Genomic DNA, 222,493 nt, shown 5'->3' on the forward strand with positions numbered 1-222,493 from the left:
TTTAATCTTCCTGAACGTACTTTATTTTGCATAAATTGTCCGTGGTTGAATTTTTTTTTTTTTTTTTTTTTTTAATTTGTACAGCTAAAGAGTTAAACATTGTTTGAAAAATCTCATTTTCTCAAACTATCATCTCTCAATACGTGATTCAAATCATCTATAGAGTACAAATTAAATTGAAAAATCAGCGCTCAGCGCTTACCTTGAGCCCGACATGTAACCTAGCGTAATCGTTGTTCTTTAACAACTGCATTATCGAGCCAAAAAATTGAAAACTACATTTTGTGCCCAATGCAACGCTCATCAAAGCTTCAACAAAGTATTTACATGTGGTTGAGCATTAAAAAGTAAACATACCCGCACAAAAGCGAGATACATATACATATGCTGATTAAAAATGTACTTACAACGAATACGAATGATATTCGGAGAATCAAAGTACATGAACTCGAGTATTACCAATAATTGGAGGATGAGTTAAAAATATTCTGGATTTGTGATCGATGATGCCTTTTTTTAAGTAGTACCTTTTTATATGTTCCAACTTGAGCAAATTTTTTTTTTCATTTGTTGAAGTAAAAAAAAAAAATAATAATAATTTCGTATATTGACATGACACTATAAATTCAAATCAATACAAACTTTTTAAAAAAAATCTTTATTGTACATCAGTTTTTTTTTACAATACTTCGTAGTAACTAGTCATTTATGGACTAAGTCTAATGAAACAAGATAAAATACACAAGGGTCAAAATATTTGTAATATAGTAATGATATAATACCTCAATGTTTACAACATTACAAAAATGAGCAATGAGCACGTTGTACATATCATTTACATCAAATTTTACTGTATGGACGGAGACAAAAGTATGTAGTCTATCGTACAGTTACGGAATAATCGATTTCCATAGAATATAATTTTTACACCAATAACGATAATAACTATGACGTTGACAACTTTTTACCATTTGCTTTGAAATAATTTGGGTCAAAGTGTGAATAGGCATTTTTAAGAGTAATAATAGTAATATTAATGGAAACGACTCTTAAAATTTTATAAAACAATATAGTGATTCAAAACAATTTTGTACCTCCTAATACTTAAATTTAAAAACTTGCATATTCAACGGTACTTATTAATAATTGTAACTGTTTAATTAACTGCTTACGATATAGTGTATGTATATATTATAACGCTAAAATACAATAATGATAATAATAATAATGATAATCGTTGATCATCAAATAGGTTAAAAACAAGTAATAAAAACTAAGACTTGAATGTCGGAACTTCTCACGTACAATGTGACTACAGCTGTAGATCGTGTACATGACAATCGATCGAAATACTTTTCTCAAACGTTTGCGAAGGTGAAATCTTTATCATTGCCTGTGGGATATTGAACATTTCAATTGTATAAATCATTGTAGGAAGAAATAACAATTAATTCATCTGTACCGTAATTATAACAACAAACTTAACTTGTTCTGTCATGTTTCATTTTTATATATATATATATATACATACGTGAGGACGTGTGTATACGTATATACATATAAGTATGGGTATAAGTTTGTATTGCTGACAGGCTACGAATGAGTGTAAGCTTTAGAGCACTTGTGGGGTTCGAAATTATTCGGTGCTCTATATCATATTAAGTGCAATAAGCATTTTAGGATACACCCTTAAACAAGGATACTACAGTGCTTTTAAACCTTTTGTTTATTTTTTTCTTGTCAACGAAATAGCTAGTAGGTTTTTAAACATGTATATAAACTTAAATAATAATCTTAGGTGTCCATTAATAAAACTTAATAAATAATAGGTCAATAGGTGATGCTATTACAGGTGCTTTAGATGTATATATATTTTTGCGTTTGAAGGCAAAATTTTTTCAGTCGATCAATAACGCTAAACATGTTACTATTATACTGATTCATACAATAAGTAAATACCATTTGAAAATATCACTGTAAAAATTCGTTAGTTAGGTTGTTGCGTTAGTACAGTTTCAAAAACGGAATAAACTAATTTTTTGATGATTTTTCAGTAAATGAGCGGTAATATTAAGTACACTTATTCGTTTAATAACTTAAAATCACGTCAGCAAATTCACTTCCTTGCTGTTGAATTTTTTAATACTTCCAAGCGATTTTTCATAGCACCCCTTAATTACTTCAAAAAAAATACCAAAGATCATCCGAAAAAGATCAATCGCTCTAAAACGTGTTTTTTTTGTTTTTGTTTTTTTTTTCGCTCATCTGCTCTTACACAAAAAAGCATCTGTAATCACACCACATGCTTTTAATTATACTACGAAAAAATAGGAGTACGAAATACCGCTGCTTTCAAAGTCTTGTCGGAAAGAAAAGTTATCTGCCCTTTTTTTTCTTCTCCATTTTCCTTCATCCCTCATCTTCTCTCTTGGCGTAAAGAATAGTTTGTATCGACACCGATTCCTAAAAACCGGTAATCGATTGGAGGGAGAAAAAAGCAAAGAGCAGTGCCGAGAGTTTGCTGCTGGCCCGATTTATCCGAGCCCATGATCCTCGAAGAAGCCCTGCGGTGTTTCCTCCTGCAACAAGACATTGATCGCTCCCGTTACTAAATTTTATTAATAAGTGCACTTATCAGTAATGTCATGATTTTAAAAAATGTTCTTGTCACATGATGGGCAAAAAATTCAGTAGCCAAACTTTAATAATTTAGGTTTTGGTGAATATTATTATTATTATGTATTTTATATGATGACAAGAACATTTTTTACGAGTGTGCTCAAAACATGAATAGGGGTCAATTACTTTGATGCTGCACTTGCGCGTTGGAATTTAACAATATCATCGTCAAATATGTACAGCAATGATAAACAGCACGATATTATTGAATGTAGAGTATAACAAACACGTACCTACGTTTCAGAAAAAGCTTATTATTCTCTTCTTGTAGCAGCTTCAAATGATGAACTGAACCCTTTTCATATCACACAAAAGCCTTTGCTCGTCATGTATATCATTTTTTTTTTTCTCATGGTTTAACACACAAATATGCACATAAAAAGTAAAAATGGTAAAATAAAAAGATGTAAATAGTGTTAGCAATAATTGAAAAGTGTTGATAATTTGACACTCGAAAAAAGCGTTTTCAACATTCGTTACTGCACTTTTGTAAAATCACTATATTGTTACGGTATAAAATACCCATTAGTATAAATGTGAAGAATTTGTTTCACAAATACATTTACAAAACAAATTAATCTTATACCAATTTTAGGCAGGTAAGTGTATGAAGCACATTATTAACTTATATTAACCAACAGTTTGAATAATATTAGATAATAAATAAAAAAAGTAAGATGTTAATTACTACTTAAAAAGATTGCTTTATTGTTGAGTAATTCGAGAAAAACGAAGTTTAGTGCAATGACAATTGGAATCGACATAAATTTGCAAGGAGATCGCATGGTTTAAAATGTATTCTTAAGATTAAACAAATAATTTTGTTTTGAATTTGTATGTTTGGTAATATACTGCTGACTAAACTGTAGACAGGTATTGAAATAACATCTAGAAGTTGCTGCTGTCGTTAAAAAATATATGTAATTATTACTAGTGTATTCGATATTTTTAAGTGATAAATGCAATCTTATTCACTAAACATCATTGAATATACCGAAGCTTATACTATTAGGTTAACAAAAAATATATATATATATTATTTGGACGCTTTCTCTCTATATTATCGTTCGATTCATTTGTTTGTCATTAATATAATAATCATCATTACAAAGTTTAAGTTGGACACATACGTATTATCGATGTGTGGATGGGTATATAATATGTTTGTACAAAAATATGGCTTACTTATTTAATGATTGTTGAGACATTGTCATCTTGGTATAAAACGACATGAATCGTACACATAAATATTAATTTCACGCGATAAAATGCATCAAAATACCTATAATAATTCAAGTAATAATAAGCGACAAATCTATAAATCAAATCCTGGAAAAATCGGATTATCCGTCAATATATTGTACATGAATGGTTTATACCAACACATTGCTATAGTTACTATTTACTTCTATGGATTTCAATCCCTTGGTGCTGAATTTTTCATTTAATTTTACTCTATAATTTTTTTATCAAATAATAAATTCTGTGTTCAAATAAATATCACTTTTTTTTTTTTTTTTAATTGGGTACAACGGAAGAACACATCAGCCTTACGAAAAACGTGGATTGAGTTTTGGCACTTTTGGGATACATGATATACAAATGTCGTTCGTATTTTATAAACTTGGTAATTTTTTTTCATCAGTCGTTCACTAAAATATCAATTATTTCGAGACAAAATCGAAACTGTGAAAATCTCGACTCGCACTATATCGCACATAAACCAACGCATAAAAAAAAGCGCAAACATAACTCGATGGAATGCATTTAAAATAGCAGATTGTGCATCAAGGATTAAGTAACTGTATCCACGAATGGCACATTTGTATTTAGTTATATTTTGACACTGTGCGGTAACCCTTGAGATTTCGTCAAGTTATGGTTTCGCGTTTCGTGCTGCATAAGATCGAGCACTTGGCACATTACGTTGAGACTCGTCATGAGCTACATTCGATTTACTAAACGGATAACTTTTTCCAGGCCGACGGTATTAATATTCTCACATGAATGTATCGAGCATCCAAAGTTTTGTTGTTTACTCTCGGAGCGAAAAATTGCTTCTTATCGTTAAATCTATACGTGTCACGAGCATGAAATGAATAATTTCCGATGGAGGGAGAAAAAGTGTGTGTAGGAAGGGCAGATTGAGACGCGCGCAGCCGACGATGTTGAGCGAAACCAAGACACATTTTCCACTCGGCACCATTTTATAGGTTTGTTTGTGTTCTCGGGCTCGGCGAAGAGGATCCATCCTTTATAATATTTGATTTGGAAACGTCAGTTATTACTTTTGTTACATCGCGTCTACAAAAGCCCTACATCTCGTAGTGCACCTTCAACAGCTTCGTCCTTTTCCAGAAACAAATACTCCTTCTTTAGTAACTACGGTTTTTTTTTTTTTTTGTTTTTTTGTTTTTTTACTTTGCTTAACCGGATATGACAAATTATTATTCAACGACGACTCAAATTTTATTTCCATTTTACGTGTTTGTGTTATCAAGACTTGAAAACTGTTAATAACGATGAAATAAAAATTTACACAAAAGAACGACTTCAACTGAAGCATCTATTACATTAGTTCAATAGTAATTGCAGCTAGTAGTTGGATTTTTCAAACATTTTCAATTTAATTTTGTTATTGAGGTAGTCGACTTGATTTCAAATAGATTTTATCTCACATATCCGGGTATGCAAATTTTCACTAGTAATAAAAAAAAAAAAAAAAATGTTTGTTGAGGGTACCGTGAAATTGAATAGATAACTCTTATCGTGAGATGTATAGTGGATTCAAGCATTTGTATTAATATGTTTTAAATAATATTTCCAATTATTTTTCTATTCAATTTGGTTGGTTACCAATTATTTAAGATGGTTTATTTCAACATAGGATTTTTCAAAATTGTTGATACGCACTAAACAAAGACCAAGACAAATACAAGACGACACGGTGGATTGTAATACGCACACTCTACCAAGCAGGATCACTAGCAAACACACCTTATACGTTAAAATACTTATTAAAAAAAAATAAAAAATTATAAAAAAAAAAATAAAAATAAAATAAAATAAGCTGTAAAAGCTCTGTTTAAGTTTGATAAAAAGCACTTTATTAAGTTTTTTAATTAAAAAAAAATTACATTGAACAACGATCTTGAATAAATTACTTTGCGTCATTATAAATATTGAATGCATCAAAATATCATTCGAATTAGATACGAAATGAGTCAATAATATTAATAGTGTTGTAAGATTTTTAAGGTGTTATGGTTTGATGAATATAAAAGGATTTATCTTTCATTGTACTTATTCTACGAAGAATTAAAATATAAAATTAAATGCATGTTATTTTGAGTGGAGCTAAAAAATACCCCTTTGTTTATTGAATACGCCAACGCAAATGCTAATGCGTTATAATGCATCAACTAAAATAAGCACATTACATCGTATAAAATTAAGATTAAGAGTATTATTTGCCATTGATAGGGGAATCAGTTGTATTGACGTTTGTAAGTATATTAGTGAGAAAATTATTTATCAATAAAAAGTAAATATTACGTGATTTCAATAGTTATTTTTAAAAAATATCCGCGTTTATATATATACATGTATTCAATAGTGAATTTTAGTAATGCAATTGTTATATCTTTTAAGAGTATATAAAACATTTGAGGCAAGATGTTTGATAAACTTATGAGATCTATCATCGTTTTTGTTGTTAAATATCCAAGCATTCAAACATACTAGGCATTATTACCGTAATTATCGGTCACAAATGCTTATTCAAAGTATGAATTTGCATGATTTTTGAAAATTAAGGACATAACATGCGCTATAATATTAACATACTATATATAAATAAATTAAATTTTGTGCAAATCTCAAATAATTTTTAAAACTTAGCTTTACTTCATTTTCCAGTTAAAGATTTTCGTTCTGTATGGATTTATTTAATTTTTTTTTTTAATTATAATTTAAATATCCATTATTGGTTACATTAACGTAAATATTATTGGTCAACAAAAATAATAAGATGTATCGTTTGTTTATTTTGGATACCGGCTTGAGATTGAATGCTGGGTGACAGAACATTTTTCGTGCTTGATAAATCCTGATTTTTCCGAAACTATCAAACGTTTGTTATCTTATGCGCTGTATTATGCTCTACTACTAAAAGTTACTTGATAAATTTTATTAAGCTGTTGTATGTACATATTTTTAATTTTTATAAGTACATAACGCACTTGGAAAACAAGAGTAAAGAAAATTTTAGATTAAGTACTTGTTGCCTGATGAGCACACTATCTAAGATTTTCTCTATTTCTTGCTGTGGTGTGCGTATTTTTTTTTACCAACTCGGCTAGAAATACCTCAATACTTTTGATTGAAGTAACATTTTTAGTCGATGTAAGTAAAAAAATGTGTAAATTTGTACATTACTTGCATGCTGTGAAAACACATAACAACACAAACACACACAAACATGAATACCCTAGATGGAAACATTTCAACATTTTTTTTGAATTGTCACATTTTTTAGTTGCACTATTCGGTTATGTGAGAAAGAGGCATAATCTTTTCCATGCAATTTTTTTTTAATAATGCAAAAACGATGCATATACTTTACACGATATTTTCATGTTAGATGTTATTAAGGAAACAATCAAGCCTATGGATCACTTTGGCACAGTAATGCTTTGAATGTTAACACATATAGAGTTCAAAGCATTTTTTGTTGAGAACAATTGAATGATTAACTATTTGTATTACTTAAAATATTGTACTGTATGTGTTTTTAATTATAAAATCGTTTTCCTTTTCGATTAGATCGATTTATATGTAGCACTGTACAAATAATATGAAGTGTAACTATGAGTGTAAATAACCATTGTAAATATATCTAAAAAAAATTCTATAACATATGGTGTTTCTCCCACATAAAACCTTGACCCACCTTAAAACTTGAATAAAAATATAAATATAAATAAATAAACCATAATGATCCAAAGGTCGAGGGAGGGAATAAACATTTAAACAACAATCACAATTCAATGGGAACATCTCCGTAACTAACCTCCTGCAATAGATCCTGTGCAGCAATCGCTTTGAGAACATTTTTTTTGCTGGTCTCTTGTATCTCGCCTCCAACAAGCAATTCATCGAGTATGAAATATGCTTTCTCAAAGTTGAAAATAATGTCTAATTCACAAACCTATAACAATCAATGGAAACATTGTCCATTTAATCATTGTAATAACAATTAGAAATAATCATCAAATTGTACATAACATATTACTTTGAAAATTTTTAAAAGGCGTAAATAAATAAGTAATAGTAGAAAAAAATTGGAATAAACTGCAAATAAACAATATTGAGGGAACCACACCACATACTAATGAAGTTAATTGTTTTCCATAGTACATAGATAATAACACCCATTACTAATTTAGCTGACAAAAAATAAGTTCATGAAAAAAGGCTTGTTAACTTACACTGCCGAAATATTTGTCAAGCAACTCGACGTAACGATGAATGATCTCAAGTGTCAACAACTCATTGTCATTTTGCTCAATAGCACAACAAAAGTATAAACTCGCATACCTGCAAAATATGTTTGATGTATAACTTTTGATACTATAAATTACTTATGCTCATACAAATATTTAAAGAAAACATTAGGTAGGTACCTCTTGTACACAACCTTGACGTCCTTCCACTCGAGGAAGCTCGACATCTTTGGCTTTCTGGCAAGGATTGTCGTTATCAGCTCACGGGTTATCTTTTTCTTGAGCTTGTCCGGATGTGCAACATACCACTTCTGCAACCTCAGTTTGCCCTGACGGCTGAACAACAGCATAAATTGCATCTGTCAAAAGAAATAAGTATTTAAATTGAGCCTCTACAGCCAATAGATTGCCAACTCGTTGCAGATGACTCCGAAATATGTGGATGTTTTATCCAGCGAAGTTTACCATTTTTATGCAGAGTTATTGGTCCTGGTGACGAGAGCCTCACACATCAACATTAAATATTATTATTGGCAATTTAGCAAGGAATGCCTTGGATTTTAATTTATGTGCCACGACACGAAACACCACAAACACACACAGCTCTCTGCATAAAACTCATTTATGCGCCGCACACATCGTCGTTATACTGTCATGTCGACAGAGAGAGAGCAGCCATTGCGTTACGTCATTTGCCGGAGAGATTTTGTGATGATTATGTGGGTGGGGTGAGAAAAGGAGAAACTGATCGACAAATTGGAGTACAAATGACTTTTGAATTTCGGATGAAGTTATTACTTTGATTTTACATTTAAGTGCTAAAGCACATTTGTTTGTTGAAAATTCATTCATAGTTTTCAATGAAAAATTTACTGAATCCAATTTTTGTCAAAATGTTATATATACATGTATAATTAGGTCAGTGGTTCTACCATTCAATTAAAAACTTATAGTTATTTCTTGTAATATTTTTAAAAAACGGTATTAAAATTACTCCAAGTAGTGAGAAATTTTTAAAAAATTTTATTATTTTTAACGTGAAACATAATTTTTTCGACATTTGTAGTAAACTTTCGTTTACTATCTACAATTTTGAATACGTTTCACCAATTGTGTACAATTAACACGATGCATTTGATAATTCGTCGTAATATGCATTTAAAATATAATGTATATATAATACACAATACCACTTGACATCAAGTTTTTCCTTTTTTTCAAATTTACAACAAAAAAAAAAAAAAAAAAAAAAAAACCATTTTTGTACAATAAAATTTATTTACTAGAAACTTTCACAAGCTTCTTTATGTTATCGTTAATATACTGCACTCTTTGAATAAGTTTGTCTTTGAAATTCACATCCGTGTAAGGTATTATCATTGTTTTATATCCTTGGATCTGTAACAATTTGCAATAGAATTTCATAGGTCCCACGACCTCGGTAACTCCTCGACAAAAATCATGATAACAACAAGTAAGAATCGCTATCCTCAATACTCCTTTCTGTTTAACTGACTTTGCACTGATAGGAACAGGGGAGCATTTACTATCTACGCAAATTTCGGCATCTGGAAAAATAATTATCGAATCAATTTCGTGATTGGAAAATTAATCTAATATTGAGATAGGTAAACATATTGGAATTACTTACCTATCGAGAATCCCATTTTAGTATTAATATTTAAATTAATAGAGTTAGCAGGGGATAATATTTTTAATGCACTATTTACAGAATTTGAAAGATCTCGTTTCTCCTTAGAACACAATAATGTAATATCGAAAAGGGGAGAATCTTTAGGAAGTAGTGAACCTAAAAAAATATTTTAATTACGGTTTTTATCTTTCATCTACATTCTTTAAAATATTTATTATGAAAAAAATGTATGCATTGAGATGGTATATTTACCCTTGTAATCTGGTAAAAGCTGCGCTGCCGCGTTTATATTTAATATTTTTAATGACTTTGGTATTGAGTATTCGGATGTATCTGAAAAAAAAAAATAATAAATAATAATTAAAAAAAAAATCAAGCATTATCTAATTTATTACAAGTTTTCGTAAGAAAAACGCTACTTACCAAATAACCGATTTAAGAACCCACTATTTAAAACTGACTCAAACTGTACATTAGTAGCCTGATTTAAGATGGTCAAAGCCCAAATAACGTCTAACCATTCACTGCTATCACACATATCACTCTCTTTCAATGGTAAAACGATTTCCTGTAATATAATAAAAATTTATAAGTGAAAACGCGGAATGGTTTTTTTTTCCTAAATTGTTGGTTAAATATTAATTTTTTACCTGCAGTAGCTCGTTAAAATTTTTTGGTACATATCCTAGGTGCGCTAATGTCATAAAAAAATTGTGGATTTCTTGAGGCCTGATAATTTCTTTGTGATTAACAATCCACGTAGATAATGAATCGAGTAACGACTCATCTCTGTAACGTAACACACCTATGGATCTTAAAATCGACCCTATAACTGCACTGTTCTCGTTTGAAGGTATAACGTCCAGTAAATCTTTACTTATTTTTTCCATTAATACCTTAAAAAAAAAAAAACAATATTTGATAATATTTATAAAGTCATAGACTTATAAGGGATATATTATCCAAATTTACTCCTACATTATTGTAAAAAGTAAGCACGGCTACACTGTACAAAACATCCGCTAGCAATTTTACGTTAAGATAATCGTTTGAATCGGCTATTTTAGCAGTTACTGCTTGAAGTAATGGAGTTATTCTTTGCTGTTTACTTGCTAGTTTTGATAAGACCTATGCAAAAAATTGAAATTCAAATAAAAATTTTATTTACTTACAAAGTCAATTAAGTTATACTCACTGTAATCAGCTGATACGTATTTAAATTATTTATTTTTTCAATCTGCAGGTTTGAATGCAGACTCAACGGATCATCATAGTCTCTATACAAAGGTGGTCTCTTGTTAGTGCTTAGTTTATTAAAAGCTTTCCAAAACTTGTTGTTTGTCTGCAAATCACTTAATTTAACTTTATCATCACTTATCCAGTTATACAGAATAGGTATGATGGTAGCTGCATTCTGTTTATTAAATTCGGGATCGTCTGTCACTGCTAAAATTTCATCAACCGTTTGAGCAGCTCTTACCCTTTCATTGAGCTCCTTGATTTTATCTGATTCAGCATTTTCTGCAGTTATGCTCAAGCTTTTAAACGTTGCTGTGAGAAGTGCTTTACTTGTAAACATTCTTCTTTTATTGGGATAAGGATTCTTTTGGCTTTGAATGCCATGCTCGACAACTTTTTCTTCCTACAAACAATATCATTCATCAATACCTTGATACAGCGACATATCTCGCTTATGAAATTGGATAAAGATAGTTCCTGCTAACGTTAAATATCACCAAAGAAAAAGAAATCAGGGAACATGTCAAAGTATACTTAGTCAGAGTCAACACGTACTAGAGGCACTTTGTCAGGCTCGGCTTCGTGGGACGTGTTAGCCGTGGCCGCAGCAGTGGCCGCGGTTTGTGCCGTTCTCACCGAGTAGAGAAAGTTTTGCGCGGTGATCCACCAGGAGAGCCTCGGCGTCCTCCTCGAGTTCGAGCAGACCAGCGCGCCCCCAAACTGCAGCATTGTCATCCGCTTCCTAGGCCGAAAGAAGAGACAAACTGACACACGAGCACACGTTATTTATATAATCATTGTGAGACGAGTCAAGAGTATATATAAGTACGCACAAGGGTACATTTGTTACTTTTATCGACACATCACTTTCGGTTTAAAATTTTTCACGACGATCACAGCTTACTTTTCGCTCGTTAGTGGCATAGGATTTAATATAATTAAGATTCGCGATGTGTCGATGGTTCCTTATTCAGGTTTTTTAATTTTATCCAATTTAGTGCTTTAAATATGACACACACACCACATATTTAGGTTGGGGCAGATGCAGTCAGAAGGATCTGTGGTCACTGGTCAGCAACCTCAACAGTCTCAGCACTACTCGTCATCCATCGATGAGTACTTACATGTTATAAGTATTGCAGAACAAGGAAAATATGCAAACAATTTGAATGAGGAAAGCTTTTATTTTGTTATACTTATGAAAAAAGTACTTGAGGCAATGTGCACACCGCAGCCCCAGCATGCACGGTCATTTGAGAGACGGCGCGGCCGCGGCGTTTGTTATGTGGAGCAGACAGTCTGCTATCTGAGGGATTAACCTCCAAAATCGCTTTCAATTTTTGAAGTCTAGATATTTTTTTTCATATGTAGTTAAAGCCCTATAGGTAACATTCAATTTTTAGGCAATATTGTAAAACATAATATTTATGTAATTAATCATAAATGATTTAAACTACAAGTGAAATTTTAACCATTATGTTTTTACTGAGTCTTACGATTACATAAGTTATAAATATACTCATCTCATTACATAAAATCAAAGAATTTGCTACAAACAAGTCAACATTTAAAAAAAGATAGGTATTAAAAATTTCACCAAAATAAAAATACGTTACAATACACTTAATACGTCAAATTTATTTGTCATCAGATTTTCATATGAAACATGGTTACAAGAGATTACATTTAAGCTTTGATTAAAAACTTTAAAAGCTTTTAAAAAACATTATAATTAAGTAATCTCTATTCATATTTGCTAAAATTATAATGGAATTGGTTCGGTTACAGAATTTTTTTTTTTTTTTTATATTTTTTTACAAAAAGTTCATAGAAAAAAAAGAAAGATACTATCTTCCTTAAAAAAATCCTCGGCCTCGGAACCCACCTCCTCGTCCACCCCTAAATCCAAAGTTATTTCCACGAAAGCTACCGCGACCACCAAAGTTATTTCCTGGGAAACCGCGACCGCCTCTAGAGAATCCAGTATCTAAGTTCATTAGTTTAGGAGGTGGACTATTGTCGTTATGGCCGCCACCACGACCAAAACCTCCAAAACCTCCACGATCACCAGGTCCAAAGTCCCTTCCAGTCATGTGTCCTCGCGGTGGTCGTCTAGACGTAAACCCACCGCCGGTAATGGGCTCCATGTTATGTCGACAGGCGTTCATTCCACACAGACTTTTGACAACTGAAAGCACCTGAGAAAAAAAAGAAAAATGATCAAGTTAAAAAAGATTTTGTATTAAACTTAACACATGTAAGTACGTAAAATATAAAAACATGCCTTTTCATCCAAAGGAGAGAGTTCTAGAATGGTCTCTGGATCTTTAGAAGCTTTTATTACTAGACTCTCTAAAGCGGGTCTAAGTGCAACTATCACCGCAGCATGGTGAGGATTCATTTCGAGGTTTATCCAATTGTCAAGTTTGATGATGCCATCAACATATTCTACTTTACGCGAGCCGAAAAGCAGTAAATGAAGGGGTGACACCATTGTCATTTGCTTACAGGAAACGGCTCGAGTACGAATCTATCAAACACAATGAAGTTTTTAATATAATACAACTATTACTAAGGTTGATGATTCGTTTTTATTGATAATTATTACTTTTTCTCCAAATACGAAGAACGGGAATGGGAAGTTCTGCTCGTAATTGCTACAATTTACGGAAGTTTTGTGTATCAGAGCAGCTTTTGATTCTGTGGTCAAAACTTTTCTCTTTTCTTTGTGGAAGCAAACGTTTGGATATAGACCCATGCAAAGCAGAGCTGTGATAGTGTCCAGACGAACGTCCGCACCAGCTTGGTAGTTCAAAGGTGTTGGACAGAGAGTTTCCTCTGGGAATCCAGCACTCGTCAAAAGTGCTTGTAATTGATTCTGAAATAAATGCAAAACAAAATATATTAAATGCACGTAAATCCACGAATATCGACTGATTGAGAAAACAAACTTACTTTAGCTTCCCAGGTAACACGCAAAGTTGGCAAGCTCACGTTTTTGGATTCGCAAAAAGTGGTTTCAGCGTATTCGCCCCCAGCTCTGGCTTCTTCCCAGCACTGGAAGACGTGCAACATGGCTACATGATCACTGTAGCGGGCGCCAGCAAACGCCTTCTGTTGATGGGATAGCCGTCGCATATCTGGACCCATGTTGTACACCTCTGGAAAAGTTGAGCTATTGGCTGCCATGGTAGACAAGGCATCACCTATTCGGAACATGCAGCCAAGGATCATCATTTTGCCAAGGCGCGGTTCGATCGGTAAACGAGCGAGGATTTTGCCTAGTGGCGTGAGCTCATCATTCTTATCCAAACACTTCATTTCTGAAATAATGTTATTTATTACTTTTTCGAATTTACCATTTTATTACAAAATTTTGGTAGTGTATAAAAAGAAAACTCACCTCTCAGCATCACTTCAGCCTCAATGACAGCGTCAATTGGAGGTGGTTCAATAGCTTTAGATAAAAATTGTCCAATGCTTCCCAATCTCAGTAATTTGATACTGAGCGCAAGCTCGTGCAACGGTGTTCGGAACATTTCAGGTGTCATATGTTCGTCCATTTTTTCAAAACGAGCTCTGGAGCAGAGATGAAAACAAAAACCAGGACGTACACGACCAGCACGGCCTTTTCTTTGCTCAAGATTCGTCTTACTAGCCCAGACAGTGGCATAGTTAGTCATATTGTTGTGCGAGGTAAAAAGCTTCATCTTAGCTTTGCACGAATCAATGACGTAGACGACATCATCGATAGTAATTGAAGTCTCGGCGATATTGGTTGACAAAATAATCTTGGTCCTGTTCTCTCCTACCGGATCAAATACTTTGCGTTGGTCCTCACGCGGTAGCTGTGAGTGCAGCGGGATGATGACGTACTCACTACCACCAAACAGTGGATGCTGCTGCAGATGTTTCATCAGCGCAAAGATAAGATTCCATCCCGGTAAGAAGATCAAGACGGCACCAGGGATGTTTTGTTCCTTGACGTAACGCAAAAGGCTTTCTATGAGTTCAAAGCTAATATCTTTCTCCGTGAGCTGTGACATTGAATTTTTCGTGTGAGTACTGTAGTTTACAGGAACGATCTTATTCAAGTTTTCTTCTGGTTCTGCATCATTTGGCAAGTCATCCTCATCTCGCTTCTTGCGCTTCCTCGAATCTAATGGTGGCACAAATTTCGTCAATTCTATGCAGTCTTCGAGGAAGTACTGCTGTACAGGGTACGATCGCCCGGGAATTTCAATGACTGGACAGTTGTTGAAGTATTGACTGAAGAGAGTGGTGTCAATAGTGGCAGACATAAGAATGATTCTTAAATCTGGGTACACGTGAATCATATCACGGAGCACGACCATGATGAAGTCAGAGTTGACATCGCGCTCGTGGATCTCGTCAACAATAACGTGAGATACTCCCCTCAAACCGCCTTCCAACTTTCTGAGCAACACCCCAACAGTGCAAAACATAATGCTACCATAGGGTCTTGGAAGGCAAGACTCGAAACGGACGGAGTAACCAACACTCTGACCAAGAGGCTCGCACCTTTCAACAGCAATACGATCGGATACTGAAACCGCCGAGATACGTCTCGGCTGGGTTACGGCAATGGAACAGTAAGCACCTTGGCCACTAGCGATGTAATCGTCTAGGATAAATTGACAGACTTGAGTTGTTTTACCGCATCCAGTGTTACCACGGATAATGACGACCGGGTGTTCGTTGATAGCCGCCATGATTTCATTTTTTTTAGCAAACACCGGAAGCTTAGAGCGGGATTTCAAGCTCTGTTGTAGATCTTGCGTCTGTTGCATGCGATCACGAGCATCATTCATAATATCTTCGGACAGTTTATCAAGTGGCATAGTAGCGAGAGGCCCCTCGTCGATATTGCAGCCAGTCCAAGGATTCCAGTTTTGTTGTGGAGGAGACCAGCTAACGACACCAGCAGGCTGGGGCTTTGATGAAATAAAATCATCGAGAACATGATCCGTGACTAGAGAGATGGCGGGACTTGTTCTATTGTTTTCATCTTCTGTTTTAGCAGGTACTGATGTTGGCTGTAGTCAATGAGAAAAATTATTTTGTGCCATTGTCAATGTCATTGAGATTTTTCTTTCAATAATATGCACCATATGAAAACGTACGTTAAGATAAAATGAGTAACATTTTACCTGATTAATCGAAATGGGCTTGATTTCTAAACTCTCTAGAAGTGATTGAACTTCATCTATCAACTCTGGGAGAATGTTTACCGGGTAAGGCTTCATCTGATCACCTTCTTTTTTTGTTTTCAATGTTCCAGAAAATGCTTCTATGACTCCTAAATGATATAATTGTCTCACAAGCGAAAGAGCACAGCTCTTAGATGCTGTCTGCTTGTTTGACCCTGTTTCGCGACCTGTGACATCTGTTGAAAAATGTTTATGTTAAAATTTAGTAGTTATTATTATTATTTATTATTTTAGCGAGTAAAAAAAAGTCTTACTTCGTCCAAGTTGTTTAACATAAAATGACATCTCAGCCATAAAGCTCCTGTAAAATGGTTTTTATGATTTTAATAAAGCAAACAGGCCACTGTATTATCAAACGAATAATCATATTATTATCAAGTGAGTATATCAAAATATAAAAAAGAATATCAAAGGAATGGTACTCACCATTTTAAAAGTTACCCGAGACCATGTTGGAGCACGTTTGATCATATATCTGCAAGGAACAGCACCAAAACTATTATTGAACCAGTGCAATAAAAGTTTTGGTTTTACTGTCTTATAATTTTTAAAAGCATCAAAAGTACCAATTTGGTGATTGAAAGCCACCACAAGGTGAGATTCTTTGGTAGACTTCGATCAGTTAAATTGGTTACCCTGATATCAAATTTGCAGTGTTTTCTATTGTCACTGCATTTTTGCTTCAATATTGTACTCCAAAGTGGTCTCGTTTATAACTTACATAAAAAATTGGTACATAAATGGATCCAAAAACTATCATGCAAAGAATTTTTTATTTTGTTTCTTTTCAAAGTTATTGGTGTTCGAAAAGTTTACCTTAAATATTATCATACATTTAAAATGAATATTTCGAACACAAAAATAATCATTTTTGAAGACTTTCGCAGTTCAAACTGCGTTATTATGTGTATGCACCCACTACAAGGTATTAGAATAGAAAAATAGAAAAAAAAAAGATATTTAATTGAGTCATGTAACTGTATACCTGGTGTGATCAGGCCCAACCGGGGTATACTTATAATCGGTGTTAATTTTATGAATCTGCATGAACTGATGCAGTTTAGACTTGGCATTGTCGATCGTCCAGTTGCCGTGAATGCCAGAATTAACGTCCACATCCTCGGCTTCTTCAACCCTCTTTTGATCGGCCAATCTGTCTATGTACGTGTAATTGTTCTGTCCTCTCTCATTGTAAGGCCTGTAGGCTTGGCCAATGTCGTTGGGTGTCATGCCATCTCTGAAAACGGGTCTATTGGGCGTACTGGTGAAACCCGGCTCCTGGCTAATGTCAGCCGGCCCAGTTGTACCCAAATCAGCGGGAACGTCATTGGCATTGAGTTTGCCGATGCGCACCAGGTAGTTGAGAAAATCACGCGAGGCATTGCCCTGAGAGTCCTTTTTGTTAGTTGAGTTGCCAATGGCTACGTAATCGTAGCCGGTGACGCGTAGCTCGCAGAGAAACCGTTGTCTATGCTTGGGACCTTAAGATTAAAGAGATTCACATGAGACAAAAAAATTTGTAAGCTCACGTTAATCGGAGTACACAAGTAGGCATATTTTCATTTTTTTTTTTCATTTACAAGTAGGCATATATTCGTATGTTTTAATTATTGATTTGATGCGGCAAACGCTAAAATGGCCGACATGTTTGACATGCAGGCACTTACCCGTAGGCCTCACTTCGAACTGAGGCTCCGCTTGGTTTTTCGTGCACCACTGGTGCATAAACGCCTTGATGTCACCCATGACTTGCGAACGATCGGATCACTATTCAATGGGACGACTCACTCAAATAAAAAGTAAGTTAATTACTTATTGGTAAAAAAAAATTAGTATCAACACAAGGTTAAATTACTATATAATGGAACACGCGCTTTCAAGATAAGTACACCGTACACTACACTGCAGTGCTGCTGCTGCATTGACGAGAGAGCACTAGAGCAGGTCACCACTCACCAGTGTCACCACAACCTTTGATGAACCAAAGAGGTTACACTAACCTTTACTAAAAAGTTCTCTTTCCCTTTCCCTTTAGATTTGGACTTGCGCGCGCAATTACGCACCCCCCGAGAGTCACGAAGTTATAACCCGCGTAATTTCAATTTAAAATTAGAAAAGTACAGCTAAAAATTTCAGTAGGTATAGGATTCTAAGTAGGTAAACATTATAAGTGCTTGATTATTATTTTAATTTAAATAATATGAATTAAAAATACCAATTGAAGTAATAAATCCTTATCTGCTACGATAAATTTTCTTTATGAAGTAATTTGTCTATTTTAAATAATTTATATATTTTTTAGACTTGATAGAATGATGTGATATATAACAAGGGTTCAAGAATAAAGTTGGATACGCAATAGAATCAATCGATTGATAATAACTAGATCATGTTCTAAATACGAAACAAAATTTTTTGAACAGACTTTTATTAAAATAATACAAATTACATGTATAAAATAAAAAATAACGTCAATTGAAAAAAATTTCAGTAAACGTAAAGTCAAGTTTTTCAAGTACTTGCTCAAATTTTCATATTTCATACAAATAATGTACATAATATGTCACAATAAAATGCTAATATTCACAAAATAAAAATTTGCACGAAAATATCAATGCTAGTCTCATTAGGTAAATGACGTATGTAAATGTTTTCGAGTACACAGAATAAATTTGCATTTATAAAATTAAATAACTTTTTGATAAGGATGTCCGCGTTACCTGACAACATAACAAATGAGTTTTTTTTTTTATTTAACTCGAACAAAATTTTATCCACATAACTCAAGTTAAAAAGGCATCATTTTTCAGATAAACAACAAAACCACTTTAATAAATTGCTTTTTACATATAATATAGACATCTCTTTACATATACAATATGTAGTAACAACCCTGCACCAAGCATTAAATAAATTAAACTGTACTTAATATCTCCTTTCTGGCATCTGCCATTACTTCCAGGGCATTCTTTTTCACTAGGATTTTTGCAACATCTTTTCCCAATTTTTCTGCTCCATACAGACTTAAATTGCTAAATCTCCCAGGTATTACACTACAGAAAGTTCTTGGTTCTGTATAAGGACACTTTTTTGGTGGTTCTCCATTAGTTTCTTCACTTGGAAAATATAATTTACATTTTAATGAATCTCGTATTAACACTTTTCCATTTAATGACCAAACTGCCCCTGTTACAGATAATTCCTTGTTTTCCAGAGTACTGAAAACTCCAACTGGTGCAGAACAACCACCACCTAAATATTTTAAAAACGACCTTTCAGCAACACATCTTAATGTTGTTTGTAAATCATTTAAGGGCTCCAACAATGATAAAATTCTGGAATCTCCTTCTCTGCACTCAACAGCCAAAGCACCTTGACCCACTGCATACAAAGTATCTTCGGACTCTAAGTACTGGCTTATTCTGTCCTCCCATCCCATTCTTTTAAGGCCTGCTACTGCCAATATGAGAGCAGCGTAATTTCCTTTTTCATCATCCAACTTTTTTAATCTTGTGTTTAAATTTCCTCTGACAGTGTCAACTTTTAAATGTTTCATACTTCTGGACAAGTATGCTGATCTGCGCAATGAACTTGTGCCAATAACACTACCAGGTGGCAAAGTTTCAAGGGTAAAGGTACTAAAAGTTTTAGACATGACAACTGCATCTCTAGGATCTTCTCTTTCAAGAATAGCTCCAATTGCTAAGCCATCTCGCAGTGTGGTAGGTAAATCTTTAAGCGAATGAACCAGAAAATCAACTCTGCCATTTTCCAGAGCATTTTCTAGTTCTTCGGTAAACAGCGACTTTTCACCAATTTTTGGCAGTGGTATATCAAGTATTCGATCTCCTTTTGTGTTCATAGTAATAATCTTAAATTCCTTGTCAGGATTACGATCCTTGATACATTTTATAACATGATTGGTTTGAATAAGTGCAAGTTCACTCTTCCTGGAACCAACTCTGATAATATTTTTTTGCTCCATTGCCATGATGAGTTATGGACAGCTCTATAGATTTAACATAATAAAAATAGTCAAGTTTAAATAAAATATTTCTATCAATTAAATCGAATCTAGCTTATTTCTACTCTTAAGAATGATGTAAAAGTTTATTTACCATTGCATAAAATTTAAGAGTATACAAGTTTTGATAATTTTTCTATTATGATGCAATAAAACAGAGGTATCACAAGTTCATATAAGCTATGATCTCTTTAAATACATGCATCAGAAAATTAAAAACCGTCATAAAAGTATTTAAGAGTAAACATAATTTTTTGTTTCAGACAATCGTGATTTCAATGACAAAATAATCCATGTCAAACTAATTTAGAAAGTTTCAAGATGTTCAGTGTACTGAATCATAAGCTCCAACATAGATAAAACATAATAGGATTCTATAAGTGGAAGGAAAACCTCAGCAAGTGCAAAGCACTATCATTCGTATTTTGTTACAAGACTAATTCTAGAGTTAAGTACAGTTGTTGTTTGGATTGTGAAGAAATGAACATATATAGTAGCACGTCATCATAGGAATGCATACTGCTGAATATACCTAATTAGTCTCACTGAAGTACCTACATCATAGATATTATTCTTAAACAGAAAAAAAAGTGACTTCATCATAGGAAGTATTCCAATAACAAGCTTTTAACCGATTAAATATTCAACTGATCAGAAGAGGAAAAAAGGAAACGCATGAACGTGAGAATCTAAGTATTATTACGAAACGAAAGAGAAAAAAAAAATTAAGAGCGAAAGTGCGTTCTCCCATCTGACGCATTGGCCTCCGAAGGGAGAGAAAGTCAGGTGTCCCTCGTCCTTGTCTGACGTCTAATACGTATCATTTTATATACTATCCACTTACCGTCAAAATTATCCTTATCGTCACTAGATATCAATCAACATGTTTTTTCATCCGTCATCATGGCTGCTTGCGTTTGGAAGACAAGAGTCTTGCGTTTCACGTACTTATTAGGTTGAAAAAAAAAAAAAAGAAAATCTTGCGACCAGTCGACTACTGCCTCTCGCAGCCAGCCGCCAGCCAAACCTAGAGCTAACTAACTCTCCGTAGAGTCTCCTCGGTACTCTCGCTCATCGAGGTCGTGTGGGAGACGTCGTGGCCGCCAACGTGGGGAGAGAGTTGCAGAGAGCGAGACAAATAACGATGTATATACATACACATACATGTACATGGATTATTTCACGAAAAGTGCCATTACAAACTTTGACTCTGCGGTTTCCAAAAGTTACAGTTTTTGCGATGTAAGGCTCAAATAAGCTAAAAATTTTTTTGTCCGTTTAAAAACACTCATACCCTAAAATTTAACGAGGAGGGAAGGTTTTTTTAATTTCAAACGAATTAAATTTTACATTGGCCAACGAAGTTATTATTAATTCCAAAACTATGATAAACATTTTTATTGATTGATAATTACTGGGAAGTTATTATCATTTTTTCCGAAATGTTAATTAAGTACCTTTAACTACGTTCAGTCGAATTGACTTATTTCTTTAAATATGTATTTGCGGAATGGCATCTTTTCCCTCCTATTTTTTCTACCAATTAAGGCCCATGAGGTACATTTTTTAAATTTTATTTTGGAACCTTTAGCAAGAAAAGAATAATGTACAATGCATTGTTTAAACTTTCTATTGGACATAACACATGAAAATGCATTTTTGTGAAATGGTCCATGTATACATCTTATGTTTAAAAATAAGGTCACTCGAATTTCAACCTTAAGGATAATTTTTCACTTGTATACCTCGTCATAATTCATGCGGTTCGACCGCGAAGTGATAAATGATATAAAAAATTGTATGCGCATTCTACCTACGACATGGCCAATCGACCTAGAGATCCGCCAATCACTGCCAGAAGGAGGTTTTTCATGTAGGGGGGAGTCTCGATCCTGGAGCAACTATCTTTTATCACAGCGCGAACAGGTCCGTGGTAAGGAACACGGAAATTGGCAATCATGAACGTAAGACCATTAGGAGGATACAGACCTCAAGAAAGAGGAGTCTTAAACTGCCTTTACTCCTGATGCGACTGTCACAATGACGGTTGAGATTCATGCCATGCTGTGCCGCACAACAGCCTGTGCGTGATAGCCACAACACCACTATATGGGCAATTGGAAGGGGATGAACCCATAGACATCACCATCACAGCTGTAGCAAGAGGATATTTTACTAGGTATATTGCTTGGCTATGCAACAGAGCAACTGTTGATCAATGCAGGGGTTGAAACTGCAGTTAGGGAGTCTGCGATGTCAGTCAATATAAGAAGACATAGAAGTATAGAAGACATTAGAGAGATGTTCAATGACTCGTGGCCATCATTTAGAGAAGGGGCAGGATTGAACGACGACTGGAATGATCAAGTTCATAGTCAATTCAGGTGATGAGGAATATAGTATAATGCTCTTCTTAACTAAGAGGCTAAATGAAAATTCAGTGGCACCATGATTCCACATTCTGACGTGCTCCCTGCCATAGACACAGAAGAGGTGTGAGCTTAGTGTAACTCGATCGCGCTTATATAGTAATCGTGCGGGAATTTCGCCGCTTGACGGGAGTTGATTATTAGGGGCTTGGCCACCTGGCGAGTAGAGCCTGAAGTGCGAGAGATGTGAGACGCCACATGCTTATGAGGATAATCATATATTCTTGCTACCAAATCCTTGATTTTCCAAAAAAAAAAAAAGCATAATAAACGATGTAATATAATGTTAACATCTGTAACAGAGTCCTTTTAAACTTCGTATGTCTTATTCATATTTATGCATATGCACGGGGCGAGTTTTATCTCGATAATTTAATTTTTTCCATCCCAAAATCACTGTTACAATGCAAAATGATCACAATCACTATTCTAATATTCTAAAACAATAAACAAATAGTCAAATTTTTTATATCTGATTAACCCAGTAACCCCGGAACGTTGGAATGGTACAACACAACTACAGTAGCGCCCCCAACCACGCAACGTTGTCACGTCTTATATACAAATACTGGCTGGCGGCGATTGCGGAATACCCCCACACTCTACAGTTATATATATATATATATGTTTATATGATCTAACGCTCGCCAGCTGACAGACCTGGCAGAGTGACACGAGAAGTTTTTCAAGTTCATAATCCACGAGTAGTGGGGTACACTGGGTACATAACATACATATAAGGTTCTGCTTCGACATTACGGGTAAGCTTTTCATTTTTGACTTTTTTTGTTGTTGTTCTTAGTCTTATTGCTTTTATTATTTTTCGATACTCTTTCACATATCACATAACTACTATTATTGTTAAAGTAATTTCCTTATTAATTCTCTTTATTTCGGAGTTTATCATCTGGAAATCATTGAGATTATTGTGAGATGTGTGGATACCTATTAGATTTGTTAGTAAGTAGTATTAACAGATAATATATACAGGTGACCTTGGTATAGTGGTCTTCGTGGTTGACATTGATTTGAAAGATCGTTATAAAACTTGATGATTACATTTTTTCCCGTCATGAACTTTTACTTCAGAGTATAAGAATTATCGTAATAATAAAAGTTTGGCCTTGGTGCGAATTTTTTTCACGAGGTTAAATTGCAACACAGATCGAAATTCATTCAATGTGCCATGATGTGTGATGAAATATCGAGTGATTTTTCACTGTATTTGGATACACCATATTGCTTATTAAATGTAACACTAATGCTAGAAATGACAAAAATCCATAAAAATCAACAAACAAGATCATTATTTTATTTTTAGATTAGCAGAGCACTTTCAAAATGTCACCTCATCCTCCTGAATATGAAACTTTTGCCAGCGCATATGAAGAAGAAACTTTTACTGATACTTTAATCAGAAATTTCCAAACAAAACCTGCAGTGATATCAAGTAAATTACATTTTACTATTTTATTTACTAATGATCAATTTTCACTTACTAAATAGTGTTAAAATTTATGTTGAAAGGTCTTGGTGCAATGTCTGGAGCTTTAGGATATGGATATTACAGGTGGAGGACCAAAGGCTTTTTGGTATCTCCTTCGTTGTTTTTAATTCAACTTCGAGTTGGTGCACAATCAGCAGCTATTGGATGTATAATCGTTGCAATGACGTACAACCTGGTAGATAAATACATCTTTAAAAAACCATCAAAAGAATGACACAGGGAATCTCGTGAAACAAAGTCGTTCATGATGTAATCTGTTAATCTTATTGCAATTTTACAAACTTATAAATTTTATTATATTCTGATTCTGAATGTTTGATGTGCTACATGTATTTATTTTTGTATTGTGACGTCGATGCATTCTCACAGGCTCTATAAACATCTGAAAGGCAGTATGGAAAAAATAGTCAGCAGCTTCTCATGTAAACTATTTCAAAGCAGACAAAAAGAATTTTAAACTAGAAAATATTTGTACATAGTTATTATTTATAAGTATTGTAATAGCTAGTGAAAAAATTGACAATATGCTGGAAATATTGTTCAAAATAAAAAATGCAATAGATATGATTTGCATAACTTGAATTCATGTCGTTGTTTTTTTCTACACACAATACCTTTTGTTAGGTTATTAAATTAAAATAAATATTATCCAATGGCTTTTGATTCCAACTTGTCGAACAAGAAGTTTTTTACAAATGAAAAACCAAAACGTGTTAATGAATACATTTTTTCATCAATTAAAATTAACGCTACATGGGTCCAATAGGTCCTGTATATTCTGGGCCCTTAATGTTTTGTTCGGTCATGCAACAAGTCGACCTGGAATGGGGCGCTCAGAGCGGTCTGGATTTTTTTATAACCGAGGTATACCAAACAGCTATTCTTGCTCTCCGAGCTAATCCTACCTACTTACCCGGCGACGCGGGTCGCATATAACCGAACAAAACATAATGGAACTTCTGTTTACGTTTAGTAAGTAGTGTATACACTAACACGTATCTACTTTGAAATGCCGACACATTTTATGTTTAAATGAATATACTGTCATACTGTGTGTCTTGTTTTACTGTCTAATGAATCACAGTTAACTGTATTAATTAACGTTATTTATATATTATAGTCACCTATTGACTGACTGCCATATGGTAAAGTCTTTATCGTTAAGCGATAAATAATATTTATAATTTTGTAGTATCTATTACTCGTGACGTACACAATTTTAGGTTAACTGGCAGCTTTGAGAACTACGTCAATAAAACTCGTAAAAATGTTGGAAAATCCTAAAAATCCGGAAAGATTACCAAAGATATCGAAGGAAGATAATGACACTCATACCGGAAGAAGAATACAAAGTAAAATAACCCAATACATACGGACTCCAAAAATTGAAGTTGTCTCGCAAAGTACAACTCCAGCAAAGCAGTCCTTCAATGTCAAAACAAAGTCTGATAGCTTGTCAAAAGAAGAAAATGAATGCGACGATGAAATTGTTAAAAGCTCTCAGGTTACGATTCAATCTGACTTGAGGAAGATGGTAAATAAGTCCATGCTAAGGAGAGCCAGAAACGAAACACCCAAATCATCACCACCAAAAGTGCAGCTACATTCACCTGTTTCTGTAATCGATAAACTGAGTATCAGTGAACAAGAAATCAGCGACATATATCATGATATTGTGGACAATGTGGACGAGGATCCCATTGAAATGACTCATGATGTGGATGCTTTGATAACCAATGATACATTATCATCTAATGTTTTAGAACATTCACCAATAGTTAGTCAAACTTGTAAAATAGAAGCACTACGGATAAAAGATTGGTTGGTAAAAAAACAAAAAAAAAGTCTATCAGAATCAGATAAAAAAATGAAAAATAGTTCTAAATCACCTCAAAAAAACGAAACGAAAAGAAAATCGCCTTCTAAAACTTCTACAACAGTAACAAACTCGGAGAAAAGTAAAACAAACCATACAATTCCCGATCTTCCACAACCACAGTTAACAGTAAGTTTAATTTATAAATTATTAAAATTCATGCTAAAGTACGTGCATACATTTATTTATGTATTTAGATGCAAGTTATTGTCTTAATATACAAACTATTTTTTTTAGAATAATGTAGTTGTAAGTAGAAATAATTCTTTGTATTTTTATTAGAGACTGTCTGATCTGAAAGTAAAGTTGGAACACAAAGTTCCACCACAACATTTCATTTTATCACAATCATTAAGTCGGCCTCTGGATGAAAAAAAAACTATTTTATTCAAAAAATATGGGCTCTTGAAAAAGGGACCATTTTCCGTAAAAGAAGATGAAATGATAAAAAAAAATTGGAAAAGATTTTGCAATGTAAGTATTCTATAAAAAAAAAAACGTTTCTATCCCATTTGCCAGTAGTAGAGATTTTAACCTTTTTATTTTTTTTCCAGATTCATGAATGGAACGAAAAAAATGTCAAACCTTTTTTAAATATGAAACCTGATAGAATGTTCATAATTCCTTTGAGAGAGCAAAGATTACAATTTGTACAATTTATAGCAAATGGATTACCTTGGAGAAGTTTGTGCAGTGTTTACTTAAGGTTTAGAAATTTATATAATACTGATTTAAAAAGAGGGTAAGTTTTTTAAAATGATATTTTTACTTCCTGAATATAATTAAGCATTGAGGGTTTGACTTACTTATTTACAATAGAAAGTTCAATAAGAATGATGATAAAATCATTATGAATTATATCTCACGTACACCAAAAAATGAAAGGAAAAATCATATTTCTTATTTGGCAAAAGAATTAAAAAGAAAAAAAAAGTCTGTATTCAATCGTTACCACAGCTTGTTGAAAAAATCAAACTTAAAACGTGATAAAAAATCGACTTATAGCAGTACCAGAAGAAAAAAGTCACAGAAAAAATCAGAATTGGTTCACAACAAAGGTCTGTAAATAATTTAACTTACTACTAATACCACGTCTATTATAATTTTATGACAATGCTATAATACAGTTTCTACTAACGTTGAGTGGACATATCCAGTTGTAAGAAAATTTCTTGATGAAATGCTTGCATTAACATCTTGCTCCCATATTAGCGAATTAAAAAATCAAGTATATGACAAAAACATATGGAATCAATTAGGGAGTAAATTAGATATTGACCGTGTTGTTCTGAAAAAATTTTGGTACCTCCAGCTCCACATGCAGCTCTTTTGCCCTAAGCCAATTTATTTAAACGATTTTAAGATTGAATTGATTGAGTAGTAAGTTCTTTAATTAGTAAACAAAAGTTGTATTGAATAAGAAATCAATATATAGCAAAATATTTAGTTTGTTTAAGAAGCAGACAGAGGAACTAGAAAACTTAGAGTGGGAAGCTATTTGTTTGGATTTTGATGGAACAACTCCTTTATTTTTGTCACAAATGTTTGACCAATTAACACAACGTGTCAAAAAAATGTTTAATGACTACAGTTTAACTGGTAATGGATTTTTTTATTAATAGTTTACATGTTTAAATTTTCAAAAATATATTCACTTATTTTTTTCAGAAATTGTTAATTACTTATTCAGGGATTATATACCCAAATTGATGGAAAGAGAGACAGACGTAGTTTTGCCAAAATTGAATTCTAAACTTCAACGTGTGTTCACTATTTCCGAAAAAAAAGTACCAAGTAGTCTGCTGAAAGATCCATTAGATCATGATTCCTTTTGCGAATCACAAAGTTAATATTTAATTTACAGTTTCTTGGATTTTTTTTATCATTTGTAAAAAGACATTATTATTGATCATAACTTTATTTTTGTATATATATTTGTACATGTCAAATCCTTATATTTTAATTGTAGTTGCTCACTTTGTAATGAAAAGATTTCTTCGATAATGTACTCAATAAGAAATATATTTTTTTATCAACTAATAATAATGTATACGTTTTAATTAATGATCTTTGCATAAATTTGAAATTGTTTCTTGATTTATGATTGAATATATTTGTACTGCCACGTTCACTAAATAACAATGAAATTTTTAAAAGTTTTCATAAAATGTTTATATTTTGACGGTTCACACAGATATTTGACAATTTGATTGCAAATTTGTGTTCCGATCAGTCCGATCACCCGATCACATTCACAAACAGGGATAAAATAGTCGGTCATTGTGTCGCATTCGCATTGCTCTATACTCGAATAAGTCTATATACCTAGTCATTAAATTAAGCCGACAGACGACCAAACGCTTACACATGGCAAATTTAAATTTCGCCCAATTGCAATAATTTGTATAGACACTTACACGTGAACACAAAAATTGAATAGTAGGATTTAGGAATTTAGGATACGCATGTTAATTACGCACACATGGATGTTTACATTTATCTACGTATGGATGTACACGTATATGGAAAACGGAAATAGTAAATATTTGTTCGGTTTAACCTTATCGTAATTTCCAACTCTTAAGTAGAGTGTTTTTATAAACGAATTTTTCCATTCATAATTTTATGGGTACCAAAAAAAAAAAAAGTAATACAACACCACGTAAGTGTAACAAAAGTCTTAGTAAAAAAATACTTTATGCATTGTTTTTTCAACCGTTTTCAACGTATACATTTTTTTGTTTGACAATGAAGAATGGACTTTAGAAAGAGTCAAATGTTTCATCGATACACTAATGAATCTTACAAAATGTAAAGATCTTAAAGAATTAAAAAATCATATGCTTTTGGGATGCATTTGGAGAGAAATGGAAAAAGAGCTAGAAATTGATCATACATTGCTAAAAAGTTTTTGGATAAGAAAATTGCACTTGCAGTTATTCTGTCCGGAACCAATTTACATGATTGATGTTAAAATAAAGCTAATTGAAGTGTAAGTACTAAAACAAAGTCGAAAATTTATATTAATATCCAAGTAAATTATTTTTTCCAAATTCCTAATTTTTTTTCAGTTTATACAAACATAAATTAACGACTAGAATAAACTGGTTCAAAATAGTTACATATTTCGATGGCTACACCAAAGAATTTTTGCAGGTTGCTTATAATAAAATACTGAAGGATGCAAGGCAAGCTAGAAAGTCTAATAATCCATCAGGTAATTTTTTATTTATGCATAAATTTGTATTTTCAAATAATATACAAATACTTAGTAATTTTTTAATATTTTTCAGTGCTTCTAAATTATTTGTACAATAAATACATTCCATTTTTGATAAATGAGAAGCACGATAGAATCTTACCACGTTTGAAGTATACAAACAATAAACTTGAGTTCATTGACATGGATTAATGAAATTAAAAAAATTTATAAATACTTACAATCTGTATAGTTTATTAAGATCACCAAAATATTAATGTTAACGAGACTGTAGTATGAACAAAAATGGCTTTTTTCACTAACTTAAAAAAAAAAAGTATCTGTACAAATTTGTGATAGGGTGTAAATGCCTGTAAAATATAATGACAATTCATACTGCTTTTGCATTTATTACAAAGGTAAATAAATTTAAGTTTCAAGAAATTACGTTCATGTTTTATTCTTCTTTGATTCTTTTTCTATAGCCCGCTCTTTTGCTTTCTGATAAAGAGGAACCAACTTTCCTTCTTTTGCTAAAACTTTTAACAGTTCCACAATTAAAGGAAGATAATTATGCTTCCTCCGAATATTTTCTATTTTGTACTTCTTAGATTTCCACATTTCTTCATCAATCAAAGATTGCAACCTGGATATTTCAGCTTGATCAGTTGTCAAACTCTTTTGTTTCTCGTAAAGCATCATTCTGTCGCTCACAATTGCCATCAAGTTAAAATGAATTTCTCCTTCATTATACCTAAGGTAAAAGATAAAACAAATGTTATATTATTGCAAATTTTTATTAATTATTATTTTAACTATTGGATGAGTTACTTTTTTATTCTTTTTTCAATAATAGGTTTGGCAGCCTGTACCCAATCATCTCCTGGTTGACAGGCTCCTAGATCAATAGGTCCCTCCTTTAATCCATCCAACTCATACAATCTTCCATCAATGGGCACATAACTAACAAAGTGATACACATCTTCATCTTTGTTCGATTGTTTACAGTCAAATTCAAACAGCGATTGCCTATAAAATTATCACGTAAATTTAACTTTGATATTTCAGCCTTAAATCACATTATATGGTACCTGGCAAAAGAATTGTGGACAGTCCTAATGACATCTGAATTGCTTAGAGCAAGACCTCTCATATTAGCATCAAAGCTTTGACAGAATGTTTTCAATTCTTCTAAATTTGGTCCAAGAGATATATCAGAGTGCTTACAATTCAACAGTACACTCAGTATAGCTTGTGTCGCACAAGCATTATTAATTACCTAAAACATTGTAATCAGTAGATTTATTTCAAGAACTTCTTATTGATAAAGGTAAAATTTTTAAAAATTTAAACCTGTTTGGCAAAAAATATTTTTTCCAGGCGGTCATCTTGTACAATTGGTCCAGAGGGTTCATCATCTTTCACCCATTTGAATAAGAATATCAATCCGTGAATTGGTCTATCAATTACAAGTTTATATACTTGATAGTGAATTTACAATTATTACTAGACATTAAATGATTGTACAAACGACTTACTTTAAATTTTGAAACTGATCATCATCGAGACTGTACAATTCTTCGACTTGAACCCCTTTCACACCTGAAATGACAAAATGCAGAAAATGATAGGCAAGACAAGCTAAAGGTCCTTGTGTTTTTGTCATGTCATCATAACTAACAAAGATGTGGATTCACTAAAGGCGATGGTAATTGAACAAACGTTTTTCAAAGTCAAAGTAAGTAGGTAATTGATGAAATGGATGAATATTAAAATTTTCATAAAGCACTGGTGATATCATTTTTTTTTTTTTAATAATCAAAAGTTTTATGGGTTACGTTGCTCATGACTGTGTTAAGAATTTACAGTTGATAAAAGGAATGTATTCACTTTCCCTTGAAACTAAAATCATCTTAAATAGCAAAGAACAAAGAGTATTAATTGTCATTTACCAAATTCCTTGATTAATTCGGTAAAAACTCCAGGATCGCTCTCAATTAAACACCAATTTCCAGCCGTATCCGCCATGTTTCTCGAGATATATGTTATGTTTTTATATTTTGTAATGCAGGTTAGTTAACGTCGAAACGGATCGTTCTGGAGTTTTGGAGAGAAATCTGCAAGAGAGAGATGAATGGATGGATAAAAAATTTGGTCTCTCCTCTTCAGAGTCTGCAAAAGTGTGTTGAACAAGTGTGTGTGAACCTGTGAACTGCGAAGTGCGAAGATTGCGAAGTGCGAAGCCGGCAAAGAATACGAGATATAAGGTTAATACATACTAAGTATAATATATAAAAAAAAAAGTATACGAGAAAAACAATTAATAATTTTGATAATCCATCATCAATCCGAGTCTTTTGTGTTTAAAAACCGTATCATCATTGCAACCGTCACAGGTGCTTACTTATTATACTTTTTTCTTAATGCCCACAAGGCTATAAAGTCTCAGCCCTCAACTTCTATGAGATGATTTTCTCTTATCATGAATAAGTAGTTACTTAGTGCTTATGAAAATCGTCGAAAGATTATTTATTAAACACTTGGATAAAATTTGGTAAAAAATTGGAACTTGTTTGGCATAGGTAATTAAGGTCACACGAATACCAGGGAGATTTTCTAAAATGCCGCAAGGAAGAAGAAAAACTCCGTTCAGCGGAAAAGCTAAGAAGCAGCAGATGCAGATTAAAAATCAACGAAAAACTAACATATTGTTAAGTAAGTTTAACCACGTCTTACCGCCTTTTGCTTAAAAAAAAACTATGAAAACTAACGCGTTCAAACTCAATTCTTATTGCGTTTTCTTCCTCTATTGATGATTATACAAACGCATGTAGAATTTATTTACAACAAAAACTAAATTTAATTACGGTTACGAATAACAGCTGGGCACCCAAGCAGAAGTGATGAAACAAACCAAAATAATTTTGGGTGCAATCTTCAGAAAATCAACAAGTTACCTAAAGATAACACTGACAAAAACAGGTATGTGTTGCAATTCTATCAAGAATCTAGAGAAGAATTGCAGAAGAGGAAAGAGGAAGCCATTCGTACAATTGAATTATATCCTCTAGAAAAACAAGAAGTTTCTGATGATTATTTTCCACTTGAGATTGATATGCCAAAGAGACCGCCTTGGGATTTCAGCATGACCAAAGAACAGTTAGAAGTCAGAGAGCAACGATATTTTCACGTAAGTATATGTACATTTTAATTTTAAATTCAAACGGAAAGTAGTAATGGAAATAAATTTTTGTAGTACTGCCATTAGACGAGTTATTCATTTCTTATCTATACTTGTTAAAAAAAAATTTATTTCTTGCAGGAGTATTTAAAAGAAATGGAAAAAGTAGAAAACATTAGTTATTTCGAACTAAATCTTGAAACTTGGCGACAATTGTGGAGAGTACTTGAAATGAGTGATATATTATTGATCATTGTTGATATCAGATATCCTGTAATGATGTTCCCTCCATATCTCTACAACCACGTCACTAACAAACTGGGCAAAGACATGATTTTAATTTTGAACAAAATTGATCTAGCTCCAGCAGCATTGGTTGTTGCTTGGCAAGAATACTTTAAGACAAAGTATCCCAAACTCCACATTTTACAATTTACGTCGTTTCCAACATATAATTTAAGAGAAAATATCGAAAATGAGGGAACAGCTTTGAAGTCAAGGAGAAAAAAAGGAAAATTGAAGATGGCTGCAGAGGGGGCCAAAAAAATTATGGAGACTTGCAAAGAGATTGTTGGAGATCAGGTTGATTTGACTTTGTGGCAGGAAAAAATTCAAGAAGAAATGCATTCAGAGTATGATCTTGATGATTTAGAAAGAAAGGAGGAAATTTTAGTTGAGAAAAAAGACACTAGCTACTATGAACATGAAAAGTACAAAAGTGGAATTTTAACCATTGGTTGTATTGGTACTCCAAATGTTGGAAAATCCTCGCTGATCAATGCTTTAATGGGTAAATTTATTATTTGATACTTGAAACGGGCTAAATCCGTTTAATGTGAAAGTCTTGATTTTAATTTGGAAAATATTTTTACAGGGAAAAAAGTTGTCAGTGTTTCTAGAACCCCCGGCCATACCAAACATTTTCAGACGATCTTTCTTACGAAAAATGTTTGCCTGTGCGACTGTCCCGGTTTAGTTTTCCCGTCAACGGTACCTAAACAGTTTCAGATTCTAATGGGATCCTATCCTATCGCACAAGTCCGAGAACCTTATACAGTTATCAAGTTTCTGGCAGAGAGGGTAGATTTGCCAAAATTGTTGAAACTGCAGCATCAGGAAAATGATAACACCTGGTCTGCCATGGATATTTGTGATAGCTGGGCCGCGAAAAGAAACTTTCATACAGCAAAATCATGTAGACTGGACACATACAAAGCGGCAAACTTCTTGCTTCGTTTGGCTTTAGAAGGAAAAATTTGTATTTACGCCTATCCTCCTAAGTGGTCTACTGAGAAAGGTTACTATTATTAAATATATGATGTTTACTGTTATTTTCATCTTGTCGTAGCCATAACAATTTTGTATGTTTTTTGTAGAACGTTGGGAAAGTCATCCCGATGTCGAGATTGTTAAGTGGATTCAGGCGAGGTCCCGTATCGAAGGCGATAAGCCGTCTAGTGTGATTGATTCTATGTCGGAATCGGAAGAGGAAAACGCAGAAGTTTGTGATGAAAACGCAGATGTAGAAAACGATAGCGTCGAAAAAACAGACGATGAAGAAGAATCGGATGATGAAGTGGAGGTGATCAAAATGTCGACCTTAGAAAACAAATTTAAGCTTTTAGCAGATGATTAAAGCTGCGCAATTAGTTGGAGGCAGTATTTTTTTTTAATAAAAAATAATATTTTTTGAAATACTCGAGTAAATTTTTTTGAAAAACTTTCTTCTTCAATCGAGATTCGAAGATTTTAAGACATCTTTAAAAAAAAAAAAAAAATACATTTTTTTCTGTAAATTTGAGAAGCTAAATTGCCTCTGAAAATAAAGAGAATAAAGATACAATTCAATGGATATCGCAAAATATTAAATTTTAAGAAGTAGATATTTAACTGTCATAAAAATAGGGGATGCGTCCCTTCCGATAATATTTACTAAGAATCAACCATCACTATCAGCTTAGAAAAATGCCAATGCCTTAGAATCAGTGTTTGCGAAGAAGTCGTTTTATTTTTTTTCCAAACAAAATCAGGCTTGTCTGTTGCATGTAAAACTGTTAGATAAGTACAAAGTAGACACTATTAGTAACAGAGCATCTCTCATTTCGATAGGTAAGTATCGTTTTACTTGCAGAGCCATTTTTCTTAGATGAAATATTAATGTAGTTATAGGATGTAACATCCAGATTCTTGATATTCGTCCCATACCTCCCTTTTGTTTACGAATCCATGCTTATATTGTAATATACTTAAAACCAGGGAATAGGAGTAGGAGATAAAAAGAGCGAGGCTCAAGTTACGAAAAATTAGCAGTGGCGCAACCGCGAGAAAAGACGAATAGAGTCTCAGCTTTCGCAACCACATGGATTGAGTAGCACATATATACTGTATAATAGTACCCGGTGTGTTACATGTATGTGGCTACGTAGAGGGTGGCAGCAACCACAGAAACCAAAAGATCTTTTTTTTCCTTATTTATTTATTTTTTTTTTAATTTGGCAAAACATGCGGAGGTATATCAACACACCCAAGTAAAATATACTATAGTATTTCGTTTATGAGAGATAAATCAGTGCACACTCGAAACCACATACATATGTATTCGATGGTTTGGTAAAAAATGCATCAATTCCGTGTATGGTAAAACACTCATTTATCGGAAAATGATGAATTTCTTTCATCTAATAGAGGCATCTGCAAGTTGGCAAAACAAATTTTTTGAAATAGTACATTATAAATACCTTGACTCCAAAAAATTTGAGGTAGAGCTCTCGTCCCCTTACAAATTAGCACTTTAATGTTTCCCCAAGCTATAAAGTTATAACGTTTATAAATAATGAACACGCTCTTATTGTCCGCAGAATTTTTTTGAAAAAGTTTTATAAAATGCTCCAAAAGATGTGTACCTATCTGAGTTAGGTGAATGTTTACGCGTATCAGAAATATTAAAAAAAAATACACGTTTCACTTTACATGCATGTTTATAATAATTGTTGCACCAATAAATTATTTAAAAAAATCACATTTGGTGAATTTTTCGTTTGCAACTCGAGTGGGTGTATTTTTGTTCTTCCGTCATGTTGTCATTTGCCCTTTTTAGTTGGAATGCAAACCGAAGGAAATAAGAAGAGAAGGGGAGCTCCGTGTTGCAGGAAGATGATAAAAATATGCAAAAATAATCGCGTATGTGCATATACAACTTTGGACCATTTTCGCCGGGGGCAAAGTTTTCTTATCACACGAGAGCGCGGGGGAATTGCATTTTCTTTTAAAATAAGTATACCTACGCGGTGGCAGGGAAAACTTTTATCGAAGCAAAAGTCTTTGCAAGTGTGGACTGGGGGGGAGGGTACCTTATACACATATGTATATTGTATCACAGAGAGACAAATGGAGATCGAACGGCGACACCAGTAAAATATCGCGAGTCTCGGTCCTACATGATTGAATTGGTATGCGCCTATTGTAAAATGTACAGTACAGATACTACCTTAGTTTTATCTTGAAAAAATATTGAAGTTTTGTTGTTGTTGTTGTTGTTATTGTTTGTTTTCAATAAGACCAGAATTTTGAAATATTTTGTTAAAGATAATGAATAAAAGCCATGCACATGAAAATCAGCGGATGTATCGAAAAACAGATGTGTGTTTTTAACACATAAGTACACGCGACACTGCATGTTTTGCGTTTGGGAAAAAGAGAAGTTTTGTCGTGAATCGGGCCATCAGGATTTGAAGTGAATTTTTCAGATGTATCCATGAAATCGTCAGGTAATTAATTATACATATTGAAGGTATTAACGCTCGCGTGTGTACAAGTAATAGAGCTACTGCAGAGGTTGGCGAGAGAGGCGCCTCTTATAATCGAATCGGCTGCAATTGACGTGCTGCATGCAAAGGGATTAACATGTACGCGCGGGCACACGTATAATACAGGGTCGACATATACGAGTACTTGGGTATATAAGGCAAGGGATGGGTATATATGTAGATACTTCGTTAATGAACTTACGCGAGAGAGCTCGGATGAGAGTGACGTGACGAGGGGAGCAAATAAGGAGCCGGAGGAGGCCTGCAGATGAGGAACCGGGGGAGAATGAGGATGATGCGAGGCGCTGATTAACCGTTGCGCCCTTTTACTGTATAAGGCATACCCGGATCTCTCGGTCCTATTTAAGTACCCCTTTTATACCTATATATACGCTGACTAGATATAAAAAAAATACAATTACAATGTGAGTCTCGTATTTCAATTGTCCGCAGCTGTAAGTTCATCCCTCGGCACGATTCAGTGCGCGTATTCCAATATTATAGAATAAATAATGTACTTACCTATCAATATGTAAGCGCATCTACTATCATAATGTCAAAGACGATTGCTGCGCGCTGATGGCCGGGGCTCGGTACACTTACTTATGTGGGAGGAAATTCCTCTGCGTAACCAATATATTATTATATATACGTACTTTTATATACATTTTCGATTTCTGATGAAAAATCAAGGAAATGAATACATGTGTAGATGTATACATAGATTATGACGTATGGGTAAGAGCTAGCACATGCACCTGCCTTTTGAAATTAAAAAATCTATGGCGCGCAGTAGACGATTGGATGTTTGAATGACGATCGACTCTCCGTCTTGTCTACTTATTTCTTTCAGCTTATTTTCAAATCGCCATGCACGTATACCTCGCATACTACGTGCTACATCTCTAAACGTCTCTTATTTTTTCAATCCATACACCAACGAGTGATTTTTACAATTTTACTTGTCTCGCAGTAAACGTATGGGTTTACGTAAAAGCTATTAAAAGTAATCATCATCGGTGATGTACATGTACTCGTATAATCAAAGTACATACAGACAGGCGCTACCCTCCCCGACCTTTCTTTCACCCTTAGCCCACACGCGTCCCAAAAATCGTCCCTCAGGCAAAATCAAATCTTACCCTCGTTTTCTTCTCCATCTCTTCCTTGGTATCATCATCTAAGAGTACCTGTATACTTACATATATATGGCAACGATGGCCCAGAGAGCGACTTATACATACAAGAGGAGGAGGGTGAACGGTGCACGCACACGCACCTTATTCGTGAACCCTAAACCAAAGCTCCGACGCGATGCGAAGGGAAAAAGCAATAGGAGGCTCCCTTGCGCGGCGTCCAACTCAATTTCGCCCCAGGAGCAAATGTACACGCGCGCATTACCGCTGCTGTATAAGTAATTGAAAGAAGAAGAGTTTCCCGTACCTATAAGGTATATAATATACCACCGCTGCCGGCATCTTTCTCCTTTTTCTCTTTTGCCATTTTCCTCTCCCTCCGCCTCTCACATGTCCGCGTCAGTCCATTTGGCTTGCTTCGTCTTCCGTAGCGCTACTTCTCCTTGTCCGTCAAAGTTTCATACCTAACCGGGTTTCTCGAATAGAACGAAAACTATTTTCATTTAATACATTTTTCCCCCTTTTTTTCCAAGTTGTGCGCGAGTCCAAAATATCTGGGCCTTTTCGACCCAATTGCATCCTCGCAATTTTTTTTTTTTTTTTTCAACCACATCTTTAAACACGCACGTTGATAAAATAATAGTTTACATTATTTAAAAAAGGGCATGAAGTACCAAACTTTTTTATTACATGTATATTCCACGGCATGTCTCTTTTCCGCTCAGCATTTAACACCCCCGTGATGTGCATATAGTTAGTTATTATTATTATGAAAAATAATTAGAGAGAAGCTGCTTCTTTTTAAAATGCTGGCGCTCTCGTTTTGGCATTGGAGATCGCGTTAATGAGATTATTACACGGTATGGTACTGCTGGTAAATCCTTTTCTCCTTCTTTTTTTTTTTTTTATCTTCATTTATACTTTACTTATCTTCCGTGATTATTATTTTACGCGGAGGTTTCTTCAAATTACTATCTTGGTCTTGCGCCCTGGATAATTTGCATGAATGCATACAGAGCGGATTAAAAGAGAAAAAAAGAAAAAAAGAAATGTAATTTCAAGGGAGCGCGAAAACTATGCAAGAGGAGGAATTTTTCAAATATAATGTCAAAAAGAAGCTCGGTACCAAACCGTAAGTTCAATTAATGTCACTTTCATTCGTTAGGTGCCCTATACTGATTATTGGAAAAAAAAAACAAACTAGAAACGTGGAAGTAAAATATTTTTTTTCCCTGTAATGTATATATTTTTACTGAAGCACTGTGATCGAGGCAGCCAAATTAAGGAGTATTGATGCGAGAATCGAATTTTTATTAGTGTCAGACTTATGCATTGTCTGAAAAAATGTATTTGTTTATCAATAGAGAGAGAGAGAGAGAGAGTGAGAAAGCGAGACAACAAGAATGGTAAACTATTAATTTATATCCGTGCCCCCTGCGTTCTCCTCTTCGTTGATGGTCCGTCGGTCGTCAGGGGGTGTACGTACACTCACTCCCTCGTTCAATCGTTTGAGTGTATCTGTACAACGTATGTATACATACAAGCACATATATAATGTACGATGCGGAAGCATACAATGTCACGCACCCACGCGGTAAAAGGTGGATGTGATGTAGTGTAGCACATGCTTATATATGTATAACGGAAGGCTGCAGGGCATGGCGGTAGATAGTAAGCTCTGCTCGACCCTTTCTCTTGAGCTGTAATAATATTCGCCGAGCAGGCCGAGCTGGCCGTACAAACACATATATAAGTACTGTAGAGGCACGTCAGGGCCTTCTTCCGTATACACATAATACCTCTGCCAAGCTCCGGCGAAGCTCCTCATTCGCATGTAAGGCGAGACACGCCGTATATATATATACTTACTGTGCTGTGCGTTATCGTGTGTATATATGTATGTCCGCAGAGGAGACAAGCGCCTGCAATACTATACTCTTGCTTTGGGTAAGAATATAAAAAATGAGAAACCGAGCTTTCTTTCCGCCCTCGCTACTTTGACTTGTGCCTCTCTCTGCGGTATAACACGCGTGGCAAGTGTATATCGTCGTATCCATTCTCATTTACATTTCGATTTTTTTTGTAATTTCGCGTGCACTTTTCTCATCGAGAGGTCTTAATGTAAATCATATCATTATTTTTAGTAAATAATCAGGTTACTGGTTTTATTTAAAACGTGTATATTTTCCTTTTAGAAGAAATAATTTTTACAAAAACATGTTCATTCTTAAACATTATACGTACCTTACTTTATAGACTATCAACTAACATAATTTGATTTTCAAAACACGGAGCTAAAATTAGCCAAGCATACAAATGCAAAAAAACAATAATAATAATGAAAACCATAAGCTTCAATTTGAACACTTAAAAATGATTAAATCTATTGGATTCGTAAGTCTTCACTTTATTGTAATACACGTTGACGCTTATTCTAATCGATACGTTTACATTAGCTATTTTATCCAATACGAGGCTTGTATAAACTTTTTTTTCATTTACGAAAATTGTTTCCATCGTATGCAATACGAATCACATTCGTTCATCCATTTTGCCAATACACCACATGCTTGGTAAGCTTTTTCTTACGTTAATGGGCCTAGCAACACCTCGTTGTTAATATCAGGTGTATAAGTTATTTTTTTATACAATGCAAAATTTGTAATAACAAACGCGCGTTCGCGAGAGTGCGAAAAAAATAAGGGTCAATAGGTACATTTTTTTCGCACAACAGTACGATAATAATTTAAATTTTTCAATCACCAAGGCAAAAATCCTATATTTCATGCTTCTCCCGTTAACAACATTGAAACGGCAATCGGGGGAAATTGATGCACTTAACGAAGCAGCTTACTATGACACTTAAGACGATCGATATGCTGCAATTTATAGTTATTTATATGTTTGTTAGGTATAAAAGCTCATTTCTTTCATTATTATCCTTATACTTACTGTTACTGGTTTTATAATTAGGTGTACATTATACGTGTATTGTACAGTCTTGTGTCCGTCACAACATTTTTCTCAAAATTTGAAAAAAAAAAAAAAAAAATTGAAAGCTCGTACATCGAGAAATCACGCACCTCATACGTCAATTTTATATAATCTATACACACAAATCATATTCCTTTCATCCATCAACTTTTTACTTGTGTACCTTTGTTACGTCCATGAAATAAATATTACATGTATACATATATAAATACGTTCGAAGCAAACAACGATTGACATGTAGAAAAAACTTTCATGTAATAACATTCCTTGTAATTTATTGATCCTATTGTGCAGAGAAAAAGACTTGACGTTGTAAAGCACGTGTCGTTAAATACATTTTTTATCCAAAGAATAAAATCCCTGCAAGTGTCCGAATTCAGCTGGCAAAATCGTTTCCTCTGCACCAAAATTTGCAAGTTATCATCCCTGCAAACGCTACTTAAGTATATACGTTATGATCTGTGTTATGGCAGTCGACAAGGTATTTTCCTTCATACTTATTACACTTACGAGCGAGATAAAGTCACATGGCGTGTCAAAAAATACGATTGTGGGAAAAAAAAAGAAAGAAAAAAAAGATTATTTTTTCGTCGAGCAATCAATATTAGTAGTAGTAGTGATAATAGCGGCATTGTTCCGAAGCGCGGGTGTACGTACACCTAGGCACAGACGTCGGCCACGCTCTCCTCGACGATTCTCTCGAGTGTCTGCACCTGGGCCAGCTCGTTGAATCGTTCGTGGCTCTACAGCGGAGAAAATGATTCAAAATGAGAATTGACAAAGTGCACCAAGTATTTATGTACATCATGTGCAAACAAGACGAACCTGCTGTTGTTGGGCAAAATTAAAGTGCGGCGTCAGCAGCTCCTGCTGTTGCAACAGTAGGCCCCTCCTAAGGACGAGCAGGTACCCCTAGCTCTGGAGGAGGGCGTCGTTGCCGCAAACGTAGGGCTGCTCGTCGAGCTGTGGATCGAGACCCTGTACGAGCAGGTGGCGGGGGACATCGAGGGCCGTGTGTAACGTCACGCTAACCCCCCGGTTGAGACTGATGGCCGGGTAAAAGACCCCGTAGAGGTCGCGAAAAGCTATGCCCCCCTGGGGCTGGTCGTTGACGAAGAAGCGCAAGGTGTGGCTGTGCTCGAGGTCAAGGAGCACCCCCACGGTCGAGCCCGCCTGGACGCCACCCTCGGTGCGCTGGGCGTGCATGCCGCCGTGCATGAACCACGAGCGCTGCCGGTCTATGTACATGCTCCAACCACGCTCGTCCTTACCTGTAATCGTGGCCAGGTTGCATATCATCCCCAAAATAATAAGCATTGAGATCTTGTAGGTAATACGAAGGACCGGTATTTTTTTTTAATGGTATGGACTTTACCGAGCATCTGGTCGCGCGAGACGTCGGCACGTGCGATTCCAAAGGCCGGATCGGTGTCGCTGTGGTAACGCCCGATCTCCAGCTCCCAGTAGTGGATGCCCCTCGAGAAACCGACCGTAGACAGAATGACCCGGTGCTCGTAGCCCTCGCACGAGACGCTCATCATGTCGGCCGACATGGAGATCTCTTGGGGCAAGCCCGGGGCGGTCAACGACCACGAAAACCACGCCACTGTCAAGTATGAATTTTTAATTTTATTTGCAGTTTGAAAAAAAAACATAAAACATGCTGTAGGGACAGGCTTTCTCTCGGAATCCTGCCGAAACGCACCTTCGGCGGTCTGCAAGCCTATCAGCTCCGAGTATTCACCTTCGCCGGCGCTGTTGAATGCCCTCACCCGTGCGTTGTACAGCGAGTTGAAGTGCAGCCCGTCTACCGTGCAGATAGTCTCGCGGCCGCAGTAAACCTCCTACACAAAATGATCATCATCCTTGGTAAGTCATCGGTATTTGTAAGGCAGATCATAAATTATAACAAATGGAGATATTATTAAAAAAAAAAAAAAAAACTATGCATCCATGGATAATACTAAAGCGTTAATAAAAACATTAATATTACATAAGATAAAAACACATGTAAAGTTCTAATGGAAAATAGTAACAAATAAAATTGCAGAAAACAGATTTCCTAAATGAATAACCCTAAAACATCGTCCTTTACGAGATCTACGAGTTATTTACAAAAATTTAGTAATTCTAAATTTTTAATTATTCAATTACATAATCGATCAAGCGGTCAAAGTCTCACTTTTTTAAGAGTAGATTTTTTTTGATTCCAAAAAATCAAAAATATTTTATTGTTCAACATGCATGCATTTATTTACGAGGATGTACATTTTAAGGATTTAGGAAAATTTTCTTTTCAATAATTCTGAAAAAAACGGTACTTTTAAAACTCTAAGTGGTATAAAAAGCTAATATGAGTGATTTAACAGAGTTGTAAATAACTGAAAACCACTATTTTTTTTTGGTCCTGAAAGCTACAAGAAGCTCGTACGAGTAATATTACAGTGTCTAGATCAATTATATAATTGTATGAATAGCCAAAGTCCCGCTTTTTTAAAACTAAATTTTTTTAATTTCAAGTGATCCCAAAATACCGTCGTTTTGGCCGTATCTGCGTTATTTACGGAGATATGGCGATTTTAAAATTTCGATGTTTTCTGACTTGAATATTTTGCAAATAGAAGCAAGCCACTATTTTTTTTAGGTCCTAAAAACTTAAGCAAGCTCGTACGAGTAATATTACAGTGTCTAGATCAATCATATAATTGTATGAACAGCCAAAGTCCCGCTTTTTCAAAAATAAATTTTTTCATATTTGAGTGATCCCAAAATACCGTCCTCTTGGCCGTATCTGCGTTATTAACGGAGATATGGCAATTTTAAAATTTCAATGATTTCTGACTCAAATATTTCGCAAATAAAAGCAAGCTATCATTTTTTTCAGGTCCTAGAAGGTACAACAAGCTCGTACGTTTTATATTACAGTGTTTGGATTACTTATATAATTGTATGAACAGCCCAAGTCCCACTTTTTCAAAATAAAATTTTTTAATTTTAAGTGATCCCAAAATACCGTCCTTTTTGCCGTATCTGCGTTATTTACGGAGATATGGCGATTTTAAAATTTCGATGATTTCTGACTCAAATATTTCGCAAATAAAAGCAAGCTATCATTTTTTTCAGGTCCCAGAAGGTACAACAAGCTCGTACGTTTGATATTACAGTGTTTAGATTACTTATAAAATTGTATGAACAGCCCAAGTCCCACTTTTCCGAAATAAAATTTTTTAATTTTGAGTGATCCCAAAATACCGTCCTTTTTGCCGTATCTGCATTATTTACAGAGATATGGCGATTTTAAAATTTCGATGTTTTCTGACTTAAATATTTTGCCAATAAAAGCCAGCCACTATTTTTTTCAGGTCCTAGAAGGTACAACAAGCTTGTACGTTTAATATTACAGTGTTTAGATTACTTATATAATTGTATGAACAGCCAAAGTCCCGCTTTTTCAAAAATAAATTTTTTCAATTTTGAGTGATCCCAAAATACCGTCCTTTTTGCCGTATCTGCATTATTTACAGAGATATGGCGATTTTAAAATTTCGATGATTTCTGACTCAAATATTTCGCAAATAAAAGCAAGCTATCATTTTTTTCAGGTCCCAGAAGGTACAACAAGCTCGTACGTTTGATATTACAGTGTTTAGATTACTTATAAAATTGTATGAACAGCCCAAGTCCCACTTTTTCAAAATAAAATTTTTTAGTTTTGAGTGATCCCAAAATACCGTCCTTTTTGCCGTATCTGCGTTATTTACGGAGATATGGCGATTTTAAAATTTCGATGATTTCTGACTCAAATATTTCGCAAATAAAAGCAAGCTATCATTTTTTTCAGGTCCTAGAAGGTACAACAAGCTTGTACGTTTGATATTACAGTGTTTAGATTACTTATATAATTGTATGAACAGCCAAAGTCCCGCTTTTTCAAAAATAAATTTTTTCAATTTTGAGTGATCCCAAAATACCGTCCTTTTTGCCGTATCTGCATTATTTACAGAGATATGGCGATTTTAAAATTTCGATGATTTCTGACTCAAATATTTCGCAAATAAAAGCAAGCTATCATTTTTTTCAGGTCCCAGAAGGTACAACAAGCTCGTACGTTTGATATTACAGTGTTTAGATTACTTATAAAATTGTATGAACAGCCCAAGTCCCACTTTTTCAAAATAAAATTTTTTAATTTTGAGTGATCCCAAAATACCGTCGTTTTGGCCTTATCTGCGTTATTTACGGAGATATGGCGATTTTAAAATTTCGATGTTTTCTGACTTAAATATTTTGCCAATAAAAGCCAGCTACTATTTTTTTCAGGTCCTAGAAGGTACAACAAGCTCGTACGTTTTATATTACAGTGTTTGGATTACTTATATAATTGTATGAACAGCCCAAGTCCCACTTTTTCAAAATAAAATTTTTTAATTTTGAGTGATCCCAAAATACCGTCCTTTTTGCCGTATCTGCGTTATTTACGGAGATATGGCGATTTTACAATTTCGATGTTTTCTGACTTAAATATTTTGCAAATAAAAGCAAGCCACTATTTTTTTCAGGTCCTGAAAGCTTCAGCAAGCTCGTACGAGTGATATTACAGTGTCTAGATTAAACATATAATTGTATGATCAGCCAAAGTCCCACTTTTCCAAAATAAAATTTTTTTAATTTTGAGTGATCCCAAAATACCGTCCTTTTTAACGTATCTGCATTATTTACAGAGATATGGCGATTTTAAAATTTCGATGATTTCTGACTCAAATATTTCGCAAATAAAAGCAAGCTATCATTTTTTTCAGGTCCTAGAAGGTACAACAAGCTCGTACGTTTGATATTACAGTGTCTAGATTACTTATATAATTGTATGAACAGCCCAAGTCTCACTTTTTAAAAATGAATTTTTTTAAATTTGAGTGATCCCAAAATACCGTCCTTTTCGCCGTATCTGCATTATTTACGGAGATATGGCGATTTTAAAATTTCGATGATTTCTGACTCAAATATTTCGCAAATAAAAGCATGCTATCATTTTTTTCAGGTCCTAGAAGGTACAACAAGCTCGTACGTTTGATATTACAGTGTTTAGATTACTTATAAAATCAAATGAACAGCCCAAGTCCCACTTTTCCAAAATAAATTTTTTTAATTTTGAGTGATCCCAAAATACCGTCCTTTTTGCCGTATCTGCATTATTTACGGAGATATGGCGATTTTAAAATTTCGATGTTTTCTGACTTAAATATTTTGCCAATAAAAGCCAGTTACTATTTTTTTCAGGTCCTAGAAGGTACAACAAGCTCGTACGTTTTATATTACAGTGTTTGGATTACTTATATAATTGTATGAACAGCCCAAGTCCCACTTTTTCAAAATAAAATTTTTTAATTTTGAGTGATCCCAAAATACCGTCCTTTTTGCCGTATCTGCGTTATTTACGGAGATATGGCGATTTTAAAATTTCGATGTTTTCTGACTTAAATATTTTGCAAATAAAAGCAAGCCACTATTTTTTCAGGTCCTGAAAGCTTCAGCAAGCTCGTACGAGTGATATTACAGTGTCTAGATTAATCATATAATTGTATGAACAGCCAAAGTCCCACTTTTCCAAAATAAAATTTTTTTAATTTTGAGTGATCCCAAAATACCGTCCTTTTCGCCGTATCTGCATTATTTACGGAGATATGGCGATTTTAAAATTTCGATGATTTCTGACTCAAATATTTCGCAAATAAAAGCCAGCCACTATTTTTTTCAGGTCCTGGAAGGTACAACAAGCTCGTACGTTTTATATTACAGTGTTTGGATTACTTATATAATTGTATAAACAGCCCAAGTCCCACTTTTCCAAAATAAATTTTTTTAATTTTGAGTGATCCCAAAATACCGTCCTTTTTGCCGTATCTGCATTATTTACGGAGATATGGCGATTTTAAAATTTCGATGTTTTCTGACTTAAATATTTTGCCAATAAAAGCCAGCCACTATTTTTTTCAGGTCCTAGAAGGTACAACAAGCTCGTACGTTTTATATTACAGTGTTTGGATTACTTATATAATTGTATGAACAGCCCAAGTCCCACTTTTTCAAAATAAAATTTTTTAATTTTGAGTGATCCCAAAATACCGTCCTTTTTGCCGTATCTGCGTTATTTACGGAGATATGGCGATTTTAAAATTTCGATGTTTTCTGACTTAAATATTTTGCCAATAAAAGCCAGCCACTATTTTTTTCAGGTCCTAGAAGGTACAACAAGCTCGTACGTTTTATATTACAGTGTTTGGATTACTTATATAATTGTATAAACAGCCCAAGTCCCACTTTTCCAAAATAAAATTTTTTAATTTCGAGTGATCCCAAAATACCGTCCTTTTCGCCGTATCTGCATTATTTACGAAGATATGGCGATTTTAAAATTTCGATGATTTCTGACTCAAATATTTCGCAAATAAAAGCAAGCTATCATTTTTTTCAGGTCCTAGAAGGTACAACAAGCTCGTACGTTTGATATTACAGTGTTTGGATTACTTATAAAATTGTATGAACAGCCAAAGTCCCGCTTTTTCAAAAATAAAATTTTTCAATTTTGAGTGATCCCAAAATACCGTCGTTTTTGCCGTATCTGCATTATTTACGAAGATATGGCGATTTTAAAATTTCGATGATTTCTGACTCAAATATTTCGCAAATGAAAGCAAGCTATCATTTTTTTCAGGTCCTAGAAGGTACAACAAGCTCGTACGTTTGATATTACAGTGTTTAGATTACTTATAAAATTGTATGAACAGCCAAAGTCCCACTTTTCCAAAATAAAATTTTTTAATTTTGAGTGATCCCAAAATACCGTCCTTTTTGCCGTATCTGCATTATTTACGGAGATATGGCGATTTTAAAATTTCGATGTTTTCTGACTTAAATATTTTGCAAATAAAAGCAAGCCACTATTTTTTTCAGGTCCTAAAAGCTTCAGCAAGCTCGTACGAGTAATATTACAGTGTCTACATCAATCATATAATTGTATGAACAGCCAAAGTCCCGCTTTTTCAAAAATAAATTTTTTCATATTTGAGTGATCCCAAAATACCGTCCTTTTTGCCGTATCTGCGTTATTTACGGAGATATGGCGATTTTAAAATTTCGATGATTTCTGACTCAAATATTTCGCAAATAAAAGCAAGCTATCATTTTTTTCAGGTCCCAGAAGGTACAACAAGCTCGTACGTTTGATATTACAGTGTTTAGATTACTTATAAAATTGTATGAACAGCCCAAGTCCCACTTTTCCAAAATAAAATTTTTTAATTTTGAGTGATCCCAAAATACCGTCCTTTTTGCCGTATCTGCATTATTTACAGAGATATGGCGATTTTAAAATTTCGATGTTTTCTGACTTAAATATTTTGCCAATAAAAGCCAGCCACTATTTTTTTCAGGTCCTAGAAGGTACAACAAGCTCGTACGTTATATATTACAGTGTTTGGATTACTTATATAATTGTATGAACAGCCCAAGTCCCACTTTTTCAAAATAAAATTTTTTAGTTTTAAGTGATCCCAAAATACCGTCCTTTTTGCCGTATCTGCATTATTTACGAAGATATGGCGATTTTAAAATTTCGATGTTTTCTGACTCAAATATTTTGCAAATAAAAGCAAGCCACTATTTTTTTCAGGTCCTAAAAGCTTCAGCAAGCTCGTACGAGTAATATTACAGTGTCTAGATCAATCATATAATTGTATGAACAGCCAAAGTCCCGCTTTTTCAAAAATAAATTTTTTCAATTTCAAGTGATCCCAAAATACCGTCCTTTTTGCTGTATCTGCGTTATTTACGGAGATATGGCGATTTTAAAATTTCGATGATTTCTGACTCAAATATTTCGCAAATAAAAGCAAGCTATCATTTTTTTCAGGTCCTAGAAGGTACAACAAGCTCGTACGTTTGATATTACAGTGTCTAGATTACTTATATAATTGTATGAACAGCCCAAGTCTCACTTTTTAAAAATGAATTTTTTTAAATTTGAGTGATCCCAAAATACCGTCGTTTTGGCCTTATCTGCGTTATTTACGGAGATATGGCGATTTTAAAATTTCGATGATTTCTGACTCAAATATTTCGCAAATAAAAGGAAGCTATCATTTTTTTTAGGTCCTAGAAGGTACAACAAGCTCGTACGTTTGATATTACAGTGTTTGGATTACTTATAAAATTGTATGAACAGCCAAAGTCCCGCTTTTTCAAAAATAAAATTTTTCAATTTTGAGTGATCCCAAAATACCGTCCTTTTTGCCGTATCTGCATTATTTACGAAGATATGGCGATTTTAAAATTTCGATGATTTCTGACTCAAATATTTCGCAAATAAAAGCAAGCTATCATTTTTTTCAGGTCCTAGAAGGTACAACAAGCTCGTACGTTTTATATTACAGTGTTTGGATTACTTATATAATTGTATGAACAGCCCAAGTCCCACTTTTTCAAAATAAAATTTTTTAATTTTGAGTGATCCCAAAATACCGTCCTTTTTGCCGTATCTGCGTCATTTACGGAGATATGGCGATTTTAAAATTTCGATGTTTTTTGACTTAAATATTTTGCAAATAAAAGCAAGCCACTATTTTTTTCAGGTCCTGAAAGCTTCAGCAAGCTCGTACGAGTGATATTACAGTGTCTAGATTAAACATATAATTGTATGAACAGCCAAAGTCCCACTTTTCCAAAATAAAATTTTTTTAATTTTGAGTGATCCCAAAATACCGTCCTTTTTAACGTATCTGCATTATTTACAGAGATATGGCGATTTTAAAATTTCGATGATTTCTGACTCAAATATTTCGCAAATAAAAGCAAGCTATCATTTTTTTCAGGTCCTAGAAGGTACAACAAGCTCGTACGTTTGATATTACAGTGTCTAGATTACTTATATAATTGTATGAACAGCCCAAGTCTCACTTTTTAAAAATGAATTTCTTTAAATTTAAGTGATCCCAAAATACCGTCCTTTTCGCCGTATCTGCATTATTTACGGAGATATGGCGATTTTAAAATTTCGATGATTTCTGACTCAAATATTTCGCAAATAAAAGCAAGCTATCATTTTTTTCAGGTCCTAGAAGGTACAACAAGCTTGTACGTTTGATATTACAGTGTTTAGATTACTTATATAATTGTATGAACAGCCAAAGTCCCGCTTTTTGAAAAATAAATTTTTTCAATTTTGATTGATCCCAAAATACCGTCCTTTTTGCCGTATCTGCATTATTTACGAAGATATGGCGATTTTAAAATTTCGATGTTTTCTGACTCAAATATTTTGCAAATAAAAGCAAGCCACTATTTTTTTCAGGTCCTAAAAGCTTCAGCAAGCTCGTACGAGTAATATTACAGTGTCTAGATCAATCATATAATTGTATGAACAGCCAAAGTCCCGCTTTTTCAAAAATAAATTTTTTCAATTTCAAGTGATCCCAAAATACCGTCCTTTTTGCTGTATCTGCGTTATTTACGGAGATATGGCGATTTTAAAATTTCGATGATTTCTGACTCAAATATTTCGCAAATAAAAGCAAGCTATCATTTTTTTCAGGTCCTAGAAGGTACAACAAGCTCGTACGTTTGATAATACAGTGTTTGGATTACTTATAAAATTGTATGAACAGCCAAAGTCCCACTTTTTCAAAATAAAATTTTTTAATTTTGAGTGATCCCAAAATACCGTCTTTTTTGCTGTATCTGCGTTATTTACGGAGATATGGCGATTTTAAAATTTCGATGATTTCTGACTCAAATATTTCGCAAATAAAAGGACGCTATCATTTTTTTTAGGTCCTAGAAGGTACAACAAGCTCGTACGTTTGATATTACAGTGTTTGGATTACTTATAAAATTGTATGAACAGCCAAAGTCCCGCTTTTTCAAAAATAAAATTTTTCAATTTTGAGTGATCCCAAAATACCGTCCTTTTTGCCGTATCTGCATTATTTACGAAGATATGGCGATTTTAAAATTTCGATGATTTCTGACTCAAATATTTCGCAAATAAAAGCAAGCTATCATTTTTTTCAGGTCCTAGAAGGTACAACAAGCTCGTACGTTTGATATTACAGTGTTTAGATTACTTATAAAATTGTATGAACAGCCAAAGTCCCACTTTTCCAAAATAAAATTTTTTAATTTTGAGTGATCCCAAAATACCGTCCTTTTTGCCGTATCTGCATTATTTACGGAGATATGGCGATTTTAAAATTTCGATGTTTTCTGACTTAAATATTTTGCAAATAAAAGCAAGCCACTATTTTTTTCAGGTCCTAAAAGCTTCAGCAAGCTCGTACGAGTAATATTACAGTGTCTACATCAATCATATAATTGTATGAACAGCCAAAGTCCCGCTTTTTCAAAAATAAATTTTTTCATATTTGAGTGATCCCAAAATACCGTCCTTTTTGCCGTATCTGCGTTATTTACGGAGATATGGCGATTTTAAAATTTCGATGATTTCTGACTCAAATATTTCGCAAATAAAAGCAAGCTATCATTTTTTTCAGGTCCCAGAAGGTACAACAAGCTCGTACGTTTGATATTACAGTGTTTAGATTACTTATAAAATTGTATGAACAGCCCAAGTCCCACTTTTCCAAAATAAAATTTTTTAATTTTGAGTGATCCCAAAATACCGTCCTTTTTGCCGTATCTGCATTATTTACAGAGATATGGCGATTTTAAAATTTAAATATTTTGCCAATAAAAGCCAGCCACTATTTTTTTCAGGTCCTAGAAGGTACAACAAGCTCGTACGTTATATATTACAGTGTTTGGATTACTTATATAATTGTATGAACAGCCCAAGTCCCACTTTTTCAAAATAAAATTTTTTAGTTTTAAGTGATCCCAAAATACCGTCCTTTTTGCCGTATCTGCGTTATTTACGGAGATATGGCGATTTTAAAATTTCGATGATTTCTGACTCAAATATTTCGCAAATAAAAGCAAGCTATCATTTTTTTCAGGTCCTAGAAGGTACAACAAGCTTGTACGTTTGATATTACAGTGTTTAGATTACTTATATAATTGTATGAACAGCCAAAGTCCCGCTTTTTCAAAAATAAATTTTTTCAATTTTGAGTGATCCCAAAATACCGTCCTTTTTGCCGTATCTGCATTATTTACAGAGATATGGCGATTTTAAAATTTCGATGATTTCTGACTCAAATATTTCGCAAATAAAAGCAAGCTATCATTTTTTTCAGGTCCTAGAAGGTACAACAAGCTTGTACGTTTGATATTACAGTGTTTAGATTACTTATATAATTGTATAAACAGCCAAAGTCCCGCTTTTTCAAAAATAAATTTTTTCAATTTTGAGTGATCCTAAAATACCGTCCTTTTTTCCGTATCTGCATTATTTACAGAGATATGGCGACTTTAAAATTTCGATGATTTCTGACTCAAATATTTTGCAAATAAAAGCAAGCCACTATTTTTTTCAGGTCCTAAAAGCTTCAGCAAGCTCGTACGAGTAATATTACAGTGTCTAGATCAATCATATAATTGTATGAACAGCCAAAGTCCCGCTTTTTCAAAAATAAATTTTTTCAATTTCAAGTGATCCCAAAATACCGTCGTTTTGGCCTTATCTGCGTTATTTACGGAGATATGGCGATTTTAAAATTTCGATGTTTTCTGACTTAAATATTTTGCCAATAAAAGCCAGCTACTATTTTTTTCAGGTCCTAGAAGGTACAACAAGCTCGTACGTTTTATATTACAGTGTTTGGATTACTTATATAATTGTATGAACAGCCCAAGTCCCACTTTTTCAAAATAAAATTTTTTAATTTTGAGTGATCCCAAAATACCGTCCTTTTTGCCGTATCTGCGTCATTTACGGAGATATGGCGATTTTAAAATTTCGATGTTTTTTGACTTAAATATTTTGCAAATAAAAGCAAGCCACTATTTTTTTCAGGTCCTGAAAGCTTCAGCAAGCTCGTACGAGTGATATTACAGTGTCTAGATTAAACATATAATTGTATGAACAGCCAAAGTCCCACTTTTCCAAAATAAAATTTTTTTAATTTTGAGTGATCCCAAAATACCGTCCTTTTTAACGTATCTGCATTATTTACAGAGATATGGCGATTTTAAAATTTCGATGATTTCTGACTCAAATATTTCGCAAATAAAAGCAAGCTATCATTTTTTTCAGGTCCTAGAAGGTACAACAAGCTCGTACGTTTGATATTACAGTGTCTAGATTACTTATATAATTGTATGAACAGCCCAAGTCTCACTTTTTAAAAATGAATTTTTTTAAATTTAAGTGATCCCAAAATACCGTCCTTTTCGCCGTATCTGCATTATTTACGGAGATATGGCGATTTTAAAATTTCGATGATTTCTGACTCAAATATTTCGCAAATAAAAGCAAGCTATCATTTTTTTCAGGTCCTAGAAGGTACAACAAGCTTGTACGTTTGATATTACAGTGTTTAGATTACTTATATAATTGTATGAACAGCCAAAGTCCCGCTTTTTCAAAAATAAATTTTTTCAATTTTGATTGATCCCAAAATACCGTCCTTTTTGCCGTATCTGCATTATTTACGAAGATATGGCGATTTTAAAATTTCGATGTTTTCTGACTCAAATATTTTGCAAATAAAAGCAAGCCACTATTTTTTTCAGGTCCTAAAAGCTTCAGCAAGCTCGTACGAGTAATATTACAGTGTCTAGATCAATCATATAATTGTATGAACAGCCAAAGTCCCGCTTTTTCAAAAATAAATTTTTTCAATTTCAAGTGATCCCAAAATACCGTCCTTTTTGCTGTATCTGCGTTATTTACGGAGATATGGCGATTTTAAAATTTCGATGATTTCTGACTCAAATATTTCGCAAATAAAAGCAAGCTATCATTTTTTTCAGGTCCTAGAAGGTACAACATGCTCGTACGTTTGATATTACAGTGTTTAGATTACTCATATAATTGTATGAACAGCCAAAGTCCCGCTTTTTCAAAAATAAATTTTTTCAATTTTGAGTGATCCCAAAATACCGTCCTTTTTGCCGTATCTGCATTATTTACGGAGATATGGCGATTTTAAAATTTCGATGATTTCTGACTCAAATATTTCGCAAATAAAAGCAAGCTATCATTTTTTTCAGGTCCTAGAAGGTACAACAAGCTCGTACGTTTGATATTACAGTGTTTGGATTACTTATAAAATTGTATGAACAGCCAAAGTCCCGCTTTTTCAAAAATAAAATTTTTCAATTTTGAGTGATCCCAAAATACCGTCCTTTTTGCCGTATCTGCATTATTTACGAAGATATGGCGATTTTAAAATTTCGATGATTTCTGACTCAAATATTTCGCAAATAAAAGCAAGCTATCATTTTTTTCAGGTCCTAGAAGGTACAACAAGCTCGTACGTTTGATATTACAGTGTTTAGATTACTTATAAAATTGTATGAACAGCCAAAGTCCCACTTTTCCAAAATAAAATTTTTTAATTTTGAGTGATCCCAAAATACCGTCCTTTTTGCCGTATCTGCATTATTTACGGAGATATGGCGATTTTAAAATTTCGATGTTTTCTGACTTAAATATTTTGCAAATAAAAGCAAGCCACTATTTTTTTCAGGTCCTAAAAGCTTCAGCAAGCTCGTACGAGTAATATTACAGTGTCTTTATCAATCATATAATTGTATGAACAGCCAAAGTCCCGCTTTTTCAAAAATAAATTTTTTCATATTTGAGTGATCCCAAAATACCGTCCTTTTTGCCGTATCTGCGTTATTTACGGAGATATGGCGATTTTAAAATTTCGATGATTTCTGACTCAAATATTTCGCAAATAAAAGCAAGCTATCATTTTTTTCAGGTCCCAGAAGGTACAACAAGCTCGTACGTTTGATATTACAGTGTTTAGATTACTTATAAAATTGTATGAACAGCCCAAGTCCCACTTTTCCAAAATAAAATTTTTTAATTTTGAGTGATCCCAAAATACCGTCCTTTTTGCCGTATCTGCATTATTTACAGAGATATGGCGATTTTAAAATTTCGATGTTTTCTGACTTAAATATTTTGCCAATAAAAGCCAGCCACTATTTTTTTCAGGTCCTAGAAGGTACAACAAGCTCGTACGTTATATATTACAGTGTTTGGATTACTTATATAATTGTATGAACAGCCCAAGTCCCACTTTTTCAAAATAAAATTTTTTAGTTTTAAGTGATCCCAAAATACCGTCCTTTTTGCCGTATCTGCGTTATTTACGGAGATATGGCGATTTTAAAATTTCGATGATTTCTGACTCAAATATTTCGCAAATAAAAGCAAGCTATCATTTTTTTCAGGTCCTAGAAGGTACAACAAGCTTGTACGTTTGATATCACAGTGTTTAGATTACTTATATAATTGTATGAACAGCCAAAGTCCCGCTTTTTCAAAAATAAATTTTTTCAATTTTGATTGATCCCAAAATACCGTCCTTTTTGCCGTATCTGCATTATTTACGAAGATATGGCGATTTTAAAATTTCGATGTTTTCTGACTCAAATATTTTGCAAATAAAAGCAAGCCACTATTTTTTTCAGGTCCTAAAAGCTTCAGCAAGCTCGTACGAGTAATATTACAGTGTCTAGATCAATCATATAATTGTATGAACAGCCAAAGTCCCGCTTTTTCGAAAATAAATTTTTTCAATTTCAAGTGATCCCAAAATACCGTCCTTTTTGCTGTATCTGCGTTATTTACGGAGATATGGCGATTTTAAAATTTCGATGATTTCTGACTCAAATATTTCGCAAATAAAAGCAAGCTATCATTTTTTTCAGGTCCTAGAAGGTACAACATGCTCGTACGTTTGATATTACAGTGTTTAGATTACTCATATAATTGTATGAACAGCCAAAGTCCCGCTTTTTCAAAAATAAATTTTTTCAATTTTGAGTGATCCCAAAATACCGCCTTTTTTGCCGTATCTGCATTATTTACGGAGATATGGCAATTTTAAAATTTCGATGATTTCTGACTCAAATATTTCGCAAATAAAAGCAAGCTATCATTTTTTTCAGGTCCTAGAAGGTACAACATGCTCGTACGTTTGATATTACAGTGTTTAGATTACTCATATAATTGTATGAACAGCCAAAGTCCCGCTTTTTCAAAAATAAATTTTTTCAATTTCAAGTGATCCCAAAATACCGTCCTTTTTGCTGTATCTGCGTTATTTACGGAGATATGGCGATTTTAAAATTTCGATGATTTCTGACTCAAATATTTCGCAAATAAAAGCAAGCTATCATTTTTTTCAGGTCCTAGAAGGTACAACATGCTCGTACGTTTGATATTACAGTGTTTAGATTACTCATATAATTGTATGAACAGCCTAAGTCCCGCTTTTTCAAAAATAAATTTTTTCAATTTTGAGTGATCCCAAAATACCGTCCTTTTTGCCGTATCTGCGTTATTTACGGAGATATGGCGATTTTAAAATTTCGATGATTTCTGACTCAAATATTTCGCAAATAAAAGCAAGCTATCATTTTTTTCAGGTCCTAGAAGGTACAACAAGCTCGTACGTTTGATATTACAGTGTTAAGATTACTTATAAAATTGTATAAACAGCCAAAGTCCCGCTTTTTCAAAAATAAATTTCTTCAATTTCAAGTGATCCCAAAATACCGTCCTTTTTGCTGTATCTGCGTTATTTACGGAGATATGGCGATTTTAAAATTTCGATGATTTCTGACTCAAATATTTCGCAAATAAAAGCAAGCTATCATTTTTTTCAGGTCCTAGAAGGTACAACATGCTCGTACGTTTGATATTACAGTGTTTAGATTACTCATATAATTGTATGAACAGCCTAAGTCCCGCTTTTTCAAAAATAAATTTTTTCAATTTTGAGTGATCCTAAAATACCGTCCTTTTTGCCGTATCTGCATTATTTACGGAGATATGGCGATTTTAAAATTTCGATGATTTCTGACTCAAATATTTTGCAAATAAAAGCAAGCCACCATTTTTTTCAGGTCCTAAAAGCTTCAGCAAGCTTGTACGAGTAATATTACAGTGTCTAGATCAATCATATAATTGTATAAACAGCCAAAGTCCCGCTTTTTCGAAAATAAATTTTTTCAATTTCAAGTGATCCCAAAATACCGTCGTTTTGGCCGTATCTGCGTTATTTACGGAGATATGGCGATTTTAAAATTTCGATGATTTCTGACTCAAATATTTCGAATATAAAAGCAAGCTATCATTTTTTTCAGGTCCTAGAAGGTACAACAAGCTCGTACGTTTGATATTACAGTGTTTAGATTACTTATAAAATTGTATAAACAGCCAAAGTCCCGCTTTTTCAAAAATAAAATTTCTCAATTTTGAGTGATCCCAAAATACCGTCCTTTTTGCCGTATCTGCATTATTTACGGAGATATGGCGATTTTAAAATTTCGATGATTTCTGACTCAAATATTTTGCAAATAAAAGCAAGCCACCATTTTTTTCAGGTCCTAAAAGCTTCAGCAAGCTTGTACGAGTAATATTACAGTGTCTAGATCAATCATATAATTGTATGAACAGCCAAAGTCCCGCTTTTTCGAAAATAAATTTTTTCAATTTCAAGTGATCCCAAAATACCGTCGTTTTGGCCGTATCTGCGTTATTTACGGAGATATGGCGATTTTAAAATTTTGATGTTTTCTGACTTAAATATTTTGCCAATAAAAGCCAGCCACTATTTTTTTCAGGTCCTAGAAGGTACAACAAGCTCGTACGTTTGATATTACAGTGTTTAGATTACTTATAAAATTGTATGAACAGCCCAAGTCCCACTTTTCCAAAATAAAATTTTTTAATTTTGAGTGATCCCAAAAAACCGTCCTTTTTGCCGTATCTGCATTATTTACAGAGATATGGCGATTTTAAAATTTCGATGTTTTCTGACTTAAATATTTTGCCAATAAAAGCCAGCCACTATTTTTTTCAGGTCCTAGAAGGTACAACAAGCTCGTACGTTATATATTACAGTGTTTGGATTACTTATATAATTGTATGAACAGCCCAAGTCCCACTTTTTCAAAATAAAATTTTTTAATTTTGAGTGATCCCAAAATACCGTCCTTTTTGCTGTATCTGCGTTATTTACGGAGATATGGCGATTTTAAAATTTCGATGATTTCTGACTCAAATATTTCGCAAATAAAAGCAAGCTATCATTTTTTTCAGGTCCTAAAAGGTACAACAAGCTCGTACGTTTGATATTACAGTGTTTAGATTACTCATATAATTGTATGAACAGCCAAAGTCCCGCTTTTTCAAAAATAAATTTTTTCAATTTTGAGTGATCCCAAAATACCGTCCTTTTTGCCGTATCTGCATTATTTACGGAAATATGGCGATTTTAAAATTTCGATGATTTCTGACTTAAATATTTTGCAAATAAAAGCAAGCCACCATTTTTTTCAGGTCCTAAAAGCTTCAGCAAGCTTGTACGAGTAATATTGCAGTGTCTAGATCAATCATATAATTGTATGAACAGCCAAAGTCCCGCTTTTTCGAAAATAAATTTTTTCAATTTCAAGTGATCCCAAAATACCGTCGTTTTGGCCGTATCTGCGTTATTTACGGAGATATGGCGATTTTAAAATTTCGATGATTTCTGACTCAAATATTTCGCAAATAAAAGCAAGCCATAATTTTTTTCAGGTCCTAGAAGGTACAACAAGCTCGTACGTTTGATATTACAGTGTTTAGATTACTTATATAATTGTATAAACAGCCCAAGTCCCACTTTTTCAAAATAAAATTTTTTAATTTTGAGTGATGCCAAAATACCGTCCTTTTTGCCGTATCTGCGATATTTACGGAGATATGGCGATTTTAAAATTTCGATGATTTCTGACTTAAATATTTCGCAAATAAAAGCAAGCCATAATTTTTTTCAGGTCCTAGAAGGTACAACAAGCTCGTACGTTTGATATTACAGTGTTTAGATTACTTATATAATTGTATAAACAGCCCAAGTCTCATTTTTTTAAATAAATTTTTTTAATTTTGAGTGATCCCAAAATACCGTCCTTTTTGCCGTATCTGCGTTATTTACGGAGATATGGCGACTTTTAAATTTCGATGTTTTCTGACTTAAATATTTTGCCAATAAAAGCCAGCCACTATTTTTTTCAGGTCCTGGAAGGTACAACAAGCTCGTACGTTTCATATTACAGTGTTTAGATTACTTATATAATTGTATGAACAGCCAAAGTCCCGCTTTTTTAAAAATAAATTTTTTCAATTTTGAGTGATCCCAAAATACCGTCCTTTTTGCCGTATCTGCATTATTTACGGAGATACGGCGATTTTAAAATTTCGATGATTTCTGACTCAAATATTTCGATAAGATAAACACAAGCTATCATTTTTTTCAGGTCCTAGAAGGTACAACAAGCTCGTACGTTTGATATTACAGTGTTTAGATTACTGATATAATTGTATGAACAGCCAAAGTCCAGCTTTTTCAAAAATAAATTTTTTCGATTTTGAGTGATCCCAAAATACCGTTCTTTTTGCCGTATCTGCATTATTTACGGAGATATGGCGATTTTAAAATTTCGATGTTTTCTGACTCAAATATTCTGCAAATAAAAGCAAGCCACTATTTTTTTCGGGTCCCAGAAGGTACAACGAGCTCGTACGTTCTATATTACAGTTTTTGGATTACTTATATAATTGTATGAACAGCCCAAGTCCCACTTTTTCAAAATAAAATTTTTTAATTTTGAAAGATCCCAAAATACCGTCCTTTTTGCCGTATCTGCATTATTTACAGAGATATGGCTATTTTAAAATTTCGATGTTTTCTGACTTAAATATTTTGCAAATAAAAGCAAGCCACTATTTTTTTCAGGTCCTAAAAGCTTCAGCAAGCTCGTACGAGTAATATTACAGTGTCTAGATCAATCATATAATTGTATGAACAGCCAAAGTCCCGCTTTTTCAAAAATAAATTTTTTCAATTTCAAGTGATCCCAAAATACCGTCGTTTTGGCCTTATCTGCGTTATTTACGGAGATATGGCGATTTTAAAATTTCGATGTTTTCTGACTTAAATATTTTGCCAATAAAAGCCAGCTACTATTTTTTTCAGGTCCTAAAAGGTACAACAAGCTCGTACGTTTTATATTACAGTGTTTGGATTACTTATATAATTGTATGAACAGCCCAAGTCCCACTTTTTCAAAATAAAATTTTTTAATTTTGAGTGATCCCAAAATACCGTCCTTTTTGCCGTATCTGCGTTATTTACGGAGATATGGCGATTTTAAAATTTCGATGTTTTCTGACTTAAATATTTTGCAAATAAAAGCAAGCTATCATTTTTTTCAGGTCCTAGAAGGTACAACAAGCTTGTACGTTTGATATTACAGTGTTTAGATTACTTATATAATTGTATGAACAGCCAAAGTCCCGCTTTTTCAAAAATAAATTTTTTCAATTTTGAGTGATCCCAAAATACCGTCCTTTTTGCCGTATCTGCATTATTTACAGAGATATGGCGATTTTAAAATTTCGATGATTTCTGACTCAAATATTTCGCAAATAAAAGCAAGCCATCATTTTTTTCAGGTCCTAGAAGGTACAACAAGCTCGTACGTTTGATATTACAGTGTCTAGATTACTTATATAATTGTATGAACAGCCCAAGTCTCACTTTTTAAAAATGAATTTTTTTAAATTTGAGTGATCCCAAAATACCGTCCTTTTCGCCGTATCTGCATTATTTACGGAGATATGGCGATTTTAAAATTTCGATGATTTCTGACTCAAATATTTCGCAAATAAAAGCAAGCTATCATTTTTTTCAGGTCCTAGAAGGTACAACAAGCTCGTACGTTTGATATTACAGTGTTTAAATTACTTATAAAATCAAATGAACAGCCCAAGTCCCACTTTTCCAAAATAAATTTTTTTAATTTTGAGTGATCCCAAAATACCGTCCTTTTTGCCGTATCTGCATTATTTACGGAGATATGGCGATTTTAAAATTTCGATGTTTTCTGACTCAAATATTTTGCAAATAAAAGCAAGCCACTATTTTTTTCAGGTCCTAAAAGCTTCAGCAAGCTCGTACGAGTAATATTACAGTGTCTAGATCAATCATATAATTGTATGAACAGCCAAAGTCCCGCTTTTTCAAAAATAAATTTTTCAATTTCAAGTGATCCCAAAATACCGTCCTTTTTGCCGTATCTGCATTATTTACGGAGATATGGCGATTTTAAAATTTCGATGTTTTCTGACTTAAATATTTTGCCAATAAAAGCCAGCTACTATTTTTTTCAGGTCCTAGAAGGTACAACAAGCTCGTACGTTTTATATTACAGTGTCTAGATCAATCATATAATTGTATGAACAGCCAAAGTCCCGCTTTTTCAAAAATAAATTTTTTCAATTTCAAGTGATCCCAAAATACCGTCCTTTTTGCCGTATTTGCATTATTTACGGAGATATGGCGATTTTAAAATTTCGATGTTTTCTGACTTAAATATTTTGCAAATAAAAGCAAGCCACTATTTTTTTCAGGTCCTGAAAGCTTCAGCAAGCTCGTACGAGTGATATTACAGTGTTTAGATTACTCATATAATTGTATGAACAGCCTAAGTCCCGCTTTTTCAAAAATAAATTTTTTCAATTTTGAGTGATCCCAAAATACCGTCCTTTTTGCCGTATCTGCGTTATTTACGGAGATATGGCGATTTTAAAATTTCGATGATTTCTGACTCAAATATTTCGCAAATAAAAGCAAGCTATCAATTTTTTCAGGTCCTAGAAGGTACAACAAGCTCGTACGTTTGATATTACAGTGTTTAGATTACTTATAAAATTGTATAAACAGCCAAAGTCCCGCTTTTTCAAAAATAAATTTTTTCAATTTCAAGTGATCCCAAAATACCGTCCTTTTTGCTGTATCTGCGTTATTTACGGAGATATGGCGATTTTAAAATTTCGATGATTTCTGACTCAAATATTTCGCAAATAAAAGCAAGCTATCATTTTTTTCAGGTCCTAGAAGGTACAACATGCTCGTACGTTTGATATTACAGTGTTTAGATTACTCATATAATTGTATGAACAGCCTAAGTCCCGCTTTTTCAAAAATAAATTTTTTCAATTTTGAGTGATCCTAAAATACCGTCCTTTTTGCCGTATCTGCATTATTTACGGAGATATGGCGATTTTAAAATTTCGATGATTTCTGACTCAAATATTTTGCAAATAAAAGCAAGCCACCATTTTTTTCAGGTCCTAAAAGCTTCAGCAAGCTTGTACGAGTAATATTACAGTGTCTAGATCAATCATATAATTGTATGAACAGCCAAAGTCCCGCTTTTTCGAAAATAAATTTTTTCAATTTCAAGTGATCCCAAAATACCGTCGTTTTGGCCGTATCTGCGTTATTTACGGAGATATGGCGATTTTAAAATTTCGATGATTTCTGACTCAAATATTTCGAATATAAAAGCAAGCTATCATTTTTTTCAGGTCCTAGAAGGTACAACAAGCTCGTACGTTTGATATTACAGTGTTTAGATTACTTATAAAATTGTATAAACAGCCAAAGTCCCGCTTTTTCAAAAATAAAATTTCTCAATTTTGAGTGATCCCAAAATACCGTCCTTTTTGCCGTATCTGCATTATTTACGGAGATATGGCGATTTTAAAATTTCGATGATTTCTGACTCAAATATTTTGCAAATAAAAGCAAGCCACCATTTTTTTCAGGTCCTAAAAGCTTCAGCAAGCTTGTACGAGTAATATTACAGTGTCTAGATCAATCATATAATTGTATGAACAGCCAAAGTCCCGCTTTTTCGAAAATAAATTTTTTCAATTTCAAGTGATCCCAAAATACCGTCGTTTTGGCCGTATCTGCGTTATTTACGGAGATATGGCGATTTTAAAATTTTGATGTTTTCTGACTTAAATATTTTGCCAATAAAAGCCAGCCACTATTTTTTTCAGGTCCTAGAAGGTACAACAAGCTCGTACGTTTGATATTACAGTGTTTAGATTACTTATAAAATTGTATGAACAGCCCAAGTCCCACTTTTCCAAAATAAAATTTTTTAATTTTGAGTGATCCCAAAATACCGTCCTTTTTGCCGTATCTGCATTATTTACAGAGATATGGCGATTTTAAAATTTCGATGTTTTCTGACTTAAATATTTTGCCAATAAAAGCCAGCCACTATTTTTTTCAGGTCCTAGAAGGTACAACAAGCTCGTACGTTATATATTACAGTGTTTGGATTACTTATATAATTGTATGAACAGCCCAAGTCCCACTTTTTCAAAATAAAATTTTTTAATTTTGAGTGATCCCAAAATACCGTCCTTTTTGCTGTATCTGCGTTATTTACGGAGATATGGCGATTTTAAAATTTCGATGATTTCTGACTCAAATATTTCGCAAATAAAAGCAAGCTATCATTTTTTTCAGGTCCTAAAAGGTACAACAAGCTCGTACGTTTGATATTACAGTGTTTAGATTACTCATATAATTGTATGAACAGCCAAAGTCCCGCTTTTTCAAAAATAAATTTTTTCAATTTTGAGTGATCCCAAAATACCGTCCTTTTTGCCGTATCTGCATTATTTACGGAGATATGGCGATTTTAAAATTTCGATGATTTCTGACTTAAATATTTTGCAAATAAAAGCAAGCCACCATTTTTTTCAGGTCCTAAAAGCTTCAGCAAGCTTGTACGAGTAATATTGCAGTGTCTAGATCAATCATATAATTGTATGAACAGCCAAAGTCCCGCTTTTTCGAAAATAAATTTTTTCAATTTCAAGTGATCCCAAAATACCGTCGTTTTGGCCGTATCTGCGTTATTTACGGAGATATGGCGATTTTAAAATTTCGATGATTTCTGACTCAAATATTTCGCAAATAAAAGCAAGCCATAATTTTTTTCAGGTCCTAGAAGGTACAACAAGCTCGTACGTTTGATATTACAGTGTTTAGATTACTTATATAATTGTATAAACAGCCCAAGTCCCACTTTTTCAAAATAAAATTTTTTAATTTTGAGTGATGCCAAAATACCGTCCTTTTTGCCGTATCTGCGATATTTACGGAGATATGGCGATTTTAAAATTTCGATGATTTCTGACTTAAATATTTCGCAAATAAAAGCAAGCCATAATTTTTTTCAGGTCCTAGAAGGTACAACAAGCTCGTACGTTTGATATTACAGTGTTTAGATTACTTATATAATTGTATAAACAGCCCAAGTCTCATTTTTTTAAATAAATTTTTTTAATTTTGAGTGATCCCAAAATACCGTCCTTTTTGCCGTATCTGCGTTATTTACGGAGATATGGCGACTTTTAAATTTCGATGTTTTCTGACTTAAATATTTTGCCAATAAAAGCCAGCCACTATTTTTTTCAGGTCCTGGAAGGTACAACAAGCTCGTACGTTTCATATTACAGTGTTTAGATTACTTATATAATTGTATGAACAGCCAAAGTCCCGCTTTTTTAAAAATAAATTTTTTCAATTTTGAGTGATCCCAAAATACCGTCCTTTTTGCCATATCTGCATTATTTACGGAGATACGGCGATTTTAAAATTTCGATGATTTCTGACTCAAATATTCCGATAAGATAAACACAAGCTATCATTTTTTTCAGGTCCTAGAAGGTACAACAAGCTCGTACGTTTGATATTACAGTGTTTAGATTACTGATATAATTGTATGAACAGCCAAAGTCCAGCTTTTTCAAAAATAAATTTTTTCGATTTTGAGTGATCCCAAAATACCGTTCTTTTTGCCGTATCTGCATTATTTACGGAGATATGGCGATTTTAAAATTTCGATGTTTTCTGACTCAAATATTCTGCAAATAAAAGCAAGCCACTATTTTTTTCGGGTCCCAGAAGGTACAACGAGCTCGTACGTTCTATATTACAGTTTTTGGATTACTTATATAATTGTATGAACAGCCCAAGTCCCACTTTTTCAAAATAAAATTTTTTAATTTTGAAAGATCCCAAAATACCGTCCTTTTTGCCGTATCTGCATTATTTACAGAGATATGGCTATTTTAAAATTTCGATGTTTTCTGACTTAAATATTTTGCAAATAAAAGCAAGCCACTATTTTTTTCAGGTCCTAAAAGCTTCAGCAAGCTCGTACGAGTAATATTACAGTGTCTAGATCAATCATATAATTGTATGAACAGCCAAAGTCCCGCTTTTTCAAAAATAAATTTTTTCAATTTCAAGTGATCCCAAAATACCGTCGTTTTGGCCTTATCTGCGTTATTTACGGAGATATGGCGATTTTAAAATTTCGATGTTTTCTGACTTAAATATTTTGCCAATAAAAGCCAGCTACTATTTTTTTCAGGTCCTAAAAGGTACAACAAGCTCGTACGTTTTATATTACAGTGTTTGGATTACTTATATAATTGTATGAACAGCCCAAGTCCCACTTTTTCAAAATAAAATTTTTTAATTTTGAGTGATCCCAAAATACCGTCCTTTTTGCCGTATCTGCGTTATTTACGGAGATATGGCGATTTTAAAATTTCGATGTTTTCTGACTTAAATATTTTGCAAATAAAAGCAAGCTATCATTTTTTTCAGGTCCTAGAAGGTACAACAAGCTTGTACGTTTGATATTACAGTGTTTAGATTACTTATATAATTGTATGAACAGCCAAAGTCCCGCTTTTTCAAAAATAAATTTTTTCAATTTTGAGTGATCCCAAAATACCGTCCTTTTTGCCGTATCTGCATTATTTACAGAGATATGGCGATTTTAAAATTTCGATGATTTCTGACTCAAATATTTCGCAAATAAAAGCAAGCCATCATTTTTTTCAGGTCCTAGAAGGTACAACAAGCTCGTACGTTTGATATTACAGTGTCTAGATTACTTATATAATTGTATGAACAGCCCAAGTCTCACTTTTTGAAAATGAATTTTTTTAAATTTGAGTGATCCCAAAATACCGTCCTTTTCGCCGTATCTGCATTATTTACGGAGATATGGCGATTTTAAAATTTCGATGATTTCTGACTCAAATATTTCGCAAATAAAAGCAAGCTATCATTTTTTTCAGGTCCTAGAAGGTACAACAAGCTCGTACGTTTGATATTACAGTGTTTAGATTACTTATAAAATCAAATGAACAGCCCAAGTCCCACTTTTCCAAAATAAATTTTTTTAATTTTGAGTGATCCCAAAATACCGTCCTTTTTGCCGTATCTGCATTATTTACGGAGATATGGCGATTTTAAAATTTCGATGTTTTCTGACTCAAATATTTTGCAAATAAAAGCAAGCCACTATTTTTTTCAGGTCCTAAAAGCTTCAGCAAGCTCGTACGAGTAATATTACAGTGTCTAGATCAATCATATAATTGTATGAACAGCCAAAGTCCCGCTTTTTCAAAAATAAATTTTTCAATTTCAAGTGATCCCAAAATACCGTCCTTTTTGCCGTATCTGCATTATTTACGGAGATATGGCGATTTTAAAATTTCGATGTTTTCTGACTTAAATATTTTGCCAATAAAAGCCAGCTACTATTTTTTTCAGGTCCTAGAAGGTACAACAAGCTCGTACGTTTTATATTACAGTGTCTAGATCAATCATATAATTGTATGAACAGCCAAAGTCCCGCTTTTTCAAAAATAAATTTTTTCAATTTCAAGTGATCCCAAAATACCGTCCTTTTTGCCGTATTTGCATTATTTACGGAGATATGGCGATTTTAAAATTTCGATGTTTTCTGACTTAAATATTTTGCAAATAAAAGCAAGCCACTATTTTTTTCAGGTCCTGAAAGCTTCAGCAAGCTCGTACGAGTGATATTACAGTGTCTAGATTAAACATATAATTGTATGAACAGCCAAAGTCCCACTTTTCCAAAATAAAATTTTTTTAATTTTGAGTGATCCCAAAATACCGTCCTTTTTAACGTATCTGCATTATTTACAGAGATATGGCGATTTTAAAATTTCGATGATTTCTGACTCAAATATTTCGCAAATAAAAGCAAGCTATCATTTTTTTCAGGTCCTAGAAGGTACAACAAGCTCGTACGTTTGATATTACAGTGTCTAGATTACTTATATAATTGTATGAACAGCCCAAGTCTCACTTTTTAAAAATGAATTTTTTTAAATTTGAGTGATCCCAAAATACCGTCCTTTTCGCCGTATCTGCATTATTTACGGAGATATGGCGATTTTAAAATTTCGATGATTTCTGACTCAAATATTTCGCAAATAAAAGCAAGCTATCATTTTTTTCAGGTCCTAGAAGGTACAACAAGCTCGTACGTTTGACATTACAGTGTTTAGATTACTTATAAAATCAAATGAACAGCCCAAGTCCCACTTTTCCAAAATAAATTTTTTTAATTTTGAGTGATCCCAAAATACCGTCCTTCTTGCCGTAACTGCATTATTTACGGAGATATGGCGATTTTAAAATTTCGATGTTTTCTGACTCAAATATTTTGCAAATAAAAGCAAGCCACTATTTTTTTCAGGTCCTAAAAGCTTCAGCAAGCTCGTACGAGTAATATTACAGTGTCTAGATCAATCATATAATTGTATGAACAGCCAAAGTCCCGCTTTTTCAAAAATAAATTTTTTCAATTTCAAGTGATCCCAAAATACCGTCGTTTTGGCCTTATCTGCGTTATTTACGGAGATATGGCGATTTTAAAATTTCGATGTATTCTGACTTAAATATTTTGCCAATAAAAGCCAGCCACTATTTTTTTCAGGTCCTAGAAGGTACAACAAGCTCGTACGTTTTATATTACAGTGTTTGGATTACTTATATAATTGTATGAACAGCCCAAGTCCCACTTTTTCAAAATAAAATTTTTTAATTTTGAGTGATGCCAAAATACCGTCCTTTTTGCTGTATCTGCGTTATTTACGGAGATATGGCGATTTTAAAATTTCGATGATTTCTGACTCAAATATTTCGCAAATAAAAGCAAGCTATCATTTTTTTCAGGTCCTAGAAGGTACAACAAGCTCGTACGTTTGATATTACAGTGTTTAGATTACTTATATAATTGTATAAACAGCCCAAGTCCCACTTTTTCAAAATAAAATTTTTTAATTTTGAGTGATGCCAAAATACCGTCCTTTTTGCCGTATCTGCGTTATTTACGGAGATATGGCGATTTTGAAATTTCGATGATTTCTGACTCATATATTTCGCAAATAAAAGCAAGCCATAATTTTTTTCAGGTCCTAGAAGGTACAACAAGCTCGTACGTTTGATATTACAGTGTTTAGATTACTTATATAATTGTATAAACAGCCCAAGTCTCATTTTTTTAAATAAATTTTTTTAATTTTGAGTGATCCCAAAATACCGTCCTTTTTGCCGTATCTGCGTTATTTACGGAGATATGGCGACTTTTAAATTTCGATGTTTTCTGACTTAAATATTTTGCCAATAAAAGCCAGCCACTATTTTTTTCAGGTCCTAGAAGGTACAACAAGCTCATACGTTTGATATTACAGTGTTTAGATTACTTATATAATTGTATGAACAGCCCAAGTCTTATTTTTTTAAATAAATTTTTTTTAATTTAGAGTGATCCCAAAATACCGTCCTTTTTGCCGTATCTGCGTTATTTACGGAGATATGGCGACTTTTAAATTTCGATGTTTTCTGACTTAAATATTTTGCCAATAAAAGCCAGCCACTATTTTTTTCAGGTCCTAGAAGGTACAACAAGCTCGTACGTTTCATATTACAGTGTTTAGATTACTTATATAATTGTATGAACAGCCCAAGTCCCACTTTTTCAAAATAAAATTTTTTAATTTTGAAAGATCCCAAAATACCGTCCTTTTTGCCGTATCTGCGTTATTAACGGAGATATGGCGATTTTAAAATTTCGATGATTTCTGACTCAAATATTTCGCAAATAAAAGCAAGCTATCATTTTTTTCAGGTCCTAGAAGGTACAACAAGCTCGTACGTTTTATATTACAGTGTTTGGATTACTTATATAATTGTATGAACAGCCCAAGTCCCACTTTTTCAAAATAAAATTTTTTAATTTTGAGTGATCCCAAAATACCGTCGTTTTGGCCTTATCTGCGTTATTTACGGAGATATGGCGATTTTAAAATTTCGATGTTTTCTGACTTAAATATTTTGCCAATAAAAGCCAGCTACTATTTTTTTCAGGTCCTAGAAGGTACAACAAGCTCGTACGTTTTATATTACAGTGTTTGGATTACTTATATAATTGTATGAACAGCCCAAGTCCCACTTTTTCAAAATAAAATTTTTTAATTTTGAGTGATCCCAAAATACCGTCCTTTTTGCCGTATCTGCGTTATTTACGGAGATATGGCGATTTTACAATTTCGATGTTTTCTGACTTAAATATTTTGCAAATAAAAGCAAGCCACTATTTTTTTCAGGTCCTGAAAGCTTCAGCAAGCTCGTACGAGTGATATTACAGTGTCTAGATTAAACATATAATTGTATGATCAGCCAAAGTCCCACTATTCCAAAATAAAATTTTTTTAATTTTGAGTGATCCCAAAATACCGTCCTTTTTAACGTATCTGCATTATTTACAGAGATATGGCGATTTTAAAATTTCGATGATTTCTGACTCAAATATTTCGCAAATAAAAGCAAGCTATCATTTTTTTCAGGTCCTAGAAGGTACAACAAGCTCGTACGTTTGATATTACAGTGTCTAGATTACTTATATAATTGTATGAACAGCCCAAGTCTCACTTTTTAAAAATGAATTTTTTTAAATTTGAGTGATCCCAAAATACCGTCCTTTTCGCCGTATCTGCATTATTTACGGAGATATGGCGATTTTAAAATTTCGATGATTTCTGACTCAAATATTTCGCAAATAAAAGCAAGCTATCATTTTTTTCAGGTCCTAGAAGGTACAACAAGCTCGTACGTTTGATATTACAGTGTTTAGATTACTTATATAATTGTATAAACAGCCCAAGTCCCACTTTTTCAAAATAAAATTTTTTAATTTTGAGTGATGCCAAAATACCGTCCTTTTTGCCGTATCTGCGTTATTTACGGAGATATGGCGATTTTGAAATTTCGATGATTTCTGACTCATATATTTCGCAAATAAAAGCAAGCCATAATTTTTTTCAGGTCCTAGAAGGTACAACAAGCTCGTACGTTTGATATTACAGTGTTTAGATTACTTATATAATTGTATAAACAGCCCAAGTCTCATTTTTTTAAATAAATTTTTTTAATTTTGAGTGATCCCAAAATACCGTCCTTTTTGCCGTATCTGCGTTATTTACGGAGATATGGCGACTTTTAAATTTCGATGTTTTCTGACTTAAATATTTTGCCAATAAAAGCCAGCCACTATTTTTTTCAGGTCCTAGAAGGTACAACAAGCTCATACGTTTGATATTACAGTGTTTAGATTACTTATATAATTGTATGAACAGCCCAAGTCTTATTTTTTTAAATAAATTTTTTTTAATTTAGAGTGATCCCAAAATACCGTCCTTTTTGCCGTATCTGCGTTATTTACGGAGATATGGCGACTTTTAAATTTCGATGTTTTCTGACTTAAATATTTTGCCAATAAAAGCCAGCCACTATTTTTTTCAGGTCCTAGAAGGTACAACAAGCTCGTACGTTTCATATTACAGTGTTTAGATTACTTATATAATTGTATGAACAGCCCAAGTCCCACTTTTTCAAAATAAAATTTTTTAATTTTGAAAGATCCCAAAATACCGTCCTTTTTGCCGTATCTGCGTTATTAACGGAGATATGGCGATTTTAAAATTTCGATGATTTCTGACTCAAATATTTCGCAAATAAAAGCAAGCTATCATTTTTTTCAGGTCCTAGAAGGTACAACAAGCTCGTACGTTTTATATTACAGTGTTTGGATTACTTATATAATTGTATGAACAGCCCAAGTCCCACTTTTTCAAAATAAAATTTTTTAATTTTGAGTGATCCCAAAATACCGTCGTTTTGGCCTTATCTGCGTTATTTACGGAGATATGGCGATTTTAAAATTTCGATGTTTTCTGACTTAAATATTTTGCCAATAAAAGCCAGCTACTATTTTTTTCAGGTCCTAGAAGGTACAACAAGCTCGTACGTTTTATATTACAGTGTTTGGATTACTTATATAATTGTATGAACAGCCCAAGTCCCACTTTTTCAAAATAAAATTTTTTAATTTTGAGTGATCCCAAAATACCGTCCTTTTTGCCGTATCTGCGTTATTTACGGAGATATGGCGATTTTACAATTTCGATGTTTTCTGACTTAAATATTTTGCAAATAAAAGCAAGCCACTATTTTTTTCAGGTCCTGAAAGCTTCAGCAAGCTCGTACGAGTGATATTACAGTGTCTAGATTAAACATATAATTGTATGATCAGCCAAAGTCCCACTATTCCAAAATAAAATTTTTTTAATTTTGAGTGATCCCAAAATACCGTCCTTTTTAACGTATCTGCATTATTTACAGAGATATGGCGATTTTAAAATTTCGATGATTTCTGACTCAAATATTTCGCAAATAAAAGCAAGCTATCATTTTTTTCAGGTCCTAGAAGGTACAACAAGCTCGTACGTTTGATATTACAGTGTCTAGATTACTTATATAATTGTATGAACAGCCCAAGTCTCACTTTTTAAAAATGAATTTTTTTAAATTTGAGTGATCCCAAAATACCGTCCTTTTCGCCGTATCTGCATTATTTACGGAGATATGGCGATTTTAAAATTTCGATGATTTCTGACTCAAATATTTCGCAAATAAAAGCATGCTATCAATTTTTTCAGGTCCTAGAAGGTACAACAAGCTCGTACGTTTGATATTACAGTGTTCAGATTACTTATAAAATCAAATGAACAGCCCAAGTCCCACTTTTCCAAAATAAATTTTTTCAATTTCAAGTGATCCCAAAATACCGTCGTTTTGGCCTTATCTGCGTTATTTACGGAGATATGGCGATTTTAAAATTTCGATGTTTTCTGACTTAAATATTTTGCCAATAAAAGCCAGCCACTATTTTTTTCAGGTCCTAGAAGGTACAACAAGCTCGTACGTTTTATATTACAGTGTTTGGATTACTTATATAATTGTATGAACAGCCCAAGTCCCACTTTTTCAAAATAAAATTTTTTAATTTTGAGTGATGCCAAAATACCGTCCTTTTTGCTGTATCTGCGTTATTTACGGAGATATGGCGATTTTAAAATTTCGATAATTTCTGACTCAAATATTTCGCAAATAAAAGCAAGCTATCATTTTTTTCAGGTCCTAGAAGGTACAACAAGCTCGTACGTTTGATATTACAGTGTTTAGATTACTTATATAATTGTATAAACGGCCCAAGTCCCACTTTTTCAAAATAAAATTTTTTAATTTTGAGTGATGCCAAAATACCGTCCTTTTTGCCGTATCTGCGTTATTTACGGAGATATGGCGATTTTGAAATTTCGATGATTTCTGACTCATATATTTCGCAAATAAAAGCAAGCCATAATTTTTTTCAGGTCCTAGAAGGTACAACAAGCTCGTACGTTTGATATTACAGTGTTTAGATTACTTATATAATTGTATAAACAGCCCAAGTCTCATTTTTTTAAATAAATTTTTTTAATTTTGAGTGATCCCAAAATACCGTCCTTTTTGCCGTATCTGCGTTATTTACGGAGATATGGCGACTTTTAAATTTCGATGTTTTCTGACTTAAATATTTTGCCAATAAAAGCCAGCCACTATTTTTTTCAGGTCCTAGAAGGTACAACAAGCTCATACGTTTGATATTACAGTGTTTAGATTACTTATATAATTGTATGAACAGCCCAAGTCTTATTTTTTTAAATAAATTTTTTTTAATATAGAGTGATCCCAAAATACCGTCCTTTTTGCCGTATCTGCGTTATTTACGGAGATATGGCGACTTTTAAATTTCGATGTTTTCTGACTTAAATATTTTGCCAATAAAAGCCAGCCACTATTTTTTTCAGGTCCTAGAAGGTACAACAAGCTCGTACGTTTCATATTACAGTGTTTAGATTACTTATATAATTGTATGAACAGCCCAAGTCCCACTTTTTCAAAATAAAATTTTTTAATTTTGAAAGATCCCAAAATACCGTCCTTTTTGCCGTATCTGCGTTATTAACGGAGATATGGCGATTTTAAAATTTCGATGATTTCTGACTCAAATATTTCGCAAATAAAAGCAAGCTATCATTTTTTTCAGGTCCTAGAAGGTACAACAAGCTCGTACGTTTTATATTACAGTGTTTGGATTACTTATATAATTGTATGAACAGCCCAAGTCCCACTTTTTTAAAATAAAATTTTTTAATTTTGAGTGATCCCAAAATACCGTCGTTTTGGCCTTATCTGCGTTATTTACGGAGATATGGCGATTTTAAAATTTCGATGTTTTCTGACTTAAATATTTTGCCAATAAAAGCCAGCTACTATTTTTTTCAGGTCCTAGAAGGTACAACAAGCTCGTACGTTTTATATTACAGTGTTTGGATTACTTATATAATTGTATGAACAGCCCAAGTCCCACTTTTTTAAAATAAAATTTTTTAATTTTGAGTGATCCCAAAATACCGTCCTTTTTGCCGTATCTGCGTTATTTACGGAGATATGGCGATTTTACAATTTCGATGTTTTCTGACTTAAATATTTTGCAAATAAAAGCAAGCCACTATTTTTTTCAGGTCCTGAAAGCTTCAGCAAGCTCGTACGAGTGATATTACAGTGTCTAGATTAAACATATAATTGTATGATCAGCCAAAGTCCCACTTTTCCAAAATAAAATTTTTTTAATTTTGAGTGATCCCAAAATACCGTCCTTTTTAACGTATCTGCATTATTTACAGAGATATGGCGATTTTAAAATTTCGATGATTTCTGACTCAAATATTTCGCAAATAAAAGCAAGCTATCATTTTTTTCAGGTCCTAGAAGGTACAACAAGCTCGTACGTTTGATATTACAGTGTCTAGATTACTTATATAATTGTATGAACAGCCCAAGTCTCACTTTTTAAAAATGAATTTTTTTAAATTTGAGTGATCCCAAAATACCGTCCTTTTCGCCGTATCTGCATTATTTACGGAGATATGGCGATTTTAAAATTTCGATGATTTCTGACTCAAATATTTCGCAAATAAAAGCATGCTATCATTTTTTTCAGGTCCTAGAAGGTACAACAAGCTCGTACGTTTGATATTACAGTGTTTAGATTACTTATAAAATCAAATGAACAGCCCAAGTCCCACTTTTCCAAAATAAATTTTTTTAATTTTGAGTGATCCCAAAATACCGTCCTTTTTGCCGTATCTGCATTATTTACGGAGATATGGCGATTTTAAAATTTCGATGTTTTCTGACTTAAATATTTTGCAAATAAAAGCAAGCTACTATTTTTTTCAGGTCCTAAAAGCTTCAGCAAGCTCGTACGAGTAATATTACAGTGTCTAGATCAATCATATAATTGTATGAACAGCCAAAGTCCCGCTTTTTCAAAAATAAATTTTTTCAATTTCAAGTGATCCCAAAATACCGTCGTTTTGGCCTTATCTGCGTTATTTACGGAGATATGGCGATTTTAAAATTTCGATGTTTTCTGACTTAAATATTTTGCCAATAAAAGCCAGTTACTATTTTTTTCAGGTCCTAGAAGGTACAACAAGCTCGTACGTTTTATATTACAGTGTTTGGATTACTTATATAATTGTATGAACAGCCCAAGTCCCACTTATTCAAAATAAAATTTTTTAATTTTGAGTGATCCCAAAATACCGTCCTTTTTGCCGTATCTGCGTTATTTACGGAGATATGGCGATTTTAAAATTTCGATGTTTTCTGACTTAAATATTTTGCAAATAAAAGCAAGCCACTATTTTTTCAGGTCCTGAAAGCTTCAGCAAGCTCGTACGAGTGATATTACAGTGTCTAGATTAATCATATAATTGTATGAACAGCCAAAGTCCCACTTTTCCAAAATAAAATTTTTTTAATTTTGAGTGATCCCAAAATACCGTCCTTTTCGCCGTATCTGCATTATTTACGGAGATATGGCGATTTTAAAATTTCGATGATTTCTGACTCAAATATTTCGCAAATAAAAGCAAGCTATCATTTTTTTCAGGTCCTAGAAGGTACAACAAGCTCGTACGTTTGATATTACAGTGTTTAGATTACTTATAAAATCAAATAAACAGCCCAAGTCCCACTTTTCCAAAATAAATTTTTTTAATTTTGAGTGATCCCAAAATACCGTCCTTTTTGCCGTATCTGCATTATTTACGGAGATATGGCGATTTTAAAATTTCGATGTTTTCTGACTTAAATATTTTGCCAATAAAAGCCAGCCACTATTTTTTTCAAGTCCTAGAAGGTACAACAAGCTCGTACGTTTTATATTACAGTGTTTGGATTACTTATATAATTGTATGAACAGCCCAAGTCCCACTTTTTCAAAATAAAATTTTTTAATTTTGAGTGATCCCAAAATACCGTCCTTTTTGCCGTATCTGCGTTTTTGACGGAGATATGGCGATTTTAAAATTTCGATGTTTTCTGACTTAAATATTTTGCCAATAAAAGCCAGCCACTATTTTTTTCAGGTCCTAGAAGGTACAACAAGCTCGTACGTTTTATATTACAGTGTTTGGATTACTTATATAATTGTATAAACAGCCCAAGTCCCACTTTTCCAAAATAAAATTTTTTAATTTCGAGTGATCTCAAAATACCGTCCTTTTCGCCGTATCTGCATTATTTACGAAGATATGGCGATTTTAAAATTTCGATGATTTCTGACTCAAATATTTCGCAAATAAAAGCAAGCTATCATTTTTTTCAGGTCCTAGAAGGTACAACAAGCTCGTACGTTTGATATTACAGTGTTTAGATTACTTATAAAATCAAATGAACAGCACAAGTCCCACTTTTCCAAAATAAATTTTTTTAATTTTGAGTGATCCCAAAATACCGTCCTTTTTGCCGTATCTGCATTATTTACGGAGATATGGCGATTTTAAAATTTCGATGTTTTCTGACTCAAATATTTCGCAAATAAAAGCAAGCCACTATTTTTTTCAGGTCCTAAAAGCTTCAGCAAGCTCGTACAAGTAATATTACAGTGTCTAGATCAATCATATAATTGTATGAACAGCCAAAGTCCTGCTTGTTCAAAAATAAATTTTTTCAATTTCAAGTGATCCCAAAATACCGTCGTTTTGGCTGTATCTGCGTTATTTACGGAGATATGGCGATTTTAAAATTTCGATGTTTTCTGACTTAAATATTTTGCCAATAAAAGCCAGCCACTATTTTTTTCAGGTCCTAGAAGGTACAACAAGCTCGTACGTTTTATATTACAGTGTTTGGATTACTTATATAATTGTATGAACAGCCCAAGTCCCACTTTTTCAAAATAAAATTTTTTAATTCTGAGTGATCCCAAAATACCGTCTTTTTTGCTGTATCTGCGTTATTTACGGAGATATGGCGATTTTAAAATTTCGATGATTTCTGACTCAAATATTTCGCAAATAAAAGGAAGCTATCATTTTTTTTAGGTCCTAGAAGGTACAACAAGCTCGTACGTTTGATATTACAGTGTTGAGATTACTTATAAAATTGTAAGAACAGCTAAAGTCCCGCTTTTTCAAAAATAAATTTTTTCAATTTTGAGTGATCCCAAAATACCGTCCTTTTTGCCGTATCTGCATTATTTACGAAGATATGGCGATTTTAAAATTTCGATGATTTCTGACTCAAATATTTCGCAAATAAAAGCAAGCTATCATTTTTTTCAGGTGCTAGAAGGTACAACAAGCTCGTACGTTTGATATTACAGTGTTTGGATTACTTATAAAATTGTATGAACAGCCAAAGTCCCGCTTTTTCAAAAATAAAATTTTTCAATTTTGAGTGATCCCAAAATACCGTCCTTTTTGCCGTATCTGCATTATTTACGAAGATATGGCGATTTTAAAATTTTGATGATTTCTGACTCAAATATTTCGCAAATAAAAGCAAGCTATCATTTTTTTCAGGTCCTAGAAGGTACAACAAGCTCGTACGTTTGATATTACAGTGTTTAGGTTACTTATAAAATTGTATGAACAGCCAAAGTCCCACTTTTCCAAAATAAAATTTTTTAATTTTGAGTGATCCCAAAATACCGTCCTTTTTGCCGTATCTGCATTATTTACGGAGATATGGCGATTTTAAAATTTCGATGTTTTCTGACTTAAATATTTTGCAAATAAAAGCAAGCCACTATTTTTTTCAGGTCCTAAAAGCTTCAGCAAGCTCGTACGAGTAATATTACAGTGTCTACATCAATCATATAATTGTATGAACAGCCAAAGTCCCGCTTTTTCAAAAATAAATTTTTTCGTATTTGAGTGATCCCAAAATACCGTCCTTTTTGCCGTATCTGCGTTATTTACGGAGATATGGCGATTTTAAAATTTCGATGATTTCTGACTCAAATATTTCGCAAATAAAAGCAAGCTATCATTTTTTTCAGGTCCTAGAAGGTACAACAAGCTCGTACGTTTGATATTACAGTGTTGAGATTACTTATAAAATTGTAAGAACAGCTAAAGTCCCGCTTTTTCAAAAATAAATTTTTTCAATTTTGAGTGATCCCAAAATACCGTCCTTTTTGCCGTATCTGCATTATTTACGAAGATATGGCGATTTTAAAATTTCGATGATTTCTGACTCGAATATTTCGCAAATAAAAGCAAGCTATCATTTTTTTCAGGTCCTAGAAGGTACAACAAGCTCGTACGTTTGATATTACAGTGTTTGGATTACTTATAAAATTGTATGAACAGCCAAAGTCCCGCTTTTTCAAAAATAAAATTTTTCAATTTTGAGTGATCCCAAAATACCGTCCTTTTTGCCGTATCTGCATTATTTACGAAGATATGGCGATTTTAAAATTTCGATGATTTCTGACTTAAATATTTCGCAAATAAAAGCAAGCTATCATTTTTTTCAGGTCCTAGAAGGTACAACAAGCTCGTACGTTTGATATTACGGTGTTTAGATTACTTATAAAATTGTATGAACAGCCAAAGTCCCACTTTTCCAAAATAAAATTTTTTAATTTTGAGTGATCCCAAAATACCGTCCTTTTTGCCGTATCTGCGTTATTTACGGAGATATGGCGACTTTTAAATTTCGATGTTTTCTGACTTAAATATTTTGCCAATAAAAGCCAGCCACTATTTTTTTCAGGTCCTAGAAGGTACAACAAGCTCATACGTTTGATATTACAGTGTTTAGATTACTTATATAATTGTATGAACAGCCCAAGTCTTATTTTTTTAAATAAATTTTCTTTAATATAGAGTGATCCCAAAAAACCGTCCTTTTTGCCGTATCTGCGTTATTTACGGAGATATGGCGACTTTTAAATTTCGATGTTTTCTGACTTAAATATTTTGCCAATAAAAGCCAGCCACTATTTTTTTCAGGTCCTAGAAGGTACAACAAGCTCGTACGTTTCATATTACAGTGTTTAGATTACTTATATAATTGTATGAACAGCCCAAGTCCCACTTTTTCAAAATAAAATTTTTTAATTTTGAGTGATCCCAAAATACCGTCGTTTTGGCCTTATCTGCGTTATTTACGGAGATATGGCGATTTTAAAATTTCGATGTTTTCTGACTTAAATATTTTGCCAATAAAAGCCAGCTACTATTTTTTTCAGGTCCTAGAAGGTACAACAAGCTCGTACGTTTTATATTACAGTGTTTGGATTACTTATATAATTGTATGAACAGCCCAAGTCCCACTTTTTCAAAATAAAATTTTTTAATTTTGAGTGATCCCAAAATACCGTCCTTTTTGCCGTATCTGCGTTATTTACGGAGATATGGCGATTTTACAATTTCGATGTTTTCTGACTTAAATATTTTGCAAATAAAAGCAAGCTACTATTTTTTTCAGGTCCTGAAAGCTTCAGCAAGCTCGTACGAGTGATATTACAGTGTCTAGATTAAACATATAATTGTATGATCAGCCAAAGTCCCACTTTTCCAAAATAAAATTTTTTTAATTTTGAGTGATCCCAAAATACCGTCCTTTTTAACGTATCTGCATTATTTACAGAGATATGGCGATTTTAAAATTTCGATGATTTCTGACTCAAATATTTCGCAAATAAAAGCAAGCTATCATTTTTTTCAGGTCCTAGAAGGTACAACAAGCTCGTACGTTTGATATTACAGTGTCTAGATTACTTATATAATTGTATGAACAGCCCAAGTCTCACTTTTTAAAAATGAATTTTTTTAAATTTGAGTGATCCCAAAATACCGTCCTTTTTGCCGTATCTGCATTATTTACGGAGATATGGCGATTTTAAAACTTCGATGTTTTCTGACTTAAATATTTTGCAAATAAAAGCAAGCTACTATTTTTTTCAGGTCCTAAAAGCTTCAGCAAGCTCGTACGAGTAATATTACAGTGTCTAGATCAATCATATAATTGTATGAACAGCCAAAGTCCCGCTTTTTCAAAAATAAATTTTTTCAATTTCAAGTGATCCCAAAATACCGTCGTTTTGGCCTTATCTGCGTTATTTACGGAGATATGGCGATTTTAAAATTTCGATGTTTTCTGACTTAAATATTTTGCCAATAAAAGCCAGTTACTATTTTTTTCAGGTCCTAGAAGGTACAACAAGCTCGTACGTTTTATATTACAGTGTTTGGATTACTTATATAATTGTATGAACAGCCCAAGTCCCACTTATTCAAAATAAAATTTTTTAATTTTGAGTGATCCCAAAATACCGTCCTTTTTGCCGTATCTGCGTTATTTACGGAGATATGGCGATTTTAAAATTTCGATGTTTTCTGACTTAAATATTTTGCAAATAAAAGCAAGCCACTATTTTTTCAGGTCCTGAAAGCTTCAGCAAGCTCGTACGAGTGATATTACAGTGTCTAGATTAATCATATAATTGTATGAACAGCCAAAGTCCCACTTTTCCAAAATAAAATTTTTTTAATTTTGAGTGATCCCAAAATACCGTCCTTTTCGCCGTATCTGCATTATTTACGGAGATATGGCGATTTTAAAATTTCGATGATTTCTGACTCAAATATTTCGCAAATAAAAGCAAGCTATCATTTTTTTCAGGTCCTAGAAGGTACAACAAGCTCGTACGTTTGATATTACAGTGTTTAGATTACTTATAAAATCAAATAAACAGCCCAAGTCCCACTTTTCCAGAATAAATTTTTTTAATTTTGAGTGATCCCAAAATACCGTCCTTTTTGCCGTATCTGCATTATTTACGGAGATATGGCGATTTTAAAATTTCGATGTTTTCTGACTTAAATATTTTGCCAATAAAAGCCAGCCACTATTTTTTTCAGGTCCTAGAAGGTACAACAAGCTCGTACGTTTTATATTACAGTGTTTGGATTACTTATATAATTGTATGAACAGCCCAAGTCCCACTTTTTCAAAATAAAATTTTTTAATTTTGAGTGATCCCAAAATACCGTCCTTTTTGCCGTATCTGCGTTATTGACGGAGATATGGCGATTTTAAAATTTCGATGTTTTCTGACTTAAATATTTTGCCAATAAAAGCCAGCCACTATTTTTTTCAGGTCCTAGAAGGTACAACAAGCTCGTACGTTTTATATTACAGTGTTTGGATTACTTATATAATTGTATAAACAGCCCAAGTCCCACTTTTCCAAAATAAAATTTTTTAATTTCGAGTGATCCCAAAATACCGTCCTTTTCGCCGTATCTGCATTATTTACGAAGATATGGCGATTTTAAAATTTCGATGATTTCTGACTCAAATATTTCGCAAATAAAAGCAAGCTATCATTTTTTTCAGGTCCTAGAAGGTACAACAAGCTCGTACGTTTGATATTACAGTGTTTAGATTACTTATAAAATCAAATGAACAGCACAAGTCCCACTTTTCCAAAATAAATTTTTTTAATTTTGAGTGATCCCAAAATACCGTCCTTTTTGCCGTATCTGCATTATTTACGGAGATATGGCGATTTTAAAATTTCGATGTTTTCTGACTTAAATATTTTGCAAATAAAAGCAAGCCACTATTTTTTTCAGGTCCTAAAAGCTTCAGCAAGCTCGTACGAGTAATATTACAGTGTCTACATCAATCATATAATTGTATGAACAGCCAAAGTCCCGCTTTTTCAAAAATAAATTTTTTCGTATTTGAGTGATCCCAAAATACCGTCCTTTTTGCCGTATCTGCGTTATTTACGGAGATATGGCGATTTTAAAATTTCGATGATTTCTGACTCAAATATTTCGCAAATAAAAGCAAGCTATCATTTTTTTCAGGTCCTAGAAGGTACAACAAGCTCGTACGTTTGATATTACAGTGTTTAGATTACTTATAAAATCAAATGAACAGCCCAAGTCCCACTTTTCCAAAATAAATTTTTTTAATTTTGAGTGATCCCAAAATACCGTCCTTTTTGCCGTATCTGCATTATTTACGGAGATATGGCGATTTTAAAATTTCGATGTTTTCTGACTCAAATATTTCGCAAATAAAAGCAAGCCACTATTTTTTTCAGGTCCTAAAAGCTTCAGCAAGCTCGTACGAGTAATATTACAGTGTCTAGATCAATTATATAATTGTATGAACAGCCAAAGTCCTGCTTGTTCAAAAATAAATTTTTTCAATTTCAAGTGATCCCAAAATACCGTCGTTTTGGCTGTATCTGCGTTATTTACGGAGATATGGCGATTTTAAAATTTCGATGTTTTCTGACTTAAATATTTTGCCAATAAAAGCCAGCCACTATTTTTTTCAGGTCCTAGAAGGTACAACAAGCTCGTACGTTTTATATTACAGTGTTTAGATTACTTATATAATTGTATGAACAGCTCAAGTCCCACTTTTTCAAAATAAAATTTTTTAATTTTGAGTGATCCTAAAATACCGTCTTTTTTGCTGTATCTGCGTTATTTACGGAGATATGGCGATTTTAAAATTTCGATGATTTCTGACTCAAATATTTCGCAAATAAAAGGAAGCTATCATTTTTTTTAGGTCCTAGAAGGTACAACAAGCTCGTACGTTTGATATTACAGTGTTGAGATTACTTATAAAATTGTAAGAACAGCTAAAGTCCCGCTTTTTCAAAAATAAATTTTTTCAATTTTGAGTGATCCCAAAATACCGTCCTTTTTGCCGTATCTGCATTATTTACGAAGATATGGCGATTTTAAAATTTCGATGATTTCTGACTCAAATATTTCGCAAATAAAAGCAAGCTATCATTTTTTTCAGGTCCTAGAAGGTACAACAAGCTCGTACGTTTGATATTACAGTGTTTGGATTACTTATAAAATTGTATGAACAGCCAAAGTCCCGCTTTTTCAAAAATAAAATTTTTCAATTTTGAGTGATCCCAAAATACCGTCCTTTTTGCCGTATCTGCATTATTTACGAAGATATGGCGATTTTAAAATTTCGATGATTTCTGACTTAAATATTTCGCAAATAAAAGCAAGCTATCATTTTTTTCAGGTCCTAGAAGGTACAACAAGCTCGTACGTTTGATATTACAGTGTTTAGATTACTTATAAAATTGTATGAACAGCCAAAGTCCCACTTTTCCAAAATAAAATTTTTTAATTTTGAGTGATCCCAAAATACCGTCCTTTTTGCCGTATCTGCATTATTTACGGAGATATGGCGATTTTAAAATTTCGATGTTTTCTGACTTGAATATTTTGCAAATAAAAGCAAGCCACTATTTTTTTCAGGTCCTAAAAGCTTCAGCAAGCTCGTACGAGTAATATTACAGTGTCTACATCAATCATATAATTGTATGAACAGCCAAAGTCCCGCTTTTTCAAAAATAAATTTTTTCATATTTGAGTGATCCCAAAATACCGTCCTTTTTGCCGTATCTGCGTTATTTACGGAGATATGGCGATTTTAAAATTTCGATGATTTCTGACTCAAATATTTCGCAAATAAAAGCAAGCTATCATTTTTTTCAGGTCCCAGAAGGTACAACAAGCTCGTACGTTTGATATTACAGTGTTTAGATTACTTATAAAATTGTATGAACAGCCCAAGTCCCACTTTTCCAAAATAAAATTTTTTAATTTTGAGTGATCCCAAAATACCGTCCTTTTTGCCGTATCTGCATTATTTACAGAGATATGGCGATTTTAAAATTTCGATGTTTTCTGACTTAAATATTTTGCCAATAAAAGCCAGCCACTATTTTTTTCAGGTCCTAGAAGGTACAACAAGCTCGTACGTTATATATTACAGTGTTTGGATTACTTATATAATTGTATGAACAGCCCAAGTCCCACTTTTTCAAAATAAAATTTTTTAGTTTTAAGTGATCCCAAAATACCGTCCTTTTTGCCGTATCTGCGTTATTTACGGAGATATGGCGATTTTAAAATTTCGATGATTTCTGACTCAAATATTTCGCAAATAAAAGCAAGCTATCATTTTTTTCAGGTCCTAGAAGGTACAACAAGCTTGTACGTTTGATATTACAGTGTTTAGATTACTTATATAATTGTATGAACAGCCAAAGTCCCACTTTTTCAAAAATAAATTTTTTCAATTTTGAGTGATCCCAAAATACCGTCCTTTTTGCCGTATCTGCATTATTTACAGAGATATGGCGATTTTAAAATTTCGATGATTTCTGACTTAAATATTTCGCAAATAAAAGCAAGCTATCATTTTTTTCAGGTCCTAGAAGGTACAACAAGCTCGTACGTTTGATATTACAGTGTCTAGATTACTTATATAATTGTATGAACAGCCCAAGTCTCACTTTTTAAAAATGAATTTTTTTAAATTTGAGTGATCCCAAAATACCGTCCTTTTCGCCGTATCTGCATTATTTACGGAGATATGGCGATTTTAAAATTTCGATGATTTCTGACTCAAATATTTCGCAAATAAAAGCAAGCTATCATTTTTTTCAGGTCCTAGAAGGTACAACAAGCTCGTACGTTTGATATTACAGTGTTTAGATTACTTATAAAATCAAATGAACAGCCCAAGTCCCACTTTTCCAAAATAAATTTTTTTAATTTTGAGTGATCCCAAAACACCGTCCTTTTTGCCGTATCTGCATTATTTACGGAGATATGGCGATTTTAAAATTTCGATGTTTTCTGACTCAAATATTTTGCAAATAAAAGCAAGCCACTATTTTTTTCAGGTCCTAAAAGCTTCAGCAAGCTCGTACGAGTAATATTACAGTGTCTAGATCAATCATATAATTGTATGAACAGCCAAAGTCCCGCTTTTTCAAAAATAAATTTTTTCAATTTCAAGTGATCCCAAAATACCGTCGTTTTGGCCTTATCTGCGTTATTTACGGAGATATGGCGATTTTAAAATTTCGATGTTTTCTGACTTAAATATTTTGCCAATAAAAGCCAGCTACTATTTTTTTCAGGTCCTAGAAGGTACAACAAGCTCGTACGTTTTATATTACAGTGTTTGGATTACTTATATAATTGTATGAACAGCCCAAGTCCCACTTTTTCAAAATAAAATTTTTTAATTTTGAGTGATCCCAAAATACCGTCCTTTTTGCCGTATCTGCGTTATTTACGGAGATATGGCGATTTTAAAATTTCGATGTTTTTTGACTTAAATATTTTGCAAATAAAAGCAAGCCACTATTTTTTTCAGGTCCTGAAAGCTTTAGCAAGCTCGTACGAGTAATATTACAGTGTCTAGATTAAACATATAATTGTATGAACAGCCAAAGTCCCACTTTTCCAAAATAAAATTTTTTTAAATTTGAGTGATCCCAAAATACCGTCCTTTTCGCCGTATCTGCATTATTTACGGAGATATGGCGATTTTAAAATTTCGATGATTTCTGACTCAAATATTTCGCAAATAAAAGCAAGCTATCATTTTTTTCAGGTCCTAGAAGGTACAACAAGCTCGTACGTTTGATATTACAGTGTTTAGATTACTTATAAAATCAAATGAACAGCCCAAGTCCCACTTTTCCAAAATAAATTTTTTTAATTTTGAGTGATCCCAAAACACCGTCCTTTTTGCCGTATCTGCATTATTTACGGAGATATGGCGATTTTAAAATTTCGATGTTTTCTGACTGAAATATTTTGCAAATAAAAGCAAGCCACTATTTTTTTCAGGTCCTAAAAGCTTCAGCAAGCTCGTACGAGTAATATTACAGTGTCTAGATCAATCATATAATTGTATGAACAGCCAAAGTCCCGCTTTTTCAAAAATAAATTTTTTCAATTTCAAGTGATCCCAAAATACCGTCGTTTTGGCCTTATCTGCGTTATTTACGGAGATATGGCGATTTTAAAATTTCGATGTTTTCTGACTTAAATATTTTGCCAATAAAAGCCAGCTACTATTTTTTTCAGGTCCTAGAAGGTACAACAAGCTCGTACGTTTTATATTACAGTGTTTGGATTACTTATATAATTGTATGAACAGCCCAAGTCCCACTTTTTCAAAATAAAATTTTTTAATTTTGAGTGATCCCAAAATACCGTCCTTTTTGCCGTATCTGCGTTATTTACGGAGATATGGCGATTTTAAAATTTCGATGTTTTTTGACTTAAATATTTTGCAAATAAAAGCAAGCCACTATTTTTTTTAGGTCCTGAAAGCTTTAGCAAGCTCGTACGAGTAATATTACAGTGTCTAGATTAAACATATAATTGTATGAACAGCCAAAGTCCCACTTTTCCAAAATAAAATTTTTTTAATTTTGAGTGATCCCAAAATACCGTCCTTTTTAACGTATCTGCATTATTTACAGAGATATGGCGATTTTAAAATTTCGATGATTTCTGACTCAAATATTTCGCAAATAAAAGCAAGCTATCATTTTTTTCAGGTCCTAGAAGGTACAACAAGCTCGTACGTTTGATATTACAGTGTCTAGATTACTTATATAATTGTATGAACAGCCCGAGTCTCACTTTTTAAAAATGAATTTTTTTAAATTTGAGTGATCCCAAAATACCGTCCTTTTCGCCGTATCTGCATTATTTACGGAGATATGGCGATTTTAAAATTTCGATGATTTCTGACTCAAATATTTCGCAAATAAAAGCAAGCTATCATTTTTTTTAGGTCCTAGAAGGTACAACAAGCTTGTACGTTTGATATTACAGTGTTTAGATTACTTATATAATTGTATGAACAGCCAAAGTCCCGCTTTTTCAAAAATAAATTTTTTCAATTTTGATTGATCCCAAAATACCGTCCTTTTTGCCGTATCTGCATTATTTACGAAGATATGGCGATTTTAAAATTTCGATGTTTTCTGACTCAAATATTTTGCAAATAAAAGCAAGCCACTATTTTTTTCAGGTCCTAAAAGCTTCGGCAAGCTCGTACGAGTAATATTACAGTGTCTAGATCAATCATATAATTGTATGAACAGCCAAAGTCCCGCTTTTTCAAAAATAAATTTTTTCAATTTCAAGTGATCCCAAAATACCGTCCTTTTTGCTGTATCTGCGTTATTTACGGAGATATGGCGATTTTAAAATTTCGATGATTTCTGACTCAAATATTTCGCAAATAAAAGCAAGCTATTATTTTTTTCAGGTCCTAGAAGGTACAACATGCTCGTACGTTTGATATTACAGTGTTTAGATTACTCATATAATTGTATGAACAGCCAAAGTCCCGCTTTTTCAAAAATAAATTTTTTTAATTTTGAGTGATCCCAAAATACCGTCCTTTTTGCCGTATCTGCATTATTTACGGAGATATGGCGATTTTAAAATTTCGATGATTTCTGACTCAAATATTTCGCAAATAAAAGCAAGCTATCATTTTTTTCAGGTCCTAGAAGGTACAACATGCTCGTACGTTTGATATTACAGTGTTTAGATTACTCATATAATTGTATGAACAGCCAAAGTCCCGCTTTTTCAAAAATAAATTTTTTCAATTTCAAGTGATCCCAAAATACCGTCCTTTTTGCTGTATCTGCGTTATTTACGGAGATATGGCGATTTTAAAATTTCGATGATTTCTGACTCAAATATTTCGCAAATAAAAGCAAGCTATCATTTTTTTCAGGTCCTAGAAGGTACAACATGCTCGTACGTTTGATATTACAGTGTTTAGATTACTCATATAATTGTATGAACAGCCTAAGTCCCGCTTTTTCAAAAATAAATTTTTTCAATTTTGAGTGATCCCAAAATACCGTCCTTTTTGCCGTATCTGCGTTATTAACGGAGATATGGCGATTTTAAAATTTCGATGATTTCTGACTCAAATATTTCGCAAATAAAAGCAAGCTATCATTTTTTTCAGGTCCTAGAAGGTACAACAAGCTCGTACGTTTGATATTACAGTGTTTAGATTACTTATAAAATTGTATAAACAGCCAAAGTCCCGCTTTTTCAAAAATAAATTTTTTCAATTTCAAGTGATCCCAAAATACCGTCCTTTTTGCTGTATCTGCGTTATTTACGGAGATATGGCGATTTTAAAATTTCGATGATTTCTGACTCAAATATTTCGCAAATAAAAGCAAGCTATCATTTTTTTCAGGTCCTAGAAGGTACAACATGCTCGTACGTTTGATATTACAGTGTTTAGATTACTCATATAATTGTATGAACAGCCTAAGTCCCGCTTTTTCAAAAATAAATTTTTTCAATTTTGAGTGATCCCAAAATACCGTCCTTTTTGCCGTATCTGCATTATTTACGGAGATATGGCGATTTTAAAATTTCGATGATTTCTGACTCAAATATTTTGCAAATAAAAGCAAGCCACCATTTTTTTCAGGTCCTAAAAGCTTCAGCAAGCTTGTACGAGTAATATTACAGTGTCTAGATCAATCATATAATTGTATGAACAGCCAAAGTCCCGCTTTTTCGAAAATAAATTTTTTCAATTTCAAGTGATCCCAAAATACCGTCGTTTTGGCCGTATCTGCGTTATTTACGGAGATATGGCGATTTTAAAATTTCGATGATTTCTGACTCAAATATTTCGCAAATAAAAGCAAGCTATCATTTTTTTCAGGTCCTAGAGGGTACAACAAGCTCGTACGTTTGATATTACAGTGTTTAGATTACTTATAAAATTGTATAAACAGCCAAAGTCCCGCTTTTTCAAAAATAAAATTTTTCAATTTTGAGTGATCCCAAAATACCGTCCTTTTTGCCGTATCTGCATTATTTACGGAGATATGGCGATTTTAAAATTTCGATGATTTCTGACTCAAATATTTTGCAAATAAAAGCAAGCCAATATTTTTTTCAGGTCCTAAAAGCTCCAGCAAGCTTGTACGAGTAATATTACAGTGTCTAGATCAATCATATAATTGTATAAACAGCCAAAGTCCCGCTTTTTCGAAAATAAATTTTTTCAATTTCAAGTGATCCCAAAATACCGTCGTTTTGGCCGTATCTGTGTTATTTACGGAGATATGGCGATTTTAAAATTTTGATGTTTTCTGACTTAAATATTTTGCCAATAAAAGCCAGCCACTATTTTTTTCAGGTCCTAGAAGGTACAACAAGCTCGTACGTTTTATATTACAGTGTTTGGATTACTTATATAATTGTATGAACAGCCAAAGTCCTTTTTTTTCAAAATAAAATTTTTTAATTCTGAGTGATCCCAAAATACTGTCCTTTTTGCAGTATCTGCGTTATTTACGGAGATATGGCGATTTTAAAATTTCGATGATTTCTGACTCAAATATTTCGCAAATAAAATCAAGCTATCATTTTTATTAGGTCCTAGAAGGTACAACAAGCTTGTACGTTTGATATTACAGTGTTTAGATTACTTATAAAATTATATGAACAGCCTAAGTCCCGCTTTTTCAAAAATAAATTTTTTTAATTTCGAGTGATCCCAAAATACTGTCCTTCTGGCCGTATTTACGTTATTTACGGAGATATGGCGATTTTAAAATTTCGATGTTTTCTGACTCAAATATTTTGCAAATAAAAGCAAGCCACTATTTTTTTCGGGTCCCAGAAGGTACAACAAGCTCGTACGTTCTATATTACAGTTTTTGGATTACTTATATAATTGTATGAACAGCCCAAGTCCCACTTTTTCAAAATAAAATTTTTTAATTTTGAGTGATCCCAAAATACCGTCCTTTTTGCTGTATCTGCGTTATTTACGGAGATATGGCGATTTTAAAATTTCGATGATTTCTGACTCAAATATTTCGCAAATAAAAGCAAGCTATCATTTTTTTCAGGTCCTAAAAGGTACAACAAGCTCGTACGTTTGATATTACAGTGTTTAGATTACTCATATAATTGTATGAACAGCCAAAGTCCCGCTTTTTCAAAAATAAATTTTTTCAATTTTGAGTGATCCCAAAATACCGTCCTTTTTGCCGTATCTGCATTATTTACGGAGATATGGCGATTTTAAAATTTCGATGATTTCTGACTCAAATATTTTGCAAATAAAAGCAAGCCACCATTTTTTTCAGGTCCTAAAAGCTTCAGCAAGCTTGTACGAGTAATATTACAGTGTCTAGATCAATCATATAATTGTATGAACAGCCAAAGTCCCGCTTTTTCGAAAATAAATTTTTTCAATTTCAAGTGATCCCAAAATACCGTCGTTTTGGCCGTATCTGCGTTATTTACGGAGATATGGCGATTTTAAAATTTCGATGATTTCTGACTCAAATATTTCGCAAATAAAAGCAAGCCATAATTTTTTTCAGGTCCTAGAAGGTACAACAAGCTCGTACGTTTGATATTACAGTGTTTAGATTACTTATATAATTGTATAAACAGCCCAAGTCCCACTTTTTCAAAATAAAATTTTTTAATTTTGAGTGATGCCAAAATACCGTCCTTTTTGCCGTATCTGCGATATTTACGGAGATATGGCGATTTTAAAATTTCGATGATTTCTGACTTAAATATTTCGCAAATAAAAGCAAGCCATAATTTTTTTCAGGTCCTAGAAGGTACAACAAGCTCGTACGTTTGATATTACAGTGTTTAGATTACTTATATAATTGTATAAACAGCCCAAGTCTCATTTTTTTAAATAAATTTTTTTAATTTTGAGTGATCCCAAAATACCGTCCTTTTTGCCGTATCTGCGTTATTTACGGAGATATGGCGACTTTTAAATTTCGATGTTTTCTGACTTAAATATTTTGCCAATAAAAGCCAGCCACTATTTTTTTCAGGTCCTAGAAGGTACAACAAGCTCGTACGTTTCATATTACAGTGTTTAGATTACTTATATAATTGTATGAACAGCCAAAGTCCCGCTTTTTTAAAAATAAATTTTTTCAATTTTGAGTGATCCCAAAATACCGTCCTTTTTGCCGTATCTGCATTATTTACGGAGATACGGCGATTTTAAAATTTCGATGATTTCTGACTCAAATATTTCGATAAGATAAACACAAGCTATCATTTTTTTCAGGTCCTAGAAGGTACAACAAGCTCGTACGTTTGATATTACAGTGTTTAGATTACTGATATAATTGTATGAACAGCCAAAGTCCAGCTTTTTCAAAAATAAATTTTTTCGATTTTGAGTGATCCCAAAATACCGTTCTTTTTGCCGTATCTGCATTATTTACGGAGATATGGCGATTTTAAAATTTCGATGTTTTCTGACTCAAATATTCTGCAAATAAAAGCAAGCCACTATTTTTTTCGGGTCCCAGAAGGTACAACGAGCTCGTACGTTCTATATTACAGTTTTTGGATTACTTATATAATTGTATGAACAGCCCAAGTCCCACTTTTTCAAAATAAAATTTTTTAATTTTGAAAGATCCCAAAATACCGTCCTTTTTGCCGTATCTGCATTATTTACAGAGATATGGCTATTTTAAAATTTCGATGTTTTCTGACTTAAATATTTTGCAAATAAAAGCAAGCCACTATTTTTTTCAGGTCCTAAAAGCTTCAGCAAGCTCGTACGAGTAATATTACAGTGTCTAGATCAATCATATAATTGTATGAACAGCCAAAGTCCCGCTTTTTCAAAAATAAATTTTTTCAATTTCAAGTGATCCCAAAATACCGTCGTTTTGGCCTTATCTGCGTTATTTACGGAGATATGGCGATTTTAAAATTTCGATGTTTTCTGACTTAAATATTTTGCCAATAAAAGCCAGCTACTATTTTTTTCAGGTCCTAGAAGGTACAACAAGCTCGTACGTTTTATATTACAGTGTTTGGATTACTTATATAATTGTATGAACAGCCCAAGTCCCACTTTTTCAAAATAAAATTTTTTAATTTTGAGTGATCCCAAAATACCGTCCTTTTTGCCGTATCTGCGTTATTTACGGAGATATGGCGATTTTAAAATTTCGATGTTTTCTGACTTAAATATTTTGCAAATAAAAGCAAGCTATCATTTTTTTCAGGTCCTAGAAGGTACAACAAGCTTGTACGTTTGATATTACAGTGTTTAGATTACTTATATAATTGTATGAACAGCCAAAGTCCCGCTTTTTCAAAAATAAATTTTTTCAATTTTGAGTGATCCCAAAATACCGTCCTTTTTGCCGTATCTGCGTTATTTACGGAGATATGGCGATTTTAAAATTTCGATGTTTTCTGACTTAAATATTTTGCAAATAAAAGCAAGCCACTATTTTTTTCAGGTCCTGAAAGCTTCAGCAAGCTCGTACGAGTGATATTACAGTGTCTAGATTAAACATATAATTGTATGAACAGCCAAAGTCCCACTTTTCCAAAATAAAATTTTTTTAATTTTGAGTGATCCCAAAATACCGTCCTTTTTAACGTATCTGCATTATTTACAGAGATATGGCGATTTTAAAATTTCGATGATTTCTGACTCAAATATTTCGCAAATAAAAGCAAGCTATCATTTTTTTCAGGTCCTAGAAGGTACAACAAGCTCGTACGTTTGATATTACAGTGTCTAGATTACTTATATAATTGTATGAACAGCCCAAGTCTCACTTTTTAAAAATGAATTTTTTTAAATTTGAGTGATCCCAAAATACCGTCCTTTTCGCCGTATCTGCATTATTTACGGAGATATGGCGATTTTAAAATTTCGATGATTTCTGACTCAAATATTTCGCAAATAAAAGCAAGCTATCATTTTTTTCAGGTCCTAGAAGGTACAACAAGCTCGTACGTTTGACATTACAGTGTTTAGATTACTTATAAAATCAAATGAACAGCCCAAGTCCCACTTTTCCAAAATAAATTTTTTTAATTTTGAGTGATCCCAAAATACCGTCCTTTTTGCCGTATCTGCGTTATTTACGGAGATATGGCGATTTTAAAATTTCGATGTTTTTTGACTTAAATATTTTGCAAATAAAAGCAAGCCACTATTTTTTTCAGGTCCTGAAAGCTTTAGCAAGCTCGTACGAGTAATATTACAGTGTCTAGATTAAACATATAATTGTATGAACAGCCAAAGTCCCACTTTTCCAAAATAAAATTTTTTTAATTTTGAGTGATCCCAAAATACCGTCCTTTTTAACGTATCTGCATTATTTACAGAGATATGGCGATTTTAAAATTTCGATGATTTCTGACTCAAATATTTCGCAAATAAAAGCAAGCTATCATTTTTTTCAGGTCCTAGAAGGTACAACAAGCTCGTACGTTTGATATTACAGTGTCTAGATTACTTATATAATTGTATGAACAGCCCGAGTCTCACTTTTTAAAAATGAATTTTTTTAAATTTGAGTGATCCCAAAATACCGTCCTTTTCGCCGTATCTGCATTATTTACGGAGATATGGCGATTTTAAAATTTCGATGATTTCTGACTCAAATATTTCGCAAATAAAAGCAAGCTATCATTTTTTTTAGGTCCTAGAAGGTACAACAAGCTTGTACGTTTGATATTACAGTGTTTAGATTACTTATATAATTGTATGAACAGCCAAAGTCCCGCTTTTTCAAAAATAAATTTTTTCAATTTTGAGTGATCCCAAAATACCGTCCTTTTTGCCGTATCTGCGTTATTTACGGAGATATGGCGATTTTAAAATTTCGATGTTTTCTGACTTAAATATTTTGCAAATAAAAGCAAGCCACTATTTTTTTCAGGTCCTGAAAGCTTCAGCAAGCTCGTACGAGTGATATTACAGTGTCTAGATTAAACATATAATTGTATGAACAGCCAAAGTCCCACTTTTCCAAAATAAAATTTTTTTAATTTTGAGTGATCCCAAAATACCGTCCTTTTTAACGTATCTGCATTATTTACAGAGATATGGCGATTTTAAAATTTCGATGATTTCTGACTCAAATATTTCGCAAATAAAAGCAAGCTATCATTTTTTTCAGGTCCTAGAAGGTACAACAAGCTCGTACGTTTGATATTACAGTGTCTAGATTACTTATATAATTGTATGAACAGCCCAAGTCTCACTTTTTAAAAATGAATTTTTTTAAATTTGAGTGATCCCAAAATACCGTTCTTTTCGCCGTATCTGCATTATTTACGGAGATATGGCGATTTTAAAATTTCGATGATTTCTGACTCAAATATTTCGCAAATAAAAGCAAGCTATCATTTTTTTCAGGTCCTAGAAGGTACAACAAGCTCGTACGTTTGACATTACAGTGTTTAGATTACTTATAAAATCAAATGAACAGCCCAAGTCCCACTTTTCCAAAATAAATTTTTTTAATTTTGAGTGATCCCAAAATACCGTCCTTTTTGCCGTATCTGCATTATTTACGGAGATATGGCGATTTTAAAATTTCGATGTTTTCTGACTCAAATATTTTGCAAATAAAAGCAAGCCACTATTTTTTTCAGGTCCTAAAAGCTTCAGCAAGCTCGTACAAGTAATATTACAGTGTCTAGATCAATCATATAATTGTATGAACAGCCAAAGTCCCGCTTTTTCAAAAATAAATTTTTTCAATTTCAAGTGATCCCAAAATACCGTCGTTTTGGCCTTATCTGCGTTATTTACGGAGATATGGCGATTTTAAAATTTCGATGTTTTCTGACTTAAATATTTTGCCAATAAAAGCCAGCCACTATTTTTTTCAGGTCCTAGAAGGTACAACAAGCTCGTACGTTTTATATTACAGTGTTTGGATTACTTATATAATTGTATGAACAGCCCAAGTCCCACTTTTTCAAAATAAAATTTTTTAATTTTGAGTGATGCCAAAATACCGTCCTTTTTGCTGTATCTGCGTTATTTACGGAGATATGGCGATTTTAAAATTTCGATGATTTCTGACTCAAATATTTCGCAAATAAAAGCAAGCTATCATTTTTTTCAGGTCCTAGAAGGTACAACAAGCTTGTACGTTTGATGTTACAGTGTTTAGATTACTTATAAAATTGTATGAACAGCCCAAGTCCCACTTTTCCAAAATAAAATTTTTTAATTTCGAGTGATCCCAAAATACCGTCCTTTTTGCCGTATCTGCGTTATTTACGGAGATATGGCGATTTTAAAATTTCGATGATTTCTGACTCAAATATTTCGCAAATAAAAGCAAGCTATCATTTTTTTCAGGTCCTAGAATGTACAACAAGCTCGTACGTTTGATATTACAGTGTTTAGATTACTTATATAATTGTATGAACAGCCCAAGTCCCACTTTTCTAAAATAAAATTTTTTAATTTTGAGTGATCCCAAAATACCGTCCTTTTTGCCGTATCTGCATTATTTACGGAGATATGGCGATTTTAAAATTTCGATGATTCCTGACTCAAATATTTTGCAAATAAAAGCAAGCCACCATTTTTTTCAGGTCCTAAAAGCTTCAGCAAGCTCGTACGAGTAATATTACAGTGTCTAGATCAATCATATAATTATATGAACAGCCAAAGTCCCGCTTTTTTAAAAATAAATTTTTTCAATTTTGAGTGATCCCAAAATACCGTTCTTTTTGCCGTATCTGCATTATTTACGGAGATATGGCGATTTTAAAATTTCGATGATTTCTGACTCAAATATTTCGCAAACAAAAGCAAGCTATCATTTTTTTTAGGTCCTTGAAGGTACAACAAGCTTGTACGTTTGATGTTACAGTGTTTAGATTACTTATAAAATTGTATGAACAGCCCAAGTCCCACTTTTCCAAAATAAAATTTTTTAATTTTGAGTGATCCCAAAATACCGTCCTTTTTGCCGTATCTGCGTTATTTACGGAGATATGGCGATTTTAAAATTTCGATGATTTCTGACTCAAATATTTCGCAAATAAAATCAAGCTATCATTTTTATTAGGTCCTAGAAGGTACAACAAGCTTGTACGTTTGATATTACAGTGTTTAGATTACTTATAAAATTGTCTGAACAGCCTAAGTCCCGCTTTTTCAAAAATAAATTTTTTTAATTTCGAGTAATCCCAAAATACTGTCCTTCTGGCCGTATTTACGTTATTTACGGAGATATGGCGATTTTAAAATTTCGATGTTTTCTGACTCAAATATTTTGCAAATAAAAGCAAGCCACTATTTTTTTCGGGTCCCAGAAGGTACAACAAGCTCGTACGTTCTATATTACTGTTTTTGGATTACTTATATAATTGTATGAACAGCCCAAGTCCCACTTTTCCAAAATAAAATTTTTTAGTTTTGAGTGATCCCAAAATACCGTCCTTTTTGCCGTATCTGCATTATTTACGGAGATACGGCGATTTTAAAATTTCGATGATTTCTGACTCAAATATTTCGCAAATAAAAGCAAGCTATCATTTTTTTCAGGTCCTAGAAGGTACAACAAGCTCGTACGTTTGATATTACAGTGTTTAGATTACTGATATAATTGTATGAACAGCCAAAGTCCAGCTTTTTCAAAAATAAATTTTTTCGATTTTGAGTGATCCCAAAATACCGTCCTTTTTGCCGTATCTGCATTATTTACGGAGATATGGCGATTTTAAAATTTCGATGATTTCTGACTCAAATATTTCGCAAATAAAAGCAAGCTATCATTTTTTTCAGGTCCTAGAAGGTACAACAAGCTCGTACGTTTGATATTACAGTGTTTAGATTACTTATATAATTGTATGAACAGCCAAAGTCCCGCTTTTTCAAAAATAAATTTTTTCAATTTTGAGTGATCCCAAAATACCGTCCTTTTTGCCGTATCTGCATTATTTACGGAGATACGGCGATTTTAAAATTTCGATGATTTCTGACTCAAATATTTCGCAAATAAAATCAAGCTATCATTTTTATTAGGTCCTAGAAGGTACAACAAGCTTGTACGTTTGATATTACAGTGTTTAGATTACATATAAAATTGTCTGAACAGCCGAAGTCCCGCTTTTTCAAAAATAAATTTTTTCGATTTTGAGTGATCCCAAAATACCGTTCTTTTTGCCGTATCTGCATTATTTACGGAGATATGGCGATTTTAAAATTTCGATGTTTTCTGACTTAAATATTTTGCCAATAAAAGCCAGCCACTTTTTTTTTCAGGTCCTAGAAGGTACAACAAGCTCGTACGTTTTATATTACAGTGTTTGGATTACTTATATAATTGTATGAACAGCCCAAGTCCCACTTTTCCAAAATAAATTTTTTTAATTTTGAGTGATCCCAAAATACCGTCTTTTTTGCCGTATCTGCATTATTTACGGAGATATGGCGATTTCAAAATTTCGATGTTTTCTGACTCAAATATTTTGCAAATAAAAGCAAGCTATCATTTTTTTCAGGTCCTAGAAGGTACAACAAGCTCGTACGTTTGATATTACAGTGTTTAGATTACTTATATAATTGTATGAACAGCCAAAATCCCGCTTTTTCAAAAATAAATTTTTTCAATTTTGAGTGATCCCAAAATACCGTCCTTTTTAACGTATCTGCATTATTTACAGAGATATGGCGATTTTAAAATTTCGATGTTTTCTGACTTAAATATTTTGCAAATAAAAGCAAGCCACTATTTTTTTCAGGTCCTGAAAGCTTCAGCAAGCTCGTACGAGTGATATTACAGTGTCTAGATTAAACATATAATTGTATGAACAGCCAAAGTCCCACTTTTCCAAAATAAAATTTTTTTAATTTTGAGTGATCCCAAAATACCGTCCTTTTTAACGTATCTGCATTATTTACAGAGATATGGCGATTTTAAAATTTCGATGATTTCTGACTCAAATATTTCGCAAATAAAAGCAAGCTATCATTTTTTTCAGGTCCTAGAAGGTACAACAAGCTCGTACGTTTGATATTACAGTGTCTAGATTACTTATATAATTGTATGAACAGCCCAAGTCTCACTTTTTAAAAATGAATTTTTTTAAATTTGAGTGATCCCAAAATACCGTCCTTTTCGCCGTATCTGCATTATTTACGGAGATATGGCGATTTTAAAATTTCGATGATTTCTGACTCAAATATTTCGCAAATAAAAGCAAGCTATCATTTTTTTCAGGTCCTAGAAGGTACAACAAGCTCGTACGTTTGACATTACAGTGTTTAGATTACTTATAAAATCAAATGAACAGCCCAAGTCCCACTTTTCCAAAATAAATTTTTTTAATTTTGAGTGATCCCAAAATACCGTCCTTTTTGCCGTATCTGCATTATTTACGGAGATATGGCGATTTTAAAATTTCGATGTTTTCTGACTCAAATATTTTGCAAATAAAAGCAAGCCACTATTTTTTTCAGGTCCTAAAAGCTTCAGCAAGCTCGTACAAGTAATATTACAGTGTCTAGATCAATCATATAATTGTATGAACAGCCAAAGTCCCGCTTTTTCAAAAATAAATTTTTTCAATTTTGAGTGATCCCAAAATACCGTCCTTTTTGCCGTATCTGCATTATTTACGGAGATACGGCGATTTTAAAATTTCGATGATTTCTGACTCAAATATTTCGCAAATAAAATCAAGCTATCATTTTTATTAGGTCCTAGAAGGTACAACAAGCTTGTACGTTTGATATTACAGTGTTTAGATTACATATAAAATTGTCTGAACAGCCGGAGTCCCGCTTTTTCAAAAATAAATTTTTTCGATTTTGAGTGATCCCAAAATACCGTTCTTTTTGCCGTATCTGCATTATTTACGGAGATATGGCGATTTTAAAATTTCGATGTTTTCTGACTTAAATATTTTGCCAATAAAAGCCAGCCACTTTTTTTTTCAGGTCCTAGAAGGTACAACAAGCTCGTACGTTTTATATTACAGTGTTTGGATTACTTATATAATTGTATGAACAGCCCAAGTCCCACTTTTCCAAAATAAATTTTTTTAATTTTGAGTGATCCCAAAATACCGTCTTTTTTGCCGTATCTGCATTATTTACGGAGATATGGCGATTTCAAAATTTCGATGTTTTCTGACTCAAATATTTTGCAAATAAAAGCAAGCTATCATTTTTTTCAGGTCCTAGAAGGTACAACAAGCTCGTACGTTTGATATTACAGTGTTTAGATTACTTATATAATTGTATGAACAGCCAAAATCCCGCTTTTTCAAAAATAAATTTTTTCAATTTTGAGTGATCCCAAAATACCGTCCTTTTTAACGTATCTGCATTATTTACAGAGATATGGCGATTTTAAAATTTCGATGTTTTCTGACTTAAATATTTTGCAAATAAAAGCAAGCCACTATTTTTTTCAGGTCCTGAAAGCTTCAGCAAGCTCGTACGAGTGATATTACAGTGTCTAGATTAAACATATAATTGTATGAACAGCCAAAGTCCCACTTTTTCAAAATAAAATTTTTTAATTTTGAGTGATGCCAAAATACCGTCCTTTTTGCTGTATCTGCGTTATTTACGGAGATATGGCGATTTTAAAATTTCGATGATTTCTGACTCAAATATTTCGCAAATAAAAGCAAGCTATCATTTTTTTCAGGTCCTAGAAGGTACAACAAGCTTGTACGTTTGATGTTACAGTGTTTAGATTACTTATAAAATTGTATGAACAGCCCAAGTCCCACTTTTCCAAAATAAAATTTTTTAATTTCGAGTGATCCCAAAATACCGTCCTTTTTGCCGTATCTGCGTTATTTACGGAGATATGGCGATTTTAAAATTTCGATGATTTCTGACTCAAATATTTCGCAAATAAAAGCAAGCTATCATTTTTTTCAGGTCCTAGAATGTACAACAAGCTCGTACGTTTGATATTACAGTGTCTTTATCAATCATATAATTGTATGAACAGCCAAAGTCCCGCTTTTTCAAAAATAAATTTTTTCATATTTGAGTGATCCCAAAATACCGTCCTTTTTGCCGTATCTGCGTTATTTACGGAGATATGGCGATTTTAAAATTTCGATGTTTTCTGACTCAAATATTTTGCAAATAAAAGCAAGCCACTATTTTTTTCGGGTCCCAGAAGGTACAACAAGCTCGTACGTTCTATATTACTGTTTTTGGATTACTTATATAATTGTATGAACAGCCCAAGTCCCACTTTTCCAAAATAAAATTTTTTAGTTTTGAGTGATCCCAAAATACCGTCCTTTTTGCCGTATCTGCATTATTTACGGAGATACGGCGATTTTAAAATTTCGATGATTTCTGACTCAAATATTTCGCAAATAAAAGCAAGCTATCATTTTTTTCAGGTCCTAGAAGGTACAACAAGCTCGTACGTTTGATATTACAGTGTTTAGATTACTGATATAATTGTATGAACAGCCAAAGTCCAGCTTTTTCAAAAATAAATTTTTTCGATTTTGAGTGATCCCAAAATACCGTCCTTTTTGCCGTATCTGCATTATTTACGGAGATATGGCGATTTTAAAATTTCGATGATTTCTGACTCAAATATTTCGCAAATAAAAGCAAGCTATCATTTTTTTCAGGTCCTAGAAGGTACAACAAGCTCGTACGTTTGATATTACAGTGTTTAGATTACTTATATAATTGTATGAACAGCCAAAGTCCCGCTTTTTCAAAAATAAATTTTTTCAATTTTGAGTGATCCCAAAATACCGTCCTTTTTGCCGTATCTGCATTATTTACGGAGATACGGCGATTTTAAAATTTCGATGATTTCTGACTCAAATATTTCGCAAATAAAATCAAGCTATCATTTTTATTAGGTCCTAGAAGGTACAACAAGCTTGTACGTTTGATATTACAGTGTTTAGATTACATATAAAATTGTCTGAACAGCCGAAGTCCCGCTTTTTCAAAAATAAATTTTTTCGATTTTGAGTGATCCCAAAATACCGTTCTTTTTGCCGTATCTGCATTATTTACGGAGATATGGCGATTTTAAAATTTCGATGTTTTCTGACTTAAATATTTTGCCAATAAAAGCCAGCCACTTTTTTTTTCAGGTCCTAGAAGGTACAACAAGCTCGTACGTTTTATATTACAGTGTTTGGATTACTTATATAATTGTATGAACAGCCCAAGTCCCACTTTTCCAAAATAAATTTTTTTAATTTTGAGTGATCCCAAAATACCGTCTTTTTTGCCGTATCTGCATTATTTACGGAGATATGGCGATTTCAAAATTTCGATGTTTTCTGACTCAAATATTTTGCAAATAAAAGCAAGCTATCATTTTTTTCAGGTCCTAGAAGGTACAACAAGCTCGTACGTTTGATATTACAGTGTTTAGATTACTTATATAATTGTATGAACAGCCAAAATCCCGCTTTTTCAAAAATAAATTTTTTCAATTTTGAGTGATCCCAAAATACCGTCCTTTTTGCCGTATCTGCATTATTTACGGAGATATGGCGATTTTAAAATGTCGATGATTTTTGACTCAAATATTCCGCAAATAAAAGCAAGCCACTATTTTTTTCAGGTCCTAGAAGGTACAACAAGCTCGTACGTTTTATATTACAGTGTCTAGATCAATCATGTAATTGTATGAACAGCCCAAGTCCCACTTTTTCAAAAACAAATTTTTTTAATTCTAAGTGATCCCAAAATACCGTCCTTTTGGCCGTATCTGCGTTATTCACGGAGATATGGGGATTTTAAAGTTTCGATGATTACTGACATGAATATTTCGCAAATAAAAGCAAGCTACTATTTTTTAGGTCCTAAATTTTATCTTTTTTAGGTCTTAAATTTTTAATTAGTTAGTCGATGCGTTATGTAATTTCTGATGCAATTCGTACAAATTTTTTTCTTATTAACTGATCACTCAGTATTGTTTTTTTGCGACATTTTCGCGGAAGTATAATTACATTAAATTCTGGGAAATATAATATTTTAAGTATCAAACGTACTATGAAATCGATCGTGAGTTTATCAGTGAGTGACATTGAGCGCTTTAGAATTTGCCATTTGGATACAGTTAGTTCACGTGGAGTTAACTATTATTGAAGATTGGTTTATTTAAATAACGTATACCACACATTGGTAAGCTTACCCGAAATTCACCGCCACAGCCGTCGTCGAGCTCGAGAAGGTAGCCCTCGATGGCAGGTCCCCGTTGACCACTGCAGGCTTGGGGAGCTTGCCACGCAACGGTCACGCTATTGTTCTCGGCGCTACACTCCTCCGGTATTAGGATTGGCGGGCTCGGTGCTGGTTATTTGAGAAAGAGAAATTTATTTTTGTTCTTTCATCATAATTTTCGATTAAAAATAATCATAATAATAGTCTACATTCCATTCTTCAGATCAGTTCAACTGAAATATTTTATACTATAGTAATGTATATCTCATGCAAAGTTTTTGTTGTATTTTGTTGTTTTTTTTTGCTGAAACGTCCTAGGATCGAATCAATGATTGGAAATTCTGGGGGTCTCTGGATGTTATTTACCTTGCGCTGAGAGCAATTGTTGTGATATTAGTGAAAGATTATAGTTATACGCGTCAAGATGCTCGCTACATTGTTCGATTCGTATGACCTACTTTATCGATTATACGAAATGACTGCCTATGTTTACTGTATCTTTACGTGCAAGTCATCATTTTGCTGGAAAACTCTAATTACCATCGCTCGTTGTAATTACATTAATTGGTATATTCTTGTTGCACACTGAGAGAAGGATTTGTTAGTAATCAACTTTATATGTTAACTGCCAACTTACGTATAATACGTGTCTCGAAACCATATGTTTTGTAATAGTTAAAACATGAATATTTCATTTCAATGTTTTTCCATAACAAAATCTATATTTTATGATAAATTGTGAACTTCGTTTTTTATTACATAAAATAGAGGACTGCACGTAATTGCAGTTGTATTGTCATTGCATAATATGTTGTTCTAATGATATTAAAGTGGTAAAAGTATTTTAATTTATAAACTTTAAAAAGTTATGAAGAACATGTAAAATAATTTCCTGTTAACATTCTTGTACGTTGATAGTAAACAAATCCTTCTCTCAGTGCAATGTGTTACCATTGTCGTTGTATTGTTTTTGTGATCGAAGTAAACAAATTGTATCCAATTAGAAAATACTGGCTGAACAATACATTGATTTTTCGCATCCGTCCGAAAATTGAACAGCATCCAATTAAAAAATTGAGAAGCCACACGCGTATGGGTACGTACGCAAACATGTGAACTCATACACGCATCATCAAAGAGAACAGGTAATTAACAGAGCACCTCTTGCAGAGAATTGCAGTGGATGCCTATACCCAACAGTAGAATTTACCCGGTAGGTAATGAACTTCCAGTTCGCGCACGAGTCTTCGCAATGTGCTCTATACAGCCGAACTTTGCCATCAAGCAAGTTCTTTTCTTATTACGGGAAATAGTTGAACGCCGGCGCATCGTTCGTTATTTCAAAGCTAGCTGTGAAGCAACAAGATATTTGCGTACCAAACTCGGCTGTCTAAAATTGGATTCTCCAATACGTCGGATAGTTTTATGGAACATCGTCTCTCGTTGCGTTGAATCGTTTCGAACTGCGAACAGCACAAGTAGGTATACATGTGATAGCTTCCCCAAGAACTCCAATGAGTATTGACCAAGTGAACGTAACATATACGAAACGTGGAAACGGAAATCGCGCAAAATATATAACATTTGGAGATGCAAATCAACGGGCATGATTATTCCAAATCGTGAAGCCACTTTCAGAGAATGTTCTGCGAAAATCGGGTGTAAACCCTCCGCTACTTGATTGCATAATGATGCAGGTATATATTATTCGTATCGCGAAAAATAGTAATTACAGAATCGGTAGTAGTACGAGCACGTAATTTCTTACGCGGAATGACAAGCCTATATACACTTTTACAAAACTCGAATGCGCGTTCATATTATATTTCCAAACTCGTGCGATTGAATTGAATAAGTACACTGAGCACACACACTCCCACGGATGTTCCGCTGTTGCTGCATAACTGCATGTACCTTCACTTAATAAGTAAGTATGTATTTCCGACTGAGCACGGGATCACATGCGCGTGCACATGCGGCAGTGAATTGGGGTTGAAAACTAGGATGCTCATCCGTATACGAGTACATTATTCTCATTAAGTAATTGCATGAACAGGCGTTGTCCATGGAGCTGAAACGTGTATAAATATATGTCAAACAGCGTGACAGTTATAATATACATACCGAATGGGCCCAGTACAATTGAATTCATCATTGTGCATAACTTAACGCAAATATCTACTAATTAAACAATCATTTTCTTTTTTTTTTTTTATAATTTAGAAATTTATTAACCTTAGTTGTTAAAAATATGAGATCATCAAAGTTTTGAAAAAAATATTTCACGCCATCAGACCGAAATTCTCTCGGGTACTTGTTATGGTCTTATATATACCTATAATCGCAGTTCTTTAAAAAAATAAAAAACACATGTAGAATTGTATTGCCTCGCTTGGTATGTTTGGTAGTCCAAGTTCCACGCGTTTCGAGGCTATTGACCAATTAAGTACGGAGGAAGTCATGTCTCGTTAAATTTCATGTTACCCGATGATTATTTTTCTTTCGAAACTCTCGGACGACGTATATTTGCGAGATGTAATAATCAGAAAAAGAAGAAGCCAACAACCCAAACGCAGCTTGTAGAATTCTTACGGACAAGGTCGAAGTTTATCAGCGGAGCGCGAGTACAGGGGACACCAGTGCCCGATGGCTCTTCGGAGTCATTCGAACAAAGTAAAAGCCCTGCACCACGTACCCTCGAAGTATGTATACGAAAGGGTTGGACGCTCAACGCAAAAGCCGCATCCGGTGGGCACGGTTTTTCCCATACCCGAGAAAACTTGTCTATCGACCGCAAATAAACTCGTGCCCCCCCACCGAAGGGACACCGCCCTCGGCTTTTGTACAATACTGCGCGGTCGCCTCGGCCCTAGTGCCAAAGTTATTTCCCCCAACTGACCCCCTCTCCTCCCCCCGATATTATCCGCCCTTCTGCGGAGGATGAGAAAGAGAGTTTGAAACTTACAGATGTACCTCGGCTTGTCGCCCTCTCGGTCCCATTCGCGGGGGGGGGATCGAGGCTCTGTTTCGTGTTTCTCGCCGAAATTTCTAATTGAGTTCAGAGCGGCTCTTAATCAAGGAAATGGCACGCCCCGGATTTTCCACCCCCGGCAATTTGGCTCGAGTGCATTTGAACTGAAAGAGCTCCACTTTGAAAGAAGCTCGACTCGCGAGAGCCGGGGGGGGGGGGGAGAAAATCGTGGAGGAAACTAGCGAGTAAAAGGATATCCGGATGGCGGGGCTCGAGCAAATATTTTGATTAACAGCTCGGCTGAAGATCCGCTCGGGATATCCAGTTGCGGCGAGCGGAGTAATCGATATCCCGGGACTGGCAGTTTTCAGAAGTGGGTACTTCAGCGCGCTGTGCTCGGTTAAAGGGATACATACTTACAAGTGCGGGCCTGACTCTTTTCTTCTACGTATACCTAAACTCGAATAAACAGCGGAGATTTTCCGTGCTGCAAGCTGGACTTTTATCGCGTCTTGTACGTACCTAGGTACGTGCAATGAGCGTCAGTGATAACAAACGCTAGCCGAACCAGAAGCAAACCCTGTGCAATCTCCACGAATGGCATACTTATGTATACAATATATATATATATATATATATATATATATATATATATATATATATATATATAGGTACCTGTCCCTTTAAATAAAAATCGTTAGCTTATACGTATACAAGCACCATCGTTCGCACCCACGAGTCAAAGAAACACCAAATTTCAGGTCCCGACTCACGTCTCGCGAATTTTATTTTACCTCGAGTAGCGCGCGGCTCTCGTGCACGTGATGCGTATATACTTAATACATATCCTATTCTCGCTCTCAAAAATATATACATAATACATATTGATTCGGGTGAGAGTATGTGTTTACGTGTGTTAGTGTACGTGTAAAGTTGAGAGAGTCATATTACATGTATGTCATATATATGCGATACGTGTATAATCATTAATTATCATTACTTAAACGTATACAATAATTAACACGCCTAATTATAAATGACTAAGCAAGTATTGACGCGACTATGTATTAACGAAGCAGTTATTTAGTTGAACACAAGATAATATTGTATTCGAACCAAGCGTGCACTAACGAGCAAAATACAAACACATGCTTTTGCTCGTTCAAAGCAATAATCACTGTAAATCTAAGTGTGTTTAATTACACATATACTGCTATCACCCAATAGCCCAATACTTTTAACTTCAATTAAACAAAAGAATTTTTTAAAATAATTTTCAGTAGTGGTACTACACGCTCCAAGTGTATTAAAATAACACAGTTGGATTTACAGTGTAGGGTACAAACAAAAAGTACCTTATTAGCAAACAAAAATAACATGTACAAAAGCATTCAAAAATTTTTTTTAAAAATAATCATTTTCAACCAGCTACCTAGAGATGTTGAATAATAACAATTATTTTACGGTATAAGCATTGCAAGACAAACACAAGCCAAGAGGCATACACACAAATTCGGAGCTAAAGACTATTGTGACGATAATGCATGTATCTATATATGTGAGTACAGACATCACCACTAAGTACTTTGTTTCACAGGCAGTACATCACACATATACACACACCAAGTGACGAGTAATGAGTGAGGACCGAGGAGGACCATTTGGAGAAATAGGAGACGTATATAATTATATACGTGATGGGTGAATATGCTTATATATATTATGGGCGTGTGTGCGCGCCGCAACGCTACAAGTGGTAATAGTGGTAAGAGTCGAGAGTTCGGTCGGACAAACAATAGGTAATGCCAAGTGTGTTTGCGAGGAGAAGGAGGAGGCACCTAGACGCGCGACAACGACCTTTTCCGCCTCTCCCATTGCTTCTGCTGCTACGTTGTAAATTGCACATACATATATATACTTTGGTGTAAATAGAAAAGTCGAGAAGCGCCACTATTAGGTATATATGGCCAGCAGATACGTTCGAGAGTTAATAGTGTGTATTACGAGCCACAGACTCTGTCTCACCCCTGGGCCACCACCCCATACTGCGCGCGCGATCCTCCGAAAACTGTCCTATGCTTCGACGGTACCTAGCAATAGCTGGTAGTTCTATGCACGTGTATACACCCATGCACCTACTGTAGATTGGAATTGATTTTCCCACGGCGGGACTTTACACGACTTTTATACCATACGAGGAAAATAGCTCGGACTAACTTATACTCATATATACGAGAAGTATTGTCCATCACCTCGAATTCAATAGAGCTTTTTTTGAAAATTTATTTATTTTATCCGTACGCCCCCTTTGAAAATAGTGACTATGCCGGTGCATAATTGCCACGGCATGTTAAATCGATGGGGCAGTTGAATGCGAGCGTTATATGTATAGGTCGGTCTGCAGAGTCATATGCTATACACGCATGCAAGTATGCACTACAACGGCGAGGAGGAAGCACGCAAAATAGTGAAATACCCGATGTACTTGGTTAATGTGCGTACGTATGGATGAAAAAAAGGGAGATCGTCAAGTCCATAACTATATAATAATATCCGCTTTAGGTCCAGATACGAAATAATGGAGTAAAAGCCTCGCGAGCCGGCAGTAGGGGTAATGTGCTTATAGCTTCAGAAAGTGGTAGCAGGTAACATTTAATCGACGTCGTCACACGAGGATCGCGTCTCTTCTTATCTAAAACCTATTTCGTTCGGATGATGGGCAAAAGCGGCGGGAGAGGATACGATCGTTGATGCGTGCGTGTCCGTGCAAATGGGGAGTGGGAAAAAAAGGGGAGAAGTGGCATTCTCCTTTTTTTTCGTTGCTATCTTATCTTATATACATTACCTGAGATTGGGTAACGGTCCTCTCCTTCCATGGCTGCGTCCGCAAAGAAAAAAAAAAAAAAAAAAAGGAAAAAAATTACCACGAAATGGTACTGATTATGCTACATTTTTTGTTGGTCATCCAGGCTTGTTGTATGCATACTTATTAATTAACCAAGCCTTTATCCTCTCGTCTCGTCGTCTCAAGAGAGTCGAGCTTTATTTTCCTCGATTGCGGCCGTAATGTACAATCGAGTGTACAATGTTTATTTTATCTAATAAATTTGAAGAGACGTAAAAAATGTGTCATTTTTTTTTTTTTTTTTTTTTTTCAAACGATAACAGTACGCGTGAACTAGAAAAATTACTATCTGCCGTTTATTTGCTAACATTGTACATTAGGCTGTACATAAGGTACAATAGTTAATCAATACTTCCATGAAAAAGTGTCACTTTAATAAACCTCCAGCTCGACTTTCTCTCTCATTTTTTTCACAACTAGCAAGGTACATTATTAATATTCCTACATTGGTTATTTCTCGTAATCAATAAATTAGTGAATAAGCATCATGGATTAATAATAAATGTTATTGTTGATGTTAGTAAGTTAACTAATTATGATTAGCGTCAAAAGTATATAATCAAACAACCAAAAAACAACACTACTGGGTATACTGTATAGATTATCTCCGACTCGGGTGAGCACTCGTATGTGGGTCAAATCTAAAAACCAAGAGAAAAAAAAGAGCGCCGCTTTATCGAGAGATAGCGCAGGTAGTGAAAGCTCACCCGTCCCGAAGAGAGAGAGAGAGAAAAACAGTTAGAGGGAGTGAACTCACGCTTCATTTGGACAAAGGTGAGCTGGTCGATGGCTCGTCTGACGGGCTTGTCGTCGAGCGTGAGGTCGAGCAGGGGCAGCCTGGCGACCTCCTGGGCGCCCTCGACGCCGCCCCAGGAGCCAGCCACCGCGGCGGCGCGCATCGAGAGCATACCCCCGATCTGGAGGAAGGCGGCGCTGTCCGTCTCCTTGAGCGCCTCGATGCAGAAGGTCAGGAGGCCCGTGGTGGTCTGCAGGTGGCCGGCGCACCGCGACACCTGGTCCCGAAGTAGTCGCACTCGGGCCTCGCGCGTCTGCCGGGCCGCCTCGATCAGCCGGGCCTTGCGACTCTGCAGCATCGCTATCAGGCTGTTTATGCGTTCCTCTACCTCGTCCTCCAGAGCGATGCACTCCTCCTGCGAGGGGTTACACCGTTTTAAATGCAACAACGCCCTTGATACGATTTTTAAGTATTATTTCACCTTCGCGAGTTAAGACGAGTTAAAGCGTATCTACATTAGAAGACTATACCATCCAAAATCCATTATATTCAATTTCACAACAACCAACTCGGGAGCTCCAACTTGGCTGAAGTGTTTTTGCCTTTTCTTAACCAACTTTTTCCAAATTTCAATTTAAAAAATCATCCAAAGAAATTAAGCTGCCCAAAAAAAGGATTGGTGGATATTCCAGACAACTTTCTTAAACCAGATTTCGATCTCCTTTTTATTTTAGTAGAAAGGAATTTTCGTCTCGTCTCTACTTTGGTAAATTATATTGAAAATGTGAGAACAATTGTAAAACAGAACCGTGGCAACGATCTCTGTCTCTGGTACGGGTGACAAAATACTTGTATTTTAAGAATTTGCAAAACCAAACGAATACACAGAACTACCGAACAATAATTCTTCCTCCATCAATTTTATGTGCATCGTCGTTTTGATAAATCGAGCGTCAACTCGCCAAGAGGGAGTACCCGTATGAATTATAAACGATCACGCGTTCATTGCCCGAGCAGAGTAAATAATGAACTCCCGATCGATCCGCCAAATTGGCCAAATCCATACACCCGCCTATGCCCGACTCGAGCCTCCAATTTTCGTTTCATCTGATACACATTTTTCATTCGACCCCGGATGTAGCGCATCCTCTCCCCGCAGCACGGCTGGAGGCTCCCTACTGTTTTTATGGATTCTTTTTTTTTCCCTCCCTCTCATCAGCTGTCGGAGCCCGTTAGTCTCTCGCTCGACCGGTCGCAAATTTATCCTCATTAATTTACCATCGAGCCGTGATGTGTACCTTCGTCGGCGGGTAAATTTCGCACGGGAGGGAAGTAGAGGTTAAAAGAGGGGTGGACCGGACGCGGTGCTATATGGATCCATAAAATCACAAAATTAACCCCTTTTTGGAAGCCCTAAAGGATTTTTTTCCACATTAGCGGCACAATACTCAAATAAACCACGGTTGTACCAAATTAGGACTCTTGGTTACACCGCGCATATATATTTCCAATGTTACGAATAAAATTGGCAAAAAAAAAAAAAAAAAAACCATCTCAAGTCCGAGAGAGAGCTCCATCATTACCACGGCGCATCAAGGAACGTGTCCAGAGGAGCAATGTACGTCACTTGTTGTTTCTCGCCATTGAAAGAAAAAAAAGGGGCCTCTTGTATACACATTTAAGGGACAGCAAAAGTAGCCCTGTCTTTGTATTTAAAGCGTAATGAACGACCCCCGAGACCCCCCTTCCACGGCGGCGTTTTACATAATTTTTCTCCACGAGTATCCGAGAAACGGAGAATGAAAAAAAAAAAAAAAAAAAAAAAAATAGGAACCCGGTCCGAGATTACTTTTTCCCTTTACCTTTTTTTCCGGACAAATAAATTGACGCTGGCACTTTGCTCTAATTGTTTCGCTCTTTTTGCGAGGTTTTACTTTGTGCGAGCGCTCATTTCGGTACGCCGAGACGACTCGAGAATATAATTGCAATACTTTTAACGCGAGCCTTCGTACATATATATATATATATATATATATATATATATATATATACAGGGGTAAAGCCATTTCAACCGTTTGCTGCCTCTTCCTTGGCATCATCGTGCAACTGTAAGTCCCTGCGCGGAGAAAATATCTTAAATAATATTCGCGACTCTGGACTCGGGTCTAATGAAATTTTCTTTGGTTCGTCGTAATGAAAATTGCGAGTTGAGGAGAGCCCACTCTGTCTTTTACTCCATTAGGTGATGCTAATAATCGACATACATTTCGCAATTAAAAATTCCAACGTTTACATCGTACTTGTGGAGGAAAGAAATCAAACCATCATCGAATTTCCGAATAACAATGAATTAATCCCTGAAAATGTCAACCATTCACACTAAAGGATTTGAAAAATGGCACGATTGTCTTCTGCATAATTTTTATAGATGTATAAGGAATGAGAATTGTACGAATGATGTACTCACGTGCACTTTGTCGGTCATTTTTTTGAGCCTCTGGATGAACTCGGTCGTAGATCTGGCGCGTTCCGATAGTTGCTGCAAGTTTTGCGACAGCTCCGTCTGAAACGTGAAACGAGGATAGCCAATAAGTTAACGCTCCTCCTTGCACATACATATGAATTTCGTATGCGTATATTAAACAACTCGACTCATTTGGTCACCGTGACGGGGATTGCGATAAGTCGCAGTTTTCGCGCGTTCATCGTTAGCTTGAAATGGTATTGAGGGACTTAATCATCATCATACTTGTGTTTTTTTATTTTTAACTACAGTTGTACTATATATTGCAAACTAATTGATAATAAAATAAAGTGAGGAGGGAACCTCTTGGGTCAGCGTTAAGGATTCAAATGAAAAGGAAAGATTTTATTCGGTCGGACAGCGAAGCGGCAAAAAGGCGTCCGCTCGATAATCCAACGGAGCCAACAATCGTGGGATATTTACGCGGTGGCGGCTACCGGCGCGCAGACTCTATTCACGCGAGAATTAGAGCGGCGGGACCGTGTATTATTCATCCCTCGACTCTTTTTTTTTTTTTCCTTCTTTTGGAAGTAAATTCGAGCTCCCGGCGGATCGAACAAAGTCGTGTTCGTTCTGCAAGCGGAGGCTCGGCCATCCTCTCGGTTGTTATTTACCCTCAAGAATCTCTACCACCCTCAACTTTGCTCGCGAAATTCATCCTCTTTTTACCCATTGCGAGCGCTTCGGTGCTCCACTGTGTATACCAGTGACTACGGGGCTGATTTTTTCTCTCCGACTATGTAAAAAATCATGTATTTAAGTATGCACTTGGCTGGCGATAACGCGTGTGCGTCGCGAAAGAGAAAGCACATATACGGTATACGTAAAAGAAAAAAAAGGGATAGGGGGCAAGATAAAACACATGGGTACACGCGAGAGTGGGTGAAAGAACGGCCAAAGAAAACTGTGGGGGTGCGTCACGAGCAGGGTACAAAAAATAAAGAATACAACGAGACTTCGTGACGGATGTACCGAGTTATTGTTAGGCGCGACGCTTCGATGATAAAGCTTATGCAGTTGGCGTGTGCTCCACTGGTGAAGTAACCACAATCAAGTATACATTGCGAATCCATGCCTGGCGCGGTGAAACTCGATTCCAAAAGGCGAAAATCGAGAGCAGACAGTCGACGAAGACAATAGAGACGCTCAAGAGACAAAAAGCAGCTCTTTTCGTCAGACTGCACGCATCGAGTTAACGGTCCCGCCACACACTCTGTCCCCGTCAAAAAGTCACTCGCGCCTCTTCTTTTTCGGTTATAAAAAGGAAGGAAAAGGGAGAGTCGCAAACACGGGGCGTTGTTTTACTCTTCTCGTGCTGTAGGCCCACGATATACAGAAAGTCAGTGGCTATATTATACAGTGTACAGACAAAAAAAGGGAAAAAAGAGGGGGAGGGGGAGAAGAAAGAAGAATCTGATTACGCGGCTTGAAAGAAAAGGAAGATTGTCTCCGAGTCTTCAACAAAGGGGGCCAATATCGAGGGAGTGACGACGAGAGAAAGTTAGGCTGTTCACCAGGTAAATCACTTTTCTCTCTCTCCTTTGCTCCGTCTTTTATTCGTTAGCGAAAAAGCTCTACTTGCACGAGCAAGTTGGCGTTTGTAAGGTTGTATGTATATAGGGACTTATTTTGCAAGTTAAATTATGATAATTTTTACTTTACATTTAAATGGTCGAGCGAACTGGGGAGGGCGAAGGGCTCCTGAGTTTTCCTTTCATCTACCTTATGCAGGCAGTTGATTTGGCACCATCATTTTAAACGCCATGTAAATAGATTAGTTTTTCACTTGGCGCCGCGTGGACTTTAGTTATCACGGCCATTGGGATGGAAATTTTTCTTTCACGCCTTGTTATACGTGTACCATCGTTTACCAAAACTGCCAAACTCTCGTAATCGAAATAGAATGCCGATACTTACTGGCGATCTGTAGAAAAAAAAAAAAAAAAAAAAAAAAAACCATTGGCGCTTTTATAGATAGGGAAATGGAAAAACTTTTCCGCGACTGCGCTAAATTTAACTTGGGAAACAAGTAGCAGCCAGGAAACGCGTTTACATTCAAACTCAAACAAATAAACAAACAAACCAAACGGACGGAAGGAGACAAAGTTAAAATGTTCATTACTGAGAGCTGTATATGTTAAAAAACAATGTAGTTTTCCTTCGGGACTTTGTGTAAATAATATTTCTTATTTTTCCAGGTAAACACGTTTGCTTCTGTACATACTTCATCGATTTGCTGTGTACAATTATACACGTGCATGCATATTTTATTAGATTTCACGTACGTCCATTACAGGGTTTAAACGTATCTTGTATCCCTACCGATACCATCTTATCCCTTTTTCCCCTAATATCCCTTCCTCTTTTCCCAAGTACATGCGAGTCTTTCGTACGGGGCCCATAGCGCAGCCCCTCAGGCGACTCGGTCATCCATTCCATTCTGTATACACATATACAGCGATCGTCTCAAGCACACCCCAGCCTCTATCCGGTACAAAGAAAGGATCTCTACGTACTATAGGAAGATGTATATTTGATTTTTAATTCTCACTTCAAACCCTTTCTGTTCCCTGCTTTTCAAGACTAGATCAGAATATGTCCCACCATCTGTATTATACGTTTCTTATATTGCATCAGTTTTGATGATGATGGTGGTGGTGGTAGTAGTAGTGCATCGGTGGTATAATTAAGTTACATCACTCATCCCAGAGGGTTGGGCCATTTCACTGCACGCGAATGCCTGTCAAGTGGCGCTGTTCATCAGTTTAATTGATTCATGAGTGGTCACTTTACATTTATAACCAAGAGCAACCTTTGAGTATCAAACCTTTTTTTTTCTCAATATTTTCCATAGTGCATAAAACATAGCATCCAAACGAAATATCTACGTCTGACCGTCGCTTTATTTTGGCTCATTGTTTAGTTTCCACTTAGTATCTGTGGTGCGCAGTTATACCTATACGACAACAATAATAATTATACACGTGGGTGTACCATTGTCGTCGTGCTGTCGATGCCACCATCGCTCGATGCTGGAGATCGATCGATCCTCTCTTGCTCTCCTGCACACAGTCGACGGACTTCCTTCGGCCCCAGAATCGAGTCAACACATGAATTATTCAAACTCGAATCTTCAGGAGTTTGACCTCTCGTCGTCGTCCCCATTATCTCAATTGCAAAATACGCGCTGACTTTGTACACCCACGCGTACATCGGCGGAAGAAAATCCCGTACAACGTGCAGCGCAGGCCAATTCCACGAGGGACATTATTGTCTTTGTTTCTTAACTTTTTGAGCCACAGTATCATTTTATCATTGTCATTCACAATGCTGTTTTCGATTCCTTTGGACAACCGTTGGAAAATTTCCTTCCAAGGAAATATCCATCCTTCCCCCTACGAGTGGCTAAAATTGGCCAATGAGCGTCAAGTGCGGCCCAGCTGTCACCCGTGGGATTTGCTAAAGTAGAAATCTCCTGGATATTAATTTTGTCACCGGCTGCGTTGGTTGTATCACCAGAACATAGATATGTATGCATACATGCACATCCACCCACGCATATATATATTAATACGGGCGGAAAAAGGCTCGCGCAAAGTGTCTTATCGTCCCTCCCTCTTATTTCCCTCACCCTTGCTTCCCCAATCCCTTTTTGTCTTTTCTTGTTCGATGCCTGTCGGTCGTCATTGTGCTTTCAATTTTTTTTTTTTTTTCACCCATAGGTGTAGCTAAATATATTTTTGTTTTCGATGCTCTCCATAATTTTTTTCCTTCCAATGTTCGCTATACTTATTTAGCTTTATACAGGGCTTGATTACCCTTGGCCAATGACAGATTTCACAGGAGCATCGGTGGTGCAGCAAAAATCGTGGAGCTACAACTCCACGCGAGCTTCAATAATCAAAAAGCTCGGAGTAGGTGCAGCAGCGAGCTTTTCGCCTGTCCATTTGAGCCCGTGAAAAAAAAAAAAAAAAAAAAAATTCCATCAACTTTCAATTCGATCAATCGCAACGCACCGTGATTCGATTTTCTTCTGTGCTGTAGGGATCGCGAGCATCCCCTCGTCGGCCTTTGAGCCTATACATGTATAGGTACTGCGAGCCAAGCGTACAGCAGCTTGCCGTGAGTACAGCTAGTAGCCCCACCTGCCCCACCCGCTTATACATATACATATATACACACGGAGTCACGCACCCTCTTGCTGAACAAACACCATTGCTGTTTATACCTATACGTATATGGGGAAGCACATGGCAGACACGCTGCTGTTCGTGTCTCCCACCCTTCGCGCACTCTTTGGATTTCACGCCGGCATCGCCGGGTCTTTGGCTTTTCATGCCTGCCTTCCTGCCCCGCTCGATCTCCCTTCCGCGGTACATATAATATATATAAAGTGCGCTCGAGTGGCTCTGCAGGTGAAAAGTCCTTTCGTTCGGCTTGTTTTTGAAAAACGTTCTTCCTGCCTGCTTTGCCTTTCGATGCGGTGTCCATCGGCTATTCACCCCATTTGGCGACTGATTTTCTCTTTACCTCATCCCCCTACCCAAGCAACAACCTCCAATTAAAATAAACAAAGCCTATAGCGTGTTAATTATTTTGTTACCCGTTTATAACTGCGTTTAATTTGGATTCAAGGTGCACCCCACGCGATCGGAGTGAAAGTGATTTCCAAGCGTATATTGTTTATGTAATGAAGAAGGAAAAACCAAGCTGTTGATCGAGTTTTAAGTTAAAAAAAAAAAATAACTGCGAGTATTTCTCGTTGAGCGACCGGTTCCCTGCATCTCTCCTCCGTTTCGGGCATCTGTCCTGCGAAAGAAGAGAGTAATGAGAGGCTTTTGATGAATGTATTTTCTTGAGCCTCGTGAAAAATGACATCGTGGACTGCGAGACAAAAATATGTGCTTTGTGCATCCCCGAGTTAAAAATTTGTCTCGATTTTTCGTTGGTTTCAATAAAACCGATCAACCCGTATGGAGCTGAAACAAATGAAAAAAAAAAAAAAAAAAAACCACGATAACCTCGACATCCCCACTGCCAATACACCGATCAATCAAGCGACAGAGCTCAGGGCTGTTGGAAGGAAAGAAGACACACAGGAGGCCGGCTCGTAAAGTTTCGTCGCAGCAGCCACAAAGTCCCTGTATATACACCTTATTCCCAAGTCCCACGGAAAAGACGGTACACGATCGACCTGAAAGTGCATCGCCTGCAGCCTACAGGGGGGGTTGGGTCCACGATATTGCAAAAGCTCGTTTTAGACTGTAAATCCCTCTCTCTCTCGATCGTTCGCTCTGCTTCCTTCGGGCGGATTTCAGCCCTTTCTCTTTCCATCCGTCTGTATGTACCATCAGGAGCAGGCAAATAGGTATATGGGTACCCACCTCGGCGACTCTGGAATGGAAATAACCGTCCATAGGTTTTGTGCGCGCAATCGTTATTTGGACATTTCCGGGGGCACTGCGTACACGACACTGCCTGGAAATGTTTCTAAGGGTGGTTGTTTGCTCGAGAAAAGCGAAATATGATTTTTATCTTATACCGTTTGTTCAACCAATGCATTGTATATTAGATATAGGTTATACCTATACGATGTCGATTTGATACCATATGCTTGTGGATCCTTGAATTTTCACGACAGAACGCAAGTGTGTCGAAAAAAAAAAGAGAAAAAATCGTAAAATGCGAAAGTTAAAATTTTCAGCTGAAAGCACATGGTCAACAGCGTAAAGTGCACCGCGGCTCGAGAGAGTATGTAGGTACCACCTACTTATGGGATAAACGTTTGTTTGAACGTGAAAAAAAGCAAAGAGCACATATATGCGTATACATGCAAAGTAAACACACGTTGGAATTTCCGAGTTTAAAAAAATGTATTTTATCTTTTTTTAGACTCAAAAGCATTTGTAATACTTGAAAGCCACCTACAAACGGCACCACATGACGCGGTTTCAAACAGCCCCGACTAATCGCAGACACGGTTGGATGTAAAAACTCGACGCTTGCACGGTTGGTCGCCTCTTCGCAGCGTGCGAGAGAAAAAAAAAGCAACTCGAATGGATGGAGGACATAAACAGCAACACATGGGCGTGAACGCACCGATCGATAGGACAAGTGTTTATTTGTACCTCTGTCGTCGCGATCGCGCGTTAAAATCGCGCATCGATCGTAAAGTGGTGCCGTACCTACGTCGTGGGTTAGCCCTGCGTGGATGTACATACCTATATATTATGTTTCCTTGGCAAGTCGTGGATCCCCCTCGTGAGCCTATAAACGTCGTTCCTCCCTTGTTTTTTTACAGGGCCACGATTTTCTTGCTCTTTCCTCTGTCCGCCTCCTTCCTCCCTACTTCTTACATGCATACTCACTTTTGTGTAGTCCCCTCCCCCTTTCACGGTAAAGGTTGTTACACTCTTGCTCCCTTCGTTTTTCTTTAGCCGTGCTCGGGGAGTCTTGGGGATGCAAGAGCTTTTTATGAAGGAGAAGCGCCACGGCGTGTGTCGGTGTTTGTTGAAACTTTATACGAGAGTGGGGAAAAAAAAAAGCATTTACATTTATATTTGATCAACGTGTTTTTGGATCCCTTGGAATTAAAAAATTAAGACTCTGTGACCTGTTTACCACGAGGAGTAGCTTTACGCAGTTTTCGTTTACTAGCCAAATATTTGGGGCTACGAGCTTTTCCCGTACTCAGCACTTGAGAAATTGATAATCCCAAAGCCTCGCACGGCTCTGCCTTTCTTCATCTCACTATAGCTTATTGGACCCGCTCACTCGATTTCTGGCTGTAGTCACGGGAAATATGAGCTTTTCCACTAGAACAAGTGTGTACGAGTACAAAGGAACCTCTAATCGCGGCTTCTCTCGAAACGATGCCATTTACTAGCGTAGTTGTATTAACAATATCGATGATAAGTATATATGGAGAAATGTTTGCTCTTACGAATAATCATTTTTAATCTAACAATCAAGATTTTGTGCAAATTGGCTGTGAATGCTTGCACCTGCAGCGAAGTATCATTGTAGGAGGACTGGGAGTTTATTAAGGCGACAAGAAAAAAGCAGAAGATAAAAGAGTGCATTGATTGAATGACCGTTGCGATAAATCTTGAGTTAATAGCACACGAGTAAATAAAAATAAGCGAGGGCGTGCAAAAAAATGGAACAATAAATACATGCGATCGCGAGTTTACGCTGCATATGGGAAGCGTGTGTGTGTTTGTATGTCAGAGGAAATATACAAAGAACGTATACACGTCACTCGCCGGAGCCAGGGCAATATCAAAGTTTGATTGAGGTGCTTGACCTCTATCGCTTCGTAAGATTGATTTTTTTCCTTTTTTTCCTTTTTTTTTTTACTCAACAACGCAGAAATCAGTGCCAACTGTTGTACGTCAATCAATTAAATGGAAAACACATGGAGAGAGACATCGAGGAGTGCCGCGTTATCGTCATATTTATTCTACATCTCGATTATTCAGATCGTATATCCTGACGCGAGTATTCTCAAATTATGGCATATGATTTTGTATAGGTATATAATTATGAGGGATACAGATTGCTTGATATACGATCAAGAACAGTATAACAATGTTCGATTGAAAATGCACAAGAGTTGATAGAATCAAGCGAGAAAAGGGTTCGCGAGGATCGGCAAACGATGGAAAATCCCCATCATGTTATACCTGACTTTCCACTGGGTGTATACGTATATAGTTACATAGGTATATCGAAAGGACCCACTAACCGAGAGAACCAATAATCCGTTGTAATGAATAGTCCAGTGGGCGAAGTTGCGCCCGGCTCTCAAGCTTTCACCGTGACAGACGGAAACAGCGAGCAAAGCGAAAAGAAAATTGAACATCAAACGCCCGAGATCCGAAGGCTATTATTGCTCGTACGGGCACAAATTGCTCCGCAAACTCGGAATAAGCAGGGCACGAGCGATATCGGAGTTGCAGCTTCAAAGGGCGCGCCCATTACTCACGATATAAATATATTTATACTCTAGTAGTCTACACTTATACCACCGTGCACCATCACTACCGGGTGGTGGTAGCTTATATGAGCTTCACGAGGCTTAGGAGAAAGTTCGCACACTTGACTGATCGGCTTACCGACTTATGATGCTGCGAGGGCGTTAGTCGAGATCAAAGTCCTCTCTCTCTCTCTCTCAACTAATTGGCGTTGGTTTAGTCAACAACGGATAATAGGTAAAAAGGCGCTCCTCGTCATCGTCGCAAAGTGCGGCGGGGAATTTCAATTGGTACATAATATATATATATATATATAAGCAATTCGAAAATCATTGCAATATTTCGTCGTGGTTGATATTAATTGACGAGTCAGCACGTACATGTACACCATTGTTTGGCCAAGAGACAATGGTATGGTCTTGAAATTGCGTCGATCGATTTTATTCTCTTTCTCCGTTTGATCGACAAACAAAACGTTTGGTTGGAAGTGGCACGTAATAATGTAAAAACAAAACCAAAAACCTCCTCAAAGGAGCTCGCACCTCCCCTCATTTTTCTTTCACCAGCGAGTCAGCGGGCAAGCAGTGTTGGCAAACTCGCGTCAAGGTAAAAAAAAAAAAAAAAAAAAAAAAAGTGTTTCTCTCTCGTGTCACGGCCTCTCGTACTTACCGTCGAAAGTTCACCGAGACCTTTGTCGCAATATTGACTAGTACTTACGTAAAGTCCGGACACGCATACACCCTGAAACTCTTATTTTCACCATCACTGTAAGTGTGTAAGTATATACCTAGTTCGTGTATAGCGCGGAGCAAGAGCTACGCTGGAAATTTGTACCCATCCCGAACGGGTATAGGTACACGTGCCACCTACTCGTAGGGAGTTTATGAACATTATCGAGGAGGAGCGTAGCTTCCGCGAACGATCGATAGTCCAGCGCGCCAGTATATATGTACCAATAGTGCCGATTACAGACTCTCCCCCCTCGTGGTTACACTTACGAGCGAGTGTGTGTATACAACCGAGAGAGCCTCAGTGTCCGCGTGCTCCGCAGACTATATCTGACCGGATACAGTATCGTATCGAGATTCCGTGCAGTGCACGGATGCACGGAGGAAGAGCTGGAGTCTATCATCCGTAGCGATCGTTTGTTATTTCGGTATTGAGGGCTCGCTGCTTTCAGCTGTGACTAACTAACTAACCGATGTTGCGCATCAGATATACAACGCTATCCGTGTATGTATATCTAAAGACAATATCCCATACTCTAACTATGTAGACTTCATAATATTACAAGTACAGAGCGATACCGTCCGTACATTGCACGACACTGCAAAGGCAGCCACATTATACGCATAAAAGGAAGCTCTTGTGGCAAGTGTTTTTTTTTTTCCCACGCGAAATGAGCGGGAAAAATGAAAAAAAAAAAAAAAAAAAAAAAAACAGTGCCCAGAGTTTTTGCTCCTATTATATACAATAGAATCGCACCATCTGTCCGACCACCAGCGATAACATTGCAGACCGTAGACCACGAAGACAGGGTGCGCGTGTGTGTGTATATGTAAATTTCAGCAAAATTGGCCACATTCGTCGCCATCACCTTTCCACATCTGTGTTTTTCACGTATATACCCAAGTATAACATGTGGGTGGACATGTCCTTTCTCGACATACAGGTCGTCGAGTCACTGGGATTTTTTTTTATTTATGCCTACAATTTTTTTCATAGGTACATTTACTTCTCTATTCGGGTATACTGCTGAAAAGCAAAAGAAAGGGCTTCGTGCACGTGTGCAGAGATGGATCGTGCGAGATCGTGTACACAAGAAAGTATAGAAGAGACGGAGAGCTACTTGACAAATTTTTAAACTCGAGAAAGGCTTTCTTTTTTTTTTGTATTTTCAAGTATAGACGAGGAGATGGTTCTTTCAGAAATAATTCAGCTGTGACTTGATACTCATAATTACCTCCAATGAGTCGTTCCAACTGTACGAATCGCGAGAAAGTCACAATAAGTAATGCAGGTATGGTTTGCATTGTATTATGTGTACAGCCTACTGCAGTCATGGGCAGTAACGCTCGAAAGAAAGAGAGAGTATCCTTCTTCCTCTTTGCCACTTTGTTTTTGTTATTTGTCTCTCTCTTCTATCTCTTTTCTGCGGCACTGCAGAAATCGTTCGCCACAAGCTTGCGGCGACGCATGGTGCAATCGGCGCACGTTTTCGCATCGGCGAATCCTACGGATGATGGATGGTTGTAGGCAACCCGTGGATCGGCAATTGGAGACTGTACCAGCCTCTGGATCGATCTCTCATCGGTTAAAACATCTCCCGGCAGTTTTCTCCACTTCCGACCGGCCGCACCCCCTTTTTCTCACAGTCTTTCTCCTTCGAGAGACGCGATGTTCGCGTGAACTCTCGAGTGCTTGTTTTCTTTTTTTTCTTTTCCGGCCAAACCCAGCCGATAAAACCGAACCACACGTGCACACACACAACAACCTCGCGCTCTCCTCCCTCTTGACCTCCTTTTTTCCTTCCACCTCCCACTCGTGCGCCGCGTCGAAAGATTGGAATAATTTATCGCTCCAAAGTGAGTCCCCCTGAATCCTTTTTCCTTCTTGCCCCCCTTCCACCCTCCCTCTCGCGATCTCTCTCTCTCTTCAGTTACCTATACACACACCTTTTTACCGGAGGGAAAGTTTATTCAGGAGAGTACGGTGGACCGAACCAACTTTGTGTGGACCCTCGACCAAAGTTAAAACAAACTCTGAACTGTTGTTTTTTTTTTTTTTTTTTTTCTACCAAGCGTCGTTGTGTAAAAGTTCTGCAGCTCATTAGGGACCCGGGAATAAATTATTTGTCCATATGTACGCGCCACGCGTATAGCTTTTTCAATAAAATAATTGGAGTTATTGGATTATTTTTGAGAAAGGTAACATCTCGAAGGAAAAATCTATCGTTTCGGAAGACCATAAATTCGCCGATGGAGCCATCGCGTGAGCGAGCTCATTTGTTTCGCGGTGTAATAATAATCATAGATTGAGAGATTTCGAAATGTCCCTATCGTTATATATTTAGAAAACAAAGTATCAAAGTAGGGTCTTGAATCCTCGCCAGAACTCCATTTCTGACTTATTGATGACTCTCGAAATACCACTTGCGAGGGGGGGCTCCTCTAAAAATTTTTGTAAACTTTTATCGTGATGTAAGGTTTCGCTTACAAAAGGCTTTTTACGGTGGTTTGACCACTGATGAAAAAAAAAAAAAAAAAAAAAAAAAAAGCCTTTTGGAGATGTATATATGTCACGCAAACGAAAGCCAAAAGCTTCAAGCCGTTCGGTTTGCTCGTCCGAGCTTTTCCAACGAAATAAACGGGCCAGCAACGAGCGCTTGAGATCAAAGCCAGCGGCTGAAAGTATCAACGCAAACAAAAGCTTGGAGGGGAAAAAAAGGAGCGAAAATAAGCACCCTCGCCCAAAGCGCCAACGAAACTACCGTAATCAGCGAGAGTCGAGCGGTAGTCAACGATATACTACCCCCCCATAATAGGGGGAACAAAAAAAAGACCGTATAGGTGGTGCGAACTGGGCAGCCGATGGCCGTACAACTCGTTAAGCCCGAATGAGCTAATATTAGGCTCGAGGCGCCGACCTGAATTTCAAACGGAAAGACCTTTACCTCAAAAATACAAGTGCGACACGTTGCTTTGGGTGATTATTATATACAACTCCCGGGAAGTGCTATCTATAGGTGTTTGCATGTTTTCGGGAAGCTATAATAGTGCGGTCTAATTTTGTCAATGTTGGTTCTGGGGCTAATTCATCACATCTCTCTCTATATATATATATATATATATATATATATATATATATATATATATATTACACTATGATTCGAGTGTTTCACTTCAATGGCATTTGATGGAGTTTGATTTGTTTGTTTTTTCACTATTTTTCTCTGCTCTGCTTTCAACAGCAACATCGTGTGCAGCAGTAGTAGATGTAACAGGAAACATGTACAACCTATAAATACACTGCCCTGGGAAATATAATTCAGAGGTTTTCGAGACTTACCAACAAATGAACGGATACCTATATACACAACGTGTCCATACCATGGTTTTAAAAATATCCCAGTTCTCGAACTCACCTGAAACAAAAAGCATTAAAAGCTACATTAGTTTGAGACGTTGACTGACGACAGTAGGAAATTAAAAAGATTGCCATTTTCAATGATGCAAGGGTTAACATTATAAATAAGATGATCGCCCCTCCGTAACTTGTAAATTCATCTAGTACCTACATATTGATATTATAATATATAGAGTTGTAAAAATGCTAAAATGATTTTTTTATACGCTAGAAGGCAAAAGTGCAAGAGTCATGGGAAAAGAGTCCTTAGGAAAGATTCTGCGCCCAGATGTATCCTGGTCTCCTTGGTACGAATTGCACGTGCTGTGATTGCTTTTCACGTGATGCTCCACCAATTGTCCGTAATTGCGTTTTTAAACGCTCTCCTATAAAATATTGAGATTTGATTTGTTTTTCAGGGAGCATTTTCCGCAGTGGAAGCACCATCAACGCGATCCCACAAAGTGAAGCGATTACGACGATGGGGTCAAGTGGATGGGAACATTTTTCCTCCAGCATCAAGCCACGCCGGTGATCGGAAAAAAACAGGTCACGCGCCCCTCCGTATACACGTATAATCCACACACCCGTGGTTAAGCAGCTCATACCTCGCTTTTTTTCGCAAGTAGAGGTATAATAAAAAGAAGTCATATAGGCGCGGCGTGTACTTTCGTGCGCTTGATCCATGGGTGGATAGATGGATGGATGGGGTTAAAAAAAAAGCTCCCGCCTGCAGCTGCGGTTGATATGAATCGCGTGACTCGAAAACTCGGCACGCGTATACATACATGCACTCCCAACCCAGCCCGCGTTTTTGTACACATTCATATATGTATATACACACGAGGTATAGCGATGCAAGCTCGTTGCACAAACGCGTGACACGTTTAAGCTCTTCGTGAATAAGTTTGCCTTTGTTTTTTTTTTTTCTCCCTTTCCGCATGAATTAGCGCGTCGCGTGGGAGATCCCGCGCGTGTATACGTACACCGTGCGCTCGTGGAACGACATATACTTAATTCCGCGAGACAAAGGGGACGAAAGTATGTATGTACATTTTTCGTGCCGCTTTGCACGGTCCATTAGCGATTCAGGTGTACTTATATATAGGGACGGAGAATTCATTATTCATACTTTTTGTGGGATACGCGATGTCACGTGCCGACCTAACGGAGACTTGCATATTGTAATACGTGTGCTGTTTTATATCCATGGATACGTGTGAAGATGCATGGTGAGATTGGAGCTCAAAGGGTTGCTATATCATATAAGGGAACAAGTTTTGAAGACGAGGAGCACCGAATGGATAATTGCCAAGGTATAGGTACGTGAGTTTCAAAGATTCCAGCATCATCAGCGACGTATAATAATTTAAGCTGCTTTGGCCTCGGAAACACCAGCCCCCGTCTAACCGTATCTCCCGGAGCCACGCCTCGGGTGTACAAGTTCCCGGAGACTGTACGGAGGCCTACTGACTTTCGTTGAGCCCACTTATATTCTCTTCTATCGGAAAACGTCGAGGAGAAGGTGTATGTGAAAGCATCGAAGCTCGCAGTCGAGAATTTCTCGAGTAGGTATACGGTATATGCACCACCACCACCCTCTTACGCTCGGGGTTCTGCCTGTATACTCGAAGCAAAGAGGGGAGGTAAAGAAGGAGAGAAAAAATAATCATAAACTCGGCTTGGCTTATCGATGAATTTGCATGTATCCGAGCGCGGATTCCAGATTTCTCTCCTCCCCCCCCTCGAGTGGAGTATTTAGCCCAGGGATGGCGGGCGCAGTGCAGCCCCGGAGTTAATTATTATTTAAGAGAATGAGCGCGCGAGTCTTCGAGAAAGTGGAATTTATGGGGGGGGGGGAGGCGTAACTTTTGGAGTTTCGCTCTCGAGGGGGTACGGGGAATCATTTTTCGGGGCTACTCCCATGCATGCGCATAGCTTCGGGGGTGGGGATTTTGCTCCATCAGAGTATACATTTATTTATGGCACGCGGGTCGTCGTATACGTATACTGTTTTATTATCATTATTTTATCATTAGTGCCGTTGGTCTATATGAACTTTCCGCTTGACTTGTAAGTTGCAGCGGCTCGACGAGAGCAAAGTTTTTAGGGGATATAAATTATTCATAACTTCATCGATCGTTTCGATATCCGGCGGCAGAGTTTGTACTCGTAAACAGAGGCTGGCACATAATTACTGATTAACCGTAACTGCACCGCTCGCAGCGAGAATTATAATTTCATTGTGTTTTCTTCGGTTGTTACTTTACGAGCAAAAATTATTATTTTTGCGCTCCACCCCGTGAAATTTAATTTTAATTCAAGCTGTTGCTATATTACGATTAATATCAGGCTGATGATAAATATCAGCATCTATACCGCGCACTCGATGTCCAGTTTAAATTTTAACGAGTAATTAATTTTAATGGTTACCATCAAAGTTTGGAGTGCGAGTTTAATCGCAAAAGCGCATTAATACGATGAAAAAACGAATATTCGATGGTAAAATTCACAATTCAAAGTGAAATGAATGTAGGTTTAACGAGCACATAAATATAGATAAAATCAGTGAATGGGTAACAAACAACACTTTTATATTTTTTACAGCCGCAGTCAATAGGTAGGTAGGTAGGTAGGTATTTGACTGGCAAAATTGTAAAACGTTCGGGGGGCCCAAAGAAAAAAAGCTATTCAGTGAGAGAAGAAGGATTTGTTGGGACCACGCGGTGTAGAGATGAAAAATTAAAACGCGACTGAACGAGAAGTAATATATATGTATGTACAGGGCGGCGGGGGGTAGCTTTCTCTCTTTCCTCCTCCGCTATGTACACGTACACGCGCGTTCTTCAAACTTATTACGGTAATTGCAGTCGCGATGATGCCCGTGTGCGCTCATTTTCCGTTTTTGTTTCCCACCGTCGCGTCTTTTTCTTTCGTTTGTGCGGCTACTCCCAAAGACCGAAACGAAAACCTCTCGGCCCCGAGTAAGTACTTACCGAGCGAAAATGGAATTTCGGAAGACATTCTCAATTAAAGCGAGCAGAGCCTCCACCCAATGCTATGTGCGCGGTGGATATTATACGTGGGCGGGATGATGGTTGCGTTAGTCATTTCGCGAAAGAAAGGATCGCTGCAAGATTCATCGTACGATTTCTCGAGCAAAGCTGGGATTTCAATTATTTCCCTCCGAGCACAACAGGCCAGTGTCGACGACGACGATGGGCGCACCGCCGAAATCCTCGGGGAGGAATCTGAGCAACGCAAATGAATTTGCGAGGCATATTCAGACGGCATGTATACGAACGAAAATTTCCACCTCCTCCCATTCTGAATCTCTGATACCCTCGGCTCAAAGACTGGACAAACAGAGCGATTGCACGAATTCATATACAAAGAAGAAAAAAAAACTGATAGACGCGGAGAAAAGAAGGGAGGAAGCGCGTGTGCAGCTGCGGCTGAAAATTTGCTCTCTAATTAAAATTTTCCACCAACTTGTGGGCGTGTGCGTGCGCGCAGCTACGGAAATTCAATTAAGCCACCATCACCCCGGCCAGCCGCGGAAAGACAGCACCAAGTCGTTGGCGACAACGACGACCCTTATACTTTCCTCCTCCTCCTCCTCATTTTTGACGCGTCTACTCTAATCTTCGGAAGCGCAACTTTGCCCCCTCTTGGCTGCACCTTTTTATGTGTTACCGGTAAGGGAGAACGAAAATGGCCCTATGTATATACACATATTTACACGAATAAACCGAGTAGTACGCGCGTGTGGTATTTGTACTCTTTTTTTTTTTTTTTTTTTTTGATACAACACCTTGGAATTTACTTTTTGGAGGCGGTGGTTACTCGCTTCCAAAAGTGCCATTTTTTATTATTCATCAGGTAATTATATTTATAGATATGTCATTTCTCTCATGGTCTATTTATTCTGAAATGATAACGAATGGCTGATTACTCGATTTCCAAACGTACTCCGATAATTTTCAATTACGCGAGACAGAAAGTGTTTGACAAAGAGTTATGGAAACGTCCACAGTGTTCCCCCGATGATAAAAGCCACGCAGACCGACGGAAAATCAGCTCGAGAAAAAGTTCCCGGGAAAAGTCATCCCGGAGGAGAGGAAGTAAGGAAAAGCGGAGGAAATTCGAGAAAAGGCGCCGCGTCATCCGAGGGGAAATGACCGGGAAGAAGCCCAATCAGCAAAGGTAAATGCGATATTAACAGCGAATATACCTACCAACCGTGGAGAACTTTTCTTCGCGTGATGGGTGCATAACTCAATTTTTCCCGCCGACGCCGGTACAGACGCAGCAAGCATTAGTCTGCGGCTGATGTATTTTCCGACTCCCCGTACCTCCTTAAAACTTGGCGTTACGCTTTCCCTTGGCTCAGTTTGACGTTTGCCGATGCAATTTAACCTTCGGGAGGGAGGGGAAAGAAAGAGTCGCAATGTTCTCCTCGACGACGAATGTAATTGCGTTATCTTCATTTCGCCCTCCTGCTCCGACCCTTTGCGAATTTACTGCGCGTAATCGCAGTTTGCAGTTCCGCTGATGCTCGTGAAAAAATGCCTCGATAATGATAAAATATCTCTCGGAAAAAGCAAGCTAATCGCACCACACATCATTTTAGGATCAAACTTTCGGAGATCATATATAGCTATAATGGTAGATGATGAACCTTCCTTTTTCACTAGTGAAAATCAAAGAGAATAAGTATGTTACACTGGGAAGCTCGTCGATCTCGCCTTTACTCGTGATATTGTTAAAATTAAAATTAATTGATCCATCACGAGTAACGAGAGCAGTGAAAACGGTACAACATCCAGTGGCCGTACTCGAGCGCTGGTATATGGTGCATCGAGCAACGATACACGTGTAATCTTCAATTGGTCAAATAAATCACATTCGCAACCTAATCAGCGCAATTAATCGACTCGTTACATAGAGGACGCGAAAGTTCATATCCAAACCGAGGTATATAGATCGGACGGAGCAACAAACTCGAAACAATGTTCCGCTTATTTCCTCAACTGTGTGCGTGCACATATACATCAAGAGATAGCCATCTGATTAATAAACTGCTCTCCCGGCGTGCCCTCTCTTTCCGCTTTCCTTTGATAGATTTTCGATATAGTACGTGCCTGCAGCGCTGTCGTTTCGTTTTTGCTTCTCAAGTACTAGCAAACAATGCTTGGAAATTGTGTGCCGCGGGTATTACGTGTAATAAATTGAAAAAAAGAAAGTATAAGCTTCAACGTGTGCCTACCGGCGTATACAACTTCACGGAGAAATGAACCAAAAATCAAGTAAAACAAACAAACGGAAGAAGAAGAATTTTCACTGGATTGTAACCACTTGGTAAACGAACCGTGCTCTCTCTCTTTCTCGCGTTGATGCCGCGATGAATAATAATAATAATATTATGAGAGGCCAGTGCGCGAGCGAGGAAGCAAGAAAAAGATCTCCGTGTAAAATTACTTGCTCTTCCGAGTAAGTGTATCCATATCTCTATACCCTTCACCCGATGAAGATTATTTTAGCTCGCTCCCGTGCAGTGAAATAAGAGTAGAGCGACACATCCGAGAGAGAGAGTACGTATATATAGCTGATGTGGTTCTTCATGGAGCAGAGAAAGAGAGACGCGGAATATTATTAGAGACAGCTCGCACGAGGTTTATTTGCGCGAGCCGCGGACTCGGAAATGGCGAGCTACCAAAACTCGCGTGCCATATACCATGCGAGTAATTAAGTACGTGCACGCACAAAATTGTACCACCTATATACCTACTCCCCGTGTTACGCACTCGGTATCGCGTGTCCACGTGTTTTTCCATCAAATGGTTGAACAAATAAAAGCAGCAGGGCGCATCCGCAGGTAATCATGTCATTTTGATCGAGCAATTAAAGAAACGAGATCAATCTCCCTTTCGACGAAGCGGAGATGATCATCCCGATGCTCGGAATGCCTTTGTCGACCAATGAGACGACTACGACGACGTAATTAATGTAGATCAACTATGCAAAGTCAATCGGCAAATTACTCTAATAATGCCATGCTTTGATAACTTACCCGCTTAACTTATACGTATACCATTGAAGGTATAATATTATATAGTCCTCCTAAACGAGAAAAAGATGAAGCGCGTCAGCCTGAATTCCCACGCACAAGAAAATCATACGACAAAAAAAACAAAACATTTGGAGCCAATGAGTTATCGCCCCCCCACTTAGCATTAATGCCGAATTTATGTGCAAATAAGTTACTTTCTCGATTTAGATACGAGGAATATAATGCACGTCCCACAAGTGGGGTCATTTTCATGTAATTCATGTATACTTTATGTGCCATGTAATTACTGTTGAAAAATTCGACTGTTTCAGACACGATATTGAACCGCTCGACCCTGGAGCAGACACAACAACCTGCACAATGGCTCACGTAGCGAAGCAGCCGAATTCCAGACAAAGCGCGTCTGGACGCTGAGAAATTCGTGTCTGGCTGGTCGGAAATGGAGATATTTTGACCAAAAATAGAAATAGCGCGTCTAGTCGGCTCTGCTCGGCACTGGAATTAATTGCGAATCTATTGTCACTTTGAGTTGATTTTGCTGCTGTCGTGTGCACACAATCAAAAGCTCATTTCTAAAATACTTTGGGCATGTTAGGCGGCCTTTCGGATTTGAGAGTTTGGGTGTGGCAGGTGTACTGTTTTTGTACCAGCAAACCAAGTTATGCAATTTTAAAGTGTGTACGAGAAATGCAGCATATTTTGCCTTAACGATGCTTGGTATTTTTCTCAACTTCCAAGCGCAGGTAACCAAAGCTCACTCTACTGATTTATTTATTTATTTTTTTTTTAATACAATATTCTAGATAATACTTTTGTTTTTTTTTTTTTTTTTTTTTTTTCAAGAGAATAGATTTTTGAGCCTTTTAAGATTAAAAATAAATCCAATACGAAAATTTATTTTTCTGGTATTTTTTATTTTTTATTACTTATGAGATCTGAAAGCATAGTTTGCATGTATCTATTGCAAGATATTATGGTTAAAAAAAAATAACGTTCCTTATAAACAGTAAGTATGGATAAAATTCGAAATTGGCATACAGTTGGGAATCAATTTATTTACTGCATATACCTATAGGCAAACTGAAGTCTGAGAGTTGGTATACTTGGTTGGTCATTTATATTGTATTATACAATGTACACACAGTGGCACGCTAATAAAAAAGATGGACGCGTTAACATTAATTTGTCTGCTGTACAAACGCATACCACATATACGTGCAACCGCGTGTAACAAGTCTGTTGTGTTGTTGAAAAGGTGATGCATGTCTATGGCCCGCATCTGCTGCAGTCGCGTACTCGTTAGATAAATAAGTTGCGCTTTTTTTTTTCTTCTTCTTCTTTTCGTTAAGAAAAATCTTGTTACTTCCTCGAACGTGTAATGTATAATATTCGTATGTATTTATTACAGTATCAAGTTATTATTGAATACGTGCAACGTGAACAAAGTGCGCTAATGATCATAATAATTTTAATAAAAAAAAAAACAAGCGCACCTCGAGGAGCCCAAGACCAACACACCCCCCGTTTTCCTTTATTTTATCCGTAAAAAAATTACGCCCCCTCTTCTCCGTGTCCTCTATATACGCTCCGTCAACTCTCAAATGTATATCGTTGCTCCGCGGGGCTACGACGCATGGCGCCGACTCAATTAAATGAAATAATACCGGACTTCTCGGAAGCAGCAGGCGCTTCCCCCCCCCCTTCCCTATGGGTTGACTAAAATTTTGCCAGGGCCATCGAGGGGAGGGAGCCGATTCGCCGAGTTATTCCTGGGAGATGAAAGGAAGACACTCGTTTTCTCCCCCTCCAATCTCTGTACGTGTGTACATTGCGTGGCTGGCGCGCGTAAGGAAGGAGGGTTGGCTCGCGGAGCAGAGGCTTTATCCCCAACAGGGCATATATAATATTATTGTGGTTGGCGGTTAACGGTACAGCTTGGAAAGTATAAGCACTATATTATTGTTGATCTATTTTATTGATCGTGCGTTGTCCGCGGAATAAAAGCGAGAAACGTGAAACGATGTTGAATCACGGGCACAGCCAAACCTACACCCTTATACTTACTCTTTTGATTTTATATACAAAAAAAAAATTTATACATACGGGGGTGTTTGGGCAAAAGTTTCGATAAAAATGACGAACGAGGGGAGAGATTGAAGCATAGCACGTTTATTTTTCTTTCGCGCGAGTTCACGCTTTTTCCCTCCTCCTGCACACACCGACTACAGCCGATTGTTGATATGGTGAACGAGTGGTGTACAGCTGAAACCAACTCTCATTAAGGGACCCAAGTGGCTCTCCTCCAGTCGTTGCTCCCTTTATTTCCTCTCTCTCTCTCTCTTATGAGTGTGCTTTTTTTTTCTTTTTGTGTTACGCAAGGGGGTTGTTTTGTGTATTTTTTATACACGGGGTGTGGAACTTATTTGTCGATGAACACTATTGTTGGTCCCGGTATACATATACGAGAGCAAATAAAAATACCTACTCGAGTTACTAAAAGTTAATTTACAATTTATTATACGCTTGAAATTCCAGCTCGACTATGGCATGTGTTCTCGTTTTCAAAAAGTGCGAGTAAGAGTATTATAGATGCATAATAGTTACATGGGTATGCCCGAACAATGTGACAATAACCCCTTGTATGTTATTAATTAATTTATAATTAGCATGTACAGTGCAAGCACGTGGAAATGAGTGACCGATGCAGTCGCCCACTCGACGCCGTTGGGCAAATTGTAGTACGTGCAATACACGTTGCTCTAATTTTTGAGATATATATTTTCGGATTTTACACTACAATGTATTTTTGGGTAGGGTGCAAACGAGGTACATTGAAGGTGGAGAAACGCGTGGAGCAAGTTAGAGGTGTTTGCTTGAAATCGGGACCCTTTCAAACGAAAATGATTTAAAAAAAGGGGGATACGACGTACTCCCCAAAAAAAAACGGATTTACCGAGCCCTTTTCCAGCCAAATTGGTCCCGATCGTCCGATCGAAATATACCTTTTCGGCCATCGGAGCTCGAAGGTAGGTACACACACCTATACACAATACATACAGCAAACGCAGGCGGGGAAAAAAAAAGAAGCCCGCGAAGGGCCACACGTTACGTATATCTGCGTCCGCCCGTTCAGCCGACGGCACGATTCATTTCCGCATTCAGCTCACCCTGCTATCTACGGGTAGCAAATATGTGTACCCGATGCTACACTATATTTATACTGTACGAGGGGGGGGGAGGGCTATATATACATATACATGAGGCTGGACGGGTGCGATACTACACTACAGGGCGTTTTGAAAAGACGCCACCCACGCGCTGACGGATCGAGAGAGGGTGGACATTGTTTGTTTTGTCCCGTCGTTGGTTGGTAAATGGGTACATATAGACGCGGGTGCGCTGTAGCGGAAACTATTTATCACGCTGAAATATTTGTTGGGATCTCTATACATGTATAGAGGGGGGGGGTGAGGGAGAACCCACTTTTTGTTTTTATTTTCTTTTTTTTAAAATATCGAAACTCAATCATCCGTAGGTCTTGTTGTTCTCTCTTTAAATGGACGCAGCAGTGGAGAGGGACAGCGGCCGGTAAAATGATTCGAAAGAAAAAGTTGGCAATGGTGGAAAGTTATTAGGCATTGGAAGTGGGGAGGAGGGAAAAAAAAAGGTCATTGAAATGGGATTGTTCCGGGGGTCTATTGTACCCTTATATACATACTCTGGGACAAACAAAAAAAATTCATAAACAGCCAATACTCAGCAATTCCATCGAGCCCCAAAAAATAAAATGGGAGTAACGATGTACCCCACTGCACAATCCAGCCGATATTCGCGAATGCAGTATAAATGTTTGAACAAACTGCATATGCTGCTCTGCACGCGCGCGTATATCTGCTATCCATCATCGTATGATATTGATGTTAATAACAAGCCTGTTGCTCCACGGACTTTTATTACCATTATTATCATTATTTTGCCTAATGGATGCTCGCGCGCGCGCTCTCGCGAAAAATCAATAGACGCTACTTAGTTTCGTGCCTCCACTTACCCGCTTTGGGCGTTCAAACTCATACAACCAGACGCCAATGAATTCATATAAATTAGATCTCCCTTTTTTTGCACCGTGAGCTCTTTGATAATAAAAATCGCCCTACGATGAAAATTTGGGTATACAAGTTAAAATTCGTTGATTACAAAAGAATCAAAAAAGAAAAAACATTTGTCTGTTTAGAGTAAACCGCATATTGTCGATCAACAAATGTACGCGCAAAGTATCAAGTGCAAGAACAAACTGATAGTATACAGGCGTGTGGGCCGCAGCAATTTTTTTTTTTTTTATATCGCCCGATAGTATAATGTACCTATAAAGTAACCTCCTCTCGGAGTGCCCATCCTCGCCAGATTCGAGATACCCACACCAGATAGTACACTGCATACGTATACAGGCATTAAAGAGCGCTTGGCTCGTCGCTGAAAGTGCTTACAGATACGCTCCAGATAGGGTTATCGTCACCGTGTAGGTGTACACCGCGTAAGCCGTGCGCGGTTTATTTTTCACACCCCCCTATCTCTCTCTGTCGCTCGCGTATAGTTGTACGTATACATAGGACAACAGGCGTGGTGGGATCATTGATTTATCGGCGCAGGGGGACGAGACGCGAGGGTATACTGCTCTGGGATTTATGACACTCGTAGGGAATTAAACCGCCGATTACCCACCGGTACATACGGTACCTATACATCAGCGTATACACAGTTGCAGCGGCGCACCGTCACTCGATAGAGTTCGCATTACTTATCGCGGATTTGAGCCTAATAAAAGCCCGACGCGCCTCTTCTTCCACTTTTTTCGACACCGAGTGTATATTTTTTCCAAATCAACGTTCACTCGCCAAACAAACTCTATACGCGTATGGTTCCGATACGTATTTCGACGTACTTCATTTGAGCACGTCCCCCCCCGAACAAACGTCGAAACGTACCTACATTTATTGGCGTTTAATCGAGGTATACGCGAACGAACGTATTGGTGCCTATGTAGCTGCGATCGAAAACTCATTACCCTACATGTATACATGTATTATGTACACGTTATTGCAGCGACGCGGAGTTGTTTGGACAGTGTTGGGTATACCTACCTACAAATTGACGAATATATCTGTGTAGGGGTAGTCGGGGGTAGTAGTTATATATACGTGTTGCGAAAGCAACCTCGACGAAAAAAACACAATATGTATATCCAACAAGAGCGGGCAATCAACGCACAAAGTCAGCTCAATCAAACTCATTGTCAGCACACGTTACTTATATTAATTTACCCGTGGAGCTTTGCATTTGGCGACCCCCAAAGGTTTTCATACAATACATGTACGTTTCCACCCCCCAATACATGGGAAAACCCCGCGTGGTGGGGTCGACGACGCGCAACACTCGTACCACTAATAATTAATCAGAGCCGCGTCTGTTTACCCACTTCATCCCGCCTGTTATATTACCCTTTTATCCTTTCTCTCTCTCTCTCTCTGTTTACCCCAAATCACCGCCCATAAGTAAGTGCACATATCTTCCTTTTCGAATCCTCGTTGATATCGACAACAATTTTTATAATCACCATCCAGAAAACGGAGTAAGTAAACAGAGAATAAGTGCAGAGGGCACGCGATAGGTAGGTATTTTCCTTTGTACGCGCGAGCGTGCACGAAGCTCTTCGTCGGTCTATATATACCTATACCCCCTCATTCGTGACTTGCGTTCGTATACGTGTATGATAATATGTGCTCAGACCGAGCGCACGTGCACGACGCCGCAAACACACTCGACGCGCGACAATGTCGAGGCTGGGAGGGGGGGGGGGGGGGAGAAAAAAAACCAGCCAAAGAAGAGATGAGGGAGCACGGGAGAGAAGTTGGAAAGACGTGATAACTCGCGTTATTTTGCTGCAACTGTCGATCGAGGCTCGACCCGCACTCATATAGGTAATGTCGGGGGCTGTTGGGGCTGCTATAATATACGGATCTCGGATTAAAAGCTACCATCAATAAAATTCGAAATAATAACACTGAGCGCGTGACAAATTGTTTATTCACGTAAACAGCGCTTGGACACTTGCAGATATTCCCGGTGGGGATTCAACTAACGTGAGGCCGGTTGGATATACTTAGTGATGAATAATAAAAAAAATCCACATCATCATGGCCTTTTGAGACACGAACACGCGAAAAGTATAAATAAAAACATTTATCGATGATCCGAGTTTTGGGTGACGCCCACTTTTGTACCAACAATCACGAACAATGATTCCGCCTGGAGTCGTAAAGTATGCTCCCTCCTCCCCTTCGGTATGGATTATACGTCGCGTATACACTGGTTGATCGAGATCTGCGCAATCATAAGCCACTAAAGTTAACGCGGGTGTATATAAATTGAAAAAAAAAAAAAAAAAAAAAAAAAAACAATTCACGCGCGTGTGCACAATCGTATACTCTTGCAGCTGGCATTGCTCATTTCGATACTGCGTCATTTGTTTCAAAGTAGTAAATTTTACCAGGCGCTCTCTGCACGACCGCTCGCTCACTCGCTCGTAACTTCACTGGCTTTACAACAAACGGCGTGCGCTTTTACGCATATTTACCATTTTTTTTTTTTATTATTCATCGTCGTTTCTACGTGCCACACCCACGTGTATGCACATTCCGATGTATTGATTGACAATGTAAAACAAATTAAAAAACAAGAAGGCAAAAGTTTGGTACGAAGCACACGCGACCACGTAGATGCTATGTACAGGAGGATTCGGGAAATGCAATCAGTGCGCTCGCGTCGGCAAAAATTGTTCATCAAAACGGGCTCCCCTGCGAAAGCACGGAAAGAAAAAAATCTCTCCTGCGGCAAACGAAGCTTTTACCCCACGGAGAATCCAATATAGGCTGAAAGAAGCGCCCGTGGATTTAGAGGAGGGGACGACACGAACGAGGGTAAATACGTATATATATATACATGAATATTATGGAAGCATTGGAGCAGAGAGAGAGAGAGAGTGTAAACGCGTATACCTTGTATACATGTATATAAAGTTCAAAAACTTGAAAGCTCGATCGATGTACTACGAGGGAGTCGGAGCTTTCGCAAATGCGTTCGAGTTTATGTGCACTTTGCATCCCGCCTCGTGCACATATCCAAGCTTACACCAGAGTCGCTGTATATGGGAAATAAAAGTTTGAAGTATCGGAAAACAAAGTATACGCGTTCATCGCACGAACCTCCCTATACCCTGATGGTTACTACTCCGTGCTCTTTGCCTCCTCGCCATAAGTGTTGCGCGCTAGGCAGCATCCACGTTGTATCTACTGTCGTCGCAGTGTCACCGATGAAATCAAAGGGGAAGCTTCCGAGGGCACATCTATATTTTTCTCGTCCCTCGTCGTCGAGTTTGCTCCCGACGAATCACACGCTCGATACATGCGTGCCTGCCGGTCTCGCGATCGCTCCCTACACCTCGTTTTCCCGTTTTAGATTTCTCCGACTCCATGTTTATGAACACGGCACAGCGGCGTTAATGGTATAACAAGTTGGGCGTATGCACGAGCCCCTTGCCCCCTCCACCTCTCTTTTTGAGCTTGTTACGCGTTAAACGGTTCTTGCAACTACTCTCTTCAGTAATTCTCGTCCGAAACTATATTGTTTTTAGGCATCGGGTGCACCTATATAGTTACATGCACGCACGAAATACTATATATATATATTACGTTTCAGGAAAATATAACTTTACGCTTCCTACTACTCTCAACTTGGGTATACACGATTTTCTTAAAATAGATAAACATAAAGTATATGCTTATCCTTACACGACAATTGGTTCGGGCGCCAGGTAGGGTTTCGTAAAGCTTTTTTTTTTTTAACAATATATTTAGATCGGTATAGTCCACGGTTTCCCCCCCAAACTCACTCTATGTAAGTACGTACGTGTGGGTATTTTTTGACCTGCCAAGCTCGGTTTTTCGGAACGACTGACTGTCACGAGTAGTCTTAGCCGAGTCGATGCCGTGCAGGACATGTAAAGCACACTGCACGAGACCTCCTCCGATTACACGCAACTTTGTGTAAAAACGAGCTTGTATTTTACGAAACGAGAAGCGAGCATCTCGAGTATTCGGGAAAATAAGGCCAGCAACCCAACGGGACAAATTACCGGTGGGCGTTGGTAAGGGAGTATAGGTGTATATACGGCATTTTTCTTCCACCCCCGAGCCCGGGCCGCGACCAATTTGCGCGTGCAAGCTCGTTTCCGTTTTCCTCCCCCTGTAGGTACGGCGCGCGATTTTCCACCTCCTTAGAGACGATTCGCGCGCCCTCTCTTTCCTACGCGTGCATATATATGTATACCTATAACCGTTCGCACCCCGATTGGCACCGATTTACCGTCTTCCCTCTTCGGGAAGGTGCGCGTGGCTTCGTTTCCGCGGTGCGCCCGACGAGCCGAAGGTAAATAGTTTATTTCACGAGCTCCGTTTTTTTTTTTGTTTTTTTGTTTTCCCCTAGCGTCGAAGAAACCAAACAAAAAAACACAAGCCCGGCGGCCCGATCGATGCTCCTTCGGGTATCCCCATTCGTTGGACTGCATAGAAATTTCAAAAACAGAAAAAAGCTCAGCCCGCCGCGAGCATCGATCCAAAGACCGGGTATCATCAATGGTTTTTGTTGTTTTTTTTCCTCCTCATGGGCGACTGATGAAAATATATACGTATAGGTACGCGCGCAACAACAGGGTGGCGTTGACGCACGGCGCCGAAATAAAAGTTGTCGAGTGCTCTCGCGGTGCGGGGCCCCCTCCCTGTCATTAACGTCGGGGGAAAGGGAGAAGAGAGACGAGCACGGCATAAGCACGCGATGTACATGTATAATATATACGTATAGACGAGCGCGTACAAAGAGAGACACAAATACAAGTACACGTATAGGTACGCGTGAGCCGAGAGGGAGAGGCTGGAGGAGCAGAGTGTGTAACTATAAGGAAACGAGTTCCCGAGTGCTGTATATGTATATAGGGAGGGAGGAAAAGGGAAATTGGCGCGAGGGGCGGTGGCTGCGAACGAGCCGGCACCTCCTCGGCACTTCCATGTCGTATACCTGCACACACTGGCGGCAGCTTGCCTTGCATGGGAGCTCGCTTTTCTCTCCCTCCTCCGTACGTATACGTATAGATTTCTCTTTTTTTCCCATTGCTTTCGATTCCATGGCTAGACAGACGGCGCAATTAATTTTCCTTTTTCCGTACATCTTTTGTTTTTTTGTTTCCGTTTATTACTCCATCCCGTGCACGGCTTTTTCCGATTGTTTGCGTTACTTTTGCTATTGTTATCTCGCGGGCATCTATACAACAATAACTGCTGGAGAGCGGGAAAAAGCGGATATCGTGAAATGTACAACCAAATGTGCAGCCGGGGGCTCTCGAACGTGATGCAGAGACGAGAGCCGATAAATATCGTCCAATTGTCGTCCGGCAACTTGTTATAGAAAAAAAACAACAAAAAAAAACAATGAGAGTTCGATCGGGAGAGAGCAAAAAAAAGTAAAATAGCAAATGAGCATCTCAAAAGTGTATAATAGAGTTGCACGAGTGAGTGGACCTCCCTTCGGTATAAGCACCCAAGTGCTGTTGAGCGAATGCACCTATACTTAATGCAGGTACGCTTACCCACAAGAGTACACCTTAAAAACATGATGGTCAGCCATCGGAACAATAACCTCGGCCATCCTCCCGCAGCCGCTCTTGCACCTTCAATTTAATTCTATAGTACTTTTAAAGCGTATTGTATATTATACGTGCAGCAAAACGTCCTGGGCCCATATCGCCCTGGCTCTACAAACATTTTGTATTATATATACTTATTCTGTTGCAACACAAATCGATAGCTCTCCCGTACGAAGGCGCCCTTGTTTGCTATACGGGACCTCTCTTTATAAAGTTTGGCCTGTTGATACCAGCAGCAAAAACAACAACAACTTCGACGACGGCGGCTATGGCAGAAAGGATGGGGGGTAGGGGAGTTGTGGTTTTGCCGCTGTTGACAGGTGCACCCCTTAACGCATTACCATTATACTCGTTGGAAATCACTTAGTCCCAGCAAGTATACTTACTTTGCAAATAAATTACTTATTCAACGCTGAACTGCGCTGCTGGTGCTGCTTCTGATGTAACTTCAGGTGCTCCCGACAACAAATAATTCGTTGATTAAAAAAATTCATGGCTATCCATAATAAAAATTTAGGGCGGCGAGTAAGTACGATGGCGTGCAAATATGTCAACATGGCTGTGCTTAAACACTTTCGAGTCACAATACTGCGCAGAGACGCGCCAACGCGAACGAGAGAAGAGGGATGCATCGAGTGTTTGCGCAGTTTCCTCCCCCACCATATCTGTCTTTATACATACACATACCTACTCTCAATCTCCTGTGTCGTTGATGACGTTTCTATTCTCGATGAACGGTTGCTGTACATACTGCTCGTATCATTTTTTTTTTTTTTTTTTTTTTTTTTTTTTTCAATCCATCTTTCGAACCCTTTACTGTACCTACCCATAACTCTGAGGCTATCCCATCACGTTTGAGCAAGCTATAGACAAGACAAAACTGACTTTTTCGGGGTAGTATATATATAAATGCCCTCCTCCGATGCCTCTTGCGCCCCTTTCTTGTCCTACTACTCTTTTTGTTCCGGCTTCCACCCACGCGGGTAAACGCGCATTGGTCTCGAGTCACGGCGCGGCGGCGACCCTTCCACGTTTTCCGTCCCGCACTCAACTTCCATATAGCAGAGCTCGCAGACCGACGGCACCAATTTTACTAATTCAACGGAAGGGGTAGAGCGTGGCAAGTCTGCCCGTTCCTCCCTCCTTCGTGCATTACTCTGCGCGTCATATATACATATACATACACCCATGGATGATGTAAAATATATAATATATTACAGCATGAGACGGACGAGATACGGTAGCGAAGACGTGTACTATCAACCATCGCTGTCGTGTGAGGTGAAACGGGAATAATTTCGAGTGATTTTTTTGTTTCAAGAATATTCGCGTTATTTGTGTAGCTCGACACAAGGACGTTCGTTTTTTTTATCATTTCTTTCGATTCGAGTCACGCCTGGTCGTCGTGATCAATTAAGGAGGCTTGGGCGATTTTGAATTAAATGCTGGCTAGGTCTGAAATTCAGAGATTATATAGATAAAGTTTGCTAGATTTTTTTAGGAAAACAAAATAGGTAGGTCAACACATTTATTTTCGAGAAAACCGCTTGTGAAAATTCGTCATTTTAACACGCAACCTTACGGAACCCGAAATTCAATAGACTACCGTACCGCAATAAAAAGCTGTGGGCCCACACATTAAATTGGTACATGAACTTAAAAGTATAAAGAATCTATTATTTAAAAAAAAGAATAGGATCAACACGTTAAATTTTGAGAAAATAGCGAGGAAAACATCGAACATCAGAATTGTTTTGTTCAGGTACTTTAAGTGCGCATGCGCTGTACATTCATAAACATACAAGCATGAAAATAGAAGTCTTACACAAGTATAGGTATATAATAGCAGATGAGAGCAAGAGAGTACAGTGTTGTCAGCTTTATCGTGACAGGGCCGTCATCTTTACACAAGGTACCTCGGGAAAACTAATAAATTTTTTAATATCGATTTTCTCAATGACTTTTCCGCGTATTATTGCTATTTTGTTCACACATGTGTATAATCAAAATGATTATAAAAAAAATATTACAAAGGATCATTTGTATGACAAGTACCCCACAGGGGCCCCTCAATAGATACGACACCAAACGCCCAAGCCCCCTTAAGCTTGGCGCGGCTGCGTCGCGTTAATTTGATTGGAGATCGCGCGTGAGGTTAATTGAGCGCGAAAGAACACAAAACACGCTGAAAGGTCACGAAACAGGTGACAAAACGATGGAAATATGAAATATGGATAATCATATGATTTCTCAACCTTGTACATGAGTATTACCACGAGAAAGGTTGTAAGCACGCACGCGAGAGGACTACCAGGGTATTTCACAGCATTTTACGTGAAAAAAAAAAATATGTGTGTGTGTGTACTTATAGATGGTTCCCCAGGGCAGCGTAAAACATCCTTTGTACGTACTTGGATGATGTACACGTGGGTAACCAACATATGCTGGCTCACCGAACCCACCCGCCTACCTATACTACATAGCTTGGTATATATAATAAATACACTGCAGTGGTAGGATGGATGGATGGCGTATCGGTGGATACAATAAGGCATATACCTACCAGCTGCGTGGCTTTCCGAAAACGACAGTCATTGTCGCCGGGTGCTTGCGTGCCCCAAAGTGCCTCTGTATGTATACAGGGGAGGAGGGGGATAATGAAAAGAACAGACGATAATGAAAAACAAGGTAGTATACACACGTATGCTGCAAAAGGACACAGCGACATACAGGGGTACAGGGGGCCTTCGAAATTGCCCTTTTTCCCTGTGTGTAGGTAATACTCGACATCTCGTATATATACTATTTTCCGCTTGCAAGTTTTATGCGTCGCGGATACAGAGCGACCGACCACGTGCGTCTCGTTAAGCTGACGCGGTACTTAGTCTGATGTGAAAAAGAGCCCTCCTCCCTGCGTGAAACACTTTTTCAAGTTTTATCATCATCGTTACCTCGGATGAGGGGATAAAAGAAAACAATTTCTCTACTCCGCGTCACTGCAAGTAGAAAAACCTTTCAGTGATGACTTTTTACTTACAATCCTAGGAAATAAAAAACTAATTGACGCTAAACGAGTTTACCATTGTCCTCGAGTTATCTGATGTGGTGAAGCAAAAACACGCGTCAAAACAGCATGGCAGCAAATTATATCCCAAAAAAAGCGAGAGGGAGAAAGAGTCGGGAGATAGAAGAGAAGGCCAAACCAAAGAAAAAGCGATGGAGTCAGAGAGAGAGAAATAAGAAGAGTGTAGGTACATCCGGGAATTCGTATCACCGGCTCCTATCGCGAGAGCCCATCTATAGGTTGTACGGGTATATACCAACACGCACTCTCGCCGTACAGAGGATCTATACAGGAGCATGGAAACGGACACGTCGTAGACACATGTATAATATCGAGCTTGTCGATCGCTTCCTTGCAACGTATATTGGTGCACCCATTCACGGGCAAACACGTGCATACAATATATACCTACGTAATATATTATATCGCAACTGCCAAAGTTCGTACGTGCAGTATACGTGCTCGGGCGCAGCAGCACGAGTCGGTGGGAAAAGGGTTCTCGTTAGCGAATGTCGATGAACCACCACTCGTACACAGGATAGAGGAGATATCGTTAAAGTTGTGAAATTTATCTTGGCCGAAAGTTACGACGGGAGACGTGTTGTCGAAAGACTAATTTTTCGTTGAAGAAAAAACATCAGCTCGTGGTATAATTGAGCCATCAAATGATGAAAATAAAAGTTCTGCGAGTGCTCGCTTCGAAAGTATGTAATTCCACGATCATCTCGCGGCACAGAGGTAAGGTTTTTTTTTTTGTTTTTTCATGTACCCTTCGGGCATTTGCGTCTCGTCCGTTGTATATGCTGCGCAACGTACAACAAGTACAGAGCGACGCGCCAAACTAAAACTTGATACTTATTCCCGCGCTCCTCCGTCATGAATTCTTAAGGATGATGCCAAAAATGCGGAAGGCCGGAACTTTCGCCGCCTCCCCTGTGGCTCCCTCGGCCCGATCCTGCAACCAGGACGGCTGAAACTTTCCACGGAGTTTGGCAAAACTCCCTGTCTTTTTCCCCCCGCCCCGACCCACCCCCTCTTGAACACATATTAATATATACTCCCTGTACGCGTACGCGTATATTTCACGGTGCGTGTGTGCTTATGTATACCGATAAATACGCGCTGTGTGTACAAGAAAAAAAAAAAAAAAATAGGTAACACGTCTATCTTCCGAACGAAATGAAATAAGATCATTTTGTTGCATGAGGTTTTTAATTTCTTGTGCCCTGGGTTTGTCCCGGCCATTGCGAAATACGAGTATCCTGAATCGACAACGACCCCTGCATAAAAAGTAATTCGGCAAACTCGCCATTGTGCTTGAGACCAACCATAGCATTGAGAATACGCGACTGTAAAAGTTATATACATGTATATGAGAGAGCGTGTAATGTGACGTAGGTACGCGATTGAATCTTTGAGGGGTTCGTTGTCAACGAGTGTTGGGGTGAAAGATCACGAGAAATGATCGAACACTCACCTTACGAATATCCATTACATGGGTGTGGGTGCACTTGCGCGCCGCAGAGGAAGGAGACAATAAAAATCGACTCTTTCTACTCTTTCACTCGCTTTGAAACGTTTATCATCATCTAGTAATATAGCCCTTTCGTCCTAGTATTCATTAGAGAGCCGGCAAGAAGCTTCTCCGACACTCGTATTATGTGTACTACATTCCACGTATAACCTAATGTATAATATATACCCATATCCTTCCTGTACCATGCATGCATGCGTAGGTATACGCGGCAAATTGCGCGAGAGGATGGGAAGAGCTGCTCTTACAGTTACGTGCAGTAGCGAGGAGAGAGAAGTTGCCAAGTTTGCCCCTGGCAAGGGCGCACCGTACAGCAGATAAAAGGGATGAGGGGTGGTGTTGTACACACAGAAAGGCCGAGAGAAGGCAACGACGGCGATTAGGCTAAACTATAGGATGGCCATTAGGATTTGAATGTCGAGAGTCTACTTTGGATTTAGCGGATGGTGATTGAGAGAGCATCGGAGTCTCGCTCTCCAATTCACATGTACTTGTCAAAGTTAATTTATATATATTGTCATTATATTACACCCGTTGCTTTTCATTGGATCTCGTCTGCAAAAAGTTTGTATACACGCATAAATGTACAAGACAGTGCGCCAGGAAGGAAACAAAAAAAAAACATCCATAAGGTATTTTTTATTCATTGCCTGTATTATATATTATGCTCACGTATGGAAATTATCAAACGAAGCGAATGTCCGTGCTCTCTGTAGTACAAAATGTGCATAGTCAATAGAATGTACTATATATGTGTTGTACTTATATATGCGCGAGTCATTTCTCCCAAGCTCCTCTTCTAAATGTTTCAATGTAGAACGCACGAGTGCATGACTTCAGTATATCAACACGTGTATATATATATTATATGTACAATTGTGCGGTAAATATAAAAGAGATACCTACTTACTTAGTAGTGCAGTCATGAAAATAAATATGCAGGTACATTTCTATACGTAGCGCACACGGAAACGCGAACACGCTTATTCATAATTCTCACAGACGATAGTATACACGTGTAGTCGCGTAATACAACGTGTGCGGTGTCTATGTATAGGTATATAATATATATATATACTTATAGGTCAATGGAACTATATGTGTAACTACACACACGTATGCACGCGTAAGGTCAAGAGAAAGAGAGATAAAGATTATTCGTGTCTCTCTCTTTATTCCTCGCGGGCGGCGACGAAACCGTTACACAAGTCCAAGCCGAAGATAAGCACCGCGCCCGCGGTGGTGGAGGAGGACGAAGAAGGAGGGGAGACGGATGCATATCTACGATAATCATAATAATACCTATTCGCGGATTGGATTTTACACGCACGTGCATCATCGGGTATTATTTTTGTGACGTTGTTCGCACGGTCTCATATCCTGATGTATACCTATACCCACATCATACCTTATATACACACGGGAGATATATTTTAAGCAATGAAGAAACACGTACGTTATTTTTATTAATGATGCATGGAGAACAAAGACAAGTATAAAGATTACAAAGGCAATAAATAATGTCAAAGGAGGAAAATCCATTGAGCCATTTGAAGTGTTTTTATAAGAGCTTGCACATCATATTCGTTATAATACGTATATACCTATACCAACCTCCATAATCAGTTACACGTGTACAAAATACTAAACTATAGTTGGAAAACAAAAAAAGAAACTAGTCATCCAAGGGTCTTTTTATTTTTGTTTTCCTCTTATCATTGGAATTCATATATATATACTGTTTGATGTACCTTTTTTCGTCAAATTCGCGCGAAACCGGAAAAATATCCAAGATTTGTTTGTTTGTTTTTTTTCTTGGGGACAAAGGAAGAAAGTTGATGTACCAAGATGAGACGAAAATTGGAAGAGACACGAAAGAGATGCTGCGGCAGTCTCCCGCACCTTCAACACCCTGGACATATATTTTGTACACCCGCGCGTGGTTCGCTATACCACTGCTCCAGGACAAGGGATAAGAGGTAAACTGCACATTACGACGTGGGCCTAATCCGCGGCTGGTGGATGGTGTACATATACCTTACGTATAGTTGGTTACCCCGTACAGTGCAAGGTAAAGAGTAGTATGGTGACGGCTGGCTCTCCGTCGCCGTCGCGTTTTACGAAAGGCGAGGAGGAGACGAGAGGATAATCACCGGGATTTCCTCCAGGAAATTACTTTCTCAGCGAGCCAAAGCTCCTCGTTGTACGTACATAGGTATGTATACGTGCATGCCTCCAAGAGCCAAAAGTTGCATGAGGGTTGCCTGATATCGTTGGGTGACGTCTCTCGTTACAATCATCATCGTGCGCCCCTGCATGCGCGCGCCAAATTCCCTCGGCCCATTAGCCATAAGGTGTAATTATACAACAATTATGGATCGCAAGGTATAAAAGAAGCCTCGAGTTTCTTTACAATTTTTTTTTTTTTCGCCTCTCTTTTGATTCCCTTCAATTGTAAAATCAAAGCTGCTCCGGGTGGTACCTATACATATAGGCTTAAAAGTGCATCGGCTGATGTATTCCTCCGGAAATGTGTATCAAAGGAAAAAATCGTTGCTGCAGCACAGTACAACGTAGGTACAAGCATCGGAGGAGATACTGCATCCCGAGGATGGAGGGCTATTACACCCGAGTGTATTTTATTACTCATCCCTTAGCGAAAATGCGCAGGAAATCTCTCCGAGCACTTCAAGTCCCTAACCCACGTTGGATGGGCCAATAAATCCCACTTTGGCCTTCCCCCTTTCGGCATCGACTATGGAAAATCCGAGGCTATATCCTCTCTCTGCCAGAGGAGTATATTGAGGCAAAGCGCCTACACATCTCTCCCTCTTTCCTGAATATCACCATTTGCTTCTATAAAATCATAGTCGCGGATGCGCCGAATGGATGGATTTTCGGATTCGAGAAGGATAGGTACAATGCCCTCGCGCTTGGACTTTTCATTTCATCGATCTGCTTGGTATATATACGAACGGGAATCACCTTGGCAAGCGGCTTACATCATAATATATACATATATATATGCCCCTATATATTCTCATTCTCTTTTTGTGATGGCAAATGAACATTACAACGAGTTAGGGCTCAAAGATTTACTTGGAGGCATATATAGGTATATAATAATACGTATAATTATAGTACTACGGCACACGCACGCACACCCTTGATGACGAAACAAAAGAGACCCGTTCCCTGTGGGTCCGGCTGATTATTGGTCCATCAGCCATTGTTCCGCGAGATTTGATTTTCGGACAATCGGACCTCCCCCCCCCCTGTAAGCTACTTCCAGTAGTCCCAGATATTCACTTTTGCCATTGCCGCGCGTACGTACACCCCCCCCCTTGACCGATTGGAAATTATTTTTTTACGAGCGAGTCCATTTCAAATATCCCATGCAGCCCATTGTATCGGTGTACGAAAGGGAATCGCGCGTCGTCCCCCGTTACGCTCGACATTCAAGATACCAACTAAAATAATTGGCCTCGCGATAAAGTCGATTGAACATCGGACACACGTTTTTTTTTTTTTTTTCAAAGAGCCTTCCTTCCAACTCTGTGTAATAACATTAAGGAGGTATGTTTCTATATGTATATATCAACAGTACCTATAATTATTACCCATACCTTGAGCATTTTGCACCGAGTGTACCAATTACCGCACTTGTCGGAGGGTAAAAATTTCTCAGCACTCTTAGCTGGGGAGGTACCATCCCTCTCTCTGTCTACTTGGCAGATATAGCTCGTTAGGACGATCGCGTGGGCGAGGAGGTCCAAAAGCCCAACAGCTGCTGCTGCGCCGAGAGGTATATGAGCTTTGTTATCGCTTATTATCTTCTTTTTTTTTTTTTTTTTTTCCTCGAGAAAGAAGAGCCGGTTGGCCAAACTCGGGTCTTTTTCAACTTTTAATTACCGCGCGAGAGCCCCCATCTCACCCATTACAACCTAGTGCCACCCATTACTTAAACCGCACATACGTTCATTTATGTTTATTAGTACAGAGGGAAAAAATGTCAGTTTCGTTGTATTGCAGAACAAAGTCAATGGAACTGAGAATTGTATGGGAAAAGCCTACCTGGCTATGGTAGTACTTAATTTACTGTAGATATTTTTGCGATTGTCAACGGACGATACGTCAAAAGTTAACATTATTTAAATAAATAAATTAAAAACAAAAAGATCCACTAAACGTACGGCATTACTTTTTTAAGAAATCAGAAATCAATAAACATTAAAGTACCGCGGAATCCACGGATACCCTCAATTCATCCTTTTCGATAGAAAAAAAAAAAAACCAAGTGAATTGGAAACGTATACGTTTAAGAGTCAAAGGGCTCACTAAAAATTCTCAGAGCAACCACACACGCACAAATCCCAGCGTAGCTGCGAGCATTTTATACCCCACCCCCAACGAAAAAAGCAAGTACGCAAAAGGGTCAAGCTATCACCCTCTCTTTGGGAAAAGAAAAAAAAATGGAGAACTGAGGTAACAGAGGCACGCACGGAAGATTGCAGAGGTACGGAAAGCGAATAATGTATGAAAAGCCAGAGCTTTCGGTTCGCACATACCTACCGATAGAGTTTCAGGCAAGAAGCTTATATTGTCACGTTATGTGGCATCCTGTCATTCGTGCCATTCTCATGCACATACGTAGGTATCTAATAGAAAACGACTACAATCGATCTCATAAACGAAAATTTTTTTGTTGCTGTACTCTTAAATATAAAAATAGTATTTTTTGTCTAGAATTGTGGATTTCATACACATACTTATGTCTTAGCCTTTAAAAAAAAGTCATTTATATGCATGATAAGCAAAATATTACTTACGAAAACTCGTATCTTATGGATGATTATTGTTTTCCTTACCTGAAACAGACAGAAAAATAAAAAAAAGGTTTAGTAACGATTTCCAATGAAGTATTTTTTTTACAAAAATTTTGCAAGCCACGTATAAAAACTTACGTTACATCCATATAGGCGTTACACTTACTCATTAATTAAATTTAATTAAATTATATTCAATCGCGAGAGTGACTTTAAGTTATTGAAGATTTTCTCCACTTTTTTGCACAACATCTTCAAACAGAAGAGTATGTAAAAAAGCCGCAGTCGAATGAATGGTTTTATTTTCCGGGAATAGTGCCGCTAATTTTAGAAAGATACGACGGGGAAAGAAGAGGGATTCGTCCTTGAGAGACGGTGGCGATTTTGAAGCGCCTCGCGCACCGCCAACGCGAGTAAGTATACGGTATGTAGGTATCCCCGAGCGACGCTTCCTCCGCTCATTTCCGACAGAGGCCTGCATCATTGTACGCCGACTCGAAAGCCGGGATGACCTTCTGAAAACAACACGCCTGTGTTGTGCTTATCCACGCGCTGCGTATTGCACGGCACAAAGAACGAGCGCGGCTTCGTCAAAACGGAGAAGATTAATGAAAGGCCCGCGAGTGTGAGTGCGAATCCGGTAGGAGGAAAAAAAAAAATATCTACGTGGAGAGGAAGAAAAGGTTCGGTGTGCAGGGAAAAATGAAAAGATCAAGCGGAAAATCATTTTTACTTTTTCCTCCACCGAGTATATATTCATCCATTCGGGGCGTATGATAACTGAGGAGTTTAGCGGCGATGCTTACCGTGACTCCAATATACGACAGCTGAAAGATCGATATACGGCCCTTTCTTTCGTATTGTGCGCGTAGGTATATTTGATGTAGGTGCTCGACTATACGATGGCGCATAAAACTCGAGAAAATTGTGGAAATAAGTACCGGCGTATATTTATTTGTTTCTTACAGATTTTTCTCAAACGGCTTATGGGCCTCTTTCAAACGGAGCTGCTGAAAAATACGAGAAAATCCAAGTGCATCCTTAAATTGGGAGAGCAGAGCATTTCATACTTTTTTTATAAAATTGACGGTAGAAAAAAAAAATCATAGCTTGAAGAAGCATCGGGTGGGTGAGCCGTAAGAAAAAAAAAAAAAAAAAAAAAAAATTGACGAAGATTTGTAACGAGAGGAGGCAGCAAAAAATCATTGGAGTCATTTTTATCGATATTCTTTATAAGTTGTACCGATCTCGCATGAAAAACGGACAAAAATAAATAAAGATCCATAAATCTTGCCTATGTCAAGGCGGCGTTACGTATACGATTCACTGGGATTCACCGAGCACGCTCAGTCGGTCTCTGCAAAAATTTCGAAACGATGGCACTTGACACGAAGTTGATACATATATATATATATATGTGCGATCTCGAAAACAGAAAAAATCCCCCCGCAAACGGTGCTAGACGTGTGGGCTCCGTGATAATTTTCTCCGTGCGATTCAGGTCCGTGTAAGCGTGCGGCAGCATATACGTGTAGTAATGTACGTACAAGGGAACAGAAGGGTGTAGGTACAGCGTGGGAATTGAACGGGCGAGCGAGGAAAAGCGAGAGCCTGCAAGCTGCGTGGAGCTACTGCACGTGGACTCTGCCAGAGCATATAGTACGAGGGAGCACACATATATAATATGTGTATATATATATGTAAGTAATAAGGACACTTGTCGGCGGCTGCTGCTTCTTCTTTGTACGAGCGCAAGCTGCACGTGATACTTGTGCATATAGGTACATCCTCTTGGAGTGATTCGAGTATACAGCATCAGTGGCAGCGATCGGCAGCTATAGCTCGATTATATGGAGATGTGAAGGGGAGGAAGGGGAGTTTCGATAACATCTCGTCTCTAGGACGTTAAGGTGTATACGGTACATCCAGCACTCGTAAGGAGCACAAGGATGCTCATGTGGCTTTGTGTGTATGTATATATTTTTACATGAAAGAGGGAAATTTCACTTTGACGAGTAGGATGAACATTTTTTTTTTTTTTTTTAACCAACTGGGAGAACATTTGCAAGGATGTCCTCGAAGGAAAAATCGTGAGAAATTATCAAGATACTGTACTTAGCAACTTTTTTTTTTTTTACTTAAGTGGAAATTCTTTTTTAGCTTTCATCTATACTTGTAGGCATACCTTCGCAGATTTGGTCAGACTTGTATAATTATATCTACTGTCCTACAATATAGCTTGGAGTTGCACGTTATCGTTTGTATTGTGCGTTAGGATAAAACTTAGAAAAAAATTAAAACAACTTTTTTTATTACATGTATATTTTAACACTGTGCAATATTTTGAATAAGTTTATTTCTTCGATACCGAGCGATACGCTACGATACCTCCGATTTCCTACACGAGATGAAGCACAAGATGATCGTTAAAGTCGACACTAAGCGCTAAAACCAGTATACCCGTCCTCGTCGCGTTAAGTCTCAATGACACGTGATACATATCGCATTGACGTTCGTCACGCGTATATAATTATAGTACACACACCTGTCTTTGGGAAAGAAAAAATTGTTGATCATTCTGTTTTCAAGTCTATTCAAGTATCGACTACAGAATGTAGGTGTCCTCCGAAAATCATTTTTTTTTAGGCTTCGTGATGAGGTCGGTGGCCTCGTAATCACGTAACGTCAGAGCTGAAACTGATTGACGGCAAAGAGTCGTGTCTTTCGCTCGGCAAAAGTACCAACTTTTGTTCATTTTTGATTCTTTGCAAATGCACATGTACGGACGAAAGGCACGATTGGGAAGGAGCGCACATGACAGAAGCAACGAGAGTGACGTGATTGTGTCAGCGTCAGCTTTACATCACAGGATTATACCCATTCTTCCAGGCTCTCTCGTGCTGCTGTGCACTATTAATATGCAGTCCCTCGCTGATGGTTGGCTCGTTTATGGCTTGATTGATCGATCGGCGCTGCGAAGCCTTTCTACGCGCACACAGTATTACCTCGGATCATTTCGTGCGTGTTTATTGTTATCAACAACATACATTGTGCAGTCTATTAGTTGGATCATTCGGTCCTACTTTCATGTCATGTATACAGCACGTGTATATTATGCTGGCCGATTTAATAGAAAATTGGTCGTGCCATTGGAGTACTGCCAAAGTTCATGAGGGTCGGTCGTCCATATCTATTTTCCCTTTGTGCACTGTATGGTCCTGCCCACTGTGAAACAATTGTTGCGCCTTGGATTGATTTCCTCGGCAAAACCATCGCGATGGCCAGACCCGAGCGAGTGGCCGATCGATTATAGATCGCGCGGAGGGGAGGGGAACAGAAGGAGCCCGGCCTCTGATTCGATTAACCGGGCTCCGGAGGACCTTAATTAAACGGGAGCCCGACGACATTAATTGAATAATTGGCGGGCGCTCGTCTGGGTAGAAAAATCATCCGAGATCCGGAGCTGCTAAGATCAGACGTATATAATATAAGGTGCGCCTGCACACACTTTTGAGTCGTTGATTTCGCGAGTGGCCTTTTTTCCTTAACCCCATCCCCCTTCCCCGGCTAATTAGATATCCCCTCGAGTTTCTCTCGGGTCATCACCCGGCTCATTAATTGGATGGGAGAGTTAACGGAAAGAGAAATCCCCCGGATTTTTACAGGCTCCCAGCTGCACGCGATATAAACACCCGATCGCTAGACCAATGGCGAAGTGTGCGTTGAGCGTCTTCTCTGAGAGATCAATACTAAGTACAGTTTGAGAAAAAGTTTAACAGGTCTGTGTGAGTTACCTATCGGTAAAAAAAAAAAAAAAAAAAAAAACACTGGAGGCCTTGAAGTCGTGCGCGCAGTCGGACGTTATAATTTAACTTGTAAATGCAAACGATGCTCTATGGCACCGGAAAAATAAAGTTCGAGACCTCATGCAACATTATACGTTTTTACTATGTTCAACAAAAGTAGCGGCAGCAGTTTTAATGGAGATTTTCAGCGAGTAAATAGACAATATATTATAATGTATAAGGTGTAACATTGGCTCTGCGGTCGTTGTAAAGTCGGTCGCGGGAAGCAAGACGTCTCACATAAGTATCTGGAGCCCCTCTGGCCGGATCGCTTCAAAGCAATAGTAACGTGGTTTGGTAAGTTTTTTACACGAACTTACTCACAAAGAAGGTAACGATGGGCTCGACGATGGGTAGGTGCAGGTATAAGTGTGGAATTTCAGCAGATGCATGGAAAGAAAAAAAAAATTCACCTTGACTCTATGTAACTGCTGTTGAGTATTAAATAGCAAAAAGTCAGAGACGCTAAGTTTTCTCTGCCAAAAAATCTGGGCTTTCCCACATTACAGCAACGCCGACCCGATACTCTTGTACTATAGCGATTCGAGTGCGCTATCTCGGAGGTAGGGACGACTATATCGTGGACTCACTGTCTCAGGGAGTCCTGGGAGAAAATGTTCACACGCGTCGATTTTCTCGTGTCTCTTCCCGTCGCAGACTCTCTCTCTCTCTCTCTCTCTCTCTTTTGGCCAATGCACACTTACACATATATGTATGTGTATGATGCCGAGATTGCCGAGGGCATATTGAGAAATAGAGAGAGGTACCTATAAATTCTCTTACTCTTTCTGCGGGTCACCAGACGCGCGTGCATGCAGTTATATGGAGGAGGAGATTGTGTGTGCAGCCCACCGGTGCACATGCACGTATATAGCGAGCCCCGCAGTCGCGTCGTGGGACAGTCTCTTGCACGCAAGCATACATATATACATATATATATATATGTACATCCGCGATAGCTGTTGCAGGATATAATATAGGTATGCATGCGAGCAACGGGCCAGTTTGATAGCTGATAAACTGCCGTTTATTTTCCATTAATGACCGTGGCCCCAACCAACGCCCGCTCGACCAGAGTAATTTATATCTCTACGATTGCCCAATACGCATATATACGTATATCCGCAATCGTGTGTCAGGGGATGGATACCATATAGTCCAACTCCCCCCCCCACCCCCATTTCGCTCTTTCACCCCTCCCCTTTAAAAAAAATGATTAAAAAAAAAAATGATGACGGTATAAAATATATATAATATATAGCGGTAAAACATTAACACCAGAGAGTCACCTTCGTATATTATATACCTACGGCTACTTGTGTTACGCGTACTCGTGCGTAAGTATAATATACGGGCGTCTCCAAAGTTGAAAGACTCCAGAGTAGACAAGGTGGAGTGGAAATAACTATGCCTCTTCCCGTTTCCTTTTCTCGCGGTTTCGCGTACAACCGCGGCAAAGACGGCGAGAAGGAGAAGATGCAAAGCGACGTCATCTCGTCAAAAGGCCTCCTCCTCCTCCTCCTTTTTTTCGCTCGTGCAGCGGGTAACAATCGTAACGAGGCAGCAGCCTTCGAGTCCAAAAGAAGAAGAAGAGGAGGAGATTCTAGCTCTCGGCTTTGAAGCTCCGCAGCGCAGCGCATTCCAATATCTGTATATATGGATCGCCGATGAGCATCAGACAGCACGCACCTTCTCATCAGAGGAGAGACGGAGAAAATTTAAATTAGAGAGCCGCTAAAATTCCCATCGGCACACGCCGGGGAAAAATGTTTTTCGCGCAGCGCCCCTGTCTGCTGCTAATTAGCAATATTAAGACCCATCAGTCGGCCCTTTTACCGTGAGACCATTCGAGGAGGAGAACTACACGCGGAGCTGCTGCTGCAAGTACATGTATATAATATAAGGTAATTTCATGATATTCACGAGAGAGAAAGTAAAAGCTCGCTCTCCTATAGGAGGAGGAAACTGTTTTATACATGCAGTGTATCATCAGAGGGATTCGAGGTTTTGCAGCGAGAGCGTCAATCGGCAAAGACGTTATGCGGTGTAATATAGAGCCAGCCCAATTATCATTTCCTCGAGATTTGGAAATTATATAATATGTGTACCTTTAATGGCAGAGGATTCGGCGCTCCTTCTCTCTGGCTCGTGATGCTTCCGGCCAAATAAAGTCGAGATCTTATTTCGTGAGTTGCTCTCTTTTAGTCGTCCTATTTTCTTTTCAACTGTAAAATACGGCGATCGATTGTTTTACAACGAGACAGATGTATAACTTGGACGTGTGTAAGTATATACGTTATACAATAAAATGACGAGTCTGCAAAGAAAAGGAAAAAGATGTTGATAAGCAGATATTATTTATAAGAGAGGCAAAATAAAATAAAAAGAAGAAAATACCGAAGAAGCCGAGAGAGTGAGTGGGATATGGCTGGAAGAAAAGCCTATACTCTCGTTGTATGTGATGCTTATTCTCATCACTTTAAAAGCTGACGCGCTGAGGGGAAGCCGAGATGAAAAAACCGCGACAGTATGTATATACCTATGTGACCCATGTGGATGTATGCCCACGTATATACACGATATACCACGTATAAGTATATACTATATAGGCACACGGCGCGAATACCTCGCCTATTATACAGAGTTCTTCAAGCTTTTCCGGATTCTCCGAGTCGCTTCTCTCTCTCTCATTCTATAACTATATATCATGTACACCTGAGCCACATTATATATTACAAGTACGTGCCACGTCCTCCTCTTCGATATATTCTTTCGCGAAGAGAGAGAAAAAAAAATATATATAAGCTGTATCTTGTCGCGAGGACGAACAAGAAGGTATGTATATTATACGCGTGTGATAACTCATACCTCTACGTGTCTCGTGTCTCTCGTGATGCGATATCCAGCGACGTCCACGTCAGGTGTGGGTAAAAATTAATGGAAATTTGACGATAAACGGCACTACTTGGTCATCGGAGGAGCGACGACCTCTCGATGAAATAGCAATTATCTTACGGAGAACCGTAAGTACATGGCCAAACTCGTGAATGTAAAGTGATGAGGTGCCCAACACGCCCCATTCGAGGTGAGAGAGGAGGAGGAGGAGGGTGCTATCTCCATACTACATGTATACTTATACGCTTGGGACGTAGAATAGCTTTTATTTGCCATTCGCGATGGTAGACGAAAATCGAGTGCCGCATCAGTGCAAAGTTTCGCTCGAAGAGTAAATACAATTATCTTTTTTTTTCCCCTCGTAAAGTAGATTTTCCAAAAGCTGCAAATAAATAAATGTCAAAAGCGCACAAATATCCGCTCAACATGCGTCGAAACGTCAAAGGCACTTCCTCTTAATTTTTCGCAAGGGAATTCCGTCGGCCCTCAAAGGCTCCCGGAAGAGTTTTGCACAAGAAACACCTTCGCCCATCCCCGAGGCGCATTTAAATTTTCAAGTCCCATTCGCCGTCGCCTTGTATACGCATGCCCTCGACATCCGGCTCTACTCGGCAGATCAATCTCCGGAGAGCTCATTTTCCGAAATTCAGGGTAAACAATGTGCATGGAGGAATAGCGGAACACACCGTTCGTCGTTCTTATAATATACATACATAGAGAGACGAGATGTGGCACACGGAGGGTATAAAATGCATGGCAACTTGCGTTGGTGAAAAAAGAGTTGCGTGTATCGCGATAAACCGAGCAATTAAGCATGAAATTGGTGACAAAAGGGAGCAGTCACATTTGGGGGTCCTATACCAAACCAGCACACTAGCTCTTGGAGAAAGAGTTAGAAAGAGAAAAAGAAACTCTATCCCTCAACAGAAGAAAAAAAAAAAAAAAAAAGAAAAAAAAAAGAGCCAGAGTTTCATATTCCAGCCAACGAGGGAATAATTTCCTTGCAGTCCCGCGACGACGCGACTCTCGCGGTGTAGAAAACCCAAGGCGCGCGTCGGCGAAAAAACACACGCATATTATACAGAGAGCAGAGAGAGAGCCACCACCGGTATGGACTGCGAGCAGAGTTCCTGTTGCCTCGCATCTCGTGCGTACGCTATATATACAATATAATATATGGAAGTAAGTACATGACTCGCCGAACAGAGAGTGCGCACGAGAGGGAGAAAAGAAAAAGAGGGAAGCCGCCGAGGACGGGCCTATATTATTCACTCTTTTGCTATACAGGCTGAAGAGCCGTCGCTCTTACCCCTCGGCATCTCGCGCCTCGTCCCGGCTTACCTTTTTCTGATGGTTGTGTGTGTGTGTATACGTATACAAACGTGCATCACACGGGCACTGGTGTACATACGTGGTACTTAAAATACACGCACACGTATGATGTAAATATGTGTGTGTGTGTAGGTGCACGGTATACAAGGTACGAGAAAGAAACAAAGGGCTGCAGGAGAAAGGATGAGTCGCGGGGGATGCATATATATATATTTTATGCGGGACTCCCTGACTTACAGCAAGAGAGTATAAGTAATATTATAAATATAGTTTTGAGGGCGCGCGGTGATTCAGGGACTTTTGTTGATTTTTCTCTGTCATTGATAAATAGCTTCAAAAAGTATAACGGTACGTTTCACCCGCATCGACTTTTTTTTTTTTTTCCGGACCTCTAAAAGTAGACGTTGTTGTTACCACATATGTATAACTCACTCGTACATATAGGTATGGCGCTCGTCGTGGAGTCTTACTCTCTTTCATATCTTATTCTTTATAGTCTCATAGAGTTGTATGAAGCACGGATGGTCACCACATATATTATCATGTTGTACACCATGAGCTTTTTTATACTAAATACGTTTATATGTATAAATTAATTATTAAGTAAAAATACGAGCGTTGACTCGTTGCAATGTGAATTACTATACAGATCAGATCTACTCGGCAAGGAACGAATTGTCATTTACATTTACGTATAATAGCCATGGCCGTGGGGATTCACAAAATTCCAACGGATTTTATGAATTATCAGTGAATTTCGTATCAAAGTGGGATACATCACAAGACTATACAATTAAATAAAAAAAGTACAGATCGCCATATTAAAAAGAGTAGTACAAATAAAAAAAAAAAAATAAAAAAAATAAAAAATAAAAAGATTCCTGGACGATGGAGCACCAAATGATGCCAGTTTACCATTCCAGCCCAGTTATTGTGCATATCTCACAACATAATATATAAGTACATTTGTGTTTATACTTGTGCAGCCAGAGAAGGGAAAAGGGTCGAAAGGCAAGTGCAGCATCAGCACTGACTCGCGTCTTTCAGCCGATGCTATGGCAGCAGTAGAAGGAGAAGAGGCAAGATCGGCATCATACTGCAATAAGAGTCTTGGCCGGTTTTCTCTCTCTCCCCCGTTTCACTTCGTCCACTCGATTCTTCTTTCTCCTCTTCGTTTTTTTTTATACTCATGCCGAAGGGATGCCTCCGCTCTCTCACTCGCCTGCTCACCTTTTCCTCTTCGGTTGCCTCGTTCGTGTACCTTATAATATATACGCATGCACATGTACATACCTTTACCTGTAACGTGCAGTGCAACCATACAACACCAGCCAATCAATTCTGCAACGCGATGGAGGCACATTATCAAACGCGTGTAACATACCTATATACATATACCCACCGACTCATACGCGAGCGCTGCCATTTTATATACCTCTTTCTCGGCTCATAGCCCACAGTGCCCCCGCCATAGGTATACATATACAAATGGGTATGTATTACAGCGACGGAGATATTATGATGTACGTAATATCGAATAACCACTCGGTGTTCGGTGCTCCGTCGGCCGCGAAAAGTCCCGGCGACCGGAATCTACAATCTAATATAACATATCCTACCTACCTGTAGCACTCACCCGATCAAGCAGTGGGATATTTATTGTGTGTATAATAGATAATTGATAGATAATGATTTTTTAATTATGAATAAAAATTGAATAACTGAATTTCAAGATGATTTTGCATTAGATAATAACTGTTTCAGATCTTGATTGGTGCCCTTGAAGTTTTGAAATTACGGAGTCTTCCAAAGTGGTTGGTGGGTGGCACCCTCCCCTAATTTTTTGGTTTTTTGGCTTTACATGGTATTATGAGAGAGAGAGTATACCCATTATATTACACTGAAAACGCGAGAGTCAAACGACACGTGCAAAATTTCTTACTTCCAAGTTGTAAGAGAGACGACGAACGATCCATGTAATGGTGTACACAATGGGAGGCAAAAATTGCTCATCCGTTGTTGGCCTTTTACGTACTTACTCGTCCGTCGCTTCGCAATTGCGCGCCCACACACGTTACACACGTATATAAATGTATAAGTACACGCATTTGCAAAACCGAGAGCCACGGGCTCCCCCCCCCGCCCCTCTCTCCTTCTTTATCCTTCGCATGCTTACCTCTTGGGAAAGGGGGTGGGGGCGAGCTCCGCAGGAGGCAAAAGCAAAGCGAGGCTCAGCGAGGCGTGAGTTTTTTAAAAGGGTCGGCACGGGGCTTCCATTCCCTGCTCGCCGACGCGTAAGATTTCGGCAGCATTATCAGCAGCAGTCCATATATGTATATATACGTATACGCATAAGTATACGTATGCCGAGTCTGTAATGTGCGTTATATACTTACAGGAGAGAGAGAGAAAGGATTTCGGTCGAGAAGCACTGCTGCGAGGGCGAATAACGAGGCCGAGGGGGAGGGGGGAGAGGCTCCGTTTCACGTACGTATGCGTACCGCGAAACAAAAATATATTGTATATAGGTTTTCGCGCGGCCCGTTGGTTTTAGCGCTGTTGAGAATTTTTCCTTTCTTTTCGTTTCCCCGTTCGCCTATGCTTATTATTGCTGATACTTGTGCTCTTTTGGGCGGAAAATGGAAGTAAATCCAGCCCTTCCGGACTGGCCAATCATGTTTTCTCGTCCGTCCCTATAGTGGATTTTAACACGTACAGGGTGGAGCGAGCGAAAAAAGTAGAAATTAGATTTTGTCACCCAAGAAGAAAAAAGCGCAGCTGGAAGTGCGAGGCATTTTTTAGCTTGTCGGTTCGAGCTGCGAAACAAAGGCTTTGTAAATACACTAAAAACTTATTGTTACATCGGGCACAGCGGAGCAGCTCCATCAGGTATATTTGCGCGATAGGCACGCGTGAGACATTTTTTATTTCTTTTCTCCCGGTATCGGGCGCGCGTGTTGTTCAGCTCGTGCGTATGTGTTGTATACAATATATAAAGCACGTTTGCGCAATAGTGACAGAGTCGCGGCACACAAAGCCGAGCGTATATAAATATACTGATTAAAAAAGCAATGAAATAAACAATTACATGTGGTGTCGAGCAAAAACATAAAATTTAATACAACCATTAATTTGAAACCAAGAGGTACAGGTTAGTCGGAGGAAGCGTGTGTATAGTTGATCATTGATCACAAGATTGTTACGATCAGCTGCACGAGCCTAATATATCTGATTGATGGATGCAGACAAGTGACGCTGATGAAACGCTGCGAGGGTTATTGAAAAATAACTCCAACCGCCTTGTACGGCACTAAAACATGTAGGTACCGACCTCCCCCTTTTGTCTCTCTCTCTCCCGCCACCCCCTTGAGAAAATAAAACACAGCTCGAGCTCTTTTCCCCTCTGATGTGTAGCTATATAGCATACAGCTTCCATATTTACTAACGGGACATTTTTCAACATCTCTCGTATAATAAAAACCACTTCACGTAACAGCCATCACTCGCTGCGATCCCTGCACCAACTATACAAATAGGTACTGCAAAATCTTACTTTAAATTTTATCCGGAATCGAAATAAAAGTCGCTTCAGCTTTTTTCGCTTTGATGTATAGGAATGTGATGTTGAAAATACTAGGTAACAATATATACGTATATTATACCACTAGATTGAAAGAGACAAAATATGTATACGAAAGACCAACAAAGCCGATGCCGAAGACGGATAAGAGTGCGTACATAATAGGGGTGGCGGTATAATGTCCCATTGGCTGATCTGATGACGCCAAGCCGTTTAATTTTTGCATCGTATGTTTATACGTAGACTGGGATTGAGTTAATTATTAGGTTTTTTTTTTTTGCTATATTGCACCTACGATTGGTGCAAATTACCATGTCGACACTTTCGGGAGAGGGTTTTTTAAAAATTTTTCTTTAAACTTTCTTCCGCTTTTTTCACACTGGATCCCCCTTGCAAAGCACCTATACGTATGCGTAAAGGTACACATGATATATACGTTGTATACATTATTACGTATATATCGTCTACGTGCGCGAATCAAAAACTTTTATAGCAACGTCACGTACGTAGAGTTGTGTGATGACCGTTGACGCGACTAGACTACTGTTAGGTACTGCTCATCTAGCATATACTTTACGTGTACTAGTACCTCGTGCCAAAGCAGTTCTCACGCGATGCCTCTTACTAAACTTGTGCACTAAATCGGCAAATCGAGATAATATATGTATATACGTATAGCTGCACCTCCATCACGTGTAACATAAGCTGCTCTATACGTATTCAAGCCGAAAGGGTGTGGGGTAGGTATATATATACGTGTACAACTTTGAATGGATTATAACGAGGAGGAGACGTTATATTATTATATGGAAGGCAAAGAGGGGAGTTTTAACTGGCTCCTCGAAATTAGACGGCACAAGAGCAGTAGGATGGTTTGCTTGTTGCAGCGAACGATCCACAAGCTTTAACGGATTAGGACATTATTTAAAAAAACCGCCTTCTGGAATATGTTGTGATTTTCAGGGTACCATATATGTTATTTCTCCGATACCTGAAGAATAACAAAGTCATCAGTTGCAACGACTCTTTGCATTGTGTTGCCTGGATTTTCTTATTTTCCTCCCGAACCTCCTTAAGATGGGGGATCAAGAGTCGGAACGACAACGTGCTCGAGCGCGCTCTTATACGTATATTTAAAGTCAATTATATAGCATCTTATCGGCACACTGTGTGCACTGGCAAACGAGCCCCTCTCAATATAGGATACACCCTCGACACCGTGATCGCGTATACATAAAGGGAGGGCTAATAAGCTATGATGATGACGGATCCATTGTTACCATCGACAAGGTATTAAGCATCACGAGCGGGGGTGTTTCAGTTGTCGAGCTGCACGGGTAAGATAAGTCGAGAGGCGATTTTTCTCTGGGGGGCTATTGTTCAACGAGACGGATGACGATTAATTCAGGGCCGTTTCTCCTTTGAGACACCTATACCTCGTATACCGGCAATTTATATCCAGAGTCGTGAGAAAAATTATCAAAAATCGTCACCCCCGGTGCGCGTGACAATCGGATATTATTCATGATGTAAAATTATGCTCGAGAAATTTATGATTATATCACGATATGTAGCATCGATGGAGACTAATGTTGGAACAACAAGTATTCGTGAAAAATGTATTTTCGCGGTAGTGGGTGCTCATCATTGGTGACGCGTGATATGCCGTGTGCTGGGATAAACATATATCACACGAGCATCGAAATGAGGTATAGAGAGGGATATTTTATCGAGTGAGCATAAAAAGACAAAATAAATGCCCATCACGCGGACCCACAGCTGTACAATTGGTCGATAATGTCTATTGTGCTATAAAGATAACAATGACAATAGGCCTCCTCTTTGTATACATGCATATGGGATGCTTACTCGACGCAATGTAATATTATGCTGCCAGTTAATTAAGTTCTCTCGTAAAAATTAATCACGCGCTCAAGTTGGTTCAACATGTACAATTATTGCGCAATACCTATATATATATGTATCTCACTGCAGTTTGGTCTCTCTTTTTCGACGGCGCGTGTTCAATAATTGTAAAAAAAAACAGTTATACTTCCACGTATTCGAACGCTAGAAATGAAAAATGTCAACTGCTGATAAATGTTTACGCAATGCTGTGCTTTCATCAACATGTATATATCCATATGATGGGGTAAGGGAATATTTATAGAAGCAATATATAAATTAGACTTTGCGTGCATAAATCGGTAAGGAATCAATGTAATCAGCGATCGCGACTTGATTTCGCGCTTGCGTTTTTTGTTTTTCTTCCCTCGGTGGTTACCTCGCTAACTAATTGCGAAACTTGTAGACATTTGTGCTCTTGACTCGTTGTATTATTATATATACCCTTTGCCACCCCCTATACGTATAGCTCATTCGCCCTGATTTGGATCGAATTCTCTTCAAACTTTATTTTAAAATTAATTCTCGGCCCGCGCTAACGCTACATGGTTATACGTGGTTATACATGCATACATCACGCACGTAAAGGATGTGGACAAAATACGTCATGTAAGTATACAGCACAGCTGCAGGAAGAATCGAGGTGTGGGAGCCAGGGAAAGGAAGGAAGGAAGGATAATGGAAATGAACGCAGGATCAGATTACCGCAAGGCCGTCGTCGAAACACCGGTCCACATATACATATAGACATACGACGCTCGCAAAATCGGGTCTATACATATGTACACGTGAATCGCACACACTTGTCCAAAGCCAATGAGTTGATACACTCACACCACATGCGCGCACGCGTGATAATAACAACAGAGGGCGGAGAAGGGAAGCGGGGGAGGAGAGATGGCGATTTTGTGCTAATTACCTGCCGGGCCATCGAATATTGCAGAGCAAGCTGCTCTGGATTGTGTGCACGGAGGGGAAGGAGCAAACCACGACGAGCTGGTATATAGGTATACAGGTGAGGTGGCGCGGGCCGAATCCGTAAATCAAAATTAATACGTAAAATACCGTATCCACAGCTGCGGATGTTGTTACCTACCGTCCGGCAATCAAGCTGCTGCTGCTCGATGATGGCCATGCACACGTAAGTTATATACGGTTTCGCCATATTCTCTTCGGATCAAACTCGTGCACGCCGGTATAACTACCTATACGTAGCCGTAAATTTTCTAGCCGCGGCTTATGTCCCTCTTTGTCAATTTCTCGCACGTTAGTGCAATTTCAAAGTGCGTAAGGCTGCGTTTAGATGGAGTCTGGGAGTCTGCCATGCAGACTGGCACTGAAGCCCATTAGAGTGAGAAAGAGAGAGAGGGGTTAGATGTGGTCACGTGATGAACCTCTCTCTCTCTCACTCTTATAGGCTTCAGTGCCAGTCTGGCAGACTCCCAGACTCCATCTAAACGCAGCCTAATCTGCAATCCATTTGAATGCACGGGTGCGAGAAAGAGGGCGGATGATCCGTCATCTCTACGAGTCAAAGCAGCATAACCACATGATAATCATTTGCGCGCTCGCAGTTTGATGATTTAGATCAGCCGCCAACGACTATATTTGCTCTGATTGTTCACAGTCTCTCGATTTCCTTTCTCGCGTGCTGATTCGAGTGTGTGCCTCGGACTTGACATTAATGTGTACACTGTATAGTTTGTTGTATCAGTATCAATAGATTGTGGAATGTTTCGCGGGACTGACGAAACGAATCGAGAGCAAACGATTTTTAGTCTCAGGACCGCAACTCGTAACTATACATCATTTATCTTTATCCGTTTCGCAATCTCGGCATTGTGTAAAACTTACTGCGAACCGAGTGAATACAATAGGAGATGGAATTTGAACTCATTTAAATTGAAATGTATAGAAAAAAAAAACATTTTATACTCGGCTTTACCTATACTTGTACATGATTGTTAATCATTATCCTGAGTTATGGTTAAGCGAGGAAAGAAAATAAGCGCAAGGAATGAAAAAGGGGAGACCCTGCCCTTGCATCCTTTCCCTTTCGAGGCCCCTCCAAACTTGACCTCTCTCCGAGCAACAGAGGAGACGGGGCAAAAGTAACCGTGCGAAAGAAATGGAGCAAAGTGAGAGCTCCGCGGGAAGGCCAAAGGACGAGCGTTAGGGATCGATGGATGGGCTTGATGGAGCCGCGAGAGCCCGAAACGAGTACCAAGGAGTTACATAAAAAAAAAAAAAAAAAAAAAATCAACGCAAGAGTGAAACCAGAAAGATATATATAGTTGGTAATAATAATATGCACCAACATATTTCTCTCGCCCCCCCCCCGTATAATATCGTTTTATGTACTTACATAATACATAATATACTTGAATGTAGGCGAGGGGGAGATGCCGCGAAATTTCCACTCGAAAGTCGGAACGAGTGGAAAATGGGGGTTTGATTATGCGTCGTCGGCGATGACGACAAGAAGGGGTGGCGGAGCATTTTCCGCGCGATGCTGGGGAGCCGAGCCCCCTCTCTCGAGGGTTTTTTTTTTTCTTCCTCCTATTTGCGTTTCCTTTCCGGGCAACGGTGGGTGGGAGGAGGAGAAGACGGGCTCTTATTTATGGCTCGGCGCGTGGTACAAGGTACGTGTATATAAATACAAAGGGGAGGGTGTCGGGTGGCGCGGAGTTGGTAAAAACTTTGGGACTTGGCTTTCTTTCTTATACTTCGGTCCCTGCGCCGCGTGCATGTGCATATACGTGTGGGAAAAAAACGCCGAGGAGCCTGCAAGCCTCTTTGGTTGACGTTTGTTTCATGTTTCGGTAGAAAACAAAAAAAGACTTATACTTCGAGAGCTGACTTTTTTTGTGTAAAAAATAATCTACCGCTCACGCGTAGCAGCCATCATAATTAAAAGCTGCTCTACAGATCGCGAGGTGAAATAAACGGGTCAAATCGCAGCGCTACCATTTCCAAGAAAACTCGGAAAAATTAGCGAGCATGGAAAAAAAAAACAATTCAGCTAATTAAAAAGAGCGTCTGGTGTGAGCAGAGCATACCCTTTTTATTCGAACAATTATTTACCCCTCTTTGTCCATCGCATCTAAATTAGGTACTTTTGGTTTTTCTTCAATTTGTGTTCCAGTATGGAGTATACGTCGCTCACCAGTTAATAATAATTAATGATGATACAAATACTTTTAGGGTCTCTACAACATCACATATTTATAAGTGTAACTAATTGCAACTATTTGTAAACATAGGTACACCTTTGCCAAAATTGATTTGCGATTTTCGGTCCCTTTCTTCTATCCATAATGTAACGAGGAGGAAACATCTTGACTTTTAATAGTACCTATCATATATTATCCTACTTTTACGTATAGAGTAAACAATACCATCATAATTAAAAACTTAGTATTGTGATGGGTATACTAATATCCTGACAGCCTCGAGTGGTGTGTTTGCATCGAATAACCAGCAGCTTAAGGGGATCCCGGCACAGCGAGCGGGGGTATAGCACGGCAGAGGCGAAATGTATTTGTTCTACAATAATGATTGTGCGAAATTGTATATAGATATGTATCGTATATAGGTACGAATGAGATTGGCCGTGCGTAATTTCGGGGGCGGTTAAGGGTAATGCATAACGCCCGGCTGATGGCTAATACTCCTAGGGAAGAGCGGTCCCTTCCCGCCTCTCCCGACAGCTAATCTCAGCGAGCGCTCCGCACTCCTGGTTTACGGCACCGGGAGATAACGTGGCCCACCCTCCCAATCTCTCGTAAACACAATAACCCTATGGCGATGGTGCCATGCTCGCCTCGAAAAGCGAAAAACTCGTTTTTCGCACAAAAGCAGCCTATTTGCTTATAAGTGTCATTTATCGCCGTTCGACCGCAATTAAACCTATACGTATACCTTATCAGCTCCACAAGCCGGGCTGTCGCGTAACTAATTTTTGCCATAATACCCCGTTTAACCGCAGCAGCGTGCACGCACACCGAGACGTAAAATCGCGAGGCTACGTTTTATTGTATACATTCGACACGCGGATGATGCGATATAAATTAACCTTCGCTACGCGATGTGATTGATATTTACTCAGCTGCCATCCTCGCCACGTTTTCAAGCTTAACGTTGCTCGTCTAACCCTGCGAGCGCTACTATTTGCCAATGAATGGGACACGGGACAAATTGGGTCATTTTTGAGCTTCATAGCTTTCGAAATACTTATGAAATTTCATTTTCATAGCGGAATAAAATGAGCTACCCCAGGTGTTTTTACACCCAATGTCTCTATGTCTTTATATTATATACGTATATAGGTTAAACGCGATTGAATTCAGATAATAATTTTACGTAGGTGTGCCCGAGCAGTCGCGGCTTTTATCTTTGTTGAAATCGCGCTCGACTGGCTTTCGCATACCTTCTTGTGTACCTATATATACATCTATACTTGTCCTATGAACAAGCGCGTATGTTATAAACACACTTGGAGGTTTGTTGTATTATTTCTACCTATGTGTGTGCATTTGATCGAGAGAGTTTTTAAATGAGAGAAAAAGTATGCAGATTTTTTTATATACTTATGCATTTACATCCCAGAAAATTACAAGTAAATCAATGGACGAATCGTGACGCCAAGTAGAGCATGAGAAAGAGAGAAAAGAAAAACAATCTTTCTGATCAGAGTGCACGCGGTATATTATATAGCGCTTGTTGGGCGCGTACCGCTTATTATTTCTCTGAAGCAAAAATAATATCTGCAATAGCTGGCGCATTGGACGATGTACCTCCATAACTTGTGTGTCTATACGTAGTGCATTATCGGTACACGCACATAAGTAGCGCCAAATGTGCATTTTCAGGGCACACTGCTTCTACACAGCCTTTCTAAAAGCTCCTTTCAAGTATGGGTATTGGTGGCTTTGTGACTGTACATATACGTCGTATTTTACAGCTTGGCTGCGCGCAACGGCGACATCCGCAGAATTAAATTACGATGTGTAAAATGTAAAAATAAACAAAAATCTCACAAAGAGAGAGTTACATTAATTTATTATTTATGTATGCCTAACGTATATTATAACAACCACATTCAATTCAGCGGATAACGGGAGGAGCTAAAAAAAAAAAAGATAAACTGAACTATTGAGTAATATATACAACTAAAAACATAACAGAATTGCCTGGATTAAAGACCCACTGATTTTCTGGTACAGATAATGATGTATGGGGAACGTGTATAGGTATATATACATATAAAAACCTGGGGACGAATTCACTATAAGTGTGCAACATCAAGATACGTATATTATTATTATTGTACAGTGAACCCCAGCATATACAAGTGTTTTGGTGACCAATGCAGCTTTTGCCCCTTGGGTTTAGGTGTACCTACATTGGTTCCAATCACATAAATATACGCGCTTAAAATATGTTGTTATGTAGGTACCAAATATTGCACAAACGAACATACATACATACATATGTATAGGGCCCCCATCGTAGCAGCTGCACGGGGTCCACCCCCTGACCGTATGTTCTGATCCACCATAAACTTTGCCAGCAGCTGATGGCTCTCCCTCCCTCTGTTCTTTCTTACAGAGGACAAGCCGAGGAGAAAGGTAAAAATGCAATGTGTTACTACACCTATTATAGATTCCCTCAAATTTGGAAGCATCTGCGCTCTCGCGACACCGTAAGTTATGGATGCACTATACGTATACGTATACGTGTCGCGCATTATGAATTCAACACAATCAACATACGTATGTATATATTATAAAATGAAAAATATAGAAAGAGAGAAAAAACCTCACCTTTTGGGCCTTGCAAGCTGCAGCTAGGGGCAAGACGTCGTGGGGGTGCACGGTAGCGCATCGCCGGTCGCGTAGGCAGAGGCCGCACGCGGCTACCTTGCACAGGGCGCAGTACAGGCTGAGGCTCTCGCCCGCGTGCTCCGGGCAGCCGGGGTTGCCGTTGTCGTGGCCCAGGGAGCCGCCACGGCTGCTGCGACTGCCGTTGGCCCAGCAGCTCGCCTGGGCCGGACCGAGGTTGTGCGCTGCCAGGGGGCCACGCTTCGGGTGGCAGGACTCGCGGCAGCTGTCGCAGTAGAGCACCTACGGCCATTACGCGGTACACACATATATATATATTATACATTATAACAATATGTTATTTGTATTTTGCTGGATTTTCATTCTACTCTCGTACAGCCCAACGAAACGCAGTTTTTCTCTTTCTTCAATTTGTTTATCTTTTTTTTTTTTTTTTTTTAAATATATTGAGTTTTCGTGTAGTATACATTTTTCAACTCGCCCAGTGTCTTTTAAAAGAAAGTCGTAGTACCTATAGTTTATAACTACTTTTACATGGAAACTCAACTGTAACACGACACCAGTGAAATTCGAGTCTTTGTAGACCAGCAACCTCGTATGTGGAAATATAATTAATCCTACGCTTATACTTCTTTACGCGCGTATAATGCAAGCAAATGAAAGAAACTATAGTATATAGTACTATACGATTAGGTAGACTATACAGAAAAGCAAAAATTTTTTCATGAAAGTTGTCGGAAAATAATCAACGGAAAGTTTTGCTACATTAAAAAATCGTTACTTATTTACCAAACAATTATATCAAATCAGAATGGACATCCAGTGTCGAGGTTGCCTACGTTGCACACGACTGAATTTTACATTGAATTTATTGTTGTTGCTCTTTTGACGCACCATTTTTTTTTTTTGCCTTTGTATTTTTCTCGATCTTTTTTTTTACTCCCCCCCACATTCGTCAATGTGACGAGCAACAAAAAAGTTATAATGGAAATAAAAAAATACTATCAACAATTGGACAAAACTGTAAAACTACAATTCAAATAACAGAATATCAAATTTACATTGTTCCTCGATTTGCGCGCATAACGCAAAACAAGTATAGGTGTACATCGTACAACGATCAAACACACTCGTTTTGAGCAAAGACGGTAATAAATTAACTGTCCGGCAAATAATAAACGATAATAACGAAATACGAAAAATAATAATTATAAATAAATAAATAATAAACTGTCCAGCAAATTAAAAGTGTTAAATCATCGTTGATCGTTTCTGCAACAACCAACCATCGAGCATTAAAAGAGACTCAATCTACAGATCTCCCCTCTTTGCTCCCACTCGACCCTATCGCCCCTCAATCTCATTCTCGTATTTCGGGAAAGACGAAAAAAAAAGAGCAGTTGGGTAAACAAAATTAATATCGTGGGGGTAAGTAAACATGACAATAAAAAACAAAGTAGTTGTGCCCCCCTCACCTCGCACTGGTCGCAAGCGACAGTCGCCTCCTTTGGCTCCTTCTCGCACATCTGGCACATGAGCTTGACGTTCTTCGCCTCGACGTACTTGTCGACGATTCTCTGCATGGCCCGGTACTTGGGCAAGTTGTGGGCACCGCCATCGTCGAAAAACACCGTCTTTTGGCACACGGGGCACGACAGGCACAGGGTACCCCCGCTCGGCGGGAAGCAGCCCCCGTTGCCCGGGGTGCCCACGTAGCTACCGGGCCTGGACGAGCCCGTCGAGTTGCCGCTGCTGCAGACCACCCCGGAGTCCGTCTCCGAGAGGATCGACAATTTGTCGGCCTCTTGGTCCGAGGCCGCCGAGACCGGGCCGTTGCTGGCAGTGCTGCCGGCGGAACCAGTCGAATCGGCGCTCGAGGATTCAGGGGCCGAGTCCTGGATCCCGACCGCGCAGCCCAGGCACAGGGAGTGCCAGCACGGCAACAGGACCGGCTCGCTGTAGAAGCTCTTGCACGCCGGGCAACGCAACTCTTCTTCCATCGTGATAGATATATATTTTTTTTATGTTGTTCTATCTGACGTTTGTCGGCTTACTTTTACAGCGATTTTATTTTACCCCCTTTGAAAAAGATTTCTTCCACTCTCGAGGATCGATTTTATCCCTCTCGGATCAAGGACGATGACATTTCGCCTGCCTGAGTACTCTTTTCAAATTTATTATAATTTATCACTAATATACTTGATGCTTCGACCAAGTTTTCGAAAGACGCATTGTCGTACGTATACAATGTGGTCACTGTTCGCGCACTTTTTATTAGTCGATTGCACCATCAACCATGTATAAAAAAACACACTCTTACATTTACGCTCACCTACACAAGCACTAGCTAAATAATGGCTTTTTTGATTCTTGCGTGTTGTTCACATATACGATGTCATAATGTATTCAGTATATCGACTTATCTCTGATCCGTGATTGGGTGTACTCGTCTCTCGCGCTTCTTCCACAAGTGGCGCGTTGTTTTCTCTAAGGATTTTCTTACTTCCAATCTTTCGTCGGATCAGTCGGTTTATCCAAAACGGCAATAATCGGCTACTTGACAATATTATATACCTATACGTCTTTATTTATCGCGATGTACAATGAGTACTTGTACGTCATTTAGTACGAAAGTTTCTCACGTCAGGTGCATCAACAGGGTACATACAATAGGTATACTCGGGCGTGGGAACGTGTCCTCGTCGTGCCTAATATGTGTCGGCAGCAACAGCCTGATATATCTTTCCTTATAAATAAGGCCAGGGACGTCCGAGGTTGCTCCGAATTCGTTATGTTGTCCTTAAATTTCCTTGGGGTATGTTGGTCCACCGATGCAGAGGAACCGACGAGTACTTTTTCAGCGACAGCTGCGTCACAATTATTAACGTGTTAATTTTTTAACATCTGATAAAACACACACTTATCTTCTCTTCTTTTTTTTAACAACGCTCATCTCACTGTTGATCTCACTTGGTATTAGGATCTAGCCACTTCCTACGTAGAAGTAGTAAGTAGCTCTGAAAAAACTTGTTTTTTTTTTTTTTTACATCAACCGGCGTATGTTATTAATTAACTGCACGACGGTAAGTATGCGACAATGCAGACACACCTCTCCTCTTACATCTACACGAGAATGAGTTTATAGATTTACCTGAGCCGAATCAAGCAATGTGTGCCACGAAAATTTGTACCATAAAAAAGAGCTCCGAATCACTGCCGCTTGGGCCCAGTTGGTGGGTTCACATCCTCGTATAGGTTCATACGGTGCTCACATACCAATATTGTACCTTTCTCTCCTCCGTTCAGCACTTATTCCTTTCTGTATAATCTTCTCTCTCTTCCCTGATGGCCTCTTCTCGCATTCACACTCGTTGGCTTTACCTGTATAGATACGTACAAAAACTGGTTTTTTGCCGCCTTTTGATCACTCAATGACACTCGTAACATCCAATCACTGCCGTAACGTAATAAGTATATAATATAAGTGTATCGACACTACTACTCCAGTACTAGTTCATGGCTTACGCTCTACTCGGGTTCGTATACTTATACGTTTATGTGGGGTACTTCTCACTAAACGTGCACCATTCAATAATAATGTTTATTTGCATTTAATATTGAATACTGAAAAACACCGACACGAGAGACACAGTCAGAGAATGGAAAGGCACTACGCAAGGGAATATTGTAAACACGCAGGTATAAGTATAAGTTTATTATGTATAGATACGCTAAGAACGGAGTAACGACGTACTTGAACGCCGTCGCCGGGTTGACTGACTCGGTATTACCGCTGGTGCTCTCGCGCCTGCTCTCTCATGCGGCGGCGGCGGCCTCGTCGCTGGCAGCCCTGCATGGAGTCAAAGAACTGCGGTGCTCGCGCCTAAGTATGGCGGCCGCGCTTGTACACCCGATAATCCATAAAAAAAGTGAGTATAAAAATAATGAAACTGACATGCTTTTTACTAAGAAAGTAAAGATACATTTTTTTTTTTTTTCAACGCAATAATAATTAATTTTTTTGCTCAATTTTCAATTGGATGCATTGAATGAACAACTTTCGTTAGGCTTTCGCTTCCGGACACAATATCATTATGACCTTGGAATAAATTAGGAAAAACTCACGATAGTGAGTTCTAGGACTCGGATTATATTACAATTAAGAGGTATCGATCGAGGTAACAAGTATCGATATATAAGTGATTCGACACCCCAACCGAGTGCGATAGCTATATAAATACCACTTCGAAGTAAAATCTGATTCTTCGAGATTTTTTAGAAGACTTTTCCATGTACGCCGTATACAGTATACTATACTACTGGACTTACTGAGGGAGACATAAAATAAAGGTGATATATGGAGATACATACCTACCCTTACGAACTGCACGCTTGCACTCAAGTCCGCAAGTTGACCCCTCGAACGCATGCACGCACTTATACACTAGTGTTTACCGAGTACGAAAATCTTATTTTATACAAATTATTACAATAACGACGACTCCGTTCGATATTTATTTAATCAAAACATTTTTACTGTAATTACAATAGTAGTCAAAATGAACTATTTTCTATCAATCATCGTCTGACGGTAACATGTACATTTTTTTCTTAAAATCAATCATTGTTGAGTTTTCATTTTTGCCGAAAATTTACTAATAAAACTTGAATTGGATTAACTGCGAGACTAAGTTTTAGTAATGATTTTTATCTGCAAAATTACGTCTTTTCGCGTAAATGTAAAAAAAAAAGCTTTTATTTATTTTACCTTGTACTTATGATCTTTATATTTGATTTCAACGTAAAAACTAATCGTACATAATAGTGACCTTGTAGTGGATATTTTATTTTAAAAATGAATTAATGTATATTCTGACAAGTGAAAAATGTGTTCAATGAACAAATTTTACTTAAGAAAATCTGAGATAGAAAAAAAAAAAAAAAAAAAAAAACTGGTAACAGAATGATTGGATTTTAATGCGCGTTTTGTTGTAGCATCGTTTATAAGATTTTTTAGTGTGGGAGAGTTTATTATTTTAACTATAGACGTGTTCGTAGATGGTAATTTAATTTTAACATAGTATTATAGTATGTATCATGTTGAAAAGCACATTTCCATTTCATTCATGTGTATTCAATTATTGAATATTGAATTTTAAGTTTATTATTTCGTCCATAAAAATCATTAATTATTGTATTATTTTTTTAAGTTATGTTGTAACTCAAAAATTCGTAACTTAAAATAATTGAGAGAAATAAAAAAGTATGGATCTAGTGAACTAAGGAATGTCTAATGGAAACCATTTTTTTTTTCAATAAAACATTATTTATTTGGAATTAAATATTAAAATTTGACAGTTTCAAAGCTATGAATATCATCAATTAGCTGAGCAATAAGAAACAAAAGTTTATAATTATTCGTAGAAATACAGGAAAACCTAATCCAAACTTATCTATGATTCTCTTAGATAAAAAGTAAATGTCTTACAAACAGCTTGACTAATTTAATTTCCCAGAGTTATGAGATAGATATATGTAACTCTATTTTAGCTGCTTCATTAAATCAGTCTTTACAAATTTTTGTTGTAATTTCATAATTACTTTATTTATGTATAAAAATGTGTCTAAAAAAATCTTGTATACTGAATAAGACTTTAAAAATACAAAAAATTATATCAAAGCACAATCATAAATAATTAATTTTTATATGTACACATTGCTGCGCAAATTAACTTAAATGATGTTGTTGTTGGTGTTGATTTATTGTTGAGTGTGCAGCCATTAGCTTGCAGATTGACATGAAAAGGTTGCGCAGTTCGTTTATGTACATTCACGAAGATGACGTTGACTGTGAACATGTAAAAAAAATTTCTTGTTATGGTATTGTATAATAAATACATTTTAAGTATTTAACTACTATTGGACAGTTCTAGCCTTAGAATAAATAAAAAATTTCCTTTTTTTACAAAATTATTTATACAATTTTTTCAGTAGTTTTTATACTTATCCACTATTCTCGTACTTATGCATGTATACAAATCTATAGAGATATGTAGGTGTATCACCATCACCACTAAAAGTCTCTTTTTTTCTAACTGGAACTTTCTTCAGATTCCACACTTTCTATTACTGTATTGTTACTTAAAATTAAGATTTATTAGATTTCTATTCCAAAAAAAAACCAAAAATTTGAAAACAAACTTGTGCTTTCATAGCCAAATATTTTAAGATACATTGAAATTTTAATAAATTTAAACATAAAATTTTTCAGTGTTGTAAAAGTTTTAACATCTCAAATTTATGAAAATTTTGTTTTCTTCCAGAGATTTTGTTGAGAGAAATCTGTTGACTGGTGGACTAAAAATCTTAGCTCTGGGCAACAAAAAAGTATCCAAAAAGAACTGAGAAAAATTCAATTTGGGAAGTAATGTACAACCTAATTTGAAAATATATGAGACTGACAATAAAAATATACCTATAGGATAAGTTGATGGATAAGCAAAAGAAATTAAATACATGTGAGAAGATGAATCTGACAAAAAAATAAACTATTAAAATATGAATATAATTTGGAAAAGTAAAATTTGAGAATGTATAACATGAATGAAAATATATGATGAAATTGAGAATATAAAATTAATCTTTAAATAAAAAGCAGTAAGTTTATCCTCATACTAGTCTAAAAGCTATGAAAGACAATCAAAATCGAAACATAAAAAAGCAAGGTCATTTTTTTCACCTCACACGTCCAGCAGGGGAACGACTTCGGTATCTTGTATCTCGTGTATTTCTGCCACTGTAATAACTGGAGCCATCATTTCCATTGTAACCATCTTGATTATATGAATTTGGTGCACCATAACCAAAGCTTGGAGCACTGTGATGTTGATTATAGTATCCACTGCTACTGTTGGTTCTACCTGTATAATAACTATCTTGTTCATATCCACCAGCAGCGTTATTTGCTCTGTAGCCACCACGAAAGCCAAATCCTCCTCTACCAGGTCCTCTAGTCTTAAATCCACCTCTTCCTCCACGACCTCTTCCTCGAGAGATTTCAACTCTGAGCTTTGTTCCCATGATCTCTGTACCATTCATATTGCTGCATGCCGATTCTGCCTCATCCATATTGAAGTATTCTATGAAGGCAAAGCCAGGTGGATTGAATGCAACCCATACTTTATTTAGCTTACCAAACTTTTCAAATTGCAATTGCAGATCTTCTTTTTTGATACTTTCAGTCAGTCCACCTACATATACCCTTGCATATCCATCTGGAGTCATCTACAAAAATAGTAATTTCATCAACATGTATCATTTGAAGGTGCAAGGGAAGTTTCTACCAAAAGACATAATTAGTCAAGTGTAATAAGATTAATTTTTTAAAAGGTTGTTTACCATTGATGATATGGAATATCTAGATTGTTAAGTTAGTGGCCCATTAAATAGCAATTAAAAAATGATATTTGATATGATAAAGGTGGAATAATATAAAACTATTAAATGAGAATGTTGTTGTAGTAACTTAGATCAACACAAGCAAATGTGTAACGAGAAGCGTGACAACAGAGAGTTAATAGTTTGGTGTGAAAATTATTAAGAGAGATAAATCATGTACATGAAGTAAGTATAAGGTAAAACTTACAATTATTTATAAGAAACGAAGAATCGTGATCTAACGAGGATGGGAGAAAAACGCTGCTCCACCGAATCTTATATACTCAAGAAAAACTTGGCTGCTGCTGGGAAGTAAGTAAGTATACAAGCGGTGGCGTCACAAGCTAAGTATACCTAAATTTTAAATCTGAGATACCCAACAGTGTTACCGACGCGAGTAAGTACTTATACGTACAAGTGTAGATATTTTTTGCTGATGATGGGTATAGGCAATGGAATGCCTAACAAATATCAAAGTCTTCAGCGTATGTTATTATTGAGAACTCATACATACTATCACTCTCAGCAAGGACTGAAGCACTAAGTACAAGTGGGGTCCAGTGTCCAGTGGCGGTGACCCGGTGACGATGGACGTGAAGAAGATCACTAAGTTACACGTACATCTTACTGCATACACACAAAAGTCGTATGAACATTAAGCCGGCTCCACGGTCCACGTCCATGTGTCCACAGTACACTAGACTGGCAGAAATTCGCGACCCCTCCGTGGGTTGAGTGACACTGGAATCATGCACACTTCAGTACGTGACTTCAGTGTCACTCAACTCGTGGGAGGGGTCGGCAATATGTACACCCACACTCGAGTCCACTAAGTCCATCCACCCATCGGTCCATGCTGAATATTATAATCACTAGAAAAATTTAAAAAAAAAGAAAAATACGAATGGGAACAAGAAGTAGCCAGGGTCCGTACCATATAACTTTTTTTTGCTTTGCAGGCCCATGTTATAACATAGGCCCGCGAAGCTAAAAAAAGTTATATGGTACGGCTCCAGGAGAGTGAGAGTACATTTGCAAACGATATTTATTTATTACTTTTTTTTTTCAACGTTATCGAATTCTCACAGTTTTAGTTAAATCTTCTGATTCAAAGCAACAATGCACGAAAATTCTTAATCCACTTGTTGCATTTAATAAGTTTATCGAAAATATTGTTTTTTTTTTTTTTTTTTTTTTTCATGTACAACAAAAAAAAAAGTATTTGAACTTGCTCTGAAGATAAAAAAACTTGTAAGGATTTTAGGTGACGATGTGACCAATAACCGAATCATTCATCCGTCACCGCCAGGATGAATTTGTCGCTTTTTTGGCGAATATACGATCATGTGTATGTCTAATATTGGACCCCGTGACAGGGGGCCCGTGTAGACAAATTTTACGGAGTGTCCATGGAACGTGTTATACACATGGATTGTTTAACGATCTGCAAGCGAGATTTTTTTAGTATGTCTATAATTTGAGATAACATTTGCGGCAATATTAGAATTTATCGAAATTCGACCTTTAAGAAAATGGATCCATGGCCAATTTTCAAGTAGAAGGTAAATTTTAATCTTGCCGCAAAGGACGCGGTACCATACAACTTTTTTTCTATCCGTTGGTCAAAGTTGCGGCTGGTTTATATAAAATAAACCATATGACACTACTTAAATACCAACAAACTCTTCACCACAATGAAATATAACAAAAATATTTCGGATCTTTTCGAATCCTGTGGTTTTTCAATTTTGAAGAGAAAGGCGGCTGGTTCAGATTTTCTACCACCCTTGGGACTCAGCTCTTGGCCGATGAAGATCGGCGGAGGTATCGCTGTCATCGGCATCATCGCTTGAGAGACCTATACTTTCGCAGCTTTCTAAATTTGCCACCTTACGTAAATTCATCATTGGTAATTGGCGCTTCGCCTAAGTTCTAATTGTCACTTTACTAGTTCTAATCCCAATCAGTCCCAATTCCCAATTCCAAATGTTCCAATAGTGTCGAGTGTCGAGACGAGTCGAGTCGATATGTCGAGAGTGTATAGTGGTGGTTGTGACGCTTGAGGTAGTAGTGGAGGATAGCATTGCAGCAAAGAACAATTGCGTTAAATTGTAGTACGAGAAGCTGTGGCACTGCGAAACAAACTGTGAACTTGTTAAATACGCGTACATATATATATATACGTACATGTATGAGAAGAACAGTGAAGCCAGTGAACATTGTTGATTGTTCGCTGATTCGCTCCCTTTCAAGTTTCAGTATATTTCGGTGAATTAGTTGCGGCCATTGCACTTATCCCTTAGATTAATTCTCAGCCAAGCATGATAGTTATACGACGGTAAAGAGTTCGTGTGCCTCGTAAATCCCAATCATTTAACAAGTGGTTCTAGTTCGTTGTCAACCCCAAGTAAAAATTTAACTTTGGGTGAAGAAACAAGATAAAAACTACGTAATACCTGCCCTTCGTACCCACCCTGCAGTAAGTACGGCTCAAAACTTGGGTGCATGCTTACAGTTCTGCAGGCAGGCTCTCATCCCGGTACCTCGGTACATCTTACCTCCCCCAACAGCCGATAATCCAATTAGATCCTCACCCCATCCTCGTATTTTCCGGCGCTCCATATTACCTAGAGTAAGTACATACACACGTACTTACGCGTAGCAGCACCAATACAGCATCAACTACCGGAGCTACAACGTATACAAGTCGTTGCACCGCCGCCTCGCCAAAATGGCTGACATCGAAGGCAAAAAACTGACCGAACTCCGTGTCATAGATCTGAAGACTGAACTCGAGCGACGGGGTCTCGACAAAACAGGAAACAAGGCCGCTCTCCTCGACAGACTTTCTAAGGTTATTTTTCTCTCTTCTCCATGCGTGCTCTCATTTTTATGTCTGAAATTTTTAAGCACGACGTGGGTACTCACCCTCGTGCTCCCTTCCTATATTAATTGTTATTCCCTCGTATATACTGCCTGCTTATCTTTATCCAAAATTCAGCTTTTTTTTCTCGACTCTGTCTAACATGTACCCTGCAATGTTGATAAGTGCTCTCGTGATATAATGGCTAATTAAAAGCTAATTAAGTACATATTTATTTTTGATATGCCTTTATTCCTCGTTTTACCCTTACAGTACTTTACATCCATGTACAGGAACAGTTTGGAATCTTAATCCTGTAACCGAATTATTTAGGAATGATAATCATGTCATGTACATATGTATAGTGCACACAGTCCTAGAGTCGTTCAACTAGAAGAAAAAGTACGTGTAACATAATGTGATTGAGTCCGTGGATAATTAAAATATCATAACAATCGCGATGAATAAAATCTACTTATATTATACACTATTTAAATCACAAGTATCTATCTGAACCAACTGTTTGTTAATTTTGATTTACATAAATACCCAATTACGTGCCAATAAACAGTGGTTCTGAATTTTAGTTCATTACTTCTTACATACCGCCGTACAACCACGTGGTTGCAAAATTCTAGCAAATACAAGTAGGCTATTGAGCCTACCCTGTAAGGTCTACGGACACATTCCGTTAAAGGCCATGGCCCCCTTATGATCACGGATTCAGAACTCTCCTGAGGCTATAGAAATGAATGATTACTTATATATTTAAAGCTTTATCTTAATAACTTACAGTAGTAGCCAAGAAAGCCCCAAACACTAGTTTAAGAGATTTCATACAAAAATATATGAGCCTATTGTGGAATAATTAGCACAGAGGAATAGACAAAACCTCTCCCGCCTAGTTGTTTTAATTTAACTTCAACTTATTTTATTATTTCTGTATCTGTGTTGTATGTTCTGTTATTTACTACATTTTTTTTTTTTTTTTTTTTTTTTTTTTTTTTTTTTTTTATCATTTACATGGTATACTGGAAGTAGATAAGTACTAATAGTAGAGTTTATACACCATTTTGTATTAAGTCGTTGACAATTTTTTTTATTTGACACATCCAGGCCATCATTGATGAAGGCGAAAATCCAGATGAATATTTGATAGTTCCGTCTGGTGGAGTCAGAGCTAGCCCTAAAAAACCAATTGGTATATATATAGACTTACATTTTATTCACTGTGTTCTAAGAAAAGTTTCCTAGTATGGTACTTATTATTTGTATTTAATCATTGCAGACAGTTCAATTTTGATAGAAGAAGCGTTAGAAACTGATATTCACAAAAATGAGTTGGACAGTAAAATAGATAACTCTGAAAAATCTGCATCAAATACAGTTGACAACACCGAAGAGCTAGTTATAAATATTTCTGCTCATCCAGATGAATTTGAAATGGTACACAAGCATTTGTTTTATTTTTTGTTGTTTGAACTTTTATACTTACACACGATTCTATTTGTATATATCAAAGGAATATCAAGAAACTGAGCAAGAACAAGAGCAAGAACCAACTGTCACAACTACAAGTGAAGAAGAGCCTGCTTCTAATAAAAGAACATTTGTGTCTGAAGATGAATCTAGCAATATTTCTGCTGTTGAAACTAATGGAATTGATAACGAAGATTCAATTAATTTGACAATTGGAGAAGATGAAGAAAATCTTCTTGCTGAAGAGGTATGATATTTTTCTATAATTTACATATAATATTTGTGTATTTTATTTTATTTATATATGTAGTTGTTTATTAAATACACTTAACATGTACTTTGGATGTTTGATTTTCAGGCAGAGTCAATTGATAGATCAAAAGGTAAGTTCATATTTGCTATGTACTGTAGTAATGTAATATGTAATTTATAAAAAAGAAAATATTTTTACATTTTATTATAAATAATTTTATTCTACAAATGTTAGTGATGGGTAATAACATTTTTTTAAATTTCAATTTATTAATGTAATGGGTACCCTAAATGTCATTGGCATTTATTTTTTAATGTGATGTAGAGTATTTTATAAAAATATAGACTAAACATGTTTGTTTTTGATATTTTATAGTTCTTTAAATGATAACTATAATTAAAGTATGCTCTACAAAAAATATAGAAATTTAATTGCAATTTGTAATTAAATTTTGTTTAATGACCCATTACTCTTGAATTTGTAATTTAAACAAAATTAATTACCCATTCTTTTTTTAATTTGTAGAATAAACAATTGCTTGTGTAATTTTTTTTATGAAAATTTTTAATTACAAATTGTAAAAGTAATGGGTAATGAAAAACTTAAATCGAAATTATGAAATGCAATAAATAATTTCGTTTTCTTAAATGAACAATTCATAAAGTATTTATATAATAGGTATTAGACTGCTTGCAATTTTAGCAACCCTGAACACATCTAATACTTTTTGTCTGCTTCAATCTTTGGTGAGCTTGAAAGCTGAACGGTTTTAAACTAAACAAGTTTCCTAAATTTTTGAATAAATACACTTGTTTTACAATGAACTCAAATATTGATGTGTAAATAATCAGGTTGCGTTAAGCCTTTAAAATACTATTAGTTTTTTTTTTTTTTTTTTTTTTTTTTTTTTTTTTTTTTTTTTTTATCATATGGCAAGATATCATTAGTTATTATTGATTATGGAAGTTGCATTTTAATGTTTTACAATACGAACTGTACCCAAGTTAAAGCAGAAAATATTTGACAACGTAACCACCAATATTGAAAGAACTTATACTAGAAAGAGATAAAAAATATACCGCTGTAATGAAGATTGAGTCAGCTTTGGCTTCTGTTGTGGATCTTGACTAAACAAAGTAATTAGGAGTGATTATTCTTCCCTGTGGACTATCCTCTTGAGATTGGACAACAATGATGACTACGAGAATCACAATCTTTCAACGAGATTTAGTTTCACAGCTTATGCAATTTTGACGTGATATTTCTATGAAATTTAATTACATTATGATTTTAAAGTTTGTTACAGCAGAGAAAATTACAGATATGATTTAACCTTTGATTGAGATATCAATACAAATTTCGTAATGCAATCGATTAACTAACATACACTGTACAGATGCATCGCTGGATAACTTTTGCATCGTTTACTAGTCTATCAAATATTTATAAACCAGTTTTTGAATTATCCCTGAAAAACTGTTAATCTACATGTTCTGATTCAGAAAATGACATAAGTAAAGGCAGACGTGTGTTTTGAACTAGTTAGTCACGGGCTTTTTCTAAGCATGAACCTATTGGTTTTTTCTTTTCTTAAAATTCATGGAAAATAATTTATGTGTGGCTATCAGAAGTGCTTTTTTTAAGCTGAACAGGTGCCTGATCCTCTAATGATGGCACGCCAGTTTCCCTTTCTAGTTTCCCATCTTGTTACAAACAAATGGAGCTCTTCCAGTGGAATGAATGGTTATTAGTTATCAAGGCCAGTTTTTCAAAGGACATTAACGAAATAAAGAATAACGAATAAAATACCGCATTAGGGTGTAAAAAACAGGAAGTTGTTCTCTCTGCTCTGTGTGTCGAGTCTCGCTGTCCCAGAAGTGGGCATCTATATGCGGTGTCCAGAACGTTAGTTAGGAAGCTAGAATTTTTTAAGGTTTAGTTAGATAGGGAGGATGTTGAGAAAAAAATTGATAGCGAGAAAAAGAAAAAAGGGAGGAAGAGAGCGAGAAAGATGCAGACAGAGCAAGAGAGAGTGACCGTTATGCTACCTTGATTGTCCCAGCAGATGGAGGCGTTAAAAAACGATTGGAAGAAAGTGACAATGTCAGCGTAGGCAGCAACAACAACGACAGCAACAGCAGTAGTGGTACCAACAACAATAACAACGGCAACAGCACTACCAGCAGCAGCAACGCCAACAAGAAGGGAGACTCTAAAGGGAGCGGCAGAGCAGAGGCAGGCGCCAGCAGTGGAAGTAACACCGGCACCAGCAGCAACAAGGAAGGAAGCTCGATCTCGACCTCGGCAGCTTCATCAGGTGCCAGCGCGACGAACCTCAAAAACAAGCCAGATGGAGAGGGATGCAAGAGGTTGGTCTCACATTCGCTAAACGGTTCACAGTACTGCAGTTTAGCCTGCGATCGGACGTCTGCTTAAGGGCCACATATTGGCTCAGCTAGCAAAGGCCTTTTCAGCTCAAAACAAATCGAAATCATCGTTCAATCGATCAAATCCTAGTCACAGTGTGCGTCAATTTTGTTTCGACAAGAAAAGTAAAAAAATCACTCCAACGAATCACACCAATGATGACCTCTTTTGATGACGATGCTGACAATGAAGATGATAATATTGAATGGAGATAATGATGATCCACTGAATTTGAGAAACAGAACATTGCCAAGTGAAGAATCGTCATGATCCCAATTTTAAAACCTACCAGTTATATTTTTACGTGTATACGTTTATTTCTTTATATTAATATTTATACACACCTGGTTATGTGTGTATAATACATCAATACAACATTTTTAGTGTATCTAAGTTTTACGTTTGAACCCGACCCAATTGGGGTCTGTTACTAATTTGGCAAATATGTTGTGTATTTAAAAACATGACCAATAACTTGCAAAACATTCTCATTTTTCTCGCGGCGATTAAATTTTAACCATGTCATAATTTTTTATAAAAAAAATTGTGGTCATTTATTACGTTCATTGACATTTTTAAGACAGTTTAGTTGATGAAAATTTTTTTGTTAAACTTTTTATTAACTTGATTTTACAACTATCAGCTATTCTTTTTTTTTTTTTTTTTTTTTTTTTTAAATTATGAGGTAAATAATTATTAAATGATAAATAATAAATTAAATAGTCTAATGGACCAGTAAAATAGTAAAATATAGAAATAGTGATAAACGCTGAAGAAAAATGTTTTTGATATGGCAATGTTGATAGAGAATTCGAAATTTATATCGAATATGCTGTTAGCAGTGTAAAAAAAATTATAAAAACCTATTTGTCAACATATGACTCCTGTTATTCTTTTTTATAGCGATTGATACTCTTTTAAAAATATTGTTAATAATAATGATCATTGATTTTGTCTTTTTACAAAACAAATGATTATTTGCTCTAATTTTTTTATTCAAGCAATTTCAGGAAAACATGTTCATTTTTATGTTTGTTTTTTACAGCAGTGATACAGCAAACAAAAGCTCAAAAAAAGACGAGAAAAGTGAGTTAAAAAAATGAATTATTGTAAAACGCTATTGAGCGGGAATATACATATGAGATCAGATGATTAACCTTTCAATATAATTATTACAGTTTCACCAAATGCTAGCAGTAGAAATCTCTGGGTTTCTGGATTGTCTTCAACTACTCGTGCAACCGATTTAAAGCAAATATTCTCAAAATATGGGAAAGTCATTGGAGCAAAAGTGGTTACTAATGCCAGAACTCCTGGAGCTCGTTGCTACGGCTACGTCACAATGTCAAGTAGTGACGATGCCGAAAAATGTATTGAACATTTGCACAGGACAGAGCTTCACGGAAGACTCATATCTGTTGAAAAAGTATGTTTTTTTTCTTTTTCTTTTTCTTCTTGTTAGTACAAATACGATCAATACGAGCTAAAATATATGTATACTCGGCGTAAAATAGGCAAAAGGTGATTCTCAACAAGGTCATAATCGCAAGCGAGAATTATCAAGCAGCAAGACAGATAAAAAGGATGAAAAGGAAAAAGCCAAGGAGTCGGAAACTGTAGAGAAAGAAGACGACGAAAAAAATCCGGAGGCTGATGGAGAAGAGGGTGGGAAAAAGAAAAAAAGTGACGAGTCGTCCAAAGAAGCGGACAGCAAGGCAGGAGCCGAAGAGTCGGCCACTGAGAGAGAAAAACGAGAAAACAGTTCTGAAACAAAGGACGAAGGATCTCTGAAGGATTGCGACACGCGGTCAAACAAATCTTCCAGCAAAAAGTCGGATCGAGAGCGTGGCAACAGTCGAGAGGACAAAAAACGCTCGTGGGATAGATCGCGCACTTCCAGATCCAAGAGTCGAGAGCGCACCCGTAGAGATAACGTACTATCTTTTGATAAAATAAAAGTATATATTTGTGTATAAGTATACGTCTATTGGTTAAAAATTTGCGTCACTTGGCGCCAAAGCAATCATTCGCCAGCATGCTGTAGTCGCTTGATTAAAACATCACAGTAACCGCGTATGAAAACTAACAATAAGCACCCATTGACGCGCATATATTCCAAGCCATAATCGCGGCGACAGCAGCAGCGGCAGCGAGTGAACCGATGTTGGCTGGGCAGCGACTAAAATGGGACTCTTTGTTTGTTTGTGTTCTCGTTCCGACCCGACCAGGAGGAGCGCGAGAGACAACGTCTGCGAGAAAAGGAGCGCCTTCTGCGCGAAGAGAAGCGCCGCCGACGCGAGGACATTGAGCGCCAGCGAGCAATAGAGCGCGAAGCCGCTCGGCTGGAGCGCGAGCGAGAGAAGCTGCGTCTGGAGCGGGAGCGCATCGAGCAAGAGAAGGTAGAGCTGCTGCGGCTGGAGCGAGAACGAGAGGTGCTCGACGAACGCAAGAAACTGGAGCGCGAACGCATCGAGCTGAAGCGAACTCAAATGCGTGTGGAAGAGAACCGCCGGGGCATTGGGCCACCGCCACCACCTTCAGGATCCTCGTCGGGCATCAAACGTGGCGGTGGAGAGAGGCCACGCGACACCTACGAGCCCGAGCGCAAGCGGCCAAACACTGATCGCAGACACAGTTCGGAGCGTCCCCCGGTCGGTGGAGGTGGTAATCGGCGCATGGACTCCTCGGGGCCGGGTGGAGGACGTTACGACACCGGGCGAGCCAAGGACCAGGGCCCACCTGTGCACAAGCCTGGCTTCAAGCGCGCCAATGACTTTAATCCTCGCAACAACCCCCGCTCGGACGATCAGTACGAAATGTCCGGTCGGCCGGCTGGCAACAGAGACGGCATGATGCGCAGGGATGTGGGATCGCGACCCCATCAGAACTCTATGGACAACCGACCCATGAAGGACAGGTGCGTGTCGAGTGTAGTTTTTTCGACCTTACCTTACACTCATTCGTCTTATTTTTGTCTTCCGTTCGTGATTCGAATATTTTACACAGGTACGAACGTCCCTCGGGATTCAATCGTGAACGCGAAGTTCATCGGTCGGATGACAGCCACCGAGGTTCTAGGGACAACCACAATAATCGTTTCGACAATTCAAAGCCCGGCAATCCACGTAAGTTGTATTTTACGCATCTTCAAACTCTCGTGCATTTCACATTTATACAGAATTGTTGTAAAATGTGCGGCATGATAATTACTTTTTATGTTTTAAATTGTAATTTGAACGAATTTTCAATATTATCAAGGAGATGGACGTTACGTGGATAATAATCGGCAAACTGGATGGCATTCTGGACCCCCGTCCAAACCATTCAATTCCATGAATAATCGGAATGAACAGTCGGGCTGGAATAATCGAAATTCAGATTCGAGGTACTTAATGAGATCTTTGCATATTGTTAATTGCATTTATAAGTTAATAAAACACAGTAACGAGTTATAACATGAAAAAAATCTTACAGACCCAACAATAGATGGAACTCCAACATAGGAGGAAATAATATGGGACACCAGCGATCACAGATGTATCAAGGTGGTGGACCTTCACAGTCATATGGAATGTCACAAGGAAACAGCGGTTCCTATGAAAGATTTGATCCTTACAAAAATAACATGCAAAATATGAGAAAGTACTGAGCTGGAAAAAATGTAATTAACAACTTAGCAAGTAATATTTTACACTAGGGATAAGAATGCAAAAAAAAGATTCGCAATTATGTAATTGAAACTCTTGATTGTTGACTAAATCATACTTCTTGAACCAATGGCCAATTTTTAAGTCTTACTACAAACGAGAACTGATTTTTTTTTTTTAAATCTTATGATTCGCACAGATTTAATAAATGATACGGGACTGTATGAAACTGTCATGCGATTGAATTTTTTAAGCATACTCCACATAGGTTTAGCTGTACATCAATCGGCAGTTCAAATATACTTGATATCTAAAAGTTATCATCCAACAAGTGTAGGTCATTATGTAATATGCACAATTAAGATGTACGTATTTACAATAACAACAACAACAAAAAAGCATTGAATTGAAATGCTTCACTAAAGAAAATTGTAATTGTAATTATATTGGTACTTGTCCGAGTAAGAATATTATACTTCAACGGAGTAAAGTCGATGTATAATTGAAGATATAGACATTGCCGAGGAATATAGATGCCACATACTTCCGAGATGTAAAAACAATGATTCATACAAATAATAATAAAATACACTATTAGTATTGAAAAATGGTTTATTATTTATTATAAACGTAATTCGAGGAGGCTGGAGCGAGATGTAGAGGAATGCGGAAGTTGCTGTCGCAATGAGCGCTCTTAGTCGCGGCCAAAGAGCGAATCTTATTTCTGTAGGTATGTAAAAGCTACTCACGGGCCAGAGATGTGACGAATCGGCGGTGTCGGCAGCGAGTGGCCATCACCGCCAGAGCCGAGTAGGGATAAGCACTTTCCCTTACGGACAGGCGCCTCCTCGGCGCTCCGACCAAAGACATGCAACTTCGGAGAAAGAAAGAAAGAAAGAAAGGAAGAACACGAGCGGCACAAAGTGTGTCGAGGTCTTTTCACGGGCAGAGTCTGCCGGTCCGCGGCATCGGCGCGAGAATCAGTCAGGTCGTCGCGACGAGCGCGAGCGGAACTTCCGCACGTCCTATACAGTCCCCATTGGAGTGGCCGTGTAACAGCAGTTGGGCACCCTCAAGCCCAGCTCAAATGCGAGCCGGAGCCGATCCGATCCTTTGTCAGTGCTCGTCTAAACTACCTCCACCCACATTACCCTCACCACGATGAAGTCCCCCATCAGTAAAAACGCAGCGGTATCGGTACTGGCAGGTGAGTACCAGAATACACATACGCGACTTGAGAGCATTTGAAAATTGGCGCTCGTTGAAACTATACACGGGCGTACATACGTATGTATACGAGCTTTTTAAGTGCATTTTATCATCAAGTGCATCACGCGTCTTGAAAGCCTTATGATCGGTAACGCTGACTCCGAAATAAATTCAATACCGTACGCGTCTTACATTTTGGAGCCCGTGTGCACGCAAACTAATCGAACTGTTGCTTTTTTCGCGAAAAACCGCCGGTCTCGCCGTAACATCTACAGTGGCTGGGCTTTATCTTGCCGATGTGTACCGTTATCAATAAGCTCGAACAGCGACCAAGTGCAAAAAAAAAACAAAGTCCCGATGCAGCTGCTCACTTTAATCTAGTACAAGATTCTCCGTGAAATCCGTTAAATAACCGATTGCAGCTCGCCTTTCCATGCAATATACGCGCGCTTGGCTTGTACATCGGATTTTGCTTTGCGCGATTCAGCCGATTTTTGCGCTGCTCGTTATTCCCGAACTCCGTGCCCTGTTTTGCCTGTCACATAAATTTTTGCGCATGTAAAAAAAAAAAAAAAGAAAAAGAAAAAGTGATATTATATTCGATGGTTTGGCGAGCGCTCTCCCCCAGCACAATAGAGGTAAAAGAAATCGGAGCGATCGAACGAAATACCCACGCTCCATCGGTCAGGCTCTCTCGCCTTTCTACATGCGCGGGCATAATACACCCGTATCCGTAGGTGTACATGTCTCGGATTTTTAATTTTTACATCTTGGTTCGTCATCTTTTTTCTCTTCTTTTTTTCCTTATGGTATTACTCTGACCGAGAAATCCAAAATCGCCGAGTCTCCCTTGAAAGCACATGCACTTTAAGCAAAATGGCAAAAATGGTCCTCTTGTCAGTGCAATCGCGGCAACGTAGCGACCGCGATGATGATGATGAACTTGTTTATTTGTTCAGTTAACCGTATACCGTACATATAGATGTACAATAACATATAGGTATAGATATAATGAAAGTACCAGCTGACCGGGCAAAAACCGATTTTCCCGAGTGAAATTTATTTTTCGAAAGAGAGAGAGAGAGAGAGAAAGAAAGGATGATCGACAAAGAAAGAGAAAATCCAGAGCTCGCTTTCACACGGGAACGTAAAAAGAGATACATACCCACGAATCGCACCATCCTACACCGCGTGTGTGTATATATATATATGTGTGTCGTAGAGGATGTTGTGTGTTTGCGCTCTTCTCGCGAGCGCGCACGTAATGTATGGTTCGGTAAATAAAAGTGAGACCGGTCTCTTTTTTTCGAGTGTGCCGAGTAGGTATGCATGCATGTATATGGTGAACCGCCTCTCTTATCGACGTCAGAGAGCAACGAAATCTCAAAAGTGTAACGCAACCCGAGAGAAGACGATACGTGCATGTACTTGCACCGCATACATACACACACTATGATCTCGCCATGTAATGCTTATTGAACTTTAAGTCGTTTTATTTCAAATATAATGGTTTGTCTATCCATCTGTATCTCTCATTTTGATTTAGTTGGATTTTCTAATTTCTATAAAGTAAAATCAGTACATCATCAATATCGTTTATCAGTTGACAATCATCCATTGCTACGTACCACAAAACACTCGTTTCGTTAAAATCTGATGGTTCTTTTACAATTGTTTTTTTTTTTTTTTTTTTTTTTCTTCAGTTTTACGGCAACACGCGTTTAAAGTACCTATACAGGTGCACAACATTCGTCAGTTTTATGAAAACTAGATTTTAACTCGGTGGTGGGAATCATTCCCAACTCACCAACCTACTTTTTTTTCAAGAGTAGGTAGGTATGTTGTACATTACTCGATTCGCGGAACACATAAGCATATATACACGTGTATGAAAAATTGTGAATAATACCTGTGTGCACCTATACTTGTATACTTATAGCTCTCTCAGGTTTGAATGAAAAGACCCGGCGTGTCGGCTCAAATTAGCTTTGTCGTACTTACCGATCATACATACAGTGTGTACATATATTATGTACCCACGAACGAAACATATAATGACAATAGGAGGATGCATGTGAGTCTCTATGGTATGGTATGTATATATATATATATATACAGGTGTTTGACGCTGTATACTTACGCGCTCGCCATCGTCTTCGAGCGATGAATCGGTGAGCGAAAGAAAGGCCAGGTAAGCGCACTTTCTCGCTCGAGTAGCTTTCACCGTCGATGAAGCACGAGGCCAAGTTAGCCTTTTAGTTTTATACATGTATACACACACACACACACACCTATACGTATCATTTACGCGTATACGCACACACACGCACTTTATAATACGTTGTGTACGTACACGTGTATGCAAAATAGCAATAATTACGTGTATTAATGTGCGCGAAGGTGCCTTGTTTCGGCTCCGTTCCGAAAGTATAACGTTTCTATATGACATTGCGTGTGTTTGAAAACTATGATTTAATTTAAAAAAAAAAAGTTCACCTAAACCGGTTTCCATTAGAATAGCACGTGGGATGTTTACGTGCCCAGAATTCATTATTCCTATACTGAAAATAAGAGTATAGGCCGATTTTCTCCACTTTCGCGTTGAAAAAGTTGGACGAGATGATAATACCTACCTCTAAAAACCACTAAACCGGACGTGTATGTGGGCTCAACCATTACACCATCACCAGTTTATTTATTTGTGGCTGAAAATTCAAAGTTGCCCCATGATGATTGGAATTAAAACCTTTTTTTTTTTTTTTTTTTTTTTACCGTTGATTTGTCATCCATCGATTAATCAAGCTAAGCAAAATAGGCAAGCTCTGGTTAAAAAAAAAAAAAAAAAATGTTTTCTTTCAAACACACGGAATTTTACTCAAATTTTATTTTCCAACTATTTTACACCGTACCTTGTATGTTACGACACGCGATTAAATATTATGTGTATAATGTGATACGAAAATTAAAAAAAAATACACGGGCATCTCGGCTCTCGTCGCTTGGGCTACCCGTAAACGATCGCGGCTCGTTAAGAAGTGAGAGTTTCGTTGACGCGCGAATGTTGTTTCGTATTCAGAATATTCGATTGAGCATGTATAATAATAATGATAATGCGTGACATACATACATCATGTGTACATGTATAGGGTGACCGTTATTTTGCGGATGTGATTTTCGGCAGGTTCCACCCTCCACCTTTTAAGTAAAAATATTATTGAATCTTTTATAGATCGTCCTGAAATATTGCCGAATAAAAATCGAAAAAAAAAATGAAAAAATCAACAATAGAGTGAAAATTGGATTTACGGGTTACGACACCCCCATAACTTTACGTAGAAAAAAAGTTTTATACGCATACAGTAGACAATATTACATATTATGTACTTCTCGTACATTGTATCCATCACACTTTCCCCTTCGTTCTTTTCGTCGCGTCGCGGGTATAGCTGAAATGGAGACGCGGTAAATAGCGACAAACTACCTATACGTGTGTGTCATAAGAGCCGGCCGGCCAGCCGAGCCAATCGACTACCTCGCGCACACCTGATCTGCATGATAAATGGCCCCTCTTGCGTAACACATACACGTACCCATGGGTTTTACTATATTCCATATGGTATGTATTGGTGTTTGCCGATGATGGTGTACCATCGCGAGCGCGTGTTTTACCTATACATGGCACGTCATAGCTTTACTGCCGATATCATATATTTCTTGCTTACGCACATAAACCACGCACTGGCGGCCATTCCCGGATCTCCCAAAGTTGACGAAATCCGCTTTTGAAAGCCCCCTCCTCGTCACTCTATATAAATACAAGGTGCCTGATGCGTATATACTATAAGCGTTTTCTCTCGAAATTCTTTCATCTCTGACGTCGGACGATGATCGAATCGTGGGTTTTTCACTACGCTTACTTTCATCGCGTATCCCGATTACGCAATTCGAGCGTTTCTAACTCGCGCGAAACACCGCACCTATAAGTATACTTAGTTAGAAACCATCAAAAAAAACAAAAAACAAAAAAAAAACTATAAATGTATCTGATTGAAAAAGTCTCTTCGTACGTGTGATTAAAGGAATTTGCTTGATGTCGATCGCCGGAAGCTTGGCCTACAGCGAGGACTTTGTTCGCGTGGGTACAAAAGGTACGAAATGATGAGGAAAAAAAAAAAAACATACTCACGGTTGTTGTAACCCGCACCTCGTAGAACTTGTAGGGACGACCGATCCCGAAGCCCCCGCGGCGCCCGATGCGCGCCTCCAGTTGGTCCGCGTGCCGGAGATCGGCCCGCCGTTCGCCAAAAACGACCCCCTGACGACCATCACCGAGACCCTCGGGGCCCTCAACACCGTCGGCAGCTACATCGTCGACATGACCCGGGGCGTCGAGACCTCCGAGCCCCCCAAGGAGCTCCCCTCGGCCCTCTACACCATCTCCAAGAACATACTCGGCAGAAACGTCACCGACAGCATAGCCGCCTTCACCCTGCCCCTGAGGTATCATTACAAACAAACTCCAACACCGCGTTATATACAATAACACCCCCAACTCTCTCTCTCTCTCTCTTGCAAGGCCAGCAGCCGGTCAGTCGACGGTGCAGTTCCCTGGGAGCGTGGTTGGCGGTGCCGGTCCGTCCACGGTGGAGACCGCGGGTCCGGTGAACCGGCTCGATCTCATCCCAAACAGGGATCCCAAGGTGCAGACCGGCCACCCCTCGAGTCTCGACGCCGCGCCCAGCTGCATGAGCACCGAGAACGTGCCCGGCCGGTGCCAGGACCTCAGCAACTGTCCCCACCTGCTGCTCAACCTCAGCAAGCTCCGGCAGTCCATCTGCTTCAAGAGTCTCTTTGTGCCCGGGGTCTGTTGCCCCTACGTCGACCAGCCCCACCAGGTCCAGATCCTCACCATTTCGACGCCCCTGCCGCCATCCTCGCCGCCTACGCTCCTCCCGGTGTAAGCTTATAGTTTGCAATACTCAGTGGAGATACTTGAAGGATTCCGTTTTTTTCTTCTAAACAATCACGTTTGTTTGTACCTCAAGCTTCACGACCAAGCCACCGGCCAAGCCGACTCCTCGGCCGATTCCGCTGTTCACGGTGCGCCCGACGGCGAGTACCACTAGGCGGCCGCCCCTCGTCGATCAGATCGATCAATTCCTTCACGTCAACGGGACGACCTCCATATTCGAGAGTGTCGACAACAACGACATACAAGACGACGACGACGATGGTAATTCATTTGTGGGCCCCTGTTGAAAACAAAACAATAAATCGGTATTAATAATTATATCTGGTATAGGCGAGTGCGGGGTGCGAAATGCGGGCAAGTACCGGGTCGTCGGTGGCGAGGAGGCACTGCCCGGCCGTTGGCCCTGGATGGCGGCTATATTCCTGCACGGCTCGAGGCGCACCGAGTTCTGGTGCGGTGGCTCGCTCATCACCCGCCGGCACATCCTTACCGCGGCCCACTGCACCCGCGACCAGCGCCAACGCCCGTAAGTCATACATTAACTATTTCACACTGATTTTATACCAATCACATTTGTTTTTTTTCCCTTTACACGAGATAAGGTAGGCTTTTTTTTTTTTTTTTTTTTTTTTCAAACCATCACCAAACTCGGACTTTCGTGAGCTTATATTGATTATATTTCGTCACAATAGCGTTTTTCCATGTACCCAGTGCGCGAAGGATGTAAATTTTCCATCGTATAACTATATAGTTGTGCATGTTACACCGTCAACAGGTTCCTGGCGCGGCAGTTCAGCGTGCGGTTGGGCGACATAGACCTCGAGCGCGACGACGAGCCCTCGAGTCCGCAGACGTACCTGGTGAGGCAGATCCACGCGCACCCCAAGTTCTCGCGCGTCGGCTTTTACAACGACATCGCGCTCCTCGAGCTCGAGCGACCGGTGCACAAGACGCCTTACATCATACCGATCTGCCTGCCGCAGGCGCGCCACCGGGGCGAACCCTTCGCCGGCAAACGCCCGACCGTCGTCGGCTGGGGCACTACCTACTACGGTAATTATTATCTTGCACGTATATAAATGTATTGGCACTTAATTGTTATCCTGTCCCTATATAAATATACATATATGTTGTACACCGCAGGTGGGAAGGAGAGCACGGTTCAGCGGCAGGCGGTGCTCCCGGTTTGGAGAAACGACGATTGCAATCAGGCGTACTTCCAGCCGATAACGAGTAACTTTTTGTGCGCGGGCTACAGTCAGGGTGGCAAGGACGCATGCCAGGGTGACTCGGGCGGGCCGCTGATGCTGCGCGAGGACAACCGCTGGATGCAGATCGGCATCGTCTCGTTCGGCAACAAGTGCGGCGAGCCCGGCTATCCCGGTGTCTACACTCGGATCTCCGAGTACCTCGACTGGATCAAGAGCAACCTACAGTTCTCCTCCTCCGTTATCTCGTGAACGTTATAGTCATTATCTTTACACTTGTTTATTGTTTATTCATTACTATTATTTATTATTATTATTATTATTATTATTATTACGTTTTTTTTTTATTTTTTCATGTATGCGTGTTTTTCTTTTTTTTTTTTTTTTTTTTTTTTTTTCCTTCTCTCTACGTGTTTATATTATGTTTATGTGTATATCTTAGATAAATGTGTCCATATACACGCGTACGTATGACAAAAGAATACGACGCCTTTGTCTACTTGGTATTTATTTAAATCTTACGTTTCGTTTGTCGCCTGAATCCAGAGGCATGTTAAAAATCATACCTATGTCGTGTCATTTTATACGAATAATAATAGGATATAGAGTGCAACATTAACTTAATTATGTACATAATCGATAACACTGAGACATCGCAAACATTTTTCTTGTAAATTTTACTATACGTACAGCCAACATACGTATTGACTCATATTATGTTGGCTCGCTGCCTCTTTTTGGATCTCACTAAATAATAAACAACATTAATTGTAATTCCTCGGGTTGTGAATTCAAAATTACTAAACGCATGAAAGTATAGAGTAATTTTGTACTTTGACTATTTGACTGCAATACCTATAGGCAGTGGATATTTACACTCCATGTCCTTTGTGTTATCGGTATGCAATATACAATTGCAAAGTTTAATAATTAACTAAAATATCAAACAGCGATTCTTTATCTGCTTGATCCTTATTTATTCAAGATGTTGCATTGACGTAAAATTTTAGTTTGCATTTATTAATTACTATCACAGCCATCACAACTAGGTATAATAACTGTTAGCTGCTGGTTGCAGCGGAAAAAATAAAGTGCCCAATAGCTATAACATTATTCTCATGTTTGAAGCTTCTTCATACTATGATTTATTATTTGTGTCAGGAATTACAAAGACTCACCAACATTCAACAATCCATAAATGTTTTATTAACACATATTATTTCGCTCCAGCGTTAAACTAGCTCCAAAAAATTTAATCAAGTCAAAAATCGCCCAAGTAATTCCAAAGTTATTACAAAAAAATTACTCATCTTGAAAAACTGTTTTCTAGTAGTCTTTAAAAGAATTTTTTCTTATTTATTTGTACATCTATTGATATAAATTGCGCCGAGCGAAAAGCTTGTTTTTTTTTTTTTTTTACATGTAAATGGGTACAAAGCCCATAAAATTGAGAAATAAATTAATAATTTTACATTAGTTAGTAATTTTTTACATCTAAAAATATTTCCTAGTCATGTATAAAAAGTCTTTGGAATGGTAAGTTATTTGATACTGGTTTGTATCAAATCGACTAGATTTCAATGGCCCTTGAGGAATAAAAATACAAATACTTTCCCTTTTCATGAATCTTTTTGGTCTTTCGCTTCCAACTCGTCGAGATATTTTTGTACAATAGGTATCAACTTTTCAGGAAGACGGGTTTTAAAAGATTCTTTAAAATTAATTTCGTCAAATGGTAAATTTGACAAAGACATACTTCCATCTGGATATTTTATAGATTTCAAACGATCTTCTTCATCCTCTTCACTAAGACTTTCGTCTGGATTTTCAGTGTCAATCTTTTTCTCGCCACAACATTTATCGTACTCTCTACTTTCGACACCTTGTTCAGCAATGTTTTCTTCGGATTCTTTACTTTTTGTGTTACTTTCGGTAAAACTCACATCATTTTGTAAATCAGATTCTTTGCTTTCGGATCTTTCTTCTGACAAATCTGATGTCATACTGGTTGCATCGACTGCCAAATTTCAATATAAAAAATCAAATTAAAATTACACCTACGATAAGTACAAGATGCATATAGTATCATTTTGACGTTTGACTCACATTTCACATCGACATCTGCATTTGAGTATCCTTCTAATAATTTAAGAGTTGGTGATTGAATGTTTTTGTCTAATTCGCACATTCTTGCAGCTAAAATCCTAAAAAATTTTAACAAAAACGGATACAATAATTTAAAGCCAATGAGAAGATTTAATAAATTATACATCTCTATGTGCAAGTTAAAACATTACTCCTTACTTGTTTGTCTTTTTTTGGTGTATTAGCGCCAAATTTTTATCGTTTAAAGCTTCCAAGAGGCCAGTGCAAATACTATGCAATTCAAATAACGCATCAGCAGCTTTTTGTGGTGGAATATTTTTTGGATCCTGCTGCAGTAATTGCTCCACTTGTTTAAAAGTCATTACAGAACCAACTGACGACTTTACACCTAATTTTATCGTTCCCTTCTGTCTCTTGCTGTCCAGCATGCTCTAAAAATTTAAACATTTATTTTTATCAAAAATTGTTGCAACTTATAATTTATTGTTAAATAACACATACTTTATATTTTTGGACAGATTGTTGAGTCAAGTCTTTTTCTTCTAGTAACTGCTGAAGTCTTTCCTGTAAATATCTAAAAAGAATAACATAGGTGAATAATAATAAAATATTGATATACCATACCAACTAGCATTTTGCTTATACATTTTGTGAGCAAAAAGAAAAAGAATGTCTATCTTACCGATTTTCATTGACCAATGCATCTATGTCAACAGGTTTAGATGCACTAAGTGCTTGAGACAGTTCATGATTCAATCGATGAGCTTTGCACTTGAATGCATCTCTTTCCATCTCGATTTCTTGTTTTTCATCTAAAACACTTTTCAAGTCCAACTTTAGCTGTCGACATTTGACATTTAATTTTTCAAGTTGTTCAATCATCTCTTCTCTCTGATGCAGTGCAAGAGTTGTATCAGTTAGTTTGAGATTCTGAATTTTCTTGGAACGCAACGCCTTAATATCTTCTTGTGCTTCTTTAAGCTTTTGTCTCATTGTGTCAACTTGTAATCGAAGGCACTTATTTTGTTCTTGCGTCTCTATCAGGAGATCCATTAATTTTGTACCTTCCTCTAGAGTTGTTAGTCTGTCACTGTTCTTTGAAAAGCAGTCTGGATCCGTTGCACTCTTGTAACCATTAATTGTTTTTTTATCTAAATCAGTCTGGTCGAGTTGCTTCCATCTGGCCAAATCCTCTTGCAGCTGCTCCGACATTAGCTTGTATCGGTCCCTTTGCATTCTACACTGATCTAATTCTTGGCTCAGCATTAATAGAGCTTGGGTTTTAATTTGTACCTTCTTTCGTAATATGCTCTCCTCCTAGTTAAAGTTGAAATTTCAGTAATTATATACAGGGACTGACAAATAGAGGTTTACAAGACTTTCACTCGTTTATAAAACTTTAAGTCAAATATAACTACCAATTAATTTACATACCTCACTTTCGGTGTTGTGAGACATTGATAGTGAATTAAACGACGCCGGAACTTCGCCGTGCTTTTCCGAAAGGCCATTATTCATGTTTGCTTATTTAATTATTTCTCACTGGCCAAAAACTGAGTCTATAGTCAAGATGACAGAAACCTGGAATGAAAGAATAGAATATATTTCAGGAAACGAAGCAGGATGCGGAAACAAGATAAGAAAATATGAACATTAATCGCTGGAGAAGAGAATTAAGGAGCAGCAGCAGCAACGGCAACAATAGCTGTTTATCAGGTATAAATGAAGGCCATTGAAGTCGCAGCCTGCACGTGTTTGTTGTGCATCAGGTATATAGGTATGGAAATCCAGGTCGGTGGCTGTTGCAAACAGGACAGCTGGACAGCTGTTTGTTTCCATTTTTGATGCGCCTTAGAGTTCTGTGACTTCATGTCGTTCTAACAATTATCATTGGCCCCGAGTTCCTCATGTATTTACGTGTGTTAGGACTATTAGGTTTTACACGATAGTACAAATAAAGTGTACAGAATACTGCAGCATATTAATTGTTGAGAGAGCATCGAGAGCATTTCAAGGCCCTCGATTCCCTCGAACCGTCAAACTCTCTTAGAGCAGACGACATGACAGAAGCAGAGAGAAAAAACATTGAAAGCTTAACACCTGATGCGCTTCTATTCAAATCCAAAACTTTCAAAGTTGTACAACATTACTTGTAAATTGTATTCAGTTAAATGGATGCACGTTGACATGACATGGGTTAGAAAATAAAGTGCCGAGATAAGAAAACACCAGTAGATGTATGCGCACTTCAAGTGCGATTCGTACATTCTTATGTAAATAAATGTACACTAACTTGTACTTTTTACTCTTGAGTCTTGAGTGAAACTACTGCAACTCCATTTATTTATCACTCGACGAGAAAGTTGAGAGTAAAAGTATGTAGTCAAACTTTGGATGTTAATCAACTGACATCTTCGATATCAGTAGAGTCAGAGTTTTAGAGTGAGAGTAAGATACACCAATATCTTAATGCTTTTTAAGAGATTGATAAATGAAGACAAAGGTATTTTTTTAGCATGATAATATGCATAAAGTATACTTGTATTACGAATTACACTCACATCACAAATAAATTAGAGAACAAAATAAAAGTACAATGTCGCAGCGTTATACACATAAAACGTCTTTCGTAAAAGCAACGTTTAACGTTTAACAAACTTAACATATATAATATGTGCAGATCGATAGTTAAGTTTGTTTTGTAACTTTTTTAAAGAGATTCCGATGATGATTTAATATATAACCTCCGATAGTTAGTTAGGAGTCGATCCACCATCATCAAGCCATATTAAAGTAAAGCTCTCCTGCGAGCATGCGCTTTTTGTTCCGAAAAAGCTCCCGGAGCACCCACAGCAAAGCCGCTGTGATTGGCTGATGATGAAAACACCTGTGCTATGAATGGCTGTCGGTTAAAAAAAAACTTTCGCAAGCTTACAACTTTTAGCCAATCAACCATGCTGTTCGAGCCTCTTCAAGGATCCAATCACTAGGCTCGATTCAAACTCCAAACTGGTTTTGAAAGGAACTTACATTATTAATTTACTCTTTGATCTATAATCTATAGCCTTTTAATAATTCAGCCTCAAAAACGAGAATTTGAAATATTCAAAAAAGGCTGCAACATAAAATAAGTTTTCATTGAAACTTCAAGTTTTTTGTACAACAATACATTATTTATTTTTTTCACTGTCCATTGTTCGACGATTTTTAAACCAATTTGATTTTGACGTGCGTTTATATACAAATGGAGCCGATTGTCTTATTTATCCCGTCTAACAAACAACAACAAGCACTACAGCATACCTAATTAAACATAGAGCGAAGAGATGACAATGATCGTGATTGACGAAAGGATATGAAACATGTATTACATTACGGTTGTGTACATAAATGCCAAACATTATTTATAATGTTACTGCTAATACTGTATAAAATACATAGTTATCCGCCTATAGGTATATATACATGCATAAAATAGCAAGTGCGCGTAATAAAAAACAGCAGAAGCATCACAGCACGGAATTGTGCATATATGTATACGGATGTGGAGCACCATTGGTTGCTCCAAAACACACAAAGCAACTAGCGAGAAAAGGATAGTGACGTGCAACATACATGCATACACACACACACACAAGCCTAGCTGTTGCGGCTGTGTGCGCTGTGCAGTGTAAAGATAATAAAAAAGTATTCGCTGTATAAAGTATACCTATATACAGTAAGAAATATGAGGGAGAAGAAGATGCATCACCATCATCGTCGGTCGAGCTCCAGCAATCATTTCGAGACGCTGTAGCAATAAGCTGATGCAGCATATATCAGCACCGATTCGCGCATCGCGCATACAATATATAGAAGAGTGTGAATAAGTACTTAGGTTGTGTGTAAGAGTTTTGGTACATACTACATACTCACACGGCCTGGAAGTCAGATAGTTCAGCGTACCTCGGCTTTATTAGTGAAAAATCCATTCAGCTCCGCATAAGTATACTTGGTCACTCTCAGCGGCGTGTTACGTACTTTATTCTTCCTTTACCTTACCTTTTGTCAAAAGTTATACACTTACATAAAGTTGTACCTACGCGTGCCTATATGGAAAAACAGTTAACTGTTGAACGTGTATGTACGATATTTTCATTTGAGTTGTGAATTTTGGACACTTCGGATCGGAGCAATCGAGGTAACTTGAATCATCGCGCGAGTCGAGAGAGATAAGAGTCAACTGCAAACTATATAACAATAGTAATAAAGTGACGTTATATATACATATATTGTAAGAAGCGAGGGTTCTTTGACTCCGGCTTTCTTCGCGTCAAATGCCACGGCCACGGATATCAAACGAGCCAATATTCACAAGATTCGAGCTCGAGGCGAATTTCGAGCCGAAAGATGCCGCGGCCTCTTACAACTTGTTGATGAGCAGCATCGATGCCCGCGCTTGTTACAAGCCCTACGAAAAGGTCAGCTCTCCGATGATACGCCATACATTATTTTTTAATATATAATTATGATACGCTCCGTTGGTGCATACACTTACTTTTAGGTACGTCTTATAATATGTATATCTAGTCCCCAAGTCACCATTATAGAGTTGCAGTCCATTGTTTATACACTCTTTTACATTAATGTTATCATGTGATGTATGTAATACGCTTCAGCCATATTTTTATATTATATGTTGTATGTAAGTATGTGTGCGACTGTTTATAATATTACGTATTCCTACTTCATTTCGTTCGTTCTATGTAGCTGGTGATGTGTACATCGTGAGTATACTTGCGGATAGGCGAACAACCCATGTAGCTTCTTCACCCTACACCACCACCACTACCACCACTGTCTTGTCGTAATGCTATTTATAATATACCTATACGTATGGTAAAATATAAAGTATAAATTTATACATACTTGGGTACTCGTTTTCCTCTCTACTAGTGTTACTTTAACAATTTTCTTTTTACCAATAAAAAAAATCACCTTCTCGATTAAATTATAATGTATAGATTTTTTTTCTTTCCTTTCTGTAATCAGTTTTTTTTTTTTTTTTTTTTTTGCCTCAAACCCTAAAACGCGCATCTCGAATGAACAAAAGCGTTTGTGAATGAAATATCAATGGCTTTATCGTGTATTTGGTTCTGTGCACATTAATTTATGGTGCATACCGTGCATCGTTGGGTTACGCACATTGAATACAAGTGGCTTACTTAAAAAAAGACTGGCATACTCATCAACAATCTGTTTAACCAAGCAAATTACCCGCATCGCCGAATGTTCAATGAATATAGTATATTTCATTTTCTAGCCTGTGTGCATACATATACCTACTTACATTTGTATGGCAACCACCACCTGTTTGTATAGTTGTATGTATTGAATTCCAGCTGATTAAATCCACACGTGTTTGAGTCAGTATAGAGTTTAAAAGGCTCAATTATCATATTTTTAACGCATCGATTTATATTGCGTGTAAAATACTAAAAAATTATTTTTTCATACCAATAACTTTTTGTTATTTGAATCAGGGCAAAAAAACGTTCTTAAAACAATGCTCGCGTCCCCGCTGGCCTGTACTATTGTACTACAGCTACAAAAAAAAATTGGCCGACTGATATTTCTGTGCTCGCTTGGAACTCATCAATAAATTAGCATAGAATCTCGATGGACGATCGTCATTATCATCATTATCATAATAAGCAGCGTCGGAAACTTGTTTATTCGGCCTTTACTTGCGTGGCGATTATTTACGGATTGGCAAATCATCGGGTTTCACACTTGATCCAACCTTGGAAACATTCAAATCAAGATATATTTGTTCTCAACTCAATGAATCGAGATAAAAATACAGCGTTGAATTAGAGGAGCGTAGAAAAATTTTGTTTAGTACCTAATACTTCATCCTCGCGAGGATCGTAATAAAACGGGTAAAAAAAACATTTGACGAAAGATCCGACGAGCCATAACGTTTTGTAACGATATTGTGCGCAGGTACCTTCATTATCCGTCATTCTGTTTTTTCTCCTTTTCTTTTCTATCCTCTTTCCTTTACTTCGCTTTCAACATGTAAACGATTCGAGCGCCACTAATGGTTTTCTTCTTCTTTTTTTCCCCTCTGCTTCGCTCTTTGCTTCTTTTATTTGCAGTGGAAGAAGAGGAGCTAGTAAATGCAGTACTTATGGCGTAAACAAATTTTACTCACCTATTTTTCATGGTTTCATCCACGGGTGACTATTACAATTTTTACATTATTTTTATTAACTTGAAACGTTAAATTATTATTATTTTTTTTTGTATTTGCTTTATTCCTGTTAACTAATGCAATAAATTACACCATCAATCACATTATTCTTTATTATATTGTTATACAACCATCACTGTAAATTACGTTTAACATAGTTAAATTTTTGTGTCGATTGCTATTTTAAATTTGATTAATTATAATTTTCGTGTTACCGATGCTGTTAAATTTTAGTAAAAAAGTATACTTGTGCACTCAATCGCTTACACCGTACATATACTTATACACAATGAGTACTTGAGTAAAGAAAGTAGATTAGATTGTGTTTATCGGCTCCGGGGCTCGGACGACAAACGCATAAGCACATCCAATTCCGTGACATTCGTAATTTAAGCATAAACATTGTGTACTCGCGAATGCATGGCTATCCGTTTTCAACAAAGTGCGCGATTTATGCCAACTGCCACGTTTATTATTTATCATAGATGCAAGATCGGATTACAATAAAAAACCACCAAGGTACGTGAAACAGCAGTATCTATGATCACTACTTTTTTTGTCTCGAAGGCTCAGATCATCTTTTTAAATTAAAAAATTTATCAATTTTTTTTTTCTTCATCATTACTAAGCTTCAAAATAATTTTTTTCTCTATGGAAAACCTTGAATTTTTTTAACATGTAATGTATCGCACACTTGTCTTCAGTAATTTGCTTCGATGCAAAAATATGCGGTGACATCACTGTCATGTACATTAATTTTAACCGGAGGTGCATTAGAGAGACAGAGAGAGAGAAGGGAAAATGTAGAGAAGAAGAAGGGAGTGACCGAGCGTTGTATTAAAACGGATACGCCTAATAAAGAGCATCAACAGTGATGATGATGATTATTTTTTACCCTTAATGAGATTAAATTGACAATTAAAATTTTACTCGTGCCCAAAAAAGTAATAGAGATTAATTGTACATACATGTACGGAACGGAGGAAGAGATATCTGACCTGATTTGAGGACAAAGGTGGGCTTGGAATAGCAGACTCCCAATCGAACTGCAAAGTATATAGTATAGGAGTAGTGCTACTCGTCTGGTATCGGTATTTCTCTAAAAATATCGGCCGGTCGAGGGCCGACGGTTTTTTTACTGCTCCCAAATTTATCTAAAATGCCCATTGCACGGTCTCGCTTACTTGCACAGGTGCCATATATATATATATTTGTTCACGAGTTTCCGACGTGCAGCCAATTCACGATATCCGTTTCCCTCGAATTTTACTTTGGCGGGAGCACTTGCGCTTATTTTCTCTAATCCCATTTTTTACCGTCATTTAAGGAAAATTGTTGTTCTTCTTTTTGCTACGTTTAAAATGCAGTTGTTGCCAAAGTTTTCTGTAATCGTTTCGTATTTCATGAAAACTTAAAATCGAACAATCGTAGAAATTCACGAAAAATTAGAATCTTCGGTCGAGTATGGCCTCAAAACAGATTTATAAATTTTTCACGCGAGAAAAAAAAAGAATGAACCGAGCATTTTTTTTTCGTCAGTCGCGATCGAGGAGTAAAGAGTTTATACGTAACGTGCACTTACAAATGAAAGCGAACGTTGTAACACACCAGTCACGATGTATCATATAGTATGGAACTTGATACTCCACCAGGGAGGAGGCGTGTATTAACTGATGGCGGATATTGATCAAAGATTGCGATAAATTACGTGGAGACGATGAAACGGCGTGGTTTTACTCGCCGACTGAAAACTTGATGTTACTCGTAATTAATACATTGTTTTACTCACACGTACATATTTTTCACTTTTTACCCCATTCCCGTTGGATGCCAGTGTCACATCGGCGCTGACAAGCGTATCAACTACCGTTGGCTCATTTTTTATTCATTTTCCCTTATTACGTGTATACATACCATGTATACGTATAGGTATATTACAGCAACTCCTCTTCTTTATTGCCTATATATATATATACACATATCGAAGGAATCTCTTACATATTTATGAATGTGATCATCTTCATGGAGATCGACTCATCTTGTTTGTGTTTTTTTTGTTTTATCAATGTCGCCATAAATTAAAGTCGCATGAATCAAAGTTTTTAATACCCGTACAATATCGATCAGATTTTATAAAATTAGATATAACAAGGTTGAATAATCGGTTTTGCGCAATTCTCGCGTCTGACCGATTTTTTCACCCTGTTTATCTTAATACCATGTGTATAGAATTACCTTGTCCCGTCCATTTTTTACCGCACGCAATATACATTTACTCATTTTCATCTCTTGTGTTGTGTTGTGCCAATAATAAGTAATTTTGAACGATGAATGGAATGTAATACCTATATTTCTTTTATGTACAATTTTACCCATTCGATAATGTTTTGTAAAAAAAAATTACTGTGTATATAAACATATTTTTAAGTTTTCATTCAAGTAGATTACTTTGATTGCAGTTGTCGTTGTTGTTTGTTTGTTTTTTTCAGTAATGCAGGCAAGTTGTACTGAGTATAAATAGTTTGCAGATAATTTTGCGTAGTGATTCGTTGAAAAAAAAAAAAAAAAACAAACATTGTTTTGCATGAGCTCTGTTGTAAAGAATCCCATCGCACGACGCGACGTTACTCATGTTACGACGTCGACGACGACGACGACTTGTGTCTGTTTGTCTCTCTATTTTGTATCACATGAAACTTGAGCTCTGAGTTTTCCACGGTTAATCATGACTAATGATCGCCAGGTAAGCACTTACATCTCTCATTTATATTTACTTTCTTTCTTCTCCCCCCCCCCTCTTCTATAATCTTTTATGTCAAAGTAAAGCGTTTTGTCTTAACGAATAGAATCATTTGTAAAATTAGATATTGCAGTAGTAGTAGTGTTTACGTTTACGTAGTGTAAATACATAGCCAATCATTATAATTATATATTCTATACGTCATATAGTTGTGTGTATTTACAAGTTTTATCGTGTATACAATCACCTTTGAATTATTGTTATCAATGTCAATAAAATACCCTTCATCATCGCCTTACTTAATATTATTGTTGTCGTTACAAAATGTACATGCGCGAATGTTTGAACTTGTTAGTCATGGTTCCGGGGCGTGCGGAGCAGCAAATTCCGACACGTTTACGGAGTTCCGGCCAAGCGGGAGAAATGCTACGACAACATCAAAATCACCAAAAACGCCCACGACTCGCAATTTTGTGCCGCCAATCCCAAGTTTCTGGCCATCGTCACCGAAGTCGCGGGCGGTGGCGCCTTTTTGGTGTTGCCGATCGACAACGTGAGTAGTAAATGTTAACGAATTTTTCTAAATTACATATCCCACCTACTTGGTACCTACTACCACTAGGTACATCGTACCGATGCTCCGTACTCGAGGAACCGAACCACTCTTGTTTCAAGAGAACAAAAAGTAATAATGATAACAACCCCATGCAGTACCCGCAGTATACATGTTTACTGTTGATGGGCCAACAGCTGAAAAGAAGATATGAAACACACAGCAGCCAATGACTTTATACATCCACACAATAATACACACTTTCACTGCAGCATCAGCCATCATATCCCACTTGCCGATAATAATTGCTCTCTCAGCTTTTCCTAACGACTTTCGTTTCTAGCATGCGTGACGAGTATATCTGTATACACATTCACAGAGCAGATAAGCAGCTGCTCTTCTGGATACCATCATATTTGATATAACTTGCACATCGGCCTAAAATATTGCATAAAGTGTGAATATTAAAATCGGTATACCGATGTATTATTCTATTAGATGAACAGATGCGTGTGTAATTAATGTAGATGGTAACCGTATGGTAAAAATTTACCTGGGGGCGGCTTTGTTTCAGACCGGCCGGTTGGATTTCAACGCTAATAGAGTGACCGGGCACAAGGGCCCTGTCCTGGACATCAAGTGGAACCCGTTCAACGACAATGTCATTGCTTCCTCCTCCGACGACTGCACGGTGAGTATATACACGTACTTTATGGTACACGCATATATATATCAATTGTCGTCGACGATCTTTGGTTGATAATAACTTTATCGTAGGTCAAGCTCTGGCACATACCCGACGGCGGTCTGTCGCGCAACCTGACGGAGTGGCTCGTAGAACTGCAGGGCCACAAGCGACGCGTCGGCTACCTCGAGTGGCACCCGACGGCCGAAAATATTTTGCTGAGCGCGGGCTTCGATCATCTGGTCATCGTCTGGGACGTCGGCCGGGCCGAGGCGGTCAGCGTCATAGACCAGCATCCGGATGTCATTTACAGTATGTCCCTCAACCGGGACGGCAGCCTTCTCGCGACAACTTGCAAGGACAAGAAGCTCCGTGTTTTCGAGCCGCGTTCCGGCATTATCGTTTCGGTATTACAATTACTTATATACATGTATCATATTTGTAAAATCGACGAGTCCCCTAATTAACATACAGCCTTGGGGTATATTGGCAATAACGCGGGGCCACTCGATTGATTGCAGGAGGGTATCTGTCACGCCGGCACCAAGGCCAGTAAGGTCACCTTTTTGGGTGGCTCGGGCCGCCTATTGACCACCGGTTTCAGCAGACACTCGGATCGCCAATACGCGGTTTGGAGCCAGCACGACTTGTCCTCGCCCCTAGCTTGTGAAACCATCGATTCGAGCAGTGGCATTGTTTTTCCGTTTTACGACAACGACACCAACATGGTGTACTTGGCAGGAAAGGTACTTTATTATTATTCATTTATTCATTACGGGTTGCCGTAATTTTAGTTTCATATTGCAGTTCTATACTAATTGTGTATGTTTTTAATGTAGGGAGATGGAAATTTACGCTACTACGAGGTAGTAAATGAGGCACCGTGGGTACATTATTTGAGCCAATTTATATCGGGAAATCCACAACGAGGCCTCGGTATCATGCCAAAACGTGGCGTTAGCACAGCCGCTTGTGAGATTTTTCGCTTCTACAAACTTCACGCCACTAGGGGCATGTGCGAACCAATCTCTATGATTGTACCACGTAAAGTACGTTAATCGGTTGTTTATGTGAAATTCGCCACTGACTCCCCTTGACTCTGATACATCTATTATCTGCCTGTTTTTTTGTTTTGTAGAGTGATCAGTTTCAAGAGGATTTATATCCAGACACGATTGGTACAACGCCAGCGCTTTCAGCTAAAGATTGGATCAGCGGAATAAACAGCCCACCAGTTTTGATATCCCTAAAAACTGGTTTGTATTGATTTTCTTGACTCGCAATTTTTTTTATGTGTTTTTATTTAGATGGCTATGATGATTATGATTTTTTATATGTTTTTAATTATATGGGTGCGATAATAAATATTTAAAAAATAAATGTCATTTTAGGTGGTAGCATAACAACACACAAGCCACGAGTATACAGATCGTCAAATCAAGCTGGAGCAACAGATGTGAACACGAAAAAAAAGTTTGCCTTTCTGTCGACAGAGACAGTGCCTGACTATCGACCCATCGATTACAGCGAAATGAATGATAAAAGACAAAAGACGTGTAGCAATCAAAGCACCAAATTTCATCAGTTGCAACAAAAGTTTAACAATGTCCCTTTTCAGGTAAGATGCATTGAATATAAGTATACTGATTATCGTTGTGAATCAACAAAATTAATTAGTTGTTACTATTATTACATTTGTTGTACGAGCTGTTGTTAACATTATTACTACTTTTACATGACCAGTAACAGGAAATTATACTATGCACTGCTTTAAATGCCTTAGTATTATGAATTTAGTATGATGATGTAGTAAAGTAACTTTACATGTGTAATGCTTGTATTCATCCTTCAGCTTTGGTTTTTTCATTTAAAATCGTATTCCACTATCTGTTTTGTATGAGTATTGAATTGTTGAGAAATGTGTACTATTTGTATTTTTGCGTAACCCACTAACACTTTGCATGGTCAACTCCAAGACTCCGAGATATAGCAACAAATTCTATGAGCTCATTAGCAAGTTTGAGAATTATTCTCATTACTACAAGGTAGGTTTTGGCAATTTTTTCGTTCTCTTTTTTCAACCTTTAGCATTTCTTGCCAATTTTTTTCCTTAGAAAGATATCCCTTTTCCTTTTAATTATTTCCTTTTGTAGTTGTATAAAAATCATCTTTGATAAAAAATATTATTGCATCAACAAATGATGCTGTCAATGATACCGTTGATACAACAAATAATATTTCTGTTCATTTTAGAATAACATAGGATCCACAAATATGAACGACAATAAAGCACTGGAGACAACGGATGTGCCGAATAATGAGGCTGAACTTAGACTAGCTTATTTGCGCCAAAGTGATGAATTAAGGCTTGTTAAACGTCAATTAGCAAACAGCCAACTGCGAATCAAAGAGCTGGAAGAGCAAATTCGAAAGTATCAACAAAAAGGCTTGTAATTTATTTACGGTAAGGTATGTATGAATACGAGCGCAAGGAATATTTATAATTCAAAACTTTTTCAATTTTTTTTTTTTTTTTTTTTTTTTTTTTGATATAATGATCGAGCACGTTTTTATAATTTATAAAAATTTCGGTGTTCAATTTGATCCACTCGAAAGTGATTTTTTTTTTTTTTTTTTTTTTTATTAATTTGATTCCTATTATGTATCATACCTAAAAGGTATCCGATATTAGTTATAAGAAAAAAAGTTATAACATGTACAAGCAAACTTTTTCAATACTATAAAAGGCAGATTAAAATATTTTAATATTTTTGTTACAATGCTATAATTATGGTGGGTATTGCTTTATACGATTTGATGGCAGATACATTATTTATGTGGACAAAATAATATTAATTAAATTTTTTCACTAGATTCACATCAAAATCTTTTAGTAAAACAGTTATACCATTAAAAATATTAATTTTCAATGTAATTTTTCGTTTTATTTGTAAACACTTTTGCTTGTATAAAAAGAATTTTCATTATAATTATGCTGCATACTTAGATATAATATGTTCATTCGTATTACTGCTTGATGAATATTTACTTGTATGTTAACATAGACATACATCTAGATTTGATTGTGATCCATAGTTGTGAAATGACTACCAAAAAAAAAAAATAAATAAATAAAAAAAAAAAATAAACAATATACTAAATAAAAAAAATACAAAGACTTGGAAGTGAATTGGCTTATACGCTTTCAAAAATCTAAAATATTTTGGATAACGTGTATAGGTACAGTAAGAAAGCGTAGTAACTTTAAATACGTTAATAACCTTGAAATGAGATAAATTATATATTTATATCAAAAAACAACATCAAATAACATTGACATTTTATACTGATACTTCAATACGACTTCTTATTAATCATCAATCACTACAATCATTATTATTGTCTAAAGTTAAGCTAGCGCAAAAATTATGAAATTAAGGATATTTGTTCCAACAAAAGAATTATTATTTCGTTAAGCCTCAACATATTTACGTAGTGGTCCATTGAACCCTATATTTTTCTACATTATTGTCCCCAATCGAAATCATTTAAAAAACCAATATCGTGTATTTTTTGTTGCGTATGTTGAGGCAAATGGATCGAAGCAATAAGATAATTGTATTGTATAATAAATACTTATCTTAAAATATATATATAAGTATATTTAAAGTTAACACTATTTCATTTGGAAAGTAATAAAATACCAGTTTTTATTTCTACTACAGCAAATATAAATTCGTTCGTCATCACAAAGATTCGTCGTCACCGTACATAATCTTAATAATATAGTTACACAGTAATTGAACATATATGCATATAGCGTGCCTTTATGAAACAAAAGAGAAAAAGAGACACTGCCTTTTTGCATATTTGCTAACATAGTTCAAAGGAAAAAAAGAAAAAAAAGAATCAGAGTAATAATACCGTTCTTAAAAAAAAAAAAAAAAATGGAATGTACAAGCATTTTGTAATAACAATCTACGTTTTATATTTTTCACATCGATTAACGTATGTTTATATGAAAAAAACTTGACAATTTGTTGTCGACTATAATTTAAATGAGTCACACAAGCGTGCCAAAATTTAACGAACGAGGATCAGCATGATTTTGGTTTGATATATACTTACAAAAAATTTAACGACTCGATGAATTTTGGCCGCTTAACGCAATAATGCCAAAGAAAAGAGAGTTACTTGTAAAGAGCACGCAAAAAAAAAAAAAAAAAAAAAAAACAATATTTCACACACTAGAATACAAACACCCAACGCGCCAGCGAGCGAGCGCAAGCCCACACACACACTCTCTCACACATCAATTTTATAAAAATTTGGTTTTGTCATGCGATTGCGATGCTGCATAAAGACAACTTATACAAAGATAATCAATTAAACAATGTATAGTGTATTTACTTTTGAATTGTAAATCATCGATTGAAATAATTTCAAACAGGAGATGAAATAATAAAACATCTTAACGAATAAAGAGACAATTAAATGAAAGTAATACGTGTATAAGCTTGTATGACTTCAAAATTCATCATTACCCTATATGTATAGCATATTATATTGTTCTACCATTGATTAATGAGACCGTTTATCCACTAGTGAGTATAGATAAATATGTACAGAATCGTAGAAAAAAAAGCAAAAAAAAATTTTTTTAAGTTCTAATCTCAACTACCTACATTTTGGCAGTGGCGCTATGTAAATTTTATCTCATGCTGTAAAAAGAGCCAAATACCACGAGCATCGCCGACAATTGGAGGACGTTTAATTGGCTGGAGGGCGATATCCTCGAGGCTGGATTGCAACCGTCCGAGTCGCAGGTGTAAACGCAGGTGCGGTAGGTCAGTTGATCCCCGGGTTGTTTCACTTCGTCGCAATAATTTCCCAAATTCACCGATGAGCAGAAACGCTTTGTTCCGATCCCACCTACGAACACTCGAGACTTTAGGCTCTGCACTTTGGATACTTACTGAGAATAATCATGCATTTTACAAAACATGTGTTTTACATACATACAAACGTTTGATTTTTTTTTCCTGGGTTAGTTGTTATTTAGTCAAGGAAAGTGCACATTACACATATAAATAACATTCTTTTGGATTCGTGATGTTAATCAAGAAAAATAAGTTAAGTTTAATGGTACGCAGACTACTACAATTTTTTACAAAATAATTAACGAAGAGCTACAAAACTTAAAAATAAAGTAAAACGTGTATATTTAGCATTTTTTTGAGCGGCTGAATATGAATCTAATTGCTTTATCAGATGGCATTAAAAAAAAAAAAAAAAAAAAAAAAAAAAAAAATAGAATAAGCGATTGTTTTCGTGCATCTCGATCACAGTTTATGGTAAAGCGTATATTTAGAAAAGAAGAAAAAGAAGAAAAAAACTTGTATTTCATTGAGATTGTGGTCCTGTGTATAGGTACATAATTGATGACTTTCACACCACTGATTTTAAGCATGTATATATACAGCTAATGGCTCCTTTAGCTCGATCGGCAACCGGTATCAGCGATTTCGTAGAATTCAAGTGTATTATTAGCAGCTCAACCATAAAAATTAAAAAAAAAAACAAGAAAACACCAACATCGATAAAAACAACACCAACAGCGACAGAAAAAAAAAACAAGCTGTTTTCAAAACCTCCGTAGCGTCCAAAAGTTTTGATGCAATACTGCGCCTCAAACACATGATTACAGTTTCTTGGCTGAAGATAAGTGGTGACAAGCTGACTGTTTTCGCACTTCCATTCATCGGCCGAGGTGCACTGATAGCAATCCAATGTTAGCGCTCCAAGTTTCAGCGGCAGCGGGAAATGGTAAACCAAGCAAATTAATCAACAACTACTTGTATGGGGCTGATGATGGTTAGTGGCAGAGGAGAGTTCATAAATAAGCTCGTTACGTATTTTAATAACCCAAGTTTTTTGTTTTTCATGCATATTTTTACATATCATAAATATTGAGTACATGTAAGGGTGTGTACCTATATTGGTCACTCGGGGCTCCAAGTTAGGTGCCAAAGGGGGGCAAAAAAAAATCCACACTTTTCCACGAAATCACCAGACAATCGTGTTACTTTTGTGCCATCCAAGGTTTTTTTTTTTTTTTTTTTTTTTTTTTTCAATGTGTGCCGAATCGTGACGATGTGCCGCTACGCATACACCGTATATATCATATGCACAAATGTAAGACCCAGAAAAGCCGACAGTGTTAATCTACGAATATAAAAATTGTCCTACGCCTATAACGTATGGTAATAAAGCGGTTAATATTATAAAAGCCTGCGATACTACAGCATTATAATCATCATACAAGCGCTTCGCATGTTAAAATGGCATGTTATTGGTTTTTCCTTTTTTTTTTTATTTCCGAATAATGTCATCAAGTATTACCCTCGAATCGACCAACGTGCTTGATGCAATATTTAGCATCGTAAACATCGTCGCATGACTCGGGTTCCATTATATCGTCCGTTAGAAATTCATTGCACAGAAAGGGTCGAGAGCTGTTTGTGCTTATGCATCGGTGACACTGAATACCGTGTGCTGTGCAAACAAATAAAAAATTTTTTTTATTTTTTTTATTTCCAATCAGTCTGAAACAGGTGAATATCAACTCAATCCAATGTGCACATCCTACAAAATGATATAAGTATTTGACCATGAGTATACAGCGTTAAAAATATAAACCATGATATGAATGATGCATTTTGTGTTATTTTGTTGCCTTTTTTTTCAACTGGACCATCGTTTGGAAAATATATATGTGTGCACCGATGCGAGAGTGAGTGGGCGCATCGTGCTCATCTTCCTATCGATGCATACATTATCGGGGATACGAACGTATCAAGATTTTCGTGTGAACGAGCAGTTAATTTATTAGGGTGCTCGAGTGTATCTATCGGATTATTGAAATAAATCAAGAGTAGGCGTTGACTACCTCCATGCATAGTATATACATATGCCGTATATAATATTCATAAATATGATCTGTAATGAAATCATCACAAAAGTCACCAATACGATTTTCAAGCTCACGACAAAATTTTTTTAAAAAGGTTGTTCTTTAGTCAACAGCCAAGTGATGGATTGTGCCACCGATCACTTCGTTATGTAAAAATGGAGTTCTCGTGTTGCGGCATCTGAAAAAAGAGCCAAGGACTCGCGACTCTGGTCTCTCTGGAGATGTAACGTACGAATACCGAAACCCCCCAAATTTATAACTTATATTTAAAAATTTTGTAAGATAAATTTAAAAATGCAAGGACGCTTTGTGTCCGACGCCTGTACGTATACAATGAAAATGCGCTACTTTCAAAACTGTTAACAAAATAAAAACGAGTGAAATTACAATTGATCAAAACACGGGAAAACGTATGTACCTATTTATTGGTAATAACTTTTTTTTATTTCCTCCTTTAGGGCGTCAACATACACCTACACGAGTTATATATAGTCTCCAGTATAGGCGACGCGCGGGAAGGGAATTCCATTTCCTGGCCAATTAATGTGTGATTAAAAACAAGATGTCAAGTACTCGTACGTCTGGATTTTCGATAGTATTTTTAATTTTGGTTTAAGTTGTACCACAAAAAATATTTTAATTTCTCAAAACAATGAGAAACGATACACATTTTTCGGTCAAAAAAAAAAAAAAAAAAAAAAAAAAAAAATTGTTGGGCTATACAACGAAGCTTGAAAAAAATTCCATTCGAGTTTCTACGAAGAAGTACCTATGGTACCCATTAGAAGCGTCGAAAAATGCTCTGGTCCAATTATGATGATTACAATAGGGAAGGAGTGAAATGAACGCCTGTATAGTAATATCGAGGCATATAATACAGTCACGAAGGTTCTGAACCGGGTACATTTTCGAAACATCAAAAGTCGTTTTTATACTTATAAAAGTACCTTCACAATATGGGTATATGAAAAGCATTTTTTTTTTCTGTTTGTACACACCATAAAATATGCGATGTAGCATATAATATATACACCTAAAAACTCTCACGTGTACAGGTATACGTATTACCGCGGGAGTAGTTGTAGTAGGTAGTATATGTTGCGTTCACTCCATTGTCATAATATATGACTGAATCGAATGAGTAAACTAGTTAGGTACGGCGAATAAAAAAAAGGGGGGACCAAACGCTTGCAGAGAATTTTCAGATGATGCATATGAATAAAAAAAAAAGAAATACGAATAAAAATAAATTTGAGGTAAAAAACGGTATGCGAGTGTAGTTTGTATGCACCTGTTGTGTATACGATAAAGTAAACAGGTATATAAGAGCAAACCCATGAGCGCGAGGCGGGATGTATGTATACGAGGGATCGAGCAATCGGCTGCCCCGCCCATACACGGGTACCATTTAACATAAGCGTCGCGCCGACGCTGGCAAAACACTCACCTGTTTCCAGTAGGGCCATCAGAACCCCGAGGATCCCGAGGACAAACAAACACGAGGTACCGTTACCGCTGCTGTTCACTTTCCTTCGCCGAAACATATCTTCCTGCACTTGTGTTACACGCGATACAAACGATACGACTCGATCTTGTACGTGATGGTTTCGTTGGCGAAACAGGATCGCGAATCCTATGTATTATGTGGCGTGCAGCACGGAATCATATATATATATATCCTTTAACGATCGTTCCAACGTCGAACTGCTAGTCGAACTGCTGCGGTATACTGCTGCAGGGTGTATTATAATACATGTACCAGCCCGTCGATCAGCTTTCGCGTTTTCCTGGATGCGCCTCGCCTGCGCGTTCTCCTTCTTCCTCGATCGTCGACGGTCGTCGAGTTAACACACGTATATGTATACGTTGGCGGTGTTTTATGTGCAAGGCGAGCAAGTGTATACCCATACACGCACGCAAACACACACCCACGCCCCTGGCGATGACGACTGTATACTTGCCTATACCCACACACACACATATATATATATATATTGTATGTATACCACCTCCACAACTCGATTTTTTTACCTGCCCTTTTTACCGTGTACTACCTTCGTTCGTTACCGCCGTTGGTTGTGCGTGTGTATATAATATATCAGCCGACTGGTCGTTTCTCCTCTCGTTTCGTTTCGAAATAAATCACGGGTTCGCGTGTAGCGCTGATTACTTGCCGATTTTGAATCCCACAGCCGGTGATCGGTCGGCACGTGCACCCGATATCTTGTACATTATTGATGTTTGGCGCGGGCAAAAAGAAACGAAAAAGGACTTTCATGGAGTATCGGTATCGGTGAACACCACATAGTGCACACGGCACAAATGAAAAAAGACCAGAGGGGTTTTTTTACGATTTTTTTTTATTCTTCTCGATTAATTCGTTCGTTGTTTTTTTTTTTTTCTTCTGTTTTTAATTTTTCTTAACAAAATCTGGAAAACCGTTAACAAAGCATGTATATGGTGTGGGCCGATGAAATGTCGCGGGGAGGAAGTAGAGTACACACGGCGCCCTTCACACTTGGGGCGGTTTTGTAGTAGATACGTCGGAAGGGTCTTCGGAGTGCGATGTATTGATTAAAACATCTTTGGCATCATCGTCGGCGGTGAATTCAAATGACGTGGGAAAGGCACAAGTAGCCGCGGCGGCGCTGGTGGCTTTTCGAGAAGCTCTGCTGGCGGGCGTCGATTTCACATTTTTCTTCGTAGATTTGACCGGCGTCGCCGTTGACGAGCCACCGCTGCAGTGGACCGGAGCTTTTTTTCTCGCTACGACGAGCTGAGCCGCGTTTATCCGCTGCACCGGCCTGGCCTTGGTCTTCTTGCCGGCACCAGCATCGCCAACCGGTCCCCGGGTAGTCTTGCACCGGCGATCGGCTATGGGTGCTCCCTTGTCGTTCTCGACTTGTTTCGTCATGTCCACTTGGACCGAGAAGTCGCTACGGCCAACGGGTCGCGGATCAGCGGTGCCTCGAACCATGGGCGCCGACCGGGTGGCCAAGTGCCTCAGGTAACTCGCGGCTTTTCTCTTGCTGCGCTTCTCCGACTTTGCCGTCTCTTCGCCAAGCTCGCTCGAGCTCTCTGCCCCGCAGCTCGACTGATTTTGCTCCTCGTGCTGCAAAATTTCAATAATCTTTATGTACTCTACTACCTACGCCCATACATGTGGAGGCGGCTCAACTGTTTCTTTGCTTTTGCTTGCACGTACGCCACGGCTCCTGCGGAGAGTACAAAGTGAATCCTACAGGGTCACGCTTACTGCGTAAAGTGTGAGCTTTTGGTACGAGTGCTCGGGTAATATCGCGGGTTTAGGCCAAAACGGTTTACTTAATTATGTTGTTGCGAGCATAATAAATAATATGAAAAAAAAAAAAAAATTAACTAGATACATGTACCAACACGCGATACTGAATTTACGGGTACAAGATCGAGCTCATTTGCGTTAGTAATTGAACACTCACAAAGTTTTTTAATAACTATTTTTAACTACAATATGTGGGTGATTCTGTGTTTCAGGAGTTTACTAAGCTCATCTATGGTTTTCTTGTTTAACAAGGTAAAAATAATCTCTAAATTCGTAATTGTTCACAATTTTATTTAAAAAATAATGGTTGTTTTACATTTTATAAAATCTTCTTATGGATACATTTATCAATAGAATTAAAAGACTGAGACTCATTTTTTAAAAATTAACAACCTTCTCAGTCTAAACCACTTGTATAACAATTCACGTATCTGCCTTTCGATCTAAAACTAATTTTTTTCTCATTTTTTCACTTGCGTCATTAATATAAATTATATACATCCATAATTTTATGGAAGCGTTTATTTATTATACGTCAAAATGGAAATAACATAGCCACAATCTAGAAAACTAATCAAGATGATCAAGTTTCCTTGTCATTGTGGCTTTTTTTTTTTACAAAAAACATAGAAACTTTCATTTTTATTTGAACCATCATTAGAATATTTTATTGGAAAAGTTTATCACACTACCTAAAAATGAAAGTAATAAATAAACAATTGTTTTTAAGAGAAGAAAAACCATGGAAGAAGCATAAGAAACTAACATTTGTTTCATAGTCAAAAATATAAAAAATCATTTAAAATGAATCGGTTATGGTATAACATTCTTCGGCACAGTATTATTTTTATTCAGAAATCAGCACAGACTGCATTGTCTAATTTCAGAATTTTCAGCGCCATCATGAATATCGATATCAACATCGTTTTCGGTATCGGAAAGATTTACCTTTTGCAAGCAAGTTTTAGGCGACTGATAGCGATTACTCGATATAAGCTTCAAGTACGAGATGAGTCCCTTCAACGATCGGTATTGGCTGTTTGGCAGTCTGCTATTGGGATTGTGACCGGTCATATCGAGGATCGACGGTCCAAACGCTGCTCCAACCTATTTTTTCAGAGAAAATTATTGAATGACGACAAAAAAAAACTTTAATCGACAAGAGATGATCCCTCTCCCCACCTCACCTCTTCAAAAACCGAAGGATTATACTTTGGTGGCACGTACAGCTGAGAGTGAAGTTTGCGAAATCTCTCTTTGACCCTGGCTGGTACGGTGTTAACCACGCGACCGGTGTTGTAGTTACATTCGAGAGTATAACTATGAATGAGTCCAAAGCTCTTGTATACGGCCACGCGACCGGAACCCTCGCGGGACATACCATCTCGTTTATCGCTGAAAGAGAATTTTCATTAACTCCTGCTCCTAATGAACCTGCCGATTTATCAACCGGTCGCGCATACTTTGATTGCGTTTTGAAACAACAAGTAAGTAAACACAATATTTACATGATGTACATGTTCTTCTCGGCAAAATTGCAGGACGTAAAGTGGAAGTTCGGATTGTTGATGGACATTAATTTTGGCAGTAGCATACAAGCTGAAGAGTCTTCTGGATCGTCAAAATGATTGCCGTACATGAAAATACCTTTTTTCGATGCGTGACTGTGGAGATCGATGTACAAAAATATCCCAGAATCCTCTTGTTTTTCACAATTTTCTTGAACACCATTGTTCCCAAGTTTCATCTCTTCTTCGGTTTCAACTGTTAATCGTGCAAAAATGGAGAGTTTACTCATATTATGCCGACCTCGAAACGATTTTCTTACAAATTCATCGATACACTTACACACTGGATTTTCCGATGCTTCAAACAAACAATTTCTCAAGTGATTCCCTTGTTCGATGCGCTTACTTTTTTCCTCCAGACTCATGAGGTTGACCTATTTGAAAAAGTTTTATTTAAATATCAGGATCACACAAACATATCGAGATTTATGTTTTCCCTGGAATAAATAATTCAATGAATGTATTAACCTTCTGCAGCAATTTATTCGTTTCGTCTGAAATAATCTGAGAACCAATCATATTTTTGAAATCACGATTACACGTCGACGTGCTGTTTGTAGCATCAATTTTGACCTCAACCTTCTCTGTTGCATCAGAAATGTAGTTTTCTGCCAACATGTATGATCTGTGATAGTATCTAAAATGCAAATAAACAATCATTAAAAAAATTGATGTAAAATTTCACGTGCCAGTAAAAAAAAGTAGTATTTTCGCCAAAAACCTCAGCAGAGCTTTGGCTGCGTATATCGTTGGGTGATTTTCCATGGATGGGTTGAGATAAAGTCGGTTGAGATTAACACCTCTTGTGTCCATGCGGTAGTAACCCTGTGCCACGCCATCGGGATTAAGCATAGGTATCAACTTGAAAACGTAAAGTTGACGAAGAATAATTGCGGTCTGGTCCTCGCGGTTCAATAACAAATTCAACAGGCCATTTAAAACGAAACTCGAGGGCGTTTCCCCAGGGTGAACTCGAGCACTTACAAAAATTATCTGAAAATTTCGATTTCGTAACAAAGAATTTAACGAGGGAAAAATAAAAACTTTTTTTTTTTATAACAAACAATACTTTTTTGTCTTTGAATTTGAAAGGCCGTTCTTCGTTTTTTTCGGGAAATAAATTTTTTATTCTAGCTTCTCTATCCGGTAAAATGTGATGGTACGAGCTTATTGTCAGTATATCGAGTCTTCGGCCTTCCAACGACCTAATGGCACATTCTCTGTGATAATAAATATCGTCGCCAGTAGGATTCGCACATTGTTTGAGATTTTCTACTTTTACGTCAATTTTTTTCAAATGATTTTGTAAATCGGTATAGGAAAATGGATACGTGAATGCAAAATAAGTAATTGCATTTATATTTTCTGGGGTACAATAACTGAATGACAAAATGAACTGGTTGTTTTGATCATCTGCCTATAAAATCAGACATTTTACGCAATCAAATCTGTTTTTTCAAATTAAAATAATATCAAAGAAGTAAAATTTAAGTAAATACTATAAATGTTGGTTTGTCCTTTATCCTCTCCCAGTGGTTGTGTCCTGGAATAACTTTGAAAACAGGAGACATTCCTTGGCTAAACATTTTCACTTGCTTATTTAGATTAACTAAATTAAATTTAACAAGTGAGCCTGATTTTGGTGCTTTGACGCCAAAGTAAAACCAAGTTTTAGTACTGTTTTGAAATTCTGTTCCTTGACAATCATATTTTGTCCATATGTTGAATTCGTAATTTGGAAGAGGTGTGTTTGACGATGAAACTTTTGGATTTTTATTATTTTCGCTCTTACCTAACAATTTATACACAACTTGATAGATAAAAAAAAGATTCATAATTCTTATTAATACTATATGATAATTACCATCATTCTTTTTTTTATCTGTATTTTGATCAGCTTTTTCAACTTTTGCGAGATTAGCAGAATCAAAATTATTACAGAATTGAAAACCATCACACTCTATGTACTCATCCATATTGGTAATTTAGAAAAAATATATTTTTCTATTCCCCTGAAAAATTTTGATGGTCAAAATAGTTCATTCAAACGTTAGCTACCAGAAGAACAGTAGATTAATTATCCAATACAATTTGCTTAATTACTAAAAATGTTTAATTACTACAATTGTACATTATTTAACACATATTAGATGACTAGTAATAAGATTTGCATTCATATAAATAATAGTATCAAAATCACCAAAAAAATTAATTTTTTAAAACAGAGATATCTTTCAAAATTTAGTATTGGAAGTATACTGTAGGAATCAGCCTTTATATTCCAAATTGAAAAATTTTTAAAAAATTTTTAACATTGACTTGAAGTAGTAATTATGACAACTAAGAAATGTATAATAAGAGATGTGACGAACTTTTAATACATTTAGTAGTAAATAAATAACAAAGTAGTACTTTAGTTTTAAAAAAAGTATTTGCACAAGAAATTCAACCATCATGCAGATACTTACTGCGGAACATTGTTTGTTTGAAACAATTTTGAAGTCAAAGGAAATAATCCTTCAGATATCATTATGATTTTCTTACCTTTAATACATGTGAATCACATAAGGCTGTATATGTGTATATGTCAAGAAGTAATCTCTAATGGGTAAACTGACATCGTTGGTCAGATTGCAATTTAATCTTGAATGGAGGGCATAAGAAAAGCCATCGAGACTTGAAATACACATTTGCATCACAACATTTTCTTGTTGCTTGAATTAAAATTATACCATTCTTGGGAATATCATTGCTATTTCCTTATTTGTCATCTTATTCGTCATCGAATCAATACAACATTGAATTTTTAAATTGCTCTTTTTTTTGTCAAGGCGGCGCAAACTGTGATAAATAGTTTATGAAAAAATATGATGGACTTGACGAATTAACTCGAAATTTTTACTGACTGCAATTATTTCATTTTTGTGGTTACTTTGTTACGTTTAATTTTCAATACAGGACACAACACACAACAGTAACCAGCAGTAGTGATATTTACTCTATCACCTTGTCAACAGATTGAGCAGAGATATATTATACAGGTATAGATATGCAGGCACATAAATTTGACACAACCAGATTGAGTATTTGATAGGGCAATGCAATATAGGTATACTTAGGTGTTGAACAAAACTTCTTATTCTTTAACAAAAAGATATAATCTTTCAAGCTTAAAGCTATATATAATTATATATGGTGTCGATACGATAGTCTAGTCTAGTTCCGTTCCGTGATCACAGATACCTATAAGAGATTGAATCTCTGTCTCGGTATTACTGCTGAGCTGAGAGAGTGTGCCGAGTGCTGACAGCGTTTTTGTGGAACGCCTGCACTGCAAGCATATAATAAGTATATATGCTATGTATAATACATATATTATATGTATCGTGATTATTGTGAAAGTTGACAACAGCGCCACTTGAACGCGCGTGGAATTCACCGTAATAGGTATTGACGGTGGCCACCGCTGTAACTAATTTTCTTCTACAAGAATTAGCAAGGGGGATTCACTGCAATAGGGGGGCAGCACTGAACTTGCACCCAGTCTATGTCTATTCCTTTAGCACCACTGAAATTGTTCGTTGCTTGACACATTTTTTTCTCTTCGACAACAAAACATGCCCAAAAACAAGGGTAAGTAATTTTAAGCTTTACTTAGGATTACGTACAATCAACCTCGATAACTAAATCATGAAAACTGCTGCAAAAAGCTGCGCTTTCTTCTCAGTGTCCTTGGCTCGTCTCATTAACAATTCATCGACATAACCTACAACCACCCATACAGATTAATAAATATTCCTGCATATTTTGTTTGGCAGGCTTTCATCTACATTTATTTTTCGCCAATCAAATGTTCACTTGGCTTAATGTATTAAGTTTTATAATATGTTTAAGTCCATATTGCCCACATAAACATGTACATTGTTTTCTTCAATCTTGTTTCATTGGCATAATCAATACGTCTTTTAATATGATTTTTCTTATTCAGGAAAGGGAGGTAAAAACAGGAGAAGAGGAAAAAATGAGAACGAGACGGAAAAAAGAGAACTGGTCTTCAAAGAAGATGGCCAAGGTAATTTGGTATTGTTTTGCTTGTGACTTTCTAAGAACTATCCAGTATAGAACACCATTTGTATTACATACTGTCTTGTCATTTTTAATACTTACTCATTTTTTCTATTCAATTAAGAATATGCACAAGTGACCAAAATGCTTGGCAATGGACGTCTCGAAGCGATGTGCTTTGATGGTGTAAAGAGATTATGCCATATTCGTGGGAAACTACGTAAAAAAGTATGGATTAATCAAGGTGACATTATCCTAATTGGTCTCCGTGACTATCAAGATGCTAAAGCTGATGTTATTCTGAAATATACACCTGATGAAGCTAGGAATTTGAAAACATATGGTGAATTTCCAGAAACAGGTAAATCTTCTACAATACTATTTCCATTCACAATAACATATTTCTTTGAATTTTCATTTTAAATATTCTTCTGCTTTAGTTCGTATCAATGACACAGTTACATTCGTGGAGGATGGTCTCGATGACGATATTGAATTCGGAGATGAAGTTAGTGAAGACGATGAAGACGATGTAGATAACGTGAGTATAATTAAAAGTTGTTGATAAAACTGCATCTTTGCCATTATTAATGTTTGAATAATTTTTGTTTAAGATCTGATGCTCTACATAAGCAGTAATAGAATTTGCACCTAGGGCCATCGCAATCTTACTCGCAGGAAATATTTAAATATTCGATGTTTTTTTATGACTGTTGCCTTGAAATGATTTTAAGTTAAAATAAATCTTCGAGTTTCAAACGCATAGATAAAAAAAGAAATAAATTATTAACATTGATTATTGTACTACCCAGTGTCAAAGTCATCTGTTTACTGCACCGTTTTTATTGCACCTGCATCATAATATTACTTCAGACAGATTTTTTTTCATCTTTTAACAGTTGCATTACCAATTGTTATCAACTGAAATTTTTCGCTACCATTGTAAATATTTATAAATATTAAGAGTTACTATATCATTTTTTTTATAATAAATCTTTCAATAATAAAATTTCTATGATAAAATTATGTTTATTTTTTTAATTTTACAAAATCTCAATCATCTCAATATAAGTAATGTTATCGCCCATTGGGGCTAACCTTGCGTGATTCTTGCTGTGCGCATTCCATCTGGAGCCAGAATACTTGCAGAATATGGCATTACACCTATCCGGATGAATCAAGTATGAAGATGAATTTTTGCACCTGAAAGTAATTAACACGTGAATGATTTTCGGCCGCGGCTGACTAATGATGTCTCGGAAACTTCTTGTGTTTGGATTGCTGGTGTGCGAAAGCGTCCGCATGTGAATGATTGTAAATTTAAACAACTTAACTTCGTAATTGGCAAAAATGCTATTTTGTTTCAAGCTAGTTAAAAATTTTTTACCAGGACTATTTTTAATAAGTGACTGAATGTTTTATCCTTTTTTTTTCTAGTAATAGATAAATTGTATTTATAAAAACACTTGATCATTGTTTAATTCCTCCTCACTAAGTTGAGACAATGGACCCTGTGGCTCTTTCTGTCGGTGCGTATATGTTCACTAGCGCACAACTATTGAACGATCATCGCTTTAGTAACGAACGGGTTAAAGGATAATAATGTAAACTTTGTATCGTTTGAAAAACAATATTGAACATTAGATCAAACACCTTATACGTTTTGCCAAATCTTCCAGTCGCTTGGCTACTATCCTCACGTGTGACCCTTGATTGGGTTGCTCGGAGGGTCGAGCCGATTTTTCGTCACGTTCCGCAAGCTTTTGCTGCAATATGAATAAATGAAAAAAAATGCCAACTTTGCACCCAGTCTTCTGAAATCGAGATTTCCCTTTTCAACTACTTAGAAGTTTCCCGTAAGCGCCGGAATTAAATGTTCTTTCCTTGTGTTTAATTAAAGAAGGCTCTTGAAAATTTGAACTGCAGGTATACGTCCAAAAAGACTGGTATGGGGATGAAGTAAG

General features: G+C 37.1%; 17 protein-coding genes across 30 annotated transcripts; 7 read left to right on the plus strand and 10 right to left on the minus strand.

Moving 5' to 3' along the window:
* Nucleotides 1-643: 643 nt before the first annotated feature.
* Nucleotides 644-8,872, minus strand: AP-1sigma (AP-1 complex subunit sigma-2). Of its 2 annotated transcripts, none has more exons than XM_014360743.2 (5): nucleotides 8,649-8,871; nucleotides 8,364-8,542; nucleotides 8,169-8,277; nucleotides 7,751-7,888; nucleotides 644-2,579 (listed from the first exon to the last, which is right to left on the minus strand). In XM_014360743.2, the coding sequence occupies exons 1-5, from the start codon at nucleotides 8,649-8,651 to the stop codon at nucleotides 2,535-2,537; spliced, it is 474 nt and encodes a 157-aa protein (XP_014216229.1). In that variant the 5' UTR covers nucleotides 8,652-8,871; the 3' UTR covers nucleotides 644-2,534. The 2 variants fall into 2 exon arrangements, with proteins under 2 accessions (XP_014216229.1, XP_014216230.1); XM_014360744.2 differs by lacking the exon at nucleotides 644-2,579 and adding an exon at nucleotides 3,370-5,028 and having other exon boundaries at nucleotides 8,649-8,872.
* Nucleotides 8,873-9,446: 574 nt separating this feature from the next.
* LOC106644989 (FAST kinase domain-containing protein 4) lies at nucleotides 9,447-12,339 on the minus strand. Of its 4 annotated transcripts, none has more exons than XM_089598643.1 (9): nucleotides 12,201-12,339; nucleotides 11,632-11,818; nucleotides 11,033-11,479; nucleotides 10,816-10,965; nucleotides 10,488-10,733; nucleotides 10,261-10,405; nucleotides 10,090-10,170; nucleotides 9,835-9,993; nucleotides 9,447-9,751 (listed from the first exon to the last, which is right to left on the minus strand). In XM_089598643.1, exons 1-9 carry the CDS (start codon nucleotides 12,317-12,319, stop codon nucleotides 9,459-9,461), a joined length of 1,827 nt encoding a protein of 608 aa, XP_089454769.1. In that variant the 5' UTR covers nucleotides 12,320-12,339; the 3' UTR covers nucleotides 9,447-9,458. The 4 variants fall into 4 exon arrangements, with proteins under 4 accessions (XP_089454769.1, XP_014216202.2, XP_089454794.1 ...); XM_014360716.2 differs by having other exon boundaries at nucleotides 12,098-12,339; XM_089598668.1 differs by having other exon boundaries at nucleotides 11,632-11,840; nucleotides 12,098-12,339.
* A 355-nt stretch (nucleotides 12,340-12,694) lies between these two features.
* On the minus strand, nucleotides 12,695-18,242 carry mle (dosage compensation regulator mle). The gene is made up of 10 exons (XM_014360737.2): nucleotides 18,163-18,242; nucleotides 17,975-18,094; nucleotides 17,293-17,788; nucleotides 16,562-16,608; nucleotides 16,248-16,483; nucleotides 14,480-16,133; nucleotides 14,032-14,399; nucleotides 13,685-13,954; nucleotides 13,361-13,606; nucleotides 12,695-13,274 (listed from the first exon to the last, which is right to left on the minus strand). Exons 2-10 carry the CDS (start codon nucleotides 18,051-18,053, stop codon nucleotides 12,933-12,935), a joined length of 3,738 nt encoding a protein of 1,245 aa, XP_014216223.2. The 5' UTR covers nucleotides 18,054-18,094; nucleotides 18,163-18,242; the 3' UTR covers nucleotides 12,695-12,932.
* An 867-nt stretch (nucleotides 18,243-19,109) lies between these two features.
* l(3)02640 (porphobilinogen deaminase-like protein l(3)02640) lies at nucleotides 19,110-21,554 on the minus strand. Its single transcript, XM_014360747.2, has 2 exons — nucleotides 21,176-21,554; nucleotides 19,110-20,316 (listed from the first exon to the last, which is right to left on the minus strand). The coding sequence occupies exon 2, from the start codon at nucleotides 20,296-20,298 to the stop codon at nucleotides 19,222-19,224; it is 1,077 nt and encodes a 358-aa protein (XP_014216233.2). The 5' UTR covers nucleotides 20,299-20,316; nucleotides 21,176-21,554; the 3' UTR covers nucleotides 19,110-19,221.
* A 1,844-nt stretch (nucleotides 21,555-23,398) lies between these two features.
* LOC106645011 (HIG1 domain family member 1B) lies at nucleotides 23,399-24,849 on the plus strand. 3 transcript variants are annotated; one of them, XM_014360755.2, is made up of 4 exons: nucleotides 23,544-23,688; nucleotides 23,751-24,012; nucleotides 24,082-24,210; nucleotides 24,288-24,849. In XM_014360755.2, exons 3-4 carry the CDS (start codon nucleotides 24,102-24,104, stop codon nucleotides 24,479-24,481), a joined length of 303 nt encoding a protein of 100 aa, XP_014216241.2. In that variant the 5' UTR covers nucleotides 23,544-23,688; nucleotides 23,751-24,012; nucleotides 24,082-24,101; the 3' UTR covers nucleotides 24,482-24,849. The 3 variants fall into 3 exon arrangements, with proteins under 3 accessions (XP_014216239.2, XP_014216241.2, XP_014216242.2); XM_014360753.2 differs by lacking the exons at nucleotides 23,544-23,688; nucleotides 23,751-24,012 and adding an exon at nucleotides 23,399-23,521; XM_014360756.2 differs by lacking the exon at nucleotides 23,751-24,012.
* Nucleotides 24,850-25,302: 453 nt separating this feature from the next.
* LOC106644990 (uncharacterized) lies at nucleotides 25,303-29,755 on the plus strand. Its single transcript, XM_089598889.1, has 11 exons — nucleotides 25,303-25,412; nucleotides 25,491-26,272; nucleotides 26,426-26,617; nucleotides 26,698-26,885; nucleotides 26,963-27,201; nucleotides 27,271-27,523; nucleotides 27,591-27,742; nucleotides 27,812-27,988; nucleotides 28,898-29,135; nucleotides 29,215-29,360; nucleotides 29,437-29,755. Exons 2-11 carry the CDS (start codon nucleotides 25,535-25,537, stop codon nucleotides 29,553-29,555), a joined length of 2,442 nt encoding a protein of 813 aa, XP_089455015.1. The 5' UTR covers nucleotides 25,303-25,412; nucleotides 25,491-25,534; the 3' UTR covers nucleotides 29,556-29,755.
* Uch-L5 (ubiquitin carboxy-terminal hydrolase L5) lies at nucleotides 29,578-31,543 on the minus strand. The gene is made up of 6 exons (XM_014360732.2): nucleotides 31,295-31,543; nucleotides 30,881-30,944; nucleotides 30,696-30,801; nucleotides 30,434-30,621; nucleotides 30,174-30,371; nucleotides 29,578-30,096 (listed from the first exon to the last, which is right to left on the minus strand). The coding sequence occupies exons 1-6, from the start codon at nucleotides 31,368-31,370 to the stop codon at nucleotides 29,793-29,795; spliced, it is 936 nt and encodes a 311-aa protein (XP_014216218.2). The 5' UTR covers nucleotides 31,371-31,543; the 3' UTR covers nucleotides 29,578-29,792.
* Nucleotides 31,386-34,284, plus strand: Ns4 (Nucleostemin 4). Of its 2 annotated transcripts, none has more exons than XM_014360751.2 (6): nucleotides 31,386-31,609; nucleotides 31,925-32,057; nucleotides 32,225-32,532; nucleotides 32,665-33,313; nucleotides 33,398-33,820; nucleotides 33,900-34,284. In XM_014360751.2, exons 2-6 carry the CDS (start codon nucleotides 31,964-31,966, stop codon nucleotides 34,157-34,159), a joined length of 1,734 nt encoding a protein of 577 aa, XP_014216237.2. In that variant the 5' UTR covers nucleotides 31,386-31,609; nucleotides 31,925-31,963; the 3' UTR covers nucleotides 34,160-34,284. The 2 variants fall into 2 exon arrangements, with proteins under 2 accessions (XP_014216237.2, XP_014216238.2); XM_014360752.2 differs by lacking the exon at nucleotides 31,386-31,609 and adding an exon at nucleotides 31,645-31,738.
* A 5,574-nt stretch (nucleotides 34,285-39,858) lies between these two features.
* Nucleotides 39,859-169,845, minus strand: Trim9 (E3 ubiquitin-protein ligase Trim9). Of its 2 annotated transcripts, XM_089593023.1 has the most exons (10): nucleotides 168,284-169,845; nucleotides 166,791-167,090; nucleotides 110,003-110,098; nucleotides 107,557-107,950; nucleotides 106,740-106,772; nucleotides 100,895-101,052; nucleotides 42,165-42,303; nucleotides 41,835-42,065; nucleotides 41,285-41,730; nucleotides 39,859-41,202 (listed from the first exon to the last, which is right to left on the minus strand). In XM_089593023.1, the coding sequence occupies exons 1-9, from the start codon at nucleotides 168,806-168,808 to the stop codon at nucleotides 41,372-41,374; spliced, it is 2,235 nt and encodes a 744-aa protein (XP_089449149.1). In that variant the 5' UTR covers nucleotides 168,809-169,845; the 3' UTR covers nucleotides 39,859-41,202; nucleotides 41,285-41,371. The 2 variants fall into 2 exon arrangements, with proteins under 2 accessions (XP_089449149.1, XP_089449194.1); XM_089593068.1 differs by lacking the exon at nucleotides 106,740-106,772.
* A 2,322-nt stretch (nucleotides 169,846-172,167) lies between these two features.
* Rsf1 (Repressor splicing factor 1) lies at nucleotides 172,168-175,018 on the minus strand. 2 transcript variants are annotated; one of them, XM_014361002.2, is made up of 3 exons: nucleotides 174,760-175,018; nucleotides 173,548-174,092; nucleotides 172,168-172,656 (listed from the first exon to the last, which is right to left on the minus strand). In XM_014361002.2, exons 2-3 carry the CDS (start codon nucleotides 174,090-174,092, stop codon nucleotides 172,629-172,631), a joined length of 573 nt encoding a protein of 190 aa, XP_014216488.2. In that variant the 5' UTR covers nucleotides 174,760-175,018; the 3' UTR covers nucleotides 172,168-172,628. The 2 variants fall into 2 exon arrangements, with proteins under 2 accessions (XP_014216488.2, XP_014216487.2); XM_014361001.2 differs by lacking the exon at nucleotides 174,760-175,018 and adding an exon at nucleotides 174,454-174,622.
* Nucleotides 175,019-176,258: 1,240 nt separating this feature from the next.
* Nucleotides 176,259-185,516, plus strand: LOC106645203 (uncharacterized). Of its 3 annotated transcripts, none has more exons than XM_089592573.1 (13): nucleotides 176,259-177,099; nucleotides 178,225-178,309; nucleotides 178,397-178,554; nucleotides 178,631-178,834; nucleotides 178,946-178,970; nucleotides 180,903-181,209; nucleotides 182,313-182,353; nucleotides 182,446-182,693; nucleotides 182,782-183,225; nucleotides 183,496-184,184; nucleotides 184,274-184,392; nucleotides 184,526-184,652; nucleotides 184,742-185,516. In XM_089592573.1, the coding sequence occupies exons 1-13, from the start codon at nucleotides 176,977-176,979 to the stop codon at nucleotides 184,914-184,916; spliced, it is 2,745 nt and encodes a 914-aa protein (XP_089448699.1). In that variant the 5' UTR covers nucleotides 176,259-176,976; the 3' UTR covers nucleotides 184,917-185,516. The 3 variants fall into 3 exon arrangements, with proteins under 3 accessions (XP_089448699.1, XP_089448786.1, XP_089448738.1); XM_089592660.1 differs by having other exon boundaries at nucleotides 182,782-183,201; XM_089592612.1 differs by having other exon boundaries at nucleotides 180,906-181,209.
* A 4,697-nt stretch (nucleotides 185,517-190,213) lies between these two features.
* Nucleotides 190,214-192,556, plus strand: LOC106645183 (clotting factor B). The gene is given in 7 exon segments (XM_089588421.1): nucleotides 190,214-190,271; nucleotides 190,344-190,692; nucleotides 190,694-191,105; nucleotides 191,182-191,356; nucleotides 191,426-191,621; nucleotides 191,871-192,148; nucleotides 192,239-192,556. Coding segments are annotated over 7 exon segments (1,785 nt in total). The 3' UTR covers nucleotide 192,556.
* Nucleotides 192,557-193,789: 1,233 nt separating this feature from the next.
* Nucleotides 193,790-196,367, minus strand: LOC106645188 (uncharacterized). The gene is made up of 7 exons (XM_014360975.2): nucleotides 196,062-196,367; nucleotides 195,844-195,990; nucleotides 195,092-195,726; nucleotides 194,911-194,983; nucleotides 194,608-194,840; nucleotides 194,410-194,507; nucleotides 193,790-194,320 (listed from the first exon to the last, which is right to left on the minus strand). The coding sequence occupies exons 2-7, from the start codon at nucleotides 195,925-195,927 to the stop codon at nucleotides 193,923-193,925; spliced, it is 1,521 nt and encodes a 506-aa protein (XP_014216461.2). The 5' UTR covers nucleotides 195,928-195,990; nucleotides 196,062-196,367; the 3' UTR covers nucleotides 193,790-193,922.
* Nucleotides 196,368-198,321: 1,954 nt separating this feature from the next.
* Nucleotides 198,322-207,171, plus strand: LOC106645185 (coronin-2B). 2 transcript variants are annotated; one of them, XM_089594592.1, is made up of 11 exons: nucleotides 200,798-201,163; nucleotides 203,134-203,387; nucleotides 203,740-203,937; nucleotides 204,512-204,628; nucleotides 204,715-205,029; nucleotides 205,144-205,368; nucleotides 205,462-205,671; nucleotides 205,761-205,878; nucleotides 206,014-206,240; nucleotides 206,599-206,667; nucleotides 206,876-207,171. In XM_089594592.1, the coding sequence occupies exons 2-11, from the start codon at nucleotides 203,370-203,372 to the stop codon at nucleotides 207,074-207,076; spliced, it is 1,698 nt and encodes a 565-aa protein (XP_089450718.1). In that variant the 5' UTR covers nucleotides 200,798-201,163; nucleotides 203,134-203,369; the 3' UTR covers nucleotides 207,077-207,171. The 2 variants fall into 2 exon arrangements, with proteins under 2 accessions (XP_089450713.1, XP_089450718.1); XM_089594587.1 differs by lacking the exons at nucleotides 200,798-201,163; nucleotides 203,134-203,387; nucleotides 206,599-206,667 and adding an exon at nucleotides 198,322-198,869 and having other exon boundaries at nucleotides 206,876-207,170.
* Nucleotides 207,172-208,556: 1,385 nt separating this feature from the next.
* On the minus strand, nucleotides 208,557-213,417 carry bou (glycosylphosphatidylinositol anchored membrane protein boudin). The gene is made up of 3 exons (XM_089594598.1): nucleotides 213,043-213,417; nucleotides 211,025-211,177; nucleotides 208,557-209,554 (listed from the first exon to the last, which is right to left on the minus strand). Exons 1-3 carry the CDS (start codon nucleotides 213,137-213,139, stop codon nucleotides 209,334-209,336), a joined length of 471 nt encoding a protein of 156 aa, XP_089450724.1. The 5' UTR covers nucleotides 213,140-213,417; the 3' UTR covers nucleotides 208,557-209,333.
* A 1,668-nt stretch (nucleotides 213,418-215,085) lies between these two features.
* LOC106645200 (cytosolic carboxypeptidase-like protein 5) lies at nucleotides 215,086-219,712 on the minus strand. 2 transcript variants are annotated; one of them, XM_023391487.2, is made up of 9 exons: nucleotides 219,009-219,712; nucleotides 218,329-218,476; nucleotides 217,964-218,256; nucleotides 217,534-217,881; nucleotides 217,186-217,457; nucleotides 216,933-217,101; nucleotides 216,405-216,838; nucleotides 216,084-216,291; nucleotides 215,086-216,003 (listed from the first exon to the last, which is right to left on the minus strand). In XM_023391487.2, the coding sequence occupies exons 2-9, from the start codon at nucleotides 218,438-218,440 to the stop codon at nucleotides 215,755-215,757; spliced, it is 2,085 nt and encodes a 694-aa protein (XP_023247255.2). In that variant the 5' UTR covers nucleotides 218,441-218,476; nucleotides 219,009-219,712; the 3' UTR covers nucleotides 215,086-215,754. The 2 variants fall into 2 exon arrangements, with proteins under 2 accessions (XP_023247255.2, XP_089450732.1); XM_089594606.1 differs by having other exon boundaries at nucleotides 217,964-218,476.
* A 273-nt stretch (nucleotides 219,713-219,985) lies between these two features.
* Nucleotides 219,986-221,552, plus strand: eIF1A (eukaryotic translation initiation factor 1A). Its single transcript, XM_014360993.2, has 5 exons — nucleotides 219,986-220,097; nucleotides 220,453-220,536; nucleotides 220,654-220,890; nucleotides 220,970-221,070; nucleotides 221,144-221,552. The coding sequence occupies exons 1-5, from the start codon at nucleotides 220,082-220,084 to the stop codon at nucleotides 221,147-221,149; spliced, it is 444 nt and encodes a 147-aa protein (XP_014216479.1). The 5' UTR covers nucleotides 219,986-220,081; the 3' UTR covers nucleotides 221,150-221,552.
* The last annotated feature ends 941 nt before the right edge of the window (nucleotides 221,553-222,493 follow it).

Source organism: Copidosoma floridanum, unplaced genomic scaffold (assembly GCF_036245765.1).
Source record: "Copidosoma floridanum isolate Cflo_tuat_1 unplaced genomic scaffold, Cflo_Japanese_pri ptg000001l, whole genome shotgun sequence".
Lineage (NCBI taxonomy): Eukaryota > Metazoa > Arthropoda > Insecta > Hymenoptera > Encyrtidae > Copidosoma > Copidosoma floridanum.

Coding starts and splice junctions, on each gene's coding strand:
- mle (XM_014360737.2), bottom strand. CDS start 18,053: ATGGGTGACATCAAGGCGTTTATGCACCAGTGGTGCACGAAAAACCAA. Junction 13,955..14,031: donor GTGTTACCTGGGAAGCTAAA/GTAAGTTTGTTT, acceptor CATTTATTTCAG/AATCAATTACAAGCACTTTT. Junction 13,607..13,684: donor TCTTCGTATTTGGAGAAAAA/GTAATAATTATC, acceptor TGTGTTTGATAG/ATTCGTACTCGAGCCGTTTC.
- AP-1sigma (XM_014360743.2), bottom strand. Junction 8,278..8,363: donor GTCAAGGTTGTGTACAAGAG/GTACCTACCTAA, acceptor CATATTTTGCAG/GTATGCGAGTTTATACTTTT. Junction 2,580..7,750: donor CACAGGATCTATTGCAGGAG/GTTAGTTACGGA, acceptor GTCTTGTTGCAG/GAGGAAACACCGCAGGGCTT.
- LOC106644989 (XM_089598643.1), bottom strand. CDS start 12,319: ATGCTGGGGCTGCGGTGTGCACATTGCCTCAAGTACTTTTTTCATAAG. Junction 11,819..12,200: donor TTCTGCAATACTTATAACAT/GTAAGTACTCAT, acceptor CTTTCGGCCTAG/GAAGCGGATGACAATGCTGC. Junction 10,171..10,260: donor GTTCTTAAATCGGTTATTTG/GTAAGTAGCGTT, acceptor TTTTTTTTTCAG/ATACATCCGAATACTCAATA.
- bou (XM_089594598.1), bottom strand. CDS start 213,139: ATGTTTCGGCGAAGGAAAGTGAACAGCAGCGGTAACGGTACCTCGTGT. Junction 211,178..213,042: donor GATGGCCCTACTGGAAACAG/GTGAGTGTTTTG, acceptor TTGTTTGCACAG/CACACGGTATTCAGTGTCAC. Junction 209,555..211,024: donor GCACGTTGGTCGATTCGAGG/GTAATACTTGAT, acceptor GAGTGTTCGTAG/GTGGGATCGGAACAAAGCGT.
- Ns4 (XM_014360751.2), top strand. CDS start 31,964: ATGCCGCAAGGAAGAAGAAAAACTCCGTTCAGCGGAAAAGCTAAGAAG. Junction 32,533..32,664: donor GAGAGCAACGATATTTTCAC/GTAAGTATATGT, acceptor TATTTCTTGCAG/GAGTATTTAAAAGAAATGGA. Junction 33,821..33,899: donor TAAGTGGTCTACTGAGAAAG/GTTACTATTATT, acceptor TGTTTTTTGTAG/AACGTTGGGAAAGTCATCCC.
- Rsf1 (XM_014361002.2), bottom strand. CDS start 174,092: ATGACTCCAGATGGATATGCAAGGGTATATGTAGGTGGACTGACTGAA. Junction 172,657..173,547: donor TCCCCTGCTGGACGTGTGAG/GTGAAAAAAATG, acceptor ACATGTTCACAG/TCAACGTCATCTTCGTGAAT.
- Trim9 (XM_089593023.1), bottom strand. CDS start 168,808: ATGGAAGAAGAGTTGCGTTGCCCGGCGTGCAAGAGCTTCTACAGCGAG. Junction 110,099..166,790: donor CAGCTTGCAAGGCCCAAAAG/GTGAGGTTTTTT, acceptor TTCACGTTTCAG/ACGGAGCTGTCGCAAAACTT. Junction 42,304..100,894: donor GCTGTGGCGGTGAATTTCGG/GTAAGCTTACCA, acceptor CATTTTGTGTAG/GAGGTTTACTGCGGCCGCGA.
- LOC106645203 (XM_089592573.1), top strand. CDS start 176,977: ATGGCTGACATCGAAGGCAAAAAACTGACCGAACTCCGTGTCATAGAT. Junction 178,310..178,396: donor TAGCCCTAAAAAACCAATTG/GTATATATATAG, acceptor TAATCATTGCAG/ACAGTTCAATTTTGATAGAA. Junction 184,393..184,525: donor TTCAAAGCCCGGCAATCCAC/GTAAGTTGTATT, acceptor AATATTATCAAG/GAGATGGACGTTACGTGGAT.
- LOC106645188 (XM_014360975.2), bottom strand. CDS start 195,927: ATGAATAATGGCCTTTCGGAAAAGCACGGCGAAGTTCCGGCGTCGTTT. Junction 194,984..195,091: donor GCATTGGTCAATGAAAATCG/GTAAGATAGACA, acceptor TATTCTTTTTAG/ATATTTACAGGAAAGACTTC. Junction 194,508..194,607: donor CACCAAAAAAAGACAAACAA/GTAAGGAGTAAT, acceptor AAAATTTTTTAG/GATTTTAGCTGCAAGAATGT.
- LOC106645200 (XM_089594606.1), bottom strand. CDS start 218,440: ATGGATGAGTACATAGAGTGTGATGGTTTTCAATTCTGTAATAATTTT. Junction 217,458..217,533: donor TCAAATTCAAAGACAAAAAA/GTATTGTTTGTT, acceptor CGAAATTTTCAG/ATAATTTTTGTAAGTGCTCG. Junction 216,004..216,083: donor ATCCTTCGGTTTTTGAAGAG/GTGAGGTGGGGA, acceptor CTGAAAAAATAG/GTTGGAGCAGCGTTTGGACC.
- Uch-L5 (XM_014360732.2), bottom strand. CDS start 31,370: ATGGCGGATACGGCTGGAAATTGGTGTTTAATTGAGAGCGATCCTGGA. Junction 30,802..30,880: donor GATCAGTTTCAAAATTTAAA/GTAAGTCGTTTG, acceptor TGTAATTGATAG/ACCAATTCACGGATTGATAT. Junction 30,372..30,433: donor GTCCACAATTCTTTTGCCAG/GTACCATATAAT, acceptor ATAATTTTATAG/GCAATCGCTGTTTGAATTTG.
- LOC106644990 (XM_089598889.1), top strand. CDS start 25,535: ATGTTGGAAAATCCTAAAAATCCGGAAAGATTACCAAAGATATCGAAG. Junction 27,743..27,811: donor TAATGACTACAGTTTAACTG/GTAATGGATTTT, acceptor TATTTTTTTCAG/AAATTGTTAATTACTTATTC. Junction 27,989..28,897: donor TTCCTTTTGCGAATCACAAA/GTTAATATTTAA, acceptor TTGACAATGAAG/AATGGACTTTAGAAAGAGTC.
- LOC106645185 (XM_089594587.1), top strand. CDS start 198,726: ATGCCACGGCCACGGATATCAAACGAGCCAATATTCACAAGATTCGAG. Junction 203,938..204,511: donor TGGTGTTGCCGATCGACAAC/GTGAGTAGTAAA, acceptor GCTTTGTTTCAG/ACCGGCCGGTTGGATTTCAA. Junction 205,030..205,143: donor GTTCCGGCATTATCGTTTCG/GTATTACAATTA, acceptor GATTGATTGCAG/GAGGGTATCTGTCACGCCGG.
- eIF1A (XM_014360993.2), top strand. Junction 220,537..220,653: donor CTTCAAAGAAGATGGCCAAG/GTAATTTGGTAT, acceptor TATTCAATTAAG/AATATGCACAAGTGACCAAA. Junction 220,891..220,969: donor TGGTGAATTTCCAGAAACAG/GTAAATCTTCTA, acceptor CTTCTGCTTTAG/TTCGTATCAATGACACAGTT.
- LOC106645011 (XM_014360753.2), top strand. CDS start 24,102: ATGTCACCTCATCCTCCTGAATATGAAACTTTTGCCAGCGCATATGAA. Junction 24,211..24,287: donor AAAACCTGCAGTGATATCAA/GTAAATTACATT, acceptor TTATGTTGAAAG/GTCTTGGTGCAATGTCTGGA.